At 38.1% G+C, this 288,358-nt stretch overlaps 1 protein-coding gene across 8 annotated transcripts; it reads left to right on the plus strand.

Moving 5' to 3' along the window:
* Window positions 1-39,913: 39,913 nt before the first annotated feature.
* On the plus strand, window positions 39,914-243,490 carry CA10 (carbonic anhydrase 10). Of its 8 annotated transcripts, none has more exons than XM_075770462.1 (11): window positions 39,916-40,235; window positions 40,937-41,077; window positions 41,336-41,423; window positions 79,952-80,026; window positions 120,676-120,818; window positions 197,240-197,425; window positions 229,898-229,993; window positions 231,901-231,973; window positions 239,243-239,397; window positions 241,739-241,913; window positions 242,747-243,490. In XM_075770462.1, exons 3-11 carry the CDS (start codon window positions 41,363-41,365, stop codon window positions 242,767-242,769), a joined length of 987 nt encoding a protein of 328 aa, XP_075626577.1. In that variant the 5' UTR covers window positions 39,916-40,235; window positions 40,937-41,077; window positions 41,336-41,362; the 3' UTR covers window positions 242,770-243,490. The 8 variants fall into 8 exon arrangements, with proteins under 8 accessions (XP_075626584.1, XP_075626585.1, XP_075626583.1 ...); XM_075770464.1 differs by having other exon boundaries at window positions 39,917-40,098; window positions 40,181-40,235; window positions 40,937-41,423; XM_075770467.1 differs by having other exon boundaries at window positions 39,917-40,098; window positions 40,181-40,235; window positions 40,940-41,423.
* Window positions 243,491-288,358: the final 44,868 nt, after the last annotated feature.

Here is a 288,358-nt window from a genome sequence, read left to right on the forward strand (position 1 = left end):
CTGCATATACAGTCTCAGCTTCAGACAAAATTCACACAGACTAGTATGGTACCCCATTCTCTTTTTTCTAGCTTATACTCACATATAATAACAAAGGAGGAAAGAGGCTGTCAAATGCAACAGGAAATCAAGAAAAACAGCTTTACATTTCAATTACTTTCACATATCATTAGGACTGCTTGTCAAACATCTCCCTTGCAACTTCAGGAAACCATTTCAATCATCACCTTCCAGGAGTACTAATTCAGACATTCCTACAGCCAGGTATGCCCAGAGTGATCATCTTAGCGTTAAACCACTGAAACTCTGAGTGATGTATTTAGAGCAGATAAGCTATAAATCTATTGTTGCATGAAGGGATTTCCTGTTAAAAAAAGAAGAGGCTTGTAGTTCTTCTCGTGATATGACTAAGCACTGCAATCCTTTAGTCTAGGTAATTAACATACTGGTATAAATCTATTTTTTGCCAGTTTCATTCGTGATCCCTGTGACACAATATGATGATCAGGAAATTTCAGAATAAAACTGTCAGTTAATTCAAACAAACTTTAAAGAATTACAGAACAATAAGGATGCGTAAAATGTTGGATTATAAAATGATTTTTTAAAAAGGAGTTCTGAACGTGCAAACATTATTCAAAACAACAGATGTGCAGCTATTTTATGCAACATAAAAAACATTTTGCCTTTGACAAGATTAATGTGAGGGCTGAGACTTTCACACAAGCAAGACCAAAAAGTCTTACTATAAAAGTGTCAGCTCCACTGAAATAACAACCAAATATCCGAAGTACTCTATTCTTTAGGAAGAACAGAAGTTGAAGATACTGAATTGCCAGTTTTGAATGAGATGGGGGGAAATGGAACACCTTTCCCACAGTGCTTCAAATTTCACTGGATTGTGCCCTGTGCTAGTTGGTCACATAGGCAAACAGCCACATTCAATTCCTTTGACCTTTGTCAATGGTATCTGAGGCCACATTAGTGTATTTTTTACCCATGTTGCAGTTAATCAGATGAAATGAAGAGGATCATTAGGTTAATTAGAAGAACAAGGCTCACTAATGGTAATAAGCAACAGATTGCACAGAGCAGGCTTCAGTGGATAAAATATAGTGGCAACTATTGGCATGAAGTATCCACAATTATCTAAATCAGCCTTGGTTGAAGAAAGAGTAAAGTTTGGTCTAGCAAAGCACATAACCCAGACAGCCATCCTGACCTCAATACTTGCATGCCAAAGCCTGGACTGAAAAGTAGTCTTGAAAAAGAGCACAAATGACAACCTTGCTCTGCAAACCTCTTCGTAAGTGCAGACACTGACATTAAATTTCATATTCAAAATTTATAGTCTGAAGTTATCTCAAGGAGAAATTAAAAGTTGCCTAAGTTGTCTAATTTGCCATGTGCGGCTCAGTTTTGACTCAGACTCTATTCTTGATCATTACATTATGCAAACTACTTCATAAAGCTCCATAATCCCTTTAATGCAGCCCACACTGGTTTAAAAATTAAAAATCACTATTGTTTCCATTATCCTTTTAATTGGATGATGGCATGACTAATATACAATATAAAAGTCAACTATTTAATCACACATAATCATCCTGTTGCACATTTTATTCATGCCAGGTATTTCTAAATTCAGATGTTATATTGTCAATTAACATAAAATTTATAGCTTTCAGCTTTTCAGACACACATTACCTCCGAATCAGTAAAATATTGAACCATGATTGAAATGCATGGTAGGAATGCAATGTAAAAATAAATAATTGCATACCAGACACTAGATGGTCTAAACATTTCATTTCAGATTGTTGTGATTCCTCTACGCGTGTGAGAGACAGAGAGAACATGACGAGCATTCACCCTAATAACAAGGCTTGTTGCATTGGCATCAGCTGCAACACTTCTGGGAAACCAAGAAATTCCTTTCTGCTTCTCTTCAAGAGGATGAAGGAAGAAAAGAATGACAAGAGCTTCTACTCAGCAGCATATATGCACCTGCCTTACTAAGTGACTTTATACGCTGATTCCTATGCTAAATTGAGCACCATATACTGTTGCAGGAAAAAAAGGCATCAGAAATCCTCTAGCAATGTTCACTCTTCAAGAGAAATTCTTTCTGGCTGAAGCAATTCCCCATGCAATATTATATTGATTCTGTAAAGTTATCATCTGGTATTTTATAGTATTTAAGTGACTGACTACAGAAATGATTTGGTTAGAGAAAGAACTACACATGCATTCTAGCAGCCAATATCAAACAGTACAAAAATATCTGAGATGAAGGTACACAGGCAGTTCTTTCCCGATTGCGAAATGACAGGCTAGACAATAAGCTCTTAGTTAATGCTCAAATGTCTTGTCAGAGTCATTGTCTGAAGTATCTCAACCAAAGCTGCTCATTAATTTTTAAATAATTCTTAATAAGTGTTGATTTGCTAATCATTTTGAGGAAACAGTTCTGTGTTTTTTTTTCTTTTGTTGTTGTTCTGATGAATTTTCTTTTCTGGCAGAAAAAAACCACAAAACCTAAAAAAAAGCTTTAAGTTGCTGAAAAGTAATGTTTTGACATTTTATAACATATTTCTTCATTTAGACTTCAGGATTATAAGATGTTTTTAATCTTTATTCTAAATCTAAAAGGTCAATATATCAATGAAATGTTGTGATTAACCTAGTGCATACTTTTTTAGATTCAGTTCACAAACCATTCAAAAGGTTTGAACCTTACATCCCTGATCTGAGAGAAGAAATATTTTTCTAAAAGCTCACATGTTCATTAGCCAGAAAAGCTTTTTATTACTCATTCTAGTTCCAGCCCATCCTCATTTCCACCTTTTGAAGATCCACTTGTCTATTTTCCTTATGGTGAAATACTCATGGATTGCAGTTTATGCAAAGGAGTTCGTTTAAACAGAATGCTTCAAAGTTACTATACAATATGGTAAACCATTTGCGTGTTAGAGAGAACACTGAATCTATATAGAACTTACTGATTTGGGAGGATAATGTATGAAACATCTGAAACACTCCAGTATTTAATAAAATTGAGTTTTAAGTATCAGAATACAGTTTGGAGGAAAGGAAAACAAGGTAATATTTTTCATAACAACATGAAAATAAATTACATGCAATTTAAATTGTAAAGCCACTACAGAATACAGCAGTTATTAATGTCTACATTACACCATTATTAGAAAAAAAAAAAAGTAATTGGCTCTGTTGTTCGAAATAACTAGTAATTGGCTGAGCTGTAAGATTCCAAAGCAGTCAGATGAAGTCAGTCTTCTAAACTAAATAGCTGCCACCTACAAAACAGATATGAAACCACAGCAGATGTGTAGAATCGAAGTGTAATCCAAAACAAAACAGGAGGAAAAAAACCCAACACACTATTGAGAAAATAAGACTGCTGGAGACCAGAAATGCCAAGAGTCCACAATATTTGCCAAACACAGTTTCTACAGTAGTTAAGAGCCCCCCAGTCCATCACACGGGGAAATAAACAAAGCTTAGATGTCGCCAGAACTAAAAGAATCAACTACATAGATGGAGCTGCCATTTAACAAGAAAAAAAGACGTTTGATTGGGTTAGGGTTAGCAAAAAAATAGTAGGTATTTCTAAAAGAAACAGCAGAGGGGTTTTTGTTTCTATTTTTTTTTTTTACAATAATTGCATAGCATGGCACATGTAGTTTGTTCTTGAAAGGTTTTGCAGTTAGGTGAGAATTGCCTTGTGAAGAAGAGGTTTATCCTTCATCTGTAAGATACTTTAGTTAAAATCTGGCAGTAGCTCTTGTAGAAGCTAAGAAATCTGTTTTACTTTTTATGCTGAAGTTGTGCTGGAAGTTACTGGCTGGTTCCAAGAATTAATACATGAAATCTACAGCCTATGTTACACAGGAGGTCAGACAAGATGATCACAGTGGTCCCTTTGGTCCTTAAAACCCACGACCAGATGGAAATGGCAAAAGCTATGGACCTTCAAGAGTTCAGGTTTTACCCTGACATGAATACCTAATGCAGCCTGTGCTCACCCCGGTGTAGAACAGAACCAGTGTATGGTAGCCCACATTCTAAACAGGGCTCACAGTAGATGATTATATTCCTGTATGATACCAGCATTGTTTACAAACTAGACCCAAAAGCCAGGATTCCTTTTTGATCCCAGTACAGAAGGTTTCAGGTATACATGGACATAAGAGAGCCCAGGTCAGGCCCTCTGGTTACAAGGCCGTGTCAGAGTGACCAGTCAGAGCTTCCCATCACACGGAGGTTACAAATGAGCTACTTTCCAGCCCCGTTCTGCCCTAGCCTCTGAACAGACTGAAGGAAGAAAAGGAAATTTTCTTGTGCCTCTGTCTGCACTCATTCATTTCGTCCTCAGTCTGGTGCACTCCCTGCTCCCCGTGTTCCCTGTCCACTGCTTTGATCATGTCTCTTAAAAGGGAGGTAAAATAATTGAACTTTTGAGCTTTTGCACAGATCAGCTGCTGAACCCCCTAGCCATGTCCTCATCAATGTCAAGGCAAAATAGCTTCCCCAAAGTATTAAAAAACCAAACCAAACCAACCAACCTAAACTCAAACCTGCTGCAACAGGGTTCCTGTCCTGAAGGTAAGTTGCAGAAGCTTGGATGAATATTGATACACTGCCCGAGAAGGAACAAAGCCTGCCCTGAGCGTGAAACAAATGAGTGTCAGCACCGCCATGGCATGAAAGAATATACAATTCTTTGCTCATATTTCCTCTTTCAAGTGGGTGGAAGGTGGCCCTCAGCATCCTTAAGTACCTTTGTATACAATTTCTGTTTGCTCATTTGGTTTTATAGGTATGGTGGTTTTTAGAGCTTTAATGTGTTTTGTAGATGCAATAAATCTAAATAAGTGTTCATAAAGACTTCTGTTTCCTCAGGATTACTCCCTTTTACATGCCTGCATGATGTCTACCAGAATCATTTTACCTTAATTAGTATCTTCTGTACAATGCTACCACATAGTGTTGTTTAAGAACTACATATATCATTGATTTCTCCCATCTAAAATATGAGAAATAAAATCAGCGTGGCAATGCCCATGTTGAATCACAGATGGCTTAAAACTTGATCTTGTTGAAAAGACAGCTTTTCTCACAAGTTCTGAAAGTTATTAGAGTATTTCATTTGCCCAGAGAGGTTGTGGATGCCCCATCCCTGGAAATGTTCAAGGCCAGGCTGGAAGGGGCTTTGGGCAACATGGTCTAGTGGAGGGTGTCCCTGTCCATGGCAGGGCACTGGCACTAGATGGGCTTTAAGGTCCCTTCCAACCCAAACCATTCTGTAATTCTATGATTTTTTTTTTTAGCTTAACAATAAGAACAGATTCAGCTTCAAGTTTCAGACATTGTGTGTTTGGTAGGTTTTGCTTTTGTTTTGTCAAGAGCAATTTAAAAGTATATTTAATTTTTTAAAAATTTGCAGTTTACTTCATAGAAGTTTTCCTTTCTTTTTGTTTCTTGCTTTGCAAAGTCTGTTAAAATGAATAATTCAACTGTTTTCTTTAAGATATTCGTTAGGGAAAAAAATAATGTAGAACACAAACAGTTACGTAGAAACAGACCAGAAAGTATTTTGAGTTTGGTAAACAAGCACTGAAATCAAGTTTGCCTCAGCATGAAAAATACATGCAAGTTTTTAATAGAAAAGAACTCAGATTTCCCTGTTTATTTAATATAAACTTAATGCCAAAGAGGAAGGGAAAAAAGAAGATACCATTTCAATGTGAACCAACACCAGGCAGCACCAGCAACTCTTAGTTCACTTTTCAAGCATTCTAGGGCTCATATGAGCTGCTGAACTGGCATTTCTCAAGAGGGATATCACATTAGCAGTCCTACTGGGAATAACATCTAAAGCCTACAGGAGGTATCTGAAAAGCCACCTAGCAAGTATCTCATCATACAGAGATAAAAAGGAATTTGGGTGGCTCAGGCTTGCCTTTGCCCAGGACATTCACTGTGAATTCGACAGGTTATTTTGGTTTTCAGGTTTTGCATGAACTCTTCTGCGCCCCATGGTTCTTTCCTTCTCCTTCCTCAGCCTGGGCAGAGGCTGGTACAGTGTCTCAGCACTGCTGTTCCTCTGGGATTATTCAAGGAATTTACCACACAGTAAATATTCACATCTGTTTAAGACATTTCTTATTATGCCCAGCATCAGTAAATACATTGGCCCATCTTGCATCACTCTGGCTTGCTAGCTTTCTAGATGCTCTTTCATTCATAAAGATGCCATAGGTGTTTGCAAGTCTGGTTTCAGAGCTAAGGAGAAATCTCATTTCTTCATGCCTACTTCTGAAAGTTTAATTTCACTGGCAATTTTTGGCACTATTTCCCATAAAGCATCAGGAGCACATGAAAGCAAGTGTGTGGCATGGTGGATTTAGTATCTGCTTCCATGATGTTGGTGAAAGCCATTAAAACGCCAACAGAAAAGTCAGAGTTTCCTATGGTATGCCCATGCTAAGGGAGTGCTTCTGTATCTGCTAGAGAAAAAGGAAAGAAAAAACAGTGCCCACCTCTCAGACCGGTATTTTCAAAGTGGCCTTTCTTCAACTGAAAGCAGAGGAGTCCTTTAAAAAGAGCAGATTTTGAAATTAATGTCTGAGTTTTCAGAGCAATAAGGGTTAATTTCTCTATTGATTTTTCAAGTCAAACTACTTAATCTATTCAAGATGAAGACAATGGTAGAAATAAATATTGTTATTGAAGCTTATTAGAGTCACGTTTAAGGGTCAGTCATTAATAGCTACCATTGTGCTATGCATAAAGGGTAGTGAAGTATTCCTGCCCTGAAGATGTTCTGTAAAGAGAAAAAATGAAAGTACATGAAGTGCCTCTGACAAACGTCAGCTCTTTTTCTCAAGTGCAGGGAGGAGTTAGTAAAGGTCAGGTAAAGGAATGGAAACACCCCACCCCCAAAACCAGAAGGGGCTAGATGAAACAGAACTAAAGAAGGACCTGATGGTATGATGTGAAAGATATTAAGGAAATACTCAAGCAACCAGTCTGGAACAGGGTAAAGTCCTGTCTGAGCTGCAGGAGGCCCTGCCTGGTTGCTTCTGCTACTGCTCCTCCCAGCCGGGGTCTGGCTGGCTTTCCTCTGAGCAACAAAAATAGTAGTGAAAGGAGCACAACACAGCCTCCTAGCCAGAGAGGATATTACCCAAGCTAGCCTTAGGAAATCATAGAGCATATACATGATGAAAATACCACATATGTTCCTCTCGTAGTTTATAAGCTGTCTATGCTAGTCAGAGACACTGAGTACTATGAGCAGATTTCAAAGAAACAGCTTGGCTGGCTTCCCTACAGAAGTGCAATTGCCCAACTATTCCTTCATTCAAAAGGAGAAAGGATTCCTCCTACTTTTCCAGCCATAATTCAGAACAAATAATTCAAAAAATATATGTATTATATGAATCAAAATGATCCTTCTCCTTCAATGGATCCCTGAAGCACCTGTACACTGAGTGCAAAAACCCTCTCTCTTCATTCCAAGGGTGGATGTGTTTGCAGGCAGGTGAAGTCTCAGCAACTTGCTAATGCACTAAATTATACAGTGGAAAAAAAGTGAAGGTGACAGCACCCAGCTGTAACAGCAGGCACACAAATGTAGGTAAACAGCTTAATTATCCAAACATTGTCAGCTCTACAGAGAAATTGATGAAAGATTAAATTTCTTTTTTAATCCCCTTATATTTCCCCCACCTGAACATTCGCCTCCCAGTAGTACACGCCCATTGTGAAGTTAAACAAACACAAATATGGCCTGACCATTCCTCCTCAGCTTCACTTCAAATCAACCCTACACCATCTCTAGTCTTTCTCCTTATCTTTTGGATGAACAAATGTGTTTGAGGTAAATCAGATTTCCTTTTTCTGGTATGCAGTCAAGTCAAGGGGAAATCATTCTCTGTGGAAGCTCTTTGCAACTCATAAATAGGAGTTAAAGGCTTAAATAATCATACATCCTCCAAAACACGTGAGTGCCACATGACCTACGGCAGCCACAGGCCTTGAATTTGGTTTCTGTTATAATGCTAACAGCAAAGTTTCTAGCAGCTTCAGCTGAAACACAGTTAGTTCCACTGCCCTTACCCCTCCCAAGCTACTGCCAGCTCCAAGAGGTCCGGCCCTTGTATACCTTCCCATTTGCTATACTGGCTTTCCCATGGCGCCTATCAAACAGCAGCAGGTTGCACGCTGCAAGTAAGCAGAGCTGATTGTTCAGAAGAAACAAGGCTTATGGCAAAGCTTCTGCCAAGCTGAAGCAGCAGATTTTACTATGTAAATGGAAATTGCAGCAATCCTTAAAGAAAAATTGTTGACAAGCTTTAGGCAAGGTAAAAACAGACAGCAGAAAACAATTAATTTATTATTTTCCCCTGTAAAGAACTGTGTATAGGTAATGGCCCATTGTAAGCATGAATAATACTGAAGTTGCAAGCAACATGGTATAATTTTAACATTCTACAGCCTTTTTTAATCAATCTTATTGATGTTCATCACATCCATAAAGCTCAAAAGAATGGGTTTACTAAACTTAAGGAAAATATAAGATCTCATTTTGTGCCTTTCAGTTTCTTCATTATGTTGCCATAATGTCATCAGTGTAATATATTTCACCCTTTTGCCTCTGTTTTAGCTTTTTTTTTATTATTCTGCTGTGATCATATCTGGTTCTTTGAAGCAATGAGATGAATTATGAATACTGCTTTATCTCCACTACCACATCCAGGGAAGGAGAATGATGTGCTGAGAGGAAAAAAAAAAATTACCTGCTTTAGGACTGGGAAGTCAACAAGAAGCAGCAGAATCTCTTACCATCTGACATACTGGCCTAAAGGAGCTGTGGGACATCAACAGTTAGAGCAACAGCTGGGACTGGCAGAAATGGCTGTAAGATCCACATGGCTTTGTGGGAAGACTTTAGCCAAAGATTTGCCAATTTAGCAACAGGTTCCATTCTACTGAAGTCTGCAGTGTAAAATGAGATCCAGAGAACTGTGTTATCTCTAGGAAAGGGACTTCAAAATTTATTACATCTGCAAACCCCCAAAATTGGGGTAGAGCTCTTGAACAGCCACATGGCTGCTCCTCTAAGAGTGTCTGGAGCCTGCTGACTAACTCTGGACAAAGACTGCAGGACAATGTTTATTTAAGCCAGTTCTTCCACAGAAGATATGTGATGTTCCAGACTAAGAAGCACAGGGTAGATCAGGAAGCTGTAACGGGCAAGACCAACATTGCATGTTCTTCTGAGCCAGCATCTCACTCTGTAGTTGACAGTTTTAATTACATTATCCAAGGTGGAACAGCTCCACTGGAGGCACTTGGATGTTTTGTTTACAAATGGCTCATTCAAAGAGCAAAGTCCAAATCCCCACCACAAATCAGGCAGAACAGGACTTTAAACTGGGGACCCTTAAGCCATTGAGCTATATAGCAGTGATGAAGAGCTTTGGAAGGACACTTTACCAAAGTGTCTTTCAAAGCTAGGTGGGAAAACAAGAGACTTCTTATTGTGCTAGGGCTCATCCTACGTTCTTATGTCTTCTTTCCAAATGACACCCTCCTCTCAAAACCAAGAGAGATCACTGCACAAGACCTCTAAACTTTATTTTCTTAATTAAGAACTGAAATATATTAAACTTTGTCAAAGTTTTCTGTGTGAATGGAGTATCAGAATAATTTTAGACTTCCTTGCAATAGATACAATAACAAAAGGAAAGAAACAGAACAAAATGAACATGCACACACAGGGAATTGTTGATCTGATGGATTTTGTTTTACTTGAAAAGTTTGTGTTTTACCTGCAAAGTTTTCAAAGTCACTACTGAGCATCTGAGATGAAATTATTCAGGAGTTGTTTGTAACCACATGCTTGCCCTCAATCTGCCTCATCTTAGTTTGTAATTCCTTGGGGAGAATGACACTTGTTTTAAAAAAACCAAAAAAGCAGAAAACAATGGCTTGGAAACTTGCCACTTTCTTGTTAAAAATGAGTATCTATGCCCAACTAGTTGTGCGCAGACAAAAAAAAACAACCTGTGAATGCATAACTTGAAGCACAACGGCATGCAAATATATTCAACAATTCATCTTGCTTAAGAAGGAAAACAAGCCTAAGGAAAAAGGCACACTAAACAAAAAGCGTGTGAAGCATTCCAAATGCATCCTGCTATGTTTGCAGTGATCACTTTAAAAAAAAAAGTGTAAAGGATGAGAATTAGATTACCCATTTCATAATGACTTTGTAAAACAGTGATCCAAAGAGAATGGGACCACAGTTAGACATTCACCAGCAGGGCTGGTTACAACAGCTTGAGCAGCAGCCGCCCTAGCCACCCACTTCTCCAAGGCCCAGTACATTAATCCATACAGTCCCACCATGGACGGTAGGGATGAACATCTGGGGGAAGGACAAAAGAGGCAGGAACTGTTTAGCCCAGCAAAAAAGTTCACGTGTAACTATAGCCTAACAAACTACAGGTAAAATATTAAATCCCCAAATGCACATTTGGATAATTTAAGTCATCCAGATCTTCAAGTTAATTTACTTCCACATAAGTTTAAATTAATAAGATTAACTGGTAGACTTTTTTCATCACTTAATGAGTTTTAAAGAAACATCATGAAGTTTTAAAGTTTTATTTTCTTTGCTAAATCAGCTATTTAGTCTATTTTTCAACAGATAATATAGTGAAATATGTAGAATTATAAGCTTTCCATAACAGGCAATTAACAGTTTTACAGATTAGCTGCATTTGTACTAGAAGCACACAGATAGAGCCCAGTATCTTTAGTGTAACACACACTTATCCAGACACAAAAAAACCCCCAACACATACATATTTCCAAATTAGTGGGTGCCAAGAACTAGTGCCCAAAGCTCAATTAGAAAACCAAGCTTTGGATCCAGCCTTAATAGAGGGTGTTTATATCCCATTCAAGCTTTTTACTTATTCTCAGGAATCCAATTGTTGCATAACATTTATATACCTGTTACCTTCAGTACGTAACCAGGTAAATCCTCAGAGACCTAAGCAGCAATGTTCATACGCGTGCCACATCCACGCTCTCGTTAACTGGGAAGGAAATCCAGAAGTGACCAAGGTCAGGTAACTCCTATCACTTTCTACTGTGGCTTATCATATGGTAACGAAATGTTCCCAAAACTTCACAGGAACTGTTCTTATTTAATCAAAATGCATTACAGTTCCCAAGACTTAAGTATTCAACATACATTTTCAAGAAATCTTCCTCATTTAAGGCAGATGTTTGTAAGAAGGTTTTTCATTTGGATAAAGGTCACTAGCTGCAGTTGGACAGGTCATTCTGTGCCACACAGCAAATTGCATCTTTGACTCCACACAAGATTTAATATCCTGTGAATCAAAGCGTAACATGCTTTTTGTTTGCTTACAAAGAGCTTTATCACAAGCACACACCAGCAATTACTAGTAGAACAGACCGTAACTACAGCGAGACAGACAAACCTCTTTGTCCTAAGAGCTCCAGGCAGTGGGCAGCATCTACTAAGCATATGAAAGAAAAGGGATGACTTTGACCATAACAGTAGGATGTCCTTTCCCTGCTGCTCATAACATCACTTCTACTTTTGGCCCTCTAGGCCTTTTCCCACTTCCCTGTCTCAGTAACCAGAGACAAAACCAGAAGTACCCAGCTGCCAGAGTACATGTTTTAACCAACATTCCCCCTTCCTTCACCATTCAATGACTCTAACCAAAGAACACCATTTACAGTTTCAGTGGGAGTGGGTGTACTGGGTTTGTGTGGCAAGGTTTCGGTAGTGGAGGGGCTGCAGGGGTGGTTTCTGTGAAAAGCTGCTAGAACCTTCCTCCATGTCTGACAGAGCCAATGCCAGCCGGCTCCAAGACGGACTTGCCACTGGCCAAGGCTGAGCCCATCAGCAACAGTGGTAGTGCTTCTGGGATAGCATAGTTGGGGGGGGTGGGGGTGGTATGGGGGGCAGGACAACCAAAACCTGTGCAACTGCAGCCAAAGAGAAGAGTGAGAATATGAGAGGAACAACTCTGCACACACCCAAGTCAGTGAAGGAGGGAGAAGAGGTGCTCAGGGCACCTTCTGGGGAAGATATTTTAAGATTTGGGTTTATTTTTCATGATCCAACTCTGATTTGATTGGTAATAAATTAAACTGATTTCCCCAAGTTGAGTCTGTTTTGCCTGTGACAGTAATTGCCAAGTGATCTCTCCCTGTCCTTATCTCGACCCACGGGCCTTTCATTATATTTTCTCTCCCCTTGTCCAGTTGAGCAGGGCAGTGATAGAGCAGCTTTGGGGGGCACCTGGTGTCCAGCCTGGGTCAACCCACCACATTGGGATCACTGGGTCAGTACGTGACACAGGTGAGATAACCAGGCATGAGATTCTTCTTGCTTGCTTCATGACCTTAATGTATGAGTTTAGTTAGCCCTGTGAGCCATAGAAGCATAGTAAGTTAGGTCCATAAAACATAAACAGATTTCACGTGTGCCTGGATATTTTCCAGTTTGAATTTAGAGTAAAAGATTAATTCAATACTCCATGAGAAACTCTCTACTTTGGCTTTTACTGTTGGGATTGCACTGGAAGAGTGGCTGTGAACAAAGGAGAGCTTGTGCTGCTCTTCAACAATATCTCAACACTATCGTCTGCTTCCATGAATCTGTCTTTTCTTATCTTTACTAGATGGTTACATGGAAGGTAAGACATTTCTCTCCCATATCCTCTATCTGACCAGTTTGAGATGTATTCATCAGAACAGCATCAAATGAATGATTAAAACCCATGGCAGTGACATTTGTAGTGTTAGAGGGAGCACACAGGACATCAGAACTGGATCTAACATCTCCTGACAGCTGTGGCTGATTAAATGCTTAACTTTGTTTTTTCTTTTCCCAGATGGAGCAAAACAAACATGAGAACCTTGCTAACAAAGGCAAAAGACAGAACTCATCCCCAGGTATTGCAGCTCAAGTAAAAACATTGAAACCTCCATGATCATTTACTACCGTTTTTATCCTGCCTCAGTCTTCTACACCCACCAAGAACCCCTGTGCTATTAGCACACCTTGTGAAAATCCCAGGGAAAACACATCAGTAGAGGAGGCCGAGTCTGCCCATACAGAAAGGCCACAACCCTAGATAAAGGCTTTGAGGTGTTATCAAAATACCTTAACATTTGGGTTCGATATTAGAAAAAACTGAAATGTAACCGCAAGAGAACAGTTTCTAAAAATTGTCACATAAATGCAGCAGGATCTGTTTGTCAGCAGCTGCAAATCCCACACATGTAGCTGCATCTCCCACTATGCTTCATTTTAGAGCCCATAACTGTGAAGACCAAGTGCCTGTTGTGAAGCTGAAGGCACAGAGGTCTTCACGAGCAGAAAGCTGAAAGACACCTCCTTTGGTTACTGCTAAGTGCAATAGAGCTGAAAACCACGCCAGTACACAAACAAGGAAATGGTTTATAGCAGGATGGCATACAAAGTCTTAGGAGCTAATTCGCTGTAAATCACTTAATCACAGACAGCACCCAGACAGCAGAACAGTCTTAGTTTGAAACAGTTTTGCAATAGACAGTAATAATAATCCTATTATTTCATTAACAGTGTTCTTTAATTAACTTGTATTCAGTTTCAAGGTCTTACTTTCACAAAGTATTCTGGAAGCCTCAGCTACACTCAATCTTCAGACATTTCATCTCAGGCCTTTTACGAGCAATCACTGATCTAAATTCCACTTGAGTTATTCTTTACAGCATAACATACTTGAAAGGTAGCAAAGTATTAAATATAGTACAACAAACACCGGTATTTAATTCTGTTATATAAAATATTTTCATCTCCATTCAAAAGGTAATGCAGATAGCAATTATGATAATAGTGCAGATTATACACTACAGCACCCATAATTTACCTGCTACAATTTTACCAAGGCAAGCATTCTATAAGTCTCCATAATGCATGTCTATTCGCAAATTCAGTTGGACCTGCTCTGTCTGATGTTAAATGTATTCATACATATTCAAAAGAAAACTGAGAAAAGTAAGTATATGACCATGACAGCCTATTAGAATGCATATCTCACAGCAAATATATTAACAGTGAGACTTTGGTTATTAGTATTACCAGGGCACTATTGAAAAGAGGAGCGTTGTTAGCCTTGTTGTTCTGGACAGGTTCCAAGGTTGGTAATTGCTTTCTGCATACTGGAATCATCCCTGCATTTAGAGTCAAGACCTCAAGTTCCTAAACACTGTAAGCTAAAGATGACTTTCCACCAGCTTGCTGGAGGGACTATTATGTGTTAAATGACTTTACAATATTACAATAGAAAGCAGTGTCACAAGCCACTGCAGTGCATACTGCAGCGATCAGAAGCCTCTAAGCATGATTTAAAGCTGGCAGCCTGCAACAGTTCTCACAAACAGTTGTCCTTAAAATTTGTACTATTAAACCAGAAGTACACCCACAGAAAAAAAGGGCTTGAAAAAACCCCATACTCTCCTTAATGACTTGGTGGACAATCATCATATTGGTCTTGATTCATTCACTTGATTAGTTTTCCTCTTCCATGCTGAGGCTAAACTAAACAACAAGAGAAAGAGAAGGATTTCACACTTCTCTTTCAAGATCTCTTGTTAATCTCAGGGCTTTTTCTTTTTTTCTTTCCCTTAGTTAAAAAAAAAAAAAAAAGAACAAAGAAAATGTCCTTACTCCACATCATTGTGTAGGCACCAGATTCTGTCAAAGTGATGTGCCTCTAGGATTTGTTAGAGAAGTTGACACTTCAACAGGTTTTAAAATAAATTTTAAATAAAATAAACTGGAAAAGGAAGAAAGAGATTGCAGGGAATGGTCCTCAGATAGATGAATGAGAGCAGCAACACTGAAGATTCCAGAAGAACTAACTTTCACTTGAGCTAAAGATCCTACATATTATTTCTTTAAGGCAAGAAAAATTCACTACTCAAAGGAAAAACTTCATAAGACTATTGACAGCAGCCCATCCGAGCCATCTACTTGTCAATGCAGGATGGTTCAAATGCAGCGCATCTAGTCCAGGCTAATCCCAGAAGTCAGGACACCTCTTCTGGAAAGGAAAAGCAACACCATAGCTTAATATATCTAACACAATTATTAACCCTCTCTTGGATTCCCATGTATTTTTAAATAATCTTTTTCCTCCCTGGTATCTGCCAAGATACTTTTATTATTTTTACTGTCTCTTTTTAAAGGTTTTAGAATTCGTAAGTTCACTCGTGTTGACTCACTGGGTTCACACATCAGATATCTGTAGGTACACAGCATTAGTTCAGCAGAGAACCACGCTGACCTCTCTGTTTATCTTAGTCAGCCTCAGAAGAAGCAAATCAAAACACTAAGGGAACTGGGTTCCCTTGTCTGTGGAAGGAAGGGAACGACAGGGAAGGTTAACATTTTCTGTCAATTTTTTCCTTCCAAAAGATCTCCCACTCCTTCCCAAAGGATATTGACTATATCCCAGGCAAGGAAAGAACTGCAAATATAAAGCCATGAATTTAAAAACAAAAAACCAAAAAAAACCCCACACCCAACCATTTCTTTAGAAATCAGCATAAGACACAACCCTCATATTTTAACGCCTAACATTTCCAAAATGAATTCAGAGGTGTGCAGACCATGCCATTTTGAGTAGTACTACTTTCAGAAAAAATAAAGCCTCTATGAGACCAAGTATCCAAACACCTACAGCCAGTTAAAAAAGTCAGCAGCACCCGTTTTGGGGAGCTCTAGCATAGCAAGGAAAATTAAACTGTTTTCTAGGTACGCTTCCTGGCTACTTGGAACTACACCTCTGAGTAAGAATAGAAGGAATTTACCTAATAAGTGGTCGTATATAAGATGATTCAGTATGTGTATCGACAAAAACTGTGCTAAATACACATCCGTTCCATTACAGGGAGAATTATTGATTTTTCCCTGGTTTGTTTCATTTTCTTCCAACTTTATCAAACAAAGTAAGCTATTACCCAACCAAGACAGCTGCTGCTCAGAGCAGCGACTGGAAAAAGAAGCATCTAATTTGGTACTAAGTGTTCAGGATGATAACAATCACTGTACTTCCAGCACATCTCACAAAGGAAAAAGAAAAGTGTGCATGTTGTGGGAGGGGAGAAAATGCACTTACTCACTGACTGCCAAAATGTAACATCAGAGCAGGAACCCATAATAATCAAGGCAAAAATGGATGTAAAGAAGCAGTGCAACTATTGTTAAGCTCTTCTTATCTTCATGAGCTTGGAAGACACAACAGCCTTTTTATTTATGTGCACGTATATACGCATACAAATAGTAAAGCTCACTTACTCTTCTACACAAGTCTTTGCAGCCTTTGTAATCTAACCTCTCTCTCCCTGTCCCTCCCCAAGATTTTCTTTCTTTTATTGTCCTATTCCAAGTAGGAGAAGCTCTCTGTAGAACACAGAGCACCACAGTGAATTGCACATTCCACAAGCACCCACAAAGACTTTCCCACAGAATCCACCATATAGCAGCATGCGCTGTATGGCAAAGAAAATACTCAGTTCTCTGACATGCTACACCAGAATTCAGAGTTGTCCATTTGATTCATGCACTCTCAGATTTTGCTTACCATTTTTAAAATGTAAAAATATATATTTACAGAGGAAACCATATTTAATGGGACACCGTAACCACTAAGACAGATTTCTTGTGAAATAACATTGTCTCCTGAATATTAGTTTTTGAAATATCTGTAACAATAAAATGTTACGAAGACCATGCATTAGATAACATCACTCCTCCCTCTACCCCCAGTGAAAACATCCTGCTTAACAGCTTGCATTCTTAAACCATTAAATCACTTATTATTTCTGGTTACCCACTGAGCAATTCAAAAGCAGAGCAGTAGAAATCCATCCAGGACACCAAGACAGAAACTTAAAGAAGTATCGTATATTCAATACAGGAAGTTTTCAATAGAGTTTAAAAAAATAAAAATACAGACCCAAACACCTCCAGTTTCCGCTTTCTGCTTTACCCACTGAGTTGGTGTAGCAATCAGGACCCACCTGAACCCAATCAAAGCTTTGGGGCAGCTACCCAATGCCTTTTCTCCAGGACCCTCTGATGGCTTTGCACCTGGGGAAATTAACTCTGGCCCAGAAAATTAACTCTGTAACTGCCACACTACTTAGAAATGGCTGTGGCACCAGCTTTTGTCAAAACCTTCTGTTCCATTAAAAAGTGCCCCATTTCCCATGGTGCAGAAGGCCACACAGGATTGGCAGTCCCACTCTCTGTTGTCTGTTTTGGAAGGAGAGTTTTACATCTCACTGGCTGTGACATTAGACTGTATTTTTTCCTTTATGATGTTGCTGATCAGAAAAAAATAGCATTCAGTGCAATTGATACACTGTCTTTTCCAAATACAAAGTGCTTGTCAAACTTAAGTTTAAAATATCTGAAGAATCTAAATTTCCTTCCAGCACATCCAAAGGAGGCACCTACCTATTTTATGAAGAATAAATCAAAGTTTTATATTTTCTTCTGAAACACAGAGATGGGGCTATTTTGATTCGTTCTTGCAGTGGTTTTCACACTCGTGATGAGAAAGCAGCAAACTGAATAGCCATGTCTCTGTCCTTATGCTGCTTAAGATAGCCAAGATTCCATTTTCCAAGAGAAAACATCAGCTGAGGGATGCGTACTGAGAGGAATGGTTACAAAGCTTACAATAGCTCCACAAAGTACACAGAAAACAAAATCTGAATTTGTAGTGATTGATTTGGGTCTCTTCTGTAGGACTTGTATATAAACTGATAAACAGTTGAGTAGGCAGGAGTTGTTTTAAACACACACCTAAACTGATAACGTCTAACAGCAGTTTATGCTAAATCAAGTCCCAGCATAGCATCACCCAACTACTCCCTCTGCCATGCCAGGGCTTCCAAAACTTGTTACAGCATCATCAGACCAGCTGCAAAGGGGCAAATCCTCTGCATCAGGAATAACCGTTTCTACATCTTCCATGGAATCCAGGAGCTCTCCAACCTGCTCAGCATTCATAGCGCTGAAAGGATCTACATCTGAGGAGCCAGTTAGGGTGTTCTCCTTTAATAGTTGCTCAATTCAGAAATGAAATGGGACTAATATGCAGAAAGAAATAAGGGCAAAATTTTCATAATGACTCATCCCAAAACTTCATATTGCAAAAAGATTTCAAAATCTTACATGACAGGGAAGGTTATATTGTAAAATGGCTTCACAATATTCTTTGAAAATTTGCTCTGTATCTTTAAGCATTGCAAATAGTGAATGTGCAGCTTAGACTGCCAGAGAAAATTAGCCTCCTAAGGATGTAGGTGGGCATTCCCTTGGGACTGATGAAGCCACCCAAGTGTGGTAGGTGCCTGGCTCTACTGGGAGCAGATTCCCAGACTATTTATGCAAATTGCATAAGGTGCCTGTCTGCATCTTTTCACGTTTTATAAACGCCTCTGTGAATTTAGCCTTGGGTACAGTACAGGAAAAAAAAAACCCAAACAATTAAAATGAGGCTTCCAAGTGGTGTTTTAGTTTTCTTTCTTTTCACATAAAAGTGGAAGATATAATGCTTTACCTTCCTCAGATGAATGTATTCTAGAAGGGCAAAGCATTGTATCCTGCACTTTTATTGGATTGGATTTCAGAACACTCTCCAACAATAATTAATGAACATTGCCTCGCTGCTCTTCTTTAATCTAGATAAGCATCAGCAATATTTCACACAGCAGGGAATAGGGGAACACAGGTGTTAAGTGGCTTGCCCAAGGTCACACAGCAAGGCCATACCAGAGTTAGGAATGAAATCCATTCTCCTTCGCAAGACACCCCTCCACAAACTTTTAAAAATACTGCTGAAGTAATGCTGCTCCTCTTAAATTACAAAGCCCTGTCAAGTGCTTACATGCAGTCTGTGAACATCTCTAAAATCATTGTGAAGAGATGACCCTCCATTTACATGGCATGTTCCCCTAAGTGAGATACAGAACTAAGGAGAAGGGCAAGGGCTCCACAGTTGTCCAACAGTGCTGCACCATCCCTTTCTTGCACCTAACTGACCATTTACCCTGGCCCAGAAGCTATGCATGGAAAGAAAGGTAGGCCAGAGTAAAATGAATGTGCTAAAATACGATATATCACACCATCCAGTAATCCTTCAAAAAATAAGAATTCTGGACTGTATTCATTTTCTATCACATCATCCTGCTAGTGACTCCGTTCTTAAATGTGGTATTAATGGTCAAAGACCAGTGAAGGGTCACTATAAGTTATGAGGAAATGGCAGATTTGGGGGCTTCATCCGTGTGTCTATTTCTTGGAAACGGGAAACAATCTACACCAAAACAAAAAAATCCCACAAACCTGTCTGTTATATTTCCTCTCTCCTAGACAGCTTCATGATCTATATTGTTAATGTAATGACATAGCTTGTTCCATCCTTCAATTGCTTGTCACCTGAACTTGGCAGACTTCAGAAGGCCAAAAATGGAGAGAAGGCAGCCAGTAATTACCAGAACCAAAACCACTATCTTACTAGTAGGAGAGGTAGAAAACACAAATTATCTACTATCTATCTATCTATCTATCTGTCTATCTTATCTATCTATCTTATCTATCTATATGTAATTAAAGGGCTACAGACTAATGACAATGTGCTTCTGTTCTTATGTCAAATCACAAGTCACAGTAAACAACAGTTTTAATAAATGTTTTTCAAACAACAATAAGGAATATATGTACTTTTGATCTTCCAGCCACATTCTCTGTTAGCTGCACTGTCCCGTTACCCGAATAGTGCTATATTGATGTTGGCTGTGCAGTGCAAATGGGATGAAAGCATTTTGTCGTACAAAGACAAAGCAGGGAGGTTTTGTTTTATCTGCTTCCCAGCTACCAGGTAGTTTCTGATATCCAGGTTTATCCTTCTTTAGCAATTCCATGACATCTTTCCACAGTTCCTTAACAAATAGTAAGAAATTAAGCACCACTTTGAAAATTCATAATCTGCTAGGGGGAGAAATGTTTCTAAATATCATGGAATTATGTTGTTTTCCACATTAGAAAACTGACAGTGCCTGACAGAGGGCTGAGTTTTCAGCTCATTTGAGCTGGTATAGCTGGAACCAGACTGTAGCTTTTGGCATTATTTACCATTGTTTACCACAAGCTAAAACTTTATTCACAAGAATAGTTCTTCATAAATACAAGTAGAGATGCCAAAAAATTAGATTTAAGGCCCTATTGCCTGTAACTGAGCTCTTTATGAATAAGGATTACTCACAGGAGCAGAAGGTGCCCAAGGAGACCACTAAATCAAAACATAGACTCAAAACCAAAAAGGAATATATTATAATGAGAAGAACAGAGGAAAAGTAAACAGGGCAGACATTTGGAGCTGGAGAAGAGTGGTAACAGAGAGTAAACTGCACCTCCCACATTCCCGGCTGTCCACAAGGAATCGGCTTTACCTGTTGCCAGTAAGAAAGTCAGATTATCGCTCTGTCAGGACTATCCCACGCTCTTGTGCCTTGTCCCCTGCAGAAGTCCTCCAGCCATAAGCTATCTCCTTACATGCATATCAGAAGTAGGTGAAAGGGTGGGTGCAAACAGCTACTTTCAGCAGTTTTCTGATGGCAGAGTTTTTCTCTTAATCAGGAAAATTCCCCAGTACACTTCTTAGTACTTTAAACAGACTTTGCACTGAGTGATCGCCACCTGCATGACATAAATTTATCTATTACATTTAAGAATTTGGTGTTGTATTATGAAAAGATGTGAATCATCAAAATGGAATGCTATAAAGCCTTATAGGTATAGAAGACAATAAAAATTAAGCTTGTCAAATCAAACAGGTCCACAGATATTACATTGGTCTATGTGACATGGCAAACGTCAAAGAAATTAAATCCTGCAGATGTTGGAAATGTGATCTCTAAAAGGATATTCTTTGACAAGTGGTAAGGGGATTAGAATAAGAAAAATGAGGTTAGGGTAGTTGCATTTCAATCCTTCATAGCTTTGTTGAAAGTAAAATTCTACACACTGACCTTGTAGTTGGATTACTGGGCCAGGTACTGAATCCAAGATATAATGATCACAACATGTTTTTTTCAGATTTTTACTTATTACCAAGCTCACTTGAATCTGAGCATCCACTAGTTAAGAAACTACAGGAAAGTGAAGTGTGAGAGAGGACTATGTAGAGAAAAAGGCTGGTCTGTCAACCTGGCTGATAATGTGTCATATGCATTCTCTAGGCACCACAGCTTAATGACAAAAGAGGCACACTTCACAACAAGAAGAGTCTTCTCATAGCCAAACTGGAAAACTTCTGAAAGAAGTCATGGCTCTTGCTCTATTTGTGTGTCAGGGTTTTCTCATGATGAAAACAAGGTCATGGAATGGAAAGCAAGAGAGTGTGCAAGCATACCTGGACCTTCAAGTTATGAGGTATTGTCCTTCAGTTTAGGTACAGCTAATGATAAATGCATCATAGGACACTAGCATTAAAAGAATTCATGTATGACTTATGTCTGATAAAATACTTAATATGACTGTACTAGAAACCCTAATTACGTGTGGAGAGTTTTAAGTGAACCGTCCAGATTGTATAGTGACAATTAACCAGCTGTGACTAGGAACAAAGGGAAAATAGTCTGTGCTAAGGAAGACACAGCAATGCAATTTACATAATTTACATACATTCTGATTATTTGTAAATCAGGATTGGGAAATAGTAAAGCTATTAGCTCCAGATAGGATCACCAGGCATTTGTGTTTATATCCAACGCTTAATTCTGAAGCAATATACATAGCCATAGGTGGGAATGAAAGTGATACAGAACTTAAGGAACTAGATAAATGTCATAAAAACAAAAGAAAGCCACCTTATATTTACCAGATTAAAAGTTCCCTTTCAAACTGTAACCACACAGACACAATTATTTGTTTTGGATATATTTGAAAGGATTGTATATTGATACTGAGCATTTCCTGAGAAGATTTTTGGTGAAGGAATGGTGTCTCAGCCCTTGATTACTTCTCATTGGGATAATTCAAAGAATCATGGTCAGTAAGGGCATACCAAACTTTGTCTGGAAGGGTAATCAGAGTGGAACCATTTACCCATCTGTATAAAGAACGTTTCTTACCTCTCATCCACTGTCCGATGTTTAAAGCAGGAATTTTTCCTCAATTTGATTTGCAAAATACAATGGGCAAGATCAAGAAAGACATTTTATTCTTTTTTATTCCTATGGAAAATTTCAGCCTTTGTACCACCTTCAAATACAGTATCATATTCCTTTTATCAATTCATAATTCAAATAAGGCACCCTTTCTTCTGTATGGGCTTACACTGCGACAATACACATTAGTTAGAGATGTCAATGTATGTTTTATTACAAAAGTCAAACCAGGCTTTATCCATAATTTTCTAAATCTCATTAAAGGTTCTTTCATATTGCAGATAGGATAAAGTAGCACTTTAAACTTTATAAATCTATTTCCACTAGTACAGGGAATCTATTGCCATCTGTAGTTACAGTATATGACAAAGGAATGCCTTGGGGGTGAGTCTGTTCAAATGCAGATAAGGTGGCCAGCAATGAATCACTGTCCTCTGGAAGTGACTAGCTTGTTAATAAAAGGTCAGAGATCATAGCATCACTATTTTTCCTATTTCTCCAGCAGAAAGAGAAGCAGTGGCTGGATTTTCTTTATCACTTCCTTTTTTTTTTTTTTTTCTCCTCACTGAAGTACTCTCAAGTATCTGTTCTTATTCCTACTGTCTCTGTTCTGCACACGAGCACTGCCTTTTGAGACAGCACAACTGCATAATATATTTCTAACTAGGTAGGACTACTATAGAATTGGACTGTACAGATTTCAGACTTCTTTGCAGGATGTGATTCAATTTCACTTTTGTTGTTGTGAACATAAATTTCTCAGTAGCACAAGCCCTCCTTTTTTAAAATTAGGCTAATACCAAAAGATGTGCCTTGGAAGACATTTCTAATCAGGGATTATCCTCTAGGCCTGTCAATGATGGCAGGTTTATTTCTCTTGACTAGTTCCACTGAATTTTCTGAATGAAAACAGAATAATGAAAGTTTCTCTATAGACGTTACCAATTTATATGTGGCAGTCAAGGTTATGTTTCCATTTAAAACTTGTTTAGCCTCAGGCTCCAAGTCAGTGAAGAACTTAAGATCATGACTAAGTACTTTGCAGAACCAGCATTTTTGTGGGTGCATCTTGGCTCAGCAGCCATTGCAGAAGCTAAAATTCCATAAACACTAATCAGAGCTAGTTAACTCTTCTCATGTAAATTTGTATTTGGCCAAAAGTCTGGGTCACCCCAAATCCCCAGATATGTTTTTATCATGATAATATACCTAGTGAAGTTTGCATTTAAAGACTCCAGGTCAGCCATTCACATATTTAGACTGAAAAGACAGTAAGGCTTTAAGAGCTGTAGCTAGCCAGGAAATAGTTCCCAACAACATAGTATATAATTGGTATAACCCTTTTTAAATTTGTCAAATGCACTCTAGGGAGGCTGCTCCCAGAATAAAACAATCTAAAACAAATAGACAATCAGGTCCCAGAGATATTCCTTATTATGGCATTTTACAGCAATTCTTTTTTAACATGATCCAAAAGCAGCAGGGCTGCAGAAGTCAACCTAATAAATGGAAAACCTTCCCTGAGAAACCTTGTTGACTGACAGATGGGAGAGAAGGGGAGATACAGCAGAGCTGGGATTCCAAATGAAGCAGCTGGTCACTGCTTAATGGATTTTATCAAGAGCAGAGGATTAGATTTCATTAACCTATACAGACACAGTAGGTACAATTCACCTGAGCAGAGCAGTACATTTTATATTGTAGCAGACTTACGAGATTGTCGAAATGTTGTGTGGGTCTTGTCCTGATATGAATTTCAGTGAAGAAAGGGAAATAATAAAGGAGAATCTTGAAAGGCAGTTTCTCTCACCTGCTTTTCAATTTCCTTGTTACAAACATATTACATCCCCAGCTCCTCTGACCTCATCATACCCCTAGAGAAATCTTATGATTTTAAAAGCATCTTTCCAGGCTGGCCATCTATTTATTATGTAAGTAGAGAACATACTCCACACAGTATTTGATGCTTCTGATACCTAAGAATTGCTGCCACAGAAGGCCAGCCTTTCAGTCTAGAAAGGAATTCTGGAGAGAATCTCTCATTAAAGCATCCTTTGGTCTCAGTACAACCGTTGGATCGATCAGTTGGAATGGTAGCCATAGACCCTTTGTAAGACAAAAAGGGTTAACACTGTTTTGGGACTGTGTTTCTCCTTTCTTTGCTCAGTTTCCTCTAGCATCTTGGGACATTCCTCTGAATTGATCTATACCATGCAAGATATCACAGCCTGAGTCTCTTTTGCAGTCATAGCTGAACAAAGTCGGTACAAAATTTTAACTGTACAATTTTGCAGCACTTTCACCACCTTTGCACAGATGACCAGACCTGTATGAGGGGTAAACATGCACAGTGAAGCCAAATGAAATTCTCCTACTCACAAAATGTTGACTCTGAAATACACATATTTTCCATAGAGGGAGATATCCCTGCCACTTTTCTTACTTAAAATTTTAGAATGCATTTGGAATTCAGAGGAACATGCAATCTACTCCACACTGAACTCAATTCTCATTTATACAATGCTCCATTTATACCAGTCTGTCAGCTTAAAGGACCTTTGGAGTAGGAGTAATTACAGTTATGCACACTTCATGGCCCCATTATTCTGACAAAGTGGCATAAGAAAGCTCCGATGCAGAAGAAAATCAGGTCTACTTATTTTTTAATACAGTGACTTTAATATGGTTGTGTTTTATCTTCAATTCTGTCTATATATCTCAGTCCTCTCCTGTGCTTTTGTGCATTAGTTCTATTGCTTGATACTATACTCAGTCTTCTTGGGAGTATTGCATCTTCAATAAAATATGAGAATGTTAGGGTTGAAGAGTAAGCTCTTAATTCAAGTCACATACTGAGTGACAGGGGAATGAAAGACTATGTGTTTTGAACTTATGCCATTTTCATCCTTTCAGATGTGCTTGTGGTTCTGCTCTGACTACAGGTCTGTTCTCAGTACTTTATTTATCACCAGCAACTCCATACTCACTGTATGGTGGAGATGTTCTTAACTCAGCTGCTGTGACATCTCATAGTCCTGAATTGATTTGATTCTCCTTTCTGACAATATTCCTTGCTTTTGTCCTCCCCAGTTTTAGTAACTAGTAACTAAAGAAAAAAGTTAATTTGTCTCTTTTAATAATCTTTCTCCCAGAAACCAGTTACAGTGATCATCCTTGTACTTGATAGGAAATCTTTTGGACTTTTTTTAGTATTCATTCCACCATATTGCATTTTGGAAAGTTCCTAAAACTGTATGACAAAATGTAGGTGTCCCGGGACAGGCTGTAGGTAATCATATCAAGGGATGTAGATATCAAGGACAGGTTCTAGGTAGCCATCTCAGTAGAGCTCTATTTCTCCTTGGGGTTTTAGGTAACATAGCAAGGTTCTGGGTATATATATATAACAGGGATACCAGATCTGTGAGTTCTTGGAAAGCCATTGGGGAATATCTGAAAAGCTCTTCAAAAATTCCTAGAAAGATTCTAGATCAATGAAATCCTTGAAGAGGTCTACAGCTAAGAATTGTCAGAAAGCTCTGGGGAAATTCTAGAAAGGCTTTGGACTGGGAAAATCCTAGAAAACATGGGGAATTCCCAGGAAGGTTCTACATTAAAGAATTCCTTAAAAAACAGTGGGGAATTCAAAGAAAGCAGCAGGGAATTAATCTGTTTTGTATCTTCTGGAGCACCATAAAAAGCCGTATCTGGGTTACACATCTTTAAGGAAAAGGGAAAAGTCATGCAGCAATGAGACACAAAGGATAAAAGGGGACAAAAAAGTAAACGAAGAAATGAGAATAATCACCTAATTAGCCTTCTTCATCGTCATAAGAGAAACACATTAGTTGTAATCATTTTTATGGTGCCTTTCCAGGATCCTTATCTTTCCTTACCACAGAATCCCCTTTTCTACGTTGCTGTGTCCAATACTGCTTTCCAGTCTCTTTGGTGGAAGCCCACTGTGATGAGATGTGTTCCTAAATCTGACAAAAGTGTTGGAGGGGGCTTTGAAGTGCTCTAACTGCCAAGTCTTTCATTTGCATCATCTCTGTGTCGTGTGTACTTCTTGACAAATATCAGTGTAAGTGCTGTGTAACTACTCTACCTCATGATTTATGAATTATAACAATGCTGTGGCCAGAAAGAGACCTTTTTTTTTTTTTTCAAGAAGAATTGTGCTGATGAATGAAACTTAACTATTCTGAATTCAAAAGTGAGGAAGGACCCTACCTGAAGAATCAGAGTTGGCAGCATTTTAAAAATAAAACTATTTTAAAAATAAAAACATGTGAGAGAAAAGCATCTTGGAGAAAGGATCAAGAGGATCAAAAGGAACCAAGAGGAGCAAGTGTTTTGACTAGCCTTCAGTTGTGGCAGTCCATGTCTCCATGCAGACTTTAAAGTATCAGGAGGCTGACCGCTGCTGAGTCGGCCCCTCTGCATGACATGCCCCAAAGATGTATGTAACAACAAGGAGTATAACTCCTGACATACAACAGAGGTCAATTTGAGGGTAAGCATCTCCAGGAGGAAATAAATTTCCCCTAATTGGGGGCCAGCACACCTCTACCAGGTGATAGATGGATGATTCACAAATTGGAGTGTGCCCTATTATCACACCCCTCAGCGTACACCAGTCTACATCAACATCCCCCCCAGAGGTTCATACAAAGAAGCCCATACGAACACAGCTTATCTCTATTTTCACAGGAAAAGTCCATGAGTAAGAGCTAATGCTGCCAGAAGACAGAATATACACCAAGCGTTTGTCAGGGAAATACAGGTCAAAGCAATGGGACTTCCAATTTCAGCAGTGCAAGCCATATTTCTTAAAGTAGTGTCAAATGATAGTGGGGCTCCACTGTGCTAGACTTTGCACATCAGAGCCTGTCACCCAGACAGACTTCAATGCAGGCAGAAGAAATAAAGCATAGGTGAAAAGACTGCCTCAAATGAGCAGAGCAAAAATGCCATGGTAGGAAAACTCAGGTTGGTTCTGCAAAGCTGGGTTATTTGATGAAAAAAATCAGAGTTCTTTTCCTTCCTATTTGCCATTGCTTTCTAAAGAAGATGACCCTCTGCTAGAAGCCTGTTAGTATCAACTGTGATTTAAATATCTGTAGGAAACAGGATTCAGATTCAAGAATGAAGGGCATGAATTCTGCAAGGCATATTCATAGAAATGTATTTTTGTGATGCAAATATAATGCATGTGAAAGCTTTGCTCCCTGCAGCATCTAAGGGCTCATATCTGACAATTCTGCTAAAGAACAAGGCAATTAATTATCACGCCAGAAAAGATTGTAGTGGTGCTCCCCTTCTGCAGCTTCTGTATGCGGGCAGTTCCACACCAGTTGTTCCAGCTGTCCCTGTGCAATATTTGACTTTTTGAAAGTGCCCCCTCCCTCCCATCCCCCCAAATATAAATGAGTATTTCAGATTAAAATTAAAACCTGAACTGTTTAGAAGAGATTTCAGGGTAAAATGGAGTATTAAGGTTAACCTCATACTGTATGAAGATAAAAATCATTTTCATGTGTCCCAGTTCACTATGGGTTCCCTTTTCCAAAGCTTGCTAGCTGCATTCTGGGAACGAATTTCTTCCACACAGAGTAGTTGTCTTCTAAGATGCAGGTGTCCACATAGTTAGAGTTAATAGGGCACAATAATTTTAAAGGAAGATTTCTGATAACCTAAATATAAATATATATATATATGTTCCATTTTATGAGTAAACAATCAGATCTGGGCTCATGGAACATCACAGAAATCGCTGTTTTTCATGTGTTGGTAGTTTCTTATTCTGATTGGTCTTAGGTCTCACAGTACATTAAAGTATGCAAATGCTATATGACTTTATAGGTACATCTTTTAATACTACACCATCCCTGAAAGCATGTCTATGAAGTAATCTGGTGAGGAACTGGCGATAAAAAAAAATCTATTCAGATTTATCTCCATTAAAGTGAATTTAACTTCTACATATAGTAATACATATTTTATAACTATATCTTAGATAAGTAGTAAAAAAATGCCCTTTCTTCCACGTGCATTTTGTGTGTGTCAGGCTGCATTTGTATATGCAAAATAATAAAGGACCCATCTATGTACTTGTGTTACAACATTATTAGACCATCTAGTCTAAGGCAGGAGGATGGTATATTTGATTCAGATTTGTATTTCTGGAAATTTGAGTTTTGACGCTAAGTGAAAAATGGGCGTGACCATTAGTAGTCACAGCAAGCCAGCTCCGTTACCCAGTAAGATTTAAGTGCCTAAATGGATCTGGTTTGTGGTGCGTCATGAACACTGTTCTCACATCTAAACTGCTTCTCAGTGCAGAAAAACCAATAACAATGGCCCTGATTGTAGACATTTCAACAGGAGTTTGAACTCCCGGTCATTCCTTCTTAGGCTAATAGGAATTTGTAAGGAATTAGCACGTTAATTCTAGAATTTCCTATTCCACTTAGGAGATCTGTTATCTTGAATGACTTCGGAGTGTCAAGGCTCTGGTGCTCTACTGTGCTATACTATTGTAGACATTTATCAGCTAGCAGAAAAGAGGCCTTAATTCAAAAGAATTGCTACGTGCTTCAACCCTTTAAAACAAATTTAGTAATAAAAATGTTACAAATTCTCTTTCAGAAGGCTATCTATAAGGATGACTTTGCAGTTTCCTGAACCACGCCATGCATGAAACATTTAATATGTGGGACAAATGAAAGACAGGAGTGCTGAACAGGAACCAAAGGATTTGGATGCATGAATCACACTGAAAAATGTTTCCATTATGGTTACTAAATCTTCTATTGCCTTTTTTTCCCCCCAAATACTCAATATAGAAATGTTTCACTTACAGTAGCACTATTAATATGCGTGGCTAGAATAGCAACAAGTTACCTCCTTCCCTTGGTCTTCCAATTGTCCCCTTCTTTACCAATTCTTGTCACTACAGCTCAGTTCAATTGTTACAGAGCTTTCCGCATAATAGTGTGATTTCAAAGTAATGCCTGACTACATTCATAAATTACCAACCGGTACACATGCTCCTGGATCTCTGGGGGAAACCAACCAGCGCGTTTAGATAACAATTCTTTGCACGTGTGGAAATGACTGAAACAAATAGATGCAACTTAAACTTGTTGGTCAATTCCTTTTTGTTTTATGTGTCTGAACTGTTCAGCTCAGACAGGACAGCAGTTGCAGGCAGAATTTTCAAGAACTCTCTGCTCGACATCTTAAAAGATATCCCTCCTAACCTTGATGTTTACTTTTGCATTGGTGTTTATATTGATAAAGGGACTCGTCTAGTGATCAAGGTTCTAAAATGGGTGATTTCTGTGTAATACACAAGTAATATAGAATATGTTCTATATAGTATTTCATATAGCAATACTGCCATATAAATACACATTATGAAGCCACTTTCTTCATGGTAGCAAGCGGTGTTTCAGGAAGAGAGAGATTCACACAATACCAAGGAATTCCTAATGAGTGTACAGTAAACAGAAGAAACAGATGAGAAAAACTGGGAACTAAACGCAAAGATAGATTTATTGCAGTGCTAACAGATTGAATGAAATGTGGTGGAAAATGCAACAAATTGGGAAATAAATATTTAACTTCTCAGCTGCTCAAATAGATATGACTAATATTTATAAATTGGGAATGTATGTAATTCAAGTTAGCTAGCAGAAGATAAAATCCTGGAAAAGACAAGGCTTTTAGTAACTTCCTTACCAGTTACCAGGCCACTCTGATCCGTGAGGTCTTTTGACTCGATCTGCTAACTCACAGACTGCTTTGACTTAGGATTTTACTTCATTTTACATTTTCCGAGTGATATTTTACATTTTCATGGAGAAGAGGCAAAATATGCAAAGGTGGCACCATAAACATTCAAGAAATTTAACGTGCTTTCATTATATGAATATAGATTTTAATAAACTCATTTACAAATGATTGTCTGTAATGCTACTCTACAATGCATAAAGAAATCTAATTAACCATAGTGAGTCTAACAGCACTTCCACTGTCAGTCAACAGAGCTGCACTATATGATGAAATTATGTGTGCTATTTGCTCTATACACAAATTAATTGACATTTTGGATGGTTGCTACCATGATCTTTTTACAGACTGCACTTGAAATAAAGTAAAATACATACCAAATGGAATTAAATCTAATTGAATAATGTAATACTAGCCTCAGTCCATTTCTTCCCAATCAAAGATGTAATAGGTTTTGTAATACTAATTATTAATGACTTGCAATTTGTAGAACAGATTTTTAACAGTTGAGTTAGGCTACTCACCAGCCTGTAATTTTCAAATTTATCTTTTAATTTACTGGGATTACAGATTTTAATATGTGATGAAGTTTCTTTCCAAACACCTAATGCACTTAATAAATTTTGGCAATACATGGTTCACGTATTCTACACCTGCAGCTCTACTGAGAAATTATTATTTTGATTCTGTTCAGTAGTAGGGTACATAAATAGTATAAACATCTCTAAACCCAAATAAAAGCCCAATGGTTCTGCCAAAAGTATGCAAATTTATCTGAGCAAACTATACAAGAAGAGTGGATTGGTGGCTCTTGGTTTTGCTGAAGATAAGTGTAGAAGAGATGACTGAGATGAAGAAGTAATAGCAAAGTCCATAAATAGTGTGCATAGATAACTTTTAAAAAAATTACTTCCTCTCCCTGCCCTAGCCCATGGGATTCACCTAATCATATAGAAAAACAAGCAGCATGTTCTCCATGTTGGACAGTGAGAGGCTGCAGGGATTGGTTGTACCGGAAGATGGCAATCCTCAAGCACTTGAACCTCTGAGACCTCCAGCTCCCCAAAGGGCCTGACTCACAATCATGACTGTCTTGGTTGGAAGCAGTTTCCCCTGGTGGCAGGAAGCAAATAGGAGAGATCACAAGGTCAGGGCCTACGAGGTCAAAATCTATCCTGACATACCTGATGGTATTAATAATGCCTTTTGCTTTTTACTTTCAACAGAGTGCTCTATTGATGCTGAGCTGAACAAAGATGCTTACAATCAAATCCTTAATTTTAATCATACGCTTAAATACTTTGCAGAATGAAGACTTCTACTGGGGCACAAGTTTGTTCTTACATCTCTAATACACAGCTTAGTTTATCGCTTATTACCACTTTTATTGTTTTAATGAAGAGGAAAGATTTCATACTATTGCTAATAAAGTGATTTACAATATTATGCAAGTTTTTTTCCAAACACTTTCCAAGTATTTTTTTTTCTTGATTCAGAGTATAACTGAAATTCTAGCCTGTATATGCAACTGATTGACATTAAATGAGGTTTTTTTGGTTTAGTGTTACAAAGCACAAGGACAGAAGGCAAATTGTGGGACACAAAATAACTTGTTCATGAAGGAGTTAAAGTATTCATCAACAGGAGCACATTGAAAACAGAGGAAATTCTGATCCATTACTTAGCTGTAGGCTTATGTGACATTTACAACAAGCGTGTATATTTTGAGATAGTTGACAATGACATCTTTATGTTTTTGTTATCAAAGCTTCCATCTTACAATCCCCTTTGGTCCTGAGTATTGTTAAAAATGTGCCAGGGTTATAGCTGTTCATACCTTTCCTCTTCTAAGTGGTACAATGATCAGAGATGAGCAAAGTTTTATGATCCCTTCAAGGTATTTGAAAATGACACTAAATGACGTTTATAAAGATTTCTAAAAGTCAGAAGAGCCTTATTTTCTTTTTGAGGGCTTGTTCTCATCCTTTTGAATTGTGTTAGATGCCAATTCCTCCACACTCTTTCTAGAAAAATACAAAGCATAAGTTTCACAGGTCCCATAAATCTATTGATAGCACTTGCAGATCAGCCATTGTGGACTTTTTTTTGAGTAACAGCTTTTCTTAGGACTTACATGGTATTTATCATCAGGGCTTACTGCAAACATTAACTGTTATATGTTTGCATTCTCATGAGGAATATCCCCATTTTACGTACGAAAACTGAGGGAGATGAAACCAATTTAGAACCAGGTATCAGTATAAATAATTCTTCCTGGAACTTGGAAGATTTAGAGGCAGGAGTTAGGAGAGGGTTATTTCCTTCTGAACTGTTGCAAATGAACACACTGTAGCCGAGGAAGTGCCATTCAGACTGGGGCTATTGCAGTCTGTTGACTGTAAACTGTAGTTGTGCTGTATGAGATACTGTGCCTCTGGAAGCCTCCCACAAAAAAACCTGAGTGCATGGTCTGTTTTAAGCACATGAATAATTCCATTTGCTGAATTACTTTTGTGATGAAAGTTACCCAGCTGGCGGAAGGCTGAATTGAGGCTTAATTCCAAAGGAAATGCATTAAAAATCAAAGGGTGAAACTCCCATTCACTTTAATGGGAACAAGCTCAGACTCATAATTGATGCTTTATGGACATTTGCAACATGTGAGAAGTTGCAGGGAACAACATCTAATACTAAGATAAGCATATTAAACTCTGGTTTCAGAAATCTCCTATTAACTGATTTTGCCTAAAAAAAACCTGGAGAAGTGAGGTATTTCCTGGCAGAATAAAGGTGTTTTTAAAGAAAACCTTGATTACAAAATATAAAGAAATCTAGAGAGACAAGAATGATACTACTTACTAAGTGTGCTTCCTCTCCCTTCTTAATTGCTATTCATAATTACAGAAAAATACAGCAATGTATCTCCCAGAAAAAGTAAATTGGTTCATGCATTGATACAGAAAAATAGCGAATAGAAATAGGCAGCAATTGTAATAAGATTGTGCCTCATTGTCCACGTCTGCACAATATTCACACACAAAGAAGCCATGGAACTTGACTGTTTTCATAGACATACATCCTTCAGGTTCAAGCACAAAGCTCGGGAGAGAACCACTTCTAATGAGTTCCTGCACTTCTCACTGAGCAGTCATGCAGGAAACAACGTATGCTCAGAGTTTCCCTTTTTCCCACCAAATGCCCTGGTGGCAAATCTTAGCACAATGGGAAAAGTGCTCTGCAAGCAGATACCTATTATATCCTAGCGGGATCATGAGTTCCCAACTCAATCCACTCTGAGAGCAGCATAGCCTGAAGATTTACAGCATAGCTGTCTTGACTCACACATCCATAATATTAATATGATATTACAATCACCATTACTCTATATGGCATAAGAAATTATATTAAACAGGCACCAGGTGACAAGTAGCTGTCAAAATCTGTAATGAGGAACCAGTAAGATCCGTATCAGAGTAATTTTCAAGATGTGTATTCTTTTCTTTTTGATTGAGATGACAAAGAATCCTCAATATCAAAAAATATATATTGCTTTTGATCTTTTAATTAATTCAAACTTGCAAGAGAGAAGGATGGAGGCAGAAAAACAGAAACCAGGAAGTTTTCTTTCCTGCTTTGTAGCTACTGCAGGTGGCTTTAGAAATATCCAGAAACATAGGGTGACATGCTGAAGTACATGACAGCAACTTTGTCTCCCTTTTACGAAGCAAAGTTGCCTTAAATGTGGCAGAAACCATCTTGCAGGGATTCTGGGGCAAGGTCTAATTGGAAGCAGTGTGCTAAACCGGCCCATCTGTGGTTGTTAGGCCAAGATAAGTGAAAGGGGACACAGAAGAGACATTGGTACAGACCAAATACCCCTCTTTGCCAGAATGGCCCCCACTGGAGCGCAAGGAGTTTGGCACAACTTACATCAGTCCATAGAGTCTCTGAATTGAGTCAAAGCCAAAAGCCGGATTAAAAGAATGTCCCTTCTCATTATCCACCACACTTGGACTACACTGCAGTCAGTTATTATGAAAACAACATCCCCTCCAAATCCTGGTCTTTTATCTTTTTAATTATTTTTAACAGGCAAGTTCACTAATATACTCCCTGGCTGTGGGAAATAAGAATATCCCAAGGACTGTAATCACTGCACCACCTGAAGTCAATTTTATCTGGTGACTTTGATACTAGCAAAAAAAATCTGTTTTCCCACCCTACATGCCTACTCAGAACAACCTAATTCTGTGGGCACAAAGCTGCCAAGACTCCCAAAGAACCTATTGAGGTTTATTGAGGAACTGCAAGATAGCATGACGTTTTAAACACTTTTGTGACTAATTTCTCACTTCCAGAAAAACTAAATCACTGCAGTTTACATATATCTTTTTGAATTAGAAGAATGTTATTTCACAAATACTTGATGTCTTAACACTGTTTGCTGGAGTTCAGACATGAAAAAGGGATTTGGACTGAAAATAAGTCTTTATGATAATGAATAGACTGACTCACAGGAAAAACACATTGATTGGCTTAATAGTTAACTGCCAGTCATTTTTCTTGTTCTTTGTTGGAGGTGTTTTTAACTTCAAATAAATTGTGTCATTATCTCTACCAGTAAAATGTAAATTCCATCTCAGTTTTGATAAAGACCATCAATACAAGAAAAGAATTACCTTAATGTCCATTGCACTGATGGATTCTTAGACGCTGTATTTTTACAAGAATACGTTAAATTTTTTATCAGTTTCCTTAGTGAGGTCAACACTATTTATAAGCACTGAAGATGTTCTCAGAAAATACAAGAAAGCATGGCAGTAACAGTACATGGAACAGGAGCACTATAAATTAAATGGCAATATTATCGCTCAGTATTTATAGTTATATTCTCAGCAACTCACCTGTTACTAGTGGCTTTCTAATACTAGCTTGCTTAGCCTCTGAACTAAGAAGGTACTTACGTGTCTTTGCAATCTGAGTGGGGCTGCCTAAAAGTTTAAAAACGGGATACATGACTATGAGGACTAAGTTCAGGCATAGAGAAATAGGAGGTTCTTGTGGACAGCAGACTGCTCACAATGATGAAATCCCAACAGCGCTAAAGTGGACCCTTTGAGCCCTGTCCTCCTTGGTTGACTTGGCCCACCAATGCAGCATGCCCCACGCATTGATAAAGCTGAGCAAGGGCGAACTGGAAGCCGGCTGAGTCCTGTGTGGCCTCACCACTTGCTGACCAGTGGTGGTATAAAGCCTCAAACGAGCTGGGCACTTGTGAGCTGTTCTTACTTTTGAAGTAGCAACAGTCAATACTGCCTTTCTTACTGCAAATTATTAATCTAGTCTTACTGAATTCCTTGCTGAAATGTAGCCCGTTTTATAAATACAAAATAATGAGATACAGACAGTTTGTCAGAAGCCACATAGTCAATGTTGGCACAATCAGGACAATAAATTCTTTCCTAATCCCATACTTATTCCCTGAGATTACAGTTCCACATACAGGACATAAATAAGTATCAAAGGTTAGAGTAGACAATTTTTTTCTTATTATTTTAAAAAAAAATAAATTATTCTTTCTCATAGCTTCAAATGCTTGCATGAAATGCACAGATTTTTACTGGTAGGTTTCTGCAATTTATTACGATATTTTACTGCCGCATCTGAAGTTACTTGGAACTTGCATGGAAAGACATTTGTATGTACAGTCTAAACACAAAAGTCTTTTTTGTCTTTTACAAACAATTTAGTTAATTGCAATAGAAAACTACTAGTGTAAGTTCCACCTGGAATATAAGTGTAAATACAGAATAAACTTGAGACAAGGAGGAACAGTGTCATATTAATGTGACTTACAAGAGCAAGGCTCAATGCTACCACTATGATAATTTATTCCAAGCAATCACTTTCATTTCAGTAGTGGTTAGGGTCCAGTCCTGGTAAACAGGTTGGTAAAGTTCCCTGAGCTGGACACTAATAGATTGCTGGTTTTGGATGGTCTTCAAATCCCCATTCGGATTTGGAGACCCTTGAGCTTTCTTCCACCTGATTGAACTGCAGCATTGGCCCTTTCTTTGATTTTGATTTAACATTGATTTTGGTTCATGCTTACATCCTAGGCTGTTCCCAGTGGCGATTCAGAAGCTGACTCACAAGATCTGCCACCATCCCTGCCATGGGGCCAGCAGCCCCTGGGACAGGGGAAAATAAGTAAGAGCAGGAACTGTTCCAGCTCTGCCAGCTTAATTGCTGGAAGCATGCCAAAAGCTTCAGACAACTTCAATAGCAGGCCTTTTCTGATCTGACTTATTTTGACAGAAATGAGCTAGGGAGCGCACAGGCAAGCTGCTGTACCAGATCAGTGGGAATCTTCAGCAGCACGGTAGTGATGAATGGCAGCAACCTCTTCCATCAACAATGATAGGCCACACTTCAACCCATTTTGCTCAGAAGTTGACCAGTTCAAAACAATTTCGACAATTGATCTTTTCCGATCCAAGCTAATTTTGAGTCAAATGAGTCAAAATGCTGGCTCCTCTGAGAAGGTAGGAACCTTAACTCTGCTTTACTGAATTGGAATGTGTTATGTTGGTATAAAAACCTTTAAGCATGTGGATTTTGTAAGTACTTTTTGAACTTTCTTTGCATAGCTAAACCAAAAAGTCTTTCTCTGTAAATGTGGCCTGAAGAAACTAGGTGTCCAGCTTGTAATTAATACGTTAGGTACTCTTAAACTCTGACAGAAATCCCAGCCGCAGCTTCTAGATAGTAAAATCCTCGCAATTAAAATATACAAACATGCTTCAGAAAGGTGTCTAAAACCACACTGCAGTCATTTTTACCTCTAGGCACATGAACAGTCCAATGATTCAGTACAGCTTAAAGGTTGGCAAGATTAAGTTTAAGAAGTTTAGCTAACTGTATAAATATGAATGGAACTCAAATAAATGCAGCAACTATCAACCCCCTTCATTTTAGTGAGTTACCGAAGGAGTTTTGAATGGAAACCATACAATAAAAAATTTATGCTGCAGACAGCATTTTTGTCTCTTTGTGAACTTAGAACTACAGCAATGTACACAGCAGAGTTATGTTCTGCTTCTACCTCAAATACATCCTACTATATTAAACCATTTCCCTTGGGATCAAATACACTGTGCCAAATTCTACAGTGAAAACCTGATCCAAAACTCATTGGAGTCTGCAGAAATATCCCAATTGATTTCAGAGGGCTTTGGAATGGGCCCATATCGACATCCATTCAACTTTATTGAACTAAGCTTTCCTGTGGAGCTGCAGCAGCCAATATGGCCATCATGACTTCAAAACTCAAGCTTTAAGGCCACTGACAGTCAAATAACATCACAGCAAGTAAATGACAGCAAAATCAACTCATTATTATTTATCTAGATTTTTAAATGCATGTTTTCTGAACTCACTACTGTATTTCCCAGGTCAAGAAAACTTTTAGTTTGCCTTTGATCCCTTATAGATTTTTTCAGTCTGAGTCACAAACTACTTATTTATCAGAAGCCACTGAAATAAGTATAAGGTTTGCATGAGGATGATAAACATACCACACTAAAAAGATGCATGAAAAATTAATATATTTGGGACTTTTGGCTATTTGCTAGCAGCCAACATCAACTACCTATTTTTTCCCTGCCACTAAACTTATATTGAAGTTCCACTGACATCAACAGGAATTAAACATGAGCTTGCCGCTTAGGATTTGGCATTCTCTCTTGTCACCAAATTAATTCTTTGCTGGCTTAATGGACAACACACCCTTTTATGCAAGGTCATCTCACTTGCTTGAGACATTTGTTTTCCCACATGTAATGCCATAATTTCAAGGAGACTAGCTTAGGAACAAGGATGTCTGTGTAAATATGAGCAGGAAAGATAAGGGTCTCTTTGTAAGGTTTATTATGTTCTGGATTGGGATGTTATTGTAAGAAATTAGTTGGGAAAGCCCAAAAGAGAATTTACAGTCAAATCCATGGAAAATGTTTATCTGTTTGAGTAAAGGAGTTTAGTAAACATCAATGGAAACATTTACAGAGCATTTCCTAAAGTGTGCTTAAATACATCTAGACTACAGATAGAGGAAGCCACTCATGCCTTTTATAATACCAGAGTAGGAGATATTAACCTGGATTTTACAAAGGCATAAAGAAGAGAATTGCTTATGTTATTTTGCATGACTCTGAAAACACAGAACACTAAACACAAGGTCTCAGGTTCAATAATAATTGTTTCTTCCGCCAATTTGAGCCTTCATTTGATACCATGATCTTAAAGGAATGATTTAGAAAGTCTCCTTGTGGTCCTTATTTCTTTAACTTTTGAAGAACCAGATGCAAATCATATTTCAACCTCTTTAAAAATCTGTACTAGTTTGGTGCCTCTGGACAACTCATTCAGTGCCCAAAGGCATATCTAAATAATGGCATACCTGATAAATGCCTGCTCACCCACAGGCTGCCCTAGTTCCCTAAATCCTATGCATTTCATTTTGCCCAAGAGGGATAATTCTCAATTACCTAAACTTAAGTATTTGAATGACACTCAGCATTCTGCAATCCTATCAAGGAAAGAAATCCCTCTTGCTGCACAGTCCCACTGTTTAATGAAAATTCATCAAAAAATATGGGAGTTCTGTGTCCCGTGCCCAGCCTCACTGTTCTCACTAAGCAGATGATAGCAATTAGTTTGTTACAATCCTGAGTCTCTTTATAACCCCATGAGAAGAGATGGAGTAAACATCAGCAGAGACTGCTGTTCTGCAAAGAGCACTTTACCCTCAGAACTAGCAAAATGAATACAAGAATCACATTGACTACTAAGTGCCCGCAGCCGAATTCCTCCTTTCAAACAGTGATGATTTTGTCCCATCCAGTTGCTTTGAAGCACTCAAGAAATCTGATCTACCGCAATTAAATACCATCAGGATGACTTGAAACCTATGACTCCTACGCATTTCTCAGAACCGATGAAAATAACAACCTAGCCTGTGGTTTCTTCTCCTAAAGATCGTCTCCTTCCCCATTCAGAGATCCAGGCGTCCTCATTTTGCTAGAATCTAGACAAAGGTGCATTTTACAAGTATGCCCTGGGCTGGAAAATTGTTTATAAACCAACCTATGTTCAAGCTATTATGCATGCATCCCCCGCTGGAGTATTTGTAATATGACCTCTGCATACCTGCCAAGAGCAGGTTTATCAGTTTGAAACCCAAAGCATCTCTCTCCCTCCCCCTTCCCTCTGCCTTACAGTGATCAATGAAGGCATCCGCAGTCGAAGCAGTTGCAGGATCACCTTTCACACCTGCCCTGAGCCGGGATTGTCGTTTCCAGCCCCAAAGCCCCTGCTCCCTCCCTTCTTTCATGACAGACCGAGCCACCCCGCAGGGCGCTACGGCCCGGGCAGCCCCCTGCCCACCTACCCGCGCCGCGCAGCTCCCCAGCCCGCGGCCCCTTAGCTCTGCCAGCGCTGCCTTTCTGCGCCCAGTTTTCCTTTCCGCAGAAAGGGAAACCCAGCCTCTCCCTGAGCCAGGTGCACCTCTTATTTTTTGAAGGAGAAAAAAACCCAAAATTGGACCCACATTTTAAACAAAATGAGCAGCAGCTTCTGGAATGTGCCTAAGAAGACAGACAGCCAAGGCGGCCGCGCGGGAGGGATGGTTTGTTTTTTTTTTTTCCTTTTGCCTTGCTCCCCCCACCCCGCTCACGCCGGCCCGATCCCAGCCGCAGACCCCCCTGCCGCGGTGCGGCCCCGCCGCCGCCGCCCGCCCAGGCACCGCCTCCGCGGCGGAGCGCTCGCCCGCCGGCCCGCGCCCGTGCGCGCCGCCGCGCCGAGCCGAGCCCCCACCGTGCCCGGCGCTGCCGCCCGCCGGCCCGCGGCACCCCGCAGTACTGTCTCCTACTCGGGGAAATGGCGAAATAGTCGGAATCAGGGGAAGAGGGGGGGGAAATCCAACGAGCTATGGTACCTCCTTACAGCTAAGGTGGTGGTAGTGGCTGCAGCAAGCGGCTCGGAGCTTGACCTCGATTTGTTTTTGGGACTGCAGGCAGGAGTGGCAAATCCGATGAGCTGAAAAAAATAAAAAGCAGGAGGATTTGGGGGTAAGTAAGAGATTGCCCCAAAACTGACACTTTTTTTTTTTTTTGGGGGGGGGGGAGGGAGGCGGGGGGAAATCTATGCAGAAGTATTGTGGTTTGGGGAATGCAATTTAGATAGGCATTGCAGCGCAAGTACTTCGCTAACTCTTGGCTGTATCCTCGTGTTACCCTTCCTACCACCAAAAGAGAAGTTTGGTTTTGTTTTTCTTTTCCTTCTTGTTTAAATAAGTTTTAAAATATTGGTATTCGTAGCGAAGCCGGCCGGCGATGCACGCAAGCCCCCGCTGCTTGCAGGCTCTGGACTTCTGCAGTTCAGATTTTTTTGGGGGGGGGGACGAGCACCAGTGTAATACAGCCCCCGGGCCCCCGCTCCCGGGGCGTTTTCGCGCTGCCGCGCCGCCGAGCTGCGGGGCCGGTGGGGGTGTGTGGCCCGGGGTGGGCGCGGGAGGCGGCGGCGGGGCCATCCCGGCCGGGGAAGGGCAGCTCCCTGCGCGGGGCAAGAACGACCCCTGCAGTCGCCTGGCGGAAAGCCGCCTCGGCTCGCCGGGGATTGCAGAAACCCCGGCAGGGCTGGAGAGAGCCGCCTGCTACGTGCTCCGCGCTGTGGAGGTGCGGTAGCATGCGGGGGGGTGTGTGTGTGTGTGTGGGGTGGTGGTGGTGAATGCGTTGCAGCGGGTATTAATCTCTTTCCGCTCATTTTGTAGCAGCAGGAGAGGAAACCCCCTCCCTCCGCCGCCTCCCTCTCCCCGGCATGCTGGCACTGCCCCGCTGAGACGTGCAGAGTTTGGGGTTAACTTGCACCTGGCCGCCCTGGAATAGAGACTCTCCGGACCGGATCAGTTGGGGTTTGTTGTCTATGTCTTGTTGGGAAATCTGGTGGATTTTTTTCTCACTCGTGGAGGAAGAACCCGGTGCTGGCAGTTGGCTTCGTGGTCTTTTTTGGAGGGCGAAGGAAGGGAAGGGATCTCTCTTGAGCCGTGCAGAGAGGGAGCTCGGACATGTGTTGTCAGCACATCTGGGGAATACAGTCTGCAAGTCCGAAAGGAAATTTGCTGGGATCGTTCAAAGTGCGATATTGATCTTTGTTATTTTTTTTCGCCGAGGGATGCACTTGGCATGAGAATCGGAGGATGGAAATTGTTTGGGAGGTGCTTTTTCTTCTGCAAGCGAATTTCATCGTCTGCATTTCAGGTACGCAGCTAGCACAGAAAGGGCGGGGGGTGTAGAGGGGGAAATACCATACAGGGTTCCCAGGGAGTTCCCCTTAGCAAGGGGCAAGAGGGACAGTTAAACCCAAATCAGAACAGTAGGTGAAAAATACATGAACGATGTATTGTGAGTGGGTCGTGACAGAAGTCAACAACCATCCATTCCACACCCCCCCCCCTTAATTCCAAACCTATGTAATAATTATGATATGTTGGTTGCAAATGCAAAAATAAACAACAACAGTGTACTGATTAAGCAGATGCTTGTAATTCCTAATGTACCTGGTTGTGATAATTAATTACAACATTGCAGTAATCCCAGAATTTCATAGCTCCTGAAGTTCTTAAACTCGTCTGATCTGCAGATCTGAAAAGGTTTGCGGTTCATTGGCGGAGTTGTCATGTTCTGGTGCCACAGTTCAGGGTCTGCAAAGGGGGGAATGACACTGAAGAACGTGCCTCTGCTTCTAAACGGAGCTTTACTGTGGCCGTGCTTTGAAAATTAATTAAAAAAAAAAAATAGCCCCATCCAAACAATTCCTTGGTGGCTGGGATTCCAGCTTTAGGCTTCTCATTTTATGCTTGCAAAGATCTCTCTCCCCTCCAGTATGTAGAAGTCAGGTAATTTCAGTTGTCACCAGAGCTTGTCCAATTAATGAATAGGCACGGCCGGGTGTCTAGCGTAAAGGATTGGAAAAATTTATTCTTGGGGAAAACACTCCCTTCTACTGCAAAAGCCCTGGCTGCCTTGTTAATTTGTCATGTCAGTCATGCTGGAATAATTATGTTGCAGGAGGCGGGAGTGGGGAGGCGGCCAGTTTTCTAGTTTGGGACACTTCAGGGAGCCCCATGGGGATCCAGGCTGCCTGCGTCTCCTGCTGTTCCACTTCTCTGCAGGCTGCTTCTGCCCTCAAGTCATTGCATAAGTCCAGAAATGGGAACGCAAGCAACACAGGCAAGGCACTGCAGGCAGGAGTAGGGGGTCCTGGTGGACATCTCAGCATCCAGCCCGGAGGCGCTTAGTGAGAGGGAGCTCCAAAGCTCCCTTGGGACCACACAGAGATTGGCCTGGGCCAGCTCCCAGCCCCCAGCCAGCCAGCAGCCCCTGCAGCATCTCACCCTGGCAGCAACTGTCCCCACTGCGCTTTCTGCAGCACCTCCTGACTGATCCGTGCTTACAGCCCTTGGACGGGTGACACTTATGCTAGTGTTTGGGGTGGCAGCATTTGTGTTAATTTGTATTGCCTGCACCTGCCCTAAAACTTTTTTATTCCTGAGCAAATAGTGCTGCTGGTGGCCCGTGGGGTACATCAGCCCTTCTTTTATCCCTACAGACTTGGCACCATCTGCTACCAGGCACCCGGGTGACACTGGCACACCCCGGGCTGACCTTCCACGTGCGCCCGTTGGTACCATCAGAATAATTCACTCTCTCACTCTTTAGAGCAGCCAAACCTGCTGCCTCTTGTCATTTAAATCTCACACTTATCTATTTAGCTCAGCGTGATATGCCACCTGTCCAGTTCCCTTCGAATTAGGGACTTCTTAAAGTACCACAGCGAGAATGGAATAATGAAGCTCATCGCTTTCTTGACCATTCTGACAGTAATATCCTGAGACAGAAAGAAGCTGTCCCATTCTGTGCAGGTCCTTATGCCATGCATTTAGCTGCCAGTGTTTTCTAATATCCCCTCCTCCTTCCCTCATCTTCAGACATAGGAACCCAGGCTTCTGAAACTGCGAGTGGGATCAGTCCTGCAGGGGCTCTCCTTGCTCTCCATCTCCCTCTAGCACTAAGAACAGACTGATATCCATCTCTGGTTTTTCTCTTTTTTGTTCTTTTTTTTTGGGGGGGAATACAGTGAATAAGTGAATGGTGGGATGCTTTTGCTGCATGGTAAAGCTGTGGTTTCAAATAATTAATTTTAACCACATAGAGGATGTGCACATGCATTTAGGGTTTTTTTTTCCTTTTTTTTTTTCTTCCTAGGGATTTTTTTTTTTTTTTTTTCAGGAATCCTTAGTATTTGTCATCTTGGTAAAAAGGATTAAGATCTGTAGATATCTGACTGGCACTAATGCTTTGTATCTTTCCTCTGTCATCCTTTTTTTTTGTGGCATATTATCTAGCTGGGATGTCTGGATAACAGTGTAAGTAAGAGAAGGCGTAATGAAACCTGTTAAGGTTTCCCTCAACGCTGGATTTCAGAAACTGCGTATTTTTAGCACTTCAGCACTGGTCATTCATTGAACATTTTACTTAAACCCACTAGTTGAGCATACTGCTGCAGATTACAGGGATGTGAATTAAGGAATGTGGTAATATTTTTTTCTTCTTTTTTTTTTCTTTCTTATTAAGTCAGTTCTTATAGCAATGAAGATACAAGACTGGTCTTCTGTGCATGGATCTTTCATGAACATTAGCAAACGCTTGATTCAGTGTCTGTTTAAACCTGTGATGGCCCTCCTACTAATTCCAGGGGTTATTTGGATTAGTGCCTGTTAAGGGCTGCTGTTCAAAGGGATGATGTCACTCACTGAATTGAATAGGCTAAGTTAGTTTATCATTATTAGTAAACTTATTTATTAAACATAGGGTCAATGTTATGTCACATTGTCTTTTGCTGTGTATTTATATGACATTTAAATATAAATTATGCTGAATGTAGCACTTATGCTGTGTTTCTTAATTAAAATAAATAATAAATGGGCTTTTTGGTATCTCTCACATACATGAATTTTTGTGAGACTTAGTATATGGAAAGTAATTTCATCTATTAAAAAGAGGCATATGTATTTTCAAAATATTTTATACCTGACATTTTTTTATCAGTCAGTTACTGCGTGTATAATAGATTGCTTGGTTATGAAGAAATGATACTGAGATTTAGAAATTTTTTTTTTTAATTACTGGCCCTTGTATTTGGGAAATAATTTATCTGTGAACTTCATAAACCGACTATTTTTGTTTCCTTGGCATACTGAATTAAAGCTTTTTCTACTTGAAATTGCTTGTTTGAAAGGAGAATCTAGTTCTTTGTGCAGATGCAAATGAGAAATAACAGATTGAAGGACTACGAAAACAATTTCTACCCTTTAGAAAGAAATGAAAGCCCTCTATCTCGTCTAAGTCACGATGCATATTTATTCCTTTGAGTTGTAGTCTCTGAGGAAAAATAGTCATGATTTGTATTATGACTTCTGAGGTTTTGTTCCTTTTAATGATACTACAACATAGAAGGAACACAGGGCAGTGGAACTGAGGATGTCCTGTATATGAAATGCTGAAATAAGACCTCTCTGGTTGTTGTTCCTTTGAAGATGCAGATAATGATGGCACGGGGTTTATACTGTTTGTATAGAAAGAGGATAAGAGTTCTTGGTATAATGTCCAAAAGTTCCTTGCTGGGTAAGAATACCACCAAAGATTAATTAGGTTCAGTGTTCTCAGGTGGGATGTGGTTGATCCCACAATGGCTGCCACCTTTGCATAGTCATTTGTATAAAACATGAGCAATTTTTTTATGATTCTAGTTATTAACAATCAATTTCAAGAAAAAAACCAGAATGCTGTCTGCATACCCTTGCAGGATCCTTCATTTAAATAAGGCAATGCTACTCTTATGGGCATTAAGAAGGTTTCTATGTATATTTTCTGTTAATCCATCAACAACAACATGATTTATAGAACCTGTATGTTCAGCATCTTTGTGGTTTCCTATGAATTGATACATGACTTATTGTTTTGGCTTGCAGGAACTAATGTGGATGGAATTTATGCAATCCCTACAGCTCTCTTATTATTTGGAAGTATTTTCATCCTTTGCCGTCATCCTCAAGTCATGTAGGGGCAGATGCCTTTTGTGATGTAACTTCTTTGGCCTATTTGGCAGCATACAGCAGTCATAAATTGTGTCTCGTGAACAACTAAAATGGTATTAAAAAAATCTTGTGTATCAAGGAATTCCATTGTGTATTAAGCATCTGATGTAGCATCTCCAGGTGTGGAGGGCGAGGGGTGTATTGGGAGCATGGCTGCACTTCATTTTATGTCTTGCTGCTTCTGTAGTCTCTGAGCTCTTATTACTTGGCATAACACAGAGTTGTCCTATAGGAACTCTAAATTATGCCAAAGCTTGAATTATCTGTTGAATGATGGTCTGTAAGGTCTGATAACTCTTCTTCTCTTAGCATTGTACAACCTGAGATAATTCAAGCTAAAGTAGTCTTGTAGAAGAGAAGAATATCAAGGCTCTAATGTCCATTAGTAACTAACAGTGAATGGTCCATTGTTATGTTTGGACAAAAATGTTGAAACCAAGTTAATTATCCTCAAATAGTGTCACAGAAATAGCTTTCTCTGGCACTTTTAAGTAAGAAATGTAATATCCTAGGGGAAGGAATTATTCCTAGCACAGATATACATCTATATGGAAGTGATCACTAGGCATATAGGAAGGTATAACATGCAGCCTGATGTATCTGGTAACTAAGAGCTTTTGGCATCCAATCCATTATAGTATTCTTCTCTGCTTTGCCCCATCTCCACAGCTTCATGTGTGTGGGCAAACCTTCATGCCTGCACGGAGTTTGTTGATGTTACTGAAAATCCACGTGGATTCAATCCTCCTGCTCACATTCAAACACAGGATGGAGGCCATATGTTGGATCCAAAGACTCTCAGCTCCTTAGCACTTGAATGCTTTCTCACTTCAGAGATGTTGCTGCCTTTTGAAAAGGTGTGAAGATGTTTCTGCTTTAAAATTCTATGGAAATAGCCTTGTAGTCTCCTATAAATGTCTGCTTTACTTTTTTTTTTTCTGGTGTCCTGTATTTTTCATCATACTATTTTTATTGTTAGTTTTACAGCTAGAGCGTGACCAGATAGGCGCTAAAGTGCCAAAACAACACACATATTTTTAGCTTATGCAAAGGTAGTAGAAGGGAAAGTTTATGAATAGTTTTGCACATATTATGTTGAGCTATTTTCCATCCAATAAACTGATGGAAAGAAACTGATAATGGCTGCTATTCTTTTCTGAATCTCAGTGATGAAGATACCCAGTTTTCAAAGGGACCTCTTCGCCTTCTTGTATTGTCTCCTTGTTAATGCAATTGAACTAGATAACCAAGCCTCCAAGACAAAATTACTAAAAACAGGAATAAAACCCCAACTCAAGTGAGCACTCTCAATTTAAGGGTATTCTTTAAGATACAACCGATGTTATAGAGAAGTTTTGCCCTCAATATTCTTGGAAAGGTTTCAGTTTTTAAGTCTACAACAGCTAGATTTTAAATTCAGCAAGGATTGAAATGGCTTCCCATTTGCATTATGAATATTCCTTGTATACCAATGAACAAGTAATTCCTGCTTACCCTAAAAGGCTGTTTTGCTCATTTGTTGCTGTTGGTCAAAGTATCGCTTTCTTACTTGGTTGAAAGGTGGTAATTTAGCTGAGGAGGGAGTTGCTGTTTTCATCCTCACTGATTGTTTATGGCTAAACTTAATATGTCAAAGACTGAAGTGGATGGTTGGCCCATCTGGACTGTTAATAGAAGACTATATAAAACTGTTTTATCATTACCTCATTACCGGCTCAAGCATCAGACAAAACTAGATGACAGTTAGTTATGGATAACACTGACATACTGTGATAAGTGTTATTTTGCTCCTATCTTGTTTTTATCTTAACTATACATAATGTTGGAAGGAATAGAAAATAGGAATCAAGTTTTAAATTACTTGTTTGGAGGCAACACTGTATAGTGTGACTGCATTTCCATTGTAATCCCATCAGAAAGTGCAAAGGTGCCTGTCCATACAGTGGAGAATATCAGCAAAAAAAAAAATTCATTGTGATAAATTGAAACATTAATGGTAAATTAATAGGAATTAAACTTTTTAAAAGGGTAGTTATCTGGCATTTAGGAGAATTTACAGTCCAACCTGTTTACAGTTGAATTCAAAGTAGTAGAATATTTTATTCCTTGTTTAACCATTGATGGTTAAAAAGCTGTCAAGGGGCTTTAAATGGAATTTCTTGAAGATAAAATAGCAAGTTATTATTTTTGTAAAAGTAGAGGACTGAAACATTTTAGACCTATAGTCTGTGTAGTATAGTAGCCTTTCTGGTGAGGTAGACAGGTACTGGGTCCATCATAGGCACATGGGTGCCCATAAGTGTCAACTTCTTACTTGTCAGTATGGGAGACGTTTTCATGCAGTGCTCAGCAGTTGACAATTGAGGTAAGAAGGCATAAGGAAATCTATATTTACACCCACCTTAAAAGACCTTGGAACTCAGAGAATGTTATAAATGGTTTTAATGTTAATGAGATTTGGGCCTTACAAATTGCAAAAACTTAAAACTTGACAATGAGAAAAGCTTTAGATGGCAGGTGTCTGTGTTCCTGTTGAATGCCAGGTACAGCCTGTCTGGGATTACAGCCCTAAAATATTTAATTTTCTTTTTTATTCATCTTGAAAAATGGAAGGCGATCAGTTCCCACGTACATAGTGTACTGAAAGCAATGGCCAGAATTAAAGAAAATAAATGCTTTCAATGTTTGATGTATTTTTCCATATGAAAACATTTATTGTTTAGATTTGTGGATCTGTAACATTTGTATTTCTGTAGTAAAATCAGTATTAAATGCCCCACAGTTTTATCTTTTGTAATATTACTACCATAAAAAATCACAGGAGATGTAATTCACAAATAACTAATTAGAATGTACTTTTTAACAAGATACTAAAATAAGTATAAAGATAGATAAGGTATTATCCATTTTAGCTGTTCACTTTGACATTCTTTCTTCCTCCCTGTATCATTAGTGCTTAACTTGATCAAGCCCAGAATACAGTATGTTTGTCATCTAGCTTTTAAGTATGGAACAGATAGAGTTGTGCACCAACTGGTCCAAAGCGGCTTCTAAACACATGCAGGGAGGAGGAAGCTAAGCAACGTTATCCTTTTTTTTTCCTCTCTAAATGTGTTGACATCTCTAGCTTTTGGAAGTAGCGTTTGAGTAGATGGATTTAGAGGGAAAACATGGTTTTTGAAAAATCATCTTCTTGTCAGTTTTGTGGGTTGTTTCCAATTTAAGTTCTTTCCTACTGTTAACTCCTATAGTGCCCTGTTCTGCTTCAAGAATAGGCATCAGAATGGAGTTGTTCTGTTCTGCCACGGGTAGAAAGACTAGCACAGCAGGACTCCTACAGAATTTGCCTTACTAATTCTAAAAGAAAAAGATAATGAGTAAAAGAGAAAGGTCTTTTGGTACGCGTGAGTATGGAAAACTGCACTGTTTGAAGTGACGTTGGAATGATCGTGCCCCCCAGCTAACCCTGCCTGATAGCTGTATGGCTGGTAGGATGGCAGCTGAGTAACTGAAGGAGCTGCTGCCACAGCTAAATTTTGTTTGGCAAGGTGACATACTTGGGCCACTACAAAGAACATTAATTTGTGTTTGCCATTGTGGCAGAGGAAAGAAACTTTCTCTCTTTAGGAAAAAGGTAGTGCTGAAGATTTGTGCCTGCTGGCAGAAAAGGATAACAATACTTTTTATGGAGAACGAGCTATTTGTTCATACATAAGTGGAAAGCCATACCATTTGCAGATAAGGGGTGGTATTTCCCATATGGGAAGCTGCAGTTCAGGAGGGGAAGGGCTGCTGCTGCTGGGAAGAAAAGGTGTTTGATTGACCCTTAGTTAATTATTACTGCTACTAATTAGCAGTAGTGCTAATGCTGCTACTTAGGAGTGTGTGAATAGCCACTGACAAGAGATTTCTCTGAATGGAATTGTGTGGCCTGGATTTTTCTAGGAATGAAAGGTATGAATGAGAAGAGCTTTACGTATTTCAGTCAAAAAGGAAAAAAAAAAAAAAAAGATTAATTTTGGTTGCAGAGCTTGGAATGGTTTGCAGGGAGCATGTAGTGTTGACCACACTTTCACAGATAGAGAAACTGTGGTAAAACGTCAAGTGAAAGGTCACCTAGCAGCAATTTAAGTAATTACAGTCCATTTTCACTCTCATTTCTGCCTTGCAGCACTAGGATTACTCTTACACCTTGTTTCTGGCCAGGGTATGACACTGAATCACCTCACTGAAAGGTCAATCACCTCACTGAAAGGAGGGAGCACAAGGCCTCCGTGGCACCATGGTGAGGAGGGAAGGCAGTGATGGGCCCTGAGATGAGCCCACAGGTTCTGCGGCCTCATTCCCCACCCCGGGGTCCAGCTGCTTCATCCACGCCAGCTCTGATGCTTGGGTCAGGCTGTGGAGAGAACGGTGAGAAGCCATGGCTGGTGCCTCAGTAGCACTGTGCTGCCCTTAACCTTGGCCCCTCGCCTCCCCTCAGCCTTCTGCCCTGCTGCTCCTCACCTCATCTCGCTGACTGGACTAACCAGCTTGAACGCAGACTTGCCTCCTCCCCAGGGACATGTTTCCTCACCACAGACGTGCCTGGCGATGGCAGGAGGGTGGCTGACCTGCGTGGCTCTCCCTCCACCTGCTCCTCACATCGGGGGACTGAGAGGCTGTACCCACAGGAAGGTGACTGCCCTTGTGGCACTGCCTGCCCTTGCAAACTCCTAGAAACACCTTCCTGGCAATGGTTTCGATGAGCTACGTGCTAACACTGCCTTTCGATTTCTGACTGGAGGGGGCATGGCTGCAGCTGGGCGCACTCAGCGAATTCAGTGGATGATGAAAACCAGCAGTCTGGCCCCAAGAAACATAAAACGTCTGGTTTTAAACCTCTAGAACTTGAAGCCCAGCTGAGCAGCAAATTCATGGTCATTTCTGCTTTCTTGCCTCTTTGTGCAGTTTGCTTCAGCTAGATTTCTCCTCAGTGTTTAAGCTTGTGTGGCTTCCCCAGGAGTGAAGGGTCACAGAATGGGGCCTGGTGTGTCCTCTCAGAGGTTGGATCCCACCTTTTCTCTCTGCCTGTATATTACAAGGTATTTTTTCTCTTCATAGTCATAGCGGTGCAGTTACCGTGAGGTATAATTATGGCATATTTAAGAATTACATCAATTAGAGTTTAACTTAAATTAGTTTCCAGGAGGTAGTGTGATATTAAGGTAAAATTCAGACCCACACAACGTTCCTCAATAAACATGTGCTATTTAAATTCTGCTTAAATTCATAACATTCATTCAGTTGGCCTCTTTATGTTGTTATTATGACTAAGAGGAACAAGGATGTTCCTCAAAGCACAGCACTTTGCCTGCCTCGTGTTTTACATCCACTTGGCGTGGATGTAGGCGACACCAGAAAGTTAAGGGCACCCCAGAGGTTTTGGCCCTAAATTTTCTCTTTGAAATTAGCTCTCCCAGCAGACCTGCAGGTTCCTTTGCATACCATTGCAGTTGTTGGATATGCTGTGTACACGTATGTGAATTTATTTTGGGGGGTGAAATCCTCCTCCCCCAGCGCATTTTGCCCATGATGTCTGTAACTCCCACTTTTTATTTTCCGATATATTCACCTGGCTCCACTATTTGCATGGGGTTTTTTGTTCACATTCATATTTATAAGCGGTATCTTATTGTTACAGTATGTTTTTGTGCCTGGTGGAAAACAAAGTAATCTACAAGGACTCCACAGTCTCCTCTCGTTTGCCCAGATGATCCTGAGGGTACTATGTGGCAGTTAGTAATTGCAAGTGGGATTTAAAGTTATCTGCAGATGCATAATTTTTATCTTCAGTAGCCCCCCTGGCACTCTCTCCAAGTTGTTAACAATTCGTCTTTGCCAGTCTGTAATTGTGCCTTTGCTCTAGAGTCACAGGTATTTAGCTCACTGTGGAACAGGATGCAAAACAGAGTAATAGATAACATGATTTATTTTTATTAGGTAGTATAAGTATGTTTTCATACTTGTGAGCTAAAAACTTAGTCATCCTCTTTAGATTTTATTGTGATACATTAATACACAGATTCAGAAAATGCAAAACTTAAAAGACATGCTTAAGTGTTTTGCTGTATCTGAGTCTTAATATGTAATTGTATAAACCAACTTAGATTGAGGATGTGCTTAAATGCTTTGCTGCAGCAAGGAGTAGCAGTGGTATAATGCATGAATAATACAAAATCTTTGTAAAAGCCCAGCTAAAATGAGCAGAAATTTTCATAATCTCTGATTAAATTATACAGTTGTATAGAAAATAGTTTTTTATCCAGCTAAAATCATATATCAGTTCTTTGTGTGGTAAAGATACGGACTTTTCTAGTATGACTAACATAGCAAGAGAAACTATATAATCAGAATTAAAATAATCTCAATTGTGATTTGTTAATTCTCACTTTATGGATGCCCTGAATGAAACAGACACTGTTTTTCACAACAGTAAACAGATTTCCCCTGGACGACAGTAAACAAAAAAACTAAAGAGTGAAATAACAAGAGATGAGTGGTAATACACAATGCTTTTCATATGTGAATTTCAGTTCCACTTTTTTCGCAGCACAAATTTTAATTGTATTCTGATCAGACCTCAAGTCCTGATATAAAGAGGACATCCCGTGTGCAGACATGGGCTGTGGGGCTGCGTGGCATGACTGGTGGAGGGACAGTCGCACAGCCGTGTTGCGTGATGAGGGAAGACCCACTCTACCAGGTGGTGCCAACCTGGTACTGGTGGTTGGGAAACCTCATGCCAGGTTTGTGCAAGTAGCTGGCATAGTCTAGATTGCATAAGCAGAGTTTAGTCAGACTGATGTAGGAAACTTGTTGTGGGGGATATGTAAAAATTCTTGAGGTTCTGTCTGTCCCTCTGTCTGGGACCCAAACAAGCCAAACATGTCCTGTCTACTTCTGAGAGAAGGTGGTAGCATATTCAGTATGTATCAGGAGAAACATTCCTCACGTTTTAAATGAGGTAAGGCTTCATATATGGTATTACGATTAAATTTCTACCATGGGCAAGAAAGTTTACATAAGTATTGTGCAATTTATAAAAAAGGCTGGACAAAGCCCTACAATACATTTACACCGTATTTATGTATTTGGGCTAGACCTACCAAAGGGGACAGATCCTGCAAATTTTATCCTTTATCTCCTCCAGCCCTTGTCCTGCTTTGGCTCTACTTGATGCTTCACAAACAGCAGCAAGTAACTCTCATAACTCATGCTTGTAACTCTCCCATTTTTAGTTCTATGTAACTAGGACCTACTGCGTCTACTGTGTCTTTATGTTTTGAAATACTGATTTACTTTGCAGTATTATTTATTTGCCGAGGTAGTCAGCATCTTCCTTTTAATGGTCCTGAGAAAGAACCTGTGACTCAGATTTCTGACCACAGCAAATAACAGTTGAATTTAAATCCTTTTTGAATTTAAATCCTTTTTGAAAGGTCTCCCTTTCAATGGCTTCTTTACTGATATCCTAATAACTGTTGTTATTAGGACCAAATGGTGAAGTGTGTCTTGATCACATAATATCATCACGTACTGGACACCTAGGAATTGATTATAGTCATCAAATACCTCAGAACTTAAAATCTTTGCAATAGAGCATTCTTATGTATAAAACCAGAGTATATGACCTAATACTATTGCATTATTTTTAAAACTCCTAAGTGTTTTGGGTATAACTTTCATTGATATTATATAAACTGCACAGAAATAATCTCCTGGCATTTGCTTGGAATGACAGTCATCAATTCCTACACGTTTATTTAAAATCTTATGTAGAAATAAAAAAAATACTTGTTTTACACAAGTTTGTTTTGGATATTTTCCTGGGGAACAAAGCAAGCTTTGCTAATACAGACTGAAATAAAGTGTAAAATAAAATCTTCAGATCAGCTCTTAGTTCACAGAGGTAGCGTGCAGTGGAATTGCTCTGCCAAAAATGTTGGCACTGAGTTTAGTTAAGTATTAAGCAGAGGTCTCTTGGTAAATAGTCCCATTAGAAACATACTGTGACCTCTGCTGCTGGGATTCAGGTATGTGAGAGAACCGTGCTTAGGAGCTTTACTAGTCATGTGGTCAGAATGATTTTCAATCACTTTGGTCATTGCTGGATTAAAATTGAGGCTGCAGAGATTAATGGTCTGTTGTTACTAATCCACTAAACCCCTGTTCCTAGATCTTTTAAATTGACTGAACCTATAGATTGTTAAGTTACTGAGAGATACGGATTTGTAATGGTTTTAACTATCTTTCTTGATATTTGGTGTTAGCAGTATCCTATTATTTATTGCTCTTTGAGACAGTGATCTTGGCTGTTCTTGAATGGAAGTGAACTTCATACTTTTTTATTTATACTATACTATAGCACAGTAAAAGTACGTATCATTTTAAATGAATGTGGAGGAAGAAAGCCTTACTATGTTTAGATATGAGCTGGCATTAGTAGAAGCTCAAATAAGAACAATAGAAATTAAATCTTACTTTTACTTCCTTCTTACAGATGGTGGTCTCTGTCCCTAACAGTGAAAATAGCCATTATCTCCCTGCAGTCTGTCTGCCATCAACAGTGGGGATAGTTACCTCAAGTGGGTGTGACTGACATTTGAAGATGTGGCCAAAAGTGAAATGGCTGTTCAAGCTTTTGGGAAATCAGGTTTTCTAAACTAGCGCAGTATATGGAGTATCAGGGCTCAGGGCTATTCCCAGAGATCTAGCATAGTTAGATATAATTTTTGTACTTTATTTCAGTACTTAATTTCTGTGCAGGTGCAAGAAGTTTTCCCCAGATGGAAAATAATGTTAAAAAAAAAAAAAAAAGAGGAAAGAGTGAGGAAACAGTTCATCCATCTACTGAGACATGAGGAAACTGTGGCCACAACAGCGTAGTGGTCTGGGTTTCAGCAGGGATCTGTAAACAAGATACATGAAGAGAGTTTTAACAGGTCTCCATCCATACAGTATGGGAGAGACGGGAGTTAGGGGAGAGGGTATAGCACATGGAAGAAATCAGTTAGTGATTGTGGCAGGGAGAGTTCTGGGGGCATTTAATGTGAGCGGATAGCTTTATATTAGGCAAGGAGAGGGATGGAGCCCCTCACGGATGTGTTTTGGGCCCTATTTACCACTTCTGTGCTTAAGGTTGCAAATTGGAATTGTTTTGGCTTTCAGGTGTTTGTGATTTCTTCATACATTCTAAAAGTGTCATTAAAGAAGAGATTGATTTTGAGTTCTAGAAGAACGCAAAATATATTCCTTTAAAAATAATTTCCTTTGGTGAAAGGAGTTGAGTACCTGCTGCCTGCCAGATTGGTGTAGACATACCCAATGTCTACATGACATACAGAAGAAAAAATTGGGTTTGATTGAATAAATAATGGCAACAGCCTAGCTTTAAACTAGGTTTTGGTGCGTGTTTCAACTGCAATGTGACTACTTCTATAATAGGAAACATGCTTAAATTGTCATCTAATTATGCCTTGCTCTGAATGTGGTTTTGATTCTGATCATTCATTATATCCTGAAAACAGCCAGATTTTTTTTGCTTTTGTGTTCACCGCAGAAGATGTGGAAAAGTCACAGGAAAGTATACTTTTGCATTTTAACTGCACTTGCATTAATCTGCTTGGGAAAGGGGAGTAAGCTGTATTCGTAATTTCTATAAATTAATAACCCATTAAAATAATTGAAAACTAATGCATTTCTGATTTAAAGGGTCATTATGTCATAGAATTTTATGATTATTAAATTACTACAAATGTATTCTACATGTTTATACTAACATACAATGAGGTAACGTGGCTTTAACTTTATAATTGACTTAAAACTCTGTCAGGGAATTCTAGTGATTAAAATAAACCCTTGATTTCATGCAACCATCTCCGTTTCTGAACCCTGGTGACTTGGCTTATTCTTTTGCCTTCTGGTTATCTCAGGAATAGTATGTCTTGATTAAGGACTGCAAAGAGCTTTTACATCTGTTCTTGTCACAAAGCTATGTGGGATAAAGTAGGCCAAAGATAACTCATCATGCAAAGTATGGACCTCCACTTCTTTCTTTCCCTCCAGATTTAATATTGTGTTCAAATAAAACTAGGACTGTGGAAGTAAACCCAAAGCATTTACATGGATTTTTGGCAAGTTCTCAACGCTCTCTTAAGGAAGAAGAAAATATTAATGTATGACTGAAATGTATATGACTAGATGAAGTTATTGTCCTGCCAGCTATTAGGAAATACAGTCCTTATCCTGTAGGAAATCAGAGTTCATCTAAGTGAAAACAACAATCACACTTACTGAGGTGAATTGATCAATGAGAACAGTTATTGTGAAACAAAGGAAAAAGCGACCTCTTTCTTATTAGTGATAGAAATAACTGATACTAGCTAAACATGAGGCCTGTCCTCAGGTCGTGTTCTATAGAAGACTAATTTGTGAGAACTGAACGCTAATTAAACTCGCAACATAAAGGAGTTAATGTTTGCAGCTTCGCAGACGGGCTTTGAAGCTTCAACCGCATGTTGCAAGTGACTGAGACCTGGGTTTAAATGATAGGTCCACGGCAGGGTGGAAAACAGCACCCTCATCTTTAACTAGAACATAGGCCAGCCACTGAGCAGTTCTTCCTACCTGATTGGGTTCACATTGCAAACAACTGAAGCATTTGTTGAGTGGTGAGGCACAAGTAGTTTCTTTGTATCCCTGTAAAGCCTGAATGGCTTCGCAGGGTTAAGCTGAATTGCCCTAGCCAGTAGCTGAAAATGTATTGTGCTGTCAGACTTGGGGTTTCTCTGTTTAGACACTTCGGGGACCAGAGGCTTTGCTGTCCACTGTCTAGCATCCAGAGCAGTTATTTATAACCCCATTGAGTGAGAAATACTACTCTATTAGAATGATAGCAGTTTTTATCCACTTGGCTTGAGTGTAAACTAAGAATTAGCCAGATCCTGTATTTATGTAAATCAGCGTAAATCAAAAGATCTGTTCTAGTTTGTTAGAGAAAGGAGCTATCCCAGAGTATGGGTACTGCAGGATCAGGTCCTAGGATGTGTCACTGTGGTGCATTTGGCTTTTGACCAGAAGTAATGTGCCCACTAGCTCTGTTAACCTGAATGTTTATTGCATGGTTCCAGTGCAGGTTTAAGACTGACTTAAATATTTGAACAGTTGCAAAATAAACATGTAGTCTGCTCATTTTTGGGGATTTGTTTTTACAACAATCATACACAGAGAACCCTATTATTGATGGTCCGGTTTTTTGAAGCTTCTGCCATCTCTTGCACTCTTGGTACTGCTGCTTTTTTCTCTGTTGCTCTTAAAGGCAATATTAACAGATGGTATGCATTGCTCATTAAATCTGCATCTACACCTCTCTAAGGACTGCAAAGATGTTGGGAAACAGACCATGTTACTGCAGTAAGCGCTTAGAAGCTTGGAACTTACTGTGCTATTCATGAGCAGTTTACACTATCAGTGTGTTTTGGGTGCTATAGCAGTAGAGTTACAAATACATTGGTGAAATATTTCTAATTTAGCCAAGTCCAAGTATGTGCCACTTTATCACAGATTGGGTAAAATGTCTGTGTTTCTTTTAGACTTGCTATATTTGTACTTCAGTAGTCTCATAGTCAACAGCTCTGCCTTTTTTTATAAATGTCTTAATACTGGACATTAAACCTATATATATCTGTAACACTTAATTTCCCACTGCCATTTACATGTGTCATCTGAGGACCTTTGCTTTTCCTTGAGATCACTTTCTCCATAATGCTTAGCTCTTCTTTTTGTCCTGTCTGCAGTGATGACACTCTTTAAATAGATGAGATATATAGATGTGACTTTTAGGCTTTCTCAGCTTGAACCTATCTTTGTCTGAAAGGGCAGCACTTTTGATGTGTGAGTCGAAAGGGCATTGCACCAGTGTGGAATTCACTTCCCGGATGTTTCAAGTTGGTGGTGAGAGATGCAGAAATCCAACTAGCAGATAAGAATTCTCATTTTGGCTTTTTTATTACCCTGATTTGGAACTGATGGGATCTGACTAGCAATCCCAAACACATCAATACAGCCAGAAATAGGGTGCTCCCATCTTGTTTCTCTTAAGCTTTTCTTTTCTTTAGTAAAGTGTTGGATCGGAAAGGTTAAGTTGTTGTTGATTCCATGGTTCACTGAAGGTTAGGATTTAGTTCACATTTATTCCATAGTTGACCTGTGTTACGAATAAGGAAGCTAAAAGTGGATAGTACATTAAGTGGAAATGAGATCTAACCCTACCATCTTCACAGAAATATTTCAACTTTTCCATGTTTGAGCTGCTCTAAATGGGCCAGTGAGGAACGGAAATTCAGTAATGTCTCCTAGTATTTTGTATTTGTGTTTATGATTTTCTGATGGATAGGAATATTTCATGTTCTAAAAGCAAACTGTAAATAAAAAGTGATTTTAAAGAAATCAGTTTCAGTAAAGGGCTACTGTATGGGCACTTTAAGATGAAATTAACCTGGTTTGTTTTAATTTAGATTGTTTGGAAGAGGCTAAAATGAACCTAGTAAACCCAGTTTAAATTTATCCAATACAACTTCTGAGCATAGGCAAGAAGATTGCCTACTTTACATGTACATTTCTTTCCTTGTGATTTACAAGAGGCAAATGTTATACTCACGGAGATTTGCAAAATGAAGGGGCCATCTAAAGTAGCATCAAGAAAATAAGAGATTTTTTTTTAAGTTCCCAACTTAAGAAAGTGAAAAGTAATACAATCAAGAGTGGGACAAAGGGCTCTTTCATGTACAATTAATAGAAGTGGTGTCCCTAAGTATGAAAATATGTCATTGTGTTAATTACCAACATGCCATTGATACTATATTGGTCAGTAGCATGGTAGGACTGATCCTGAGCCACATAGGTGCAAGACAGCAAATTTATCAGTGCTCCATAATTTCAAGTGGTACAAATGAGGACTGAAGCTACTTCACTAACTGGAAGACCTAAGCTGTGCTTAATTCTACTTGGAGTCTTGCTTCTAATCCCACTAAAACTGCTGAAGGTTTTACCAGTAACTTTCACTCTACCAAAATCAGACTGCAGGGACAGCAAGTGACTTTCACCTAAGGTATTTCAAAGCTTAGGCAGTTTGAGGTCATTCATTTTCTTTCCTGAGGATAACCTTCTTCTCCTCTTCACCCTCTGTCATTGCTGGCACCCATTCCTTAGTTCTGAGTGAGGAGAGATAAAGGACAGGAGTAGACCAGTAAAGGGGATAAAAGAGTATTTCATTATGAGGGGTGGAATAAAAGAAGAGTGGAGGAATAGATAAAAGAATGAGGATATAGACTAACAGGGAGGATGCTGGCAATGGAAGATAACACTCGGATTGGGTGTTTCATAGTGTGCTTTGCCACAAACAAAGGAGAAAGAGAATTGATGACAGTCCACTTCCCTAACTGCTTTTGGTTCTGGTCGTAAATAGATGGGAATTGGGTTGGAAGCTTCCATAGGAACAAGGCAATCTTTTTATCTGAAGAATCACAGAGATAGAGTCATAGAGAGCTTGACTGTTCAGTCATCAAATCTTGATTTACTTTTTTAAACCCTTAACTTAGAGCACAGAAACTGTCAGAATCCTTGAAGACAAAATTGTTAATAACTGAAATGCTCTAAAGTTCTTCACTACGTAGCTGTTGACCTTTGAGGAGTCTGACTGCTTACTGAGATTATTTCATTAGTATTTGCACATTGACTTCCTGCCAGAAAGTCAATCTGCTTTTCCTTTGCATGGTTTTGTTATTTTGAAGGTCTTCAGCTGTGGAATAAAATCCACTATGTAACAAAGAGCAGGCAGAGTTGGAAGCTTTCCAGTAAAAGCCTTCCCAGGTTAAACTCTGGTGATGCTGAAATATTACAAGTGTTTTATGTGGCCTCCTTTCCCTTGTGTCTTACCTAACTTAGCTGTTCCTGAAGAAGGGCAACAGTTTTATTTCCCATTGCTCCCAAGAGAATGTTCTACTTGTTATTTACAGGATGGAATTTATACATCATTTGAACTTGGGACTTGGACTTTGCTTTTATTCTTTTATCAGCCTCGAAACAGGTTTTTTTAAAGATGTTTATGATGAACTTAATGATACCTCTCATAGAGTTGATTAGTTATGATGTAAATGACAGTATGAATCTCATATATTTAGGTGCTCAGCATTTCTGCACTGTTGAAGACACTTATACAAGCTGTCTAAAATAACGTGTAAATATCACAATGAAAAAAAGCACAAGGAAAGGCTGTGTCAGAAGGCTGACTCGAGAGCAGATTAACTACCTGTGGCCACCAGGAAAATATCAATTTGTTTCAGATGCAGGATAAAAAAGGAGGAAGATGGATATACACTACCCCTTGTTTTTTTCTCTTCTTCCCCTAATTTCCTCCCAAAAAGGAGAGGAAGGTCAAAATGTCACCTGAAAAAGCTGGATGGAGCTTGCAACTTTCTATAGGCAGTTAAAGATATCTGAACTATGAATGTTCTATTCATTGAGCCTAGAGAGCTGAGATGAAATATTTTATGATAGACAGAAACTGATGAGCCCATCAAATACTTAGACCCTGGAGGATGAAGGTATGTTTTATACCTTATCATTAGACTTTGAGTTCTATCTTGTGGTATATTGGCAAGGTCTGCATTTCGCAAGGGATAGACTAAAGTAATTCTCATGTTCAAGTCCAGCAGAGTAAACAAACAGCTACAGTCTGCAAATGTTGCAGATTCAGAATCAGTTTCAAGGAGAGCCCAATTAGAAGCATACGAAGACAGCCTGGCCTGTCTCCCTAGGGTAGGGCATGTAGATATTCATCTGGTGCTGGACAGGATGGAGCTCTCCTCCTAACTGGAGCTTTTGAATGCTACTCCAACCTAAATGATATGGTGCGCAGTAAGTCAGCATAGCTCCGCTGATCTTCCTAAATACACCTCTGACTTGCAGTAGCTGTAGGCTGTCTCTTCTTAGAGATGAGAGCTGCAGGCCTTATTTTGCTCTGCAGGTACTAAGGGAACTTGAAGCAAGTGTGAGAAGGCATTATTATTATTATTATTCTCAGTTATTCCCAGGTTAATAAGGGGAACCTCTGGCTCAGGAGATTCCTAAACCTCTAACTGTAATCACTGGAAGGTTTTAGATGAAGGATCTATCTCTACTGCCTATTTTTGTATTCTTTTTTCCAACACTTTTACTCCTGACTATTGCTGCAGATCAACAGTTCCCAAACTTGTTTGCCCCTGCATCCAGGGTATAGGACAATGGGGGATAGAGCAGCTCTGAAAATCCTTTTCCAGAGAAAGGAGGAGAGTGTGAAAGATCTAGAACAAGAAGTGTCCATGGGTGTTAGGAGCTAGAGCTTAAGCACGGCTTCACACAGGGTCTTCCCTCATTGGGATTACTTTCTTTCAGGACCTTTGCTAAAAAGCTCAGCTGTGGCCCTTGGTTCTGTCCTTGCTGAGTGCAGTGTTTGCCCCTTTCCTCAAGTTTCTTTTTACTGCTGCAACTGCTTGTCTGGGTACTCACTTCTCCAGGCGTATCCCCTCTCCTACTCTCAGAAGCTCTTCAGTAACCCACCCTTAAAGGAAGCGCTTGTGTCTCATCCACTGGGTTCTCCCCAGGTTATTTGATCTGATCTGCTGTTTTTCTTTCATAGAAATTACATTCACATTTATTATGGTTGCAAATATGCACATTTGTACGCAGATTTATACCACATCACACACGTGCATATATTTGCAAATATAAGTGTGATAAAAATGGACTTAGCATCTGAGAGAAATAGATTTCCTTGATAAGCTTGAAATAAGTTACAAAGCCTACATCTTTATCAAATGAAGTGCTTTGGGCTGGATTTTGGTATCTGCTATAACTGGGACTGGCTGGCTCGTTGAAGACAGCTGTGCTAGGAGCTGTGGTGGGAAGACAAGCAGACAGTTGGTGCGGAGGAGATTGCGCCCGAATGAGGTGCTGTGGAATGGGGGAGGCAGAGAGAGAAAGAGAGGAGAAAATCAGGTCTGAGAGCCAGTTAGGTATGGGAAAGAGAGGAAAGACCTAACCTTGTAATCACTTTGGTAGATACAAGAATTATGCCCTTTGGTACAATTTTTTTTTTTAGTTTTATTGAAAAATAAGAGTAAGGGAGAGGCGAGGAATTCATACACACTCACAATCTAAAGTTATCTTAACACTTTTGAAATACCAGAAGTATGATTGCCTGTGCAAGGATTGTGTGGGAAAAGACACTAATGTAGCACATTCTGATTTTATTGCAGAGGTTGTGGGACACAGTGAATAAAGGAGGGGACTGCAGGAAGAGGAAAAGATAGTCACAAAGGAATTTAAGGCTTCTCTAGAGAATAGAATTTTATCACTGTTTCTGTCAGAATTTGTGTTGCTTGGCAACACACATTAATCAAACTTTTCAAGGGTGATCACTAATTGTATGTTGCTTGTTTCCCCTGAGGCCTGATTTGCAGAATTGCTGCGCACTTACAGCTAAAACAGGTCAATGGGAGAAATGTTTCGTATGTATCAAATAAGTCTTAAGTACTGTAAAAATTGTACACTGGTGCTACAAATTGGCTAATAAAAGGTAGAGAATATCTTTCTCTGACTGTGGCATTCATTAGCACATTTGTAGAAAAGAGATATCACGTCATCAGGAAGAACGCTCAGGAATCAAACGTTTTAGGAAGTTGGCTCGTGTGCTAAAAATCCGTGCTGCTTTTACCTTGAAGTGCAAGGAAGACTGGCTGAAGTGGCCTTTCGCAGCACTGCCTGGCTGGCTTCAATTAATGAGCCTTTGAGCATTTTCTTCTGCACTGTGGGTCTAAGCAACAGCCCTTTCTCTCTATCTCGGTCCCTAGTGTTTGGTTGAGGAAAAAAAAAATACTCTGAGTCATCTTAAGGAAAGCATAAAGCAAAATAAGTCCCCTCCTTTTACTCAGCTTTCTACTTCCAAGTGTTGGCCCCACCTGAATTTCTACTAACCTATCTAACCTAAGAACCGTTAGGTTTTTAAATAACTGATAGGTGCAGGATTGGGATCAGTTGATGTCATTGTGCAATTTGACCAGACTGCATTGGAGGAGAAAGAAGATCAGACACTTAAAAAGACAGTTTTTGCTATCTCTACAGAAGGAAGCAATGCCCAGAGATACCATAGCTTTGTAATGACAGCAGTCCTCTTAGCTACTGTGGCTTAGACTGAAGTTTGGAAACCTTTTGCTTCCTAAATTCCAGACAGGTCTTTTTGGTATCTTTTTGAGGGGAAAGAGCAAACATTAAAATTAATCTTATTTTTGTCATGTTACTATAGGATAATGCCAACGTGACTGTGGGCCATGTGTAATGAGGTGGCTGGCTTCATCCAGCCCCTAAAGTGCTTCTTAATCTGTATATTGATCTTAGACCATCTAGCTCTTCTCATGCATGGAACACTATTAAAGAATTTCTACATTAGCCTTTTATCAAAGGATATAAGCATGTGTAGGAAGTAAAACATGTCATATTTTAATCCATTAGGAGTGACTGTGTTTCTTAATTTAAAGCCTAGAGAAATGTAATTTATTTAAACAGTACTTTCTATTTCTATAGTAACTTTTACTCAGATATCTCAAAATGGTTTCCACTAATTGTTATACAGAAATAAAGAGATGCTGCTGCTCAGTGTGTAGAACCCTCTTTGAGTAGGTCAAAGATGGTTGACTCATAGCTCACTGCCAAATCAGAATAGTAGGGCTTTGTACTGCATTTCACAGAGATAATTGCCCAGAGAAACTACAAAGAAATGAAAAAGCTGCCTTGAGGTCCAAATCTTGCATTGTTCTTAATGCAGATTTATGTGAGGCAAGGCAGCATACAGCTAGTTGACACTAAAAGTTGAAACAGTATAAATGATGCCAGTGTTTTATTACATTAATTAAACCCAATACAAATATATGTTAGCATTTTAAGTGGATTCTGACCTCATTTATGTTGAATTATGGTTGAAATTACATTTACAGTTGTGACGCTAACCTGACTAGTACTGTACTAGTTTCTGTTGACTGACTTCACATGAATTGATGGAGCCTCTGGATTTGCAGACAAGACTTTAACTTCTTTGGGAACTGGTGCCAGGGAGAAAGGTAGGGGGTGTTAGATGATGAAGCAGCAGCTTTAATACAAAATGCCTGTTCAGGGTGAGAATTGTCTTAAGGAAATAGGCCAGTCTGTGTTCCTCATGTCACTTAGTATTGACAACCCCATTTCACCACAGCACTTGTGCACATGATGCCACACTAAATTCAAGAACATGGCTGAATGCAGATGGAAGGAAAGTGGTGCTATTGTTTAAGCAGGCATTTGGAGTTTAGGGTTTAATATTTTCCTTAGTTAATCTGTCTTCAGTGTTTCTTTGTCATTTTCTTTAAACCTGGGATGAATGTCGTTCAGGGGAGAAAAGAAAGATTGGCACTTGAGATCGGAGGTGACATGATTTCAGAATTGTTGTGCTTTTTGAGACAGGTAAAATTTGCTACACTTCTGGATCACCTTGACACTTATGCAAATTACAGCAGTGTTATCTGTGGATTACCACTGTGTTTAATAGCAACAGAATGGTTAATGCCTAACATTTTGATGTGTACTTAGCCTCTGATCTGTGACAAGTCTATAATTGTCTATTGAAAATTCCTTAAAGATGTATGATGAAAAGTGATCAGTGATCACTTTTAGATTATTGACTTAATTTCCAAAATGGAATGCCTAGTCTTTGGGGTTTTTGTTTGTTTTAATACTCAGAATGTAGCTTGATGGTTCACAAAACTGTACACGTTTGGGTTTTACTCTTTGATGTAAATAGCTACCAAAACAAGTAAATGAAAGAAAATGTTGTCATTCGTATGTGATAAAGATACAGTATGCTAAATGCCAATAGTGCCAAAGTGTCATTTTACTCATGCCAAATTCACAAAAAAGTTTTGCAATTGTATTAATTAAATACTACCCAAAGGTATTTATTTTTTTAATGAAAATTTGTTCCTTTACTATGAGCTGGGGTAGAGGAGAGGGAAGGGTATAGATCTCCTTTCAAGTCAAATCCAGTCCGCTGTTATCCCTACAAAGACTGTCAGAATAAATATTGCCCTACAACCGCTAGGATAAATATTGAGAATTATTGGTAAAAGCGTATTTTAAGAAAGCATGAACCCCAAATTGATTATTTTTGTTTGAGTAGTCTTCTGGGTTTTGGGAGTAAACAGATCTTACTGACTTCCTTAATATCAGAGGTTGTTGTTTAGTTTACTGTCCTGACATCTCCCACGCACTCAGGCTGCTTTCTAATGGCAGAAAACAATGAAAAGAAATGGTGAGTGTTTGTAAAGTAAATTCTGTCACCATGGGTTGAACCTGCTGATGGCATAGCCCCGTATCTAACCAGCTGAGCTGTGTAGCAATAGTACAAGTCCAGTGCCACATTCTTCATATCTACCTCGAGTTGCAGTTGGGGAAATCACAGTTAAAGAAATCCTTACTCAAAAAGAAAGATTGTGACACAAATGGGTCACAAAAAAACTTGGGTTTGTTCTGGAACCATATTCAGTGCGCATTTGAAGTCATCAGAATAATTCCTATCAGTTTAAATGTTTTAGAATGCGCCTAGCGTAAGCTGCTATGAGAGCACCATTTATCAAAATGTTGTGTTCTGCAGAGTGCTGCGTCAGTCTTGTTAAATCTTATTAATCTTCACTCCTACAAGAAAAGTCTTCTAGTTACATGGCCTGCTTGCATTACTAAGAGTTATAGACTCAAGCTCCTTATGTATGATGATAAGAAGACCATAAACACACATTAATTTGAGAACCAGGAGGTGAAGGCAGGACATAGTCAAATACTGCAAAATGGAGACACATAACAGAAAGGATTTGGGCTAAAGTCTGAAGGTCAGTAGAATAGTTTGAAGTGGGTGCAGCCATGGTTAAACTGTTTGTTCTCCAGCTAAATAATGGGGTCTCTCAAGTTCTTAAATAGTGATGATGATCTGTATTTTGTACTGTTTCTAGCATATGACCTCTACAACTTTTTGGTGCTGCAAAAGGTATGAAAAATAAATAAGAGCAGTCTTATCAACATATTGCTGCACAAAGTTCTGTTGGGGAAAAAACAAACAGATGCCACATACACAGTACCATAAGGATTTAAGAAAACACATGATTCCTTTTAGGTATGTGGCTGGATCAACTCCAAGCATGTGTGGAAGGGTGGGGATCAGTCTGACTAATGTAAAATAAGTTGCCATCTTCTGGTACTGACTTTAGTTTCCTGTGTAGCTGAAAACCTGGCATTGTAGCGTGCCAGTTGCAGTGAACCTGGCCTGGTATGGAGTTGAAAGCTGGATAAGGGACCGTGGTGTAAGATCCTTTCCATGCATCCAGTTTTGTCATCCAGTTTTGACCCTAAACATCTGTCTAACAGGGCTCAAAATCAAGTTCACAATCAGTAGTATTGTTCATTGCATAATTGTATGGTCACCCAGCCAGATATAGTGGACTTTAATTTGTCTGCATTATTCATCAGCCCACACTGGGTTTCCCTGGTGGTTAGTGTGGAGTTTCATGAACAGCTAGGCAGGCATTTATGTGAAGGGGAGAACTAAAACGTTCAGCGTTCAGTCAGTTTCTCCTGACAATTTTAATGTCTATGAGACTAACGTCAAACTGTTTTCATTTTGTTTGGACATAAAAAAAAGTTTGGTTACTTTAGATTAATTTCAGTATTCCAAATATTTTTTAAAAACCTGCTAATCTCCTGACTAGTTTGGCTAACATTTGGGAGGTTATTTCAAATGGACTTAGAATTTATAGAATAGCTGCGATATTATGCATAAAATTCAGTGTGTTCTAGTGGGAAGATCAAAGGACTGGAAGTAACTTACTTCCTGCAGAGTCTGACTTTTCCCATCAGCGTTGTCACTGACTTCTGCGTGCCTTTCCACCCATTCCTCATCTACTTGTGCTCCTCACCACCCAGACACAAACCAGATCTAATGCTCCAGCCACAGAGCCAAGTTAGCCTGGTACTGTGTACTGTAGGTAGTATGACCTGCTGAGAGACGGAGCAGTCTATATCTGCTTGGATATATATGCCATACGTGACTTCAGGCAAATCATAGTAAAGAAAATGACAGGTCAGTTGTCAGTAGATTGTGGTTGATACTTTCCCTTCAGGGCTGCAGGTGCTCTGAAGTGGGCAGTCTGGTTGACCATGCATTTTTCATCTGTACCTGCAACCCCTTCTGCATACATAAATCAAAAGCTTATGTGGCAAAGGCTAAAAGACAGAGAAGGAGGCAAGTACAGGACATGAGGGCGTGATTTTTGTTAGATGCTGTGTTTATGGAATAGGTCTATAGGTCTGCATAACCCACAGTTCTCTGTTCCCATCTGCAGTGCTCAGCATATGTGGAAGACTCATCAGGCATTTATTTGTGGATAATCAGGTATGGGATGTCTGTGCCTCCAGGGTACGTAGTGTGTTCTTCAGGCAGCTGCACAGCAATGAATTTGCCAGAGCTATCCTGAATTGTGCTTTGAAACACTCACTCATCAAAATTGAATACGATAAGAATTGTAACGGAAAGAAACAAAGCTTCTCTGAATTGACCTGAATGCAAGGACGTTTCCGCCCATTTCTGATATTTTGAAAGCTGGTGTACTGGACTTACTGCTGTTGGAATATATATATTACTTCGTCCTGTTCCATTCTGGTTGTGTTTTTAAAGTTGAATATCTACACTTATCAATAGATGGGCAACTGTTTAGCATTTTTATAAATTAAATTATGTAGGCAATGATTATTATTGATGAACAGGTTTTTCTGTACTGCTGCCATATTCAGTTCACACAATAGTTGGTAGGCAGCTGGTTTTCATGGCTAAGCTACTGGAATGAGCCTGTCTCCAGTTCTGCCCCATAGAGTGTGCAGGAGGCAGGGCTGTCACTGCTTCTAGGATTTCTTTTAGTTTTTTTCAGTCAATGTCTTGGCCAAAGATGGAACATTGAACAATAAAAAGGGTTAGAAAAGAAATAGATCTTAGAAGTCTTTAGAACAGAGGTAAATATAAATAAAATATGGAAGAAACCTGGGTAAAGGTGCAATGCTGTCTGTTTTTCAAAGGACACTGGAAAACTACCTGGAGTTTCTGATTTATATATGCCAGGCTGATAATCAGGGAAACATACACATTTAAAATCTACAACTTCCATTTCCAGTCCTGAATTGGTTTTGCCCCCACTAAAAAAAAAATAAAATAAATCTTTCCTCTTGCTACAGACAAGAATAAAAGACTGCCTGAAACTTCTGTGGATTTTGACTTGGAAGAAACAGGACCACGCAGATGAAAAGAAGGAAAGCTAGGAAATCCCTGATGAAATCTTTACAGTGGCATATTTCTCCATACAGTTCCCTTGAACTAAATACATTTTTAAAATTCTTATCTTTGGTGGGTTTTTTTATTTTTCTTTTATCTGTGTCCAAAGTCTTAACTATCAAAGACAGGGAGAGCAAGCTATGAACAACAGATACCCAAAGGAAGGTGTTGGGGTTTTTTATACCTGGATTTTTCTGCACCAATGATTTAGAAAGTGATTAAAATTCTAGATCAGTGAAATGAAGCAGATATGGGCATCACAGCCAGTGCAAAATATCTTCCATCTTAATTTCAAAAACTAAATGAGAGAAAGGAAAGAAACATATCACTACTTTTGGCTAATAGCTAAAGAAGTGGCTGAGAAGAATGAATAGGGGACACCTTTGCAAGGACCAAGAAGCCAAGAAATTTAGTAGGGTTCCGAAGGATAAGCTGCTCTCTGCAGTCACCCAAGGTTGACAGAGCTGCATCGTTTCTAGCCAAGAATATTATTGGTTGGGATAGGAATAACAGAATAGCAGCAGAGTGCCAGAATAGCACTGCTGTCTCAGGAATCAATCCAGAGAGGGGGAAGGGTATGACTTTTTCCAGGATCAGTGGATAAACACAACTATGGACAGATGGATGATAGAAGTAATTGCTGAGGGATATTCCACAGAACTACAGGGAAGCAAAAACGGTGCAGAAGGTATGGAGAGTGATTTGTCTCTTGTCAAGATTGGGAGCATGACAAAGTAAAAAAAAAAAAAAAAAAATTCTTCCCCATCTTCACCTGGCAAGTGTGATAAACAAGCAATGCTTCCAAACTAGTAAAATTTTTAGGAATGTCTTTTGAAAATAGTCCAAAATAAACCAGTAAAAGCTCTACATTTAGGTATTTATATGGCTGTCATCACTGTAATATCTAAACAGTAATTAATGAATTGGAATATCAATATAATACAACATGGCTAGCAACTGAAATGAGTAAGACATGTTCTTTTCTTATCTGTCTTGTCTTATCCTGGCAGCTGATCTGACTAGAATGTTTTTTCCCTCTTGCTGCTCCTCAGTTATTCCACTGCAGTTCAGTTCAACTTTTCCACAGTTATTTCCCATCTCTGATTTTAGAAGTCTGAAAAAAAAAGCTGCTTTTCTTCACTTTTTCCAGGTTTGGATACCATTCACCTTAACTGATGGTTACTTAGGATAAACAAGTAGTAGTGGAATATACGTACCCCATTTTATTCATAAGGGTTGCCTCTTCATCATTTGAGTTACAGGCACTTAAGTGGATTGAGGTGTCGACAAGACTACTTTATTTCTACTTTCCTAACCTGCCTCTTGTGATGTAAATTAAATCTATGCAAAGTTAATGTTGGTGATACACAATATTTATGTTTGTCTTGTGGCCAGTTTAATGCTAATGGGATTCTGAGCTGTGCACTTTGTTTTATTAAATGATTTGGGGTTTATTAATGACGTAGTGGGTAAGTATAATGGCACTTTGCAACCTTGGATAGCTTTTTATGATGCAGGGCCAGAGCCTCTGCTTGCTTTTTGAAGACTCTAGGAATCACTTCTTTTTGGGAGTTCCTCTAACTTGCCCCAACTATCTCAGAAGCAAATATCCCTCTTTAGTCCTTTTTCTTGCCTCCAGTAATACACACTTTTTTCCCACAGTTTTTCCAGGAATGTGAGTGAAGGAAACGTATATAAAACCCCTGTATTGTTAACATGGACCTTGGAATTTTTGATGGTCTATGGCATCTCATTGCTTGGTAACACACAGAAATAAACCAGATGATCCTAACTCTTTCTGGCAGTTGAAAGGGAATTTAATGAGTTCATTGCTATTTAAGATTTTTCTATACTTGCCATGTATCGTAATGGGAATATGCATAAACTGGGCTCTTTTGAAAATCTGCCTGATGTAGAAACATTATTTTGAGAAAGTCAGGATCTGCTTTAGTCTGAAACAATACTTTATGTTGAAAAATACATCACAATCTTCTTAACACCACTGCAAGTACAGCTACTTACTAGAAGAAAGGCTGTCATTTATCAATTCAGAAAAGTTAGCTAGAAAGGGTTTTTTTTTCCCCCCCTATTCTGGTAAGAAGTGTCTAGTGACCAAGAACCAACTACTACTAAGAAACAGATAAACTACAGTGGCAATGGGGAAAAACAATTGCAATAAAGCTACGTTACGATGGGTTCAATTTTCTGTCATGATGCCACTGCCTGAAATGGATCCATATCATGGCTTATTGTCTGACATTAGATTTCTTCTTGATACTAGCAAAGCTGTTATTATATGGCCAGAAAAACATTTTTTGACTTGATGATCTCAGAAAGCGTCAGGACATAAGGTTTAAGAGCTGAGGATTTAGGTAGTCCAGTGAGCTGTGAGATGATCTGGATTAGTGCCCTGACTGTCAACCCCAGGATGACTAGAAATCTAGGTCCCTGAATCCAATTCAGTATAATCAAAATAATTTTGCCTCCCCTTTGCCATTAGCTTTTGAATGACTGTGGTGTTTGTTGCAATTGTTTATATGTAGCTACCTTAGCCAGGAGAAAATGTCTCTTCCTGTCTCAGGAAAGTGCATCATTTTGTGTTGGCTGAAGTTAGAGTAATGTATGTACAAGACCTATAGATTGCCATTTGTAGTTCTGCTGAGTTTTCAAGGGAGATTGAAGGCAGCTTTCTTCCCTCTTTTTCAGGTATGTCCCTTTGTTAAAATTGTGGAAAATGCTCATAATCATATTGCTTAAGCATTATGAATTCTCTGCATATGATGTAGCTCTTTCTTTAGAGTGTTTCCATATCACGTTCTGGACCCTAAGTTTTCGTATGCTGTAGAATTCAGTGGGATTTGAGGCTGCTGTGTATTTTGTAGGATCAAGCGCCTAATATTGATGCCGTGCCATTAGTCTTAAGGTTAATTGGCAGACCTTTATTTTTTCCTCTTGAGTTTGCCTAAGCAGTGATGAATGCTTAAATTCTAGGCACAGCTCCCTCATGGGAAGACTGCTGAAGAAATGATTTCTCTTTCCTGGAGCCAATGATTTGGGAAAAGAAAAAAAAAGATCTGCCTGTGGCAGCTAACAGGACAGTGCCCGACTGTACTATTACTGATTGGTAACTTTTCTGTTTAGAGAGTACAGAGAGCAAGTAGGGTCAGAAACCTGATGAGATGTCAGTATCATATGTGCTTCTGAGAAAGGAACTTAGTGGTTTCCTTTTAAAGGAAGCTCTATTAATTCAGCATTAATAATGTATTGAACTTTAAAGGCTTAAGGATATTGAGGCCATTTCTTTGAAGTTGCTGCGTCTCCCCAAACCGCATTGAAATTAATGGGAGTGGAGGGCATGCAGTGCGATGTAAAGTAAGAGCTATTCTGAAGTTAATATAACAAGATATCTTGCTGCTTCTTACTACATTATTTTATAGAGCTCTTCAGACTTTATATCTAGACATGATTAAACAACTCATTGGAGAGGAACTACCCCATCTAACACAACACTGAGTAGGCTACTGTGTATGCTGACACTCCTGTCAGAGACTCTCGAAAACATTGAGACAACCAAATTGTATTTATGTGGTTTAGGACCCATGAAACCGTAAGTGTGTCATCAGTGACTGAGATGAAAGGTGCTGAGTCTCTGGTGTTGCCCGCTGAATTTCCCACACTGCTTGTGATCAGTATTACTGCTTGTGATCAGTATTATGTTCTAATTGCTGCAATACAGCTATGTATTTTTCTCCTGCATTTAATTGCTTTGATTTCTTGCAGTAGTTGAGCTTTGATGCAATTTTGACTCTTGTGCCAGAGAAGGAAAAGAACTGTACCTCATTCAAAAGGAATGTGATTCCCATAGATATGTATGGGGTCTGAGGAAGCAGAGGCTCGCATCCTCGGTTGGTAGTAATTTGTAGGTAGAACCTTCAGCATTCTTTCATCCATCTCAAAGCTGCTCAGCTTTCCCAGACAGCATAGAAAGCTATATAGTTCTTGTCTTTCAGTCATTTCAGAAAAGAAATTTTGCCAAAGAAGAAATTACAAAAAAAGTATTATTTTAAAAATTGAAGCAAATAACATCAGGTGTAACACTGCCTTAGTATTCCAGCCATGTTAGCAAAAAACTACTTGGAGAGGGTGAACATACTATCTTTTACACTATGTGGTCTAAGTCTTGTACATGTATATTAGTCACATTACCAGGGCAGCAGCTTTATAGGGACATTTGATGTTCTACAAATTGAGCAGAGTTTTGTCTTAAATTGGGTGCAGTGACATAAAGTAATTCACCCTGCAGTGCAATCCATCATTTACATTGGTGTACTTAGGTGCTCAGGGAAGAGTCAAAACGGCTTTCACTTTTTCTGACTAAAAGCTTTAGATACAACCCATGGTTTTGCTCATTTATATTAGAACTTAAATAACAGTTGCATGATTGGGCATATCTGCTTTATGGAAAAGTGCTTAGTACAAGTTGAGACCCACCACCCAAAAACATATATTTATACAGCTTGCAGTTACCTAGCACATTCATCTCATATTCTTCATAAACAGAATGATTCCTGCTTACACATAAGTTTATTTAAACTGTTTTGATAGTATTCAGAGATCAGAAAGCAAGGAAGTTTTTAACTAATTATATTTCTACAGCTTACAAGTTGTGGAGCACAACTTATAAGCGTCTAATGAGCACAGTTTCATGGGATCCCTTCCACTAAATCTCACTATTTCCTTTGTTGAACAACGGGATGGTAACTGGTATTACAGGCCAGTTTTTACAAGTAGATAAATAAAAGTACAGAGTCACCTGCAAGATTGATAGCAGAGGAAGAAATGTTGTTCTGGAGTCCTGCCTGCAGCAGCCTTTAGATTGGATATCCTTTACCCCTTTCCTTGCCTTTTAAGATACAAAATTGTTTAGTGAAAACATTCACAAATATATTTGACTGTCAGAGATGAGAACAGTCTCTGCACAAGATCCTCTCTCTGCTGAGCTGAGCCTTATACATGCTTTTTACTTCCTGCAAACTGAGTTATTTCTAGATACTACCAAAGTCTTGCAGAGTTCTCGTGAGAGTGTGCTGTAAGCAGAATGTATGTCCTAATGTGGCCTTAAGTACTTGTAAACATCTTAGTTTATGGTTCTTCAAGCAGCGTGACACTCGGTGGCTCTCATCAAAAGCCAACTGCAGAGACACAGTAGATGCAGCTGTTAGGTATGTTGTAATGTTATGCCATATTGTTTGTCACTACTACAAGCATACATATGAAATGTATGCCAGCATGTGTGAAATCTCACCCTTTGGCCTAGGTTTTTAATTGGAATCTTATCAGGAAACAAAATTATAATAAACAGAAAATACACAGAATAGTCAAGTTTCTGTACCACAGCAGAGTTCCCATGATAGTGCCTTACTTTTGCCCTCTGACATGATAAAAACAGGTCACGTCTGTTTTGCTTGTGTTGAATACTGTTTGGAATTCACAGCAGCCGTGAGAGCTTTTACACATGGGGATGGTGGAAGAAGGATTTATGGAATTGGAAAGTATTAACTTAATGAAAGAGCATTTGCATGTTTTCTGAGCAAAACGTTATAAAAAAAAAAATCTGGCATAGCCGATGAAAGCGTTTTATTTATTGATCCCTTTATAATCCTTTGTTTTCTTTTTCCTCCCTCATCGTATGGTGATGCATACAATGTAGGCTGTAATATTCATAAGTAGGGTAACCTTTCTTGTCCTGTAACTATTCACTTATAAATGATGCTTTATATAGTGCCTGAAGTATGTGTTGTTAGGTTCTTTTAAAATAAAAAGGCTGCATAAAAACATCTTAAAAAATAGCTGCAATTATGTACAGACTTGTTTTAAACAAACTGAACATTAATTATAGAGGGCTGGATCTTCAGCTAATTGCATCTGCTTAGTTCCCATGCGTATTCCATTTGCTTTAAGAGGCTTTTGTTGGTGTGAGCCAAAAGCTGGTACTTGTATGACTGAAGATGTTGAAACTGATTCTTTAGATTGAGTAAGTCTTTGTTCCCTCCAAAGTTTAGGCAACCCATCCTTGGGTTTAACAATGTGCAAAATATCTATATAAAGTGTAGAAATTAAAACTATTTGAAATAACTACAAAGTATGTACATTACCTAAGATTCTAGAAAAGGAATTTAGCAAAAAAGATTAAACTTTTTCTTACAGGTTTTGTTGGTTTGTTTTTTTAAAAACCATCCTGCACTGTTGTCTGTAGGGCTAATTTTCAATTAGAACACATGATCTTCTGAAATACTACAGGAAAATTCCTCTAATTTTAATTTCTGCCATAAGGCACAGCCACCTTGGATTCCTTGTCAATGACTGAAGAAGATACCTTGAGAGTGATGAAGCTACTCAGAGTGAACTGTGGAACTCTGACTGGAAAGTCAAATAGTATTACATAGCTGAGCAATAGTTTCTGCTAGGTGGGAGAGAAACAGGATAAGGCCTGTGTGACAGAAAGGGTGGATGTAAGTGAAGATCACACCAGCATCTAATACCTTATCAATCTATCTTTCATTTTCAGTGTTCACCATTGTAATAGCAGATTTGAGGATTTATTTTTCTTGTAGTAAGCACTATGCCATTTTTCTGTGAGTTTCATATCAAAGTATTAGCAATGAATTAATGCTTTGCACTAAGTTTCTTATGAAACTATATGGCTCATAGTTGCAGCTGGTTTTCTTTTTAAACTCATAACTAAGCAGAAGAGGTAACAGTGATAAAAACATTATCATGTGTTTAATGCCAGGGCAGTACTAGCCAGGTTATCACAAGCAAGACTCTTAGGATGTAAGTTGAGTAAGGATAAGCATGCAGAGTGATTAGTATAGCAATCAGAAGAGCTCAGATCAATAAAATTCAGATAGAAAAGATTTTTTTTCCTAACTGCCGTGAGCCTGATTCTCCACAGTCTAGCATTTTTCACCTGTGTGAAATGGCAGTAAAGTGACTGGAGAATTCTGATCTGGCAGGATTGTACTCTTGGCTTATGCTTAGATGTGAATGACATAAATGATGGCATCAGATACAAGCCTTTTAATATTCTATTTAAGTATAGAAAGTAAATAAGTAATTGTAGAATTACTTGTTTATATCTTGCAAATAAGCATATTTACTGAGGGGTATTATGTATTAAATATAGCATTTTATATTACGTCAGCATTAGCATTCCAACAAGATGAAGACCTCTGCACTGCAAATTATATGCAGATATTTGAACATCTGCATCATGGTACCTGGTATCTGATGATTTTAAGATAGTTTTACTGACTGAGCAACAGCTTCTCTTTGAAACATAAGCCTACTTATTTTAACCTCTCAGCTAGATACAGTTAACTGATAACTTCATAGGGCATTGGCATCTTTTGCTGTTTGCATTTACTGTACATTTTTATGATCCTGTACAAAGCTGTTTCCCTATACATGGAAGATACTAGGAAACAAAAATGCACAGCATCTTGCAGAACTTAGCCTGTAATTTTATGCTCCACAATGAGATATACCTACAATAACCTGACAAAATGAAAGCAACACGTGTCATATCAGCTCCAAATAAATATCCTGTCTCCTCTACAGCAGCTGCATTGAAAGAGATCTGACATAATGGTGTTATCAGCAGAGCTACTAATCTTAGATACTAGTGATTTCAGTACCGAGGAAGAGAATGCTGTAGCAAATGGAGGTCGCTCAATATCCTCTACACTTTGGACAAATGCATTTTGGACTGTCCCTACTAATGGCGGAATACAGTGCTGATGCTGACATTGCTGCTGCAGAGCAGGTATTCTGCTCCTAACACAAAGCATCTCTTCAGATGGGCCTGTTTATTTTGGTGCCTTGCAGAAGCAACAATATTTCTTGGAAACAAAAGGCATACTCTGGGTTTTAGTGGTAAAAGCAGAAGTCTCTGGCATCTCAGAATTATTTTTTTTAAGATACTTTACCCTCTTTAGGAATACAGAATTGCTTTCTAGACCTTTTGCCTCCTCAAAAGTATCTATGTGGCAGGTTATGCCAAAAAAAGGAGCTGCCATGGAGGAGCAGCGGTGTTCTGGTAAGAACATAGGAGTATCAGAATCCACAAAGCAAGCACACATATGTCTCTGTATAGTCCTCAAGTGGGAGAATTGCAATGAGAGGTACAATAGTTTAACTAAGAAGGATGCTCAAAGAATTTTGCTATTTTCAGTGTCATGAGGTGACACATACGAAGAATCCTTTTCCTTGGCAACAATTCCTGAGCCATAAGGTTGAACCTGTTTACCCGGCTCAGTGCCATTCTGTCAGATGGGCATTGATACACCAATTGTAGAGACCCTGTGTTGATGTGCATCAGGTGTAACTGTCCCAGATAGGATTCCCAGCAAGGATTGTCCATATGTCTGTTCATTCTAATTTTACATTCCCTTGTTCCATTACTAATCCAGGTATGGGTCTGATTATGTTTCAAAAATAGAGAACAGCTTTTTTTCTCCTGTAATAAGACCTTTTGCCCACTTGTGTAACACAGATTGGAGTAATGGTTTAGGAGAAGTTTTTGGAAGACAAACTTTCCTCCCTGGCCTTACCAGACCCCCTCCTTCTGCATTCAGAGAAATGAGAGCTTTATAAATGTTCTTCCTTTCTGAGTAAAGTCCCTGTAGGATCCATCAGAGTAAATCTTTGGCACCAAGCTAGATTTCATAAAACACAGCAGAGTGGAAATCTGTGTTCAGTCACTCTCTGCACTATTTTGCAGGATGCTTTGCCCAAACTGGTATAAAACATTGAGATTTCAGGGTTCAAGAAAGAGCATGGCAGTGGGGATTGTCTCCCTAGCTGCTCTCTCAAAACCACCACCTGATCTTTCTCTTGATTTCCTCAGTGGCCTCAGTTTTCTATAAATCAGCAGGACTTCCAGCATTGCTCTTTCACAGATTCACACAGATTGGTAGGGGTTGGAAGGGACCTCTAGAGATCATCTAGTCCAACCCCCGTGCTAGAGCAGGATCACTTAGACCACGTTGCACAGGATCACGTCCAGGTGGGTTTTGAATATCTCCAGAGAACGAGACTCTACCACCTTTCTGGGCAACCTGTTCCAGCGCTCGGTCACTCTCAAAGTGAAGTTTTTCCTCGTATGCAGATGCAACTTCCTGTGTTCCAGTTTGTGCCCATTGCCCCTTATCCCATCACTGGGCACCACAGGGAAGAGTTTGGCCCCTTCCTCTAGACATCCACCCTTTAGATATTTATAAGCATTAATAAGATCCCCTCTCAGTCTTCTCTCCTCTAGGCTAAACAGACTCAGCCTTCTCAGCCTTTCCTCATAAGAGAGATGCTCCAGTCCCCTAAGCATCTTTGTAGCCCTCCGCTGGACTCTCTCCAGTAGTTCCCTGTCTTTCTTGAACTGGGAAGCCCAGAACTGGGCTCTTGCCCTATCTTAGATATTTTATGTGGCTATGGTACAACATCTTATTTTGCTTATTGTACTCCTTTTTATGTGTTTCATTTTCATGTGTATTGAAGAGATAAGGATCTGATATCTGTGGAATGTGCAGAGTGATGCCAGGTCATGCTCTTCTCTAATAGCTGAAGCAATTGCACAGGCATCCAATTATTTAGTACAAAGCTTTGATAATCTAATTTTCTTGCTCATCTAATGCAGTCTGTTCCATACCAATGCAGCAGATTTGAAAAAATATGACAAAAATCTTAGTTTTCCTAAGATTCCTTTTGGAATTAGCTTTGCCAAGTGTTGGTGCAGCACACTGAAGCAGAGCTGCAGACCCAGACTCTTTTGATTTTGGTTTAATTTAAAATCTGAATAACAGATGATATTTTTCTTCTGGACCCAGCGTGTATCATTTAGATTGGCCACAGAATGGGCAAAAGCAATACATTTGTTGATTGTATATGTTTCTATGAATGCTGACAGTAAGCAGTTGCATTTGAAAATACCCATCCTTCCTGAAGTCTTCTTAACTTGCCTCTATCTACATAGATATTTTTTCACCGATTTTTGAAATGCAGCTGCCTCCGGTTGGCTGAACCATCTTTAACTGTGTATATTACTACAAGATGCATTTTAATGAAATGTAATTTTCTGGGAAATTTTAAGTAAAAGAATGATTGCTGTGGTTTCTTGGGACTCACTTCTTAGTATCCTCTCCTATTACTGAAGCACCCTGAAATCTTTAAGGACTTCTGTTGCAGAGCATAGAGGCATAAAAGCAACCTGCATGAACCACTGCTGAGATCCAAAAAACCTGCAGTTCAGACTGGCTATGAATATTGTGCTGTGCAGATATTTTGATTGTGGGTTGGGATTTGCCGTTTTCCAAATGTTTGTGTAGTGCAGTCCAGCACAAAGCCATACACAGTTTGAGTTCTCTAGGCAATGATATAAAAGATAAAATAATGAAGATAATGTCATCTGCAAACTGTAAAGAGTGCACAGTGGAATAGTCCTGAACTATTAACATGTCACCATTCAATTAATGGAGTGAGCATCAGTACTGCAAGGAGAAATCTGCATCCACACAGACCCCATTCCACTAGTGTGTCTGGATTTCTGGTAAAGCAGAGTGTTTGTCCTTCTGTCAGTATGTTTAATTAACTTCAGCTTTACTTTTGTTTCTGCAATTTACAGTCAGTTAAATCACAAATAGTGTTTTGTAACTGATAGAACAGTATGTAATGGTCCTCATCTTGTATCCCTTTTAGTCTGAATGTCACATCCTGTTTGTAATTTTTAATGACAACAGTTTTTATTATATTGCTGGAAATTTTCCCAGGGTAATTGTGTCTTTTGTATATAATATGGGATCTAGAAATGAAACTGCAGCAGAAAGCTGCTAAATCCAGCATCTTCTGTAACTGCATATTTATGTTAAAAAATTCTTGGATCTAGTGCAAGAGATTGAAAGTGTCTTATAAAACAAAACCAACCCAAAATTTAACTCAAAGAAACACAAGGTAGCTGAGCTTTCTATAGCTCAGTGAAAGAAAGTTGCTCTAAATATGAAAATATCAAGCAAAATACAAGTGAAGGCAGAATATTATTTGCATATCAGCTCTGATCTGCTATCTTACAGAAATCAGCTGCATGTTTGGCTGTGTGTCTGTATGCCCTTTAAAACGATTTCCAGTTAACAGACATTCTTCATTTTGACCACAAAATTTGCTCCACTTCTGATTTCCTTCAAGACAAAGAAAAGTAATGACAAACTGACTGATCAAGACCTTTTTGCTCTTGGCTTTTCAGGAATTTAGAGAAGTCATTTAAGCAACAGTCTCATCGGGGAAACCTTCTCCAAAGCTTAGGCTTCCATTGTTACAGCTTTCCGAATATTGGTCAAAGAAACCTTTCACTATGTAACTGCACTGTGCTATCAAATGCACCTGTAATAGAGGTGCATGTCATATCTGCGTAACAGAAGCAAGTATCTTGCCTAGCTACAAGAATGACTGTGATGGGGGATAAGTAGTGGGTGCTACATTGCAGACAGAGAAGATAGAAGAAAAAAATTTATATTCCTGCCCCAGCATTATAGCATAAGCTAATCTTTGTGAAGCTATGGGATATGCATTTCTGTTCCAGTTTTGGAACTCGGAGCGCATGGGATAAGAGGAGAAGCGGTTATAGACACAGCTATTGCCTGTGGTTCACTCTGTCATTTTGTCACATTCCAAGCAAGACATTATTGGCGAACTTGGGAAAGGAAGGGGAAAAACTGCTTTTCAGTCCATCAACTTGGACTCAGATATTCAGTACTGTATATGAGCACACTCTTTTTCTCTGCGTTTTTATCCCATACTGAATTTATGGGTGGCACAGAAACCATCAATAGTGCTACAGATCCTCATTTTCTACCTGAATTTTTAAGTTTAGTGATCAGTTCTTCATAAGCTGAGTATGTTTTACTGTATGAGAAACAGGGACAAGGTCCTCTAAGATACAGATGCTAAGCATCAGTCAATAAATTGAATAAACATCACTTAAGAACTTGAGGAATGGCTCTTCTGTAGAAGATGATACCCTGTTTAAGAGTTTCCAAAGTTTATGTAATTGAATATTTCCTATGCCTTGCCTTAATTTTATGGTTTCTTCGATTATTTCTTTCTAGCTCAACAAAATTCACCAAAAATCCATGAAGGCTGGTGGGCTTATAAGGAGGTGGTCCAGGGAAGCTTTGTTCCAGGTAAGTGTAATTTAAAAATCTTAGGTTTTACTAAATGTTTTTCATACATGTTGCATATCAGAGTAACACATCCTCAAGAATTGGTCCAGAAGGACAATTATGAACACCTCACTGAAGCAGCCACGAAGAAAGCAAGGATAATTTGGGGGCACCTTTCTTGCAGACTGTCATGTTTCTTTCAAATTCAACTCTGCAACCTGTAAGCCTCAGCAGAAGAGAGAAATCCCATGAATTTTTACAGAACAAACAACTAATTTTTTTCAGCAGCAGCTAGATTTTGGAGTCTTTGAAAACCATATTTAAAGCATTTCAAGGATGCGTTTTATGGTTATGATCTCAGACTAACACATCACAAAGGATATGTTAGTGCATATTAAGTTTATCCACAATGTTAGCAGTCACATATCAGATCTCGCATGAGATGCTAATTAGCACCTGAGAGGTGATAGCTGCAAGGCAGTCTGAGGAGCTGTAGCTGAAGTTGCTGACTGATGTGCACTGAAGCAAACACTATAGCCATCTGCTAAGATGTTTCCTTTCCACAGCTGTTTGTCCTGTCCCAGGGCTGGAAGTTACCACCCTCAAAGATATTAGAAAGAAATATTTGTCCAAGACTGTCACTGCAGTTCAAAACTGGCATCTAAGCTAATATGATTGACGTGAATACAGCTCTTCGGCTGCTTGGGGGAGCAACCACAGGCATAGAGATGACTAATTGGTGGTAATAGCATTGTAAAACACTCGAGGATGAGTTGCTAGAGTTTGTCTGTCACAGCTTTGACTGTGTGAATACTTTTCACCTACTTCAAAGCAAAGTCACTGTCTTTCTTTGAACTATCACTTCTTCTTTCATATTTAGTTGTGTAAGAATGCATTTAGGAGTGTATCAGAATATGCCTAGGTTAGAATATGCCATTCATAAGTTTTCATGCTTAATACTCTGGTTTGGATGGATTTAAGTCAAGTCCTAACAAATGCTCTGGATCCTGTGCAAATTTGTCTTTGAGCAGTTCATAAAATCAAACCATACTTCGCTACATTCCCTAAATCCCAGACTCCCTATATTCTGGGACAGATTTTAGAAAAAGTATTTTAAATCCCCTTCTAATGTAATATGTTCATCTAGACACAGTTTTTTTCCCACTGTGCACCAGCGGCTTACAATCACTGATGTGTATCTCACAGGTAGGAGAGGATATAGGCAGAGATGAGGTGCAAGACCTATCACATTGTCTTTCCCAACCTCCCTCCTTGCCCTGCTCAACAGAGAAGAGAGCAATGGCGACTGACAGGTTCTCCACCACAGTTACTGTGCCTCAGGTCTTTCTTGGTGCCAAGCTTTGCAAGTGAGGGTGCAGAGTTGTCAAGTGCAGGAAGGAAGGTGCATCAGTGGCTATATCCTAGTGATGTGTAAAACACTCTCCCATCTTTCACCTTTTCTCAAAGCAAAGAATTACTCTTATGATTTGAATCATGTAGGCAAACAAAATAGAAAGTAAGTAGTACTTTAAAATGTTAATTGAATGCAAATTAGGTTCCAAATTAAACTTCAGGGAATGTTCAAGGATGAAGAATGAATACTTTATGCATGGTGATTTGTATAATAATCAAATAATCTATATTATTACATACTTTCACTAAATAGACTTTTTTTGGTGTGGAATATCAAAGGAGTTCATAATGGATTCAAATACATTTAAATAACCTTTTTAATATCTTTTGTTTGGCTGAATTTTGCTGTGACTATGAACATGTGTCGCTGAAGTAGTGGAAGCATTTTCAGGGTTGCAAAGGCAATAATATTTCAAACTATTCAGTACCATTTCTTTTACTTCAAAGAGATGCACATAACCTTTGATACCCTTGTGTGTCTGATTGTTTTGATTCTCTTCCTAATGCTCCTGGTTTTTTTATAGCATCACAAAAGTGGGCTTTGGTAAGCATAAAATATAAAAGTGGTTAAATATCATTTGTGATCACAGAATTTGCTTGCCAAAACTCCATCCTGTTACTGAAACTTTAGAGTACATGTTAATACTCTACATGTATTACATGTAGAGTATTACTTATATACATAAGTATTGCTTCTGTATTAATACATACATTGATACGTATGTATTAATACATAAGTGTTTCTTGCCCTGGGAAGACACTCTCTTCCTGACCTTTAATGAATTATACAAAGTCTAAAGTTACTTTACAAGGTGGTAGTGCTAATCTTAGCTAGGAGGAGGAAGTCCACCTCTACCAAATAATGACTAAACTTTGCTGAAGGAGCAGATAATGTTGTTCTCCTTCCTTATAATAAAGGTTTTAAAACAACTTTAATTCCAGATACAGGTCTATATCCACTATGATTCATTATTGGCTACAGATCACCAAAGCAAAGGCTACCCATTTCCCTGAGATTCTGAGATGAGAAATCCCCTGTTCCTAGTTCCTTTCACAACTTATTTTACTGTAAAAGGGAAGAGACTACTAGAGAGATTGATAAGTCTGCTCCTACCTTTAGCAAGGATCATGTTGATGGGATTTATGCCCTAACGGAGACCAGCTGGCAAAGCTACACTGACTCAACAGGAACACAGGGGCAGTGTTTGTCAAACCACCTCCAAGGAGGAAATGCATGAATTTGGTAGTGATTTACAAGGAAAAAGAAGCCTGAAACAATTGAAAATCTTGGTCCTGAGTGCCAAAACTTGATTTTAAACTTCCTGCAATCACCATGTGCTTTTGTTATGGTCCACACAGGCAGTTCAAGTGTCCCTAGTTTCTCCTGCGTGGGCTTTAAGATTTCTTTTTGTTACAGCTTTAAGATTTCTTTTAAACTACACATTTCTTTACGTACACATCCAAAAATAACCTTTGATGGACAGGTCACTGTAAGAACTATGAACTGTTTGTCCATGGCCTGAAACTGAGAGATACGAAACTTCAAACCCAAACAAATCTTAAACTTTCTGAAAAGCTCATGCATTATGCCATCCTCCAATCACACAGGGATCTATTTCATACATTGAGACCGGTGATCACTCACTCTGGCTGCCTAAATAATACACAACATAATCCCGCTGATTGCTACTCCTGCATTGCTCCCTTCTGCACTAAGTATAAAATTTCTTCTAGTCTTATTTTAGGGCTTCAGGAGGCTGCGGCATCACTCACCATTGGTGTATTTTGTCATTGAAAACAGTGGTGCTGTCTGAGCTACAGTAGTGTTTTAAATCTGCAAACACTCTTCAAAATCATTGTCTGGTGTGACTCTGAAGAATTAACCAGCCATATATAATTATTTATTGGAACAATAATAGCAGTTTTTCTTTTAGAAAGCAATATATTGGAACACTTCATTTCTTCAGGGTGATAGAGCACAGATTCTGGAAATCATTCACTGATTGATTGGAACTTAGGTTAGTATGTATAATATTTCAGGTTTGCTTGTCAGTTAAAGACAGTTTGAAGGAAATATATTTTGTACCAAATATTTTCCTGGTTTCTTACTTGCTTTAGTGATTCTGCAAAAACTTACTGTTTACAAATCACGTAACTAGAAAGGAAACGAGATTTTTTTTTTTAATTGGAGTTAAATATAATTAAAATGTAAAACCATTGTCTCACTTTCAAATGCATTGTATCAACAATTCATTATTTTTAAATAGCAAGGAACAGAGGCATTAACTGCTAATTTGGAAGACGAAGGGAACACTGTTGGGTATTCCTGACAAAGCCTCCAATGCTCCTGTTATGTGGATACTCACATTTTACTGGGAGATGAAATGTCCCTTGGCAAGTCAGTGATATAACTGAGAGAACCATGCCATGCTTCTTTATAGCAAGAAGTATATTTAACCATCTCAATCTATGTCTCTGAACTTCTGATCATGCAAAGTTTTAAACAAATATAAAGACTATGAGTTGGTTTATGAATTTACTTGATTTTAATACAAATGTGAATCTGCTTGCTTTCCATGAATAGATGGAAAAATAATGCAAGATACTGTGTTTGAGTGGTGATCTGTAATGTTCTTCAATAGCAATCATAGCAGTGGTAGAAGAATCAAAGTTGACATTGATTGAGAAAATGTATGTGTGAGAAATGGGATTTGTTTATTCAAGAAAATGCTACAAGTGGCTGCTGAACAGAAGTGTCAATTTAATGATATTCTAGGATGTGCACTAGGGGCACCTTGCTTGTGTAAAGGGCACATTCTTAGCTAGTTCAGGTGAGAATACACAAGGTGTTCATTCATCTGGCTGTGGTTCAGCGGTCTTTTGTCTGTCCAGCAACACTTAGTAATTAAGCAAGATTAAGGGCTTTGTCCTAAATGCTTTGGTAGCGATCCTTCTCTGGGATTGCCAACCAAGCTGAATCCTGAACTCTTATCTACTCTGTAAGAAGTACAAAATGAACTTCGAAGGCATAAACCATTTTGATAGGATAACCCTTTTTGCTGTAATTTGAGTTGGGTCATTTCTGTTCCCAATGACTAGCCCTTAGAAGAAGGTGCAACAAGGATGGCTGCATTAACTAGCAACATGCTAAATTTTTTTTACCTGCATCCAACTTCTGCAATGGCTTCCCAATATGCACAGGAAATTTTCTTCTAATTGGTTCCTAGTTTCTAGCTAGCTTTGAATTACCTAGAAATCTCCAGAGAAGCTTTCTGTGAGACTGTTTCCTGAAAGAATAACTATGGTCAGTCTCAAGCCAGGAAGAAAAAGTGCTGCTGCACATTTCTGAATGGTGTCTTATCCAGAGATGCAAAGGTGATGGGTAGTGGGAGGTTTTTAGAAACTCCCTTTCTAAAGGGAATAAAAAGGAGGAACGAAAAGGGAGTAAAAAGAGGAGATTGATGGGGTAAGTAGGTTAGTCACATTATTTTGTTCAAACTGCATTATAAAAGCTGTGATAGACTATGTTAGACGTAGTCATATTGGTTTCCATCCCCTATTTCTGTGTGGGCGGGCAGAGTCAGAGAGAACCTACTGTCTGCAGATACTCTATACTTGATAGTAATAGGTAGAATATTTCTTAATCAGAAGAAAATAGCTCCAGCGTTTTATCACTTTCTCCATTAGTTCTGTTTAGCAGTGAAAGAAGACTATAACAAAACTTTAGGTCAATGCGGAGGTAGATGTACAGGACCACAGGACACTACACGATGTGGTTCTGCAGGGCAGTCTGACTGTGGAGGACGTGTCTTGGCAGAAGGCCTCCAGGGAAGAGGAAACGATAGCCCTGCCTGCAGCACAGACCTTCTCCCCTTCACAACACCTGGTGGCACTGTGATTTGGTTCCCGCAGTGCCCTTCCCACTTGACTAAGGAGCCCAGGATTGGGGATCATCCTTTACAAGTGCTTTTGTTACCAGCATGGAACTCGAAAAGTTACTGTCTTCAGGTCCTTCCTACTCCTTTGAAAACCCTTCTATGCAGACCTTCTTGCAAGGGCCTTTTGAGTAAGTTACTGTCTTACATATGGCCTGTAGCTGCAACCAGTCTGCAAACAGATCTCTGGATACCTTTTTTTCCCCCCCTAAGCTTCTGCTTCCTTCACTCCTTCAACAAAACAAATAAATAAATTTTAGAGGGCAAGCAATGTGAACTAACCAAAGAACTCTGAAAATCTAAAATTTTAAACCTTGCCAGACTTGTGGTTGGACCACAGTTCTTTGCTAAAGTGGTCTCAGATCCCTTTTCGCTTAACAGCCTAATTATCTTTCTTGGGTGTGTTTTTCCTTCTAAGTTACGATTAATATCCACAGAAGAAAAATTACACGTAACAGATGTATCTTGGACTTTGCTCCATTATACTGACAGGACTAAATGATTCAAGGTGTCTTCCTGTCTATTTCTAGCCACAGTCAGGCACTGCAAAGGTCAAGCCTTCCCTTTATGACAAACACAGCATTGGATAGCATGTTGTATCTTGCTGTGTTATCAGCTGTCTTGTACCTCTCCTGCTGAACCTACAGGTTCCTCCTGCTAGGACACAAGCAGTATTCCCCTTCTACTTCAGGAAGGTGCTAATATTGAAGACCTGCAGATCTTTGTGTATTATTATTACCTCACACTTTGCTGTTAGGTTAGATGCCAATTTTAGGGGTAGCAGTACCCCAATTACTTTTTGAAGAAGTTGAAAAGCCTCTTTCCCACTATCCTGAAGTGGTTGCTGTTTACCTTGCAGTGACACTAGTATGGGTTATAAGAAGAAAGAACAATTAAGTAACACTAATTCTTTGCAACAGCTGTAGCTGGTAGGGCTACCACAACCTGCGTAGATGATGACTTCTAACTGGGAGTAAGTTTAAGAGATGGTGGTTACCATTTGAGCACTTACATCTTCAGATAGGAGAACAGGGAACAATATCCAAAACATTTATAGTCCTACACACTGTGGAGTCTACAATCATTACAGACCTACAGTTACTATTGGTTAAGTAACTGCTCTTTCTGCAAATTCAATGCAATTTATTTTTTTTAAATATTTTCCCAGCCCACTTTGAACTTGTTAAAAGTGAAAAGCCAGCAAGCCCATCTCTGTGATCTTTCAAAGATTCATCATTCCATGATGAGCACATCCTCGTAAGCTTTTGCTTAAAAAAAGAAGGATCATTCCTGTGCACTACCTTAGACATATCATCAAAAGTTTGGGGTTTGGAATAAAAAGGTCAGGCTACTATTAGGCATCTTTCTTTTCTTAGCTTCTTCACTCTAACCTAAATGCAAAGGAAGGAATTCCAAGTGTAGATACAGGTATATACAGGAAAGAGTTTGTTGTGTTCTTGACAAGCTAAGTGTAAAAGCAGTTGAAACAGTGGTCTGTGACTAAGTCATTAATAACTGAAAGCTTGTAAATTCTTACTTTGAAGGATTATTCAGGACAGTTCTAGGGGCAGACAGCAAGGCTCCTGCATATTCGTGCTGCTGAGTATATGTATTGGTATATTCAACAAGTTTATCTTATCTTACTCCTTGACAAGCTACTCTTCACACAGTATCTTGGCAGCCCTTGTCACCCTTTGGCAGTAGACATTTTGATGGTATCCATGTCTTATAGGAGTAGAATTGAAGCACAAAGAAATCTGATAGAAGAATTAGTGGCTGCTCAGAGACCCAAGGAACTTTTCTAAGCTAATAATCCAAACTGAAAGTGAATAATGACATCTGCCATGGTTGGTTATGTAAGGAGGGGACTTCAAGCTTTGGCTATTAATTACCTCGTAGCAGTAGTCTTTTTTTGTGTGTGTGCATGTGTTTTTGTACAAGATGGATAGTAGCAGCCATCACTCCCTATAATAAAAAACCTCTTTCTTTATAGATTTTCATTGTATAGTGTAAAATAAGTTAGTGTCCTGTGGAGAAAGAAGTCACTGACAATAACAAGGAATAGTATTTTTCTGTGCTAATAATGTTCTTCTGTGGTGGCATGTAATTGGACTTAATCAGAGAAGGGTTACAGTGCTTCAGCTTATGTTTGCTCAGGTACTGCTCCCATAAATCTGTATGGGATGAGACAGAACTGGAAGGGATCACAATATAGCATGGAAACTGAAATAATGAGCGACACTAAGAGGTTGCCTCACCGCTCCTCCTGTCTTTATCCCACTTATAAAAAAATACTCTTGTACAATGCTTTGATGAAGAGAATTATATTTTAAGAGTGCTACAATTACAGTTTGCAATTATTAGTTAGGAATCCACCTCTTATTTCACTGAGACTACTTACATCAGGATATTATAGTGACTTCAGGGAGATTATTCCTAACTGTTACATTGGCGATGAACCCATCACCACTGAAGACATTATATAAATAGAGCATGCAGTTTTCAATTCATACATCTCATTAGTACAATTTAGCGTCATTAGGGTAGAATTTTCCACTTCACACAGAGGAAAATACGGTCACTGCAGCTACACCCTTATCTGTGGTTAAACTCCTGTGAAACAAGATCATACCACTTCTCTGTGTATGGTTACACAGAGTAACTCTGCTTGTTGTTTGTTGTCAGTGCTTTACTGTTACTCACAAAGATCCTCTCTGTCAAATCCCATCCCCTGCCTAATGGAGAAAGATGTCAAAAATAAAAGAAAATGAGGCTGTTACTTCAAGTTACATACATCATCTAGTATGCAAGTACCTTTCTCATAGGCTGCTATGATTTAAATTATAAATACAGAATCAGAGGATTGTTTTATCATAGTATTTATTCAGTAGCCTGTAAGAACTTTATTTCTGAAAGTACCATGTGTGCATGTGTAGGACTACTTAGGCTCTTCAGTTAGGGGATTGCTGCTGACTTGATAGTCTGAAACCACTCATTTGTACTCAGTGAAAATTTCCTAGTCTTGTAACACCTCTCTAAAAAGGTCAGTTGTGAATTCACTGAACCATGAATCCATTGAACTCACTCAGAAGCAAAATCCATGCTCATCATTTACCATGTCTGCCTGCCTATAAGTACATGGAATTATTATTTGGAGAAGTTTTACTGCTGTTACTTACACACATTAAAATACAGCTATCGTATAACATCACCCCACCATGGTATTTCTGGGCACATGCTATTTGTGGTCATTGAAAGATTTACTATCTCTTAGAAAGAAACTCACCATAAAATACAATCACCTACTTAATGCATTTCCGGCTACCTGCTGACCCTGCTCAGAGCTGTAAATCACATTATAGTTAATGACTCTGGCCAAAGAAGGAAGCTTCCTGAATGCTATTGATTGTTTTTTAATACTACTGAAAATAATACTTTAAATTGTCACTTTTGCTTTTCTGAATAGAATGTGGGTTTATGTTAGGGCACTTTTTCATTTTGTATTTATAAAATGTACAAAAATGCATTAGTGTTTCCAGACCAAGTAGTCACCAACTTTATAGTCAGGACATAAACCCTGAAAATAACAGCATAACATCATAATGGAAAACCTGGCAGGTTGTTAATTACAGCTGTGCAAATGGCACTGCTATAATTCACAAGTGCATGGAGACAGCATCACAGCCTACAGCCTTTCAGTATCTGGTCAAAAAAGAAAAATATTGAAGTATGTAGCACAAAATAACCAGGTCACACTGGTTGTCATTCACTTGACACCAGAACACATTGCTGATATGTGTTCCACCCCAACACAGAGGTGGTTGCTTAGGACTACTTTATGACTCCCCCCTAATTTATTTTATCTGTGTCTAATATCTAGGAGCTTCAGTTATGGGGGCTTAGGTGAAGAATGAAGGTCTTTACACAGAGAGGTCATTTTACAAATATTAAATGAGATGTAGGTAAAGACATATGGATAAGGTGAGTTCAAGGCAACAGTGTGGAGGCCGGGAGAGAATTAAACAACCAGTTTGGATACCTGTGTCATCAGGCTAGTCTGCCTAGTGTCCTGTGCTGTTGATTAAAAAAGAAAAAAAGATGTTCTGCAGATCCTTTGAAGAAACCCATGTCTTCTGGCTGACTAAAATGAAGTGGTACAGCTGCCCTGACAGGGAAGCAACAGTAGGCAAGAGGATGGGCACTGTGAACTTGGCATACCTCCTTCATGTACATTACCAGATTTTCCAGTTCAAAGGCTCATTTTAATAGAGCTGAAGAATGTTACAGGATTATTTGCAGTGAAATTTTGGCATTATCTCATACTATGTTATAACTTCAGAAGTAAGGAAGAAGGATGGATGTATGCAGGCCAAGTAACAGCCAACTGCAGAGCCACTGTGTTTCAGTTTAAAAACAAACGCAAAGGTTGAAAAGCACTAGCATTTAAACAATGACATTTCAATCAGATGGTGAGAAGATGAACAACTTCTCCCTTGCTCATGAGAAACACCTTGGTGACATTTGGTTTAGTAAGGTCTCTGAAGTCCAGGTGTTACTTTGTTTCTACACTAGAACAATTAGAAAGCAAGTCTGGCTGAAGTAGTCCCTAGAAAAGCTAGCCACTGCCTGTTTTGAAAATCCTAGGCTATCACTTTTGTCTGAAAATGGGTCCCACAGAAAACAATGGGATTGGCTTGCTGAGTCAAGTGCTACATCCCTTGAAGGTGGACATCAGAAGCAGATTCTTTAAAAACAAAACAATATTTACAAGATCGTATTTCTTTTACAATTGTTTTATTTAAAATCATCTCTTTCCAAGTTCTTTAACTGGAAGTGAAATTACTTATTTACACAGCTGTGCAGCGTAGCCTCCATCCCTTTTCCTGTAGAGTGTTTACACTGCAGTTGCATTAATAGTGTGCTTTTAGAGGATATCATGTTTTAATACAGCATCCTTTGTCTCGCATGGAGGGGAGGGACTGAATGGAAGGACTAAACCTTTGTACCCAGGATTGTGCCAGTGTTACCACAGCACTAACGGGTATGGGATGAACAGGATGCTCCGTTCTGAGAGGAGCTGCTCCTTCGAATCTCAATCAGATGCAGCTAAAGCCATATCAAGGGCCAGCTGCCCTTCTACAACATGCAGATAGGAATGATGGCTAATTCCCAGCTTTAGTCCCAATTTAGAACTGCAGGATTTAGCTGTTCTGCATGACTCAGAGGATATAGCATATGACACAGGAGAAAGCATCTCAGATAATGTCGTCAACCTTTCTGTATTTTCAAACTAGGCTACATAGGCTGTGGCTACAGAATACCCATTCACTATTGCATGCCAGACCATTTCCCAGGAGTGAGTTCTGATTCTGTTTTGCTTTTCCTATCCAGCAGTTGGGCATCTTCAAATGGCTTTTCTTCCTAGTCTTAAAGTAGGCTTTCTTAAATTAAAGAAGAAATAAACGACTGAAATCTAATAGGATATGGCTGAAACACATTGCATGGCCTTGGCAGGCTCTATTATCCATATACTGACATCTTTAGAATTACCTGGTATTTTAATGTGCATTTAAAATTGGTTAACAGGAGTATAAATTAAAGTAATAGAGAAACTAGTCTCTCAAGATTTTATTGCTCATTGTAATTTCACTTTTATGGGCTTATTGCTTTGTGGCAGGATTTCTGACTTTTTAGTTCTAGAGAGTATATTAATAAGATGATGGTGCCTCACTCAGAGCCTGGTTAAATCAATGGAAGTCCTTCCACTTGAACAGGCTCTGACTCAGGGCCACAATCACATTGTTCTCACTGTCAGCTGCTTGGATATAGTTTCCCAGTTAAGAATGCTGTCCAGTGCAAATTCATTTTTAGATAGACTTTTAAATACTGTATCCCAACTTATTTTACATTATTTTTCATGCAACTCCTATGCCTAGTTTAAGAAAAATAATTAAGAGGGGGAAAGATGAAAATTATGTATTTGTTGAGATGCAAAAAGAGATAAGAGTTGTGCGCAGAGATATAACTCTTCCTACGCCTCTAACTCAGTGTAACCACAGTGGAATTCTGGAGAGGACCAAAGAAAAAGTACTAATTGAAATGACAAAATTGCATTGAATTAAAAGACATGAAGCTCTTGTACTAACGATGCTCAGGTTTCTGTCTGTCTCACCATTGATTCCCCTCCTCTGTTGCTGATTCTGTAACTACTCTCTTCACTGCCATCTTTGAATTAATAGTACATTTGGGCAGACACAGATACATGCTTAAGGAACGATACAGAGCTACAAGTAATATTCGTAGCAGACAACAGAAATTCTCCCAGCATGCTACATCAAGTAATAAGTATTTATGTTTATTTGTAGCCATTAATTATAACAAGCACATTACATTTGTGTAGTTTTTGTGTCAAAACTCTACCTAAAACACCACTAGACTGTAAAGGTAAAGATGTGAAGGAGCTCAGAACATGACCATTATAAAGTACTGAAAAAAAAAAGTTACTCAGTTTCCTAAGCAACACTTAATGATTTAGAACATCCAGTTTGAAACACAGAATATTTTTTTTCCTAACAGTTTTCACTTTCAGAACTGGTTTAGGTAGTTTTCAGTGCCTTTTTAAGATTGATGGCCAGATCTTCAAACTATTTAAGTGCTTTAAAATGTAAACAACTGGCCAAGAAAAAGGAGCTGAGTACATAAAATATACAGTTTGTCCCCAAAGGCTTTGGGAATTGGGCATCCAACTTGCTTAGGCAAGATAAGAAGATCCCAGGAGGCATCTACTGTATCATTTAGTGTCTGAAGACCATCCTAATTCTGACTGTAAAGTTCCGAAGTATCTAAATAATCTTTAAATAAGAACTTTAGTCCCTGGAAGAGTGTTCTCTGTTCTCTTAGGGGTTGAAAGTGGGGTAAATAACTGAAATACTAGTTACCCCCACACACCTCCCAAACCCTACCACATATTAAATGAAAATCTAGAGAAAGTTAAATGACATTAAAGCAATATCAGCAGAAGAAATTGTTTCAAGTGAAAGATGTTCTTGTTTCTTGCCTCCTCCTGGGAAGATTTCTGGTAAACTGTTTCTAATATGCCCTTCAGGAAGCTGTTACTGAGGTACTGGCATTTAATTTTCAATTTTCTGCTTGACCTTGTTCTGCAACATGAGTTTGTATCGGTTTTCATGTGTAATGTACATAAAGATACCTTCAACTACTTAGTACATAATACTGTTGCTGGGCCATATATTTACAGCGAGAATTTTGTGGAGCATGCTGTTCGTAATTGGAGAAGAGGGGATTCTTAGTTGCAGGCTCTTAAATACAAAGCTGTTGGAATAATATCAGCTGGCTTTAATAGGAAAATATTTTCACAAGTGTTTTAAATGTGTATTTTTGATTACCAGTCACACACCTACAGTCACATTTCCCAAACTGTATTAAACTACAGAATATCATCCTCTGTGTTACATCTGCCCCTGGAGAAACAGGGCACTAACTCTTGTAACATGACCTGTCTGCAAACATTAGTTTTGTGGGATTAGGGTGTAGAAAGAAGATACTGGGTTCTTTGCATTCTACCAATTCTGGTGCTTTTATAGACAGAATAGTTGTCAAAAGCCCTGCCATTTGCTGTCCCTGGATAGAGATGGTAAATGAACATTTTTGTCATACTTTTCTGTACTAAAGGCAAAAGGAATGGCACAAGAACTTTGGTCTTGTTTTGTGTCAGTAAAGGAAAGCTCCACTTTCCCTCCAAATGGCCTGTTCTGTGGCTTGATATATTTGCTTTTACAGCCAGAATCTGCTGTCAGAAACAGTGCATGGGGCAGTCTAGCCCAGTACATATTCTCCTATGATTATGAGTTGAAGTTTTTACTGATGTGACTCAAAACTGTCTTGAACTGCACAGGGGTCCTCCATACGGTAGTGTTAAATGGGCAGGCAAATTCATATTTTAGTGAAGTACTTTCCTTTTACAGCAGAAGTTTAACAAATAGAACCAGATTCAAGTGTCCCTATTCAGAAAAATCTCTAAATTTGTTACGTGTTTTCACTCCCTAACTTGCTTCTTCACTTTGTGATGAATATTTTCAGTGATCCCAAGATGATATTGTGCCTCACCTCCACAATGGCTATGTGTAATCTTCTTACAGTGCAACTTTATTTTATATTCTCTCCCTGCCATACTTTGCGTGAAAGTAACTGTTAAATATATACAAAACTTCATATTATGAATGGACATAATTCCAAATATATTTACATCTCCTCATTGGCTGTCTGAGCTAATGCCCAAATTTGTTGTCAAGTCTCAATTCACTTTAATAGAAATGATCAAACCTTAGTCTAGCCTTTTCACAAGCTCAATTGGATTTTTAATCTCGAGAGTCCCACTGCTTCAGCAGAGACATTCAGCAACCTGATGGAGCTCACAAACCTACCTGGTCCAAAAAATAAGCAGAAATAGCTGTATCTTTAGGCATTGCACTAATAAGCAATCAAATTCTGCTTCTTGTATTTCCTTCCTCTAAAACAACCAAAAATTCTAAACAGACCCAGCTACTGTGTTGTGTTAACCAAAATACCAAAGACAGAGAAGATCACAGTATTATATTTCACTAGCCTCTAACATCTTAAGTTAATTGTTCTATTCATGCTGATATTAGGTTTCTGGGGTTTTTTTGAAGTAGGTTTTTCTAGAGCTACCTTCTTTACTACATGGCTTTCCAGTTGGGGTGCATACAGACACATGCATGTATAGAGAGTTTAAACATTTTTAACACTCAAATGTTTGAATATGTAAGATGCTTATCTGTAGCATTCCTTATGTAGCACCTACAGCTGTGTAACAGTAGCAGGAAATAATACATCTATGGTAGCAATTAATCTAATAGTTGAAGAACAGAAGATGTAAATTATACTATAAGACAAAGCTTAATTCAGTGGCTTTTTATGATGTGTGGAAATGGATACATTGCTCCTTGAATGCTGAGATCTTTGCATGAAGATGCACAAATAATTTCAGGTTGGTGTTGTGGTTTTTTTTAATTTCTTTTAATAATTGAAACAACCATTGGGATGCACAACCTTTTTTCCCAGCACTGTCTTGTCAAGTGACCTGGCAGTCACCTTATTTATGCATTCTTTTATGGTTAACATTTTTATGTGAATATTGTCCTGAAAGGATTTGGGCTTTCAAAAATTGGTTTTCTAGACATAAGCCACAGGAAATCAGGATGATAGTATATAATTCTACATTAATATCAGCCAACCAATATTGAGAAAGGCCTATTGTCTTATTTTTAGATGAAAAAAGATGGGTCATCTTGGAAACTTCTAATGTTCTTTCTGGTACTTTTGCCCTGTTTCTTATTATTTCTAAAGAAGTCTTACTCTGTTCTTTTTTGTAGTTTCATCACACTTGGGTCCCAGCCTGTACGTGATGTACAGCTCTAGTTAGCTAGCTTCGTGTATGTTCAGCATACTCTTTTTATTTTAAAATAGCTTTTACATTGCCATTTGCAAATAATCTAGAGTATTTTATCCAAAACAATGTTTTCAGTGATATTTGAATTGGGGATTTGAGCTGATTTTAAATTTCAAACGCAATATGAATCATTGAACCCTCAAACAACAAACCAGCCCGATTCTACTTTCACGTACAAAAATACATGCCAACTTTAGAGTTGTGTACTATGAGAAATTTTGTACATATTTCTAGTATTGAATGTACTGCAAGTAATTAATTTGATAAAAGATCGTAGGAGTTTGGGTATTTGATTCTCTCATTTACAACCTAACAAGCATTGCAGTGTTCCTGTGCAGACACAACAGAGAGCTACTAGGGCTAATCAGCAAAGGGAGAATATGATGTTTTGCATAGAGGAACAGTATATCTGTATTGTGCAAAGGATAGCGACAGAAAGGAAGAGAGCTACCATTTTCACTCTGATTTAGCAATGCAAGTTAGCATGCACTTAATCCAACATCCTTTCCAGCTGCTGTATCTAAAGTTAGGATGTACTTGTAGGAGGACCAGCAGCCCACAATGAAGCATAAGAATGTCAACAGCAGACTTAGCTCTGATTGCTAGGTCCATGAGCAATAGTTTTATGCAAAATTGGTTTTTGCTTTGACTGAAATAAATGGAAAATTTTATTTAGTAAAACAGTAAGCCCAGAATTTTTTAACTTTCACAGAACTGGCAGCTAAATCCAAGAACATATGTCCAATTTACTGTGTGGGCAAGGCATTTCTACAGAAGTCTAAAAATAAGTTGTTGTGTATGTTTTCTGAAGGTGGGAGTGACCTTCTGGAGATACTTGAGCTTTTAGGAATGATCTTCAACAGGAAATGAATCACCTACTGAGTTCACCGTGTTCTGTAGATATTTCTCATTATAAATTTAGAGTCTGTGGGACTAAGTCTCTTCTCACAATTTTTACTTCAGATTTGCCCTAGTATAAAGGGTGTGGGGAATTGCTTTTGATTCTACCACAACCAAAATAAGAGTAATAGGTATAAAAATAAACATTGATCAGAAAGAATGACTACCCTTTTGTTTGTAGGTGCACATTATGTGTAATTATGTAAGACTGGTATGCAGCTCACATTCTAATACCCATTTTCAAGCTCATTATAAATATCTAAATAAAATGAAATAAGAAGTCCTTGTTGTAAAAGCATCCCAAAGCATCTCTGTCCAAAAGCATTAACTAGCTTCCTGTGTGTTTGAAGTTTTCAGACACCTTTTTGTCTCTCAGCTCTGCATGGCATTGCCACTCAGTGCACGTAATAACCAGATACAGTATTGGAAGTACAGTGTTCACATATTTACAGCACCAGTAGTGGAAGCCTGTATGTATTTCATGTCACTGTAATCATATTCTCAGTAGTGTTTTTGCACTGCCATGGCCTCATCACAAGATACTACAGTTCTTAATGTCTGGTTTCTTGCCACTTGGCTTTGTTGAAACTAAATTTGTAGATATTGCCCCTAATCAAGTGATTAAAGCCTAGCTCCTTACAGCAGGGCCCTCTCCTGATTTACACTAACAAGACTTTTCCAGTAAGATTCTTCAAAATAGAAAAGGGAGAAAAACAAACACATTCAGCTTAGTTATGAGCAAGTTCATATCTGGGTGGTTCAGTGACACTTCAGCAGTGTTAAATGTGACTATAAGAGTCAACAATAGATAGAGAGCCTCAAGATTCAGTTCAAAGAAGAGGGTTCCAGTTCTCTCTACTGGAGAAAGTCCTATTTCAAATAGAGAAACCGTCACCTGTCCTCATGGTACTGAAGAGATTCCAGGATCTGGAAAACTATGTAAATCAGTAGGTACTCTTCAGCTATAGTCTTTGGAATGGGTCATGTGGAAGTGTTCATGTAGGCAACCCAAGAAGATTGGAGAAAAGGCACCAAGTCCTAAGTAAACACTTCTACTACTACTTTCAGCAACTCTCTTGAGACTTGCCCTGCCATGCTCCCAACACAACTAGTCAAGAGAAGCCCTAGAAGTCTGAGCTCTGGAAAGAAATTCTGCTTCTCATCAGCTTTCAGAGTGAAGAAATATCAAGTGGTACTTGTTTTGGGATATATGCTATGATTTCATGGGCAAGCTTCCCAGAGATTGTTTGATGGAACAGAGAAGCCTCATGGCAGCAGGCCAGCTGGCACCCTCAACAGCACTTCATGATCTTTGGAACCCATGAGAAACAAGCAAAGCTTCCTCCACAGATGGCTATCAGCCTCCTCCTCATCCGTTCCTCAGTCTGTGACTCCGAAATCAATATTTTCATAGGCAGTTCAAAATTCCAGCTGGACCTTCTATGGACATGCACTCTTCCAGTCTCTGTTGGTAACCATTTCTTCCATTTTTTACATGGGCTTAGCCAATGGTTCTTGGTGTTGAAATCACCCCTAAGCAAAAGGGATTGTACTTTCCAAGGTGACGTTACTACATCATCCAGTCTCTTGTCTTCAGGGAACCCTGCTCTCCTCAATATCTACCAAAGCAAAAGAAATTAACTTTGCAATGGTAAAGTGACTCAGATTCTAACTTGAAGAACAAATAGCCGCATGTTTGCCTTTGGTCCTTGTTCTGGGTTCCTTGGACCTATCCTTCAAAATACAGAACGAATCAATGGTGTCAGAGAGGGACCTCCTATGGTCTGTTGATTAAGGTACTTTGTCTTTCACAGCGCTGTGAAAGCTGAATTTTCATTTTAGTCTGGCTAAGGCACCATCATATTTGAGTAGGAGAAAAATTAAGATTAAACCTATCTTGTAACTAACTAATGTTATGGACACCCCTCTGTTTTTTGAAAGACTTGCATAAAAGGTCATTGAGATTGTTATCTAGGTTTCACTGTGAGTTAAGAGAAGTTTACCCCTAGCTCAGATCATATTCAGCTGTTTTTTACCTCTCCCCCTAAATCTTTCCAACAGTCCTAACACAAGGCTAAGTCTTATCCCCACATGAGAAAGGACTTGCTTCAAACTAGCATATCAGTTCTATGCATCTATGATACAAATTATACAGGACTTCATAGGCAAATAGGAAAGAATTAAAATTTTTTGGTTCCAGGAGTTCAGCGCTCCATCCACAGACCATTTCCATTATTCGTATCTGTATGTGCAGTTCACTTATTACAGTTCTTTTGAAAAAGACATCTCAATATCAAAATGTAAACTTATATCATGAAACAGTTTCAAATACAATATTTGCATTCTTAAAGTTTTGTTTTAGAACATCATAATTAAAAAAATACCAAGGGAAAAGTCATGTCAAAGCAGCGAATAACCTTAATTAGAGACCTTGCTGTACTCTCTGATCCTAACTGACGGTATTCTTGCAGTTTGAATTAAGAGATATCTGAGTCACTTTCATCAAACAATGTTTTATAAGCATTTCCTTCACAGTTTCTGGTTACAACATCAACTTAATTATAAAAAAATCATTTTCCTGGGGACACACAAGCGTAAGCAATAGAAATAAAAAAATTTGTAATACATCTATAGAAAGGCACTTGCTGTGGACTTTATATTCTCCAGAGACATTTTAAAAAGCCTTTTGCTCTGTTGTCTTTATGAAATAAATGGATTACAAAGTAATATGGGACAGTGAAAGTATTGCATTTCTGTGTTTTGGTATGTATTAAAACTTACCATCCTTGATCCCTGCTACTATTCAAATATATTGTCTGTATTCTGTCACTTGTGCACTACAGTGTTTCATTCCATTTCACTGAAAACCTTTTATATATGGCCAGCAATAGGACTATCACTGGAAAGCTTATTCATAGAATATTTCAAGGCTGATCACAGAGGGGCTATGCATCCTCTGCATTGAAAATAAAATAGTATTTCTTTGTCAGACCTCCAACACTGCATGTTTTAAAAATGCTTATCATTATTTGTAACTATAGAAGTTTATGACTTTATATACTTTGCATACTGTATTCCATATTCTTTAGTGAACGCACTTTCAATGTTTTCATAGATGAAAGAACAGAGAACTGGCCTTCTGACAACGTGGTCCAAGAGTAACCCTTGTGTCTTGACAACATTGAGTCTGTTGTTGTTGTTAAAGCATCACCACAATCCTAATTAGCTGTTGTCATGTTGTCTTTGAACAGCTAAATAACTGAAATCTCTTTCAGGTGTCTTGTCTTTGAGATCTGCCAACTAGCCAAGACAGTAATTCTTGTAGTTTATTCAGTGGAGTTCCTGAAAGGATATTAGTTTATCTTCTAAAGCCCTGCTTTACAGTTTCTTTGTAACCTGAGATTCTGTGCATGGATTTTTCCTTTCTCTCCCTCATTAACAGCAGTGTTTCCCTGGTTTTATGTGCAATACTTTAAAACAGTAGAAAAAGGTAGAAAGTAGAAATTGGCAAAGTAAAATGAAAATAGTCAGTTAAGGTTGTATTTCATTCTTAAGATGGCATCAGTCAACAGTATGTGTTTATGTAATCTCTAGAATCTTTTCCTATTGTCAATAAGAAAAATTAATTGAAAAGTTTCATTGAAGTGTTTCCTATAAGGGAATAAAAGTTTTCCAGTATCACAGCAACATTTGGGAAAAGCAAAAATATTTCTTTCAAAGGCCAGTACAAGTATGAATAGATGGGTAGATTCATAAGCAACCTGAACAGATGGTTAAAAAAAAAAAGTGGATGGCTGAGAAAGGTCCCTCTGACATTCACTATTAAAGACAACAGTGGCTGTTAATAAAGCAGAGTTAATTCTATAGCAAGGAGTGAAATATTATTTAATCAGCAGTACTTCATACATAATTCAATTAACTGCCTTCACTCATCAGTATTAACGAGAGCTGGAACTTGGATTAATGTTCTTGAGCTTCATAACAGCACTCCCAGTCTACTTAAATGCTGCCAAAACTTAATAAAGTGCTGCCAATCAAATTACAGTATCTGAGCCCAGTGCATCAATGTGCTGATATTACAAATCATCCTATGCTCACATCATTGTTTGCTAATTCCTTATTTATGCTGATCTCTGCACTGAACAGTTTAATTAGTGTACAGTGGTAGAACAAGTTAAATTTCTTATCACTTGATGATGTCTTTAGGATCATTCAAGTTGTTGAGCAATAACTATAAATGGTGTATCCATGTGCTTTCTAACACAAAATTTTTTCAATATTAACTTTAATCAGATGCATAGATTGCCATAGAGGGATTTCTATTAGTCAGAAAAATAAGGATGCTAAATTCATTTCTGCTTTGGTTCTGAAGAACATTTCTGTTGTGGTCTGTGCTTTTCTAGGCTTAACAAGGATCTCGCCCTCAATTAACAATGAACAACCCTGATTGTGCCATTTGCTACTGCTAGTACTCCTTGTGCTTTCTCTCACGCCAGGAAGAGAGAAGGCACAACAAAAGTTTCCAAAATATTTTCCTCTCTGCCATTGAGGGATTTGATTCTCAGAAGCTGATGAGGCTGCCTCAGCAGAGGCTGAGAAAATGATGTTTTGGTATGTCACATTCAGCACAGCCTGTGGCCAGCCTCATCTAGGAAACTTCAGAAGAGCTAAGCCCAACCTTACGGAACTGCTGAAGGGGGAAGCACCCTGATGCTGCTTGTTCCACCTTTAACTCTTGTGAAACAAACCTCTGCTGCTCCTCAAAACCCTTGGTCATGTTTCAGCTGGGTGAACTGAGGCCAGACTGTGGCACCTAAAAGGAGACTGAACTGCTGAAAAGTTCTTTGAAATGTGAGCTCCGGAAGCATTACAAGCTGCCAGAAGAATCCAAGTAAGATAGATGACATTATAGAGAAAACATAGAAAAGCATGCTTTTTTATGTATTTCTTTTTAATCTTAACAGAAGAAAAGAAATGAAGATGTCAGAGGAATACAGTTTTTGTATACAGCAAGGGACTGATATTTTCAGGAGCCCACTACGGAAGTTTGAGGGAAATTTTTTTAAACATTAATTTAGAACTGTAGATCATTCAGAAACATGTTTTGGGGGACAGAAAGGCATGTGCAAGTCACACTTGACTGGATTCTACCTGAATAGATTCTACCCTTTACTTTTCCTTTTGAAAATGATTCCTGTCATCTGGAGTATGTGAAATCCAAGGAAATAAAAGGTGTCATAACCATTCGGTTCCTCAGTTCACAAGGTGAAACCAGCTGAGGCTGAATTCGAAGTTGTGTTATTCTGCTGGGAGCTCTAGCACTGAATTTGGCATCAAGTCTCTTGAGACAAGTGAGGATTAGAAAGTGCAACGCAATACATAAAAGCAAGAGACAGCAACCAGAATTTCTCAGAATAGAAAAACTGGTTAAGTACTACGTAAGGAGGAACGATATTTATGCTATATGTTTGCCAAATAATGCCATCCGAGGATCTAGCAATTCAGCCCCAAAAAATTAGATGGTTAAGGCTAAATTGGATATATTTTAAAAAGAGAAAACAGTGGACAACCAAATCCTCACTTTTTAGTAAAATCAGCACAACTCTATTAAACAGAACCTCACCGCTTTGGAACCTTTTCCTTACAGTCAGTATTTCTCCTTTACCATGTTTTTGATAGGATTTTTAACAGGAGAAAATGGAATGTTAAGTTGACAGCAAGTATTTCCTGATCCAATATCATTATCAGAACCTCTATAAGGGTGTCAGATTTTCAGGGGTTCAGCACTGTGCAAGTAAAAGTTAGTCTCTTAAAGGAGCATAAAATGAGCTATGTCCACATTCATGAAAAAAGGTTGAATCTGCTGATAAAGTTTAAATCCTACTTTATCCTTTTGTATTCTATTTATAATATAAAAAATAAATATCATCTGAAGAAAAAAAGTACAATGTCTACACAAAATCTGGTTTAGACTAACAGAGAGGCACTCAGGCTTTCAGCCATTTTAAGCACTAAAGTCAACAGAGAGAGGAGAACCACTTTCTAATTCAATTTCTAAGTTTCAGACACTTTTGGTGACATTCAAAATAAAAGATGCATCAGAAAAATCAGCAGACAACACATGATGTGTAAAGTGCTAATGCAAGTAGTATTTCAAAATGGAAACAGAAGACTTTGTTATGAATGGACTGCACCAGGCTGTTTTTCAGCAGTGGCTATGTTTGTCAGTGATATAAAAAGCTAGCAGCAAATACAGCACTATTGACTTATCAATGATCTAGACATACTCAGTTTAAAAATGAAAGAATATGTAGCTCATACAATTCAGTGTAGGAAAAGAAAATACGGCGCTTGCAGTGGGGGGACATGTAGAAAACTGTCTCATTTCCCCATCTGTACTCTTAATAGTAACATTGTCAAAAAACCCTCAGTGTGTCAGAAGTTTTAATAGTTATCAAAAAAAACGAGGAATAGATCCTCCTGCCAAAATTTTCTACTTGTGAGTTTTATGCCCTCCAACGGGAGGGGAGGGGAGTGACAGACTTCATGCTGAATGGCACTGTCAGCCATAGCTCCAGAGTCAGCTGTAAATTCATAGATCTCAAGGCGAGAAGATGCTGCTAGATAATGGGTATGGATTTTCTGTACATCATGACTGTGTGTCATCCACCTACCACCTGTACGGAACCTAATCATTTGTCTGAATAAAGCAGTACTCCATAAACTTTACTGCTGAGCAAACAGCACTCTGTTGGCAACATCATGCTTTGCTCTCCCTTTCAGCTCATCAAAAGATGACTCAATTACCATTTAAAAGTTTATACTGCCTATGAAGTCAAGGACTGTAGAATTAGTAGTCCACTTGAATGTGTTTTGAAAAGAGTAAATGTATCTTAATGTGAAGAACTGACAGGTTTGCATGTAAGCGTTAAAGGACAAGCTGCAAGTCAGTGTTGCTGTTAATTTTAGCTAGCATTAGGTATAGAGTGAATAATGGGCAGATGAAAATGACAGATTCTGTCAACATTTAAGAGGGAATGATCATTCTGGTAACGAAAATAACATTTGAACAAGCCTGCCTGGTTTATGTAGTTACCCAGAGTTAGAGAACCAAAATAATTTTAAATCAGAATTTCTTTTCCTTCTGGAAAAGACAAAGGAAACAGTAAAATTGGTAATTAGAAACATGCTTGTGAAGGTTGCATGTTTTACTTTCTTAAGAGCTGTGGCAGGTATTTGGCTCTAAGGTGCTTTTATCTTATGGCAAAATTTCAGGGAAGCTGCCTTAATTTTATGTCTTGTTTAATGTTGAGCTTAAGCCCAAAATGTTGACATCATCTTGTTTAAGGACTGAAAAGCAGCTTACTTAATTTTAAATCTGTTTATTGTGCCCAATGCCACCTGCTTCCATACAGTTAGTGGCCAGAACAGTCATTGCCAAATTCAGGATGCGTGGAATTTGTTTTCTAATGCAAAATTTAATAGGATTTCTTCACAATTTAGAAATGCTAATGTACAAGGAATAACAAGAACTAGGAAAAAGAAGAAAGAATTTAAAACCTCTTTTGATGAACTAAAATTTCAATTTCTTTAATTAAACCTCATTTCATGACAAAATATGGAAATGTGCATGCAGATTGAGAAGTTAAATGTATTTATGAGTTTCCACACTTGCATCTTGAGAATTTTTTTTCCTTGTGAGAGTTATTAAATCGTAGCCACAGCACATCCTGTCAGATACTGCTTAAATTTAAAGGAAAACATTAAAAGATCTTTTTAAGGGAGTTTAGATAGCACAGCTGAGTTAGGAAACAGATGAATATGTAAGTATGAGAGCAGACAGAAGTAGACAAGCTATCTGCATTCATATCATCATGGTAATGCACCAAAACCTGCCTAATAGATGGTTTGTTACAGTCAAATTTCCATGTACCTTAGACTCCAACAATAAGTTAAATATGGAATATTCAGCTTAAAAAATAAACTAAATAAGAATATCCTGTGTATCTCACATTAAGTTTTGGGTTTTTTTTAATACAGGTATGCAAGTTGCAGGAACCATCCTAAATTGTATATGTTAATTAAAAGCACACTGTGACAGGGATCTAGTGGGGGTTCATATCACATCTCTGAAATGGGTTTGGGTGTCCTCATTGGGTGATTTTCTTATTGGTTGGGCATCCATTTGCTTTGCAATACCCCAGTGAGTTTTCAGGGATCTCAAGGGCTCGGATTTAACGTCCAGCGGGTTTTATGTGAGAGTGAATGAAATTTCCAGTAGATTGGAAGAGAAGCACCACCTTCTCCTCCATTACAGAAGGACCAACCATAATTTTACCAGGAAGTGCAACTCATGAGTAGTTAAAAGAAGTAGATGGGTAATGCACCTGTTAAAGAGCCACCTGTAACATACACATAATTAAGAGTTCCCAGGAGGAAGCCTGAGTCCATCACAATGTATTGTGTTTTTAATACTGTTAATACCTGCTTAGATGAGAGCTTAATGCATCTTCAGCCTATGGAGAGCAGCAGTTGCCTTGGAAGTAGTATGTTTGTTTTGACTGCAGAAAATGAGGTTTATCCACTTAATGAGTTATAGAGTGTTTTCAGACTTTTAAGGAGTTATAAGAAGTGTTACCTCAGGGAAAAGAGATCTTAAAGCAACCTCACTAGAGGCTGCAAAAACTGGGCTTACTATTTTTTCCAAGATATTTCTAGAACAGGAGACTTCATAATCACTGGCATCTTTGGAGATACCCAGGCAGGTCTGTAATGGACTTGTACATTAGACAGTTCATCTGAACTGCTTTATCCAGACAACATTGCATAAGAACTTTTGATTTAAAATGCATCACAAAATCCTTCGACCAATGATGGCAGCAAGAAGTTTCAGATGGTATCAGAGAAGAAATTTTCTAGAGGTTAGTTTATGGAGGTTTTCATTCTGCAAATTGGAGTGTATTTTTTGAAGGAAGAGACACTGAAAATGGGCAAACTCTGTGTGAACAAGAGTAGATTCTTCCTCAGCCACTTGCAAATATCCCCCGTTTAAAAGGCTCTGTCCACTTTGATTTTAAATGCTATTAGCAAAAATAGAACATGCATGAAACATGCCAAAAAGTAGAAGTTAAAGGGGGAATTTCAGGGATTGTAAAAGACATTGAGCATAAATTTGGAATTAAACATGGATAATTTATTTACTATCTTTTGGCAAGTGATGTGTATTCAGAATCTATCTGTAACTCAGCGAAGCACTTAACTGAAGCATTAATTGTATTTTAATAAAAATGTTTCAGCCAGAAAAGAGATAACACCGTAACTATGGCTTTTCTGAGGAAACAAAATGTTGAAGAATGTTTTCTGAAGAAATTATCAGAATTTTTTGAAACACACAAAAGAAACAAGAGGGAGCTTTAGTTAATCTAACCCTGGATGTTTTTCCACCCAAAACCCCTGCAAGACATCCATTTTGAATCACCAAGAGTAAAACCATTTTCTGCAAAGCCAGATCATTTACTATTGTTAGCTACCTCTTTCTTATTAGGAAATATTCAGTGCTCAAGTAGTTTCCTTTTGAGGCTGTTAAGATTTTCAAACTTAGGACGTGTTGGCACTGAAATCATCACACTGAGGTTTCAAGAATGATCATTACTAAAAATCGTAGCACTAGCTAATCAGTGGAGTAACAAGAACACCAGGCATTGGTATGGTTCTGAAATATCTCACACCAAATATAGTAAAAAGTATTACTTCACATCCTAAGACTGAGGAGCAAATCACTGAGGCCAAGTCACAAGAAATGATGTAGAGACACCATTTTCTTATTAATTGGCCACAGTTAATGCCACAGAAAATAAATAAATACTCCTGTACATTAGATAGAGGCTGGTTCTCAGTGGTCCAGGAATTGTCATTATATTGCTCTGCTGGTTTCCTTTGGCAGCATAATAGACATATCCGTTACCCTTGCTGACAACAGCTAATAGTGCAGAACAAAGAAAAAGCATCACTATTGATGTAGGTGAAGCTTCCCATGACAATTGCCTAACTGTCAGGCTCAGACTTTGATTAAATAGCCAAGGTAATTCTGGGCAGTACAGTTAAGACTTTAGGAAGACAGTTGATAACACTAGCCATGAGATTTTTTTTTGTTTGTTTTGCTAAGGTTTTGTGATTCACATTCCACTTTTTACTTAGAAAATATTTCTGAAATAAACACTTTCCTTTTTCGTGATAACGTATTCAAATCTTTTCTGTTAAAGAAAAGGCACACAGACTGGAGTGAGTTTAGTGACTGCATGTAGCTTATAGTTGCTAAACTGCTGTTGCTTTTCTGCTAAGATGAGTGCAAACCAGGAGAGATTTTTATTTCAATGCGTACCACTACAGTTCAGCAAAATTTCTACAGCTGTTTGAAAAGCAGGGTAGGAACTGAACCGTTTTGATTCTTGAAATACCTTTCTTAAAGCTTGGACAGAAAAGTTATTGTATGTATTATTGCGAGAGATCAAGATAGAAAGCTTTTCTTAAAAGAAAAGTTATATTTGTCAAGTCTCAAAAACTCATTCCATTTCCTGTCTGCCTGGGACAGTGCAGAAACTCAGTTAAGTAAACCAGAAAGAAATACAATTTTGATTGTAAGCCTGGTGTTTACTTTTCTGTATTTGATCAGTTCATACTGGAAAACCTCGTTAAGAGTAAGCTTCACATGTAGCAAATGGGTATTTGTACATGGCAATTTTAATAGGATTTATGATTACTGACCTAGCTATGGTAGCTGTGTGTTAGAGGAAGTTTAAACAGGAGCAAGAACACTAAAGATAGCTAATCAGTACTTACTAAGCCTTCTGGATCTTATTTCTGCTAGAAGTGCAAAAGCAGTACTAAAGCACGTTGCCATATACCTAAACCACATAAGGCTGTTACAGAAAAATAGGCATTATGTTCACAACTAACAGTTTCTGTTCACTTTTTCACAAAGAGCACAAACTGAAGTCATGTCAACTCAACTAACACTAAATGTATTCACATCAGCTAATATAATTTGTGTTTAAAAAAAAGTGCTTTATTTTTTACTAGTATTAAAGCCAGACTAGTGTACTGAAGGAAGATACTGGCCAATATATGGAACCAGTTTGTGGTAGTTCTAAATGACCTTTAGACAGGTGCAGTTTTTCTGTTGGGTCAGAGAGAACATTTACTTCAGTATATTTATTCAACTAATTCAAATTAAAACTGAAAACTCAAGTGAGAACTTAAGTCATAAGAATTTTTTTCTTCAAAGACATTAGATAGAAAAGGTTAAGAACTGGTAGCTCCAAAGCCTAAGGAATTACAATTAACTTGTTCAGTTAGTCCTATTTCCAGGACTACTCTATTCATATTTCAACTTCTAAAAATATTAGCAAGCCTGTGACAGGTCAACTTAAACTTATATTTTCAGTGATTATGAGGCTACAGATTTTGCCTCTAGGCGATTTTTTTTATTACCTGGTTTATTTGATAATCATATTCATAACAAAATTTAGAGTTGATTTAGGAGATTGGATCCATAAGAAGATACTTTAATCATTAGTCATCTTTGCGGCCTTTTTCATGTGCATGGCCATAAATTTTCTACTGCATCTGGATGTAACCATTTAACACTTTTTTCCTAAACCTCTTTTTCTCAAGGAAGGTGTGATTTTATTCTTCTACTGCTAGGAAGGCCATCAAATGCTGTATCCACAGGCTCAAATTATTCAGAAAATAAGATGTATTTGGTTCTGTGTGAAGGTCACAGGTAATAAAGCCTCCAAGGCACTATCTTCCGGTGAATCTTTGCTGCCAAAAAGGCAACATACATTATCTTTTACACATCTCCCTTGGAAGCAATTGATGCTCATTCTTTCTGAGCTGTTACATTCTCTGGCAAAGAGAAATAGGCTGTCAGGAGCATTCTAGAGCTATGGGCCCTCTGTTCTCCCCGTGACACACTGGGAAGCAGATTACGGTCTTTGTGCCTGCGAGAGATTTTACAATTCTGCATTCTGTGCATTGTGCCTCTGACTAGTGTCTCCACTGCTTTGCTAAAACATACTGGGTGCTGCTGTGATGCTCTTCAAGGTGGAGCAGTTACCCTGCAGATTGGATGATGCTCATGTGCTGCTATATTTCTCACATAAACAGTGTGCTTACTACTGTCATTTTTCACAAGCTGAAATAAGTCATTACAAGCCACAGAAAGAATCACATGGTTATTGCCTTACAAACTTATGCCACCTGCCAGCACTGGTCAGAAGAACAGCATTTTTTGTACTGCTCTGACTGACACTAGTATGAGGCACACATACATACCCACAGCTTAAGAAAACAGTTAGCTAAGGAAGGGTTCCAGAAAGATTACTGCTGTGCTAAACAGCTTTTCAGTCATAGTTGGTGGAGTTGCTAGCTGGAAATAATAGAGGGTTCTCCTTGCAGTGGCTATTTGATCTAACCTTGAGCACATACTGACATTCACAACTCTGTTACTCCTGTTGGCTTTCTGCATCAAGGCAGTGAACTTCCATTTTCATGCACTGGTGACAGCATAGCAGCACATTTCCAAACCCTGTCTTACATCAAGAGGGAGCATCCAGTCCTTGCCCAATACCTGCATCAATTATTGCTGATGCATTCAGAGAAAATTTGATCTTGTGAATCAGTTGCTAGATTGAGTTGTATGTTTGCCTGCAGTTGGAAGCTTCCAAAGCAATTTAGGAGAATCACTCTCTGTCTGTGCATGTATGTGTTAACGGTGAGATCAGGCACAATCAGACTAGAAACGGCAGCAGCGGTATATCAGGGTCAGACAAGAGTACGATCGTGTTGCCCTACAACAGAGGAGAGAGTTTCTTCAGCCCTCACCTTTAGAGTATCCATACTGTTCTGGCACTTCAGCATCCACTAACAGTCTCCTTGAGCTGTTTTCAAGTAATCCTCCAAACAGCCTGTCCTGTGAGTCTACTCTCTGACCTGACACTCAGTCTTGCCAGCATCTGGGAGTCTGCCGTGATGCACAGCTCTGCATCATTGCACAGCTTCCACACTTGTCCTTCTCGGGCTCCTCCTTTCTGTAATCCCTGGCCTGTTCTCCCCCATCCATTGAGGAGCCTGGAGATTGAAGACACTGAACTCAAGGGAAGGACTAATCAGGTCCTGCCCATTTCAAATCCTTGGCACAAAACACAAACCCTTTAAGAACAACATGACCTGCCCTCTGGTGGCTAATTTTAGATGGTATAATTCTGACAATACCTTGGCAATACCACTTCTGATTTAATTATACATTGTAGCACCTAAGGCAGCCTTTTCCTAAACAAATTCAAGCATTAAAAAGGTCATGCATGTCCTCGTTTTACATACTTTGATTTCTTAGCACCAAAGATCTAGTATCTCCAATGTAACTAAGATACATAAGTATATATTTACCTATTAAGCAGAGAGTTGATTTAAAATTTAGACAGCAAAAAGATTGTGAGTAGAGATCAAAATCTGTATTCTGTGCTAAGTTCAACATAAATTTCAGCTGCTCCAGGCTGAATCTGTAGATGCTGAAACTTGTAGGCTCTCTTCATTTTTTACAAAGCATGTAGAACTGCAGTGGGTCAGTGTGCAGCCTGCCTCGCTATGCACTGCTCCTCCCCAGCACTGCTTTCAGATTCCTGCCCAGATCTGTTCCCCTCACATCCAGCACAGCACTGTCCCCTCCTCCTTTCTCCACTCCCAAGCAATGCCTATTTATTTGCTTGCCCCCCCCCCCCCCCTTCTGTATTTTGGGGGGTTGGGGGGGCTCTTTGCAGACAAAACCAGCTTGGGAACCTCCCCAGTTAGCCTTCTGATGGGAGTGCTGCAGAACATTCCTCTGGATTTGACTGCAAATACAGAAAATTCAGAGTAAATGAGAAAACACTTACTGGTATCATTAAATACACATTTAGGTGAGTATTTAAGAACCTTCACAGCCTTGTGAAAACCAATATATTTGCAAAATGCTTCCTCACTGACAGAGCTCAGCAGTTTCATTTGCTGTATCTCTGTCCAAAAGCAGCCTCAGCAAGATCAGCAAGGTTGTTTGGAAGCTCCGATTCACAGCAGAATTCGAAACTGAATACATTAGCAGACCAAAAGGTTTGGAATATGACCTTGTCATTAAAAATTGCAGTATATTTGAGCAACACACATGGCAACTAATCCAGTGGTAGAGGAGTTCCTAATAATGTCAAGTTCATAAAGGATATTAAAAACAGAAAACTTGTTTGAATAATAGGTATGCAAAAGCTTAAGTGGTATCTGCCTTGCATTTGCTACAAAAGCCAACAGGACTGGGGACAAACCCACTTGAGTAGCTCTGACAAGCAGAAGCAGGTTTGAAGAGGGAGGATATGTCTAACATGCAATGTCTCTCCAGGTATTTGTTACGTTTTAGTCATTTGGTGAAGATGAATAGTTTAATTTCTTCTGCAGTTTGTAGGGGATTTACTTGTACCAGTGCAGTTTATTTCCTCTTTAAGAAGTTACTCAGTATTTATGTTGTTTGTACAGAATTTTTCTGGACTAGATACCACACTGATAGAATTTTCATATTATATAAGTAGCTCAGTTTTTAAAGAAAAAGGTGAATCCTTTCCCATCTTCCTGTATTTTCTTCTGATTTCAGAAAATTCAGAGAATGCATTTCAACATTTCTGAAAATTAGGCCAATAATGACCAGCCTTACATTCACCTGACAGATGATGCAGGGATTTGTTGGGTAGGAAACAGTTACTTTTCCTATGCAGTGTGTTTGTCCCGTGGTGTACACACAGAATACAGAATCAGATCATGTGGCATCAACCAGAAGAATACCCTTGCACTCATCTCACATCTCAGACAGTAATTCCTGTGTAAAGAGTTTGTCAAACATTGTAGAGACCAGCAAGATACAAACACTGTTATTCAGGAGGAAGGGAGAAGACAGCAAGTGAGACTCCTCTAGAAGATCGTTAGTTATTGGGACTCCCCTGCAACCAGGTTCATCCTGAGTCAGAGGGACCTCTAAGCCTTTTCTGCTTCTGCCTGCTGTACGCACAGGGCAGCAGAAACATCCCAACAGTATTTCAGCTGAATCACTCGGTACAAGAGCACTAGATTATCCCAAAACATGGAGGTTTTCCTAGGTAACGATTAAGCTGGCTTCTGTGCACAGCAGCAGCCTATCTGCAAGAGACTGTGTGCCACATGCTAGATGTATAACACATCTTCAAGGAAGCAGTGACTAGATTCTGCCCTGAGAAATATCAACTCTTCAGAGTGTAACTGCAGTTAGGAAAAGCAGTAGATCACTCAGTGAAAGATCAATCACTGGACAGGAATTAGCTGAATAGTTTGATGTAACAGCTGAGGAGAGGCCAAAGTTTCTTTCCATTCCAGAACATTTTGTAGGAATGCCTCTGTTTAGAGTTGTGCCTTGGCAGCACCATGCTGGACTTCTAAGAGATCAGTATAACCCAGACAACTTTTTTTCCAGCCTGTAAGTGCATCTAGTCAGCTGTCCTAAGGACTTGTGGCCTTTCCAAGAACAACCAAAGTTACAGAGTTTTGGTAATCTCACTGTGGAAACAGCATCCCTAGGCAGGGCAAGAGCCCTGTGGAATGGGGTCAGAGAAATCTGATTACTCTAGAAAATACCAGAGCATAGAACATCAGTGTTTCTGTCTTGAACTGTCATTCCAGATATGAACTGCAGCGCTCAGTGGTGAACTCTGTGCTTGCTCCTCACTTGTCTTTGCAAGTCAGCAGAGCCAGGACATTTCTGCATTACTTGCTGTCATTAGCTGTAAGAGTCTTGTGGAAAACCATAGTACATAGCTACAAGTAATTCTCACTGTCACACATACAAGTATTTTGGAGAATGGGACTGATTAACCCTCACTGGATGCTCCTTACACATAACCCTTACACCTCAGTGCCTGCCTTCTCCAAACTGAATCCCTTAATGCCCTGCAGTTTCAGAGTGTGATGCTCATTATGTTCATCCTAACAAAGGAAGTGCTAACAGATGCAGACATACTGACTTTGACAATAAATAGTTAAATTTGACTTACCATCCAAGAGTTATGTTTCTTTTAGTAGCAGTCAGTGTGAAGCACTGGGATATCCAGAAAGAGCACTTTTGATAGAATAAATATGCTGTCTTTTGTAATTTTTTATGTTCTTTCTTTCATTTATATTTTTCAGCACAACAATCGATAGTATCCCAAAGACATTAAAATAAAGCTGAATCTACAGAACAGAGCTCAAGTTATCTGCTGGATAAGCAGTCTTTTCCCTTTCCTTAAAACAATAAGTTCAAAATTACTTTTCTCTGAACAACTTTCTCCTGTGTTCCAATTTCATCTATGTGAAGCCTTCTTCCCTTTTCTTCTGGATCTTCTTTAAAAACTTAAATCTCACTTTACCCTGCCTCAGAACACTCATTTACATTTTCTTAGTAACAGCCAAAGCCCCCAGTTTTACAGCATGAACCACAGCACAGGCAGAAAAACAAAAGATGAAGAAACATGAAGAGGAAAGGTTACTTCTAGAGATCATACGATAGGCTCAAAACCTGAGTTTCCTGCATTTCCGTGCAAAGCTCTGTTTAAAGGGCAGAACAACCATCACAGCTTTTTTGCATTTCATCTTTTTCCCTTTCGGTCTACATTTAAATCCAGGCCAAACTCTCCTTCTTTTCCACCCCCCAAATTACAATGAGTGTCAGGCAAATTTAGTTGCGATTGCCAGCTTATTCTCTGCCTGCTTCAAGGGGAATCTGTTGAACCCTGGCCATGATTGATGAGTGAGAGACTGACCAGAGTTGATTAGAAACTGCCAGCTGAGTGGAAAGTAATTGATGCAGCTAGTTACTCAAGCAAGCATCCCAGGCCCTGGCAGACATAATAAGGGAGCCCATTATACGAGTGAACGGCAGACGCAGGCACTGATCCAGTCCACGTGTATGCACAGTGTCTTGTGTCAAACAGAGGGGGAGAGGGTGTTGCCTCATTTTTAGCTCTTTTACTAAGGAGGATTTCCTTTACTCAAGACTAACATTCTAATGAGCAATCTGTGCCAACTCCACTAAACATCATGGTTTCTTTTTAACCTTTAAACCAAACTGTCCTTTAACCTGTTTTCACTTCCATTTCTTGACATAGTTACGCTAAACCTTTCAGCAGTGGGAACTTCACTAACATTATACGGAAAGACAGTTTTCCCCCAAGACTGTATATCCTTTGGATTGGAATGAGAGAGAGAAATACATTAAATTTTTAGAACAGTAGTAACAATGGCCCTAGAAGATTGTTACTGAAGTTCCTTAGCTTTGGACCTGGATATATGTCTGCCTATAGATACACCGCTTCCCACTCCTGCCATGTTAATCATGCAAAAAGAAGAGATAATATGAAAAGCATCTGTAAGTACCTTTTAATCAGCTGACCTATGTTGTTGGGAAACATTGAAGTTGTATTTGATTGTATAGTTTATGTGTTAATTCAACACAGTGTGGCAAAGAAAAATCCAATTAGATGCTGTTGCATAACTGCTCTTTACGCTAAGATTAACATAATTTATAAAAGTGAATTAGTCAGTTTAATAGGTATAATGAAAGAAGAGGTAGTGTTTTCTACACTGGTACCCCAAATGTGTAGACAAAAATAAGCAAAAGCTTTGCAAGGTTAGAGGTCACTAATTGTGATTGCTAAATATTTTTTTCCAAGTAATACTCTTAATTGAAGAAAATGTTTAATTAGGCAGAAATAAGCAGCTATAATTTAAAAGGGAAATTGAAGAGGGTATTGCAGGATGTCTTTGTTAAAGTCATAACAGAAAATTAACACTTCTGTTAAAAGAAAGTATCTTTCCAGAATCTTAACTCCTCATTTCCCCCTTCTAGCTTTCTGTTCTTTCTGCCAGTGCAGTTTTGAACTTTTCTTGTCATTGAGAATCCTTCATCCAGAGGGAAGATGACATTTGAACATGCCAGTATGAAATTATCAGTATGTAATATGATGCTGTTAGAGTTCTGCACAATTTTCATTTCTTTAATGTGTTTCAAGATTTATTGATGAAAAATTTTAATTTTTTTTACCATCTTTTGAATAATGGTAATGCTATCTTACTTTCAAGGATGTATTTCAGCTATCAACTTTTTACTTCTTAAAAAGAAATCAGAATACTTTCAGTTCTAGAATTTGAAAACATTGTGATACTGCAGTCTGGAGATTTCTGTGACCAATTACTTACATGAATGCCATTCTATACTCTGTCATTTCTTTGGTGTCCCTGATTTATCTCTCAAAGCCTTTATGACTTTACGTTTGGCTTTTATGTAGAAGCAGAGCAGGTCATGTGGTTATCCCAAGGCATTAGTATGGTAATTTTCTTCAAGTTGAGTAGGTGGAAATAATTAATGGACTGCTTTATTGATGTACCTAGCTGATTCTCTGTGGTTTCAATTCCCAGCTTCAATAAAGTAGCTTGAGATTTTATCTGAGAGACCAGTAATTACACAGGGCAAGAATAATTGCTGCACAAACACAATCTGATTGTGGTTTATGCTATTGCCAGGGCTGATGTTAAAGCTTAAATATAAACAAGGATCTGCTGCATGAATAAGTTGACTCCTTTTATTTAAACTTGTGAACTCTAGAGTAACTTAAATTCAGAAAATCTATGCTTTTGTAAGTTTAGCAAACTTCAAAAAGGAAGTTATGATCTTAGCGCAATGCAACACAAGTCATTTTACTCTTGACTAGACTCCCATCTCCTATTATTGACAGTGGCCAGAAGCAGATACCAGTGAAATATAAGCACCTATAAAAACAAGCACCATAAAAATTGGTTCAGATTTGCTACTTTTTCTCAGATACTAATATAGAATTTAAGTGAGGATTTTGGCAATTCAGATCACTGTGGTATTCATCCCAGAGTTCTGACCAATGCTAACAAATTAATTCATTTTACCAATTTATACTAAAAGTAATTTTTTTGATGCTTGACTGAGATAGTTTCTTGGATTCATTTGCCATAAAGAAGCTCCTGTGTGGGAACCTCCCAAGGCACCTTCGTAAGCAATAAGGAAAAAAACAGATACAGCTTTGCTACTACATTATCTTTCATGTGCTTCTTTTACAACTTGATCATCAGCTGGCCCTACAGACTTAGGATCCTTGCCTCTTGTACACTTGAAAGAAGTTACTAGGGGCTTTTATGCATTTAGCAAATTGTTCTCCAGTATCTTTTGACTTCTCTTGTTTTAGTTTTATATTTAACTTGTTCGAGGAGTTTATCATCTTTTCCATTTTTATTATTTGGACACCATTTTTTGAAGGATGCTTTCTTACTTCTAGCCACCTCCTTTATTTTTCTGTTGAAGCTTGCTGGCCCTGTTTAAACAAAGGCTTAGTAAAAACAAATAACACCTTAGAACTTAGTTTATATCCTGGCAATTCTAGTGTCCATTTTACCATTCAGATGTTCTTTTTAAAGAAGCTTCTTCATTTTCATCTAGTTCTTCACTGGGTTACACAAAAGTCAACTGCATGAGGGTTTTCATTCATATAAAGATGCTGAATTCAATGTAGTACAACATCTATTATACAAAGCGTTGCTTCTGTAGTTACTTCCTAAATCAGAGTCCCTGCATTGCTCAGACCTAAATCAGAGGTTGTTTCCTCAGTGAAAGGTTTGCACAGCTAACGTTATGTCAGTGTTCTACTTATTCCAAGCGCACAGTGCAGGAAGCACAATCATCAGATCAGCAAGGTGCACAAGGTAGACAGGAGGTTGGCAGCAGAACAGTCTCCACCTGTATTTAGTTCTGAGAACAGCAGCTTTTTTAAACGTGATTTTCTCCCAGATATCTTATTCTCTATTTGATTTGCTGCTATACTATCTTATTTACTTACATGAAGCAACACAAGGAACAGTAGAAAGTCTGCTGTGTTTTCCTCTGAACTTGGAAGCTGTACTGAGAAATATGGAGCTATTGCCTGGATATTACAAAAAACTTTGCAGTGATAGAAATCACTTGCCTACTGAGCATGAAACCTGCCTGCTCTTTGCTTTTGTTCCCAGAGCAGTAACAGGTCATGTGTAGCCAAGGTTAAGCACGTTTAACAAAAGTTAGCTTAACAGAAATAAGCTGTGAGTTAAGAGAATGCAGGAAGGTAGCACACATGTATGAACTGGAGGGTGGAGCAGGGAGAGGCGGAAACTTAGGCTTCTTTGAAAACTTTGAACAACTAAGAATAGCTCCTGCCAGTGACTCATCATGGCACAGAGTAAAAACTTGGTTACAAGTAAGCTCTTGACAGCCAGACAAGTGATTAGAGACACTGCTTAACTGTCCACAACCCCTTCATGACCTAGACCTTTGAGTCCAGCATCATTTTTTTGTAAGATCAAGTAATTAAGATGTCATAGACAGCATACACCTCTGATCCCATGGTGGGAAGAGTACTGCCCCCTCTCACAACGTGGATGCAGACTGTTACATGTCCATCACCACACACTGGAGACAGTACCATTACGCTTATCTGCAAGGTTGCTGTACCTACAGAAGGGCATCTTTATGTTCACTCATTGCTTTTCTCTGGAGAGGGGAGGCTCATATTTATTTAGGCAAATCCTTGGTACTCATCACTAGGAGAATAGCATTCAATCCTTGCTTTATTGTTCTAGCTGCTATTATTTCTGCTATTATTTCACTGTTGTTATGCATAGGTTGGGTAAAAGCCATCAGAATCCCTCATTCTATTGTGTCATGCTGATACTAGAGTATCTTCATATATCTCAATATAAATTGTTCCCAGTAAATTGAAAAAAGAGCAGCTGCAATAAGATACAGACTGAATAAACATGTCAGATTTTTGCATAGATGTAAAATATAAGTAATCCCCCTCACCTTCTCCCCATGTAACACACGTACAAACTCTGTTGTCCATAATGTGCAAATGTACAGAGGAATAAACTTTGAATTTATCCAATTTTCTTTCTGTTATGAGAAGATTGAAGGCATGACATTAGACAAACTTATCGCCTTATGTCTGTGTAACACATTTGCAACAAATCAGCTCTCAAGCAGTACAAATTTAGGGAGATTTATAGATGAAGGCAGAGATGACATGATCAGTATACAGAAACTTTTGGTAGAATAACCAGCAGCTAGAAAACCTTGTTAAATGATGTTGTAAGCTAGTATGTGGGCTCATGCAAACTAGCTTGTAAGACTAGCTCCTGTACAGCACAGGAGCCAGGCTGCTGTCTAAAATGATTCAGAGGTCCACACACAAAGACGCAGCGTATTTCCACTCACACATGATTATTTTTATGGAAATACAACATAATTGTGGGGAAGGAGATATTGTTTCATTGATGACTTAACCCCCTAGTAGAACCTTGTCTGTTAGCTAAGCTGGAATAATTAAATAATTAAGATTTTTTATATGTTTTCCTAGATTAATATGCTAATTTATTTGGACTAAACAGTTAATTCAGTACTCGTGTTTAATTTAAGCCTTGGTTTCCTACATTTTGCCTCCTTGGATTTTTCCATTACGGTTCTGAAGACTTTTCTATTACTTTGAGCATTTAAGCAGCAGCATTAATTACTTGAATTAAATGTAATCAGACATTAATATTGCATAATATCCCCATCCACTAGTTAACTTAGGTGTGCAGTCTTAGGTCAGTCATCCTTAATTAACCTTCAGTTGAAGCATAAGCAAAGTTCTTCTGATCACTGGGATAAGTTTACCATTGCTGTGCTTTTTGTCTAACTGTACATAACAGAGCAAGCAACAGGCATGTTCTGGAGCAATTCTTAAGCACAAGCTTCCTAGGCATTTAGAAAAAACCCAAGATTGCAACAGAGACTTACATGTCCAGGTGACAAGTCTAACCTTTGCAGTGCAACACCACAATATTGGATCTCCACCTTCTTGACTTTCCAGTGACAGGCTGGTGTGACAGGCATTGCACGGAATGCAAGGTTTCCCTGTCAAAAACAGAAATAACATTATAAAACATCCTTTCATAGCAGCTATTTTCCAGTGCAGCTTTTCTGGGACAATCCCAGTTATATCATAAATTCTTTAAGTAATATGAACTTGAAGATAATGGACTGCCCTGTTTGGCTTGCTATTTTTATTGCACTTACCATGTCTCATTTATTTATTGTTAAAAAGCTTGCTAAATAATTGTTTTTACCAATACCAAGAGTATTTCTGCCCAGAAGATATTTTTTTTTGTAATACTAGAAACCATTCAAGCAACAGATTTCCCTTTTAATATTTTCCCTCTTGAACCTACAGCACTACAGTTTCATCATTAATTTATTTTTTAAAACAGCAACACAAGGGGATTTATCAAAGGAAACCTGGCTGTCTCAATTAACCTGAACTTTTATTTTACACTGCTCTATAAAGACGGATTTTCTCTCTGACAAAAACTGAAGTGAGAGCCTATGGTACTTCTCTTAAGAAAAAGCACAAATAATTAAGTGTGCTCTGTTTTATTTTTAATTGCACTACAATTATTTCATTCATTTTCAAAGCATTAGCACTATCATTTAGCGTACTCTGGAATTTCTATAGTCTTGTAAGTCTGCAGTGGAAGTGGGAATTGACTGGTAGGGTAAAGAGAGGAGCCAAAAAAAATGTTAAGACTACACTACCCATTCATTTTCCTGTTCACACAAAGCTTCTTATTCTAACAGTTTTCTATCTGATCTTCTAGGGAGTAGTTGCGCACAAGGTTTATCATTCAAATAAAATATTACTGACATAATTTAATGTGGGCATCCACAATTGTAGCCATTTTGGGTGCTATTTCTTGGTCTTTGCTTTCTCAGAGCAATAGAGCATCACACTATCACACCTCCTTAGAGATTTCATGCAGGACATATCAAGAGTAAGTACTCATTTTGGGCTTTGCGTCTGAGCCAATTTGTCCACATCAGGTGTTAAGATATTTCACCAGTGAATTTAAGGTATTGCTAGCACGTGTTCACTTCAAATGCTAAGAAACTTTAAGCTTTGCTAGCCATAACATGCCAGTTATGGCTGGATCCCCTCAGGGCTGTTAGAGCTCAGCTGCATGGGCAGCATCTGTGGGCACACAACAGGCTAGCACAAAGAAAGAAAAAGCTTCAGCTGAAAATGGAGTTTTCATGTAGTTTGTAATAAAAGTAACATCTGTGGATGATAGCATATGAGCTACTGGAATAGGCAGATACTCAACAGCTACAAAACACTTTCCATCACTTCTGCATAGGTACTTGTGCTGAAGCTTTGTTGTGCAAGCAATAGCCTAAGAAGAATCTTAAACATATAGTTTCTACTTTTGTAGAAAAAGTTACTTGAAGCTATATATTAACCCAACCAAAATTTTACACCTAAGTACACTCAAACTTTGAGGGCAAAAAGAACTGAGTTGTTCTAGAACACGATAGGAAAGCACTCACCAAGAGCAGCCATTTTCCCAAGGATACGCTACTCAGAAGATATTTTCCACCAGTCTCCCCTCCAAGGAGTTACTTCCCAATGGGTTAAGTCTACTACAAATGTGAGGTTCAAATCCAACCAACACTTTATCTAGCTCCCACCAGAGTAGCCAAAAACTGCAAGCAGAGGCAAGCATTCACCCCACAAAATCCTGCATGCAACTAGGTACAGCAACCAAAAAGCTTTTTATAAGCAGCTGGTGGGTTGTTTTTCAGCTCCACCCTCTGGGCAAAACACCTGTGCTCCTGCCCCGGGGACTCAGCCACATGCTCCTTCCCCCAACCTCTGTTTGTAGACTTTGTCACACACAATTTGTAGATTAGAAGAGTGCTTTAAGGCTCAAAGGTTATGAAAACTTTTAACAAAATTTAAAAGGAAAAAATAAAGCCAAAAAAGTCATCAACATTTGCACCTGTGAAATTTTCATCTGCTACACAAAACTACAGACTAATTCTGCTACAGTCAAAGTTGCCTTATGTACTTTAGACAGGGACAAACTGTGCAGACACAAATTTAAATGTGTCCTTTGGGTATCTTGTTAGTTGTGCTTTACTCATTTAGTCAGAAATTTTTTCAGGTTGATGATGTCTATAAATTGCAGATTAGATGGCAACATGAACCTTCAGCCTGCAGTTTCCTGATGAGAAGCAGTATATAGTTACATCACATTTTTCTTCTGTTTTCCAATTAGGGGCACAGAATCTTTGAAAGTAACTCGGCTTGTCAAAAATCAAGGGTTTCTTCATGTTCCAAGCCATTGCACATACAGGGAAGGAACTGTCCTCCTTCACCACCAGAGTATGGCTTTTCCAACCAGATTTTTTTTTTAGATCAAAACTTTGACTAAAGAAAGGTGTGGGTGAATGGAACAGAAATTAGTATAACCGGTCTAGAGAGCAGGGCTGTTCTCTGGAATCACAATGTGTGAGTTTCTCTTATAGAGAAATAGAATTTAAAGAATTCTACTAAATATGAAGACTTTTAAAACGTTGGGTAGAATGGAACAGTTGCAGTCCACGGACACATTGCATGTGTACAAAATTAGCATAAGGACTAATGACTCACATCATTGCTGTTGCTCAGTAAATATTCTATAATACTAACTGCAACGGAGCTATTTAGAATTGAATCTGAGATTATATCTGGGTACCTTCAAAAGAGGAAGAAAAAAACAACCTTCTTTCTTGATATAAAAATATATGAAACAGTATGTTTTTGCCTTTGTGTATGAAGTTTTAAATTTGAAGGGCTAGATGAATTTGCTTGGTTTGAGTTTCAGTGTGTGTGCAGACACTGACAAGTTGAATTATCTGGCTATCTGCCTTGCATGTATTTCTCTAGTCTTTCCAGACTTTTCTTAAACTTGCACTGTTTTGTATTTTACAGTTCCCTCCTTTTGGGGTTTGGTGAACTCAGCTTGGAATCTTTGCTCTGTTGGGAAAAGGCAGTCACCTGTCAATATTGAAACCAGCCATATGATTTTTGATCCCTTCTTAACTCCACTTCGCATAAATACAGGGGGAAGAAAGGTATGTGTTCTATCATGTTCTGGTCTGAAAACAAGAAGTTAGTAGACTGTTTACAAACATTTGCTATATTTTATATTTCTAAAGCATTTACATTTTTATCTCAGTCAGCTCTCAGGCAGAATAACAACAACATAGTGCTTTGCAAATCACACAAGTTCATCGCTGCTGGAGAGATAGCAACCATACATTTTTAGGTGTCTTCTAGCATATATTTCTATTTTCATATTAACTGTTATTTGAAACTGTGCTGTTTGGAAGAATAGCATCTCGCTTGGAAACTCCATGTTTGTAATTAAATTTGGTGTTCATCCCGAGTGGCATTTTAAAGGTGCTGTTCTAAAAGTGTTGTTTAAGATGGCCAGGACCTTTTTTTATTCATCTAAATCAGGATAACATTGCAGTGCCATCATATTAAGGGCTAGGAAGGGATGAATGAGCTTCTTTATGTTATGAAATAAAAGGAACTATGAGATACATATCTCAGCGTGGGACAGGCAGACAGATGTGTTCAAAAAGCGATCTAGTTTCTGTGTTATCTAGAGCATATTGGCACTCATTGTAAGATTTTTTTTTTATTGGACATCTCACGTATCTTAGTTAGGAAGCAGAATGACAACATTTATTTTAATAGATCATAAGTAAATCTCCAAGGATATTGCATCAGATGGAAACGATAGGTTAGCAAAGACTGTTTTACTCATCTAAAATCAGCACGATAATTTCTTGTTGAAAAGTGACTGCCACAGCTGGCTAGTTTATTAACCACTATTTCCTACCAATAGTATTTTTTAAATTATGTATATAGAAACCTTTTCTTGTTTACCAGGATTTGGAAAGTATATCTTAATAAACTGAGGTATGAAAACGGAATCATTCTGGGTTAGCTAATGTGTCTGCCTGTGGCTCAGGAACCTCGACTTCTAGGCTAGTCAACACAGATTAAAGGTGGAGGCAGGAAACAACTTCACAAAATGATTCTCTGCAATAGGGTGGAGATTGTTGTGTATATGTACATATAGAAATACTGATGATAGATGCTAATCAATGATCATATCCTCCCTTTTTTATACTATATCTGAGTTATATTAGGAGCTGAAATTTGGACAAGGTTTTTATTGTAGTAAAAACCTTCAGTTCTACAAGTTTTTGCAACTCGGATACTGAAGCATTGTGCTAGTGCATCCATATAAATCAAAATAATTGACAAGAAATTATTTATGACTATGAATTTGAAAAACACTTGAGCATGTGCATTTGGGCTGGCTGACCCAGTGCTCAGAAGCATAATTGAAACTGTTATTTATCAGTGAATACAGTCAAAAAAATGCGTAAAGTTAACAAATCTAAACAATGAAAGCAGATTTAGATCCCAGGTATGTTTCACTTTTAATAATCTCATGCTCATATCAATAGCATAGTTAGGCACATTTTACATTCGTGGTTCTTAGAAGTATTTTCTGCATTGCCAAGGTTAGGTGCTAACTCATTCTTTGCACTTAGGTTTACTAAAATAATTATACTTAAAAATTAGGAGTAAGACAAATTTAGAGTGCAGCACCAAAGCAAAATTTCTGGAATCTACTCGGTTCCTAAATTACCATTCAAAGAGAAGTAGTCATTTGAAAGCATTTCAAAAAACAAACTGATCTAATGATTATGCTTAATGATTTTGCTTTCACTAAAGAACGTATTCACAGTGTGGAAGTTTAAGGGTAATCCTTAAATAAGTATCAATTCTGTTTATCCAACTGAAGGGTTGATGCTTTCCAATTCTAAATTTATTTTATGAATAAAATATCTTGAACTTGTTAGCGCTTTTGGAAGTAGCCATTAGTTCATGTTTTTGTGTTGCTTCCCTCGTCAGGGGTGCTTAAAAGGGTATTTTAAAGATTTTGTTGCTTATTCCATGCAGGCAGCTCTCTTTTATGAAAGCCATAATACAGAACAAAGCAGATGAAAAGGCATTGTGACTTACAATATCAGAACAAGCAGAAACTCTAACAAAAGGTTATTCCAAAATGATTTATCTTTTCCTCTTGTCTTGACAAATGAGATTTCTGCTGGATACAGCATGAGATGTTAGGAATGTGCTCTGTACACAAGAGGTCCTGGTGGTGCATGTGCACATACATTAGTATTGATGTAAGCTTCATCACAGAAATGATAAAATGGTGGTATTGTTACTGACTGAAGGACAGTAATGCTTCCAACTATGCCCCAAGTTTCAGGGTAATATGTATATTTTGCTTTCTAAAAAGAAATGCATTCAGGTGTTTCTTTTTGATACAAAAAATAGTTTTATTGACTCTGCTATTTATGTAAAGGCTGACATATTTCAGATTATTTATAAATTACACTATGACATAATATGAAAGTCAAGAACAGAATTATATGGACGTTGTCAGTGAGTTGAAGCCAGGAGTTTCAGGGTATTTAATGCCTTCAGCAATTTTAAGAATTCAACTGGGTTTTGTACTAGTTGATGGTGAAGCAAATGTCTGATTATTAGTAAAATATTGGAGGCATCGAAAATATCGGAGGCACTCATAACCTGGGAAGTGCCATTTCAGCAGTGAGGTGTTCTTACCACACTCACAAATATTATCCCGCTGCTGTCAAACAGTACTGGCCTTCTATCATGTTACAAGAACAAGATTTGTTCTAGTTGTGGTTAGTCTCTTTGAGAGAGGTTTCTAAAATGGTTGAATCAAAATTCTCCTTTGAGGAGACTGCTATTTTAATGCCTTGAAAAAATTCTTTGCTCATAGTTAAGGCTTCAGTGAGGATTTGGTTTGGCAGGTAGTATATTTGTGTTCACTTTTCTGGTAATGTTTTTTATATGTTAAAAATAGAGGTGTGTTTCATATGGGCTGAAGCACTTCAGTTTTCAGGGCAATGAACCAATTGATATAGCAGCCAGGGAATCTCTGAGACAAGTCTTAACTGTGATTATGCTGTACATGAAAGGATTTTGTGGAACTGATCCTATGAAAAATTATGAATAATTAAAAAAAGGATTTGATTTGGTTTCAAATCAAAATTATAATAAGCTAGCTTACATGCACAGCGAACAAGAGAGACAGCTAGCTGCACACAGTCAAAATTATACACCTCTTGTGCAAAGGAAGCTTTAACAGAGAGCTAGATGGAAGGAAGTATTCAGTACAGATAGTCTTTGAAAAGTAACTTCAAATTTTTAACAAAATTTTTTGCTATTAAAGTAGAAATCAGTTTTATTTGAGTTCCAGTTTTGAAAACATTTCTACTTTGTATGCTTCACTTTAGAAATTAAATTAAGAAGGAACAGAAAAGGTTCACCCACAGGAACAGAATCCAAGATCAGTCTAGAGAAATTCAAATAACAGATACCTGGGTGATGTGATCACTGACTTCATACTTCCTCTTGGCCTCCTTCATTCCTTACCACTTGTTTCTCTTGGGCCTTTATTTTTGGGGGTGGAGCATATTGCTTAATTCCTGTAAACCCGTCACCTGTTTAGTTCTCAATTTCCACATCAGCAAACCAAAACTGTTCCAAACCATTCCATTACAGAATTTATGACTAAGGATTCCACCTTAAGTACATACCTTTCTAGCCTATTCCATTCAAGAGTTTATTTGATTTCAGTATGAGTAAGGGAAGGCATTTCAGTAAACTAGATTAAGACTTTTCTACATTTTTTTAGACCACTTGGGAATAAAAAAAATATTTTTATTGTTCCTAAAGTAAAGAAATGGTCTGAAGGGAGAGTATGAAGGACAACATCACTGTCCTCCTACCCCACAGCCTACAAGGGCAGGAAAGTCCAGTCTGTACCTGTTACACGGCAGGTGACTTAAAAGTTACTTCTGACCTGAGGCTGAGAAGTAACTTCTTCCCATTCCATTCAGGGGCAAAAGGGATGGCAGTGCAATTTGCCAAATATTTACACCTCTTTGATCCAATTTTTGACAATAAAGTTCCAGTGAGCAATAATATATTGCTTTATGTGCTGTCCAACGATTGCAGTGCAGTATCGGGCCATGCGATTTACAATTCCAGCATCATCAGATGTTATTGTGAATTGTGCTGTGTTATTTTGTATCTTTGTGCTTCTCTGTTTCCTGAGAAAGTAGCTTTTCAGGTCCTGAAGGCTGAATATCATTGATACAGATAATTGGATTTCAAGATCCAGAATCTCAGCACAAGATATTTAATGAGTTTACATGCAGATAAATTCCCCAGAAGAAATGCTGCTTTTGAGGAAACTCCCCAAGTTTCACTTCTCTCTCAGGCCCAGCTTTGTCTCTTGATTATTCATTTTAGCGAATTTAACATGCAGCCCATTTCAGATAAACAGCCCTTTTTAATAAACAATACAAACTCTTATTAATATGCAGATCACACTCCTCCACTCTGTCACAAAGAAAAACACCATTTTACTTTCTCTGCTTTTTTTCTTTGGATTCACATAAGCACCAAGGCAATCAGCAACAGGACATCAGCATAACTTTACTGATGAGCCAGTGTAGTCTAGTGACATTTAGGCAGCAAGCGCTATGGGTTCCAGCTGCCCAAGCAGGGATTTCTGGACAGTCATGGATGATAGCTGTGGATGAACAAACCACCACACTTCCCACCGAGCTAGTCCTCTGCTGGGATTCCTTCCTCCATTCACCAGTACTGGCGTCTCTCTTCTCCAATAGCTCTGCCTTTGTTTCCCTAAAATTTGTCCCCTGACCTACCTGTAGCCCATCTGTCTTTGATCTCCTGATTCTACGTGGACTTAATTTCAAGAGCCTTGTTTGCAAGATTCTTTAAGAATAAACTGCAGTTCTTGTCCATACTTACTTTTTTTTTTCCTCCTGAAAACTTGTTCAGTAACAGCATTTGCTTTAGACACTAAGTGCATCCCTGCCAATTAATTAAACCTTGCCATGTAAGTGATGCCACGTGTCACTAATCATTTTAGGTCATGCTCAAAGACTGAAATTGTGGTTTAAAGCAGGTAAAGTTCTGTTTAAAATCACTTTATTTTTAAGACGAGGAAGACCATTGTACCTGATGTTGACCTCTGGGGAAATAAACAAATTGATGTCTGCTGGCCAAGGACCGTTACATACTTTCTCTAGCTTAGTGTGCATAAATGAAAGTTATTCACTAAGATCCATAAATCTGCCTTCTCATATGGGACATTAATGAATGCAATCACATATTATTTAAATTAATATCTTTATAAATACTTCATTCATTCTATGCATCACAAGATAATGGTGAATTAGCAGTTTCTAAACTAAAATAGGATAGGAGAAAAGAGATTTATGAATTGAAATCAGTTAAATGCTTTCTCTGCTAGCTAGTTCTGATTCCATGCTGTTCAATCAATTCAGAGTATTACTAGCATTTTTCTCAAGAGTGCAATATATGACAACTGCCAAGCTTTGCTTTGGTGATTACTAAAAGGACAGATACTGGTGTGAACCACATTTCAGCGCTGCAGGAATATAAAAAATGAATTGTTAGAAATGGTCCAGGAGGAATGGATAGCAATAAGACATCAATGTCATCTGTAAACTGATTTGTGATGAATTTTTAGAGGGCTTAATAATATGATGTTTTGATTTAGAGTGGCTTTAGGAAGTCAAAAGTCTGATGCAAACATCAAAAACTTTAATGAATAAAAAATGAGATATAGTATTGCTGCTTAAATAATTGTTTAACATTTCTAATATTTCTACACTATTGCATGTTCTTAGATGTATTAGTAAATGAACATAATATAAAACAAGCAGGTTAAAGTAACTGGTTTATTCCTCCTCATCATTGACTATTTAGAACAGGAAAAAAATGCTATTATTTCAGAGGTACTTGTAAAATTTGCTGTTGTTAGACCATATATAGAGAAAACATATATTCAGGGTCTGGACCTGTCTCTATATTGGGACTTCTGTTTCCTTATCACTTCAGCAATCCTTTCTTGTGATTGAATCAGTTTGGAATATGTGGAGATTCAGTTGTGCATCTTGGTGTGTTCTAAATTTCCAGTTGTCTCTGACAGCGGAGCACCACTGAAATCGCAAAAGAGTCCTGAACGGGTACAAAAATGCATTTCTACAGCTTCTTCATGGTATCAAGGGTTTGTTGCTCCAGTGTAACTATTCTGCTTGACATTTAATCTCGTCTAGTGTCGTAAAACAAGCTCACTTGTCTGCCATGGGAAACTTCCTAGGAGATCCTAGATTTGGCAAGAAGTGATTCAGCAGGCTTACTCCAACGAGCTATATTGTCCCTGTTTTAGAGCTCAGGATATGCGCTCGTTTTGGCAGCAGTGCCTTTCAAATTATATGTTAAACTGTATCTCAGCTTCATTTGTGTAATAATTAAAAGCAATCCATGGTGCCCTTGCAAAGGTGGGTGTGCTAGCCCTGGAAATACCTTCGAAGGGATGTTATCTGAAACATCAAGGGGCTCTGCTGTTATGGTGGCAGGGGAGTACATTGCGTAATAAACAGCACTTTTAACAGTGTGTTGACTGTGGTTTTGGTTCTTCACCATTTGAAGTTGGTGGCAAGACTGACTGTTAGCTGATCAGCCTTTATATCCTGCATCCATCAAGCACATATTTATAGCCAAGCTATTTTTCCTGAAAATGATTTACAAATTGCTCTGGAATTCTGTAACAGAGTGTACGTTAGGAAACCAGTTTATACATGGACAGAGGAGACTTTATAATGTATGTTAGGTGCCTGCTGCCCATCTAGGCAGGAGATATATTTTGGCTGAAGATCTACTTGTGGGAGAAAGGTACTACGCCAGCTTTCCGAACAGTTCTGCAGACAGCAGGCACAGTGATTGCTCCTGGCCTGCTGGTGGCAGCTGTGAAGTCAGAGCTGGAGGAGACCCAGTTCCTGATAAACTGGAATCGGACACATCCATTAAGGAACCTGAGGAAAAGGTTCTCTTCCTATTTTTTTACATAACTCCCACTTTCACCCAAAATGGTTAAAGCTATGGACTGGAGACTAGTTTGTCGTTGGGTTACAGCAGCCCCAAATAAGTGAAAACAATCAGGAAATAAACTAAGATCCGCATTGACTTATCATCAGTTCATTCATGTAAAAGTTAAGAAAGTTAAGCTCAGGTAACCCTGTTTTGTGGCTGGACCGTTCAGCACAAAATAATTGCAAGTCTGGTGCTTGTGAAGCTTTTTTTTGGTTTTGTGTCTCCAGCACGACAGATAACAGTTCTCTTAGTCACATGTCCCTGTATTGTTTTACACTGAATATAATCAAGAAATCACCATATATTTGGCAGGGATTTCTGCCTGTCTTGGCAGCTGGAGTAGGTACTTTATAATAGACACATGTCAATTCTGCTGTAAGCTGGAAAAGACAGAGATAAATAACACTGCTGCCAGGGTGAACCACAAATTGCTGTGGCAGTCAGATGCGCCATTCAGAATTTTGAGTAGCGGTTGGTGTTAGAGAGAAGTGCAAGTTCATTGTTTTTCCTCCTGGTACTGTTTATTGCTGATTGTTGAAGATTGAAGCAGGCACAGTTTGCTTATAGATAGCAGAATTAAACTATGTATTTTAGGATTAGATGCTAGAAAGAAGCTTAAGGGAAAAAAACTGAAGCAGTGGTCAATGAACTGTATCTAATAATCAAAAACAAATCTGTGGATCAGCAGCTCCTCATCAAACTGGGATCTGGATGCTAAAGCAGTGGGGATATTTAAGCTGTGTGTCATTCAACAGGCTGAGGAAAACCATCAGTAGATGATTCTGGAGCAGAGGAGGAAAATGTACATAAATTGGGGGTAAGAAACTGTTCTTAATGTAGGGGACAGTGTATATTACAGGGGGTTGCAGGCCTTGCAAAAAAATTGGAAAGAGAACATAATCCTTTTGCATGTAGCCTTTTTATATTTGGGATATGTTGTTCCTGTATAGGAAGTGACGGAAAATCATAGCTCACAGTAGTATTGCTTAGATGTGAGGTAGCCCTCTGTGTCACTTAGGTAAGTGTTTGAATCTGTAACTATTGTTTGGTTTATGTAATTTTCAACTGAAAGCAATTATAACGGAACGGTTTTACCTCCAGTTCCTGTATCAAGTTATTGTTTGTGTCCCTGAACAAGAAACAGACCCAAACTATCAATGTAGGTCTGACAATGGAAATTTTAGCTTTTAAACTGAAAAAACGGAAGTTAAACTTGATTACCAAAAATCTTTGGGGAGTCTGTTTTAACTGGCAAATGTGAAGAAGGTGATTAAAATAAAGAAACATTTCTGTTTGTAAACTTGCATAGAAGAATAGAAAAAAAAAGTAGAATCTTAATACATCAGTAGAACATGCTAAATACATAAACAGTCCTATTTCCATAGACCTTCTGTAGGATCCAGTTCATCTTTCCCATCCCAATTTAGAACATTTGTCTTACAGGAAAAGTAAGTTTGTTTGTATGTATGCCTTTGTGTGCATGTGTATGAGACCTGTAGCTTACCTCCTTTTTCTAAAGCTGTATGCAATCATTCAGCCTTTCAGCAGTCAAATAAAGGTGAATGAACACATAAGGTTCCTTTTGCAGTCTATTTTCCAGTATTTTTCAGAATCCGAAAACTCACTGTAAGACATTTGATTAAAGCATCAGTCTGAAGAAACAGCATCATTTGTAAGAAAAGTCAATAAATTGTTGATTTTTTGAATTTATGTTTTGTCTCCATTGCATCAGCTCCAGCTCTGAATAATGCTGTGAATAGGTAGAGGGATGGCTTCAGTAAAGTTATCTTGAACTTAAGTCTGTATAACTTGCATCACAGCTTAAAAGCATCAGAAGGAAGTTCATATGGGTGCTGATATACCCCGAGGGGATTGTTTCACAAGGCAGTTGGAGCATCTGATGTGACTATTAAAAGATAATTCTGTTTTTTCAAGAAAGATGAATCTTTATTTCAGTGTTATGAATTCACAAGGTCTGGCTACCTCAAAGCTGCTTTTGGGATCAAGGTGAAAAAGTACATCATACAAATATAAGCAGTGCTAATCTCTAACCTGTGACATACTGCTCAGAAAAAAATAATGTGCTGCATACTGCACTCTTATTTATTTTAACAACTCAGTGCCACCTGTCTCAGGGAAGCTATTCAGCAGAAGAGGACATTGCATAGAATACACTAATTTATATGGCATGTTGCCACATAGATACATTTGAAGTATGTATTGGGGATGAGGAGGAAGGGGAAGGAGAAGAGCAGGCAAGGGTTAATAAGGACAAATTCTGTTTCTTTACTTTCTTTGAATGTGTAGTAAAAAGGAATGGACATACCTGTTACTCCCATATCCTCTCTTGTATACCCCAGCCAACAGCTGGAGGCAGCATATCAACATCATAATTTGCTACTGATAGTATTAAATCCCTATACTTGCATTCGGCAGTCCTCTGTTCCCTGCCATACAATCAGTGCATAGAAAATATATCGTAGGCAGGACTTTAAATCACAGCATCTTCCCGGGCTATGCCAAGGGCCGCACAGCTGTGCTGAACTGGCACTCGAAAGCTCCTTTGAAGATACTTTGCCTTAACTAAGTATTTCGTCTAGTCCTATTTCATCTAGGACTGTTTAAGACCTCTACCCAAAATAGTGTTCAAATGTACTGTGCAAAGAAGCCTTTCGGGGGGGGGGAGGGGAAGGTTAGAATGTGAATTATTTTTAATCACACAAATGTACTTTTGATATTATCACAGCCCTTCCAAATAAACATATTTTTGTGCTTAGTTTTATAAAGCATATTATTTATATGATGGACATTAATAGCTACGTTTGAGTGACTTAAGCTTTTGATGCAGATATACATTCATGATCTTTTCTTTCAGTGTGTTACTAAGAGCGGGAAGCTGCCATGGTTTCAGTAGCCTGAAGATGGATTGGGATGTAACTCCCTGTTTGACACATATGGGGCTATTTACTAGGTATTGCTCAATTAGAAGCACAGAAACACTATTAAACAGGTCCCTGGTTTGCCCAGGGACAGATCTGAACACTGGAGAGACAGACTCTTCACCCAGAACCTCACTGCCAAGGTGGATTTGGCATGGAGAGAAAGCAGTGATACTGGAGAGATTCTCAGAGTCATTAACTACCCAACAGTAAATCCATGCTTCTCAATCTCAAGTTCAGGCTTAAAACTTTGGCGCTTTATCTTGTCTGTTTGAAATCCTCTCAATACAAGTAAGCCACTGCCTACCCATGACCAGATGGATGTTGTATCTAGGCTTTTTATAGTGCTTCTACCATACTCCTTTTATATTATATATTTACAGAAGGATATTGTTTGGAAGCACAGGGATGTATGCCAGCACCTATGATCAAATTGCAGATGGAATTGTGCTCTATTGTGCAAAGTTTTGTGCCATCTACTTTCCATTTGTCATCACCCAAATGTCCTCAGTCCTTGAGGCAGCTACATATTGGTCATAAATGATTTTTGTATCTTGTGTGACCTTTTGGGAGGTCTCTTTGTGACAAGTCTTCTGTTAACACAAAGTCTTCCATAAACAGAAGAAATAACGCAGCCTGGTTTCCTACAGAACCTCCTTTTAGCTTCTTCACAGCCTCTGTCCCCCATTATCACTTCTCCACTACTCCACAGATCCCCTCCATTAGAAGGCAAAGGCAGAAAAGGCTGTGGCCATTTCCAAGTTCCTTTGTGCCAGCCAGCCTGCAAATGCACCTGCTGATTGCCCAGTTGACTGCTGCTAACAGCAGTCTATAATACCTGAGTTTTACCTGCCTGTTCCTCAGCACTAAATTGGTTTGGTCCTTTCTTCTACCCATTTTTCACAAAACACTGAGATATCTTCTTTGTCAAATTGGATAAAGCTGTCCAACAGATACTGAAGTTAGTGCTGGAAAAGTAGGAAACAGGTCAACAACCAGTTTGTTACGATTATAATGAATTATTTGCAGTGTCTTTTGTCATAGGCATCTTATTGCAAGCAGTGTGTGTCTGTGAAGGCAGGAGCTATCGAAGCCAAGGACTTACGTAACAAACAGGGAATTTCACAGGTAGATGTATATTAAAGAAAGAAATTGCATGTCTGTAGATTGCCACTGGTAACATCACCATTTTGCATGTCAGTGTTTGGCTGCTATTTTCTCCAGCAAAAATGTGTCGTTTTCAATATCTTTCAGGGAGTACAGCACTGAGAATTCAATATCATAAGCAAAATAAAGTTAATAAACTAGTAAGAGTGTAACATCACTTGGATAAAAATCTCAGCAATGTACCCAAGGAGTTTTCATTCTTTTAGAAAAGCTTCATTTAGAAGATCCAGCAGCATTTGAACAGAAGTGGTATGCTGTTTTCTTACTATTGTGATAAATTCAAGTTAGGGAGCTAAGGATCACAGAGCCTTCTGTGGACCATTGCAAACTGCAATGCAAGGACACATCTAAGAACTGTTACACTTATAGTGAGCAGGGTCACAGCTAAAATCCTCTTACAGCTGTGTGGTAAGTCTCCCAGGCCAAACGTGCACTACAAGAGAATCTGCTCAAAAGTAGCAAAGCTAGCTCAGAGAAGAACAAGCAGAGGTATCAGCTTAAATTATGAAAACGGGGTATCTGAGTTGGCACTGCACCGCTGGTCTGGAGCTCAAATAGCCATGGCGGGCATCTCTGCGTTCATCTCCGTGGTTTGGGGGAAACTTCTGCCTAAACACCTCCGGATGTTTGAATGGACTGATATTTTTCCAAATGTCAAGTTCTTTAAATGCTGTTTGAAGTTGAAGGTTTACTTAGTTCCCCTTAGAATATCACTGCAAATATCACCAAGATGTTTATATGTGTCCAGCTGCTTTATCACCTCCTGTTCCTACTCTCCCAAAACAGTGCAACAGAAGAGGAGTAACTAGTTAGCAGGAAGAAGTCTTAGACCAGTTTCATGATGAATGATCACCCCTGCAAGTGAAGGCATAGTATCCTCATGAAAAGACCAATCCTTCATTCTCATGTTGTATGTATTGCTGCCTGGACTGCTAACAATTACCTCTCATCTCCTACAAATTAAGCAAAAATATAAAATCAGAAACACAGCTGTGAATATATTCTTTACCACAAACTCCAAAATACTTTTGTTCATTGATGGCTGTGCTAATGAAAACCTCCTTAAGGCACTAGACAAGAACCCAGAAATCATCACGAGTCAGGGAGTATTTCACTTGCATCTCCATCATTCTTTGGGTAAAAACCTGTTTTATCTCCAGATCTCTGATAATGCTGTTAATAATGAGGTATTCTCAATCCAGTCTCTTTCCTCAGCTAGTTCTGGGCTCTCTGATTATCTCATTGAAAGGATTAAGTATTATTTTGGCCAATGGATTTTGCTCATATCCTCTCTTCCACTTAGACTTGTCTTTTCCTGAAAGCCCTTTAGCTGTAAAACCACATATCCGTTTCAATATCTAAAATCCTTTGTCTAGTACTGTTTGTCCTGTTTTAGTGCACCATTGTGCCCTGCATAACTAATCATATGAGTAAAGGGATGTGCAGTGAACTATATATTACAGAGATTCCTAAAAAGAAGAACTACTGGGAGGAGCAAAATGCATGCCAGCGCTTTAACTTTTCTTCCTGCCTCTGCCAGATACCATCTGTTATCTTTAGAAGGTTTGGGACTACCGTTTTCCTGTGAGCAGCATAGCGGTGATTACTGGAAAGAGAGAGCTGTGCTGTTGAGCTGTACGCCGGTGCTGCATGGTGTGGAAGTATGCAGCAGCCTTTAACTGAACACTGCACTCATAAATTAGGAACAATATTACAGCATCTGGTGTATGTAATGGGAGAATAAAACAGCTGTGCTAGATGAAATATTGAGTATGTCAAATTATTACAACAAACTTTATAAATATTACTGTTAGTCTGACTGCAGTCATTTTTAATAGTGTGAGAAGACAGAAAGAGAGAGGAGTTCTGCACATCAAATGTTACGAAAAAAAATTATACTACTGTAGAGAGCACGAGGACAAGCACCCAATTAGAGCAGAGAGAAACTGGCTGCAAACAAGAAGGAAACTGGAACAGCAATTCCAGAATGAGAAGGATAGTTCTCATCTCAAGATCTGCCATTGTAGAAGGAGTCTAAAAAGCATTAGAGAGATGAATTTTTGTAATTTTTTGCAAAATGAAAGTTACATTTCATTAGCTTTTTATGGCATTTTGAGCCCAATCAATAAGCTTTACTACCTGCATCCTCTATTGGCTCATTGAAGCTAACTGGGCTATCAGCTTTCTGTCTTGATGCACTATAGATGGGCAATCACGCTTTATTGAATGATTAAACGGAAACCTTTGGTGATACTGGATTCTTCAATGAGATATGTAATTGTTCCCAGCTTATGCAACTTTTATTGAATTATTATTGAAAACATGATTTCATGCTTGGTTAAGTGGTAAATTTAATTCATTCGCTAGCAAGATACGTTAACAAATATGACATTACCAGTATTACTTCTAAGAAAGGAGAGGAAGTTCTGTGTAGCTAGCCAACAAGTATAAATTAGCTCAGCACTTGTTGGTTAGCTTTTCAACATTTACTGCTGATGGAGTTTAAAGTGCAGGAAAAAAACTTTTCCGTCTAAAGTAGGCCAGTTGGGACTGAAATTTGTCCCTTGGTTGTAGTATATAAGTTGAGTCTATGGGTACATTACAATCCCAGTCCATTTTGGTAAAATGGAATTGCCACTGGTCCTGCTTTTTGGTGGCTTCAAGACACAGATGACTCATTGAATGGGCAAAGTATTTGTGGCTGCTTACAGGATTTCATTAACCACAACTAAAAATTTAGCATCTTCCTTCATGTAGTTGTGTGTGTGTCTGTGCAATACTTTCACAAAGGCACAGGAAAAAGGTAAGAACTATCCTTCAACTGAAGCCAGTGAGACATGTCTGTACATGGACTACATGCAAGGTTCACCCTCTTTTCCTTTTCAACATAAAATCCATGAAGCCATGGATTGCTTTATGCAGGACTGACAGAAGTGCCGCTTGGAGCTGGAAATTGGACTAGAAACCTCCAGAAAGCTCTGTCAACCAACATTGCTTTGAGCCTGTCTGTTGAACAGATCCTGGCTGCTTTAATCCTAACGTCTCTCCTGAAACATTAACTAGTATTTCTCAGCTTTAACACAGGCATCTAAGAATAGCCTGAGGAAATGCCTGCTTTTCTTGGTAAGGGAAACCTAGCTTTTAGATGCCTGCAGTTTAATGAAATTAATTTTCCCCCTTATTTCTTGAATATAAAGCAGTGTAGACTGTCTTTGACACCTCAAGAGTAAATGCATTGTAAATTAAAGGTAACTAGAGAAATTTTCAGCGGATTTGATGAGATGAAAGGGCAAAGCACTCACTGGCAATGCATTTTTTTCATAATAGATTGGAATTTATGGAAACCCTTACTGACTTTGCAATTACACCAGTTATTTAGCATCTGCAACACTACTTCAAATGTCATCATTTTTAGCTTACTAATTCAACTTATCATCTTATAAGCACAGTAAAATTGCATCGAATATACTTAAAATAATTTTTTCTTAAAAAAAACAAGATTATTTAATTATTTTTGCAACTTTTCACAACATAAACATCTATTACAAGGTTTATGGCTTTGACTCTTACTGGCTGAGCTAGCAGTATTTAATTTTAAAGTCCAACTCACTTCATGTAGGTCAAGAACCAGCATTGAACACTGATATTTATGCTGCATCCCTAAAAGTCAGTAACACATTGAAATGATTAGGTCTTTTATCTCATAATTGTTCAAATTATGTTTTCTCAAGGAGCCCTACCTACCTACAAAATGTTGCATCATTTTTCTACAAAGAATCTGTGGTGATATTTTTACTTGAAATAGCAAGATTTTGTCCTTTTGCTTTCTCTCTACCTGAATTCCTGAACCATCACCAACTCTACAGAAGCCAGTAGGATTTTTATTCTGGCCTGTTGGTGTTTGCAAGCAAGTTTTAATTCAGAACTTTTGGAGTCTTTTTTGTATGGGTTTGAGTTTCTTCATGACCTTTTGAATTTGAGCATCCAACACACCTCATTGGCCTAAATGTTAATCTTTTTTTCATTAACTAAATTTTACTTGATTTACTTTAACATAGAATCCCATTGCATTCAATGGAATTGTTTTTGGCAATCAAAGGAAGCTACATGGAAGGGGAGAGCAAGCAATATTTGGTTCTAGCTGAGGAATGAGTGGGTACTTTAAGTAGTATAAATACTGTGAGGGAGTGAAAAAAAACAATTTTGCCAAACACATTTTGAAATAGAAAATAGCTTAATGTGTAAAAAAAGAGTGTAATGCGGTGAAACTATGGCTTTTAACTATTGCATCTGTGTTGCTACAGTGAACTCACTGAGTGTGGGCTTGAAAAATCACTGGAAGTTAAAAAATTATTACTGAGTTGAATACAGTAATTTAATGAATCAGGGCAAAAAAACCCTGAGAAACACACAAAATGTAACAAAAGCCTGGTTAAAAATAAGATGAAAGTTAGAATTTTCCTGGCAAGGAAAAGTCACTTAACAGCCAAAGTTCTAAATAAAAGGAAAATAAAATTTTTAAAAAACACACAAGGGAGTAGTAAATTCATAATTTCTACTGAGTAAGCATTGGCAATCTCCTTGTGAATAGCTGTAAACTGCATTCTGTGTGGAAATCTTTCAGGACATTAAAGACAAGGAAAGGTATTTGGCCCAATGCTTTTGCCTCCAATATACAATTTATGTCAGCTTTATCTTTCCATTTTTTCATACACTGAGTTTTTTTTCCATCTTTCCTACAAAAAATGGCCACTCAGAATTCCGGAATTCTAGTGAGACTAGAGGTTTTTTGAAAGAGAGAGGTGTGTCACTGTCATTGCTTTGTCTGATGTTATGCTGGCACCATTTTGTGTCTTTGTTATCAAACTTGATAGCGACACAGTTGCTGCATGCCTTGATATTATTATGTTCTTAACCAAAGTAAAAATACCTGCAAAAAAACTTTATAAAGATATCTGAATTCAATTCAACCATGTTTCTATCTCTGCCTGTTGCAGAAGGCAAAAACTACTCTTTAATATTAAAAAGCCTTTGATTAATTGTTCCTGGTCTTGATAATCTTTTAGAAAAGGTTCTTTACAAGCGTATGTAGTCCTTCTCTATTGATAGAGGAGGTGCTTTATGTAATACCACATTTTCTCATTTAAATACTTTCTCAAAGTTCTGCTTTTTTTATTAGGTTTGCAGCAGTTTTAAAGCACCTTAGCTGAAGCCTTCAGAAGTAAAGTACACACAAATGCCCTTTATTAGCCTTTCTGGCTTTGTCTATCATGATCCCTCATAATTTTCTTTGAATGCATACATCTTTCTTTGCTAGTTGCACACGAGATTGCCAGCGTGGCTCTCAACAGACAAGGGTGCATTTTAAAGGATAAGCAGAGTGCCTGTGAAATCATTGCACTTGCATTACTATAGCTTATCTTTCTACTTTCATGGTCCGTAGTCCTCATATGGATTTATTTCATCTGTGCTTGCACAAGCTTTGGTAGTGCCTTGTACCCTTGCATCGTTTGGCCTGCTTAGGCTCCCCATAAAGCCTTACACTTAAAGGATAATGTTCATGATGGGGGAAGTATACAAGGCAATAAACGGCTTTCGCAGGTGATTAAACACACTGAAGCAAAGCTGAGGCATTTGAAAACCCCAAAAGCTGTTTATTGTAAGCACGGCAACGCGTCACAAAGAGAAGCTGTGCTCAACAAGCCACAACATTAAATAAAACCTTTTCTTTGCCGTGTCTTGCAAGGACCGGGAAGTTTTGTAGCGCTGCCTTCATTTCACCAAATAGATCTTTCCTTCTCATTTTTAATAGCGTGGGTGGCTTTCGTTGTGTCACATACGGTATAGCAGGAGATAGTTCCAGTGTAATTGCTTGGGATAAAAGCAGCAAAATGTCTTTCTTTAAATCACTGTGGAGGTTCTTGATGATAGTCCTTTCCTCCTCTCCCCACCCCACGAGAGGCCCCCTTTATTCCCCACTCCTTTTTTTTTTGCTCTTGCTACTACTCTCTTTGTCTGCATTTCATGATTTGGTTTATGGTTGGATTTTTTTCTTTTCAGTGGTACCTTCACCTCTACTTTCCTCAGCACTTCAAAGTTTTCCTAACAAGAATGCGGAGGCTGAAACATTTAGCCACTTTAAGGAGCAGGTTAGAAGGAGGAGTATTGTGAGTCACAACATTTTTAATGCTAGGGAATCTCTGTTACACAAATAGTACTGCTTTTGTAATGATGAGTTATCTCAAACTGAACAGCCTTTTTTAGCAATTATAATTTACTAAACCACATGATCATCGAGAGTATTTTCTTTAAAATGTGATGTGTCTCTTTTTTTTTTTTATTCCAAAGGAGGGCCCTTTGATAAACTCGTGCCGATTTCTGTGGGGCTTCCTATCAAATGCAGTGAATAAAACTGCACTTGCGATTTTTCGGCCTCAACTTACTGGCACATGTAACAGTAGTTAGATATCACCATGGCTATTTGTGGAAGTTAGACGCTTAAGTGATACTATAGTTAACTGCCGGCACAAAAAGTATGACAGAAAAATAGGTCATAGGTTGATAACCGTCACAGAAGACTGTAGTTTTCTATGAATATGAATAGAAGGAAAGAGTATTTAATATTTTGCAGTGGTTCACAAAGACAATATTTTTGATGTTTATTGCTGAGAATTACAGAATAGTCTTTCTCATTTATAAATTAGATCTTGAGCAGCGTCTTCTATGAAAGGAAAATCTGAGAGGAATAATAGAAGTTTAGTAACCAGCTTAGATCGAAGCTATATGCTGTAAAACAGAATTCATCAGATGAAGTGATAGTCAGGAAAAAAATCTGGTTAGCAATTCCAAGTAGTAGTTGACTGAGGGTTTTTTTTCATCTTTGTGTCCTTTAATCATTTCTACAAGAGCAATGTGGTTTAGGGAAACTAATATTTACTCATTTATGCATACAAAAACATTCCAATAGTGTTGTAAAAAAAAGCCATGTGTACATTACATTCTTGTCTCAGATAAATATAAATCCAGTATAATTCTGGATTTGCACCAGTATTACTGAAACACAAATCTATCCTTGAACATCTTTATCCATTGTGCCCTGTTAAGTTTATCTAGGCCAAATCCCGAATCACTAAAATTATGGCTAAATAGGGAGAGGTGGCATTCCTTAGCCTCACCGAGAGCCAGCGGGCACATCCGCATTATGGCAGCCCCTTGGGGAGTTTGTCAGAACTGCGTGCAGATGGATACACTTCTGCGATGACTCCTGGAGATGGCAAACTCAGAGCAGACACTGGTATCATAAGGAAGGACCCACACAGGAGGAATGTGTTTCATCTACAGTCACTGGAATACATTCAAAGGTAACGGCTTATCCACGGATTGCGCTGTACCATTTTGGGAAAACATGCGCATGCTGTGCCTGTGCAGGGCAGGAAAGATGAAGTGCAGAAAGATATGTCAGCCCCTGAATGTGAAAAAATGCAACCGACAGTGTTTGCATGGATTTTCCGGGAAGACAGGTGTCATCCGAAGATGTGCTAAGGATTTCAACTGTCGCATTTGGAACAGGAATTAAGGCTAATGATAGTAAACATACTGACTTTCTTCTAGAAATCTCATTTCCCTCTAAAAGGAACATGAGTTGTTTGTTCCCATTTCAGGTTAGGAAAGAAGCTCTCTCAGACTGATTTGGATGGTTTCTCACAGAGGTTAATCCTCAAATTCCGTTCTCCATTGAGTGTTGTCTTGTCAATCTCTATAATGAATATGAAGTAAAGATACTCAGGTAGCTTTTCACATTTATTGTGTACTTTCAAATACACTCACAATAATGCAGAGAACTGGTTTGAAGGAAATAGAATAGGATGCTTATATTTTGTAATTTTTAAGTTGTTTTGAGTTAACCAAGACTGGTTTTGTAAATGAATTTTCTCTTTTTTGCCAAAGATGTAACATTTTTCACGCATGAATTTGACTAGCAGATTATATATAACTAAAAGAATGCTTTCCTGATGAGTAGTCAGAAAAGCCAGATGCTTTTAGTGGGAGTTTTTTGGTTGAAATAGATTTGGTTGGGCTTTTTCCCCCTATTGCACTTTCCATCAAAATGTTTGTTGCTCATTTTAATTAAAAACATGAATTTGATTATCTTCTGCACTATAGGGATAAATATCATGGTAAAGAATGTTTCAAGAGAAATAAAGCTATTCCACTAAAACTTGTTTTCTGAAACAAAAAGCCATTTCCATTACCGAATTTTCAGCAGAAACTTTGTAAGGGTTCTGGGACTATATGTTTAACGTAGTTACATACCTAATGAAGATTTACAAATATTCTGAACCCCATTTTCATCAACAGAACTTAGTGCCAGCATGAGTCTATGTCTTTCAAAATCACTTCAAGTGTCTATTTGCATCTTGAGGACTGAATTAGTTTTAAAACTCTGATCCTTAGACTTCTGTGAAGTAATTGATCACTTAAGGCAGTGTTGTCCTCCACTAGATTAAATAGACTTCTAATATTGTGTCTTCATCTGAATATATTTTCACTTCAGCCACAGTTAATATGAAATATACTGCATTTTGTATTTGCTGCATGAAAGGAAGATTGATTTATTTCAGGTATTTTATAGACTATTTTATTATTCACATCAAGATCTCATCTATTCCCTCCACATTCATATTTTATAGCACTTTAACTGATTGATTTGATTTGACCCAACACTTTGATGGCACCTTTGCCATGGAGGCTGCACACATATAACACAAATCATTTACATGATTCATTTCAAAACTATTTACCTTACCCTTGGGTTATTTTGTGAACTTTTGGCCTTTTGGTTCTGACCAGATTAACCAGGCAAATGCAGGTAAAACACAAGTCCCTAGTCCCCAGGAGTAAATGCCTTATTCAGTAACTGACATCATCGTATTTACTGTGCTGCACAATACAATTGTATTCATACCAACACAGCAAAGACTTCAGACTTCAGGCCTGAATTTGTCTAATTTCCAAAGCACCTCTTGGTGCTTGTTTTTCTCTGTCTGGACTGCTAGGAGCAAATCAGGTCTGGCATAAATGGCCTCATCCCCACTGAATTCAAATGAGCAATATTGGAGCTCACCCATGTCTGAATTTGCCCATTTTGTGACACAGAAAGGCAAGGTAAGTTTTTATTCCCAAAGGCTCGGTGGTTTATCTGCAGTGTTGGAGGTAACTGGTGGTATGCCTGGATATCTGCTCCTACAAGCAGACATTCTGCATTATCCTTCCTTGATATGAAACAATTTAGAAGTCTACTGTGCTTCAAACATGCACTGCTCATTTAGAAACCCTTAATAAACTACTCAGAAATGGAGCCTAGATATAAATTCTTAAAAAAAAAGTGTTTAAATTATTTTTTGAAAAACAGCAAAGTAAGTCTGAGTATATTTTATAATTTCTTTCCCCTCATCTGTTTTATTTTCTTTTCTCCATACTCCTGCATCTCACAAATGAAGAGAGTTTTGTCTCACCTGGGTGTTATCAGAGGATTTGATCCTTCTGACAATAAACTTTCTTCTGCTTTTCACAGTTGTGAATGTTTCTTTTATTGGAATTATGGCTCATTCAGAACTTTCTCCAACTAAATTTACACAAGAATAATCCAGCGTTTGTGGTTGCTCTCATACATACACTTTGTGTGTGCTATTTCCAATAGAAATGCAAACCTCTACCTTAGCTATATTAAACATTACTCAGTAGGCCATTGCGCAACCCGCTCTGGTGGAGGGTGTCCCTGCCCCTGGCACGGGGTTGGAGCTGGATGACCTTTAAGGTCCCTTCCAACCCAAACCGTTCCATGATAGTAATGCAGTCCCTGACACAAAACTTGCTTCATGGGGAAGTTGTGGGGCAATACGCATCAGAAGGGCAAATTCATAAGCTTTCATTGTAAAGAAGAACTCCTGTCCTGCATACATGCATAAAATCCTGTTCGCTTCAGTGAACCTGGTTAATTGCACTGTAATGCTAGTATAATATAAAAATAAGTACTAGAGGAATTCTTTAATAGAAATTACTGTAATTCTCAAAGGTGTCATAGGCTTATAACGAAAACACACGGGTAACCTTAATTTTAAGATAAAATTAATCTCTATATATTTTTATGACTTTCAAACTGTTAATTCACATACTTAGTTCTAGGTTGATTTAGTTAGTATTGATTAGGATTGTTAGTCTTTCTAGATCAGGCCTCTTTTTTTCTTTTCTTTTTTTTTTTTAATCTAAGTGCTGGTGTAAATTCTTCAGCCAAAATCTTTGCATCACAAGGATGAAAAACTGATAGTGACTGTGTTTTTTCTAGGGGTTGTCTTTCTTTATAAACCTTATTTTATGTTTAAGCTGTGACTTCACTTTAGTTTACAAACATGCTAAAACTATTTTATATCTCAGAGAAAAGTAAAATAAAGTTTCCAAATAACAGGTTATAAGTTCTCAGCCTTTTTGTAGTAGATGTGCTGAGGGTGGATAACTTATTTCTCTTTGAATGAAATGCTTTCAGCATCTGGCTTTTGCAAACAACAAAGGCCATTCTGAAATGATTGTATTTGGGCTATGACCGAAGCTATGCGGCTGTTATATTTACAGTACAGTAGATGTCAAATAACAGTCAAAGTAATTTGGGCATCACGGGAAATAATAGGAGTGATTCTAGTGCTTTCTGTGAAAACCTTCAAATTCCCATTTCATTAAAAATTCCACTCTGCAGCTGGTAGCAGAGATTACTAGGTTTCACCATCTGTGCAGATTAATGTTTCCTAAAGGAGAATGAATGCAACAGATGAGGTGGCTGGCTTTTCAGATAAAACAAAAACCCAAAGTAGAATCTCTTCCCTGACTCTTGCATCTTACACCTGTTTCCCTTTAATCACATGACTGAATTGTTTAGGACAAACAATTCCAGCTGTCCTTAAAGCTGATTAATTTTGAGATTGCAGATCACCAAGATGTTTGTGGGCTTGTAACTGTGTAGAATTAGTGACGGCAAGAGTTAGATTTTATTACCAATCGGTTGAACACCTTTAGATGTTATTCTGCTCATATCCAAGTACAATGTCTTCACCCAAACGCACACAGTGATTTAAAGGCGTCGCAGCATATGCTACAGGCTGGATTAGCAGTGACAAGCCAACATGGAGAAACTCAGTTGCTTCAAACCCACGCCCCTGTTGTTTTCAGTCTCATCTCTTTCTTTTCTACTGGCCATAACTAATCTTTCCAGGGGAGCCAGCATGTGATTCATTTAAATTGCATTTTTAATCAATGCTATGTCACTACTTATCTTACAATGTTATAATTTTCGAATTACATTAGCTTCACCGCACACCAAACACCGACATAAATTCTTGGCAGTGATCACTGTATTAGGATGAATCAGTAAAATTAATAGAGTTTCTGGGTTTGCCAGGAAATGGGATCATTAATTTGATTATTTCTTGAGGGCAAAACCAGAAAGCACAATAGGCAATTACGGTGACCTTGAAATATCCACCGTGCTTACCAAGCCAGGTATCAGTCCCTGCCTAGGTTTCCTGGTGCAGGCATGTCTTCCCCGAAATAAAAGATGTTTTGCTTTGTTCCAAAGCGTGCTGGCCAATAGAGAGACACTGGTACCTGATGCAAGGCAACTCATAGCGTGGTGGGGTCGGCAGCCTCCCGTCAAGGCGGCAGGCAGCAGAACAGGCAGGGGGACGGCCGCCTCGTACAGACACAGGTATTGCCAAAGCCTCTCTCGGTGGCTGCGGAGTTCCATATTTGTTCTTTAAAAAGACACTCACCCATGCGTAAGGAACAGCAGTGGCACAGGGTATTACCATCCATATGGATTAAACATTAAAAAAACCCAACACCCCAGAAACCAATTACTAATACAAACATGAAAGTGGATAATTAAACTCACTGGCAACATTGGTCCTTGCTCTCCCTTGCATTTTCCTTTTATTGAAACCCAGCTGTTCTTTGGCTGTTGCCAGGGGTAACCAGCAGTGACATTCAAGGTCATTGATGAAAAGCAAGCTTTTTCCCCATGAATATTTTCTACTTTCTTGGAAACTTGCATCTTAGAATAAATTCCTTCAGAACAACATATTTTGGTCATCATAGCACTTGGGGATTTTTTTTGTTGTTTAATTTCCATTCACTGCGCTTCTTTGGCCAGACTGTTACTGTTCTTCCACCTTAATTGTAACGAGTGATATCCCCAATAGCTCATTGTTCAAGTAACATCTCTGCAAAGTGCATTACAGTGTCATCAATGCTGCTCTGTCCTACTTTAAGACAGATTGGTGACATCATAGGAGCGAATTTCTAAAGGTTCTTAGAGCCACCATACTGCCGGAGGGTATGGTAAGAGGCTGAGGAACCAGCAACCCTTGGCCCGGTGTGTATATTCTACTTGAGCAGCAGCAAGTCTATTCATTCTGGTAGTTTGCAGATTTTCTTTTCCCTTTTCTATGTTGTTGCTGATTCATTTTTATATAGTTTTCTGCCAAGCAAATAGTTTATAGAGTTCATTAAAGCACTTTCAGAGGAATAAAGTCAGAGTTTCATGGGAAGATAGAGAAAAAATCCATTCTTTTAAATGGGAATTTTGTGGTGATTCATCAGGCAGTTCTACTTTATATGATTTTGAAATGGTTAGGAATATGCTGTATGGTTTAAATTGGTTTTTATTCTGCTTTTTATTTAACCTGTATTTGTCCATTGCTCATTTCACACTTTTTATGTAAATAAGCTGCCTGCTTGTGAACTAGAGAGAAATTAATATTTTCAAATATTTTTTTTACTGAGTTCCCCATGCATTTTTATTATTTTGTCAGATTTCTAAACCAGTGTTTTTCTCTAAAAAGGTACTGCTTAAGAGATGAATATTTTGGAATGGGGGAACCAAATTACAGCTTTGCTTAGGTGAGCATAACTCCTTTTGATGCAAGTGGGAGTTTCACTTGTTTGTGTGGTGTGTAATTTGGAAAAGTGCATTTTGCATCTAGTTTGACCCAGACATTCCTATAAAAAATTTGAAAATAGAGGGAACGAGCACAGCAGACATGAGAGTCTGTATTTGGTACCTACCCTGACCTGAGAGCATAAATTTCAAAGTGCTTTGCAGAAAGCAGCTTGAAGGTGAAGAGAGACCTGCCTGCGTACCTAGGAGGGAATTCTCTCTTCCAGACTCAGCACAGCTTTGTCAGAGCTGTTTGGTTGACATCTAAAAGCACTGGAAGTGGTTTAGACTGGATTATGGGAAGCGCAAATGACAGTACTTACCTATTTTACAAGCAGATTATGATGATTAAGTATTAATTGCTTGCAGTGTAGGTAGATAGATTTTAAAACTCACCAGAGGGCTTTACAGCTTTCCCGTGAAGCCTCCTCGACGGATAAATGTCAGACCCCATCTTAGCAGAACAATTGTCACCATCAAAATGTTGCCAAGTGCTGGTGTGACAGCTGACATCGCAGGCAGCATGCCTGGCTCGGAGCTGGGAACTAAAAGAGACGTAGCTGTAGAGTTATCCACGCTGAAACATCTCTGCACCGGGCTGCGTCAGCAGGGGGATGAAACCTGCACCACAGATGGAGCAGCAGGTAAGAAGGGGCTTATACACACAACCCAGCATCCCACAGCAAGAGTTTGAGATGGACAGGATTGACATACTTCATAGAAAATACTGTCATCATCTTATTTTTTGTACATGCATATTCATAGTATTCCCTAAGCGCTAGGGACTGGCAGGTGCCTATGAAGCATAGAGCCTGGGTTTTGAGAGAATGCAAAGAAATTTTTCTGAAGCCCGGAGCAGCTTTATATTACAGAAATTCAGAGTGCATAGCTTAATTGGAAGAGTGTTTGTGCTTCATTGTGGGAGTTCAAGGCTGCTCTTCTCTTTTGTTTTATCTCCCCTCCTTTCTTCACTTCACAGTCTAAATACCTGCAGTGGATTTCGAGTTAATTTGCATCCTGCACAAGGTAAATGGCAGAAACTGTTTCTTACATTACTGCATTAGAACTGACTGTTGGAAGTTTTGCAAGGAAATCTTGTCACTCCTTATTCTATCAGGAGAGAGACATATTACTTTCAAATGTGGTTATTATATGTTACCTGTAAGGTAGCTTTTCTCTGGTGGGCCTCATCTTCCACTCCCACCTGGATGAGGTGGACATTTACACCTGTCAAAATGTCCTTGTTTCATGCTATGAAAAATAATCAGTTGGACAAAAGAGAATGGGCTTGTTGCTCTGAATTTGTATGTGTGATAAATCATCCCATAAGCCTTTCTTCCTGCATGAGTGTTTCCGGGGTTAGGCCCTGTATTTGGAAAACAACTGATAAATACTCTTTTTTTAAACACCTATGATTTCAGAACAATGAAGGTTGCCAAAATTTAAGCACTTCTGAAAATGGTAATTTGTTCATGTGTCTAGGAAATAAAAGGAACCAGCAGCTTTTGATGGTCAGGGCAATAATTCCCGTGTGCTTTTGAAATTTCTGGAAAATATATGCATGTTTCTTTTGTTTAGCTAGCGGTTCCCACACACACACTTGGCATCACTGGTTATACATGTTAGGAGAACTATTCCCCTGGGTAGATTTCGAAAGGGTGGATCCAACATTAATAAAACTCAATTAACTCTAGCATATTTTGATTTGCAGAAGATTAATGGAAGTATATAAGGCCCAAACCACCTTTTTCTTTCTTATACAGATTATTGCAATTATTTCAATGCATTTGTCAAATGAATAATGAAATATTGGGACATGACCCAGAAACATCTTATAGTTAGCTATAAATACAATTCAATCAAATGCTTTACTCAATATTACAGACTTTCAGTAGAACTGAAATTTTCGTGCAATATATCCACAGATAATTTGACACAAACTAAGCATCTGTGTTTGTGAAACAAGATGTTTCCACATACCGTGCCTTTTGTGCCACTACCCTCTTTTTAACAGAATTAAGAAATCAATAGTTGTGCTGTCAAGGGAGTGTAAATATTTCAAAAGATACCGTGAGATATTTCTATTCAGATTTGAAAAGTATGCTGACTGTACTTTAGGTTCATAATGAGTTGGAACCATTTCACATCTCTAAAATTCAGGGAAGAACTGTTTAAAATACAGGCCATACATGACTGATTAGGAAAAAAAAAAACAACCCTAAACCCCATAACATGAGTTAAGCCTATTTGAAATCCCTAAAGTATAGACATTTACTGATGTAAATCCAGGGATATATAGCTACAGTTTTACTCTGACACTATTAGTTTACATTGTTCATTGAATTAATACAAAGCTAAAAAATTCCCAGTGCAGATTCATTTAGAAATGCTTGGGCTAAACATGTCATATTACTGAGCTGACAGACTTCAGCTTTGTTGAACATTCACAAACCAAACCTATTTTCTCGCAGCTGTCTTCAATGCCAGAAATCTGTGTTTTTAGAGTATTCCCATAAGAACCTGTTCCACTTCTCTGTTCGTCCTACCACTGACTAGATTGTTTTATGCTCAGCGTCTTTTTGGTAGACAAATGACTGGTTAGCTAATCAGAGAGAGAATTACAGGCATGCCTTCTTGGAACTACAGGCATTTCTGGAACAGTGTATTCGGTCCGTTTTGTACTTTTCCCTAATATTCCAGTTTAAAATAGGTGAACCTGATGCACATTCCCACATAGCCACTTTATCCCATTTAAAAATAGCCATACTGTTCCTGTGATCTCATAACAAGACAGATTTGGAGTTTTCTGTGTTAAATACAGCGCAAGCTATGTCAGTACTAAATATGTTGTTCAAGAAGAGGCATGTTCAAGACTAGAGGAAGTGGAACCGTAAAATAAAGAGAAGAATGTCAAGGGAGTGTTTATATTCCGTACGAGAAGGTTATAAAGAAATAGAACAGATACAGCACAGGGAAATGCAGACAAACAGGAAAGGCAGAATGGGTTTTCAGATAACTACAGAGAAACCTATTTCAAACGGCCACGCACACTGACGAAAGAACAAGTGCCTAATGGAAGTGGTCTGCTGGTTGTGTGGAGAACTGAACTCAGCATTTGCAACTGTCTCTCGTGGCAGAAGCTTGACTAGCAGAGTAGTCTTTTATACAGCTTTTATATATGTGTCCTGCTCCACCTGCGCTTGTGTGCAGCCTTTGCAGAAAGTTGTCGTTATATAATCCAAAAATCACTTCAGCGCTTAAAAGTGTAGACTCTATGCCAGGTGCAGTGAAATGCACTTTAAACATTCACTGCGGGGGCTGTTTTTGCTGTCTTCATCTTGGATCAAGGTTAAAGACACAATACAAATCTGTAAAAGGCAAGCTATTCCCTAATCAGCAATTCAGTTTTTAGAATTCTGGCCTTGAAAGCAGGAAAATATAACAGAGGTCTTATGAAAAATAGAGGGGAAGTTATGGAAAAGCAGCAGTAGACAGATAGGTTTGGGAAAAGGGGACTGTTAACCCACCCTTTACCCATCATTCAGGCTTCAATGGGGCTGTATCTGTATCTGCTGCATGAAGAAACACCAGGAGAAGCTCAAAGGAAAACTCATCTGCAGAATGATTGTCCTTTTTTTCCCCCCTTTAATTTCATCCATTTTCACTGAAGCTTACAGACCCAGCAACAGCAGTTTACAAGAGGCTTACCCTTATCTCCATTCGTTTTGAGAGCTGGAAGACAACTACTGATCTGTAATCATGTTCAGCCAGCTAAGGGGACTACAACTTCCTACTGCCAGAACAGACCACCACAGGTAGTAGTAGATAACTTAGCGAGCGTAACCCGCTTGTAAAACTTAATCCACATCTCAATCCCTGTGTCCACGTAGGAAGTTATCAGATCTCACATCTGAGAATGTAACACAGTACTAAAGAGTCTAGCGCTAGTACCACATTTCCCACCTGAATAGATCGACATTCAAGGTGCATTTCTTACTACCACTGTCTTCTCGAGTACTTCAGACATTTTGTATAGCAGCTGAGCCCATTGTAATCAACTGTAAGAACTGTCCTGATGAAAGGATCCCTTTTTACCTGCATGATCAACTCCTTATAATCCAACCAAGCCAAAACACAGTTTTTCATATTTATATGGGAAAAGGGAGACAGTACTGTAATAACTTAAAAGCCAAGGGCATGCCACTGAGACACTAGTGGCAAATCACTGTCGTCTTTGGCAGAATTGTCCTCACAGTCCTATACAAAAATCAGGAAAATAAACCCATGACTTTACACACTACACAGCTGCCACATTACAAGTGATGATGCCAGGGGGAAAAAAACCAACAAAGCCAACAAAAAACAAAAACCAAAAAACCACCAAAGAGAAAGAGAAAGAAAGAGGAGAAATCAAGATTGCTGGGAACTTTTCAGAGCTGAGTTGGAAAAATAAAACACACCACTATATAAGTTTGGCACCATAAAACTTCCCAGGAATTCTGGAAAATCTTAGAATGGTGAAACAGCAGCTGCCTTGGTCTGGAGGGGTACTGACAAGCTGAAGCCAGGGCTGTATCATCCTTGGGTTTGCCATGCTCAGAGCAGATAGGCATCAGCTGAATATTCTTATTTTTGTCCATTTTAAACCCCAGTATTTCCTCCAAGAAGAGCAGAATTAATTGGAATTCCGCAGATAAAAACGTCAACAGTCTGATTCATCCAGTGGCTTGCTATACAAATAATTTTTTTCTCACTGGAGCTGGATGTATGTTGCTGTGTGAACTCTCATTCCTCTGTAGCCCTTCCAGTTTCGTCTAAATTTGTATCAGATTCTTTGTGATATGTTCTTCAAATAGCCAAGCAGGTGTTTACAAAGGATGCCTGCATTTCTAGTAACTGGTTTGAAAAGCTACATACACTTAGCCATGTGTTTTGCCCATAGCATCATTTATATGTATTGTCTTTATCAATACTTCCTAAGACAGCTAGTCTGTTCTTATCAAGGTTATTTTTCAGTACATATTTATATCAGGATGGTCTCCTATGCATTTGTATAGGTATAGCTTATGTATATATTCACAGAGTATCCAAAATAAAAACCCATTAAAAAAGAGTTGAACTTAATCATGATCTCAGCTTTTGCAGTGCTGTAAAGTCAAAGTAATCTCAGTAGCAGTATTGCTGATATCAGAGTCTGGGCTGATGTGGTCAAGAAGGAGAGGGGAGCAGAGATGAGTACCCAAAGCAAAGAGAGTCAGATATTTCTCAGTGCATGCGGTACAGACATTAAGATTACTCCAGATTTATACTACTAGAAGTAAAAGCAAAATTTTCAGTTCTGTGGCCTTTGTCCACTGGTCTTTGTGCTCATCTGTACGCTGCTAACACTCCTTAAAGCAGTCTCAAGCATCAGTTTGAGAAATGTATTTCCAGAGTGAGCCGAGATGGCAGACAGCTAAAGGAAGGATTTTAACAGTTGTTTAAAAAAAAGAATAATGGAAGCAGTCTCTTTGGGAAATAGCTTTACATATTTCATAGCACCTGGCTCAATAGTGGTGATGCCCAATCTATGCTAGCAGTCCCTGGACACAACAGAAACACAAATAGTGAGCAGCTGCTTTGTGGAGACCACAAACACATCATTAAAAATTAAAAAAAAAAAGGTTCAAGGATTGTATAATGGAGATTTACAGAAGTACAGCAATACTGGGGCAGTTTTCACAAATAGTCATGCAGTCAAGCTCCTTAGATATGCTGCTGCTTGTCCTAATTTGATTCTCATAACTTCTCTTAAGACAAAGCAAAAGAACGCCTAGATGTTTCAGCTTGGCATTCTGGAAGTGTTCTCACCTGGAAACAACCCAAACATATCCTGGGAAGGCTGAATAACACCTAAGGGTCACATTGTCTGTTTTGGAGTCATGGCTGAAAGAGGGAAATACACGAGCAAAACTATTTTCACATAATTTCCCCCAATTCCCTCTCACAAGTAACGAACACAGGGCCTGTCCTTCAATCTCTTTTGAGCGTGAAATGTTATGAATGATTGGGTTTTTGATAGGAGCACATTTTGAGATACTCATCTTGGATCTGTCTCAGAAATCCCTAAACTGGGGTCATCTACCTTCCATGAGGGTTAAAATAGTCAAATATTTCTCAGCTCTGCTTGCTCCTTCTGTTTCATCCTGCATCTTTGAAGCAAATTAGTTGAGATAACAAAACTGAAAAACAGCAAGTGCTATAACTCCCCAAGATAAAGCAGCATTGTTTTCAGGTTGCACCTGCTCCACTGAGTTGTAAAATATAAGCAGCAAAGCAATAATACTGTTTATTGTCCTGAAGAGCGTTGATGCCTGACGACAGTGCTTTTCTGGGGGCGGAACGGGCAAGGGAAGAAGATGCATCAGTAGGAGTGTGTGCAGGCTGGAGGGCAGCCCTGCTTGGGGCTTCAGCTTGACTGGCTGACATCCTCAAACCTGGCAGTAAAGTTTTACAGTGGAGAATAACTGCAGTGTTGAGAAGATTCAGTAGGAAATAAACTGCTGATGAAGCACGCAGGTTAGGAGTTTGGAGAGTAGAGTGACAATATTTTGTCTGGATGAATCTGTAGATTTTTCTCTTTCGGGCTTCTACCATGAGTTAGAAATTGGCCCCAAACCAAATCATCCGAATCAAACAGGCCAAAGTCTAAATGGGTTAAAATCCAACTCTGTCTAGATTTAATAAGCAAAAAGTGTAGCTCATCTTCACTGACATTTTTCTTTGCTTTTAGTTTAACAAGAACTGCGTTTTTATGGGACTTTTTTAAGCTTAGTTGTCTTACTTGCTTTTTAGTACGGCTGAGTAAAGAATGCTTGAAACATGCACTGGAACCATATTAAACTTTAATGGATAAAGTGCTACAGTACCACAGGTTTAGTGTGAGAGTAAAAATGTTAGGTCTGAAAAGAGGAGACCAGATTTCCACTTTTATTTACTAATATAAACACTAGTATTAATAATTAATCTAGGATTCTATTAAGGAATACTTTGTTGTTCAAGGAAAGGATAAAAATGGGAGCGGTGTGTAAAGGGTCAGTGAGACAAATGTGACATGGCGTAGACTTGCTTAGTCACCAGAGAAACCAACTAGTACAAATTTATTCCTGATAATGGAGAACTTCAGAAAAACTTATTAGTTCTGCAAAAGAATCTTTACAGCTCTTTGTTCATTTTTAATGCCGGACTTAGACACCTTGCCAGCAGAATGAATAATTACTAACATTCTGCTTTTGTTTGTATTTCCTTATAGTCCAACATATTTTGCACCATCAAGATGAGATTCAGACACTAGGAATAACTGAAACTAGCTGCCACGGCACCTTTAGTGTTTCTGTGGATTGCATCTGTTGACACTAGATGGATGGTACAAGATAAATGCCTACGTTAAAAGCCATGAGGGGGGATTTAAAACTTTCTGAGCACCTGAGTTTGGTTCAAATGCTGATTCAGGTTAAAGTAAAATCAAAATGTTACTTGTCTGCTCTGAATCATCCCAATAGCTCCAAGTACTGCTGCTTTGTTTCTACGATGTTCACCCACAGCTCTGAAAAGGGGAACCAGAGTCCAATTTAGCCCTAGATGTGTATTATAACAAAAAATTCATGCTACCCATGGGCAGAGTTATAGAGGCAGGATAGCAGATCCTGTGCCTATCAGTATATTCGTACTCAGAGGAGTAATATATAACAAGTTATCTTGCTTCAGGTAACAATCCCAGGGCATTGAAATGTCTTTTCTTTTGCGATAGGCAAATTGAGTATCTCCTTAGAGAATTTTGCAGGTTGTTAATTATAAAAAGGCAGTAAAATTGTAAAAGGAAAGACCAAGACTGTGATCCTGGATTACACTGCTGAGCCATAAGTACCATATAACTAGAGTTATGGGAAGAAATTAATAGAAAATTGGAGCTGAATATCAGGAAAATCTTTCCAAGAGTGAGACTATGAAGGAGTCTCCCGTGTGAAACGGTAGGTTCTCTTCTTGCTTGAGAGTTTCAAAACTGAGCTGGACAAAGTGTTCTATGAGGAACCGTCCTGAAGAAGCCTTGCCAACTGATCTTTTTTCCTGATGTACCCAAAGTACTTAGAGAAATATGAAAGTCATCGAGGCCTTGACAGGAAGCCCCAGTTCCTTTGCTTTGCTTGTCAGTGATGCTCCTTAACTTTGTTATTACATGAGATTAAAAAGATTCAGTTAAAATATTTCATTGCTCTCTCACTATACCAATCAATGGTTGCTACAAGAGGAGGTGTCTTCATAAACATGCTGGTGCATGTCGGTGTCTGTTATACACAACAGAATGCGTTTATTTTTCAGTCAGAAATTTCTCTCAACCCTACTTTACTCGTTCTTCCTGGTAACATAGGTCTTGTAACATTCATCTTGAATGTTTTAACCAAAAATATTCAAGTGGGCTCTCTAGCATTTTTCAGAGCAATATTTGTTTTTATTAATGACATTCCCAAACCAGTTTATAACCATCTATATGCATTGCTTTCAAGTCTGTTTTTTGCAGGTCTAGCCTACATAGCACAGGATGTGACAGTTTCTATCTGGTTTTATTTTTATTGCTGAATACAAATGTAGAGTTTGTCTGTGAATATTACTGCTGCCCTGCAGCTCTGGTAGTTTTTTATGCTCTGTCTTTTTAATGATTATGTGTAGTTTTTCTTCTAAATGCCTTTTCTGCTGTTTACTGGAGTTGTGAAGTGTTCACTGACTTCATGAGATGTGACCAACGCATAAGGAGGAAAGGGGATTTGATTATTTAAATTGCATGGAAAAATATGCATACTGTCAAAACAAAGAAGAGCGTAGGATTGTATTCTCACTTACACTCGTACAAATCAGGAGTAACTGCATTGAGACTAGTGGACTGATATCACTGCAAACCCAATTTAAGTATCAGTAAAATCAGGTCTACCAATTTGATATACAATAATACTGTAGATTTAAAGATCACATTTTATTGTGAAAACTATTTACCTTTTACTTACCGTGCTGTCAGCAAAGCTAAAAGTAATTAAAACTGGCATAAAGTATTTTCCAAATCCTGGTTACTTTTTTCATTTAACAACACTTCTTACAATCAGTTTCTCTCATTGTCCGTGGACTTTTTTGCAGTAGTGATAGAATTTTACTGTTACTGCTTTTATTATTCATTATTGTGAATATGAAACTGCACAAATTGGCAAGGATCTCAGGAAATGTTTTCATATCAAAACTGGTATATCAAAGCTGTATATTTCAAGTTGATTGAAGCGTACTAAGGTTTGGATTGGCTTGGGTCACACAGCATAAATTGAGCAACGCTGTTCAGAGTACTCTAGATTTGTACTCATGCAAGTGAGTTAATGATCTGATTCCTAAAGAGGGATTCATCTCCTGTAACCGTAACCATCAAGTTTCACTTAGGCTACATCAATGCAGAAAGATGGGCATTTCCAGAGGTAATTCATCCTACTCTAACATAGCCATCAAAGACAGGTGAGTGAATTATTCTCTGTAGGCACCCCTCGCTCTCCCCTAAGTCTAGTGGTACACAAGACTGTTAGTTTAAAACAAGATAATTGGGTATTAAACGGCAAAAATAAGGCAAGATGACTCTGGGCCCTAATGTCTGAATAAAGTGAAAAAAACAAATGAGATAAACTGTTTTCTCAGAACAATCTTTTAGCCTTCCTGTGGCTGATATTTATGTAACCGCAGAAGCGTTTAGACCACATACGAGGTAATTGTTGCAACTGGTTGTCTTTGCTATTGCACCTTCCAGCCTTTGGGCCTGAGCAGTTGCCTACACAACCGTACTGCACAGTGCAGGATCAGTGCAGCCCCGAGATGGTTCTTGCTGCTGAAATGACTCCCTGAGCTGCACACGTGTGCTGGTAGGTGCTGGTGTTACGATACAGCCTGGTTTTAAATCCTGACATAGAAACAACTCTGAAATATTACGTAACTAGGAGAAAGGACTTATGTTGATTTAGTTTGTTTTTTTTAAAATGATCCAGGTTTTGGTTATTAATAATTTTATGTCATTGCTGATGTACAGTGCAGCTTATAAGACAAAGTATTTATGTTTTCTTACACTTACCTCAAGTAAAGAAAAGATAGCATTGAGGCTCATCTGATTATATTATACTTCTGTAGTTTAAAAGATTTTCCAATTTTATCTATTTATAAAATTACTTGAAGCTGAGGATTAAAGAGAAAGGTTTAAAGCAGAAAAGCTGATTTAAGACTGAAGATCTTTCTTAGCAGCATCCATTTAAAGTTAATCTTTGATCATCTGTGAAGCTGATTACCTAACATATAAAACCTATAAAAATTATCCTCTCTTTTATTATGCAATACAAATATTGTATTCTTTCAAATTCAGTTGATCAAGAATAATATTCAGAAAATATGTTAACAAAGCAGCAGTCATAAATAAATGTTACAGAGAGATACGAACAGACTGTGATGGAAGGAGGCAGAAGGATAGTGGAAGGTTTTGTCATTGTCACTCACAACAGTGAAATAGAATCGTAGGATCACAGCGAGGGCTTGTAAGGCAGAGATAGAGATCTCCCGAGATAGTGAAGGGTTTAATATTTAAACATGCCTGATAGAAAACATACAAGAGGTCCATGATACACTCTTAAAATCTATCTATTGATTTCACATGCTCTCCTGCCTGGATATTAGATACTCCAGATACTCCTCTGCGCATCATTGCCAAAGTCAAAATAAAAAGTACATTCAGATTGCCAAATTTTTTTCCTGGGCCTCCTGCATTCACCTCAGTAACCGTGATGCCACTAAATCTGGTCCAACTAGCAGCAATAGTGCCAACAATACCAGCATCCACCAAAGGCAAAGACCATCCATATAATCTCTTAATAGCAGAGCTCCTAAACCTGCTGTACTTCAGTGTCTCTGCTAATCCTTTCTGCCTCTTAGAAATTCACTTCATCTGAGGAGATTTACACAACAAGTCGGAAAAGTTTTCCAAAGTTTTCACATCCTCAGACTTACTGTAAACGGAGGAGTTCATATAACTTTTACTTTATTCCCACAAGCCAAGAGGGGAGTTGAGGGAGAAGGTGGGAAGCAAGGACAACACTACTGATTATCAGAATCCAGGCAAAAATCAAGCAACTTAGGAGTCATTTCTCAATTTATGAATCACTTTTTGTCCATCTCTGCACTTTTATTTTACACGTTTGGTTTTAAATGATGTAAGACCTTTAAAGTTTTCTCTGCTCCCATCCTGTTTGTATTCCAAAGGTTCAGTTAATAATGCACAATGCCAAATATATGTAAGTCCAGAACAGTCTTGAACAGTGAGGAAAGCTGCGAGGGCATTCTTTTTTCTATTCCTTCAGAGTGCTTATCCGTTGTTTTCATATACAAAATGAAAGAGAGTGCATGAAACCTAGGCTTATCATTATGTTATCTAGAAGACAAAATTTTGCTTGCCACAGATCAAGATTCCGCATTATCTAGATATGAAACCTTTCCATTTGATATCTCTATTGAACAGTGATACGGTGTTTGTTATGCCTTCTGTCACACAAACCCATCACACATGGGATTTGTGTTTCATGTCTATTATGTGCCTCCTAGCTTGAAATTAAGAGCAAGCTTAGTTTTGTGTTTGGGAAAGCTCTGGATAGATTTTTTTTTTTTCCCTCAAAATGGGTATTTTCAACATCTGATTTGGAGAAAAAAGACTAAGTGTAGGATATTTCTGGGTAAAATGTGTCACTGGCAGATCAGTAATGCCATTTGCAAAGTGTTTTCACGTTGTCCAAAATTGCAGCTGTTGAGATGATTCTAGATAAAACCACTTTGCTCATTAAATGTGGCTTCACTGGCACATAAATCTGTCCTATGGAGTGCATTTTCTGAACTCAGATAAAATTAAAAGAGGTTGCACTGCTGCAAAGATCCAGCCAAGTGACTCTAACTGCAGGACTCGGTGGCAGTGTGCTGCTTACAGTATTTAATCCACTAAAAACACAGAAGAGGGGTGGTTCCCAGGCAGTACTTGCTGTTTTAAGGACTGAATTTTTCATACGACTCGGTCACTTTCGCTATTTGTTCATGCTTGATCTTTGTTTCTCTATGATTTTAGGAGGCTTAGTATCGATGAGCATTTAAATTCAATTTCATGGGGTTTGCAAGACTTATTTCTTAGAGAAATGGTACTCAATGCATAAAGTTACCAGCACATCAAGAACAATGATGTACTTTTGTTGAAAATCTATATCGGTTTTCTAAATAACAGACTGTTCAAAGAGTTCGTGTTTTAAGTAGCCCAAATAATACCGTTTGCTTGCTTAGAGAAATAAAATCTAATTTATAGTAATTAAAGCACATTAACCTGATTAAAAATTATCTCCATCATCCTGTATTTAATACCTAGCAGCTTTGTTGGTGAGACAGTATTGGTTTACGCTGAGAAGGGATTGCTCTGTCAAGCAGGCATGTTCAGCAGCAAATAAAACAGGGGAAATCAGAGAAGTTGAAACTAAAATAGGAGTTGGTAATTTTAGAAGTGGTTATTTAATTTCCTGTGTGTTTACCTGGCCAGCAATAAATAACAGTTTCATGGGAGGAAAGGAAGAATATCAGAATATCCTTTAGAAATTACTTAAGTACTGGAGGATTTTTCCTCTGAGATGACGACTCAAGGAAGGTTCTTGACCATGACATGTAATTGGAACGAAGTACTGGAGGCTTAGAAAGCTCCATCCTGTCCTGGTACAGCTCTTTTACAGTGACATATAGGAGCAATGCAGTTGGCTCCAACTTCTGTATCTACTCTGACATCCACTATAAAAAAAGAAGAAAAAGGAAATTGGAGTAGTGACACAATTTTCAAAGTGGGTTAACCTCTGAACTCCAAAAGAAATTTAAACATGTTAAAATTGGTTATCGCTTGTTTAGCACATCTTATTTTTGTAAGTGGAAGATGTGAAATATGGCCCTAGAATACCACTTCTTTAGATATGAATAGTACTACAAGATCTTTCTGGAAGAAAGCATTTATAAACCTGTGAGTTACTACCATGTGTTAAGTATGGGGCATATGTTATGACTTATTATCACAAAGTTTTATGATAATTTTAGAAAGAGAAGATGTATTAATCTTTGTTATTTCAGAAAGGGAGAAAACCTTAAAACCTTTAAACCTTTTAGATTCACATTTCAACCTTCTGTATTCCTTTTGGAATGTAGAAGTTAGGCGTTTTTCTACTGAACACTAATAGGAGTTGTTGGAGCAGAATCACTACAACACTCCACCACAGTGTTGCATGCAACCCCATATTATTCTTTCCAGAGGACCGAATTACAAACTCAGAGGCATTACAAATATCTGAGTTGAATTCAATCTACTATCTAATTAAGTAGTTAAAAAATCTTCTTGGGGAGAGACAGCAAATAGGTTTATGATATTTTAACCATCTACAGTTATCTACTAACTGTAACTCATGGTTCGTGTTTCAAAGGAATGTGAGTTATGCACTTTGAGTGAATTGGGAGTTCATTATTTAAGAAACAATATGCCATTTCCCAGAGTCATAGATCTTATGTAATATAAAATGTATAAGGAAATATGCCACCTTATAGGTACCTATTTTTTTCTAGATACCAGTGTGCAGTGAGTAAACAGAAAGTGCAGTGTACCCTTATACCTTATAAACTTGAAGTATATTAAATATAAATCATTCTCATGCATCATATTCTACTTTTTAAAGGAAAAATATGCATTAAAAAGATTTGTTCAATCTTAGGTCTGCCTTCTAGCATCAAAGATCAATGTGCAGTCTGATTAAGTTGTGCTCTATAGATTTCTGCAGTCAAGTTCATCAAAGAACCCATTTCTCTTCCTCTAATGATGCTTGAACCTAAAGTTCGTCTCTGAAGTACTTTAATTTTCACTTGGTCATTACAAGAAGACAGTGACTTAATGAACTGCAAATAGGAGAAGAAAGTAACATAAATCATTTTTGCATCCTTTTTTGTGGTATTAGCATAACTCTTCTTTCATCATTTTAATGCCTCCAGTGATTTCTCCACATATGATGGTAAAAATTAAATTATACTGCATTTTTTGCAATCCAGTGCACCAATAAAAATATAAAATCATTAGAATAATCAAGATAAATTAGTGTCAGCAAACTGTAATATTATTTTACATTGTGCCACAGTAACTGTTAAAGTGAGTTTCCTGCTGAGATAAAAGTCACGAAACATTTATCATAAATAATCAGTAAAAGATTTGTAAACTATTCTTCTGTGAAGACCTTCTCCGAGACACTTATTTAAAAAATATAAGCCAATGGCTTAGTGCTTCTGACTGAAGGCAATATTCAGGACTCAAAAGTGAGACGGTAATTTAAGATGTTTTCTTTCTGGCTTCTCACAGTGTGTAGTTTTGTATAACCTTAAAAATCACATTGCCATTATATTTTTCTAAAATAGAAGATTAAATCAGTCATGAAAAAAAAATATACCTGAAAATGTAAAACCAAAATAAAAGCGTGAATCACGCCAAAAGGTAGTAAAAAGCCGACTGAAAGGACAGAAATAATTGCTGGTGTAATTTTTCTCAGGTTAGTGTACTTACACTGATCTTGAATATGTTCCACTGTATGCGCAGTTTGGAGCCACCAGACAGTGAAGATGCTGGAGGATTTGCCTGACAACGCTCTGATGTGCTTATGGAAGCAATACGTAAAAAACACAAACAGGTGCTTGGCTATTTTTGGTAAGCCCGTCAGCCCTAGCTGCATGTACCTCCCAGCTATTTTTGAGAAAGAAGCTTTGTTTCAAAGTCATTAAAATGTTTCTAAAAATTTTACACTTCAAAAGTCTGCAGTAATGCCTGCATTGTAGGACGGCGCTGCAAAAGTGTTAATACTGTTTCACAAGGAGCATGAAGCAACCACTATCCATGCAAAGGGAGATCTTCACTGGTCTACCTTGTTAACTGCTACTTCCAGGGGGAGGAGGAAGGTATCAAAGTGATGTAATTTTTGGATTTGCACCAGATTTGGGCTTGTCCAGAGTTATAAAGTTTGTTCAGTGGACCACTGAACTAGGCAGCTCTTTGGGTCCTCGGCTGTGTAGGTGGCAGTCACGTAGGAAACGGATGGACCTTCTTGGCTCAGACAGAGAAGCTTCAGCTAACTTGCAGTGGTGAAAGCAGGACAAAGATTGAGCGTACCAGCCCCAGCACAGGCCCTTTGAAGTTCTAGCGCTGACTGGAGATTTCCCAGTTGTTTGGCACATATATCAAGAATAAAGCAAGGAATTGTTCCCCAGGTGCTCAACAATGGCTGGATCAAGCAGAGAGGAGTGCAGAGCTGGCCAGGATTTTGTATTTAGTACAAAAAGTACTGCACATACTGAAGGAAGCCAATAAAAAATCTAAACATCTCAGAAGCAGAAAGGAGACCCAATTATGCAAAAGGCATCAAGCAGCTGTTTACAGCAAGTAACGGCGTAGGGGTGGCCACAGGTAGCGCAGGGCTGTCCTCAGGGGACTGCAACTGCGACAGGTCACCCTGCTTCCACTCATCCCTCTCTCATCCCCTTTGTGCACTTAAACCAAAGCTGACATTTTCTCTGTCTTTTTTACAGTCTTTTTTAGTGTCACACTAATTTTGCATCCATATTTTTGTTTCTACAATCTGCCTTTCTATTAATGAGAGAAATATTTTTAAAAGATTAAATTATTAGTACGTTCTTAGTACCAGGGGAGTGCTTGCTTTTATTCTTGTGTGTTGATTGTAGATGATGAGGTTCTTGCACTTGCCATGTTCTGGAAAGGTGCTGACATATATGTAGAAATAAAATTAGTATTTATGGTCACTGGAGCCTATTAGCCTTTTAAAAAACTGAAATTAAAAGCTTGAATTAATTGCAAATTAATGATTCAAAATTGTCATTTATACTTTTACAATGTAATGGTTTGAAAATGGTAAATATTTACAGCATAAGCTCTCAGTGAAAACTGAAATCACTGGCTAAAAAGGGATTATATGTAGCTTTTGGAAAATAAGAGTTTTCTGAACTTGGTGCTGCTGTACTTCAGTCTATCTGAACAGCATGTGCTTCCAACACTGAAGTTCCTTATAAAACCAGGATGGGGTAAAAATCACTGCAGTAGCTGTGCAAATAGGTCCCCCAGTGGCTTTAGGCATTCATTATTAAACACAGAGTAACACTCAAGGTACTGAGCAATTTCATAATGAAGGCATAAATCTCTAACTGCTTGGGTAATCACCTATACAGGTAATACTCCAACAATAAGAACTGTTTAGCTTCATATGCTTTAATGTTTATTATGCATTTTTTTCTTCATTTATTTTAGAAAATGATCTTATTTCAATAGCAGCTCCAGTGGGAGCTATAGTACAGTATTGGGCAACAAGAGCAGCTTAGTCCCAGTGACACACATTTAAATATCGTGTGGTATTTTTGAACAAACATAAAGCTACTAGAGATTTCAGTTCAGCTTTATGAAACTGTGTAGTAAATACAGGATGAAGCAGTTCTTTATTAGACTCCTTAGTTACAAAGAGCCAAATGCTGTTACTCTTGCTACCACCTGGGATTTGCTCTAATAACCATCAGTGAAGATGATCTGTTTCCTTTTAATTACACACAGTCCCAAATCACTGGCATTATCTAGCTGTATTTAAGACTGGAATTTAATCCTAAAATATAATTTCCATCATTAAAAAATTATCATTGTTCTTTTGTGTATTTTGTGTGAGGAAAGATTTTCTTTCAGCTTTAAAATTTCATTTTCAGAAATATATGCACCTGGCTAACTTTGTAATGGAATAGCTATTATTTTATTCAGTTGTCATTGTTACCCTTAAAAAACAAAAATTTAAGAAATCATAGTCCTCTATATCTCTCTATACTCCTTATAAACTGTTTCACCTCTGAAAAGCAGTTTTAACTATTAAGGGTTTAGTCCAGATTTAAGTGTATCTTACTGATTCCATATCAACTCTAATTACAACATCAGTGATTTAGTTTTCCTGAGCAGCCCTTCTGGAGGCTGTGCCTGCCAAACAAGCGCCCCAACTTCTCTGTTAGGACGATGCATAAACCCTTCTGTGGGCTCTGTGCACTTGATTCCTCTGCCATCTTACACTGAGGAGGACTAGTATTTTCTGGCAGTAATTCAAAATATAATCTAAGCAAAATACACTTGCTTACGTGTATTTGAAGACATAGCTTGTCTAGCCATATCCATAGCATTTGTAGTCACATGAAAAAGGAAAAATTCAGTTAGGATGCTGGATCCCGTTCAATATTCTTGGCTCATTCTTACTAAAACATTGTTTTGCTGACAAACCAAGATGACAGCAGTGAAATGCGAGATGGTAGAATCCCAAAATGTCTAATGCCCTTACCGTGCTATGCTGTGTTGTAAAAAACTAAAATAAATTAAGTAATGCCACATACTTCAATACTGCAATATACAGCCTTACTTTCAAACCCTCTCAGGTCATCCTGAGCAGTACCAAAAACCTGTTTAGAAAACTCCTAGCTAGGATCTACAAGGAAAGGAGTAAGATTTCTCCTCATTCTCTTATGTGTCTCTTGCACCCTCATCAGGCAAGCTAATAGAATTTTTAAGCGAATGCAAGCTTCTCCCTTTTTTCCCGTTCATCCTTCCTGAGAAAAAACCCCAACCTCTTCTTTCTGGGGAATAGAGTTTGCATTAATTGCTGCTTCAAACAGCATATACTTAAACATGGAAATTCAGTCTGAGATGAGACAGTAATGGAAATCTTGCCCCAAATAAGGCAACAACTTTTCTCATAAGGATTCCAGTGCAAAAGAAAAGAGACAGAGAAAATATGCTACAGGGCACATAAAGAATCGATTCCAAACAAAATGTGTTCCAGAGATTTCCCACAAGGCATCAGCAGCCTCTTAATGCAGTTCATTCACAAATTCCTTCAGGGAGCTCAGTAAATAAAAGCAGCTGATTCCACCTCTCTGCAGGTCCATGTGAAGGAGCACATTAAAAGGTACTCGAGGATTCAGAGAGGTGCTTAGAGTTTCCAGAGCAGCCGATACGCGGTTGACCACTCATTGGATTTGGTCCTAACAGTTCAGGCTGAGCTGGGTCAAAAGTCCCTGCTGGAGCTGGGTACCATTTTCTAATTGAAATTCAATGGCAGCTGAGTAGCTTGCTCCCTTGAATGTCCAAATCTTGAGTCAATGATGGCTAAACGAACAGAAACAATTCTCACTGCACAGTACTCTATTTGTAGCTCTGCAGCCACCTATCACCCTAGTGTCTGAACTCATCTAAACCATCCAAACTCACTAAGAGTTGCAGAAATCCTAATGGATTTCAAGGACTCTCCAGCAGCACCTCATGTTTTTGGCAGCCAAAGCTAGGCTGTAAGTGGTAACTGCAGATTTGGACAAGGTACTTTTCTGTTTTCTTTTCTTTATGCTTATTAATTCAGGTCTAAACAGAAATCATAGGCAAAAGAGTGAAGGAGAAGGGGAAGGACCAGAGAAGCACTGAATCTGACTACATTAAATGTGAAAGTCTTGGTACAATAAATGGCTATTTCTGCTGCAAACCATGGAGCAGAAAATACGTGATTTGGCAAGATCATCTACAATAACTTATCTAACAAAACAGAATATGAAGAAAAAATTACTTTTGATAAACTTCCTAACATGAAAACTCAAGAGATCTTTCCAAATCCTGTTTTCTGAGAGGTTTCAAAAAAATACAAAACCTGTCCTAACTTAATTAAAAGAGAACACTTTAAAATGTGAGACAGCTTCTGAACTTGAGAGCAACAAAAAATCCATACAAATTCAAAACACGCAGTCATTCCAGGCTCTTGCATTAGTAGCTTGATCACCCACGCACCTTTCCTTAAATCTTAAAGGTTTTGAGCAACAGACTATAAAAACTATTTTTATTCCTCATAGTATTCAATATAGGGCAATCACAAGGTGAACATTCTGGCAAAGAGTGTCTATGTACACATGAATATCCTGAATGTACTTTTTGTTGCAGAACAATGGGACAGTGTTTTTAATGCCAAGCAAAGATTACAAGGGAAAGAAAACTATTGAACATCTGTAAGTGATTGGAAAGATCTAGTGTTATTCGCTGCACACAGGTCAGGGTGGGGTTTTTTCTCATACGAAGAAGGATAATATATCAGTATGGAAAAAAGGTTTGTGAATTAGATGTAAAGAAGTCCAAAAGGAGGAAATACTGCAGGAGAAACAATGATGCTGGAAATATTCCTTATAATTTTTAGAACATCCACTGAACTTATCAGGTCTGTCTTGATGCTTCATAATTTGATGCTTCTAGGATATTGTAAAATTCTATTTTTTGGATAAAAGAGATGCCTCTATTTCTCAAGACTTCTAAGTCACAAAAAATTCATATGTTTTAGCTAGATTTAAAAAAAAAAATGTGTGCCAGATGCTTCCTGAAGTTCAATGATATCATCAGGCTCCTCTGAAAAATGCAGGTTTAGTATCTGTAAAACTGGTTAATAGTTCTAATACCATAAAAAGCTAAAAGAAATAGAAGACTTACTGACTTTGTTAGGTTAATACTAACCACTTCTCTTCCTGAAAAATATAATGAAAAATCACTTACTGACTATAGAATTATTCAATATAAAGCCTGCTGTAATCTCCTGCCATGTTCACAGAGGACATTGCTTCTTTTCTGCCTAAATTGTGAGCAGTTGTGCTTACCTTTACTGTTATTTAAATAAGGGAAACTGGTGGTTCCTTAGAGAAGCTGTGTGTCACATAGATGCTCTGTTCATCAACAGAATAAGCTGCCACTGTACTGGGACCCCAGACACAAACAGCCATGACCACAGATTGGTAATGCACACAAACCTGAAAACGTCCTCTTCTGGACAGGAAATTTCTCTGCACTGGCAGACTGCAGCTTGATTCTGCCTGAGACCAGCTCTGACTTGATGAAATTCACGGGCCAAAGTAGCAGGCAGACGCTGGATATTCTAGTAACATCTGACTGCCAAAAGCCATTCTGTGGTGCTTCTAGACCTGGGGAACCAGCTGTGAGACATGGATTCAAATGACCTGGAAAGAAAACTTGGCTTCACTGAAATGAATGGCAGAAATCTCTTTTTCTTCAGCGAAGCCAGGATTTCATTCCTGGCAGTTGCAAAGCTTCTGTTTGTACTGAATTGTTTTCCTACTGTCAAGTGTTGTTAGATTTGGGGGGGAGGGAGCTGTTTCTCCTGGAATTATTTCTGTAGCTGAGCCAAGATCTAGAGGATTTATCTCAAGCAAACCACTTCTTTTAATTTGCAAAGGAAACTTGGAAACTTTTCTTGCCTAGTGCCAAGGAAGTGAGACTTCTTGTTTAGGAGAAAACCTAAACTTGGATACAATTTTGTAAGTCAAAATAAGACGTTAGCAATGAGGGCTTCAAGAGCAGGAGAATTTATAAAGTTGCATGTTGAGCTGAAGGCAGGCCCTATGGAAAGGGTTTGTATACGAAGCTCAGAGAAGTCAGTGATCAGTTGGCTCGTATTCCTATTAACCAAAATACTACTTACTGATGGAGTTATTGATGCAACATTAGAATTTGAGAGCTCATGGCATGCGGCTTTACGTGCTGGTCATTAAACAGCTCTGGGGTTGCTGGAGGCTGCCGTGCGTGTGGTGTTACACCTCCTGGTTTGGGCTCCGCTCAGCTGCTGCTGTGTATTTACATGCACTGAGGTGAGCGTCTTGGTTGCACAAGTGAAATTCTGATTGTCTCCATCCCTCCTCCAGCCAATCTGCGAGGCAAAGATAAGCAGACCTCAAACATGAAGAGGTAGGTAGGTCTATTTTGCAGCTACATAGAAAACAGCTAAATATTAAGAATAAAATCCTGTTTTCTCTGCTAGTGAGAAGAGAAGGCAAAGGAGCCTATTGTCTCCCGCAGTAGCAGATGGCAGTCGTGCACCTGGCTCCCTAGACTCTGGGAGCAGCTGCAGCTCCAACCAGATTACAGCAGAGATGTTCCAAAGCCACGGGGAGGAATCACATTCCTAAGGAGCCTTTGAAATAATTTGGCAATGAATATCTTTTTCCCTGCTGGAAAAGCCCCTTTTACACGTCAAAGTGGAATTAGCATGCAGACTTGGTAACCAAGACCCGCTTTTGTACCACCAATGTAAACTACCACGGTTGGTAGTTCAGCCATAATCATCTTTCATGTCTCTTGCTCAGCGATATTAGGGGGTTTTTCTCTCACGACAGAATAGGTGTTGTGCAAATTCAAACTCTGAGCGATTTTCTGTAATTCCATTTTTTAATTGTTTCAATTGGGCACAGAATAATCCATATGCTATTGAAAGAGGTTAAAAGAATAATAAATATTTTGATACCTGTTTTTAATTCTTCACAGAGATGTGGTATAAATTGACTCCATCAAAATAGCACCACAGTAGCGTCACAGGCAAAGGAATTTAGTGTAAATCCCATAGCACAATGTACATGTTTGCACCAGCATGTTTTAGAAACATGTTCTGTATTTTGAAAAAAACATTACAGTTCTTTTGGTACTATCAATCAGTGCAGCTGGGTGTAATCCATGAAATCAAGAGCTGATACTAGAAGTATGATTCTTTACCTGGAGGATATACACAAGCTCTAATCACTCCTACAGCTGAAAGAAAGATTAAAGCTCAACATATATAAAGCAGAATTGCATGGATTTCCTATCCTAGAATGCCCAAAGCAACCTCACTTTGTGTGTCCATATTAAACTTATTAAACCTATCATTCAGTAGTAAATGACACCACTTCACCAAAGTTTGGCATATGTTTTATGTCTGAAACACAGGCTGGATGATGCACATTAGATCTGAGTAGTAACCCAAACACAGAATATTTGGAGGGGTCAGAAGAACTGTTCTTCCTAGTCCTCATATCTCAGTATTTAGTAACTGAAACAACTATTTACTATTAGAAAGCATTTATCTGGTTAACTGATAACCAATTTTTAATACCCTGTGGGGACTAAGCCTCCATCCCTGTGCACTGGAAACTTCTGGATACACTAAGGGAGTGGAGGGTGCATGACAGGGAACCGAAGTTAATACGTACTTTATGCCGCCTTAGTGAATAGTAGGTTTTCTCCAGTACTAAAGACTGAAACTCATAATTCTAGAATGCAGCAGGCTGAAATGAACAGTTTCCTGAACAACGAACGGGTACTGCTTAAAAAAAGATTTCTTTTAATTTTGTAGACTGCCATTTTATTGTAAATAGGCTACTTCTCCATATTTGGTTTTTAATCCTGCAAATATGAAGCCTATTTAAATAAATAGGAATTTTCCTTCTTTAAGTTCCTAGTTTATCAATTGTAGCAGTTTCATGTCTGTACATCACAATTCACAAGAAGGACACTGATATGGGTACTCATTATTCCAAAAAACAGGGTATTTATTTCTGGACGGAGTTGCACAGACCCAGTAGACAACGTATCAGACCAAACCACTGGGCTTGACTTTACTTTTATTAGTGTATTAACCTCTGAGCTTTCCATATACCGTGTCATTCTTGCTGACAATAAAAAGGGAGAGTTTCAGCCTTTACCTTTATTTAGTTGCACCTACAGTGTATTTTACAAGAATGTATTTGCTACTGAATGCAGTAACAAATCTTCAAATTTATTGAACAACTTAGGGCAGCAACCACTTCCTGAGGAAAATAACCCTCTATGGAAAAATAAAGCACAAGTTTGGAACACGTGAGCAAACCAGTTGATTGCAGTGTTCTAATACTTTAGTTGTCATTGGAATAGTAATTATAATTCTAACAACTCACAGACCACATTAGGTATATTTGAAAATCATTTTAAAAGCCTTTGAAAACTATTAAACAGGTGAAGCATACCCTACCAGTGACTTACATGGTCATATTGTTTTGACATACCCTATATGAGCAGAGTATAGCAATGTTCACTTGGGTTGGACATTATTTCCCTTACTCGTGGATATTTGCATAAGGGTTGGAGGCTATTTGCAGTGCTGCTCATTTGGAACTGAAATTTATTGTTCACTTAGCTCCTAAAAAATAATCTAATTTTTCAAGCCAATAGAAAATTGTGTGAATTATTCACCTTGGTTCATTATTATAAGATATTTTATGGTGACACCACAGAAGTCATTATTTATAACATATGGGATCATCTTTTACCAAATGTTTTCTCCTTTATCTTCTTGTAAATGTCTTGAAACTATGAAGTAAATCTTGGATCATCCAGTCAAAAGTGCCCAACAATGATAAATAGTCGCATTATGTGCACAGGATTGCAACTCCCAAACCAGAGTATTAGCTTTTACTTCTGAGAAACAAGACTTTTGATATGAATTTTTCCTTAAGTGCTTCACTTTATCATAACACTGAATATCTACCCTGCAGTTTAGATGCAGACGGAACAAAAATTAGGGTTAGGGAGACTGTAGGCTTCTGGTTTTGAAAGAGAGTGAACTAAAATTAAGACACAGATTTGTGTGAAGGAAAACCTATTACTTGCCAGAAATAAACCAGCTGGAGTAGTGTGTGTGTGAGAGAGAGACTCTGTGTGTGTTTTTGTGTGTGTGATAAATTGTGGGAGTGAGTTTAACTGCAGCAGTCGGACTTTGGCAGATTAATGTAATGGAGAGAAGGTGACTTTTAAAATACCAAACCAGAATTTTTCTTCTGGAATTATGGCTACAGCACAACCAAGGATACTGTGACACCGAGTTGGAAAGCTCATTTTGTTTAAAGAGAAAATGCTCACCTGGTGTGTTACTAGATGTGGTCAAACTAAAAGACGGTTAAAACTTGGTGAAATCTTCTCGTTTAATTGTGTTTGTAATCCCCATTCAGATGAGATCAGAAGTAACTTTCCTAGTTTCTGCAATATATATTTTCAGTGAAATATCTGCTTAGAAGCATCATTACACGGTGTTTCAGAAACACCACCTTCCTCACAACATCAGAGGCTTTGTCTGAAAACTGACCTTCCAGTCCAGTCAAGCCATCTCTAACTTTGAAGTAGGTCAGCACCTGGTCCCATTCTTTCATTGGCTTCACAAATGGTTCAAGTCTTGAAAAAGACTCACTGGTCAAAATTAAGCCTTTTTTCATGTTACGCTTTATCATCACATCTTCTTTCTAGCTTTAAAATCCCAGAATGAAATCAATAGGGATTTTGTATTTATTTTGATTTATTCCATCCTTTGAACTTCCTGCCTTTACACACATCCTTAGACACGAGAAAGCCAGAACACCATTGTTTAAATCAATGTTGCTGCCCTATTACTGAAAGCAGAATTGAGTACAGTGACAACATTCCTGTTGTATGTGTATGAGATGTTCTGAAAACAAAACTAACAGGGCATAAATAAGAGCAGAATTTAGTTAATATTAGACAAAATATTATTTTTGCAGTAAATTATGAGGTGATGTCTTGCTGATTTAAGTCTCTCAGGAGCACCAAGATTGTAATGTTATGTACTATATTGACAGGTTCATGTAAAATTCAGTACAGCCTGCTACCCCTTGGCAGCCATTCTCTGCAAGAATGGATGTGTCAACCCTCATCAGCCCCGGTGGTGGCCAGTGCAAGACGTGCCTCAGTGCTCCTGGAACTCCCTCTCCTAACTCTGCTGTGTGGGTGTTGTAACAGCCTTGTCAAACAGACAGGCGGCTGGTCAGGGTGGAAAGGCCTTCCCACCGGTACTAACGCTGGCAGATGTTTTCAGTGTTCCTTGCAAAATAGTGACAGTTTAACTGAAAAGAAAAGACAGTGCAATGGGCAGCGGAACGCACTCCTGAACACCTCTGTAGGTGACCTGGTAGGCTTGCAGAGCTACCTTCCATCAATATAATATTGGGAAGTGGGTAGGCTGTAAAGTCAATATTCCTGATGGATCAGAAAGAATACTCCAAAGCACAGACCAGCCCCTTGTTACAGCTATTAACTATCTCTTCCTACTTACCGATGAAACTCCAAAGCATTAATAGAGCATGCAGCAAAACAAGACATTTAAATGTTGTTTAGATTTTCTGCCTGAACACCAAAAAAGCTTTACTTATAAACTTTTTTTTAAGATGGGCTAAAAATACCTGCCTCTTCCAGTTATCTTCCAGAAATCAATAGGCAGGAAAGCAAATTACTGCTCCTTCTCTTACATCTCTGCTATTATGGTCTCAGTGGAGTGAAATTACTTTACAGTTAATTAGATTTTTAAAAAATATAGGATGGTTTCTGTATAATTCCCTTGGGTGTTTCTGTACCTCTGCAGCTTTTTAAATCCATTTCCAGGAGACGAGGCATTGATTTGGAGGAGATTTAATAACCCATTGCTATCTGTATAATCACCTGTAGCTGCCATGCTAGCATTGGCTGGACTTTCTAACAGCTATAAGCAGCAGGTCAATACTTTCAGCAAAAATATGTATCTGTTTTCACAGCCCAGTCCTATAAAAATCATCTGCAGTTTTTAAAATGTGCATCTACTTCAGAGTTTTAGTTCCGCTCAGGAGCGGGCTTTCGAAGCAATTCTCCCTATCTTTACTTACTGAGATTTAGTTCGCATCTGGGGAGCCACCTAACGTGATAGCAGAAATAAAATATCTTCTATCACTGGGCAGGGGAGCAGCATGGATGAGAATGTGTGGGGTATGCAGGGGATTTCAGACATCTGAAAACACACTTCTTGCAGCAAGCTCCTCCCTCCAGCAATCCAAAACTTCTGATATTTGGGGCAGTGTATCTTCTCACCCAAGGTATTGCAGTTAGGAAAAGGTACTCTATAGCTAGAGATAACTTTCAGAGGCATTCTGAGGAAGAGCACAGCATATTATTTTAAGTATTTGGATTTCTCATTTTTAGCCATCAGAAATCTATTGCTGATATCTTATCTGGGTTGCTTAGGTTGGTGCCTTACCTTGGATGTTAACTTTATCACATGGATAAAATATAAACTGAAACAAAATTTAAAAACAACCCTTACATGGAGAGCCTTGCTACTGTGGCCAGACAGTTTTCACTAGCCATCTTCAGTGAGGTCTGAGCATGATGCTATAGTTTGTAGTACAGATGTGCCCTCAGTTTCAATCTCCTGTTATTTCAACCACTTTCCTTTTGAGCCTGAGGTAGGCAGCGTGCAGCAGCACAAAGTGGTAAGCAGTTAGCACGTCTGTTGGAAACATTCCTCCAAATACTAGTATTAAACTCAGGTGTTGCATGCTTTGAAACAAACAGGTGGAAAACTGTAACTTTCCAGGGTGAGAGACCACCCTGGGAAGTGTCTTCAAAGTACCTATGATCTTATGTAATTTAGTGAATTTTGTAGCAAAATATTTGTTCTTCAGAAATCCCTTTAATAGGTAGCAGAGAAAAGTCTTTAGCTGCTCAGCAGAGCAGCATCTGGAGCATCAGGAACTCCATCAGCGTTGGGGAAATCATCCTAATCTTTCCTTTTGTTTGCACTGACATTTTTATAGGGGCTTTCCTTTTAGCACATCATTGATTGAGCTTGAAATAGCATAATCAACTCAGTGGGAATTACCAGTAACAGATTACAGCCAACTTCTACTTTCAGTTATGGCTGTTTGAGTCCACATAATTTTGCTGCAGTTACTGTGTATTTTCCTTAGGGTAACAGAGATCAGTATCCATGAATCTGCATTTCCAAGACAGCATGATATTTATAAACTTTAGATAGCAACTACTAATTGAACTTCATTTTTTAACTATAGGTTGTTTTCCTCCTGAAGAGAGCTACCCATTATCATTAATTAACACTATTTAATCAAGATTTTATTTCCTTCTGATTTTTCTAAGAGACATTCACATTTACACTGAATACTTTCAAACTAAAATTTTGTTTCCTCATGTTTGACTTCATGTTATAGCTTATTACTGCATTTTTCCTTCCGTCTTTGCATTTCGTGTCTCGTGGTTAATTTAGTTTTGCTGAGCTTAGTTCTTTATGGGAAAAAAAGAGAGCTATGCTTGGGTTTAAATGCTTGTACCTCACTTTACTGATTATAATTATTGAAGTTGTGCTTTGAATACTAGGGGTTATTATTCACATCCTTCATCAGAGTTGTATTTTAAAGTTATGTCCTATTTTATGGAGAAACTTTCCTAGTCGTGTCTGGAGCATAAATTGGAATTTTGGTTTTTCTGACACCTGCCTCAGTGTATGGGCCAGTTTTTCAGTGAGTGCTGATAAGAGGCCTTCCCACTTCCATGTAGCTGCTACAAGTCCTGCAGTTTGGACTAAGAAGTAGACATATACAAAATGAAGCCTTTGTTATTTTAAAAGAAGTGCTTATTCCCAACAGATACACAAGAAAACATGAAAATATGACATGAAAAAAGTAAAAGTCATATATTAAAAAAAGAATGACTCCATCTCTCAGTATGTTTCTTGGGAGTTTTCAATACTTTAGAGTGGCCAAGAATGAACAGAATCAGTGATAGCTGCTTAAATGTGTCTTATTTTTCCTTAAGCTACTGTGTAGGTGAGCCCTCTGAGTTTTTGAGAATTTATTATTTTAGCAGTGATAGTCATACCTTAACAGATAGTAACAGATATTTTAGATGCATTTGCTTTTAAATCAGATTTTCAAATAGCTCAGTACCCAATTAGCAAATAAGGGAACCATCACTCTTTGCAAACTCCCAGTAGCTTCCACTGTTCTCAGTTTGAGTTCCTGGGTTCAAAACACTTCTAAAAATACGGTCCTTGTTGGAGGGCCTGATCAGAGTTCAGGTAATGTCCACATACTGGAAAAGATATGAACATTAACTGGAAGCTGCTATGCTGTCAGCTGAACAGAGAAGCAGACAATAAGGCAAAGTTACAGTTCCAGCATCTAAACATTATCGTGTGAAAGAGTTTGAGCGTTACATCTCAAATCTGCTCACTTTTCCCAACTTTCATTAAAGAGTTACAGGCTGCCACTGGTTGCAATAAATAACAAAGCACATGCAAAAACTGACCATGTCTGTCAGGTTTGTGACTAGAAGGATGTCGAGGTCTGGGCTTATTCAGAAGCAGATGGGAGCCCAGCAGGTAGATAAATGCAAACCTCACCTTCAACGAGCACTTGACAAAGAAAGGTCAGAAATGAGACTGTGAGAAAGGAAGTCACGAATAACACAGAGCGTGTGCCTACAGACACTAGGGAGGAGGAAACTGTCTTTTCTCCACAGATAGACTGGTTCCATATAATAATTTAGTTATCAACGTCTATTTAGTTTTTAAACTACTTTAATACTGACTGACATTTTCTTTAAATTGTAACTCGTGCAATTTAATGATAACCTTTAATTTTCTTCTACCCTTATAATGTAATGGGAAGCAACAAAAATAGTAAGAACTAAATTGCAGACATTAGAAATACTTTTTTATCAGAAGAGTGTAAAAAAGTGCATTCATGCACTATAATGCACAAGAATTTTACTGCGTGATGGCTTTCAACATTTTGTTGTCCTACAGTAACTGCTCTTTGGCACTAGTTTGTGTGTGATTCATATTTTTATTACTGCACAGAGCAAGATCACTTCTACCCTAGACTGATAACCTAGTTTTTAGAAATATTAAGAATTTTTGTGTCCCACTGACTAGTGGGAACTAAAGTTTCTGAGCTTTCTTTTTGAAGACCAAATTGTTTATGAGTAGCCTATTTACCCATTTTGTCTGTCCGCACACCAAAAAAAGTTCTCTGTGTAGTAAATTCATATGGCCGAGCAAAGAAGTCTGGGTCATTTCAATCAATATGTTGGATGACCTGAGGCTTTTGGGTCCCTTTGTTTAACAGTATATTGCAGAAAATATTCTGCGGAATTGATTAAGTATCTACTTGAAATACTAGCATAAAAAAGTGCTTTAGAGCCCATTTCTTTTAAATTGTTTGCATGTTTGAAAAACAAATCATTCTTTAATGTGGACCCAGTACTTGCTGTATCTTTCTTTTTTTCCCCTTGTTCCAATTTTTATGTGCTGTTTGAGTGTGGCAGCTGTGATATCAGAGAGTCTCAGGAACCTGTGACTTTGGAAATAATTTCAAGCACTAACTTACAAGAACTAAATATTGCTGCTTTCCAATTTATGCTGCTAGTCCTGTCTCCCATTCTAAGTTACGTCTCATGAAAAGCCTGCAGACAAGAAGGAGCTGGCACTCAAGATGCAGTTATAAAAAGTTATACCCAGGAGTTTTAGTTTGCACTTCATTACCTTACACAAGCGGGGAGGTTCACTGTGATGAATGTTTTGTTTTCAAGGTCTAACGCTGTGGTTTGGCTGAATGAACTCTCTCTGTCAAAGGAGATAATTTTTGCCATGCGTTCATTGCCAAGGCTAATACCAGCCCATATATGTATTTAAGCTTGTCTCATTTTGTGCAGTCAAAACGTACCCTTAACTTTCTCAGGTATAACTTACTGGAGAAATGTTGTTCAGGAAGCCCCAGAAGGCATTATTGTAACTAGCAATGGAAAGCCTGTGATCGCTTACAGTGAGTGAAATTCCACTGAGCGGGATTTGGCAAAAGGACATAGGAAGGCACAAAAGTGTATAACTTTCTGATTTACCCCTCCCCCCAAAGTTATAAAATTTCGTTAGTTTTATTAAAATCATATAGACTACAAGTCAGCCTAGGCTGAAATTTTAACAATTCAGATGCAAAACTCTTAAGACCTTTTTCACAGATGATGTTAGCTGTCCTGTTCTTATTGCTGTCAGTGCAGTGATGCTGACGTGCAGATTTAGGTCAGCTGATGTCTACCTGATTATGTTGATGTTGTCTTCACTGCTCTCACAGCATACCAAGCTCACATGTACGACTCTGTCCTTTTAGCTAAACTGCTGAGTTAAGAAGTCTGTATACGTAAATAGCAGTATGATTCAACTTGGTTCACAGAATCAATCAGTTAATGTAAGTTCATCTTTCATTTCCTAGACTGTTTATGAACATGTATGTGGACACAAGTGCCTCCGGGGCCGATTTAGGGCTTAGACACTCAGCCAGGGATACAAAGATGATTCACATACGTTCATTTATATTTCTTCAGACCCAAATATTTTTGCTTTATCAAGAATTTTAATGCTATCTGAATACCTATATGGCCCTTTACTACAGTCTGCACGATGCAACATATTTAAGGGTTCACCATATTTAGCAGATTCTACCCTCTGATGACCCACCCCTCCTCCCCACTTACTGGGCCATCAACTCCTGTGGAACCAAGATCCTTGACTCTGGCTATAACAGTATGTGCGAGGACTGCACTTCATAAAGATCCTGAATCCTCTCTGTGTGTCCTCACTGGCATTCCTAAAGGAAAAATGGGTAAATCAGTGGCCCAGAGTGAACTGATAGCAGAATTGGAGCCTCTGTTCCTTCATCTATATTAAACAATAAAACAACTTTGACCTGTCCCCAAGCACGCACAACCACATGCACTCCCTCTTCCCTCACCCACATCTCGCATGTGTCGCAGTATTGTGCAAACACACTTACATATTTATAGCCTGCTGTAATGTTATTGCTTGGTTTATTTTCTTGTGCACACAAGCCTAATTAACAGCTATCACTCAATTTATTCTTGATTTAAACATAATTAACAATATGCTTAAGTAATGATTTTGCTTATGTCTACTAACTGAAGCCAAACTTGTCAAACTATTTCTCCATTAATTTAATTCTTCCTCTTGATTTAGGGAAATTCAATTACTCTAATGCAGTTAGTTGTATGGCAAATGTTTTCAGTTCTCTTCTGTTGCTTAGACACTTCCAGAGTATTTTCTAGATTATTATAATTTGTTGCCCAGGGAGTGCATAAGCAAAAAATAATATCTTTATAAATTGTCAGATGTACCTGACTTTTCTATACAAGTTCTGTATCATAAAAGGCATTAGCTTCATTTCCATTTTAAATAATCTACGAAATGTCTTTTTTTCTACAATATCATTTTACAACTGGAGAAGAAAGTGATCCAAATAATTGTTATGACGGTCTTATTTGTCACTGTCAGCCCAGCACATGTTAGCAGGATGTTCCACAGAGACTGGAGATGGGCAGGAAGGGACATATTCCTCTAGAAACACCTCTTTTCCCTGCAAGGGGCTGGATGCTGGAATTCAACAGCTGAGGCTCCACTGGACATGTACCCCAAAAGCTACGTGTTGGTGCATAGGGTGATCTTACAGGCTTCACCTCTGCACTGTGTGAAAAAGCAGTGTGTTTCCTTAAAATCCTTTAATTCTGCCCCACACCATTGCTATTACATGCATTCAAACTTGGCTGGTTTATTTTTAGACATATGCACCTTGTTAAAATCACGGAATTGCAACTGCTCAGATCATAAGTGAATTCTTTCCCCACGTTAGCTGGAGTGGAGTCTTTCAAATATGGACTGTGTCACCTTAACTTATCAATATGCTTGAAGATCCAAAAGCTTGGTACATATTCTGGTTACTGGCATCATATGAGTGTTTAGGAGCAGAGGTAGTATCCTTAAGGTCTCTGAGAATCCATACTGTACTACACTGGATGACTACCATTCACTTGCTAGTAAAATTCTGGTGCTTTGACTGGGTTGGGTTTTTTTTGCTGTATTCCTCTATTCAGCTGCCTGGAACAAGGCAAGACAGAAATGCTGTTATGATGTCTCCCAAGACTTGAAAAGATAGCCCAGTAGCGCTATCTCTATTGATGTAGAGATAGCTGTCTTGTGAATATCGCTGGCATTTAAGTCCCTAGCAGTTCAAAATATACCCTGAATAAGAGAACGGGTAGGAAGGGTCCATGTGGGAATCCAAACACAAATGTTCTGCCTTAGAGAGCAGTGTGTTGTTAGCTGCCAGCTTTTGAAAGGTTTTGGTCATTTGGGGGGAATCTTCAGCCATCTACACTACAACGCTCCAGGAGCTCAGTGAAGGCTCATTTTATTCAGTACAGCTGAGGACAAGGGCCTGCATTTTCTGAGTGATCAGGCCTCTTAAAATCTCCCTTGATAAATCAGATAAATGATATGTGCCTTTGCTGTCATCATTTGAGTGAAAAAGACCTGGCTTGAAACTTCCCCAGCTCCCCACTGATGCTAGCAGAACTCCCAATCCAAGTGTCCTGTCTATACCGCAGTTTGTACCAGTTTATTTAACAGTAAATCAGTTACAGCCCCTCTTAAACCATGATTTATCTGCCTTGTATTTAGTTTCCCTATCAATTAAAAATAAATCCGTGTAAACTATTACATAGTTTCCAGATAAAGATTTGAAGCAATTTAATTAAATTGATGTCAAAGTAACCAAGTCTTTCATATATATACACACATCCCCATATATTTGTATGTTATATATTAGGAATACAAAAATGGTGGGAGCCCACGAGAAACAAAATGGAAGGAGCAAAGTGTTTTAATAAGAGCTCTAAATTTGGCAGGGCGCAGAAGGCAGAGGAGTATAGGCAAAGGGAAATCAAACTGTGAATAAGATTGCTGTGCCAAGAGTTCTGGTTAAACAATGCCCGAGTGGTTTCCCGTGAATACCTTACCCCACCTGGTGCACCCTGCCCACTCGCTGCAGGTTTCTCCCAACATGAAGCTAATTTAACCATATAGTGCTGTTCATACGTACAGTTATGTAAAATCACACATCTTAAGCTATGAACAAGAGGTGCATTACATCTTATGTATACATTTATTCGTATGTATAGTACTTCTGAATCTCTAAACATAAAGATCTAGCATTTGAACATAATTCACATCAGGACCCCATCAACCAGGCAAGAAATCAAGGCCTATCATCCTCCTCAACACTCACAAAGGGATGAAGTTGTGCATTTTGTCGTGTCCTACAAAGAGCACTTTATCTGGACCTTTGCTGGTATTCAGGTTACCCGTAAATAGGATGGCATAGGAAGAGTCACTGCTAGTTGCTGTATGTGGCCTTTTGTTACTGAGATGAGGTGACGTCATTTCAATCTAACTGAAGGCATCTTTCTGTCAAAATCAAATAAGATCTTAAACTTTGCTTAGAGCCAAAATTTTCCCAAAAACTTGGGGTAGGGTGGTGCCTCTCTCCCCAGTAGAAATAGCCTGATTCCAGCTGATTTTGCTATGGGTTTGAGTCCACAACTTGGGGTTTTTTTACAGGATAACCTGCATGTTAATTAGCTTCTCGTGAATTCTTAAACACTGCATCGATCTGCAAAACTCAGTACTTGCCAATAATCCTCAGATCTCCTATGCTGCCAAGAGACAGTTTGGCATTTCATCTAAAAGAAATCACCAAGGAATTTTGAATCTTAAAGAAAAACAAAATATTTGTACATAATGAAGTATTTTATTTCAAATAAAACTCTAGGTATGTGGACCAAATCGCCAGATGACCTCCATAGTTTTTAGACAAATGCAGTTGCTTAAATTTGTATCTTGCGTGTGCATGTGCTAACACAGGGCGAGTAGCCACTTGACTTGTACAAGTAAATATACCCACCATTTTTCAGCCATGTTAGGGCAAATTGAAAATTTACCCTAAACCTGATTTAGTATGTCATAAGCCTGATTTATATGCACTCTGCTATAAATGATCATTGACTGAGTATTCAAAGCAGAAAACCGAGTGAGCTATACATAAAGAATGACTACTTATCTTTGCAAGGCATCCTTCCTTGCTATAAACTCTAGATCTGAGTCTCCTCTCATAACAGTGTAAATCAGAAGTAGCTAAAGGCCAGTGGATTTATACTACGGTAAATCCAACATGAGAGAATTATCACTCAGTTTCCCATTGACATCAATAAAAAGAACACCAGGCTCCATATAAATAAATGGCAAGAAACTTCCTTGAGTCCATTCCAGTTGGCAAAAGTTATTTGATAAATACATTTTAATGAGGCCCTTTTAAGCTTTGTTATATTTCACCTGACGTTTATATGGTAATTTTTAGGAACTGGTTTACTGCATGAAATATAAGATACTTTGATGCAGTCATCTATATGTATATGTGAGAACAGGAGGTTGGGTGCGCCACATATGGAAAAAAATGTACAATTTAGGGTTCCCAAATGGCATCTTTACATAATTGTTAGAATACTTAGAGGAGCTGAATAGCTGTGGTGGTAAAAAAAGAAAGAGAATCATAAAGCTAACGATAAATAAATATTTGCACATACATGCTACACAATAATTACTAATTTAATGCCAAAAGACAAAGAGGAACAGCTGCTAGCTGTATTTTCCATAATAAAAAAGTTCATAGGAATTTAAATATGGTACTTATACCAGATTTGAATCCTTTCCTGTATTTTGCAGGTATTGTTAAATATTCCCTGAAGTTATCCTTTGCCATAGATTTTTAGTAGTAAGCAAAATTTTTCTTTTTAAAAATACATGGATTCTGTGAAATGACAGGTTTTGCTGTAAATAGGATTTTCCTTTAAAACAGTAGAGAGGAAATTTGCTAGTTATCAATCCAGTGCATTGCACAGATTGCAAATACCTTCTATATTGGGGCTCTCAGCAAAAATAACAGAATTTGACAGTAGTTTGAAAACGTAACTCTTGCATGTCAGAGACAGTATGAATCCATGGCTGCACAGGTTGCAGCAAAGACACTTTTTAAACAACTTCCTCTTATTAGCTTGGTAGGGCCAATTAGCTGCCAGCAGGATCATATTGTTTCTGGCTCTGGGGCTGCCTCTGTCAGCAGCAGCTCCAAGTTCTCTGTTTGAGAAGATCAGGCAGTGTGGACATGCTCACCGTTGATCTAATTTTGTTTTACTCAAATGCTGCTGCTTAAATGGAAGCAGAGTAATTCTGGCAGTGATACCTCATGAAAACCCAGCCTGAAGGTTTCGCTGTTGAGCTTCAGAGCTGGAGACAGTGGTCTGCACGTATTAGTGACAGCGCGCTAAGCAGAGGAAAGAGAGAGTGAAGGCCTTGTGGGATCTGGTGAATGTGTCAGTGTGGATACAAGGAAGAAGTGTCCTGCTTTATCCCCCAAACACTGCGGCAGACAAGTTAGAAGAAATTTTCAGCTCTCCTAAACCAGCCCATAGCAATATGGAAATGTGGTAACCTGCAGCTGAAAATGGAAAATTAAGCAACTCCTGAAATGTATGCAAGAGAGACTAGGTTCCTCCTGTGAATTTGTCCTGGAAAACGGAATGAACTAAATACCACAGTGCCGAGCATGACAGCTGTATGGAATTACTCATACATTAAAATTTTGTAAGAAATGAATGCTTTGATTTTGTCTCACTTCATGTTGAATCATGTTGCATCTTGTAATAATAATCAATAGTAATTTTCAGACACCATTAACATTTTTAGAAGCAACTATTTAATATTCAGGGATTCTTTTTTGTCTAATTCATCAATGTCATGAGTTTAGGGGGGCTTCAGGGAAGTGTTTGTGCTAGAATACACACAATCAATAAAAATCTTTCTTCTTGACAAGTCAGCTTTTCCCTGCTCATTTCTAGAGTTTTCATTTGAAACCAAACTGTCTAATCTTTCTCAAAAAATTGTTTACTGCTCTTTTATCACCACTTGCTTTCATAAATGCTGTCAGTGCATATGATACCCTCTCTACTTCAGAACCTGCTCATAGCTGTGTATTCACAAAGGTGATAAAATACATTTGATTTTCACTGAAATGAGCTTGAGGGTCCTGTTTATAGGATATCTCATACAGTCATGCAGTATTAGTTCCATTTGTGTGCAAGTTAAGCTGTGAATTCCAAACAAAATAATAATCATTCTGCCTCCCTGGGCTGAAGGTTGACTTTTAGAGTATAATCAAGTTCCAGAAAATGGAAACATCCCACATCAAAAATGAGAAACTGTCTGCATAGTAAATACCATAATTAATTAAAAATGATTACTATTAACTATAATTAATTAATATCAATCAGAATTAATTCTTCTCTGCTGCATACTCTTAACCTTTGAGTGGAGCACATACGGTTTAAAACTTTCAGTGAGCACACTGCAAAGCTTGAATGAAACTCTCTAAGCTGTAATGTTTTTCATCTTAGTGTCTAACTACTACTTGTTACACGGCGTCTCTATACTGTAGGCTGCTAAACCATCTCATAGCTGTCATGCTCGCAAAACTGAGCCCAGGATTAACTTTGCTTAATTTTGGAAAATGGAAGAGTTTGATCGGATAGGAGCTCGTGTCTCCCCAGTGTTTCATTAGTCAGGTCATGGTTCTGACCACTTCCCCGTCCCTAAGCTGGGGCTGTTTCAGAGCTCTCCTGCTACCTCTGAAAGGTGCTTTATCGACTCCCTGTTGTAGTCCCGCGGTGGTGCAACATCCCACATCTGCCCACCACCGAAGGACTGCTTGCTTGTAGTAGCGTCAGCCCTGAAAGTTGAGCTTCTAGTCTGCATCCCTCCCCACCGATCCCTGCAGTAGATCTGAAAGTGCGGAACTGGAAAACAAACCCCAAGCCACCAAGCTACAGCTCTTCCTAAAGCGTAATGATAATCCTTTGTAGTGTTGTAGTTTGAACGATCACTAACAACTGCATCAGTAGCAGAGACCCTGAAGATAGGCTGGTCACAGATCAAAAGGATATCAGGAAACATGAAGAAGCTCCTTAATTAATTTCTAATCCTTTTTCAGCCTTAATCTTCTTTTTCATAGTAAGATCTGGCATTACACATTTTCTGCACACATGCTTTCTAGATGATGTAGATTAAGTCTCAGGTCTCTGATTTGCTAGAAACAGCATGTCGATAGGTTAGCTATTACTGCAGCCTCGTACTGAAATACCGCAGGATTATTCTGTCTGGGCTGATATATTCAGCTAAAATATTCATTAAAAGTATGTGAAGTTGGTCCAGTCATCCAGGATTTTAACCCATGCTTTGCTCTGTGCTTCACAAGGGTTTGTTCAATCTCTTTGCTGTAGCTGGTGCTGTTTTATTTGTGCATTTATTCCAGAATTAGACTTTGCATATAGCAATGCTGGGACAGGGGGCAGGAGGACTCTGAATACTTTGTGGCTAGGGTAGGGGACACGTATCAGGAATAGGAACAAAAATACTGCAGAGAGATATTTTGAGTACATATTGGTTATCCAATTGTAATCAAAAGGTGGATTTTTCTCCTTACTAGTTAATGGTATCATGTCTTCTAATTTATGATGTGAATACAGAAAATAAATGGATAGGCCTCTTCTACTAACATAATAAATACAGATGCAAGACAGTCAGCAGTGCATGCTGAATGGTGAAGCCCTGTAGTCTTAACAAGACAAGTATTAATCCTTTCTACTGAACTTTTTAACACCCTCCTCCACAGATACCCTGTAGCAGAATCTGAAGTCTCCCAATTTGGGCACGTTAGAAAATTCTGTCCCTATAAAATTCTGTAGCAAAATAGTTTCAGGATCTTATAGAAGGATCATAATGGGCTTTTTTCAGTGTTTTCTAGAGAAGCTTCTAGATTTCTCTACAGTTAAACGGGAATTTTCCATAACAATAGGGAGTTTTTTTAGTAAGGTGTTAGTCAAGTTTACAGCTATCTGGGCAACTGTCACCCGATCTTGCTTTTGCTGATTTCAGTAGGAGAATATCAGGCTGTAACTACAGTAGAGATACAGAACGGTGCGTTCATCCTTTCAAACTCGGAAGCAAAGGTAGGTCAGTGCTGACTGTGTTTTGAATTGTTCCTGTGTCATATGCTTTTACAGCACTACCAGATCCACATTCAGCTGAGAATTCATAACCTGTCCCACAGCCTTGATCAGGAAAAAAATGTGTTCGCTAGCTTGGATGAAGCAACTTTCAGTTGGGTAGAACACACACATTTCTGTGCTACATGCTTTTGTCAGGATTTCGGTATCTTTCAGACAGCAAATTGCAGAAAGCATTCAGAAGTTCTTCTGCAGACACCACAAGAATAGAGACACAGAACAGACAATGATTTTACTCAGAAGAGCAGAAGACCCTAGGGACCTTCCCACATGTATTTATCTTGCTGCAGAGGTACATAAGAACAGGTACTATAGGAAAAGCAGACTTACAATTGTAACTGTCCTGACTACCCATATCTATAGGATAGTAAAAAAGAGACCAAATTAGCCAGGTCACTGAAAGATGAAGGGGGGGAAACAAAAAAAATCACTTTACATAATTACAGGTGACAACATTAGGTTTAACATTTTCCCAGTAGCCTAAGGGACATATTTAGGAGTTTCCTGGAATTAAAGCAGTGCTCTCCACGGAAATGTTATGACTTACAGAATTCTGTTTACTCAGCACTTCTGAGAATGAGCTCATGTCTGCAAAGGTGCCTGGATGTGGAAAAAGTTGACCTAGATCAGTATTTCTCAGACTTTCAGCATGTGTGGACCGCTTCTGGTTCACGAGTCTTCATGTGGCTGCAGGTCCCTCCAACGGACTCCACTGCCTTGACGGGTTTCAGCTGCTACCAGCTAGAGAAGGCAGCTGGCAGTCCCAGTCTAGGAGGAATTAAGTTACTGACATTTGTCACTTTGTGCCTCCTCATTTCAGTGTGATGGCGTCAGGGCCCAGAGCTTGAGGAACGTTGTTTGGCCTACACTGTAGAATTTTTATCTTGGACACTGTTGGTTTGATTTTGGTTGGCTTTTCTGTGACAGGACATCGAGGAATGAAAGGCAGGGATTTAGGAGTTTGGGTGGTTTTTTTTTAAATATATAAATGAAAAAGACAAGCAACAGTATTTAAACTGGAAACCTGAAATTCTTTAAAGGTGATTTGGCCATAACATTTTTATTCAGGTTTTTACACAATACCTATTACTATGTTGTCAGTTGTCAACTTGTATATATCCCATTTTGCTCAGTAATCCCTTGGTGGTTCTGTTACGCTTTATCCACTATAAATTTACATTGCAAGTCTTTTTTTTCTTTTTGTGCTAGGAAAGCATAAGCTGGTAGGAAAAAAGAAAAAAAAGAATGCTTTTGAAAAAAAGCTGGTGTTATACCCTGAATACATATCTCTGACAAGACATGCTAAATAGGTACCTATATATTTTAATAATTATGTATGTGCTTTTAGTCCCAGAATGGATTTGTATATATACAAACCCACAGTTTTAATACGCAAGCTACACTCACTCTTGAGGTGGAAGTTAGAATATCAAAAACATTTTCCTATTTCAAACTGAAACATTTTAGGATGCTTGCCCCTAGATGTATTTTGTTATAGTCTAATGTGTGCAAGAATTTTGTATTGTTTCCATTTTATTTGCTTGCTTTAGTAACAGATATGCTATCATCATATAAACCTCCTGCCCATTTAACCAAAGAGCGATCTCTGATTCTGTGATTCTAATCTAAATAGTCATTCAAGTCAGTAAGCCTTTTTCAGTAGGTAGACTGAGCAGAAGCTGTTTGAAGACACCATAATATTCCTTAACACATGCAAAGCTTTTGTACGTTCAGATAAAAGTAAAATGAATTCCAACAGTGATGAAAAATATTTTTGCAATCACAGGCAACTTTTTAAATGTTACGTGTTGACCTAGCCACAGGGTTTACATCACCTTTCCTCTCCAAGTAATGTGATTAGCCATAATGTTATCTTGAATTATTGTGTGTACCATATCTCTCTAGCAAAATGATCTAGACCAGAGGTAAGAATGTATCTGCCTGTTAAATGGTGAAGATGCTTAAGTTATTTTTCTATACATGAAGAAATCAGTTGTTGGAAACTTTGTAGTTAAGAAAAATGGCATCCTTCTTCCCTCACTATGGTGGGTCAGCTCCAACTTAGGAAAGAAAGCATTGCTGTTCTCCACCCTTCCTATCTTATGTTACCTCTAGAAACTCCTGCACGTTCGCTGCTCGTACTAACCAAAGCTCCTGTTAAACAGCTTCAGCCCTTCGCTCAGTCACATGCCTGTACTTAGGGATGGAAGTTGTCATTAAGGCTGTAAATGTAATTCAATTTTGTGACTGAAATCACCCCTTTAAAGAGGAAATCTTCCACAGAAACCCATGCCTGTCTGGTTTATATATGCAGCAGATTTGGCCCAGTGTCCTTATTGCAAATGAATGTCAACAATAGAAGGATAATGGATTCAAGTTCTAGCAAAAACTTCCCTTATAAATTCAGCCGTTTGCCAAGTCAGTTGATGCCCTACTTTCAAGACTGTCATAGCAAGCAATTCTGAGCAGTCTCTGCTTATTAAAAATGGAGTCCTGAAATCAATATAGCAATATCTTGTTGGAGAAAATTCAATTTATCAACAGGTTTGTCATTTTAAAAATGATTAAAGGACTTGTTTATTAGGCATCATCTATACTTTAGAAATAGTTGGTATGAAAATAATAAGACATAAGCCACAATAGACTTACAAATCTTTAAATTACATCAGGGACTGGATATTTTTCTGTAAGTGAAGGCCTGGAAGCATTTCCCATCTTTACTTTAGACTATATCAGTCACCAATTACATTATAAAAACTGGTACTGCTCACAGATTTCAGAAGCTCAGGGGCAGACCCATTATTCAGAACCTGTGCATTTGAAGTTGTTAAAAATACCAAGTATGCTGAAATTTTCATTAAAGTCTTGTAAGACTATTCTGATCTGCAAAAGTTCATTTTTGAAAGCTCCAGTTCAACTTCTGCCTAAGTCCTATCTAGTTAGTAAGAACATAAGCATATTTAAAGTATTTTCCTTTACTGCAGGAGAGGACAACAAATCTGAGTGTGAGAATGAACTCTAAAACTTGTCTTCATGTAGGATAAAGAGAGGAAGGTTGTTTTCATATTGTAAATAAGACGTTCAGTACCTTTCAACTTCTCAAATACAATTCATCACAAATAGGAATATGAACACACAAGTGCATGTGCAAACACCCGGAATTGGGAAAGATACCACTTCAGAGGCATTTGGGAGCATTCAGCCTCCAGTTTGCATGCTGGAAAAAGGTATAAAAAATAGGAGAAAAGCAATTGCTAATAAATGGGAATGCTGATCCATAACTGAATATGTACTACTATTTTAAAAGATTCTTCCTGGGAAGATGATAAAGATGAACTTGTTAACATTACTATTTCAACAGATTAAATGTTCTTGAAACTCTTTAGAATGCATATGAAAAACACTCCTTAAAGGAGCTTGTCTTTTTTGTTTGGAAAGCTAAGATCCTATCCAGTCTATATTGTATCCCTGTTGGAAAAGCACTTAGTCATATGCTGATTCCTAGCTAACTTTATCCCATAACCCCTTTCTCTTTTCCTTATGGACTCTTCTGCAAAGCCAGATAAATCTGTAATTTGGTAAGTACAGTGACCAAGAGGAAACAGAGGGGAACTGATGGTAAATTGGTTTGATACAAAAATTGTTTCTCTAATAGCCTTTTTCAGAATAGTTTCTCACCATTTCTTTATGATTTGAGCTAGCGGAAAAGTGTCTTTCACTCTGCATGGAATAAAACATGCTTGGAAGTAAGAGGAAAAAACTGCTTCTTGGCATTCAGAGCTTTGTGTCATTTTGATTACTTGTAAAAATACTAATTTACACAACTGGAGTGTACATGGAGCTGTACAGAAGATTAGAATACCGAACAAAGAAACAGCTCTTCCCCCATAGCCATGCAATCTATAAACACAGCAGGTAATGTGGAATGGGGGCGGGGGGGGAACAACCAAGCAACCAAAAAAACCCCCGCAGAATAAACACAAAGTCTCTTGACAGAAGAGTGCTCGTAAGTGAAGTCTCGGGAAGCTTTCTGACTGAAAGGGCTGTGTATGTACATCCACCAGAATGACGATGTGCACATGTAACACGTGTCTCCAGGTCTGGAGACATCAGAGGAGGCGAGGTCTGCCTCTGCGTCATTCAGCCTGGAGCTCAAGTTCATGCTGTAGCCCAGATTTCCCAGTCTTCCCTCCCACTTGCACACTGAATCTCAGACACATTTGAATTAGAGGCATATTGGAACACAGAGAAGAGTCTTCTAGTTAAGCTAGAAGTGATAATTCTTTAGGGAGTTCTATTTAAAAAAATTGTGGTTTGTGGTTTTTTCAAAGTGCATTGTCAGGGGGGAAAAAAAAAGAGTGTTGGAATAGAGTGAAATGTCAGGAAAAGCAAAGATAGGTTCAGGATAGGGTTTGTTTGGTTTTATTTCTACCTTTACTGCAGTTCCACTGTTTTCTCAACATAAAAAGGTACACAAATGCTTTTGAGGCAGATAAAATGAGAAAAGTAAAACAGTCCTCTGTTAAATAGGAACAGTAGTATTTGTAATAGGAAAGGCTAATTTATTCACCTTCTTTAAAGAACTAGAAAAAGCAGACCAGGACAAAACAGCTCTCTTCTGCTGCTCAAAAAAACCCAGTGAAATATGCTACTAGGCAGAATAGCTCATGATTTTTGCATGCCACAAAGGATTTGCCTTGACACATAATGAATTTTATTGAGGTCAAATTTCGAGTTATCTAAATACTAGTTTACCTCCAGAGATACAGGGCTCACGAAATTATTTTGCAATAACTATGCATTTTTTCCTTGGCAGCGATTTGGGAAGCCGCTTGATATTGTGAAATACACTGCTTTCAAAAACTTGTTACAATGCTGCTAAAAAAGCTGATAAAACTTTTGTCCCTTTCATGGCTAAAAAGCTAAGTTTTATTGATTCTGCTTTTCATTTCCACTGACTTATAATTCAGTAAAGCATTACCATGCTTCTCGGGCCACACCATGACTCCGACACTGCAATTTCCCTTAAACAGGGTCCAGTACATTGTGCGTTCTTGGAACTTCGTGGCTAGAGCCGTCAGAGGATTTCAAAGAGCAGCAGTGGTCACTTCATTGTTTTAGAGGGTTTATGAAAACTTAATAGGTGCAGAAATTTAGAACTTCCTGGCAGCAAAAGAATTGGAGAAATAAAGAACTACAACAAACGGAGTTTTCTGGCCCTTGTAAAATTGTATCACTAACCTTAATCATGATCTGGTTTGATTGCTGTGTGAAACAGATGAACGTTGAAAGCACATCCTCTGCCCTGCTCAGAAAGCTGCATGCTTCTCAGTCATTCAGACAGCAATCTAATGCTCTGGCTGCACAACAGCAAGGAGGTTTTGCCAACTTACTAATCTAGGCCTCTGTGTGAGCACAGACATTTTTCTTTCTCTTTCTATTCACAGAAGTTAGTGAAAACGAGAAGATTTTATTTCTGTATATGTATATATACAAACACATACATATTTAGAGATGCGCCTATATACATACAAAGATATATAGATACAAGTAAATAAAGTAGTATGTTAATAATTTACACAACACTACAGTGTTATTTGAGCACTTAGCTTGAAAGATACATCCCAGATTAATTTAGTGCAGCCTTTTTGTTAATACTAAGTACAAATAGTAAAGTAGAAGATACACCAACAGTTTAAAAAAAGAATTTAAATCTATCAACTAGCTACATCTCATCTGTTCAGCAAGGGAATTTCTTTTAAAAGGTGCATTAGGAACAAAAGTATTGAAGAAAATGTTCAAGCAAAATAAAGCTATTTTGAAGTCTGAATACATTTATTAGTATGCAATTGATCAAATGAGATCTTAAGCATCTAGTGTCTAAAGTCTGTCTTACTATATGGAAAACCTAACGAAAGTGAAACACACTCATTTCAATATACACTCTATAAATTTCCATCTGATCTGGATTCCAGTGGAAAACCTCTGCATTTCAACTAAAGAGCTCTCTGAAAGAAGAGCTCTGAAATCCAGGCAGCTACCAAAGGTCGGTGCATCTCAATACCACTCACTAAAAAAGGACTCAATTAGAACCTCGGGACTTTAACATACTCAATTTTACATTTTAAACACACATAAAAAATAGAAAGAGTAATTTTTCATTTATCTGGATTTCTCACAAGTTTGTAGGCTTCTGTACCATTTACAATCTTTTGAAAATTCATGTAAAAGCCTTCAGATTTTAAAAAGCCAGCTCTTTTGACATGCCTTTGTCAGAGACAAAAATTATCCTTAACACAGTTTTTAATGCAGATTCTTCAAACTAAAATCTCGTTACAGATTGCTAGACTAAATTAGGGTAATGAGTTCTCCAAGCCCCAGTTATTCTCTCAATTACTTATTGACTTAGCCTAATTCTAAACTAAGGTTAATGAACTAAAAGGAGCACGCAAATGCAATTTTCCCCTCCTTCATACAATGCTTGGAACTGTGTCACAGCACAGGATGAGACTTGTCATCAGTGGTAAAAAGGTGGCTACAGAAACACAGGACTGTGAATTGCTGAGTCTAGTTCTGCAATCATACAGCATTAAGTCTAGCTTAGAATGCCCGAAAACATCCTTTTTAAGCACTAGAGCATAACACAGGCACATGACACTTCAAAAATGAACTTGAGTTCTCTGCTAATAAACCAAAGTCACTCCAGAATTTACCACAGTAAAGACACATCTGTGTTTGCTGTTGAAGCACTAATAGTATTTATTTTAAAAAAAACTGACAGCGGTCTCAGCATGGAGACTGTGCCCCATTCTACATTCAACCACAAAGAACTTGACTTAATCCCTACACCATTTTACGTGGTTGAAGATACCTGTGATTATTGTTGCCTTTCTGCTAGGTAACTGCATGCAGAGGTCTCTTAAAGTCACATTGCAACATAACGTGTTTTCACACATTCCTCTTCCATGACTTCAGTTTGCCTGCAAATATTCAGGTTTCAAGATACTACAGAGCAGAAGATAATGAACACTGAGATCCAGTCTGCTTTCCTATAGCAAAGCATTCTTCATTATTTCTTTTTTCACTCCAAATAGTATGTAATGGATCCCTCCATGCAGACAGATCTCAGCATCAAGACCTATCCCCCACTTAAAGGCCTTACTGGTCCCTCAGGCTTTCAGCCAGCATTGGTGGAAGCAGATCCCTTGTCCAGACACAGAAGCCAGTTTTTCTGCTTGCCTATTTCAATAATTTGATTTTAATTTTTAAAAAATTCAGTGAAAGTTCCGGGATGAAATTCACCTACTACATATGGTTTAAATGCAATTGGAATATTTTTTATTAAGGAGAGCACAATTTCACTGTAAAGCTAGCATCAACACACACCAATTATTAATGCTAGACACCATAAACTTGGCTACATCTGCTTTAGACTTGATAATTACTAGCAAGCAAAAATCATTGCATTAATGGAGTAGTAGAAATACAGTAAAGCACTTTATTATCCCTAAAAGGCAGCATGTGGCATATAGACTCTGTGGGGTATTACCAGTGTCCTAGGAGCAGTTTCAATCGTTCACATCCTGTGGCATATAATTATCTCAGACTAACCATGACCCTGCGGGTCCTCTATTCAAATTATATTTTTTTACAGAATGGTGTATACATTATTGAAGCACATTATTTTGATCACTGAAAATTGACATATTGTGCTCATTAGCCAGTAAGCCAGAATACTTAATTTATGAGGTTTGCTCCAAGTTTTTTTACAGATCAGTCACTTAAGGGAAGTAAACAGGCAAAACTGCAGAGCAGTGAATGGGAAAGATTCTTTCTGAAAACGGTGCTTTAAAAAGCAAAAAAAAAGCGTCTCATGCCATATGCGGATACATAACACATTACATTAGGCAGGTAAATGGGTTAATTGGGCTCATTAACATCATTTCCTTCTTAAAACTTTTCAACTAAGAAGATGAAAAGATGATTTTAATCTTTACACTTCTCTTACATTTTACATTTTTCACACAGGCCTTTTTTAATCAAATATTGATGATGATGCCTGTAGTTCTTCAAAGCTCAGCAGTTATATTGCCGCTCCCTCCCAGTAAGTGCCACTGTATCAAAACTCTGGTATTTCCTTATCTTTAATTCTCCCCTCGACTTTTTTTTGTTTTTTCATAAACACAACATAAGATCTATTGGATTCTTGCCAGAAAAGGCACTCTGGGTATTTTGCTTATCTGATGGCTTTCAAGCAACCTGCTGAGCCTGCGCCCTCGAAACACTCCTTGTAGACTAGAAACCTGCTTGCCTGATGCAGCAGACCCCACAATTCTGTCCCCCAGCTGAAAACACTTCTCAATCTAAAGCCACAGATTACAGTCGTGTCACACAAAAAAGATTAGTTTTAATTTTCTTCCTGGCTGCGGAAGTCCCCGTGGTATATAGGTGAAAGCTATATGGGATGGGTCAACAGTGCTCTCTGCTGGCAGCAAGGAAAGCGTGCGGGAAACAGCAGGAATTTGCCTTAATATTACCTTCAAAAATAAAGCACGAAATACTTTGAATATGTATCTATATCTAAGGGCCTGAGACATTTATAGGCAAATCTACAGATGTAAAAATATTCATCAAATGCACTTAAATAAAATTGAATGCTCTGTAGAAAACAATTGTTTAAATACAATTAAAAAGTTCTTGTCTGTGTGCATGTGTCTATGTATGTACACGCACAGAGAATACTGCAGGACCAGCGAAGAGCTCTCAGAAGTTGGGAAAAAATCTATAGAACAATTGTCTCCTATTTGATTATATCAATCTCTTTAAGAGAAGACTTTAAAAAAAAGAATACCCTTTTTAAACAACTGTCAAATAACTTAGAATAACATCTCTGTAAAATCATTTTATTTTGCAGCTTGGGTCCCCTCTAACAACAGCTAGAAAATCAAGACAGCAGCATAAAACTTCTTTTAAAGCTAACTGGATGCCATAAGCACAATATGAAGAAAATAAATGTTCTTGTGTAGCCATTGCTTTGAAATAAAGGCGTATAATTCTGCTGCAGAGAACTAAGGAGTGTGCCTTAGGAGGTTACATTTGAAATTCTAGTTTGGTGCAATGCTTCGTCACTGTCCCTAAAGTCAGATTTCAAATCACAGACTTGCCCTGAAGTCTACGTAAACTCTGTTTGCAAACCCTGAAGCAGTCTCTGCTTTGCACAGAGAGAGATATAAGGTACTGACTACAGTACAATCAATTTAAATCAATGAGGACAGTATTTTATATCACAGAATATGGTCTGGTCAAGATACTGTGAACAACAATCCAAAAACATTTAAAAAAAGGAACTTGCTTGAGGGACTTGGAAAAACATGATTCAGTTTATCACTGCGCTTAGAAACTCAGGTTCAGGTGACCTGAGCTACAGAGTGAAATTTTGCATAGGATGATCTAAGTGTCAGGAAGAAAATAAAACAACCCGGCATTAATGTTGACTTACCCCAGTGAGCCAAAAGACAATTGCAGATTTATTTTTGCAATTTTTTAAGCACTTTGAGACTCCTAGATGGCAGATGCTAGGAACAGTTTAATTTTAGTGTTAATGTTTTAATGTTTCCATGGAGCACTTGTGCCTCCCTGAACCTGCTAGGGAGAGGAGTTGAGCAGAAAAGCAACTGCAGGTCCCTTTGGATCCATGCTGCGTGCACCAGGCCACCCACTGCTGTCACTACGTGGATATCGAAATGACATTGTGTGCCAATGTGGCATTGGTGGTTCAGGTGCTGTCAGCGGGGGAGGAAAGCCCTCCACTCCCTGAGCCTGCAGAGCTGCTTTCCTCTTCTGCTGGAATATAGGGCTCCAAGAGGAAAATATGGTAGCCAGGTGGCAGATGATAGAAACTTGATTATTGCAGGATATAAAACTGGGGCACTATGACACCTTCAAAACACTCTTCAATCCTTGGTGATGTGCTTCCCTACACAGTACTAGGCCTTCTTTGGACTGTATCTATTTTCACCCTAAAGAAAGGAACATCTAATATTGCAGATGAGATCCAAGGACACCACAGCCGCAGCCATACACAATTGATTTTCTTGCTTCCTTACATTCAGTGCTGCAGGTACTGATACAAGTTTAAAAATGTTCTGGGAACAAATCTTCAGACCTCTCTTACCTGAATAAATCCAAAATGCACTCTTTCGCTATTTTGTAAAGGCCCCTAGGAAGCAGCGAGCCTGTGCTACCCCTTGAAGAAAGGTGACAGTGAACTGCTAACGTAGCGTGGGAGTGAAAGGCAAAAGAATCCATCTCAGCTCCTTCTCCTTTCCTCTTGCATTCCCTGCTTACATTTCTAGCATGGCTTTGCCCTGAAACAGGCTTCTTTTTCTGTCACTTCCGCTCAGGATTTTGAAGGCTATTTTAACCAGACTAATGTAAAGATGTAGGCCACATAGGAAGTTCTGAAAAATACTTGGTTCAGGACTAGTGGAAGAAAAGAAAGAGAACAAGATATGCAGTTACCTAGGACACAACAAAAATGCTTCCACAAATGCAGGGTTAAAGAACATCATTAGGAAAAAGATGTTGCGGGATTGTTTGGGGTTTTTTTTTTCCTAATGGTCATAAGGGTCTGTAGAGTTTCAAGATAAACATGCATTGAAGAGTTTGTGTTTATTAGGTATGCATTTTTATTGACTTTGCTTGTGTTCCACTTTTCCAAGAGCAGAACTGGGACTTTTTTGTGATCATAGGACCAGCAGGTTATAACATAGATACCACATGAGTATTCAGACCTTACTTACAAACGTAGTATAGAATACATTAGCAGCATGTGCCTGTGTGGCTGTCTTGCATCAAGATAAAGAGAGAGAATAATGCTGCTGGGGAATTATGTGCGCAAAGCTCTGTGAAGCAAGAATTAAAATGAATGAGATTAAATAGAAAATAACTGCATCAGGAATATGTTAATAATTTAATTAAAGTCTACCAAAGTTGAACTATTCTGCAATTAAGGTTGAAGTCCATCAGCACGCTCTGTGCTACTGGGGATTTTGCCACAGGAAAATCACCTGTTTGAAAACCTTTCTTAAGGTATGAGGAAAAGGGGGTCAACTAAGAATGTGGTATGATCATTAAATCTGACAATGTTGGATTTCACCGTTTCTCAGACAAGCTTTTACTGACATTTTAATGTATGTTTTCTTTACTATAGTCTCATTTCTAGTGCATAAGATAAATGTGAATATTGATCCTTTTGAAAAACAGGAGGGCAAGATTTAGTGCTCTTTTTTTCCCCAAGCTTGTTTGCTATGTTTTCATCTTTATATAGAGTCAAACAGAAAAGCAGAACAAAAAGATTACTTAATAGCAGAGCAAGAAGCAACACAGACGCCATCACTGTGAAGGACTTAGCAACAAGGATTAGTCTGACACGTTATGGAAATAGTTATTTAGATCTTACCAGATTGTTTTATATTATCCTTTTAAACCACCCTATAACATTTTATCCAAGCCATAGAACAGTATTAAAAAAAATAAATACTATACTTTCTGGAGTAGCAGGTATTGTTGACTGTACCAGGCAGAGTCAACATCTTTCCCATAAAGCACCCGCCGTCTTTGTACTGGTTACCTTGTAGGAGAGTGTACAAAATACAGAAAATACCTCCTCGTTAAGTTCTGTGCCTGTGGTCTTTTACAAGACCACATGCAACTTTGCTTTCCACATAAAAAACCCAGTTTGATGTTCTAAAATGACAGTGCACCATCACTGTAAAGGCTCAGTACCATAAAATATGGAAAATCCTTCTTTTATCAGGAGGTTCACATTGTGGATAAGATCAGAACCTTCTTTTTCTCCCGTTGCAGTTAAAACTGCACATAATGAAAAGACAATGCATTGTTTTCTGCTGAAAAGAAGGGGAGGCCACTTCTTTTTCTTGCATTGTTTTTTGCATGACACTTTCCTACTGACTATAATGCATTTGTGGACTTCAAGCTTGCAAACAGAAGGTGATTGCACTTATGGGATACTATGTCCTACAACAGTAAATGGTTATACTTGAAATGCACATTTTTAAAGGTGATAAGATATTGGGTTTGTATAAGAACAGGCATTATCCTGAACTGCAATAAAGAATTCCACATAGCGTTACAGTGGTACTTCCCATAATCAAGCGCAGCCTACTATACACTCTCAGCAAGTCAGAAAGTCTCCAGAAACAAATAAAGAAAAGGTTCCTAAACATTTCAATCTTTCATTCAGATGTAATCTGAGTAGATGGCAAACATGACACTTCTATTCTTCTTGTAGTAATCAAATGCCCATAAAAGAAGTGTCCATTAAAAGTTGGGCAGTTTCTCTCAAGAAAAGGAATAGGCATGGGCACATCAGGTACAATTTAGTCCTGAATCTAAACTGGTCTGTGTGGCTGCTCTTCCCTCGGCCACATGCTCACAACAAGAGAACTAGTACTGCACTTAAACCTAAGGGGGCAGATGAAAGGGCAAGACCTTGCATTTTTCATATTGAAGATCTTGGATTTTGTCCTTCCTGGTGACAAGTCTACGTGCCCATGCAGGACACTTTTATAGTCTCACTTCAAGTGTTCCTCCCTCCCTGCAGGTTAGAAATGAGGCATGTCAGGTACTGCACTGCATTGCTGGTGTTCTTCATCTGCCGTTACGTAGGGAAGTTCTGCTTTAAAACAGTCAATACAATCTCATTACAAGCACTGCGTTTTTATGAGGGGGCAAATGAGACAGACAAACGTTCCTCCTGTTCATGAATTTGTCTCTCATCATTTCCCCTCTCTGCTCTGCAGAGAGTTATTTGATTCATATTAGGGGTTATTTGGGTGACTTTTACCTTGAGAGGGAAAATAATGGTAACCTAATTTGAGATTTGTACCAATTTAAGTAAGAAAATGAATTCTGAGTATTTTGCATAGTTGCTAAATGTAACCGGGTGTTCGGTGAAGCATGAGTTTCCAAATGTGAATAAGAGGCTTTAAACCATTTTCCCCTATTTGTTTTTAAACTACATTTGTTACTTATGATTAGCAATTTTATGTCATTCGTATGCAGCATAGTGAAACGGAATTCAATAAACTAACCTTCCTCCACCTATTAAACTTGGTATTTAATTATTATGCATGCAAAGTCAAGCAGAAAAACTAAGAAGCATTTATAAATAAGATCATTGTGGTTTATTTGCAATGAATAGAATATTTGTGTTTATTACTTTTCATAAGAAATTTATTACTGCTTATTTTGAAATGGAATAAACACAAAAAATAGAACATCTGTATCAAAATTTAAAAAACTACAACAATCTAAAGCTGTTTAATCTCTTCCATTTAGTTCTATTGCACAGTCTGTTCAGTGTAACTTTTTACAACATACTGTGCAAGAAAACAGGTCATTTAAACTCAGTAATTAGTATTACAGATAAAATGACACTGCAGCAATGTTAATTACTATAGTACTGATGTAGTGTAGGATATAATACATAATAGTAATGTCTTTAATTTTAAATTGAAGTGCAACAAAGCATATTATTGCTACACTTCCTCTTCTTAAAGTAAATGAATGTTATCCAAGTGTACTGTTTGTATCCGTGCAGAATGTTTTTAAATAAATCACAATTCTACTTTAACTCAAACTGGCATATTTCACTTTCTAATGGCATAAATTAAGAAATCTCTTGCTATAGGAACTTTTCCTACGACAGTGGAAATTATGACAGAATTATATTCCATATGAGAAATTTCCCCAATCATTTTCTTTTTCATTACAGCAGCTGTAAATCAGTTTGCAAATGAAGCACAACATTCAGTCATTTTAAAAATAAAGATGAATCTTGACAGGCGTTACAACTATTTGAGGTGTAATAGGAACTAGAAATCTGTAATCAAATTGTAATTAATTCTCTACTGCTATGGCTAAAATGTCTGGCAATTGTAAACATAAGATATTCATAACCAAACAAAGAGACTTGCAGAGGAGGACAATGAAAGTTTTTACGTGCGGCTCCAGTAGGAGCAGGGCTCCCTATTTATGAATAATGATATCTCTGCTTTTTGCAGCACCTTTACTTTTGGGTAACTTTGTTATAAATATTAAAAGAAAGAAAAATGAGTTAAATTTCAAATTTGTTCAAGTGTACTTAAATAATTTATGTCAGCTGAAATGTTCCTATTTTCAGTGCAGAAAGTTTGTAATGAAGCCATTATTCAGACCTTGCATAAAAAATATTCTAAAAGCCTACTTATTTAGAAGTACAATAATCCTATTCACTGTGTTAAACATGTGCCCCTGGCTAAAATATGTACATATGGATTTAGCAAAATATTTGAATATACAGCATAAGATTCAAAGCAGAAGTTGAAGTATAACCTAAGGTTGTGTATTTCATCTCACAATAAGATGTATTGCTACATTTAAATGAAGGTGTGCAAGGAGCTAAAGCTTGAAGTACATATAACTAGTTTCTAGGATTTACAAATTATTTTGAAAAAAAAAAATTTTCCCCTCCATTTTGTTTAGGTCAGTGGGACAATGTATAATACAGGGAGACATGTATCGCTACGATTAGACAAAGAGCATCTGGTCAACATCTCTGGAGGACCGATGACATATAGTCACCGCTTAGAGGAAATCCGGTTACACTTCGGAAGTGAAGACAGCCAGGGATCAGAGCACCTACTCAATGGACAGGCTTTCTCTGGGGAGGTATGTCAATGTATTTGAAGTTACAAATGAATCAGTATGAATTACTCACTTTCCATTTCTGCCTGAAGGTATTTGCAAACTAATTTGTACGCATAAAAATTGTTTCCCTTTATCCACTCTGAAAATCAGGGAATTGCTTTTTTTTTTATTCCCATGCACTGCAAATTGTGTGACTGATATCTGAAGATGAAACTGTTTTATTTATTGTATGCATAAACACACTATATTCTCCTATGTGCTACTTCCAAAGTAATCAAGTATCTCTTGATATCCCTAGTAAATGCAAATACAAGATTAACCACAAAGCAATACTGAAAGTGCTTCAAGTTCTTATAAAAGAGCTGCTTTTGCTGCTCACTGGCATGTAACACTTTACGTTGAGCATCATTCTGCCTTTAATTCAAGTAAAAATAAGGTGATACTTAATTTTAGAGGGGGTTCCACAGAAGTCTGTTGGTCTGCTCAAAAATACAATTAACTCCACAAGCAACCTCTGGCAGAATTGGTACTTGCTTTGTATTTTAAATACGGGTCTGTAATTGTCCCAGAAAAAAACATAATTTAATGATCCTGATAGCTATTGAAAGATAGCTTAGATCTCTTGCTGGATAAATATTCTAATCTCGTATATGGAATACTTTTTCAAGATATATAGTAAAGTTTGCAGACTTTCATGCAACTCTACTCCACAAGTCTTAAATAAAATAATGCTTCAGAATAACTGTATATTACTGTAGGGGTTGTGTTTAAAGATACTCAAGGTATCCTCTTACCATTTTTTCTGAAGACCAAAATGAATAGTTTTTCATAATAAAGCATTTATTTTCTTGGAGATGAATAATCAAATTACCATCTGTACTATCTATCACCAACTCTGGTGATGAGTCAGTTAATGCATGGCATTTTCTTTGGCACTGTGCAACAGCAGTTATTTAAGAGTAGGAAATTAATTGCAGAGTTGTCAAATGATGTTATTATAATTGATGGTAATCATTTGCTTTGTTTTATAAGCTACATAGATGTATAATATAGCCAGTGGCAGCTCTTCCATGAAATTATTCATGTCTTACACAGCTGACTTCTGGTTGCCTTCGTTAAATTCTGATAAGTGAACATATAATGTATTACTCCTTTAAGAGCTGAAAGCTAAATAGGCTGTAGTAAAGAAGGTCTTTGCTTTGCTAATCAGATTTACAGAAGAGCAATATTCAAACAAAAGCAAGTTGACTGAACCACAAAGCAAAAATCTGGTTGAAACATACCACTGCACTTGACATGATGTATCAGCATCCTTTTAGACATTTTTAAGAGTTTTTAAGTTATAAATTCATGAGTCATAGACTATAACAAAAGTTAAATTGTAGAGCATTGTTTTGCAATACTTAACTAGGCTTTTCTAGTTTTGAAAGTAGGAGGTTTTAAGTACTATTAATATTTTGTATTTGCTAACAGAGACCTCAAGTTTTTCTTAATAAAAGTAGAAGACCTAGCTAAGTGGAAACCGCTGTCAGTCAGTCAGTCACGCACAGCTGGGTCCAGAGTATATGCAGGATTCATTTAGTTATGAGAATTCCTCCTGCAGTGAATAGGAAGAGATTAGCATCTTCAGAGGATGACCATTCCTGATAGCCAGAGACGCACCACTTGGGACAGGACAAATCACTCTGTGGAGATGCATCTCCCTTGACAACAGAGCAGAGACAAACAACAAGCCAAGTAGCTTAGACTAAACACCACCTTTTCAGATGGCAAGATGAATTCTGTCCTTTGAGGATGGGCTTTTCAAAGTTTCAGATAGCTGTTTTGGGCAGCTGGACAGGTAAGTTCCAATAAGGTCAAGTATTAATTACTAATTTGAATCTGCATCTACACAGTTAAGTCTTATTTATAGAACACATACTGTTTCCAAAGTACAAGCACAGATTCAAATCAATTGTGCTGAATAGCATGGCTGCAAATTTTCAGTGAAGGACGGCAGCTGATGGTATTCTTAGAATATACATCCACCCATACAAGTGCTGTCTGTATAAATAAGTGTTTTTCGATAAGCTTTCAGCACTGGAAGATGTAATGTCTACAGCTTCCAGCAACTACAGTAAGAAAACTGCAGACAAGCTAGCTGACTTTATGATAGAGTCCATGTCTTTATAATGTAACGTATGCTTTCAAGACTGTTGCTGCTAATTACTATCACTTCTGCATTGGATAATGCTGTCAGAGGAGATGGGATAAAGAAAAATAACTGCATAAGTGCATTAGTTTAATTTAGCTAGTTCAGGTAAGAATAGAATGAATATTTGCTGGCTTGGCTCTAGCGGGTGCAGGTAATGAGAAAAATCATTGCAGGATGACACTATTTGACTGCTATTTGCATGCTAACTCCCATGACGCAGCCTTGTTACTGCTGCTGTTCTTCGTGTTGGACAAACCCACTATGGGTTTTACTGAAACATCTATTTTGCTGTGGAAGCAATTCCCACTTGCGATGAAGTACCCAAGAAGTGTGATCCATTCCAGTACATCACAGTCAGCTCATTCCTACTCATCCTGCCCTCCACTCCTATCCATGTTTGATCCCCTCATTTTCACCGAGGTCTCCAACGCATGCTAAAGTCAGCACATTGCAGAGAGAGAAGGGGAACCTGGGGAGAGGTCAGAGGAGAGAGCAGTACCTCCTCCTCACAGCACTGGCAAACTATTAGATTGGCTCAGACCTAAATTAAATCCAAGTACAGACAAGGCAGAAGCTTTTAAACAGTCCCAACATATCTTGAATCAGCTGCAATGTTCTTTACGCATCTGGAAATCCCACCTAAGATCCATACTATGCAAGAAATTTGTTCTTAGGGACATTTTTGCCTAGTGAAGATGTTCTGCAAGTGGGCACACGCTCAGAACAAGCTAGAGAGCACTGGAGTGGTACCATGGCATGAAAAACAATCTAGAAATAGCAAATTGCTTCAAAATGTACTGTGGTCTGAATGACATCAAGAGGCTTGTAATTTCCAGGCTTAAACATTTAACTAGGTATTAAAGGCTGTCAGGAGATCTCTACAATAACCTGGTTACCTTTTAGCCCCTAATTATCACTTTATTAGGCAGAATAACTGAACTAATGTTTAAATAGTTTGAGTGTAAGGGCTTTAAAACTATGTATCAGATTATCATCAAAATGTTTGGCACTGCTAATGTGGAAAGGCAGGCAAGCTTTGGGATACTTAAATAAATCGAGCATTTACTTGTCCCTCTGACACATACTTGAGTGTGTTTAATTCCCTACTCTTTGCATAAGCATCCTACTGCATTGTAATGCTTAAAAGAAAATCTTGGCTCAACCAAAGTCCCCAACTAAGACACCAATCATTTGTGTCTGCTGCCTGTCTCTATGCAAAACAGGTTTTAATGCTTCAGAGTCTGTATCATTTAATGAAAAAGACCATCTTCCTTTCAGACGGCAGCAGTACAAAATACAGCAGAATTTACCAGAGTGCTGTTGTTCAGGCACTGTCTATCTTGTTAAAATAAAAAGGCAGCAATCCCCAAAAGGTTCGTAGTGAAAATGAGGCCCTTTAACTTTACCATGTGGTAAAGTCATAAAAACCCATACCGATTTTTTTTCCTAACCAGAAAAATGAAAAATGTGCTGCAGGAGACCTCCAACCACTTTATGGCTGCATACAGTAGTAGCCTTATCGATGTAAAGGCTGAAAGTCAAGGAGCTTAATTATTTGGGGTTATGCACTTCTCACAAACTCAATAGCTGGAGACTTTCCAACAAGAGATCGTAGTCCACAACACAGGGAAAAAAATCTCTGTCCACCAAGTCACCCTTCAGAAACCCATTAGCAGAGATTATAAGCACACAATTATTTCATCCGCTACATAAGAAGTAAAATGAAAGCCAGAATACTGTCTAAATAAATGAATACATGTTGCAAGCTTTACACACAGTTTAGAACTGAAATTTACTTTTGCTGCTGCTAAAAGCCACTAAGAAAACCAAGTAAAATACAAGAAAATGTGAATCAAAGGGAGAGGCTGAAAATTCTGAAATACCAGCCTTCTCCTACTACTGCAATTTCTTTAGCTGCAGGCATATTCTATAGGAGTGGGGAAGTTCAAGTGATAGTAAAGGATTACTTATCAGAGAGATCAGCATTGCAAATCCAACTTTTGATATTTTTAGAAGCAGGACTGTCAGATAGACAGCCTATGAGAAGCATCTGGCCAGCTGGAATAATTTAATCCAGCCTGCTGCAGAATTAGAGTAGTCTAAATTGTTAAGTCAGTAACAGTGGATCTGTCACCGAGACCTTCTGTACACCTTTGACTTGCCTGTGTGGTTCCAAATAGCCTCCCCAAAAATCCTAATGTTGGTATTGTTTATACCAAAAAAAGCCCCAAACAAATAACAAAAAAACCAACCAAAAAACCTTTACTGGAATAAAGTACTGTATATGTACTATGACTTATGTTGGCAAAACAGAAGTAGTCATGGCCAATTAGCACATCAGAAGAAACAGCAAGTACAGGCCAACTCTATATTCTGTTGTTTGTTACAAGCCATTTACATCTCCTTTAATTTGATAAGGCCCCTATCTTCTTCCCCAAAATTTCACCACCTAGAAGGTGAACATTCAGTTGCGCCTCCCAGATGACATTTGGCTCAGGACTCTGCCTCCTTTTCTAACCTACGGGTCAGTTCTGCACAAAAGCCCTGTTTTCTCCACACAATTTCCTACACTTACCCAATATTTAGATTCCTCTGCCAGGTCTGTTTTTTCTGTTTGGTTCTCTGTAGGAAGCCTCACTGATGTGAGGATTTGTGAGTCTTCATCAAATTGTGCTAGCACATAGTCCTTCCTCTTTGTCAGGAAAGGAGCATTAAATCAGCTAGTGATGTCCCTGAGCAGAGAGGACAGGAATGTCCTGCTGCTTCATAACTACAGGTGGTTATGCCACCGCAGCAGAGCTAGCTGTAAGCCTACCTACCCCTACTACACCTCGTAATGCTGGCACTCCTGCCAACAGCTTGCAGAAGGAAGTTTGAAATTCAGATCTGTCAGTTGCCACAGGCCATCTGTATTACATTTTGGAGACTTTATTGGAAATGATGCAGGTCATTTTTAAGTATTTCAGCCAGAAGATAAGTTTGCTGTACTCCGGTGCTTATTAATGTTGAAAAATAAGCCTCCAAGGAAAGTACCAGATGAGGGAACACATGTCTAATGGAAGGGTGGTTTAGTAAAATCTCTATAACCTTCAGATTAATGTTCAGCTTCAGAGGAGAAAGTCAATAGGATAATGAATTAAATTGCTATAGGAACAGAATATAAATCAGGAAGAGGTGGTGGTATTGTCATCACTACAGTATAAGGAGACTATTCACATGAGTAATTCAAAATCAGTGGGAGAAGAATATGTGTATTAGTTGCAAGAATGCACCTCTGTCTACCCTGAAGATTACAGGTGGTTTCACCCAAAATTTTATAAAATATTCATATCCATAAAAAGCAGAGTTAAAGTCCGAATGACACTAATTCATCAACACATGCTTACTCTGTTTTTCTAAAGCAAAATCAATTTTATATTTATAAACCATTTATATTAAATGGGTTTTTATTGCTAGTTAATATAAAAGAAAATAGGATTGAACAATATATTAGCACAAATTGAGGAATTTTCACACCTGACTGTGGTCTGCTAATTTAAGAGCTCTGAATCATCCAACGGAAATTCCTTTCCACCCTCTATTGACTTCACAAGGAAATTAGGCTCTAACAGAGATGTGGTTTAGCAGCAGGCTGCCTGGTCTGTCTCCCCTCTAAAACTACATGGAGAGGAAATGGCTGCCTGTCCCTCTGGACAGCAGAGCTTGTCTGATTTAAAAGCATGGTCCATAGGAAAAAAAAATAAGAAGCATGGTCCAAGGAAGAACAGTGCTAAGATAACCTAGACAGCAAAGCTTGCAGGGAGGCATACTGGAAACCTATGTTATTTTAGCAAGTGAAACTCATCAAAAACATTTTTAAAATGTTCCCAAAATACTTCCCAAAGAAAAATGACATGATAAATCAAGATGCTAAGCAAAAGTTTTGTTGACTAAAGAGTTATCAAGGTGCTAAGTCTAATGCACTTACCGTACCTGAAACCAGCAATAAAATAGTAGGTGACCGTAGAACGGCATAAATGGAACAGGAAGATGAAAGCTAATGCTCCGATTTACTGTGTATTTTTCTGTCAGATATGGATCGTATTGTTCCAGAACCACTGCATGAAGTAATACACAATAATTAACCATAGTCTGTCTGTACAAAAATGTAATTTAGATTACATAGCCTGTTAAACTGTTGGACTGTGGCCTCCCTTCCAGGACTGTAGCTGAGAGCAAGCAGAAGCCAGAGGAGCAGATCAAAACGCTCTGAGACTCCTGGGCAGAGCAGAAAACCTCACCAGCCCTTAAACTCCCTGTAAAACTGCAACATTTAAACAAGCCTTCAACACATTACAAATACATCCTACATAGCTGCTATCTGCTCTGGTAGGAAGAGGAGCCACACTGCCTCTCTGCTCTGCGGAGTCCAGGTAGCTTCAGTGCAGCCCCGCTCCTGCAGTCCTGCGAGTTGCCTCGGCACCAGCCTTCTGCCTCAAAGGGAACAGTTTCAATGCAAGTGAAGGACAGAAAAGTTTGGGGCACATAGCAATCGAACAAGTAAACTTATCCCCCCAGTGGCTACGTAGCAATATATAAAGGGATAAGCTACAAGATATAAAATACCTGCAGGTTTCATGAGCTAGTGCAAATAATTTCCCAAAAACTAATACTGAAAATCTGAATGCTAGGTTTTATTTCCCAGATACCTCATATTATTTTGTTCTGACCCTTGTGTACTTATATTTCTTAAACGTTTCAAAGCATCCTAGTTACACATGTTTAACTGTTACTTTGTTGATGGATAAGAAACAAGTCTGCAGATAAAAATGCAAACTAGTACCCAATTCCATTTACTTGATTTTCATGTTCCATTAGATTTTTGTGGGAGACTTTCAGCATTATATACACTTACATGAATTATGGACAGAATTGTGGGGAGAGAGAACAGAGAGCACCTTGAAACCAAAAGCTGAAAATGGGTGGAAAGCCAGCCATTAACTGAACCATCTAAGCATCCACAGCTATGCGGCAGTAATAACAATTTTAAAGTACCAGTCAGAATAATGTGTTGACATCCAGATATTTTGTAAGCAGCAAATGGGCAATATTTAAAATGCAGTTGGCATTTCTTATTGAGGAAGCTTCTCCTTTTGAACTACGCTGTTGGAAACCATGAGAAAGATGACTTTCCAGGAACATGGAACAGAATTTTTTGTGGTGTATTTTACATCAAAATGCAGTAAACTTCCTTTAGCACACTGGCTGTGTGCTAAAAATGCATCTTAATCCTTAGTGACCTCCAAAAGCAGTTTCATCTTTAACACTTTTGAAGTAGAATAGTTGACTTTAAACTTATGTTCCTTCCCGTATTTTTTTGGCTAGACAGTCATCTTCAAGTCATGGGTAATATATGCTTGTTAAATAACAAATCCCAAAACTCAATAGCCAGGACAAGTTATAGAGTCAAGGGAAGGTGTAGCAACTATAAATCATTGATTGTAAATATATAAATAGAAAAAATACACAGTGAGTAAAACTCATTTTTTGTATGAATGGCTGCATTGCTAGGCAGTGCCAGTATACTCTTGTAGTCATGGTCTTACATTTAAAACTGCTGTAGTCATACTGCCATTTTTAAAGGAAAATTAGATTCTAGAAATAGCCTGTTTTATCCTTCCCTTAGGAAAAAACCTTAATTACACAAATCAAGTTATGTAATGTCCAAACTTTATATCAGCAATAAAGAATTTTACTTCATGTATAATCAGCTTCTGATACCGTAAATACCATTCACATTAGTTTTTTCACCTTTCTAAAACTGGATTAGCAATGGAAATACAAATGAGGCTTTTGATTTATTTTTTTGCAAGGGACAAATTTACAGTTCATACTATAGGTCTAAGCATGCATTTTACGGTAGCACAGATAAAACTGGAAAAGTTTAATGGTTTTATTTGGAGCAAATTGTAATAGGATGTTTCTCTTGGTGTGTAAACCACTGAAGTTTAGTTATTGCACCAAGAGGGAATCAGGATTGGACCTAGATACAGCTATGGCTCTTCATAGAATACAAACTAAGAAAAAGATGGGGGGAAGAATTACGTATTTAATTCTTTTAGTAGAAAGACTAACAATAACATATAATTGAAAGGAACAGTCATTTAATTTTATAATCCCAAACAATCATTAGATACCATCTGGAGTTTGAATGATGCTTTAGAACAAGTGTTTAACACTTCCAAAATTTGAGACTAAATTTCAGGTACCCAAGAAGTATTTCGATCTTTGTTTCAGGCTTGCACTGTTTCATTTTATCAGATTAGTGAGGTATTTGGGTAGCCATTGCAAGTGAAAAATTACAGTTCACTGTCACATCAAATAAATGAAGGACCTTTTCAGAAGTATTTTAGTACGTCGTCATTTTGATTATTTAGACCTGGTAAAATTGCCCCCCAAAAAATTGCATTCTTTCTGGAATAATTGAATACATTAATATTTCAGACAACAAAGGATACAGAGATCACCTGGTTTCTATACGTTATTAACTGATTTCTAGAAAGCATTGTTAAATATTTAAGTATTTGAAAAATTTGTATATAATGTTTAAGCGAGTTATTATTAAAGCAGTGAATGAAAGGCTGTGGAAGTTAGGGTGCCAGCTGCTACATGGCATTGAAGTTCTCTTCGTTATTTCCACTGATGTGCAATAGGACTTCTACTCTGAAGTCAGTTAAAGCAAGAATCAGAAATGTTTCTGCAAATGTTTGCTTATCTATCACCTAAGTCTGAAAGCATCCAAATTCCCTAGATTACTCAATGTTTTACTGAAGCATGTTATTCTTCCTGGATTCTGCAGAGGAAATTCTAGGCACTCGATAGAAGGAGCTCCATTTCTGGGGCCCAGTATTTTTTGCTTCTGTATATTGCCTTCTGGACAGTTTGTGATACAAGCTCCATAGATACTGTCTGCTATAGACCAAAATTTAAGAAACCATACAGGCAGATTTTTAGAGTTGGGTTGTTTAGGTTTTTTTTCTTCTTTTTCATTATCTACACATATGTGGGTGTTCCGTGCCAAAAAAACTTCCCTTCTTTAGAAACTACTTTTCTGAATCTTTCAGACCTATTCATCTATTAGCAGAACTGTAGGAGCTCTCCAAGCAAATTGCAAGCTCTATAACAATGTCAGCTTATATTAATGTAGCATGTGACACAGCAAAATATCTGCTGCATGGAATAATAAATATTGAATTTCTTAGATACTGAGTGAAACAGATCCCTTTAATAATAAATATATTTTTGCACATGTTTACTTTTCAGTTACCAACTGTTCTCTTTTTTTGGGGGGGAGGGAGAAGTGGAAGAGAGTGTCAATGTACTGAGAGCACAGTCTGTCACAGACTATAATCTAAATCCCTTTGGTGCCTCAATTTTAAAATCCAGCATCATAAAGCAATAAGGTAGAGTTTTTCTGCTTAGAGTAGCAGCTGCAGGATTTGCTCTTTTAAACCACTGGGACATTAAAACATTCAGCACTCTAAACCTCCTGTGTCACTTATGAAGTATTCATTTTGCCTCATTCCAAATTATTATCATTTGCTTGGGGTGACTTTACTTACTACAGGATGATTCTTCTTTTTAATTAAAGAGTAATTTACCTCTGCAGCCAAAAAACTAAGTTCATTTTTAAATGGGTTTTATGTTACTTGGTAATGAATTTTCCATTACACTTCTTATAAATTTTAAACTTTTTTCCCCAAATATATTTGATGTAACATTCCAGAGAAAGGAGGACTCAGACTAACTTCTTATATACAAGCTCTTGCAGCTATTATGGACAACCACAAAAGAAAATAAAAAAGCAAGCATATGTGAATTTTTATTATCTTTGCAATTTACCATAACAATAATAATAAAAAAAAAAAAAACAGTGAGCAATTACTGTAAACATTACCCTGGACAAAACTCTCATGAAGGCAATGGACTTTTATCTGAGGTAAAACTCTATGATTTGTTATTTATATACTAACCGTCGACATCAGACTACAAAAAAAGCGTAATACCCTTTTAGCCCAGTCTCTCTCAACTGAAATTGCCAGTGCACTGGAGGATGAATGCTGGCAATCAGATCATAAACACGAGGATCCAGAGTTAATAACAGACGAGACACAACACTTTCAAAACACTGATCCATCACCAGCAAATACAGTGAAGTTCCTCAGGCATTTGTACCTTTGGTGCTGAGCACTCACACAGCCACCTATGTCTTGATTGCAACAACTTGTTTAATGCCTACGTGGAGTCAAAAGCAAATGTGACCCTGATTTTCAGTAGTCTAAACTTATTTGTAAGGCCTTCTTGCAGGAGGCAGGAGTTCCTGGCTCATACCCGTATCCAAATCAGGCAAAGGAGGCAGCCAAGATGGTGTGAAAGGTCTTCACATCCTATGTGGATGCTCTGGTCACTGTGACTTGGGACCTGAATGCTGGGGGGGACCACATCCTCCTCAGACTGAATTAGCCCACGAGGAGCTCTAGCCCAGAAGTCTCCCTCCTCCCTGATAATAATTACTGTTTTCTGGTACATGGTGGCAGCTGTGAACCCTTACCATTAGCTCTCTAACCTTCAGTTTATTTCTTTAGCTTCAGCTACTCCTTTGTTAGGTCTTTGTCCCTTACCTTATGTTTAATAGTTTCTTATGAGGCACTTCAATGTCTTAGTAAAAAGCCAACTAAATCACGTCAATTCTAGCTGCCTTTTTATTTTCAGGGAGCACTGTGAGGTTGCAAAGTTACAGTTTTCATTTAGCATATTGACTTGACCTTCCACCGTGACTGTAGACCTTTCCTTAATTAAAAGCACACAGGCATATGCTGCCTCCCAGAAAGTCAAAATACTTTAAATTTGAGGTGTTTTATTTTAACCATCTAGGTAATTGATACTTTCAATAAAGACTGACAAGGAAATACTTCTAAATCTTGTTTTCTTTAGACAAAATTGTGATAAATAATGGATTAGGATATTTTACAAACAATAAAGGGAAGCAAACAAGTTTTTGTTATCATTTCATAAGCATGTCTTTCTAAAATTATTACAATTAGATCCATTTCTCAGGCATACCTACCTTTAAAATAGCATGTGAGTGATAGTAGGTGCAATAGCATCAGTGTTAACACTGTGGAGAATTAGAATTGACAAGGTTAAACCACATTTCTTCCAAGTTCATTTTCTTGCTATTTATGTTTTAATATCTCACCTTTATCTGCACTCTTATCTCTGTATAAACTAACTGGACATTACTGCACACACCTGCCAAGATTTGCTGGATTAAAACTCAGTAAAAATTAATTCATTTTATTCAGTGACTTTTCAGTAGTCTGGTGGGTTTTTTTTAATCTAACTGCCATGAAAACATTTTCTAACTGACTATTTGCCATAGGCACATTAGAAAAGCACCATATACAAGTTATTACTCTGCAAGTTCTATCAAAGGCAAAGAGAGTTCTGGATTTTAGCTAGAAAGGGCAAGTCCATTACTGTCCATCTCTTCCCATCATCTCTAATTTTATTTACTCTTTCTTATCAAAATACAAACATGCTCCTGCCATCTAGTCCGTGGAAATTCTGCTAATAACAGAATCAGTTGGTAACACAGTCTTAATCTGCTTAACCTTCAGTATAGGACTGGTCAGAAACAGCTGTCACATTCTCTCAAATGCATAATTCCTATGAATAAAAATTAGATTTTTTTTTATTTTTCAAGGCATATTCAATGTGAACAGTATACATCTGGCATATTTTGTCACGTGAATTTTTGCTCTTTTCACCTTTAGCAATTTTTTCCCTGTTTTCTCTATAAATCTAAGCACAAAGTGGTCAAGGACTGAGATATCAATCCCATACAATTATCTCCAAGCCAGCTTGATACTTTGAAGTCCATGTCCAAAGCACAGCATGCAGGTATGGTCCAGAGAGGCCCATCATTTTTCATGCTTATACAGGACTTAATCTTACAGTGTCCATGACTGGAGGAGCTCAGCCACCCAGTTCTCATTACCTGCTGCTTTTTTCCTTCATACCATGTAAGTTTGAAATACCCTGATGAGGTTGTGTAGATGTGAATGCAGTATGTTTCACTGCACTAAAATTCATTACATAAAGCAGTAGAGGAACATGGCTTTCAAACTGTGGTTCTGCTAAATTCTCCAGAAGCAGCAAGAAACAAATCTTTATCCTTTTTTTGCTTTTTTCCTTTTTGAGAGAACAAAAATGCTTATGGTATTATGCATTAATGATGAATTAGCATACTTGACTGAAATAAGGAATTCTGATTCAGAAAAGGATAAAAGACTACTTAGTACTAAGTGCACTACTATCAAGTGCTTTGAGAGAAGACGGGTTAGTGTTCATTACTTGCTTTCTTCACATGAAAAACAGGGAAGGGTCAATAAAATATCATTAAAAATATGCTAGCAATAAAAGCATAATTGAAAATACATAAAGTATTTGGAGAACAATCCATCATGGGTGAAACCTAAAGCCCTCTTTACCACACACACATTCCTTTAGCAGGACATGCCTACACTTCAAAGACAGAAACTAAGAATCAAAGAGACAGTCAGTGCTCTGGTCCCAGTCCTGCATATTGTGAAATTACTTTGTGGCTTTGGGGTTTGTGGATTGTTTCTAAAGAATATTGTGGCATTGACCTGTGGAGCCAGTTTTACCCAAAACACAGATTACTACACCAAGATTGCACCAGCCAAGCTAGATTGTGGCACATTTGGTTCCCTTTTTACCTTCAGAGCAGTGGTCGCAGATATTTCCCGTGCGGTGGCTAATGGACCAACTCGGGAGAATTGCTGTGGTTTTAAACGGTACAATCCATCCCTGACCACTCCTGCTTTAGGCATGATTAGTGCCATAAAAGAGGTATCAGACAAAAATATTTCCATGCACATGCAAGGCCGCCAATTACAGCCTAACCCTAAGAGTTGTGGTTTAAGGCAGAGTTCTCTACAGGATTCTTAAAGCTCCTGTGCTCTAGGTACCTAGATTGTCCCTTTGACAATCTACCCGTACCCACAAACAAAACTTTATACACACTTAGAGTCCTGCTGAGGGGAGGGACATCACAGAAAAACCAGTAAATTACTGTAAGGTAAGCTAGAGTGATGAAGACATCGGGTCTCCAGGCTCTTGGCTACATCACAAGACAAACCCGCAGGAAATCAGGGAGATTTCTGATAGCCTCTACTTGTGTTTCAGCAAAATTTCTTTGAAATCAAGTTCCCTCCACAACGTACTTTGGTTTTGACATGTAAGCATTTTTCAGCAAAACCCTGTTTCAGCAAAAAAAAAAAATCCCAACTAGTTCTGCTTATGATTAGTGTAAGGCCTTATTCTGTGTGAAGCCCAAGGGTGTGTTCAGTTAAGAGGATTTTCACTGTTTGATTTGTAGCTTAGAGCCTCCCTATCTGCTGTTCCTAAGTCATAAAAGGCACAATAGAGGAACTGTTCTTCCTCCTAACTGGTAGAGCTATTTCCCTGGGGCAGTTAATTAGGGAAAAAAAAAATTACCCTTATTCTTCTAGATTCTAATGAATGTCTGTCTGTTTCATTCTCATAGGATTTTCTTTTAGAAATCCAGGAAAATGATGAAAGGAAATATGACAGGGTTAAAAAAAAAAAAAAATCAGTATCTGAAGTTCCAAAAGCCTTTTTTCCTGTGGCCTATTTGAAAATACATACCTACTTTTTAGACATACTCAGTACTGAAGATGAATACTTCAAAGAAAGTTGGAAATCTTTTGTTAGAACTCTGAGCTTTCAGGTAGCACATTTGGGGTTTATCCCCACAAATCTTCATTAACAGCCCCATTGAAATCAGTGAAACTGTGGGTATGCCAACAAATGTAAAGTAAGGTAGGATGTTACTGTCAGGAGCACAATACAGTGGGTCACAATACAAGGAAAGCAGGAAGCAAACCCTGAGATTTAAAATATTTAATTCCATCTAAATTTAAAATATTTAAATCCATCTAAATTTAAAACGTTTTGGCTCCACTGTGATCTTATATATGAACTTCACATTCATTTTTGTATGTATCTTACTTGATGTACATAAGGTATTAGCAAATAATGAAGTATCTAGAAATTGCTAATACTGTAGAAATTAGCAAGTCACTAGAGAGAAAACAGAATTTTTAAAAAGACACAGACTTCTTTACTAGCACAGAAGAACACATCAGTGTTGTGATGCCATCCGTCTTTCAAATGATCTTGTAAACTCATCAATATTTTTGTTGTGATCATCAAACAATCTTTAGGCTGCTTGAAGTAGATCGATTTTACCTGTGTACTGATAGACGGTATTCCTTATTTTGTGATTTGAAAGTGGCAGCTTGTAACTCAAAGTGAATGACCATTATTAAATCTAAAGACGTACATCGTTTAAAATAAAAAATTAAAAAAATGCGGAATTCTAGAAAACCAGCAGAATTACTGACCTATAATCTGTCCTTTAATGAAAATCTGTCCTTTAATGTTTGTGAAGAGGAAAATAAAAGTGCAACAAAGAGCTGGAAGAAACCATCTGTCTCCTTTTAGCTCCTTGTTTTGTTTAGAGTTGAGCCTGAACCAAAAACCTAATTCAGACACGACCAGTGTTTGGAAGTGGTCACATCGTGGTCCCCTTGGATATTCAGAACTGCTGATAGCTGCTCACAACAGACACTAATGATAACCCTTGTAATGCTTTTTGTCAAATGCTTTATGGTCATTAACACATTCCCCGTTAACTATCAATTACCTTACAGTGTAATTATTTTGCCGATTTTACAAATGGGTAGACTGAGACAGAGAGGCTGAGTGAACTGCAGTCATGCCAACAGACCATGGCGCAGCGAAGACCAGAACAAGAGATTTCTTGGTGTGAAGTGTGGGAAATTTTGGGCACCTGATTTTTCAAAATTCATTTGTAGTGGTAGATGGGTAACTTAGGCAGGTCTTGTCACTTACAGATAGTGAAAGTTAATCACCCGAGTACACACTGTGCAAACTGCAACATCCAACTGTATTAAAGGACAGTCATGAATTTCCCATCATATATGCACAATATTTTGCCACTCAGAAAATCTTTTACCATCTATACCCAAACTTGTCTCTTACCAGCTACTTTTTAAGGTTCCAAACTTGTAATATAAATGTAACAAGAGAGGCAGATAAAAACAATGCCAAATAGAGAAGACAGTAGTGTAAGAAATATGCCAAGCTAAGTAAATCTCAGAATGCTTTCTTCTGAATTGCAGTAGGGCTGTAAGCATTGCCAATATTAAAAGTCAATGAAGCAGCGAGAAGAATTTACAAAGATGTATCCTCAAAGTTCATGGAATGCTGATATGGTAAATATCTTTAAAAATGTCTCTAAATATATAGCAATTTTTCTTTGGATGTATAGTCTCAGATTTATTGAATCATTTAATTATTTTGACAGCCTTCAAACTTTGAGATGTTGATTGATTCTAATCAGTAGATCTGTAACTGAATAACTGTTTATCAAATTGCAGTTAATGAAGCAAATAAAGAAATTTATCCTTAGCATGCACGCATTTCATTTGTATGCATTACTTACACTATTCATCTGTGTGGAAAGTGGAGCCTTACCAGTTTTTACAAAACAAACTGCACTATGGTAACAACAACAAAACAACGATAGGCTGCCCTTGTAATTTTAATTCACATTGGAAATCTAATTTACAGCAGTGGCACTATGTGTAAAAATAAAACCCATGTATGGCTGTGTGAACTTCTCCAGCTGCAGACAGTAAAACTATTGCCAATAACTCGAGAAAGAACAGCATAGCCTTTGTAATCTGAAGTCTGTGACCTGCTGCAATGCATCAGCTTTCAAGTTTTTGGGCCAACTTTTCTAGAGTGGCAAGCCCAGCAAAAGCTACAAATTTTATATATATGTTTGTGTGTGCATATATATATGTATGAGATAAAAACAGCAGCAATTGAATGCTGAGCTGTATTAAATGAACAATCCACTATTAATAGTTGGCTAGGAAATATTAGGAAATAGGAAAATATTTTCCTTTGTTGCTTAAGAAGCTGTCTTTGGCATTTTGATTCATGGAAAATTTTCCTCTTCCTCCTCTTATTCTGAAGCAACGTGAGTAGCTCCTGCTTTAGGTAGGTTGTACTGTGGAATTGCTAAAGTCTTTTTTGCTTTTATTGCTGCTAGTAGTTTTACCCTTCTCCCTATTTAACAGTGGGGGAACCAGAAGGAAACAACTGAGGAGCTGACAGAACCCCAGCTGCTGGTTGCCCCGTCTTTGATCTGTTTGGCTCATTGACTGAAGATGAGGCTTGTCATGGCAGCAGCATCCTCATTCTTTTGTTTGCTCTGAAGTTTTGTCTGTACTGATATTAGAGCTTGTTTTTGTAATACAGATGGGCCTGTATGGTCAAAGGTACTTTGTTGGAACAGAGTTCCTGGAAAATACAAGCAGATAACTGCAGAAGTCATTGGCAATTGAGCAATTCAATATCATCACTCAGTAACATTGTCTCATCTACTCTGCCACAGTGACCTCTAATTCAACCTCAGCCAAAGAGACCACAGTGTTTTATCTGGGTCTTTTTAAGTAGTAGGAATTACATTGTCAAAGTAGATCTGTTTTTATCCATGATGAAATTGTTTATTCTCCAGATTTCAGTTGGCTGAGAACAGTGCAAGTATGATGAGTGATTAAAAGTGCACAGAGCTGTGAGCAAGCTACTGCTGATCTTCTAGGCCCGCGTAATAACTTGGCCCTGTTCCACCCATGAAACTCCCCTTGACATCAGGAGGATTTGTGATGGTTGCCAGATGCCAGGCCCCAACTCCACGATGTTCCTCTACTACTGGGTATTGAATACTTCAATGTAAAGTACAGCAGGAGCATAAAAGGCTAAAAAATAACTTCTGTTCTATTGTTCCTTGTTAAATATTTAGAAGTTCTAGCAAAGATAAGGACATCAAATCATTAATCAGAAGTACAAATATAGTACTTTCACATCACTACTCAAAGTATGAGCAGATTTAGCCTGTGTCTGTTCTTCCAAATATGTTCTATGTTAAAGGCAGTTCTTGTGTCATCATCTTTAATACAAACAGCATATGCACTTTGTAGTGCTTCAGATAACACAGAATAAACTTTGCTAAAAAATTACAGAATATAAAAGTTTAGTGCTCTAAAGCTGGGAATTCAGAAGGTTGGGGTTTTTTCAGCCACAACATCAATTCTACTGAATCGCAGCATCACTCTGTACATTTAAATTATACCTTAATGTTGCCCTCCTCGTATGATAAAAAGCTATAGAATAATATTTTTAAAGCAGAGTGAAGTTTGGGACATTTGGGATCTTTTGCATTTCAGAAGTTCAGTGATTCTAATTATGCAACATCAAAGCTAAAAAACAGAATGCAAAGACACAGTTCAGCAATACAAAGAAAAGGTGCAATACTGTAACCTGCCAGAGCATCTGAACTTATTTTTCTGTGCTTTCAGAAACACTTGCAAGAGCAACCTGTGACATCCTCAGAATTACGTAGACAGCAGAGGAGCAGCGCTGCCCTTTCCCACTGCGATGGCCCCTTGAAAAAGCAGCAGTCTGGTTTCAGACCTATATTCACTAACCTCTGAACACCACTGCGAAAGGCAACTAGGGTATATTTAAGGACCATTTTGCTCCTCTAGGAAATGCACAGTGAGGAATGGCACAGCTGGATAGCAGTGCTAGCATTAGAAGAATGACAGGTTTTAAGTGACAGGAAGAAACAGGGCAGAAAAGGGCAGCGGAGAGGTTTGGCGTTCATAAAAGCAGGGGAATATATGGGTCTGAATATGGGCAAGGAAAACATCATGGACTGAGGTGGCACAGGCATCATTATAGGACAGTTTGAAAAAGAGCATGACTCCAAAGGAATCCAGCCCGTGCTGGGCAGTCATCCACTGGCGTGTTTTTGATTTCATCTTTTCATCTGCTGGCAGTAACCAAAGTCGACAGGGGCTACTGGAGCAAAATTTAAGTCCATTAAATGAAGGTGGGCATCCTCAGTTCTGCACAGAAATATAGACTGACTTGATAAACCAGCTGAGTTTAGTTGAAATTGCAGGGGGAAAAGTAGACAAATAGAAATTTGGACTGCAGCACAAAAGCCAACAGCAACTTTCTATAAATGTGTTTGAGAGATGTAATGCCCCGAAGTACTAGCAAATGCGTTTTTACATCTCATCCTGAGTGTCTTACAGATTTTTTTTTTTTCTGGAAATGTCCTAAAAATCTCAACCTTGATGTTCAAACTCACAATTATTTTGAGCAAACCTATTTCCCTGGTGAGTTGCCCTCTTTTCTTCTGCAGCAAATTTCTTCTACTTGACTCCCAGTTCTGCACAAAGTGATTTATTAGAGAGATTGCATTTTTTTCCCCTTCTGGAAAGTGTCAGTTTCTGAACAAGATCAAATAATCTCCTGTGCTTCAGTATTGACTAATTTTAATTATTAAAACCTTTCTCCTAGGAAAAACTCTCCATGCTGTTTGCTGAGAAACCAGCAATTTTTAATAGAATTCAGGAACTTCTTTTCTTGAGGAGATCAGGGGACACTGGAGACAGAATTCTGACTTTAAACTGAGCTCACAGTTCAATGACATTTTTTTAAAAAGTAGGAAGAACCAGTTTTTTCCTTTCTATTTTTTCTATGTGCCTCCCTTTAAACTTGCAATAATGGCCTTTGCAAAGGCTGGAGTAACAGTAGCATGTAATTTGTTATGCAGTAAAGCTTTATAATTCATTTAAATATATGAGATTAAGCTGAACACATACTTTGTATACATACTACACTTATTAAAATCAGAAATCAATCTTTTATTAGATATCATTTTAGTGATATGCAGTCCCCATTGCCATAATTTTATATGGGATACTTTCCTCACAACAGCCCAGCAAATTGACATTGTTAAAGTGTCAATGAAAAAAAATAATAGCTACATTTGTATTATAATTTCTCAAATTTAAGTTCTCAGGTTTTCTAGTCATTGACAAATAATTAGATGTTTTAGCAAGGTAATAGGATAATTGCACTGTTGCTTCATAACTCAAAATCTAAAAACGGCACTATTTGCATTTAAAGTATAATGCAACTTTGCCTACAGACACTACAAACCAGCTTCTCTTATCACAACAACAAATTGTTTACTGCAGTATAATGAAGTCAAATACATGCTTAATGATGTAAGCTTGACAAAGTAATACAGTAATTTATAGAGTCAACATTATCTTCAATTAGGTGTCTACTTTGGTTGAAGAGTTCTTAACATTACAGTTCAAAGAGCTGGATTTTTATCCGCTGTAATTTTCAGCTCCATTTCATCTGTGCACTAAAAGAAAGGTTCCCTTTCTCTGTGCAAGAGCCATACCACACGATAACGTACATAACAAAGAAATTAAATAAAGGAAGCGGTGGCAGGCACAACATTAGTCCTAACTGAAGAAACTACAGCTGGTCAGATCTGTGACTAGTAATTTCATGGGGAAAAAATAAGACAAAACGCACAGGAGACATTGCTTGTATTAAATGATTTATTTTTTTTTTGCTCATCTAACAAAGAGCAGTACCATTGCAGTCACTGTGCATGAACAGTCATAAATATTTGCATGATTTTGTGAGATTGGCATGAGTTCAAAGCTAACCACAGTATTTGCCCCAGCCCGGCATTGCAGTCACACGGTGAGCGCACAGCTCCCTTATTACATGGGGAAAGCAGGACCCACGCTTCACTCTAAAACCACCATCCTCCCAAGGATGCTTTGTCAGGCAGAGGTGGCTGCTCTCAGGGATGGGAGAGGAGCAGGCAGCATCCTCTGCTCGCTGCCTCCCATCCTCATGATCAGTAAAGGAAAAACCACCGAAGGAAACAGTGCTGTGATGAGGCGAGTTGAAAGCCGGGTGTTGCAGAGCTGCAGCTGTACCTTTCACAATCCCTCACTTCATTCAGACGTTAATCCCCCATGGAAGTGCCAGTGCAGATCCCCATTCAGTGAGTATTTCAGGGCTCTATAGCTCTTCCAGTGGGAACTGGAAGCAGCAAGAAATAGTGTGTGCTATTTGCACGGCAGTCGGAAACATTCTGAAGGCCGGGCCCTTTGCCAGCGAGAATAAGGAGCTGCTTTCACGGCCTGACTGCCAGCAGAAAACAGTTTACTATGTGGACAAAATTAATTTCAAAGTATTTTGATTGGGTCATCACCCAAATCACCTTTTCTAATTGCAGAAAGTCCAACAGACTAAAGATTTCTTCAGGAGTTCAGCATTTTGGAGCATGGCATATTCCTTGGTTTTCTTTCATTAAGGGAAAAATCTCTGTTTGGCATTTCAGATATTTCCATGCCAGTATTTTCAGCATTTCAGCTACATAAATTAACCTGCAAATGGATAAAAAGTGTTTTCTAATTGGGAGGGGAAAAAAAAAAAAAAAGCTTTGACTTCTGTTGCCTGATGTCAAAAACCTGCTGATACAAGTTGCAAGTGTGACTTTACTGCTGCCCCTTTCATCACCATCATGACCAAGAGGCATATTTCGAGTACTAAAGGGGCTCTAGACTCATCTATGTTTAAAGACAGACATGTGAAATACTTATGTTACCAATTTGAACCTCTGTTGTTACACTCCCCCCTCTTTCCAGTGAAAAGATGAATTACCAGTTAAAAGATTCCAGATTCATAAAGAGCCAAATTATATAATGAACACTCACACGCAGGATCCCCAAAGCACTCTGTGCTCAGGAACCTCTATTCTACAAACCTCAAACCCCATTAGGCTGATCCGCTTTTAAGGTTAGAGAATCACCTGTAGCACCATGGCTTCCCCCTCTGTTCATTCATCCCTCTGTCTAATTCCTTACTGAAGCACAAGTCACTTTTTTACGATGAGGCTGTCTGCATAACTGATTTTCTTCACCCTTTTGTCTGTTTAGTGTTCACATCTTGCTGCCCAAAAAGCCCACAAAAAGACACATCAGGTACCATGTTTCTTTTGCAGTTGCAATTGATTTTCATTATTTTTCATTGACCTTCACTTACTAACTTTAAAAACTTGTGAATAAGTGTAATTTGGGGGCATATTCCCAAAGGTAACTCTCAGCTTTACTTCCTAATGCTTAGATGGCATTTTCAGATGGTTTTTTATACCTAACATTTGTGTTATACAGACAAGTCAAGCCATGAAGCAGAGGTCATTGGTGTTTAGCTAGTCTGAGCAACAATTACCAATGAGTTAGGAAAAGGTTTTTACTGTGCTGAAATACATAATTAGAAAGTTTCTGAAACAAATGGAAGAGGAGGGGTTCTTTTCTTGTCTCTATGAAGCTGAGACATTTATTGTTGTGGATGTAGGGAAGCAGCTTTGAGGGATGATATAAACCAGGAAATTGCAGAAAATACCTTTAACAAAGAAAACCACTGTTAGATCTTTGAACTTCAACCAACCGCAGTATAATTAAGGCTGCTGGAATGGCTTCTGTGATCATCATCTTCCTCTGTAAATGGCAATCTGCAGTTGTGTGGCTGTACCGAACTGCTCTTGCCATGTGGCAATTTTCAGTGCCCTTTACAAGGTACCCAGAAGAACGTGTTCTTACGATAAACAAATGCTGCTGTGTGTAATTTCATGCCCTTTTAATTTATGCTGTACTGCATTTGTTGAGTCGTGTTTGCCAATATCCTACTTCCTTTCACCAAATCTGCAGATAGAGCTAAAAGGCTTGCTTTATAAAAGATAAAGGCTTAGTTATTACTTCTAAGTGTCAGTTATCTTTCCTACTGAGTATAATGCCACTCAATTCATTTAGAAACAAGATAATTTTATAGTTGTCTGCCTTAAGCTGTACTATCTCATACTCTTAGATATTTCATGTCCTCTTGTTTTGTCTGTGCTCATTATTTCTCAACTTCAAATTTACCTTTTAAACTACAAATGTGAAACTGTCTCTCATGCAATTTTCATAAACAACAAGATGCAGTTGTGCTTCCCTTAGCTTTAAAAGAGGCTTCCAGGATATTCTTAAACAAAAAACACCCCTTATTTTCTGCCTGCAGGGTAGATCTGTGCCTTCTTTCCTCTCTGGCTCTGCACCTTAAACAGGAAATCCTGGTGTGAAATTTCTTCATATGATTTCTAAAAATTTGACTCTGTAATATATCATCTCATCTACCACAGCATTAGTATCCTAAAGGACCTTCAATAATTCAATAAAACATTAATTCCAGAAATGCTTTTGGCTATTTTGAGTCAAACTGGGCTTCCTCAAACATTTCTGTGTTTGAGCACTCAATTTACATTCAAAGATTTAACTCTACGATCACTAGCAGTTATATCCATTTTAAATTGTTTTCCTCTTTTATCAGGCTTTAAATGTATCCCTGTAATCACTCTTCCATGTGCCGGAAATCCAAGCGTCCCATAGCCTCCTGTCAAAACTATTTATGTTCTGAGCTTCTTTTTGCACCTTTTATGGGTGGTGTGTCACAAATTGTCAAGGATCAGTAACACAAATAACACTGCATAACATGACATTCATATCTAGATGCTTTCCCCAACACTGTTAATGTTACATCTCACAACATTGTTACTGGAGAAGTGCAGCTATTCCCATGTCAGAGATGGCAAGCTGGGCAGAAATGATAGGAAGATTTGCTTAAGGGCAGAAAAGGAGTTGAATGTAATTTTCCTAAGTCTTAGGTGAGCAACCCAATCACTAAAGGGGAAGGAGACTCTTGAGAGAAAAGCATGCGTCAATAAATCATTCAGAAAGATCCCATGAGACCCTGTGTGTGCTTTCTCATTTAACTTTCAATGGATATACTATTAATGCTTTGCAATTCCATTGGCTTAGAACAGAAAATCCCATCTCACCAAGTGCATATGTCTATCCTTCACATTTATGCACCGCTTTCCCTTCCCAAAGGGCAAGTAAACCATCTCCCTTTCTTCCTCTCCTCCCCGCAAGAGCAGCCAATTTCCACAGACCCTGTGTCAAGTTCTTCTCCCATCCTACACCTGCCAGCAGGGAGTGGGAAGGAGAGGTCACCCAGCCAGGCACCGTGGCAGGAGCAGCAATGACAGACTGCATGCCTGTGCTGAGATCAGGTCACAGCCGAGAGCGTTTGGGTAGGCAGGCAGGCAGGCGCTGCTGCCCAAATGGGCTGCACAAGGACTTTCATGAGCCTCAGATGGTCCACACCAATAGCTTCTTAAAATACCACCTCAATGTTATTCTGTGCTTTCCTCATATACACACCTTACTGTCATTTTTTAAATGACATAAAATCCCAGGCTTCATTTTTGCCACAGAAAAATTACATTATTTAACAGTATGCGTCTAAAAAATTACATTATTTAACAGTATGCGTCTATAGTCAAGAGAGCAAGTAAAACTGACAATTGCCTTGTTTCTGCTTCTGGTTTGTAAACCTAACACTAACCTTTTCTTTGCTTGTTAGTTAGCATCAGGTATATTAAGCTTGACCATTTTTTTCCTACTAGATTATAAAATGAGGACAAAAGTGATAAGGCCTAGATCAACAACTAGATTTTCACTAGCCCAAATTCTATTAACTTTTGTTGCTCATTCTTTTATTCATCAGTTTGTGATACTTCTCTGTCTGCTTTTGCCCATCCTGTCCACCCTTGGAACTGAAACCTAGCTACAGATGGTACTTTGGCAAGGTAGACAGAGCTGTAGTGGCATCACAAGTTGTTAGAGAAGGTTTGAACTGTCAATGCATCTCTGTCACACCATTCGGTGACCTTGCACATGTGTCCTTTTGACTCAATGTCTCAGGGTAACGCAGTGAACCACAAAAATAGCATCAATCACTACTTCACCACTTTTTCAACTTGCCAGAACCATTTTCTGCTGCTTTCTGGACTGATTGCTAAAAAAATACAAGAATTCTCCCAGAAATTCAGAGCACCATTATATAACCAAATCTCCCAAATGGAGCATTTATAATGAATTCATCATCATGGTGTCTGAGCATCTGTTGTATTTAAAATGAGAAAACAAATGTAGTGTTTAGTCAGAAAATCCTGCACGAATCCAGAAATGATGATAGGCTCATCTAATAGCCTTTTTTCCTACATTACCCCATTCTCTTTTAAGATGTAACTTTTGTAGATGATGGATTGGGTCAGTGCCAAATTACAGCTTGCAATGAAATTTTTGCATCAGCCAAGACATAATCAACATTAAACATTTGAGTCTAAGACTTCATTTTGATCTTCATACAGAGTGAATTGCAGAACAGTGTCATTTATTTATGTTTACCCAGCCCTTGCTCATCTGCTAACAATGAATGACAAGAGCGGTTGACTGGCAGGTCAGCCAAAAATACCCCATGTTTAGAGTAATCGGCAGTGGAAGGCTTCAGCAATGACTGCCCTGTCAAAAATTCTCCTGAAGTCACAGAGCAACCAGCATCACAGACACATCTATGTACCTCTGGGGCTCAATTTGGATTTTTCCTTCATTGTGTTTCCTACTATGTGGAAGAGAGTACAAATGATTGTGACACTTGTAACAGTTCTGGCAGTATTTGGATGGCAGGAATCCATCACCTTTCGCGTTTATGTCTTCAGCCTATCGTTTACTTAATTTTTTGATGTTAGCACAAAGGTGAAAAGCCTGAATAGCAAATTCTGACACATAAACAACCCATCTGACCTCTTCAGCTAGTAATTTGTACTTTTTACTGTAGTCCTTTGGACACTTAAAAGAAACATCAAGTTTTAGATATTGGCTAAAATAGTCTTTTTTCTTACTTACAAATGAATTAAAGAAAGACTTACAAAAAAAATGAACATATAAAAATATTAAAGAGAAATACTTTAAAATCTTCTATACTTCAATGAGGTCATATTTTTCATACTTTCTAGCTACAATGGTTGCATATAAACAAGGAATGAGTATGTTTTGCTCTGTTAGTAGCCTCATCAGTGTAAGATAGCAGGTCAGCAGCCAAAATGGCTGTCCTGCTTCACAGCTGATTCTCACCGATCTCTTTTCAAAGTACTATTAAACATCCGCTTAGAGTATCTTAGAACAGATGCCCCAGAAAGCCTAAGACTCTCACTCACCTTTCATTTGTATGTCTGCATCTAGAGATAACTACTTTAAACCTAAAGCAGGCAATGCTACTTTTTTTTTTTTTTTTTTAAGAATCATAGTATATGCTGAAAATAACAGACAGTGTTAACTGCTTACCAGGGAACAACCCTGATAAAGCTCATTTGTTGAACAGAGGTATTACAAGTTAGTTCTTGTTCCCAACTGGTCTAATGAAGTGTTAGACACCATTTGCAGTTTAAGTGCTAATTCCTAGTGTATCATTATTTCTAGTAAAGGTGATTTTGGAGCCAAGTACAGTTAAGCCTTGACTGCATTTCCACTTTACTGCATGATGCATTATTGCATTTCTTTGGACATGCTTTTATACAGCTGTCTGCTCAGAAGCAGGAAAAAAATGAGTTCCTTCCTCGCATTCTTAGTCTTATTCTTTTAAGTAAAAAATAATTATAATCCTTTTTATTTATCTAGGATACAATTGCTGGCATATTGCTATAAATGTGGATGACAAGCTTTTCTGTCAAACCAGTATTTTATAGACATTTCTTTTAAATCATGAAATAACTGTCAAAAGCAGTAAACCCCCAAAAAAACCCCAACACAAACTACATTCGTCAGCAACAGCCTAAAGAACCTCATTTTTAATAGAGAGAACATTAAAGAGAGTCAGAGACAAAATTATTTAAAACAAATGGGTTTTTTTGCATTTCTCCTTTGTTAAACTAAGCTAATCTTTTTATACGATTTTAATCTTAAAACCACAATAGTTTCCTAAAATGCTAAGTAAACTGCTGGAAGTATAGGTGGTGATGTAAAATTTATTCTACCAATTTAACAATAACATAAGACTACCTCACTGCTGTAGGCTTATATATAAAAACTAACAGACAGGTAGATCTATGGATTAATTAATAAGTATGTGGGTAATACCACCTTGGCAGATCTTAACATTTCATGGTAGAGTACCCTGTGCATGAGAAAAAGATGGTTTTGTTTTTCAAAGATAATTACTGTGAATCATAATTTCTATCTTCTTAAACAGCATTCTTCTGAGCCCACTAACAGCCCGGTCCTCCAGCTGTTACTTTGACTAGGCTCACTGAAAGCATAAAGGGAACCGAGAACTGGACCAGATAGTTAAAATTCTTACCCTGCTTGAATTGTAATGACTTGTGCCTTGAGCAAGCCAGGAGTATCCACCAAGATGCAATAATTACATATGTACAGTCTTAGTGCTATGGGTAAGCGTGTGTGGGCAAACAAGGTTTGACCATTATAAGAATTCAGGAAAAGACATCATTAACATCCAGCTCCAAATCCTAAACAATTATGAAAAAACTGCAATTGCTTTTCTTTCTGGAATAGTCCATGTGATATTTAGGCCTATTATTAAGCAACACACTGTAAAAATCCTTCATCACGTGCCAAAGATAAGAAAATTTCCACTGCATCACTGCCAGGTATTGGTCCAAGAAAACAAGACAAATCAGGACCACAGGTTCTGAGGATCCCAGTGCATGTTCTCACAGATGCTGCTATACCTGCTTTCCGTGAAGCAGGGGGTATGTTTAATTTAATTTAAGACAAATCTAAATATATTTTTGTCAGCCACACAATTTACACATCCGAGAAACAGGGGACATTTGAAAAAAACCCTCATTTCTTTCACGAAGTGAGGACCTCAGATCTCATACCTGTTCAGATCCACAAAATTAATACCATAAATAAGTCTTAGGTGATATGACATTACTGCTCTTTCCAGAGGGTTTTACAAGACCCGTAAGAGAAACTATATTTTAACACTGGAATATCAACTGTTATTATTAATAGATTTTAACTCATTAAAATTATTTTCTTCACTGGACACCTGCCATGCAGAAATTACATTTCTTTTACTGTTTTTATTAAGTTTTGGATAAACAAAAATGCATAATTTTTTTTCCTTAATAAGATCTTAGCCACTTTTTACAAGGACTCTGAATCAAAACAAACATTTAACTTGTTTTCTTCAGCAATTCCATTTGCTTTCATTCCCTGCTATGCTGGAAACATGCTTTGTGCTTGCTCTCAATCAGGTCTCCCAACAGTTTATCAGGTAGCACAGCCTAATACAAATATTATAGTTACAGATTAGCTGTTCCTTGCTGCCATTCACTTTGTGGTTTAAATCCCTCGTCATTTACAAATCAAAATGTTTCTGCACTCAATTATAACACTTCCAAGTGTTATACCCAATACCAATAAAGGGTATTCCGTTACTCTCACGACAACTGTAGAAACATTTAGTGCGTAAAATGTTGTGATACTCTAAATTCCCTGTTTCATATTTCTCCCTGTTTCACTGCAGCAGAATGTCTCAGTGTGATCTAACTATTTTTATAAAAGAGTTAGGCATGCACACAAGATCAGAGCTCTGTAACTCACAGAGCATCTTTGTCCAAGTTAAAAAATTGGTAAAAGATTGCTGAAAAGAGTCCCAAGAATTTTTGGCACCCACAACCATCAACACAGCAAAGCGCCTCCTTTTGCTTAGCCCTGGTGAAATACTACAGAGAAATACCCCACTACTAGCTCTGTCCTGCACATTTCACCTGGGTGAAGAATCAAGAAAAAACAGCAAAACACATTGCAGAGGAAAACCAGTACAAAAAATGTCAGTACTACGAGTACAGGGCTGAGGTTTATTAAAGTACAGGCAAAGAACAGGTTATTACCATTATAAACACACATGCACGTGTGTTGGGAAAGAGAATTAGTTGTTTTCCCCACAGTGCCCAGAACATGAGCCATAATATCAGCCTATCTATACTATTTTGCCCCAAAGCGACAGTCTATCAGGCTGAGGTGACTGTGCTCAGTAGATTACCCTTAACATACTGTCATCAGCTCCGGCTGACATTCCCAACACCTCCAGCCTCAGGTGTCTAAAAAGTGCTGTGTCTGCTCCTGGTCCAGCACACGTTCTTGGGTGATGGAACAAGGGCACATTCTGGATTTTCATCAGCTGAAAGGGAGTAATTAATCTTAATTCTCGTCTTCTCCCTGAAAAATAGAACTTCTATAGCTCGAGGAAAACAAAGAGCTATCAGTTGTTCTGTGGCAAATTAATCTTAAAAGGGGAATCTTCCAAAGAAAATCAATAGCTTATAACAAGATTCTGTACTGCATTTGAGCCCTGAAACTCAAACTAGAATCAAAGGGTACTTTCAGCATTGCAAGTTTGCTCTTGTTGTGCTTTGTTTTTAATACAATGTCATCATTTGAAAAAGTGCGATTTTGACATGTGTGTGGCTTCACCGTCATGGAAGGCTGTACTAATACTTAATCCAGACTGTAAGATTACAGGTATTTCAGGCAACTTTAAATAAATTATTTTCAAAAGATGAAATTTAATAGGGAATTATTTTTTTTTTTTAATCCTGCATGTAATATTCAGTATCTAAGACATCTTTATTCATCTGTACCTTTCTAAATTTGTCTGTTCCATGTGAGAAACTTTGAAAATTATGTCTCCTTACATGGTCAATTTTTTTTAAAAAAAAACAAAAAACCTAATTAATTTAACCATGGTGCCATGGAAACAGTTTTAAAATTAATTTGGGTGCAGGGAGGAAGAATACAACTCTAAGACAGAGAAAATGACAGGTTTCAGAAGGAAAAAAGCCTGTCTTCATTCAGCACTAGGATCTTTGAGAAACAATAATGCATAGCAAGGCAAGAGGATCTTTTCAAACTATAGCGAAGCAAGATTTCTCAAGCACGCTCTCCAAAATGGTTCATTACCAAACTGAGACGTGATAAGGGGAGGGGAAGTGGGGCAGAGGCATACAAACCTGCAGGAATGGGAAACTTGAAATGAAAACCACTTGAAAGCTGGTACCACTTTACCACTGGTAAAGAATGCCAAAGTTCTCAGACAAGTACTTTTCTTGTAAAGACAGTGCAAATCAGGGTTGAGAGATCATTTATAGATCAGTAAATAACTATTCTAATTTCTAATCAGTTCAAGTCTGATAACTCATTCCCACAAATACCTATTGCCTGCCTGTGTGAGTTTTGCACAGAGTGAATTGATGTCTGACATTGAGAGAGGTCTCCAGCAAAGCTGGGAGACTATTATGTGCTGATGCCCTGTGGTCAGTTGACCCAGGCTGGATGCCAGGTGCCCACCAAGCTGTTCCATCACTCCATTCCTCGGCAGGACAGGGGAGGAGAAAATAAGATGGAAAAAATCTCATGGTAAAGATAAAGGCAGTTTAATAAAACAAAAGCAAAGGTCACACGCAGAAGCAAAGGAAAACCAAAAGATTTATTCTCTACTTCTCATCAGCAGGCCGTGTCCAGCCACTTCCCAGGAAGCAGGGCTTCAGTATGTGTAGCGGTTGCTCCGGAAGACAAACGTCATAAAATAACAATTTTCCCCTCTTCCTCCTCCTTTCTTTTAGCTTTTATTGCTGAGCAGATGTCGTAAGGTATGGAATATCGCTTTGGTCAGTTTGGGTCAGCTGTCCTGGCTGTGTCCCCTCCCAAGATCTTGCCCACCCCCAGCAGCCTACTGGGGAGGGGGAATTTTGGAGAGAGACCTTGCTGCTACCAATACACAGCACAGCACTGTGAGGGCTGTTGTGGGGAAAATTAATTCCATCTCGGTCAGACCCAATACAGGACCGTATCTCTCATTGCAATCTAATGTTATGCAAGACTAGAACTGCAGTGGACAGTAGGCTCCTTGCAGTAAGTCTGGGACAAATATCCTATATGTGGTCACATATACTTCAGAATCTTTCCTTATTTCCATAAGTCCTATCAGTAAAAATGAGAGTTTGACATTGACTCGGCTTCCAGGGGTGGAAGGAGAATTTGGTCCTTACCCGTTCCTGCACTAGACATTTCAGTTGTTAGATAAACTAAGTTAATCTAATTCATTGTTATTCTGGGACTTTGTACAGAAGAAATTCTAGTCTAAAGCAGATTTCATCACTTTTTTTCCTTGATAATTCACAAGTTAGTTTGGCTACCAGAGTAAATAGTTGTACATAAAAGGAAAAATACGTTACTAAGCCTAAAAATTTCAGTGAGCGCACAGTCCCCAGAACCATGATGTTACCAAAGTTCAGTAGTACCACCAAGTGATAACTAACAAGCCTATAACCTCTATATGCCATAGAGTAAATGCTCTCATTAATTCTTTACAAGACCTTTAGAAAACATACTGCATTCATCCTGCTTCCCAGCTGTCAGAATTTAGTAGATGACTTCACTGGCTACTTTGACATTTTTACTTTTTCGTTCCAGTTTGGTTTGTTTGCTTGCCTTAAAAAATGCCTACAGTGTGAATTGTAGAAAGGTCAACCAATAATTTGAGTTACTTTTGTCCTGTCTGGATTGGGAACTAACACCTTATAGTAGTAATTTTGACCCTTACCTTATTTTTCTGGTCTGTGAACTGTTAGCTGTAAATAGTAAAGCTACGTGCCAAGGATCTTCTAATCTTGCTAATGCAGACATTCTCTTTCCTTTCAGATTTTCCACTACCCCTTTTTACATCAACGTCCAAGCACTAAAAGAGCATTACTAAGGGATTTGGGGGGTGGTGGGAAGACAATGTGCTTGGTGAATTTTTATATTAGGAAAGCTCATAAGATCCGATTCTGAGTAGTTTACTTGTAAGAAGAATATATTTTGCAGTCAGGGCAGAGTGTAGAAAATAGAACTGTCTGAACGCTCCCAGAGTCTGGACACATCATTTATTTCTCAACTTATCATAGACTGAGATAATAATGGTGTAGGTTACACATAAATTGGGATGCTATTATAATTCAGATCACTACTAGTACACGTGCTGGTGGAAATACATTTGGATGGCAAAGCAAGGCTTTGTCTTTAACTTGATTGTGCACTGCAGATCATATAGGGATGTCATTCTTGCAGAGAAATCCTTGCAATTGTATTTCACTGCTGAAGCACCAGACATTGCATTCATCCAAAAGACAAAGTCACCAATGCAGGCACTAAACCCCATTTCAGTGGGTTTTTGGGTGAGTTTCTTTTCCTGACTATAAACATGGAAAGCGCACTATGATGAAGTTTCTTTACTGACAGTATTAGTCTTTGGCCATTTGCACAGTTAAAAAGATTACCAGACATAGATCAAGTTAATACTCATCTTGTTCACAGTATGTAAGTCCAGAAATTTCAGTGGACAGCCTTTAGATTTAGACCAGCACACAAGACAAACCTGATTTTTAAATACAAACATCAGGCTGCTACAATTCTGAAAGTGCCAGAAAAATGACCTTACTTTTCTAATTGACATCTGAAAATGTAGATAGATATCTTTAGGCTAAATAAAGCTAACTAGCCTTTCAAATTCTTAGAAATACTTAACTACCTCACAAGTTCCTTAAAGTTGTTCATCTTTTTTTAAAAAAAAAGTGAGGCTACAAATTGCAATATAAATGGTAAGTGTCCAATGATCCCAGACAAATCAAATACCATTGTTCTGGGTAAGACATTTACATATACAGGGAGAGAGATGAACTGTGCCTTCATCATTTAAAAGTTCCAGCAAGTCATAAAACTAGAAAGCAGAAGGAAAGCTGTAGGAGCTAAGGAGAACCTGGTTAAGAACAGCATAGTAAGTGCCTAACTGCAGGAGCTTTTGTAACAGAGTTTGTAAAATTTGGGACCAATGAATATTAGTATTGTGAATTCTGCAAGTGCTGGTTTAAAACCGTTCCAAACCCATATCCCATATGTTTCTTCAAATATTTCACCCCCTGACTCCTCTGTGTTTGGCTTGAGGCTGAAAAGTACAGATTACTTGATGCCCATGGCAAGTGCTGTTGCAACAGGGAAACGCTGTCAACCCCTGCAGTACAATTCATAACTTGATGTGGGTAAATTCACTTACTGGCAATTTAGAAGAAAACATGCTGGTGCTGTGCCAGTTGGAGCCAGACGGTGACTGAAATTATTAAAATCATGCGTGCTGCAAACCTGAAAAATTGCACTGTTACAAAATATCCTAAGCATAGATGGGATCCTAATACAAACCACTTGGTGTATAGAGAGTATTTGCAAACAGCATATGGTATGACTTGCTACTGTTTAATTGTAATCTTTCCCTTCCCTGTTTTCCAGGTTCAGCTAATCCACTATAACCATGAGCTGTACACAAATGTCACAGAAGCTGCAAAGAGTCCTAATGGGTTAGTGGTAGTTTCCATATTTATGAAAGTAAGTATTCTGTATTATCAATACCTAATATATAGACAATGGACTTCTTTTCCCATGAGCTGTAAATCTAGGACTTGGACTCCTCAATATACTATAGCAACGCGTAGAGGGTCTGATCTGGAATCCAGAGACAGCATCATCCTAGAAACTGAGTACACAATCTCTACTCCAAAGCATTTACAATGTAATGTACGGAAAATGAAGAGAGATGGGGGGTGGGGGGGGAATCCTTATATCATAAATGTCACTTATTACACTTTAATGGCTACACTGGAGAAACCTTTCCTCATTTATATCCTCCCCCCCCCCGCAAATGTTGTTCCTATTCTGCCATTATGTATCTCTGTTTCATCAGTCTAAAAAAGCATTTATTTCTGAGTAAGTGCTTCATGCCGAAATAAATAGGTTTCATCATCTGATGATGATGATAGGTATTGGATATCTATTCATTCTGTTTAGTACTAATCCCATTTCATAAGGTAAAATTTCTGACAAAGCATTAACCTTAGAGTTAAAATATGCATTTCACAGAGCATATTGAATAATTAGATATTAAAATTGCCCTTATATAACAGGTCTAATATTGAAAATATTTAGGCTAACTTTTTTCATCCAGAATATATTGTATTACAACCCAACAATCTGACTTGAATTTGCGCAAAAGGATAAAATTGAAGCAAGCCTTCAAAATGCCCAACGTGCCAATTTTGTCTAAATAATGCATAATGTTCTTGCCGAGTTGCACACCTTCTGCAATGAGCAATAAAATTTAGTATCTGCCTCAGCTTATTCTTCTCTAGGCCTCTCTCACTGGCATGAAAAGATGTATTCTATTTTAAATGTCCAAAGTAGTTACAAGAACTTCTAAGTGAAGAAGTAACTATCTTAATTTCTACAATATGGAACCTGAGCTGAATTTTCTCGAAGGCTACCTGTCAAATAGAGCTGGATTCCAGTTTTTCCAATAGCCCATTTATTTTCCTAAATCTTAATTAAGGTTTTTTGTGATGTTTTCCATTTTCAATATAAATTTATTTCATTCTGGATAAATGCTAGAGGTATAACAGCAGCATCCAGTGTCTGATAAAAAAGCCACATCAGAATAATTGAAAGATAAGTAGGATATTAGAAGGCTAGCTACAGAGTTACTAAAACATCTCCATAAAAAAATGTGACGCTGATTTTCTTGCTCACCAATAATAATTTTGCCATTTGCAGTGCAATAATATCTTTCATTAAATTACTGTTGATAATCAACAATTATATTTTTGATAAAGTACATACACACACCCCACCCCCTAAAAAAACAAAACCAAAACCATAACCCAACACACTAACAATGCCTCTAAGCCCTCTGTCATTTTTCCTCTAAATCCTCTTCAGGTACGCTTACATTAACATAGTCTGAACATTTTATGTGTATGCATACATATTTGTGAGTGTGTGGGGGTGATATTTGGGCATTTCATACCTCTATGTAAAACAAAGGGAAGGCAGATTTTATTTGCAGTCTAAATAGTCTGCTGCAAGGAAAGAATATTTCTCAATAAATAGAAAAAATAACAGAATACTATATGAAAATCCTGCCTAATTATATTAACCACTTGCAAATCCCATCATAGATGTTGGGGAAGAAGCCTGTACTCACACACGTAATTAATTAATTTCTATTCATCCTGTTCTCCCATCCCTGTTTTTTCAGATTTATTTTTAGATACCAACTTTCTAACAAGTTTTCTTAGAAAAATATCTAAGTAATTATTTCTTCTTCCACAACAGTGGGGAAAAAAAGGCTGAAACAGTTTGAAGGAGTGGCAGGAGATCAAGAATGAGTGTGCATACACACATAGAACAGACAGGAAACGTTTGTGAGAAGATTCTGACATTGTGTATTTTCTCTTCTGTAGGTATCTGAATCATCAAATCCGTTTCTAAATCGTATGCTTAACAGAGACACCATAACGAGAATAACGTATAAAAGTAAGCTTTTAATTTACTATGGCTAACAGCTGTATGCTTTTAGTATCAAATATCGTATTTAGCAATCCACTGAAACAAGAGGCACTTCATTATGGGCAAAAATTACAAAGTTTGCATTGCCAGCAACTCTGCATGATAAACCTGAGAACCTGAAAAATCTAGTAAGGTCATCAGTTCAATTGAATTGTGAACTTCAAAGTCTATTTTATGTTTGAACAACCAATAAATGAATGAAATTATACTTAAATACATATAACTATTCACACAGAATACTGAGGAGAAACTGCCTACCGTTAGCAATAAATGTAACATGCAGAGCAGCCTGGATTATATCAAATCAAGTTATGGTAAGATGCTGCATCATTAACTATGGATTTAGTATTCATTAATGCTTTCTTTTTGTACAGAAGAGTTATGACATTTCTATTCAACTATTGCTACATTTAATGGCTATATAAAGAAGTCATTAACATAGCATGTATGTTTGTCGGATTCACATTTAGAAAGCCTTTAACTGATAATGCTCAATAATACTATGTTAGTGTATTGAACTTGTGGAAAACTGGAGCCTAAATATCAGTGAAAGTTAGGCTCATTTAAAGAAAGTAATGAAAAATACATACATCTCAACGGAACAAGTTAAACCTCTTCTCCTGAAAAACCTTACTGCCTTTGCCAAATATTCACTTGAATTCCAAGGAGCCATTAAGTTACTAAAGTTAAATGATACCAGAATTTAACTTTCAGAAAGCACACAGCAAACTGAAAAAATAAGTATTGTAAAACTCAGCCTTCATTTATTATTCTGTAAACAATGACTTATCATTTTTCATAAGCTTCATTAATTTTGCTTTTGTTTATGAAAGCTGGGAGAGAGTTGTTCATGGTAACTGGAATGAGACTGGTTGTCAGGACTCCAGGGTTTGGTTCACAATTCTACTAGGGTTTGCCTCAGTTTACCTCTCCATAAATTAAATATATTGTACTATATACTCTGCAGCAACAGTGTTACTTGGAAACTTTTGCATCTGAACCTCCAGAGAGCTTAAATATCCTTTCAACTTCAACAAAAGTCACTGAACTTCAGGTTTATGAAGGAAAGGTTTAGAGAGATTTCTACAGACATCCCTAAAGTAGACAGTCTGATTTCTCTCCATGGACTCCATCTTTTCCCCCTCCCTGCAAAGCCAGGATTGTAAAAAGAAAAAGTGTAGATTTGACACCAACGTAAAGTGAAAGCACAGAATTTTACTTACTAAATCCTGAACAAGAGAGCACTAGAAAGATTTCAAGTCTTCCTGTACAATACAGAATTTGAACCACAGAGCCAATCCAACCCCATCCTAAACTAGATAGTTCCTTGTCCTCTCCTATAACACACACCTTTCTTCCCACTGATGATTCTCTAATTTTACCTTACAGTTCACAAATCTTGTTACATCTTTGGTCCAAATAAGAGGCCTCTTATAAAACTATATTCTCCATGATACCTAGAGAAAGGAAGGCAACAGTGCCCCTCAGAACACTTTTTCCAGATTGTTCTATCAGTATGAAATGTTGTCTTCTCTGCATGGAAGCAGCAGCAGATTAGCCCAGTTTTTAAACTGCCTGTCTTGATTCCTTGCAAAAACACAGCAATACTGTTCTGCTAGAGCTTCCTACCCAAGTGCTGCTGCAGCATCCTGGAGATAGGAACTTATCATTAAGGCAGTATGTGCTTTTTCAGGCTATTTCACTCCCTAATTGCATATTCCTGGCTTCTGTCTGGGGACCAGCCAGAAGATTTCTGACTATACCACTGAGGAAGCTGCTTTTCCCCATGTACACACAGAGACCTGCCAGGTCTCACACACTGAATAAGAGAAGACTCCTGCCTCATTTTTCCCATCATTTCCCATCATGCATTTACATGAGCGTCACAGCCTTTCTTGTGCTCCTTGGCCCCACGTGCTACAATGGCTGGCCAGCAGAGCAAAGATTAGACAACTTGTGGTAGCTCAGAGCAGAGGAGAGGCCACGATTAGGGGATACGCAGCTCCACAGGGCGGGAAGGCACCAGCAGCATCTTTCCCTTGCTGCATGAGTGAGCATGAAAACATCACCCACGCTAGCAGGCAAACACACCTTCCCAATTCAAAATATTTTCTTTGTACGCTGGACTTGTAAGTAGGCATTCCTCTTCTCTGGAGTTGACAGCATCCTACCACTTTTCAGTAGCTGTTTTGCCTCTTTAGAAGGAAAATGCAATTCCAATCACATCTAATTTGGGTTTACTAAATGACAGTTCACATGAAGATGAGCACGTAACATAGGCTGCAAAATCAATGATTAACAGAACTGTTTTAATTTTCAACCACTGATATCACTAACAAGTTTATCTGTTAAAATGAAATCCTTGGTAGACACAATGCACGTAATATTCTGCAGGGCACTGGGTTACTTCCTGTAGTAACAAGTATTGACTAGGAATTTTTTTGTGTAAATTGGGAATGTGAAAGTGTTATTGAAAGTAATTTTGCAGTTGTCTTGCATGATGGATTATAGCATCATTGCTGAAAACTAATTTTACCTCTTACATTGCGAGGATTTCTATTCTGCCTTTAGCAGCTGGAGTTTTTTAGCTTGTGCTTTAGGGGTCCGCTCCTGAAGTCAATACTCAGCAGGCTGCTGACAAAATGGCCAGTCCCAGTGTGTTCAGTAGGAGCGAGGAGTGAATGATAAGTGAAGCGTAGGTTCAGAGTCAGGACAGTTAGTAACATAACTAAAGTACCTTTTTTTTTTTTTTTAAAAACAGCAACAAAATTAAGAGCTATCTTTGCTGCTGCATGAAATTTCCATGGGCAAAATGTAAAGTGGACCCCAAGGAATTTTTAAGCAGATTTTAAATGCTTATTTTATTCTGTTATCACAGCCCAAAGAATCTACTGTGAACTAGTTGAAACAAGCGTTCTTTCAAACAGGCTTTAGTCAAAAGCTATGTGAATATCTCTAAAGAAAAACTGCTTTTAATATTCCTCTAAGTATGACATTTGAGAGGATAAGTTAGCTTTCTTTCAGAACAGTTATGCTACATTGCTTTCACCCAGTGTTTGCTTAACATTGGAAAGAAGTATCATTTTAGATTCCCAAAATTCCATGTGAAAAGTTGGGCTTGTCATTCTACACCAAAGTACTGCCATACATTCAGCTAGGCAGAACAGCTGTAAAATTCTGAATTTCCTCAAATTAATCTTTAGCTATTTTATAGGTAATATACAAGTGAATAAAGTATTCTGAATTTAAGAGATTACCCTGAAAAAGCTTAAAAGATTCAGATTTCTGGAAGTAAGAGACTTAATTTCTCAAGGTTCATGTTTCAGTGCATTCTCTGAAGGACTGAGCTCTTGCAGCTCCTGTCACAAGCAGTAAAAGCTCAGTGGTCTCAAACCAGGCCCATGGGACTAACCTCAGGTATTCAAAATGAGTCTCTGTCAGCCTGAGTCTAAGTGACTTGTGAAGGCTGGTAAATGGAAAAACTGTTTCAGGATTAAAAAGCTGTTGATCTCTACATTCCTTACCCTGTAAATCTAATCTAGTTAGAGCTGTACTTTCCCTTTTTGGATTATCATGATATGAACTTCAAAATCAAATGGACCTTCCTTCATTCAGCAAATAATATATTCGCTATAAATGCTATTGTTTTAAAGAGAACACACGTAGAATTTGCTGTGAAAGCAGACCCCACACGTCTATTACAAATCTAGGGATAAAAGAGGATTTCCATCATTTGCTAAGAAAATTGTCAGAGTCAAGGCCTTTATGTAAATGAATATGAAATCTAATGAAATCTAATTTGTATAGAGAAGAGTTCATGAGTTCAAAAATCACCCTAAGGCACAAGCAGATCAAGATAGAATGTGGGCTGTAGATAGGAATGATGCTGAGAATCTAGTAAAAGCTGAATGGGTTTATTAAAGGAAGTTTATTACTAACAAGAGATCACACATGGTGATTTTTCACATTTTGAACTACATACGTGCAATAAATATAAGACATTAAAGTGTTGCAGTCTAATATTAGCGCAAACCCACCAATTCTGTTCCAGTTCCAGAATGGGAAATCTTTATCAGATGTGGGGAAAAGGAAACAGCAGAGCTGTTCACAGGAAAAATGTTGGTAACTAAATGCTTATTCTGTAGTCTTAGGCTATTCCCATGGAGTCATCTGACTTCCTATGGGAACATAACCCATACAGGCATGAATAAATACTGCTTTTACTTGGCTGAACTCTTATTTCATTGTTTTATTGACTCCTATCTTCCCCTTTTCCCAAAGTGATATTTTCCTCCAGTTTCCCATTAATCACAACTGATGGATTTTGACACTTCACATAATTTGCTGTGTCTCCTTAAACATATTCCAAGTGAAGACAGAGGCAGTGAACCAGGTTTGGAGCCACTGCTGCTGGGTACTGGTGGGGAAGATGGCCACACATTTTGTGGGTCCTCAGCATACAAACTAACTAATCTGAAGCTCAGTAAGGCTAAGGAGAGCATCGGCACACATTGGGCTTGCCTGAATGAGTAGGAGGACCATGCCCCACACTGTTACATACCATATTCCACCCCCAGAGCGTTATTGTGTTCTTAGAATGACTAAACACTGTAAATCTACACACACAAGTTAGAAGCCCATATCAAAATAATAAATTACATTCTCTATTAAAGCAATCTGAGGCAACTCTAAAACCCCCATGATTACCTGCACTAATGGCAGCAGTAAATCTATTTCTGTATCTTCCATTTGATAAGTAGTCCTATTGTTAATAATCTGTGCACTGTTCTGCATACAAATTAGTCAACTAGAATGTGGCACACACACACAAAAAATATATCTATATCATCAATATCCCTCACCTGTATTAATCTTCAGTTAGCTTTCCATCTCCTAGTAAACATTTCAGGGCAAATTCTGCCTTGTTTAAATCATTTTAGCCCAACCGAAGTCAATATGGATGTGACCAAGCAGATTTGGTCCTTAGAGTTTGAAACTATCTATTCTGACTGACTCGGTGCCATTTGGAGCTAACACACCACTCTCCATGGTTCATAAATAATGAACAGGATGTTCATGTGGGAAAGGGAAAAATGTGTGATGACTCATTGAAAACAGGCACTGGTTTGAAAAAAACGCATTCATTCTCATAATTCTAGCAAAATTACTCCTGCACTGCAAATAATGTTTTTAATGAATAGGACACAGGTGTTTCCAGTCATCTCTAGCTGTTAAAATGCAACAGCATTTTGACTCTAATACTACAGCAATGGTTTCATACTTTAGTCTGGAAAATTTGGGGTTTAGAAAGACTCTGTATCCAAGGCCACAGGCCAGTGAAGGCTGAGCATGTTAAAAAAGGTGACAGTCAGCCACCTACAAGATGCTAATAGTACTTTCCCCTCTACTTGAGGCTCCAGCTATATGGCATGGCAATTACCCCAGCTCCAAGTGCAAGAACATGGGAGAAGGCTGTATTTCTGACAAACTTGAAAGGACATGCCAAGATTATATTTCATAAAATAACACACATTTAAAATATGAAATACCTGTAAGACACTGGTCAATGTGGTACAAATGTTACACTCTCACCTTGACACTTTAACTGATGCTGTAGCCACTAAAATTGCTACCCCAGAAGCCTATAGCATGTCAACTGCACTATGTCAAAACAAACAAAAAAGAGTCACATTTGCTTTGCCTGTGTTCTTTGATTTTCTGTTGCCCAAGACCACAGGTCTTCAGTCCCTTTTTTTTTTTCCACATTAGATCCTGAGACAAGTATTTTGCTCATCTTAAGTTTTGTTCTTCAGCTATAATATGTTAAATTCAAGTTAAATTACTCTTTTCCTTTTTAGTTCTTATACACTTCCTTGATCATTCATATTTCGTCCCTTCGTTCCATTTACAGTCTTTTCCCAATGGCCAAGGAACTGTTTATCAGCTTTAAAACACAAACAAAAAAACCCACACACAAACAACACAAAACTGTTTAAAGTTACAGTGAATGGTACACATCAGAGAATCCAACACAAGTGTCCAAATTATTGACACTGAATTAAAAGATGCACTTTCAACATTTTTCTTCAGTGTGAGCAGTATCTTGTTTTATTTGTACTGTCTTCCTTGCCTTCCATTAAAATCAATGCCAGTTTGTCTTGTGTATTGAAAGGGGAAACATGCCTAACTACGCAGCTTTCCTTGCCCACATTTTAGCATGCACTCCGCAAATGAACCATATTGAACACGCTACATGCAAGTGAAAGCACACAAAGAGATTTCACAACATTACAGCTCATAACCAGCCCAGCTTTCTCCGAGATACACGACAGCAGTAGCATGCAAGTAGTAAAGTGTGTATATCCCTAGGTATTTCTTATTAAGGAACTCCTACAGCCTCAGATTTGGCAGGAAAATCTGAGCTCCAGTTTTGACAGCACTGCCAAAAATACTGTAGGGCCAGCATTACACAAGGGAAATAGTGCACTTAGTATAGAACAGGCTGAGGAACTTTGATGAATTTGAAAGCTATAACCATATCTCTTTATATTTTGGTACATATCCACAGAGTGAATTCTGTTGCAGAGGGATACCTCATTAATTCCCAGGGAGATTTACAATAAAAGCAGGGACTCTAGTAAGCTTCTTTCCGGCATACTTTTCCATCCCAATTTTAGCATTCTGAGTGAGCTTGCACTGCATCCACCCCCACTGTGCACATGAAAGACCAGCAGGCTTCATTGAGCAGCTTTATTATCATGCGTTAACCTTAACTTCCTCCTGTGGTAGAAGGGCAATTAAGTTTTAACACTCTTGACCTTCCCAAGGTTTTGTTGAGCAAAAATTGTTAATCACTCCAAAATATGGTAAGTCGACATTCTCCAAAGACTGCTGCATCTAAATCAATAACTGCAACTTCAAGAAGCTTTTAACTCCAGTTCTCAAACATGATTCAGAGTTTCACTGTGAATGCTCATACTAAACTCACAGAAAGTGTGCATGGGCATCTCCCAGTAGAACTCAACCCAAGCAGGATTACTGAATTCATGTTACTTGTTCTTGTCCAAAGTGCTGGAACATTCAGAAATGCATGTTCATTACACTTCAAATTTTGATAAAACTGCTGATGATGTTCTGGAATAAGGATTGTACATAAGAAGAGTGGGATTTGTTGTTAGGGATTTTTTTGTGAAACTATTGTTTTATCTCAATTTTTTTTCCTTCTTTATTCTCCAGATGATGCATACTTACTACAGGGGCTTAATATTGAGGAACTTTATCCAGAGACGTCTAGTTTCATTACATATGATGGGTCAATGACAATTCCACCCTGCTATGAAACAGCAAGCTGGATAATAATGAACAAGCCTGTCTACATAACAAGGATGCAGGTAAAGATAATAAAAAATTTACTCAATCTAGTATAGGTACAAAAGAATATTTTAAACATATATATTTGTAGCTTTACATACAAAATTAGATTTAACCTTTTGCTGTAGGGATTTCTGGCTGCAATTTATACAGTTTGCAAAAGCATTGAAAAGTTTTTTGCCAAAATAAAAATATTAACTATTTAGAGCCTCCCTAGGTATCTATACACAGACATATGGACTTTGAGGTGAGCCCTACTTTCAGTGAAGGTTTGAACCAAGTGGTTTCCAGCTGTCTCTTCCAAACTCAATTATTTTATGATGCTGTGAATAGACATATGGGGATTCCAAAACAAGTATAGCAGTGTTGTACACAAATAACTCAGGTGATTAGTATAACTGAGGCTATTCTTAGGTCAAAAAGAAACAGATAAATTGTGGGTGATGCTTGGGGCCATTTATATACAGGTCAATACCATGTTAATGTGACAGAGATCCAATAAATAGGGCCTTCCTGAAAACAATCAGCTTGTCCTTTCTAGGGTAGAATAAGATGACAGGATAGACATTGCAAACATCTTCAGAAAAAACAGATTGACAAATTGAAGCCCCTATTAGAAAGAGCAGGATAAATTATGCAAAAGAAAACACAATTAATTTCATAGTCAAAATTAGGCTGTTAGGGAAACACACCAGTGGAAGAGTCATACAGACTACATTTCTGTATGACTCGCTTACAATCCAAGGCCTAACATGGGAAAGCAACAAATTTAACACCAATTGCAGTCATCTCCAGAGCTTCCATCAGTGAGTTGCCTGCAGAGCTCTGAGCTGAACTAAAACCTATTCTCTTCTGTGCTAGAATCCTGAAGGAATACTTGAACCAGCATCTGCCTGTCTCAAGCACGCAGCAGAAGCAATCTGGCCCAAGAAATGAAACTAGGAATGATAAAACAATCCTAAATATTACTTTGGGATTTAAAATCATATTAACATTGTAAATAAGATGACTTTAAAAAGCCTGAGAGCTGTTTTATCTTTGTGGTATTCTTTCTGTCCAATTTTGTCTAGATGCAGAGAAAGCACTTTGTTTCTTTTCTAAATGGGTAATTTGGGAGAACGGCACAGCTGAGCACAGCAAACATGCTGAACTTTTCAAGCAGGAGACCTGAACATTTTCCTACAAGCAACGTTTCTAGTTACAACATTAATGTACAAAACAAGGATTAGAATATTTCTAGTCTATCCTAGTACCTGTGGGTTTTAATCTCATGATGCTTACTCCTTGTCATGCTTTACTGGTTAGTTACATCCTACTATTAGTGCTGCAAATTGATTTCATGGAATACTTACTAATTACATTGCATACTCAGACTGAAAAAGTAATGCATAGCTCAAGTTTTCCCTGGAAGCTGTTAAAGATTTTGAGTATGTAAAACCCAGGTACTGGATTTCCCCATTTAAGCATTAAATGCCACAACCCAACCTCTTAAATTGTACTCTGACATGGAAAATATTTTCTTTTTATATTTTTAAACCAAAGTATTTTGAGGGTTTCTGATTTACAAACTGCAGCTTGCTTCCCCGCGCCCCCCTCCAGTTTCCTATACAAAGTTTGAAAGGTTTTGGTTGACTCCAACTAATTAACATGCTTTTAGCACAGTTGCATAGTCATGATAAGAACCATTGCTGTCTGCATGTATTTGGCATCCAACCACTGCTGGGCGCACTGAAAATCCTGGATGATTCAGTAATTCCCTCTCTGCTGATCTGTAAAACCATCTCCAGAGAAGGTCAGAGTCTACCATAAAAACACTACAGACACAGCACAGACAGTATCAAGACACACCTGTCAATGGAGAAAGGATTTAACTTTTTAACATCATTAATTTCATGACTTCAGCAGCATGACTGTCAGTTATCCTTTCCATTCTGGCTGGCCATACCCGGTTCCTTGAATACCATCATCCAAAACTGTGTCTTCTCAACTGGAAGCTAGACTAATAGCTGTAAAACTTAGGAAAATAGCTCTTGTCATTCATCAAGTTCATTGTCTCTGCACCAGCTGCTGCCATCCAGTAGTCTGGATTCCATTTGTTTCCTGAGCAGCCAAGGACACCTCATACCATTTTCATTTACTCCACACAAAACTAGTGACTTTCATTTAAAATGGGGCTCAGAAACAGAGGACCACAGAAGGAACAGTTTTACCTCAAGTTAACTCTTTCAACCCACCTCTGACTATAAATCACTGAAGTCCTGTTTAACTTTCATTTATTACGTAGTCTATTTAATAGTGTTGTATGTTGTTTACTTACAGGAAAGACCAGTACTAAAAATCCTTGTTTTGTATTTTGTATAGATGCATTCTTTACGACTGCTAAGCCAGAATCAGCCATCACAGATATTTCTGAGCATGAGCGACAATTTCAGACCAGTCCAGCCTCTCAACAATCGATGTATCCGAACTAATATCAACTTTAGTTTACAGGGAAAAGATTGTCCAAACAATAGAGCACAGAAACTACAGTATAGAGGTACGTTCTACCTCCAGAATAATCCTTTCTATGCTTACACTAAGCTCTTTTTGAGAAACCTAAGTGCATAAGAAACCATACAAATAAAACTAGATGAAACTCCAGATCTGGGGCACTAACAGGATGAGTCAAACAGTACATATTTTAAATGGATGAAGCAACTTTCCTAGAAACATGCAGGAAAAGCATGACAAAAAGCCAGTCTGGGATATCTAATATTTTTTTAAAAGCAGATAGGACAGGCCTTCAGTTTTCTAGCCTCATTTTAAAGTCTTCTCACCTTACAAAGTGCATTTTGCTTTTTTTACCCACCTTGGAAAGAAAAAGGGGGATGAGCTAGTCTTGATGACAGCTGATCTCAAACAAAAGAATAAATTTCACTTTGGAGGTGCACCACCATAACAAACGCCCAAATTTTGTATTACACAATGGATATTAAACAAATAAACCAACCCAGTCTCCTGCTGGTAGAGTCTTACAGTTCCATAGCGCGGGGCTTACAACTGAGTTGTAATGTGTCTTACTCATCTTTTAGCCTATGCACGCAGTTATATTATCTGCAATAATGGTGTAAAAGTGCCTTCTTACTAATGATATTATGGTTATGAAGGAGTACTATTGGAAAAAAAAGCACATTTTCAGCAACAAGGGTGATGACTGAGTTGCAATACTCCAAAGAAATAGTCATTCAGATTTAATCCTTTTCCAGAAAGAGGAGGAAACTGAGCCTCCCGGCTTTTCCAAGACAGTTTAAGTGCCTAATACAGTGTTAAATCCAGCCAGTTTCATATTTTGAGTTTATTAAAGCATAATTGTTTTTGTTTCTCTTTCAGTAAATGAATGGCTCCTCAAGTAAGTAAGACAGAGCAGGCAGAACCCATAACCTCAGTGGAATGCTACTACTGTGAATTGACATAATCTAGAATGCACCCAACCTCACTCTCTTTGGGTTCGCAGCAGCACGTGCAAACGTGCTCTAGGAAAAGAGCTGCCATGTTGGAAATTCAACTAAAAATTCATTCATATGATTGGTGGTAATTAAAAAAAGTAAAAAGACAGTATTACAGTAAATGTGATTACAATTTTGATACAGTTTTCCTGAACTAATTTAGCTTCACAAAGAAAGACTTTTCAGCCTTTGTACATATGAAATTCTTCCTCTTTTCCCCCCCTCCCTCAAATTAAAAAAAAAAAAAAAAAAAAGAAAAAAGGTGGCTCGGTACAGCATCAAAATGGAGTTGTGTTCTGTGTGCCAAGTAATCCTTGGAAAGCTCTCATTATTTCACTACCATTAATGGATACTGACAAGACAGAACAAGAAGACTGTAGAGGAAACTTATTTCTAGGTTATGATATTTCTGTTCATTTAATTTAAGAAGGAACAGACTTTGAGAGATAAGTATTGTAAATATATCACTGCAGAATATAAAGGAAATGGAAATATTTCCCTCTGTCACATATCTGTAGTAGGATTTGCCAAAATCAGAATTGATCCATTTTCTGTTTCTTGTTTTACAACAGGTCATACGTTGTGTTGGTTACTATTAACAACTCAATAAATGTGTTTAACAAATTAATTTAGTAAACTTGCTTTTATTTATTTTTTCCTTTCTGAAATAAGCCTCTACTACTTTTGGCTGCATTATTTGTGGTTTTCTTTTTTTTTTTTTTTTTTTTTTTACTTCATTTATTTGTTCGCAGCCACTCTAAGTGAGTTAATGGCAATTGGGAATGCACTCAAAGCTAGTATAACTTTAACTCCACTTTATGGTCTATCATTAATAGGAACTGGGCTCAGAAGCAGAAAGCACTTGAAACATATCTCAGTTTAAAATTGCCATTTTCCCTGCTGAATCCATTACTGGGACAAACAAATTCAAATCCTGTAAATTGGTGGTGGAAAGGGATATCTTTTCTTTACAGATAAAGCAGGAGCTGACCAACTAAAAGCAAATGCCTTTTTTCTTGTTTATAATGGTCATTCACTGTGTTTGGTTACTGTCAAGAACTCAATAAATGTGTTCAACAAGTTCACGTAGCGCGTGTTTGACCTTCTTGCACGTTAAGGAATTTTTTTATTTTTTAATCATCTGGAGAGGGGGCAGACCTCATGCTATTCCGTTCCTAACACTCATTTTATAACCTATAATATGTTGAAGCTCACAAAAAATAAAATGAAGCTAGAAAGTACCGTGCCTGACAAATTATTTGTTTATACCAAATGGAAAAATAGGCACTACAAGAAAGTGTGAGGGAACAGAACCACCGTAAAGAAGTTCTAGAGGTTGCAGGCCACCTAGCTTTATCATGACAAACACATTATTTCAGCTTTAGCTGAAGAGAACAGCGCAGGTAGCATCAGACAGGAACCTCTTGAGTCTACGTTGCAGTTAGCAGTTTGAAAAGGAACCAAGAGTCATCAGCAATTCAATTGCTCAGTGAAAGATGCAGAGAAATCGCTAGTGAAAGAGCGGAGGTTGGCCTAGACAGGCTGTGGCACAGTGATGCTGTATCTGTAGCAGGGTTCCGGGCTGATGACCTGGTCCAGGATCCTGTTGGCACATATATAAGTACCTGATCCCTGAGTTACTTCATTTTGAGCATTTCAAATAACTTCCATGTACCAGCTTAACACCATGCAGTGGTCTGAAAGAAATCCACAACACAACCACAGAAATGTCACACCGTGACTATTATACTGTCAATTAACATTGTCAAATTCTGCAGCTGAAAAAGCAAAATTTTCACCTTAGATTTACCTAGCTAATAAATTAAACACCATACAGGTCATGCATTTAATACTTCTGAGTTGCCATAGTGATCTATAACTTTTAAACTTGTGGTTTTGGGTCCACTACTTGAGTGGACTGGGTTTTTTGAAGCTTCTCCTAGGATTAAGGTTGCAGAGTAAAGTTACTGAGAGCAGAGTCCACAATGCTTCAATCTAAATTTTTGGACAAATATCTAACAGTTGTTGATCCAAGTTTGTCAGTGACAGAAGGTAGGGAAGATAAGCCAGGCCTCCATTATAAAACTTTTAATAAGTAATAAAACCTATTTTCTATTTTACTGAAAGCTGATTGAAGGGATTTAAGAGGAGGAAGAGATATGATAGAAGGGACTAGTCCTAGGTAGAAGTCATGCTGTGCTTTGGATTAGGTGAGGCTGCAGTATAGAAGCCCTGCAAATAGAGAAATGGAGCAATCGTACTGGGACACCGCAAATATATTTGTCAACATTTCCAACTCTATTTTGTGAGCTAATGAACTCCATCTTGCCATGATTTGTTTAGGTTTTTGTTTTAATAATAGATTGCAGTAAAAATAGATCAAACCAAAGCTTAGAATTAAATATCTTGTATATTTCTCACATTTCAGTAGTGCTCATATCTAGACATCTAACTCCAGTTTTTCAGATCAGGCACGTTTCTCCGTCAAGAGACGCTGAGCATTCAAAGAAAGCCACACTTTATCACAAAGCCTTTAAGCAAAAAGATAAAGTTTCAGTATCAAACAGCTGGCACAGAGACAATCTTCTGGTGTTTAGAATGTACACAGCACGCTAACATGTGCGCACAGTAATCCCTCCAACTTGAGTGCTTTCTGTCCACAATGCTCACCAGAAGCCTGACTGCACACAGAGCTCAGTACTCAGTACTTTGTAGTAAGAGCTGAATTTGTGGGCCCAATCCCATCCCTGCCCAAGCCATTCAGATTGAGAGTGAGATTCTTTGCTAGTGATAAGGCTCAGTACAGGCATGAGCTACCTGACAGGGAATATAAACCTGGCAGCGGTCCTCGATGAACAATCAACACCACAGGCAGGACCAGGTTGCCATGCCGTGATGATAACGGACATTAAGAACCTAATACTGAGAGGAAATGCTCAGATTTGATCTTCTGCTATCACAGTTAAGAATGTGATATCAAACCAAGTACCAAACTTACTAGGCTCATTTGATGACAAAAAGCATGAGAAAATTCAAGTTTACAGTACTGTAAGAGTCTCTGTTTCAAGTAGTATTCAAAAAAGTGTAATACTTGTATTTTGTAAGCTCAGTTTTTCCTTTAACGTAATCAAAAAGGAAAAACTACTTCTATACAGAAAATAAGAACTAAATAGGATCTGTGGGATGAAGACAGAAAGCAAAGACCTTCAGCATAACTGTACCTATAGATACCATGCATTTCTGTCCTTCCACCATTCTATTCCAGCCTTGAAAGCTGAACCCGCAAGCAAAGGTCTCTAGCATCTGCCTGGAAGCTTAGATATTTTATTATAAAACAAACTCCTATGAATTAAAAAAACACCCTTTCTCACTATTTAAAACCTCTTGCTTTTCTATAAAGTATATTCTCTGAAAGAATATGGGGCAAGGGAAATGGTGCTGAAAAACTGAGACCTGAGATCAAGGCACTGGCAGTCTCTGGCAAGGCTGGGAACAATGACACTTGAAGGTGTGCAAGGCTGTACACCCTTCTATACTGATTCAGGAACTCAAACAAGCAACTCAATCAAAAAGGTAAGTTGGCCAGCAAAGATCAGAAAAACCTTAAAAAACAAAAACACAAATTTGGGTGAATAGCACTGCTTGCTGTGAGCATCCATACACTGTTCCACATCTTGGCCTTAAGAAACGTCAGCAATATCTGCAGATCATATAACAACAGATTGTCAGGCACCTGAGACACTGGAGGCCTGGTGGAGATCAGCCGCCAGCAGCCAACATCGTTTTAAGCACTTTGCATCCAATGGTGTTTCAATCTGCAGGCCTCTTCAAAACATGTTATAAAACAAAAATGAAAAACATTAGGATAATACTTCAGAATCTTTTCTGCTTCTGACAGACTGTGCCTTTACTCTCCCCTTTTGTTTTGCTGGGGGTTTCACACATTGCTACTTCTAACACTATCCTTCCCTTTCAAAGTTATAAGCAGATCCGAGCAATGCAATAAAGGCTTACCCCACAGAATCACAATACTGCCATAAAAATACCAGAGTTGGCAAGTCTCGACATTAACTGTTGCTGGAATCAATATATTTCAGCTGCCATTAAAAAATTTATTATAATAATAATAATAATATAAAAAGAGGTGCTACTTCTATTAATTGATGAACACAAGCTGGAAAGCAGGATGTGATTGCACCCAAAAGGCCAAGACCAGAAAGCAAATAAACCCCTTCCAACATTTCAGGTATTCCTCGTAATCTTTAATATTAAGGAGGAAAGGTGTTTTAATTTTTTTTTTTTATTTTTTTTTAAAGTACTCATGGTTAAGAATACTGAAATTCCATCACAATCTGAAAATAAAAACTCTTGGCAGCTGCTTTCAGGAGCTGAACCTTCCCCAGAAGTCAAGAACTGAAGAGAAAACTGTAACTGGGCAGTAGATTTCATTGCAAATACCAGAAATACAGCAGATGGCAGACATTTTGCATGCCCTGCTGTACATCTCAAACCTTTAGTACTGGACACTACCCAAAAAAGTCTTAGATGTTTGGTTCCTATACTCAAAGCAGTATAAATTTTTCAGGGAGATCAGCCATAACTGCTCCATGTTTTGATTTTTTTTTTATTATTATTATTATTACATTTTATTCCCTAGATGTAATGGTTGACAAAGCATAGAGAGTTTGCTGTAAGAAATGCTGATTTACTAGCAAATGGCTTACCGCAGTTCTCAACAGCATACCATAAAATTATTCAAGGAGTCTGTTTACACGGTAAAGAACAAGAACCATTTATAATGTGAAACGTAATGCAGGCAAACATTTTCTGTTTCCTAAAGTGTCAGGCTTCTATTCTAATAACTAAAGATGTGTCAAACACATACTCAGAGCAGAAAATGAAAAACAGGATAATAAATCTTCTAAGGATAGGAGAATCACCCTTAGTGTTTAAGTAGAGCAAAAAATCCTTAGATGTTTTAGAAAAATAGAAAAAAAAAATCAACACAGTTTATGAGTTCAGGCAGATGCTCCCACCCTGTAAGGGAAGAAGGAGCTAGAGTCAAATGCAAATCCAAGCAGAACAAAGTTACAGCTGCAAAATACTATAGTTGCCCCAGAACAAAGGTTAAGGCTATGAACTTCAGCCTTGGGCGACCATTCCCAGCACAAGGATACAGTCAACATCTAGAAAAGAGATCTCATTTTCTGAGACATTCAGGTATTTGCATCCAAGGCGTATGTTCAAATGCAGAAATGTACTGATTTGGCTTGATCAAGGGAAAGCAACACTGAGTCACATCCAGAACGTCCTTCCTGATTCTTTGACTCCATCCTGGATGTGCCTCCTCAATGCTCTATCGGGTGATTTTTGTGAGCCTATCTGTAGGGCTCTGCAAAGAAATCAGTCTGCCAGAAACACCTCATGCTTTGCTTTGCTTACTGTCCTGCTTTAGCTGAGACTACTTGGAACTTAATCTATGCAAAGCAGACCTCACTCTTATGTTACAATGGTAGTAGAATTAGCTGAGGAAGAGAGAGAGCAATCAAAACACAAATCATGGAGAAGGATTTAATTATGAGCCACTAAATATGATTGTGCACCCTGACTCACCTACATCAGGGTTATGTCTTACAAGGGCACATAGAATGAGTTGCTGACAGTGCCTCATTGCCAAACTTCTCCTAAGTGCCAGGATTCAGAACACACCATGTTTTTAGATGGCTCAAGGTTTATTCCTGCTATTTTTGTCCCACCTTAGTAGTGTTTCTGGCGGAAACACGGGGAAGATGTAAAGAATGCCTGAGAAATTCAGCTCCATATGCAAGTTTTGAGTCAAACTTAAAGGTTTGTTTAAACACCTTGCTTTGGCTAAGGGTATTTTGGCTGCAGTCACACAGTTTAAATTGAACAAAATCCTTTACACTAAATTTGTTGGCATGCTAAACTGAGATTAGTGGAAAGAGGAGGAAAAGGAGAGGACAGGTAGGAGCTGGGAACTGAATGAAAAGATTAACTGACTGTTAAAAAAAAAAAGGACAGGACATTTGTGACATCTGGTTATGTAATGACTGAGTCCCTGGGAAAGACAAAAAATAGCACTGGGAAAACTACAAAAAATTGTTGGTTGTGTCATGTTCCCCACCCCCCAAAGCATAAATAACAGAGAGGAACAAGCATGAAGTTCTACTAACAGCCCTAGTAAATTAATCAATAAGTCGATTCAAAAGTTGGTCAAAAGACCAAAAGTAAAAGAACAAGAGGGTGCCATTTTTAGATGTGTATACATCTACAGAAGATACTTTTTTTTTTTAAAGCAGTTGACCATTTGATAGGGAAGGATAACTCCTCTTAATGCTAGCACTTCAGACTTACAGCCTAAAAGACTCTTGGGTAGCTGCCAGATTTAACATGCAAGATGAGAAAGTGATTGTAAACTGCACATGGTAAAGAGGTGGGAATATGTCAACATGATGAGAAAACACCATATTAATATTCAAATATGTGATAAAAATCTTGTGAAGACACGTTAAGACAACATAGAAAGTTAAAGCATAACAGCAGAAAACAGAATTCAGGATAATCACAAGGGGAAAAGATTGATCTTTTCCCTCTGTCCTGAATTTTTCCCTTAACAATACAATATAGCAGCAAGCTGATTTCAGCTTTCTGCCTTTTTCCAGGCATAATTTAAAATTTGACAGCAATACAAATAATAGTGACTTTTTCAGACATCCATGCCAAAGTTTTGCCATACTGGAGGCCACGTTCATTAAACCTTTATTTATATCTGTGTTCTCTGAGCTGCAGAAAAATTTAGAGAAATGGAACTCCATTGGCAAACATTGCACTCAAATGCTGTCCACCTTCCTCCAACCCAGATGACCAGCTGAAATGCTTGCATTGAAAATTAAATTACAAACTCTGCTACACCATTAGTAGTAGCGAGAGAGATTGTTCTACATGGCCTCTTCTTAAAGCATAGGAACAAAAGCAAACATCCCCTTTTGAGCTCTTAAATCATCTAGCCCAAATTACAGACCAACAGGACTTTGATAAAAGCTTTGATGAATCCCAGCATAATTCAGAATACAAGTGATGAAGCAGGTACAGAATAATTCCAGCCTTCAAATTTTGGGAACTGACTTTTCCCTCACCTCCTTAAATGTCACTTGTCTTACATACAAAGAGAGAACTTCAGAGGGGCCATCCTTTCCTGTAAGCACAGGAAGTGCCAAAGGACATAGTTGTTACCCTTGGTAAGACTTCTGTAGGGGCTCTAAATGAGCTGAGCTGAAATGTTAGTGCAGCTCTGCTTTTTGGTGGGCTGATAAAGCCAAGGGGGGGGGGGGGGGGAATGGAGGTGAAATTCACCCCCTCTTCTAACAAACAGGTTATTTCTGCTGAAGACCTACCATTCAACTCTTTTTTCACCACGCTGTACCACGGAGACAGTGCACAAAGGTTTCAATAGCATTTGGCATATAGCTTCACTGTGGATGTACAGCCCTGGTGCTGGCTTTCAGCTCAGAGCCCACCGGGCTCCTTCCTCCCCCTGCATCATTCTTGCTCTGGCAGCTCAGCCAGCTCTTCAGTTTATTAGTGTATCTTTCAGCTTCTTCTGTTCCCATGTACAGCAAAATAATTATTCCCAGGGCAGGGATACATTTTCCCACCAGTCACTTAGAGCCCTGTTTTCTCATGCTCTGTTTAAAGAGTAATTTGCCTCACCTTTTAAAAATAAAAATTCTAAACTAGAGAAAAGAGGTTGGCTCATAAAGCAGTTACAGCACTGTCTGAATTTCCACTGCACATGCAAACAGTGGCTACCTTCAAGCTAAGGGCAAATTGCAAGCTCAATTCTCTGAGCAAGGATTCACATCGTTAGATGGCAAGCTACCAGTCGACCCTTGTGACTGGCATTCAGGATTGTTATGCTTTCATGAGTTACATTTCACAGGAGGCTCATCTGCAGTGCCTGAGGCTGCAAGCCTGAAAGCAAGCAAGTCTCCAGCAGCCTGACTGCGTGGCCCACAGTAACACATCAAAAAGCTGCTATATGGATATGCCGTTGTGATTAACCACGTTGCTACACTACAAATCAAGCAAAACAACAGAGATCACGCCCATTGCTATTATCAGGGCACACTAGGAATACACAGCATGCCTTTTGCTTCCCTGTCTCAGTATGTCCGTGGTAGATTTCCTCACAAATTTCATTATCAGCTAGATCAGAGAGCAAAGTATATAAGCTAGTTACTACTAGCCTGTCCTACTGCCCACACTTAAAATAGGTGTTGGAGACAAGCAAAGTAAGCATTGCAAACACTGAAATTAGCTTGGCCTCCCTTACCCCCATCATAGTGTTTATATACACACACATCAATTTTGGCCTCCGACACAGAAGTGTTTCTGCAAAAGTACAGACTACACGTGTTCTATTTTGAGATATGATGTTCATTCACAAGCAGTGCACACACCCGTGTAAACAAAAGGCATGGGAAATCTGGGGCCTAGTTCAAGTTTAGAGAAAGAGTACTCAGTAATAACAAAACTGTCTGTACTCTATTTACATCTGCTTGGTGCTGCACTGTCATTTGGAAAGGATTGTGATCTTGCTACCCACACAGAATGGATAAGAAAGGAAACAACTATCTTAAAGGCAAGAATGAGGTTAGATTGTTTAGACTATAACAGCTTGTCTTGCTTTTTTGTGAATCTTGTTTGCATGCCTACTGTGAATTTTTTGATGTTTTATTACCTCTTCAATTTTAATATCTCAGAATAATAGTATCAAGGTTTTTCCCCTCATATTTGTTATTTATTTGCAGTTTTATAATGAATTTTCACAAATTAAAGTTGCTTGTTTGGGGCATTTAGGGGAAGAATGTGTCTTATGAAAATGATACTAAGGTTCCTTACGTAAAGGATTCTTCAAAGTTAGACTGTAGAGGAAGAAGGTAACACATTTAATATCACCTCCATGCTTCCCAAAGCCAAACACACTGAAAGAGACAAACAAACCACAAACTTCTCCAAACTTTACAGCCTTAAAATATATTTTCTTTTAATAGAATTTACCCTTATTTGATTTACAAAACAGAGCACAGGAATAACGTTGTCTGCAAGCAGCTCCATAAATACTGTGAAATGACTAACAAGAGACAAGCGGCAATGGAATCTAGTTGCTTTTATAGTCCAGGATTTGTCACTGTGAATCAGAAGGTATTGTGAAAGCGTAGTAAAGTCTGGTGAGTGATTATGACAGGCCAGAGCTTGGCAAAGTAAGCAACTCCTTTGCATTTCAGGAGTGGGCATCATATCACAATGGGGGGGAAGAAGAAGAAAAAAATAATTCAGATAAGATTGACTTAAAGTTGTTTCTCTTAATGAAAGTTTTCATGTCAACAGTCATTTCAATGCTAACGTCAACATTATTTTTTTTTTAAGAAGTAGTAGCCTGTAACATTCATTAGGAATGTCATAAGCATCCCACAACATATGGTGTCTCAAAACCAATTACTTTTCTATTTAAACCATGACCTTGAATAGTTCTTAAAAGAAAGAACAAACACAGAAATAAAGCTCCTTTTGCTTAATTTAAGGCTTAGTGGCATAGTTCTGAAATTCAGAATTATGTCAAATAGGCTTTTTGTTTCTCTTGATTTCTGTTTTTCCCATATTTAAAAAAGTTATGGAAGCTTATTTAAAAAAAATGAGTAATTGTGGCAACATCTACCCTCTAAGTCTATTTGCACATTAAATGCAACATGTACATAGAAAAAGACATTTTGAAATACTTTAACCAGCCATTGGCTTGATTTGGTTTAAAGTACCTCTGTTCAGGAGGCTAGCATTGAAGGTCTCTATATCCTACATAGCCTGAAGCTCTAATTCCTCTCTACATTGCAAAAACCTCATAACCCAGATGTAAGAGACACTCACACTGACCAGGTTTTCCTCACTGCAGCTGTCTGCTTTGTATTATTTCTGAACATCAATCTTTCCAGTTCAATCCACACAAAAAAGGATAGAAAAATTTAGAAGAATCTCTTTCTAGGGCTGTTATTTAGGCCCTATACCTGGCTAATTCAGGAAACAAAAGAAACCCTTTCCTCTATATTTTGCCTTTTGAAAGCACTAACTTCACACAAGGATTATTTGGCAATACTTGTTTGCCAGATAGAGATTTTCTTCCATGAAGAGCTTCCCCTATATGATTTTAACAAAAGCTCCAAAGGTATTTTGCTTATGTGAAGATCTAAAAATCTGATCCATTCGACCTCAAAAATGCTATGCATCCAGAAAATAAATTCTTTATAAATATAAATTATATCTTATTGGAATTTGTACACTTGCCACAAGAATAGGGATATCACTGTGCTGCTACACATATACATATATAAGTAATACTGAGTATAGAAAGTTTATAATTACTTGCAATCTTTTTGCAAGTTCTTCCTAAAACAGATTATATTGTTACAATATAAACATCCATGCCTTTAACCATACAATTAAATCTGGAGCAATTAGTGTAGGTAGTTACCACAGTTCTTCGCTGAGCTTTGCTTAAATATCCCCCATCGTTCTTGCATTTTAATGTATTAAAATATGTAATTATGTTTAGCATATGTCCATTTATTATGCACTGTCACTAGAAATCAAGTTCACTTTGAATATATTTTCTAACTGATATTTAGAAACTAGCAGACAAAAATTCTGGAGCTAAATTAACACACAGATAAATACACTAATGTAAACCTCTGTTGCCCTTTTTGATGGTGAGGAGAACATTAATTCAAGACACTCATTCATGAAAATGTTCATAATTTTCCTCTGCACTGTAAAGTAACCTACATGCTATGGAAAGATCAAATATGATTAATATTTTAGAGAAAGAAATATCAATGAAAGAAAAATTCAGGAAAAAACCCCCATAAACCCAGGGTATATACCATTAAAAAAAACCCAAAACAAAACAGAAAAACCCCGACCTGAAAGGGCTGACTTGTCTCAATAGCCATCAGCATTATTCATGGGAATAGAGCTCAACAAGAGAAGCCATCTTTTAAAATATTCCACATTTGTAGTGTTATTTATAATGTGAACTGAGCAGAAGGAGAAGCTGACAGCACAGCAATAGGAAATATGGTCATTCAAGAGAAGAAGTAATCAGCTTTCTGGGACTTCCCCACAGCCTGGGGCTTGAGAGATGTTTGTTCCACCAGAGGCTGTACTTGCAGTCTGTGACAAATCACTGCCCCTTCTTATGTCTCTGTTCACACCTAAAAAAATGTGATAAAACCTTAGCACAATAGGGAAGGGTTGGTATAAGAACAACCACATAAACAATTCAGATACTGCAGTAATGGAAGCCCTTATAAAGTTTTGGATAGATTCATAGCACAGACACAGCCAGAACAGTGCTATTTTTTTATTTTTTTTAACAATACCTCCAGGGATGTATATATAGAGAGAAAACTAATTCCCATCCAGTACCATGAGGAATTGTCAGATCTACCTGAGCAGCAAGAGTTGAGTTATCAAACCACAGCCAGCAATGTTTAGATAACAATATTTAGCATTTAGATACTGATGTTAATTTTCCAGATGCCTTGAAAATTACATACCACCCTTTCTAGATGAGGCAACCAAGGTAGACTTCAGTGGGTAGTACAGAGCTACTCAAAAAAGTAATTCCAACCTAACACCAAGTTCCGTGCCCAGGCTGCACCTTCAAATAGTTGTTTTCCATTTCCAGTCTATTTCACCACTTGTGTATTTTCTCTGCATCTTCTCACTCCCCATAGCGAGCATAAAGATAAGCACATTGAAAGCTTGCTGAGCAAGATCAGATAGTGTAAAAGAATAATAAAAAAATAAAAATCAAAGCATACCAAAGTCTGTTTCATCAAAGCTCAGAACCAGCTTTCATAAAATCCACAAACAAGATGATAAACAAAATATGAGAAAAGAAAATGTTACTTTAAAAGCAAAAATGTAAGATTAAGGATCAAGAAAGAAGGTAGTAAAATGAAACAAATGTAAAACAAAAACAGTAGTAACTATTCTTGTGTCATGTTGTTCAGAGTAATGAGTAGGATTGTAACAAACACTGAATACAGCCATTTCAGGGTGCTGTTTAATACTGGCAAAATCCAGGGAGGACAGAAGAACTAACAATGTCTGACAGCAAATAGGAAAAGTATGCAAATTCAGTGCTTAGTGAGAAGACCAGCATGAGTGATATGATTCAGCTTAGTTAGCAATACTTTTAAGAAATATTCACATCTATGCAATTTTTAGAGGGGGAAGACACTTTTCTGAGGGGAACTGGAATAAAAAAAAAGTATCCACTGGAATCTCTTATGTTTTGTGAAACAAAGAAGTCTCTTCTTTAGACCTCTGGATCATCTTTCACTGTGCTGAAGAGCCATTGCCATGAGACAAACGTTGCCAATTTTTTTTCATGCATTTGAAGGCCCAATTTCAGCAATGATTGATTTTTGATGGTGACTTTACAGAGAGTACACAATATGCAAGTGTGATAACATACAAATTACAGAACAATACTTACTGAAGAAAACTGTGAAGTACTGTACTCATTAAAATGCCTCACTGTGAACAATTGCTTAATTAATACTCTACAGCACGTGCATGATGTAATTCTAAAAATGAGCTGCCTACGTAGTAATACCCCCCAGAATCCCTCAGCATTATGTTTTATTATTTTTTGCACTCTTTACCTAGACAAGACCAAGAAGGCCTTCTCTCATGAACTGTCATAATTGCTTTTGTTTATATTTTCTGTCAGCAGCTGCGCAATGACTGTTGCAGTTCAAGGCTGAAAATAATTTTGCTTCCCCTTTTTATAGCAAGAGATGAAGTAGTGCTTTCTCCCAGATGCATTTGAGCACCTCAGAAATGTCTGGATGTGATTCCACTGGGAAAAATCCTCTCTAATTGGTAAACCATTTTGCATTTCTTAAGAATGGGATGCAATACATGCAAGGTGTAGGGGTGATAAGAGAACGCTCACAGCCCTCCTGGGTACGGTAATGAGAAAAACTGGCACTAAGACCCCAGACGCTGCACACAAACATACTCCGTACCTACAAATGCATGAGAAACAAGCAGCTAAAATTAATGAATCTCATCACATACTCTGCTGCCACTCTTGTTAACAAATGAAAAATAACCCGGGACCTTATCACCGGCACTGACATATTCCGTATCACTGCAACCTTACCAGCTGATGCCCAGGGCATTGCACTGCCCTGTCCCTTCCGTTACATACCGGACACATTCACAGACATGGAAAAGGCCACAGAAGCACCACCCTCATCTTCTCCACTAATATCAAATACAAGGGAGATAACTCAAGCAAGACCTTCATTCAGGTTCATTCATTTCACACTTGAAACTAGAGCCAAAGCCAGCACACATTGCTTATATGCATTTATAAAGTATCATGGATGGAGATTCAAGAAGGAGCTTGCTGAGTCTAGGAAGAAAATATAAAAAGCATGTCAAGCTAGGACAACTCAGTGTTCACAGTGACTGGGTTACAGACAAGAGTATCCCAAACCTGATGTTGCTTTCTTCTGTCAGATTTTCATGGGATGTCTGTGGTCCCATCCCTTAAAACAGTCAAACCCCAGGCCCGGCCTTTCTTTTAGAAGAGGCCAAAGAACAAAAGACATCATGACCTAATCATTACCCTTCACAGAACACTCTCCAATTCTCACCAAAAGGGTACAGTAGCAATCCTGATTTGACCAGAGTCTCGTGAATCCCAATTCCAAAATTGTTGAAAGAAACAGTTACCTGCAGGGAGTTGAAGTGTGATGAATCAGCATTGTATCCTCAACTCTGTATTGCCTGGACACAAAGCAGGATCTCTTCAGTTTTCTGAAACTCTTGTGCAAAGCAGATAAGCAGATGAGCAGAAAGTCAAGTCCTAAAGGCAGAAAACAAAAATGAATAGAGATCAGATAGAAACACAGTCTGAGTTGAAGTTGCATCACCCACACTTGAGAACAACCTTTCTTTCCTCCACCTTGAGTCAGCCAAAACTTATTTTAAGAAGCTTTCCTAGGTAGCAAACCCCAGGAACCTACAAACTTTGCAGAATCTGTATAAAGATGTAGACACTTGGTGAAACACAACATTCCCATATAAACCCACTCAGTATACCTATACTATAGTACATAAACCCAACAACAGTCTGTTTCTTAAAAACAAACAGCAGATTAAGATTAGTGTTCTGTCCTCACTTAAAACCCCCCAAGCCGGCATATTTGAAGTTCTACCAGGCACTGTAAGCAGAGTTACATTTATTCATTTAATAGCAGATTTTCTTCTCCTTGTATATTCCAGTTTCTTAATTCCATCAAACTAAAGTAAGTTCCTTGCCACAATTTGCATACCATTCTAAAGTACAAGATGAACATGTTTGTAAAAAAGCTCACTAAGTTATTACTTTGTGCTTTACAGTATTATGCAAGTTAAAATTGACTACTAGGGATTTATCTTAAATCTGAGGTGTTTCTGTGCAGTGTTTCCACCTGTGTGCTCATTTGCTAAGAAACCAATGTTAATAAAGAGATACCAATTCTTTTTTGCCCTGCTGCTCAAAACATTTTTATTTATATTTTTTTTTATAAACACACACACACACAAAGTGCCATACATGTGGCAGTCACTGATTATTCTATAATGGTTAGGAGGATTCATATATCACAACTCTGGCATACAGCTGCTATCATCTTTATCTTATGTTTTCAGAGCCCTGAGGATTTTCATTTTTTAGGTTGATATCGTAATTTCTCATGTTGTCAGTTCCAAACATGTGTATTGACAAGACTATCAAGAAGTTGCCTTTTGTGCATTTATTTTCTCTCCCTCAGTTAATTCAAAGGTTTTCAAATTACAAGAAAGATGATTTATCCTTTAAGGTGTAAATAAATTCAATGAAGACAATGCATATAAATTTATTTCTGTTGTAGTACAATTAGCTGTTCCTTTCCAATGAAGCTTTATTTTCAAATGGCCTATTGGCATTCAACTAATAAGCAGCTTTTTGGTCCAGGACTTCAGAAGACAAGAGCTCAATGGATGACTTTGTTAGATAACTTTCTATGCAATTCCATGCTGTAGCATGTTTCTTGAAATTTGATTTTTATTTTCAGTGACCACATGAAAAAATGCCAGCTCTAGAGAACATGTACCACTTCCTGGTGCCTTCAATAGTCACCATTGTTCTCTGTTAAAAGGAAAAGCTGTAGAGTTACTGTGGATGATTTCTGACCATTTAACAGCCAACCACTGTAGGCTTGTACACATATGCAAGGCAGATTCTACCACAGATGGCTATGTTTGTAATAAACAGCTGCTGATATTTATGGAGAAATTTCCAATCCATCATACCCTTGTGGTGACAATGGTTTGTTGTTTTGTTTTTTTAGAAGAAATGACAGTGGACACCACCTTGCGAGTTCATTTAGACTAAATGCATTAAATTCAATGGGAATTATTCTGTTCACACTGTCCCAGTCCAACACTGAAATGTCATCTCTGGAACATCCCTAAAGGCCTTATTTTTCAGCTTGAAAAAATGTGTTTCATACTACCATTACCTGAAAAAGGACTTCAGGTTGACTGTATTACTATTAATAACCAAGTCAGCTTAAGCTAAACAGGATGTAAAATTGCTAGACCTCTCCAAATATAGCAAGTATTCATTTTGATCAAAAGATGTTGACCACATTGCTTAAAACCAAAAACTGATTCCTCAAGCAAGAACAACAAAAACATTCTAAAGGCCTCCACGTCTTGTCAGCTGTGACACACATGGGAGCATGTTGTGAACTGTATTAAGGTACAGCAGCAGCAGCTGATCCCATTATGGAAAGGGAAAGAGTCCAGGCTGGGCAGTTTGCTAGGATCAACATCTGCCTGAGTCTCTTCTTTTTGATTAAAAATCCCTGCAGTCTAAGCTAACCTCAATGTGTCTTTAAAAAGTAAGTTAAAAGGTTCTCTTTAAAGTTACAGCTGTTGCTGGCTAAATCTCTCCTTTCTTGATGACATTATGCATATCTATGAGAAAGATTTCCATGCTCTCAGTGTAGAGGAAAGAACTGATGTTTCAATTATGGCTTTTAAATCTTATGTTCCAGAAAAGTTCAAATCTCTGCCACTAATATCTTTTTTCTTCACATATTCTAAAAGCATGATCAGTCTGACCTTCAATCTTCTTTGCTTTATGTACTTATCTCCTTTTTCTCCTTGTGATTCTGTATATATTCCCTTTCTGAACAGTTCATGTCCTCCATTTCCACCATGGATTTGATGCTCATAACTAACCTTTTTAGTGTTAAGATTTGAGCCGCATGGGATGCGACCTCGATTCCCCAGCAAAAAAACCTGGAGGATCAAAGCTAGCATTCCTCAATTTGTTTCAGGGTAAACATTTACTCAGTTTTGTTTGTTTATTTTTAAACAGTGGGTCATATGATTTCCCTGGGAAGTAGAGCCTACCAAGTAATTTCATATTACTGAACTACAATCACTCTTTCATTATAGGAACAAATACAACCACCACTAAAGCATAAAAGGCACCTAGAGAGTAAATGGGGGGAATCACTATAGAAGATGATTTATGTAACCTCCTTTAAACACACAAACATGTTGCGGGACACATGTTTTTTCACTTGTTTTTCTGAAGAAGGGTCTAAGTTCTCAGCCTTTAAACAGCAGCTAATTGTGTTGCCTTAATTCATCAGCTACATAATTCCTGTCACAGCTGTATCTTAATGAATGCTAAAAATGAGTGACTTAATCCAGCTAGTTTTGACATGTCAGTAAAGAACACCACTAAACATTTCAGATTCTACATTCCTGCTCATCAAACGGATCAGCTGAGTGGCACATTTACCCATGTAACCTGTAGGGTATTTTACAAATTGTGGAAATATTTTTATTATAGGAAAGGTAATGGAAATGTCGTGTCCTACCAAATCAATTCTAATGGTGTTTACATTAGAAAAAACCTAATGATTAAGTATTAATACCTGAACAACATAGGTTATAAATAAGGTATGAGGACTGGATATTAATTTTCATATTCTGAATGCAATGTCTCTTGTGACTAAAGGATCTGAAGCATGCCATAACTTCAATGGATTTTTTTATCAGTACAATAAGTCTATCCAACTGTATGATATACTGAAGTTATGCTTGAGATACCAGTAAGTATACAGGTAATACTCAATAACACAATTAATACTGAAGCCAGCATTTCTTGGTCACTGAAGGATTCAGTAAGCACAGGGGCAAAGTGATTCAAAAGGTGTTGTGGCAAAACTGATACCTTGAAAGTGTCTTTTGAAAGCACTAAGTATTGCCACCAATGATTACTAGAAAAAATAAAACAGTTTGAAGAGAACAATTAGATCCTTGCAAAGAGAAGATGATGAAAGAGAAGAGTTTAGGGTGTCTATGCACCCATTTTGAATCACTCTAACAAGTAAAATAATGATGTGTCTTAAGAGGTAAGCCAGCAGATGAACTGTAAATGCCAAGACCAATGTACTGCTTGCTAAAACACCCTATTTTATCCCACCCATCCCCTCTTTCAAAACAGAACAAGGTGGCAAACTATTCTCAGAAAAATTCCCATGCTAGAAAAACACAAACCTTCCTGTTCTATATTAAAGCACTGAGCAATTCTGCAAATAGGAGAATTGTCTGACTGCTGAACTGTAAGCATAGATGATGGACAGAGAAAGACAGAGATATGTTCCCAAAAGCCTAAATCTTGTCTTCACTTAGAGTATCAACTGTGGCCCAAACCACTAAATAACCAAAAAAAAATTTTATGCATAGCAAAGACCTTGGAATAAGATCATTCAAGTATTTGTGAGCTGAAGGAGTGGACTTCCAGGTACATGTTACTTTCAAGTCACTGTTCAGCTAGTTGTCTAATTCAGTATTCAAAAAGGCAGTGTCCCTTCTTACTTGCATTCAGCAAGGATAGCTTTTCAAGTTTAGTATCAAATTCACTGCTCAGGTTAAAGCCATGGCAAATAATCCCAAAGCAAATAACAGACATGAAGGTACATCTTCACCACAGCTGACAGCTTGTTTTCGGGGCGGTGATGTTTTCTGTTGTTTACTGTTTTATAAAGAAAAAAACCATATAGGTTTGGATGAATCTACTTTGTATTTGTGGTAGAGAAAACTTTTTATTATTCCCTTTCAATTAAAAAGAAAAACAACAGGATTGTGAGGTAAGAGAAAAGCTGGGGAATTCCTATAGAGCAAGAAGTTCACAAATGTAGCCCTTGTTCATTGTTCCCTCCCTGTAGGTAAGTGATGGTGGTGGTGTTTGTAATTATACATCTATCAGCAGCAGCACAAAACATTTAATTATATTTCTGACACGTTTATTTCCATACCCTCTGCTTCCCTCAAGTGCTAGATATAATCACCTTGCTGGACTCCAGCTTGCTATAAATCACTTGCTCAACATGGTTTATCACTTCATTTATATTAGCCAGAAAACCCACAGTAGAGCTGGAAGTACCAAGTCACCCCCCCCAGCAGCTACTTTATGTCCCTCTGCATACACTCAGGCACGCACCTGGATGACACTAAAACATCCAACATCCTGCAGCAAGCACAGTGCTACCCAGAGCTTCCTTACTGCACGCTCTCTCAGATTAGAGCTGAGCACTTTTATTCTCCCCAGGATAATACATCAGATTTCTTTCATAAGCATAGAAAGATTTTTAAGGGCTTGGAGCCTGTGCGATACAAAGAACTTGCAGTCCTCATTTCTTTGAATTAAAATAGGGGAGGTCACCCCCACAAAGTTTCCATTGAAGATAAAATCTTCACTTTGTTGTAATGAAAATGTGAATGTTTATTAGTTACTTAGAGGAGAATGTAAGGGAGAAAATACACAGCAGTTCTTTCAAATACTTAAAACTCTAGGAAAAAACCCCACTATTTTCACATAATGTTTAGATGAGTAGTGACCTAAGAGAGACAGAAGGTGACTGTTGCTTTGGGATCTCTAAACAATGTCTACTGTGTAAACAATAAGTATAAATATTTTTCCTACTGCAGTCAAACCTGAACATTATTTGGCAACAGATTTAACAATTATGAATTTTGCAAGAGCCAATAGTAACCATAGTTATGTTTAGTATGGCAGGGGCTTAAAACCACCTCTTTTATTAAAAACATCAAGCTATGCCCTTGAATTAAGGCACTCAATGCCTATGTCATCACTCTGTTCCTAGCATCATGGTATTTGACCATATTTATATGTTAGAACAAATGAGTCACTAAAGAAGGAGTTCTCAGAAATTTAAATTTCACATGGGGCATCACTTTACATCACACTGATTTTACAGAACTCATACTGGCCAGCAAGACAAAACCCAAGACATCCTAAATGGAAGATACGTGTATCTAGTATTTAAAAGAAGTAATTATAGGAGACACACTGTGATTCATACTGTGCAATATTACTTAATTAGCTACTTCAGAAAGGAATTCTTCACAGTAAGAAACAGCTACTTCACAAGAATGAAAAACTTCTGGTCCCTGAACAAAAAGGCAAACAGCGTTTAAATTTCACAGACACATCTAGACATTACCACAATAATTTTTACTTTTGAACCTGGCTTCATTTCAGCATTTTAACTCTTTTTCACTTGACACTCATAGAATGCGTCGTACAGAGTTCTCAAAGACCAAAATATTGGTGAATTAAGCCTCATCACTCTGCAACATCCTTAAGATACATCCTTTACTAAGAGGGGATTTGATACTGCTTTAGCATTTATGAAATGTACATGATATATCAACACATTTTATTAACTAAACAAAGTGCCATGCAGTAACTATAGCAATTGGCTATATCAAGTTTTCTCTGGTTTGCTGCAAGGCAATAATACCTTAGTACCTATTCATCTGACATTCAGCTGTTCCAAAAGCTAATAAAGTACCTTTTGTACTAACTTTTGTACTATCTTTGTTATACATAGTTATTTATACAAATGTGATTGTACCTAGAATCACAGGAGAATAGAAGAATGAGAACCTGAGTGCCCCAAGATCAACATAAAGCTTCTTTTGGCATTACAAAACCAGCCTTTGTGCAGCATGTGATACTAGACCCCATGCTGTAAACGAACAGAGAACACCAAGCAGTGCAACACAACAGTCTGCATAAATTACCATGCCAAGGTGGATGGGGTGCTGTACCTACATCTGTCTCAACAGTGCCATGTTAAACTCTCCATACGGAAACACATAACTAAATAAACGTAGATATTTTCTACAACATTTTGCTGTTTTTAAATATGCAGCATGATCATTTTCTAGAAAGTGTTATGATTTGCTAGGATTTTTGATAGCCATCTGGCTTCAAAACAATTGCATTGGTGCAGAAAATTGATTGCCAAACTATTGTCTGTAATCATCATTTAAGGAACATATGCTTATCCATTACCAGACTCTTTTTCAGTTCATCCTAAACAGCCAGAGGTTACATTTAGCACATACAGGAAAAGAGAGACATGAGCTGCAAGAAAAACTCCCAAACACTGCATGAGTTTGATATCTCTGTAGTAATGTATTTAAATGAACTATTGCGCTGCTATAATCCAACCAGGTCCCACAAAAACACAGCTGCATTCACACTTGATAAGTTATCTGCAGCATTTCTAAATCAGTGTGCTTAGTGTTCTTTATGAGCAAAACTAGGTACAACAAGACAATAAACATATATTTATATAAATCTGCATACTTTAATAAGGCAATTAATTTATAAAGTAGTTTATACAACAAGGGAACTAAAAATATATTGATGCAAAGGGGAATTTAAATGCTTAGGAATAATTCAATGTCTAGTTTTCTACTGTATGCAATAAGAATTTTCAGAGGTGGTGTTTTACAAAGAATATGCAGATTAGATTTCAAGTCAATATATGTAAGCAATGATTTGGTAGTTCAAGAAACTTAAGTTTTCTTACCACAGCAAAAATCTTTGAGGAAGGAGGAACTGATCATTCTCCAGCATCAATCATCAAGGTATGCTTTTAGAGCTCTTTATAGCTCTATGCATAGAGACCTTTGGCTTCTTTTTTTCTTCTCCCTTTTTATCACTTAAATCTTTTTTCACTCTGCTCCTGTATGCAAGTATCACTGTAGCTACAGGACAGACTTGGCCCATTTCAGCTCCTCTGGTTTCAAGGCAATGATTTGGGAAACACCTTACACTGCCTAAGCCAACACTGAAGTTAGAAGCAGCTTTTAACTTCGATCACAGCCTTTTTCCAGTTACCCCCAAACTGTTCAGTCTTGCCTTGGACCCTTGTATCTGAAGAGGCATTTGCAAGACACAAATTAGATCAGGAAACCAAATTAAAATATGTCCAACAAAAACGCATATTTAGTTTTAACCTGGCTCCCTAAGTAAATGTCTCTGCTGGCACAAAGGATGGGGCAAAGTGAGCCCAGCAGCAAATAGCAGAAGTGCCACCTTCAGTACCTTACAGCATTAGTGAAACCACAGCTTTAGTAATTTGATAGAAACAGTACATACGCTCGTTTGTTTGATTATGATGGCTGTGTGATGGGATTAAATGGAGCAGAGTACTCATTCTGGACTGCTGCTAAGCATTTAATTCTTCCTCAGGTATTCAGACTGAAATAACAGCAGAGTCTGCATTGACATAAACAGACAAAATAAGGAAGGCTGAGCAACATGACCTAAATAAAATACAAAATGCTTAAGACCTGTAAGGAATCCCCAATGATAGAATCTTTTAGATCATCAAATGCTAGGAAAAGGCAAAAAAATTCTATTAAGTCCTAATCTATTATATCCTTCGGAGTGTCATTACATTTCCTTCAGCAAATTCTAAAGATGCTTCAAGTGCCATTTCAGGGGCATTTTAGTGCTGCTTGGCACCCTGCTATCATGCTGAAACAAACTGAAGTGAGAGCATATTTTAAATATTACATGATTCTTCCCTAACCCCTTTCCCTGCTAACCAAGGACCACTGGCAAACAAGACTACATCTAGAACATACTGGGAGAGAGCAAAGGGAGTGTAAGATAAAAAATAGATAAAAAGAAAAATCAAGACACTTCTTGGAAAATGTCAAAACCTCTGAAGAATTTCCCATTTTGCAAGTTTCTCAATACTGCTGTGCTCAGAAGCCCACTGCATCAAGTACTTGGGTTTGTTTCGCTGGGAAACATCCATCTTTTAGATGGGGAGAATGCCATACAGCTGTATCACAGCAGGGTCATGAGATTTTATTATCTGTCAGGTGCTCTGAGCTTCTCAAATCAAAGACTTCATATAAGTAGTAAGTCACTTACAGACAGTAAGTCACCTGTTTTTTCTTGACTTTACTACAAGAAGTCATGACCTTTTCTAGTTTTTCAAAACAGTGCTTAAAGACAGAGACACATCTTTTCCAGTAAAAGTTTAGTCCCTGCTGTGCTGTTAAAGGTCTTTCTCTGCAATTACAAATGTCTTTTTGCAATTTGAATAGCTTTGTATTTAAGCTCTCTTTCCATTGTTTCATTCACCTACGGCATAGGCCCAGTAATAGAAAGACAACAGAGAAGTACGTGCTGAACATGTTTAGGTTACAGACTAGCAAGCTTACTTAAAACGGGCTGACTATAGTAAGAGATAAATAGCTATGTGTGTAACTGGATGTGCAGCTGAAGAACAGAAAGGCAGGAGGAGTTACAGCAGGGCAGGAAAAGTGTTAGTTATACGTGCAGAAAGATCTACAACATTATTAGACTCCAGTTGCCTTCCTACCCCACCACTCTTTCAGAAGAGCTTCTAAACACTTGAAAGCATGATCTTGTCTAAAATATTAAATGCTAGAATGGCTCTTTCTTCCACCATGTGTTTCAATCACAGCAGTAAGATTAGTACCCTCTTTGAAAGCCCTTATAGTATTTAAGAGCTAGATGGGGAGTTTCAGGAAACGATTGCAGTTTTCAACATGGACTCTGAATTGGTGTTGAGACTTGAATAGTGTTATTTTCTCTATTTTTTGCTCTGCAGTTTCATTTATGTAATTATATTTAAAACACACATAATTGGAACTTTATAAAACTCCCTACACACAAGATATAATCAGGTATATGTGGTTTGCTATGACCACATGTATCACCTCTAGAGTTCATAGAAAAATAGATTCATTTTATCACTTTATTCCCTATCATTTTCTTCCCCCACCCCCAAGGGCAGACACATATATTTTCATGGCAGAGATTTTCTCAGATGGTCCTGCATTATCAGCAGCAGCACTGAAGGTGCCTTCATCCTACAGCATAGGACCAGCAGATAAATCTTGTACAATCTACAAGTGGCATAATTGAAGAGAGACAGGGGAAGAGGAAAGTTAGAGCTGAAAATGTGTATGCACTCATAAGGGAAATGAACACTGCTAGACAGAGAAGCAGTATTGTGTGGTCACCAGAGGCTCACCAGGAAGCATACTGACTTATGATTGTTCTCATGACCTGTCAGAGTAGCATTCCAAGCAAGACTTGGACATGTGGCTCCAAGTTGTCCTTAAAATAGTTAGTTCCAAAAAAAAGAAAAATAAACCCATCTCACAAGCTCCCCAAAACACACAGCTTCAATTCTGCAAGACCACTTTCACAGCCATTCTGCACCCCCCAGTCGTCCCCCCCCCAAACACTTCACCTTTTCAATATGGGCCCCATGTTTATCCTGTCTTACTCCTCCTTATGCCTCTTTCTCTCCCTAAACCCAGATCCCCCACCCTTGGATTATCTACAGGCCATATCATGTCTCCATTTCCTCAGCTTCCCACTCCCCTGTCCTTATTTCACAATCTTCCTTGGAAAAATCAGATTCCAAGACTGTTTGAGTGTTGCAGAGCATCCAGTCAGCTAATCCGCTCACTTACAACCTTCCCGTGCACAGTACAGATCACCTGAAACACAGTAATCAAGGCTTGATAAATTGTAATTTATCAAGATCATTAGTGCTATCTTTATTACATTATTCTGTTGCAGAAAACAATTTGTTTACAATTTGCTTTAACATAATCCATATGGTTATTGCTAGTAATGCTAGTTCAAGAATTATTTTTATAAGCTTCCTAGTTCTTTTAGATTTTACATTAGATTAGAATCAGATTTAAGCACCCTGTAAAAGAACCTGTCCTCCACAGGGAACTACCAAATCATGGACAAGAATTGTAATGAAGAGGATAAAGAAATTACCCTCTTACCATATAAATTGGATTAGATAATCACAAGTTTATCATGCAGGCAGAGATGTATCTTAGAATTTTAAAAGACTGAGATTCTTCAAAGTCCACAGAAGAACAAGAGAGAATGGAAATACACATCATTAATTGCTTTATGGAATTCTTGCTTCACATTCCATGTTGGTTTTCCCTTTAGCACTGAAACAGTGTCTTAGTTTACCAATACAGCCTCTAGTTTCAAGTTTAGTCTCATCTAAATCCACCTGTCATATATATTATTATTTTTGCCTCAATGACTACAGGTGGTTTGCAATTATCTTATAGATGGCTCCATACTTGATGACAAATCAGCAATAGAGTCAATGATCTTTGATAAAATTCCATGTGAATGCAAAAATGTACACAGTATACACAAAGCAGTTTGTGTTTTAAACTATTTCTGCCTTGCCTATACATCAGTACTTTTTTCCCCTCAGTAGTTTTCTGCTCTCTTCACTAATTAAAAAAAAAAAACCACACACACAGGAAAAAAAGAGAAACAAAAACACCCACCAAAACACACAAAGATACTTAGCAATTACAATTATCTCACTGAGGAATTTTGCTGATTGTTGTCTTGGGCCTTGAGTGAAAGAGCTCAGGCAGAACCCAGGACCTGCTGTCAATTTACCCATGACACCTTGCAATGGCTTTCATGCAACACACGGCCGCCGCCAGTGCTTGCTTTGCTTCTCAACCTGAACTGTTTGTCTTCTCATTCAAAATTCTCATTAAAATATCACATAGCAGAGGACCTCCATCTGCATCATTTGTATCCCAAAGTACCATTTTGACTGTGTATGAAGAAATCAATGCCTGAAACGATGCCCTGAACCCTAACTGAAAAAGAATAGGGTTAATATGCAATGAGTTACAGAAGAAATAAGATAAAATTAAATATTTAGTTTTACATTAAGATTTTTGTTATTTTAACCCTTTTCATAAAGTGGTTCTTAATTACTTGAATATATATTTCACTTCAAGAAGTATTTTTTAATTAAAAAAATCTCAAGTCAGGACAGGATTTCTAATGCACAGGGTGCCTTACCCTTCTCTTGCTACCATCACACTCGACCTCTGAAGTGCGTCTCAGAGACTCAATGTGTGTCATCACAGAAATGGTACACACACTAAAGAACTTGAATAAATGCATTTTTCATTAGAGATAATGGATTTTTAATTCAGTGCGAGTTAGATCAGACAATAACTGAAAAGCATGGGAATCAAAGTTCATGAAATACAGATTGAACTAACCAACATACAGCCATAAAAAGTTAACCACTAGAGAACTTAACTCTCAAAATCTTCCTTTGCTGAAAAGTTGGGATTACTTATGCATTCAAGTCATCTAGAAGACTGAAGAGCATAAATTATTCCACCACACATTGGCAGTTAATTTACACTTACTCAACTGGCTTCAGATCTGATTGTTTCAGGTGGCAGAATAGGAAAAACTTTGATGTTTGACTAAATCTTAAAATTTTGCCATCTGTTCACAAGCAATTTGCCAACAGAAAGATGCCAAATTTCAGTTGAATAATTGTCAGGAGTTGCTCGCTCTATTACTGATTGTGCATGACCATAAGACAAAAGCAACTCATGACCTGCCTGGATTACAACTGACAAATAACCAGACTCACACATATAATTTACAGAGGATTTCAAGTGGATAAAATAAATACACAGCAGTAACAATGCCAGCCCTCCCACATATTCAAATAAATAAGCAAACATTTTATTCTTACAGCAGAATGAACTGAGAATTTACCTCTTCACAAAATAAGGAAATACTCGCACTAGTAATGTTTCTGACTTCAGAGGAATTGCTTCTGTGAATAAGGAGCCAGGGCCATGAATAAAACCTGAACAATCCGAACCACAAAAAAAATCTACTTGCCAAGTGCCTCCACTGAGCTGCATATGACTACCCAGCTTGGCTTCATCTTTGTGATACAGGATTTCCTTCCATTCACAAATTCAAGTGAGTCTCAGTCATGCTGGCTCTGCCAGGTGTGTCCAACAGAAAAACCCGAACAGATAACAGTACACCAAACAACTCAGTGTAGTACATGCAAAGGTATCTTCAGAAAAAAAAATACAAGGACAATGCAGTCTACTTGTTGAAAGTTTTCTCATCTCAAATATTCAAAATGTAAAGATGGAAAATAAAAATATTTCCCAATGTAAATATGTTTCAATTAAAGTGGCTTGTGCACTTTATTGTGAATTAGGATCCTAAGAAACCACCCAAATACAGGAGAGGGACTCCGCTGTTTCTAAGACCATCACAACAAATACTCCATTTTTAGTTTTTGCCAGCTGGCTTATACATTACATAATCTTCTAAGCTGTTAGAGCATTTCTAATGGTTCAACATTCTTAAAATCAAATTACACTAATTATAACAGGGACTTAAATTATTATTTAGCTAGAGAACAAAATGTTACCAAAAACTGGATACAGAAAGACCCTTTAGATTTCTAGGCTCAGGAAGAAATTCTCACTCATTTTAACTGAAGTTTTGGTCAGAAAGCAACATGAAAAACAGCCACAGAGTTTAAAATATTAACCTTTCTCTATTCACAAGGCTTCCAAAATTCACAATATCTTTACTCATTGAAGAAATCCGCGCTGCCCTACACCCCCAAAAAAGAAAGATTTAATTAATTCTTCAGAAATCGATAAGTCTGAAAAATAATGAATACTGGTGGTAATTGCCTCCAAAGTTCTAGCCAGATTACTCAGTTCAAAGTTGTTTGGAGCATCCTTAATTGCAACTAATACCTTCCAAAAAAGAGAGGAGTGAATTAAAATGGACAATTGTTCATTCAGATGAGGACTTCTCCTCTATTTAACATTCTAGCCAGTTTTAGAACTGTGAATAAAAATATAGACAGGGCAGAGGACAACTACTGCAACACCCAAATGAAACTAATTTCTAAGATATCTGTCATTTTACTAGCAAGCGGTAGCAATAGTAGCATTCTTCCACACTCCTGAAGAGTCAGAAAGCATCTGCTTTAAGCTCCTTAACAAAAAAGCTTCTTAAGAAATATAAGTTTTACTCAATGCTGACAGTCTTCACAATAACAGGAGATAAAGACAGCACTGTACGCATCTTTGAAGGAAGCGCTCTTTAGCAATACCTCTCAAGCCTTTCTGGCTCTACACCGATTAATTGAAAACAGGTACGAGTTAAAAATATTTTGTCAAATCACCCTTTGGCTGCTTGCAGGCTCCACTATTCTGAACATGGTAATTCACCCAGACTTCTGCTTAGCCTGTATGCATACATGAACAGAAAATTATCTTTACACTTGCTGTACATATTAATACCTGTACTGTACAGTAATACAATATTAACGTACAATATAGGTAGATTTTAAGGTACAATAGACTGACAGCCTAATAAAGACTGCATTAACAACAACAACAGAGTCTACAACAAACAAAGTCTATCTCAAAAAGCACATTTTGAATATATAAGTTTCAGAAAAATCTTGACAACAATACAGTACTCCTTCTAGCATTATTTTAAAGACTTCCTCATAGTCTTGTCCTCACATGGTGACCACCACATGATTTCAAATGTTTTAGCCATCAAAAGCATTACAGAGTCAAAGTAGTTTATTAATTTTTTTATATATATAATTATTTTATTTTTTACTTGAATATTGCAGTGGCTGCAAAGTGAACTATTCCCATTTCAGCTCCAGTTGATTTATGACAGAACCATTTCTTTTCATACAGCAGTAGTAGCAATTACAGAAAAAAGGGTGGAAAAAACCCAACCAAAAAAACCCCCAAAAACCCCACACCAACAAAAACCTCAAAACAACCACAACCCAATAAAAGAGCAGCTATATCACATGGTTTTGGTTAGGCTGGCAATCTATTTTACCCTGAAATCCAAATTTGGGGATGCAGAGATGAGGGCAGATGCGAACTGAAAAAAAAAATCGTAAGTTATAAAGCTTAATAATGTTACCTCTTTACCAAGCACAACTGCTTCTTCTTATCAATTGCTTAAGGCCCCAGAACACATATTTAAGACTTGTTACTAGCTTTAAGTGCCCTTTAAATCACTGAAGACACTCTTTAGGACTAGGATCTCATAGGCAGTCCTTCATCAATCAGATCCTATTGTATTTGACAGCTATTGAATAGCATATATAGTAGTTCACCAAGTCTGAAGAAAATCAAGTGTGCTGAGGTCAACACCATGATAACAAGACTATAGCACATAGAAACAAGCAAACCCTTCAACACAAAATGATCTATAAATTTAAAAGATTAGAAAAAGAAGTAACACTGGGAAAATCTGGAAAGCCTGAAATTTTACCCCTTTGGTATTCTTCATTAAATGCTGTCACTACCGCATTGACAGATGATGTATTGGATGGTAAATCACATTGGAAGTGCACTATAAAAACAACTTGTTTGTGCAGTTATGGAAACCGTGCATTTTGGAAGTGTGTCATTTTACTTCAAGGCATACAGCCAAAACACAATTAGCAAATTTAAAGTTATACTGCGAGTGTTTATAAAGAAAAACAGCTCAACATTCAGAGTATGAACAGTTTGCAGAAAGTATATGGTGAGCAAGTTTCCTCTTCTTGCCTCTACAGGTAAGTAAACAACTCTGATTTGGGAATTAAAAAAAACAAACCACACACCCCCCACAACTTTATGGGGGAAGTCATAAGCACACAACTGCTTTTTTAATAAAGGATATTATTAGATGGTGGCACACTGTGGGGGCTTTGTGGGGTGTTTTTTTCTTTTGCGGGGGGGGGGGGGGGGATTGTTTGTTTTCTTTGTTTTTGACAAAAGATTGACATTCAAGATTGAGAATTCAACTTTCAGAAAGCTGGATCTTGCTCTCAATTCAGCACTGAAGCTGAAAATCACTGCACGCGTGCGTATATCACATGAGAAGGTATGTGCGTGTACATATATGTATGGGATTTTACTACAGAACCATTTAACATACTATTTGCAAGTACTAGGAAGACAGGAAAAAGCCACTGCTTTGGCATTGCCCACTTCCTTTTTTCTTTCTCTTTCTTTTTTCCTTTTTAAGTCTTTTTCCTCCACAGGGACCTATTTACATACAGCTTTCAATTTGCTGAAAATCTTAAAACAAACATATGCACAGCCTGCAAATTGAGAACATCCTCAGTGAAATGGAACAAGAATATGGTCTGGATGTACAGCCTGTTTTTAAAGTAAATGACAAGGTCAGAATCATTTACCAAAAGGATCTGTTTAATCATCCTCTCAAAGCACTTAACATTTTGTTTAACTTACAGAAGAACAACAAATAACCCAGGGAGAGGGGGGAAAAAGAAAAAAAAAGTTGTTTATTAGTTTAGAAGAGACTGACTGAACAGGATTGCTTGATACTCTGTAAATAGGAAATTTGACTTCAATCCATTGAGCTGGACACAGAAACCAAAGAATTAAAAATGCTACCCATATGAGTGGATGAGAGAAAACATGAAAGGCGTATTTAAGTCTTTATGTCAGCAGTGTTTGAGAATATCGGTGTTCCTTTAGCTCATTTGGTGCGTCAGTAAGACACTTTTCTGGTGAGTCAGCCACTGAGAGTTAGGTGATGCCACTTACCCAAGAATCACCTGAGCCTCATAAAACATCATTTTGTTATTTTAGGTGTAAATAATCCAGAATTACATAGTAACTTGATTCAAAGGATTATTAATCAGTTGCACAGTGCCATAAAGCTTAGCAGAATGATTACAGACAACGAATTCTTCCAACGCTTCCAGATTCTCAAAGTTTCACAGTTTCCAGATGGTTCATCAAGAACACAGACAACACAGCTCTACTCAGGCTTGTAGACAGACTGAAAGGAGTAAAAGCAAGCAATCAGGGCAGCGCAAGCAGAATTTGGTAAAGCAAACCTAGATCTTTCAGCAGTCACTGATATTACTACTCCAATGTTTTAGAATTTCAAGCAAAACCCAGAAATCTCCAATCACATCTTATATCACAAAATTAACTAAGTCAGTTTTGCATGCTGCTGTCATTTGTGTCAATAGCTGTTCACCAAGCAAAGACAATAATTTCTTAGGGTGGCACTCACTATCTGTTTCCATTAACTATACATTTGCCAATGTAAAAACAGAAGAACTTGTGAGAATGTGGATGGCTACAGTGTGAAAATACAACTTTCCTGTATCTGGTAGGTGGCTTTGACTCACTTCATGTTATTTCTCCCCACAGCCAGAAAATATAAACAAGTACAAACCTAAGGGAAAGGCATTATGTCTAAAGTTAGAGCCAATTCTAATTGTTGTTTTCTAAAATTAAAACACAAACATAGAAACCACCCATCAAACAGACAGGGGCCACTCCTTTAAAGGTAATGCAAACTCACTGGTACACAGAGGGTCCAAGACACTAACCATTTGCACGGCTGAGCTGAGAACAGACTGAAGATCTCAATGGCCAGCTGTCTGCCTACAGCACTTTCCTTCTTACAGAAGAGTTACAAGCCTCTGAGAAATGGGCTCTGTAATGAAAATGCCAGCACAGCCTAGACTACAGCAGCCCTCAGATGTGCTACTTTAATGCAGGAAATTACAATGTGCAAGAAAACGGTACACTGGGGAACCAGTAAAGATGATTAGTGAAACTTGGCATGAAGAGTAAGGCAGACACCCTTTTGGAGGAACCTACTCACTGGCAGATTTATTGTATCATTGTATCAGTATTCAGGCGACATTAATTATAGCCTTATCAGCCACAGTATATTGTAATCATACCATGTTTCACCATGGTGACATCCTGACCATGAGGTATACAATGCTGTTGTGATGTCTGTCACATCTTACCTGTAGTACCCATACAATTCAGACCTTTTCACAGAATATATAAGTTGCCTAGTTTTGCCATTAGTAAGTCAAAGCCTTCACCCAGAATTTTCTTGATTTGTACAAGATAAACTTATAAGAGTGCTTTTGACTACAAAATCATCAGCAAAAGATTTAAGTTAATTGCCACTGACTGGATGTGAAAAGCTGCCAGTCTTCATTGATTTTATTTTACAGGTGAATGACAAAGCAGTGAATCTGACTGCTGGTTACATTGAGAAAGACAAATAAGATGCAGGTTACACTTTTAAAAAAGCACAAGATGCTGGCAAAATAATAATTCACTATTAAACTGCACTGGTTTAGTTACACAACATGACACAGAATATGCTTAATATTTTAATGATCTGCATTTTGACAGATATTTATCATGCACACAAACTCGTGTGGCCAGGGCACCTTTTCTCTGTGATCTTTAGCAATTGTGATCAGTGATACTGAACAAAAGCTTTCTCAAAATGTTTATCTTTAGAAACTGTAGCAAGACAAAGAGGAAGAAAAAAGATTTTTAAACAGATATCCCACTTTATATTTCACTTTCTGTCAAGCTAACTTAAATATGGTCTTTTAATTCACAGGAATGGAACAGACTTAATTACCTAATCATGCAAGAGGAGCACGGCTTGTTGTTGGGGTATATTTTTCACTGCTGAGCTAATTTAGGTAATTGGCATCTGGATTTGCCTACTCCAAGATTGAGCAGCCTTATACCAGAGAATGAATAAATGTACATTCATTGCTAGCCATATAGGATCCTCAGTGTCATTGCTCTGAGCCACTCAGCATGGGTGTTTGGGGAATGAAGTGGAACATGTTGGGAATGGGATATTCACAGCCTAGCATTAGCTATTAACAAGTACCTTTCTTTCTATATGTAGCTCTGGCATACACCTAGGTTCCTCTACAATGCAGCTCAGTAACATGAATTCTCCAGCATGAAGAGACAGGCAACGCACGCTACCTGATCCAAACCCTACTTCCACTTTTATGTAATGACACCCTAAGAGTGTCTGGGGTGTGTGTCTTACACATCCACCCCAACTGTGAGCTGCCAGTGAGCAATTCAGATGGAGATACAATAATCAGCATAATTCTTCTCTCATAAATACCTAAGTATATACAGTCATTCTCTATAAATGTATACGCAGATACCCTACATTAATGTATGACTGAATGATGTTACCAAGGAATTGTAAGAACACAAGGAGAACTTGAAGTTGTATTCGGGGATGACTTTGATTATTTCTCATCATACTCCAGTCTCAGAGAGCAGTTCCTCAGGATTAAATCCCAAGGGTGACATTCTTACCCCACAAACAACCAAAAAATCTTTGCTACTGGCTTCAGTAAAGGCATGACATGACAGTTGGTAAAGTAGGATGTTCTTCTCTAAAACCTCCTTTCCCCATTTTCTGATTATCTAGTTGCTTATACCCTTTTCTCAGTGATTTGCTATCTTCACTCCCCACAATTGGGACTATTCAGTGTATGGCTGTATCAAGGAAACCATGCTTTTCTGTATCGCATATTTTGAGATACATTGTACTTAAAAACAAAAAGATAGAGGGAAAATTCAAAACAATGAAATCAGAAAATTGAAAGGCTGCCATATTGTTAGAAGCAAAGGAAAGCATCCATGCCATCCAGAACAAGACACTGAATGCCTGAATAATGAGGAAGCAAGAATACTGTCATAGATTTTCCTGCTAATAAGAGACCATCTTCCAGAAGATTGCCCCAAAAATTATTCCATTCTTATAAAAGAGGAAAGCCAGCTAAATCATGTGTCAGCTATTCATGTTACCTATTTTTTAGGAAAATGCATTCCATTGCTTAGGACAAAGTATTTTATAATTCATGTTCTTGATGGGAAAAAATTTGTCTTTCCTTAATCAAGTTGTACATCTAATCAAATGATTAATTACTTTTAAAGACTGTTACATGAAAATTAATACTTGTTACATACATACACATTTGGAAGATTATAGTCTACAGAAGTTTGAAATTAAAACCAAAAAAACATGACCACGACTTCTTTATTTACTTCATGCAGCCATTCTGAAACAAACATGACATGAAGATAAAGGAGGAAATTGCTCCAAGGAACTCCACATAACTAAGATCACAAGAGATCTAAGCAGTGGACAGGATTTGTCTGTTAAGCCTTTATTCAAGTAATTTATAACAAGACTGATTAACATTGCCTTTTTGGATGTAAATATAGATAGATCTCTGAACAGAAGGATACAGCGCCAATTCAAGAAATCCTTGCCAAAATAAGTAGTGAAAGACTCATTTCCTGAGAAAATTTTTGATTTATGAAAAGCATACACTCTTTCATATTCTAAACAAATATTAAAATGAAATGGTAACTTAATGACTTGTTAATTATTGTCCTGAAGGTTTATTTCTGGTTTGAAGCTTAGAAATCATAAGAACTGAAAAGAATTAATCTGAGAGCTGTTGGTGCAAATACATCATAGATTGTATTAAACATAAGAGAAACCGTAAACAACAAAGCTTAGAGTCTGCTAGCCTATATATATGTACTTTTGAAAGATAGATAGGACATACTGAATTGTTTCAGCAGCGATAGAAGAGCCCCCTTTAGGGTTTGATCTTACATTCATTGAAGTAAATAGCTAAGTCCCCATTGACTTCAATTGTGCAGCATCAGGGATTTAGAAATTAGACTATTGTAACTCATTCAGTTTAGGTTTCTAGATACATTATTCACTACAGACATTAAAGACAGTTTAAAATGGGGGGGGGGGGGGGGGGGCCGAAATCAAACTAGTAATCTGTTCAGTGGGAACACATTTCAATGAAGAACATAAAGAGCCCTTACTGTTTTCACAGCTGTAAGCTGCTGGGGAAGCCCCAGTATGTTTTGTCCTTAGCATCTCAACTCAGCTGCAAAAGGATTTATTTTGGAACATGCCACTGCAAAAGTGGCCAATTAAAACAGTTCTGGTTAGGCATTTTGCATACAGATTAGAGAAATACAATCAGAATATGATGCAGAACAGATTTCTCCATAGAACACACTGATGTACTCATGATGCACAGAGATACATACATGCCTGTAATCCTGTACTGTCTGTGACCTCCAACCTTTTACCAAAAGGCAACTTTCTTGTCTTTACATTAAACTTCCCTCCCCTCCTTTTTTAGCTTTCATCATATAACTGCTACCCTTCATGCATGTTTTTTCCCTTTTACATTATCTTTTTGGGTCAGTTATCTAAGATTGTGTACTGTCCTGTTTGCAATATTTTATTAAAATCCACGTGCAATAACAGCAATAAAAACTAGGCGAAGTGTTAACCTACTGTGGCTGGGCATTTAGACCAGTGCATTGAGTTTGAATTTGGTGCTGTCACTAGCATCCTACTGAATAGCAAGCGGTCATCAAATATTTCTGAAAAACAAATCACAGATTCCATCACATGTTAAGCTTAAGAAGAATGCAGCAGGGACGCAAAGAAAGTTTGTGTTGTGACTTTTGATTTATGTGATAATTGCAGTGATTGACAAGAGTCTGAGAAACAAGAAGGAAGCTATGGAAGTTTATAATGCATTGACATTTACAGACAAGGAGGACTGTCACAATTGTCAGACCTTTAATAAATACGTTAACTTTCCGACTCTTGCAATAATGAGATCTCTTCTACTTTCTGATATTTTGTTATCAAAACTCCATTATCTGTCCTTCCCAGCCCAACATACAATAAAGCATTCACAATGAGCCACCTTTTTAAACGTGATCAAAAAAAATCTGACATTTAAGGCCTGACTCTAAGGTGGGCTGAGCACCAGAAATGCTTATTGAAGTAAAGGGAAAACCTCAAAAGCTTCAGAGTTTCAGTTCTGCCTTGCTCTTCACATTGATATCCATGAAGTAGAATTTTCCACTTTACAGGGACAGAAATATGTTTGGGTTAGTGCTTAGACACTGTTTAATTTAGGGTTAAATGCACTACTTGCTTTGCTGACAACTATATCTTTGAAGAAGAGCCAAAAGACTGATAAAAAGCATGCTTTGCTAAAGAGTATCCTTGAAGGAGAGCTAAAAAATTGATAAAGAGGAAACATCCTGCCCCAGAAGGTGCTGAGAGCTGGGCAATTGCCAGAGAGGCCTGAAGTTAACAAGAATCACCAGTAACCACGGGATGGGAAAGGTGGCTGGAGGGGGCAGGTTTGCCACCACCTACCCAGTTAAAGTACTACGCAAATTACACCCCCTAAACCCTTGAGGAGCATGCCTGCTAATTTAAAGATGCTTGACCAATAGTAGATGATGCAGTAATTAATAACCAATTAGCGTAAATTTAGGCAGGTTTTTCTAATCCTGTAACAAGATAAATATGTGGTAGATTCAGTGTGTGGTGTGCCAGCTTTGTGGAATTACCACCTAGCACCCATCTCTGCGCAGACATGAAATAAATAAGATATCTCTGCTTTGTGTATATTGGCATACTGCACACCGGGTAAGCAATCCCACTTTTGGGACAACACCACGGGCATGCACCCTGTGGCAGATCAACAGGAATTATGCATGTAACAAAACAGAATTTTCTTCTGCAAATCTAGGTTTGCATTTCCCTAAGGTCTGACCTATTTTTTTGTTTCAGTCATCCCTCACTTTCAGTGAAAATCCAGGAATTAAATCAGCATCTTACAGAATCCCTAAAGTAGTTACGCTTTTCCAAGAACAAAGCAGGTAGAGCAGGACTCCAGAGGGCACTTTTCAGTTATAGACTGCTTTACGTACAGCAAAGATTAGCTTAACTCTTCTCTCTACCTTCACACAAAACTGAGCCCTCCAAAGTTTGGTAAATCTGACTGAACAGTTGTCAAAGCCTGCAAGGTTATAAATGCAGAAAATAAACAAACAAGTTTCCACATGTACATAAAATGAACATAAGCAAACAGAAAGGGAAAGATGCAAAGTCTGAGAGGCCATATAGCCTTTCCCCATCCAAAATATCATTGTTCCTCTACTTAATGTAATAAAGACGTAAAATTTAGAACCAGAACTTGACCAGAGCACACAGATAAGATTTAAGTTTGAAAATTCAGGTAGGGGCTCAGGCTGCTACTGCTTTGAGAACTACTGTATTCAATTTTTTTTTTTTCATAATGAAAAATTCAGCATTGAATCAGTTTGAAATTAGTTTTGATTCCCACTTCTGTTTAAAACAACAAAATGAAAAACAGATGTCGCACAGAGCTTATGTTAAGGAAAAAAAAAGTTTTGACAAACAGTGCCCAGTATTTCAGGTGGGAAATGGGATTTGCATAAATTCTATTATGATTTTAATACATAGGGGGGTATTTTGCTTAATAACCTTTGCAGGTATATAAATTAAATTATAAATTTGCTCTGTGTTATTAAACAGAAGTCTGGAACTGTACTTAGAACTGACCTACAGCTCTACCTGACCAGATTAAGGAAAACCACAGCAGTAGGGTAGGTATATGAGCGGAAGTGACATCCCTATCTCCTTTCAAGGGGCAATTCCTTCCAACAAGTCCAAAAATACTGGGACTTTGGGAAAATGAACATTAAGTGCAATGTTGTGCCAAGTTCCTACAAAAGGCATTGGTTATACTAGTGAGCTCACTATATGGGATTTATCTTCAGCATGGAGAAGAAGGAAAACCAAGGGGTTTGCTAAGGTAGTCAGAATTGCTTTTGTGGTTCATATGAGCAGCCAGATATTCAATTCAGAGTTGAATGCAAAAAATATACTTATGAACTTATTTTTTTAAAAAAGCAACCTAAACTTTCAGAACATTCCACTAGCAAACAGCAAATCTTTCCTTGAATTAACATCTACGGAGGTACCATTTCTGCTAAGCCTTCCTCTCAACATTTAAAAGGATAGACAAATCAGCAGGTTCCTGCAGTATTCTCTCACAAACATCAGCCAGTGTCAAAGTTCCTTTATGCTTGGCTGCAAAATCTTTGATGTCAAGCATGTTATCTTCATTACGGTATAGTGAAAGGTCTTCCAGAAGTGGGGATAATTTTTGCAAGTTAAGGTATCTTAAAAGGCACGTCTAATCATACTTTTTCACTCTAACCTGGAATTTAAAAACATGTATTCTTCTGTGCTTAAATTCTCGATCCTTCTACCTCTAGCTCCAAGTATGTCTAAAGTGTAATAAGTCCCACTGGTCTAATTTCAGGTTACCAGTTCATTGGTTCACTGTTAACAAGACAATTTTCCCAAGCATTTTTCAAGTGTACTCATTTAATAGCATTATCATTGTCTTCCAACTGTGTTAATGGACTCCACAAAAATAGACCTTTGTAATGAATATGCCTGCTCTCACCTCAGTTTTTAAACTCCTCAAAGAATTAGTTCCTTAAAGCTGAAAAAGCAATTCATGTGTCAAGTTCTGCTCCCACTGAAATCAAGAGTCCCGTTGGCCAGAATATCCATCCAATGTAATCAAGAGTAAGAACTGCATTACACCCAAAATTTGTGGTTTGTACTACAATACATTTCACTCATAATGAACATACACCCTTTCTTCTGTTCAATGCACAATCCTCTGTGTTTGCATACCACCAGTAGAACATACTGAAAGACCTCTCTGACTTATTCATTTACCACCAATTCTCCTTAAAAGTCAAGAGGGAAATATATGCTCTCTCTTGTCTGCTTGCTACTTCTAAATCAATCCCTCAGGTAGCAATTTATTTATTTGGGTATTTCATCGAAGCACAAAAGAAAATAAGTTTCTGGCTACTCATGACTTATGAGGTATCTTCAGGTAAAGCAATCATACTGAATATTTTATCCAATTATAATTCACATACTTCAGTGATTTGTATCAAACAACAGATGAGGCTAGACATTGTCTTTTGATGAAGTGTCTGAATATTTGATACAACAAAATACTACAGCATCAAAACACATAATCAAACAGATATTGTGCTGAACAAGCAGACTTACAGTTTCATGAAATCAATCCAACAGACCAAGAGAGGATTTAATGCAAAAGACCCAATCATTTGTTGTTTGTAGCCTGATACCGAAGACATTTTTTTGGAATTAAGGAGTCTGAGCTGTGTCCACAGCTTGTTCTACACAGCATTAGGACTGGAATGTAGATCTCCCACATATAGAAAGCAGGAGGATTGGCACGCTTAGAAATATCACAAGTATTGTGGAATGCAAAACCCCTTTCCCTCCAAATTACAGGCAGCATGTCTCGATAGGTGGTGATACATCATATTGGAAGAGGTTGCAAGTACCCAGATCTTGGGGTAATTGTTGCATCTCACATTTACTAACTAAAAGAATTTATTAGCTTTTGAACATCCCTGAATCCCACAATCAACAGCTGAGGAAAAGGTGTCAAACAGCAAAAAGAAAAATTTGGGGAAAAGCTTAGATTCAATCTACTCATCTTCCAGGTGTTCCTTGTTTAAGAAAAACAGAGAAGTCGCTCAAGTTGTCACTGTACCACTCAGCCAGAAGGGCATTCTCCACAGTGAGCTCCTACTTTACCATTGCCTCCTCTAAGGGTCTGTCGCAGCTGGTCCTGGCTGAACTGGGACATTTCAGTCAAAGCTTCCTCCGCCCCCCCAAAACTTCACCCAGAGCAAAGACTTGTATTTCCACACAAGTTTCTTATGAAGTAAAAAAATCCTACATTTAAGCAGCTGAAAATGAGAGCACACCAAGGAGGGGTGGTTCCCAACAAGAATGATGTTACTATTAATTACACAATATAGGGATGGACACAGGAGTGAAACGCACACTAGTAGAGCAGAGCAAGGGAAGGCGTCCAGTGAAAGTAACTGCATAGGAGACAGCAAAGGAAATCAAGTGTGGAAAGGTCTAGCTGTACAACTCTTAACAAGACAGCAATGATCCTTGTCATGGCAATTTTCTCGGATTTTTTTTTTTTTTTATTCCACTTCAGTAAACACACCATCCCACCTAGTCTGAAGAGACTGATGCACGGTTGGATAGGACTCATTAGCTGATAGGACCCAGATGCTCGACAGCATTACAGAGCACTCAAAAACACGTATTATTGAGAGAGAGAGAGGGGGATGAAATTTAACAGCAATTCAGACCTTAAAAATAAATAAAATCCTTCTATACAGTTACATGTTTTTCCTCACTGAATTATCTCCAAAGATATTTTTAGTGAGCCCAGCTGCAGAAGCTGGTGCAAAATATCAATACAATCTGTAAAACCAAACCTCCGCATGTCAATGGGCACCCGACAGAAGGAGCTGCCCTCCATCGAGGCATGATTTTGCGTGAAAGGAAGAAGGGAGCTTGCAAAGCAGTATTTTGTTTCCTTTAAAGGAAGGGAATAATGAGCACTTTCTACAGGACAGTGGAGAATATATACAGAATATATACACACAGAGATTTTTAATACAGCATTAAAAGCCTCATCTGCAGGCTGTCCAGAGAGGCATCCTCCCAGTGGCCAGAGCAGGCCTGGCATGAGGGGGCCGCCGTTGCTCCACAATACCCACCCATACCTTGCCAGGCTCCTCACAGCCTCCACCTGAGCTTCCCCAGTTACCAGGCAACAGTCATATGGGTATTTTTCCCATATTAAAAAACAAAACAAAAAATTAAGTGTAGTTACGTGTATACAAAGATATACACAACCTCCTGCCCCAGACAAGCAGGGAGCTGGGCCAGAGGAGGTGAGAGGAATCCACAGTCTCCATCTCACTCCACACCCCTGGGGAAAGCCCTGGAAACCTCTCTCCTCAAAACCAGTTTTGATGAAAGATGGCTACACCATCATGACAGCCCTCCCCTCCTTCTAAACAATGTTCTGGGGGAGAGGCTGAGGGTGGATTTTGCTGTGCCATGAGGGAACAAACCCTTCCCCAGGCAGCACTGGGCTGACAGAACATGGTGTGGGTACTGCCACAGGCACTTTATGGCAGCAAAGAGGATCCATCCAGTGCCCCTATAAAAGACTTACTCAAATGGAGGTGAACTAGGTGGGAATAATCAGAAAACATTAATGAAATAAATGCAAAAACAACCCCAAACTTCCTACCCTAAACCATTTGAGGTTTAAGCTGCTACTTTTCAAGGCTAAAGAGACAGAGGCAGGGTGCTTACCTCCCCTTTCCCTCCTTCCCCAGCCGGTCCAAGCTGGTGTGGGACAGCTTCACCCATGCGCCACAAGGGAGTGGGTTTTATAAATACATCATGAAAATTAGACAATAGAGCAATATTAATCTGGAGTTTGGGGTAAATACAAGCAAGTAAATACAGTTGTTTTGGTGACAGGAAGAGGTTACATGCCTGCATGGAAGTCACATAATTTCTCTCATGTAGTTGCCTCATAACAAGGAAGATGGCAGCACCTCAGTAATTGTCTGAAAATAAATTTGTGTAAAAACCTGCAAATTTCTGCTATGGACAAGACCAGCAGAATGTAAGTCCCCAAACCATTTCTATATTTTATGTTTGAAACAACATGCAATGTGCTGTGCGACCCACAGAGAAAAAAAAAGGAGAAAAAAAAAGCCATAAGAAATCTCCCACCTTTCTTCTTGGTGTTTCCTGCTACAACAGACAGGCTTGAACACAAAGAACCCAGTCAGGGAGCAAAGCGCGAGCGTGTGCCAGCTGCCAGGCCATACCGGGGGCTCCGGCTGGGCAGGACACCGCTCCCTCACCACACCGGGACAGCTCGCCTGGCAAACACTGCGGTGCAGGGGGTTGTGCTCAGGAAACTGTACGGGGTTTTGTACTTGAGTATCCCAAACATCCACATAAATCAGCCTGAAAGTCACCGCTATTGTATGCCTGGCATGGGACAGCATACGAACTTGTACTTTGCTGACAGTATTTGCATAAATATGATTTTGTTTTTCTCAAAATCACATCTTCAGGAAGCCTCAAAATATTTTATATCTACTAATATTTTTAGATTATTGTTCCATTCTATCTACAAAACACATTCAAATGTGACATTTAGTGATGTGTTTTTCTTGCTTCATTTTGTTTTGGTGTCAGATATTTTTCTCATTTAAGAGAAATAAGAGTACATGAGGAACCAGAGGGAGAAAATATGTGAACCCCAAGTCACTACAGACATTGGTATTGATAAATACCTGATACGGGATTTTAACACACTTTGAATTTTAGGGAAAAAATGCTCATACTGTCATTCAGGGACCATGAGGGAACAGTGAGAGTCTAAGAAGAGTTAAGATATACCTGTACCACAATTTTCAATCCCTCTGTGATGCTTTTTTATTACTGGTCATCTTCTTGTTGAAAGCTAAAAAAAGATTTTTTTTTTTTTTCTTTCTTTCCTTAATCAAAGGCCTTAAGTTTTTGTACCAATTTAATCAGTTACTTTCTTGTGATAGACAACCATAAACAACAGAAACCAGTCTGGACACAAAGTATAAATCCATAAATTGATACCGCTGCTGTTAAAGAAATTCATATATCTCTCTCACCTTATTTAGACACATCCACACTACTTTAGCCTCAAGCAAACCAGAGGTAGAAATACTAAAATATTTTCAGTGTTTCCAACTCACTCAATAGGAAGAATTACTAGAAATTTCAGAAAGGAGGGCTACAATTCTTTCAGCTTATTTACCATAGCTGGTTCAGAAGCAAAATTTTGACTGAAACCCCTTCGCTGTCTCTCCACCACCTTGTAAGATTTAGAAAAGGACTGATTTTGATAAACCAACCACAGAAAATGGAAGCTTTAAACAAGAGGGTTACTAAACTTGCCCGACTTTCTTTAAAACAAAGCATTATTCCAACTTCAGCTGTCATTTCCAACATTCACATAATAATGCTAATTAGAATATCGTCAACTGCCTTTCCAGTGCAACAGCAAATAGTTTACTCTATACAGAGGCATGGTGCTAATTTCAGTTACTTCATACCTACCCTAGAATTTTAAGCAAGTAACTTGTTTTTAAGTGGAACTTTATGGCCTTGACAAGTCATTCCAAAAGAAAGCAAAGATGCAAAGCAATCACAAGATAATTTTACCTTCAGTCTTATGCAAAGCTTGAATGAGAAATACTCTAAAACAGCACAACGTCTGTATTTCCATAACTATCTTTTTTTTTTATACTGACAAGCACAGTCCTTGATTATTACCATTTTTAATAACAGGGCTGAGGGAGAAGCAGCAGATTGCAGATGCTGATTTGTGAAAACAATTAACTGCATACAGATGCTAAATATTTTTTCCCTCTAGAGATTTATCATATTGCTACATAAAACCTTCCCACAAAGGACCAGGTACAGTGAAGGTCTGAACATCTGTGGGAAGTTCCAGTGTACCAGCCTCTATATTGCTTTTAATGAGAAAGACAGCAGAATGGCTCAGGTTCAGAATATCACATCCTCTGTTGCTTATAAATTCTGTATATTTATTGAAGCTAGGAAATACAAAGATAATAGGGTTAGAAACATGTGTATTTTACCATTATGTGCAGAGGAAAGGACAGTCACCGATGCATGCAATTTGTTTCTAATGGGCCTTGTTGTGGAAAATTAAAACTACAGATCTGCAAGTCTTATTAGTCAGAGGTTTCTCCATTCTATTTTTGGCCTAATTGACTAATGAAGTGAGGCTTAAGCAATTACTCTACCTGTGTGTCTATTGGTCCTTGTAATAACAACTTAACCTGTTGGCTAGCCATAATAAAGTCAGCAAAGAGGTAGCAGTCTCAAAGATATTAAGTTCCCATGGCTTTAATGAAATAACGGATAACTCCATTTCAGCTACAAGCCTGCTCTTCCCTTGCAAATCCTTTGAGGACTTTGAACAGAAGATAGGACATAGTTTACTTAGTTAACAGCCTTTATTTTCCTGTCTGAATACGGTTACTGTTAGTGAAGCTGTCTATGGAGGTGCTTGTCACCACTTCATAATTAAAAAGCATATAAATTCCAGTCTTTTAACAGTGACCTTCCCAGGTGAATAGCTACAGGCTGTTAGTCTTAATAACCATTGGGGGGGGGGGGAGCGTCGTGTATGTGTTTAATTTTTCACATTTTCTAAACCAGTATTTACTTTTCAGCAATTGTTTAAACTGGTATTTACATATTTAACAAGTGTTTTTGAAAAAGGGTTATGCTCTTAGCATTATGGCAAGAAATTAAAGATGAAACTACTTTTGACTTTGCACCTATGAGATAATTTTGAAATAGTAAATATTTGAGGAACACATAGCCCCTACGCCACATGCTTTTTGAGCTAAAGGCTGGTCCTACATGCAGAATAATCAGGTCTTTATAAAATACAGCATTCCTACAAGAGTTTTAGCTAGGACCAGAGTGAAGGAAGTGAAGGTCAAGAATATTGCCTCCTCCCTTCACTTCAGTCCTCTAATGTTTGTTACATCACCTATTATTATTTCAAATATTTATCATAGTTACATGCTTCAAATCCAACTTTATGTAACTCACACACCACCACCACTACGTGGTCTACTCATCAAAAGCATGTACGAGACTAGTCTAGCTAGATATTTCATATGCTAGAATTTTTTTTTCTTTTAAAGTCAAGGACTGTGACATATCCTAACGTGTATTATTATTCAAAAAAGTAACTGGAAGTAAGGAAGAAAAGGATAAATGCTGCTAAGCAAGGAAGCAAGAAGTTGCTCAGCCTGATACACCATGACTGGCAAAAAACCCCAAACCAAAAAGCCCCATGCATTTCACATTACTGTCTTTTTCCATATTAGGTCTCCAGAGTCATCTGTAAGTGACATCTAATTGCTGTGACCACACAAGACTGCTGGATCCAGACCGGAGACAACCTAGCCCCTGTATTTTCTCTTAAATCTGCCTTCCTCTCAGACTTACTGTGCACAGTTGAGCTGACAGTTAATCAGAATTTGGGCAGGGAGCATTTGGCAGATTGCTTCTGCAGTGGGAGGCAAAACAAATGAACTCTATTTTCACAAGATCAAAGGTTTATATGTTGAAGGGAGACACGAGCACCTTGCTAGCATGAAGCTGCAATAAAACATGAACTATTATTGCAACACATTTTGCTCTAGAACATTATATGATAGTTTGGGACTTCGCAAGTTTCAGCTCATGAATAGTAAACTGTGATTGATTTGTTTTCCCCACATAGCTTCAAATCATCATCGTGACATGAGCTCAGCAAAGGCTGCTTTTAATGGGGTGAAGAACTACATGGTGATTTCTTGCTAAACTAGCATGGAATAGGAAGTCTGGTACACTGCAGATATATTACTAATTATGCAATTAATAAAACCATCCTTCTTAAATTATTGTGCTCTTAATAAGGAGTGTCTCTGTTGTGATGTTAAAACTCACTTCCCCTCCATTTCTCAAAAAGGGCGTTGTGCCCACTTTTTTGTACACCGTCATGTCTGTAGTTACAGATTTTATTTGCTATTATGAACAGCAAAGTGGTAGAGAATGGCATCTCATCCCAAAGCGGTTAATGCTCCCATGCATTGCAAAAGAGCACCAGGACAACCACATCAGGAAGGCAGATCCCAGGCAGAGGGAGAAGGATGCCTAAACATTGCATCTTACTGGGGAACATCCACTTTCTCTGTGACCTGATCCTGGTGATTTTCTTAAGGAAATCCAAGAGATGTGTGGCCCAGCAAAAGTCAAATCAAGGTATTTCAAATCTCATGTTGGTGTGTCTCAGACAGTGGGCTCTTTCCTTTAATATTATGACAGTTATGAAGACAAAGGAACATAGATATACATAGTTGTAGTTATGAAATAAAAAAATAAAAATCACAACAAAAACCCCTCACTGGAAATGACAATTTCTTTATAAATCTCTTTATAGAGAAAAATTCATTCTTGAAGAGGCCCGAGTTGTAAGACGACAACTATTTTATGTGAGGTGACAGTTATCCAATCTGCAGATGAAATAGTGATTATAAATTCTTTTTTCCTCATTGACACTTAGTGAATACTTTGATATTTCCAAGTTACATGTCTCCTGCAGAAGTCCTATTTACAAGTTCTGAACTCTTACAGAAGCTGAATCATCTTTAAACAGTATCTTCTCTTTCTTGTGCACATCCCCACCCCCTTCTTCCAATCCCAGATGGCTTTGGATTTCTAGTAGTTCACACAAAACCATCATATTCTGAGTCAAGAAGTGTTTTGGTAACATATGTTAGTTCATATAAACACTATAGTATCAACAGGATGATCAAGAGACAGTGATGAAGTTAGACACTGACTTTTTTTTTAATATTGCTTTATGATACTTAT

This window comes from Balearica regulorum, chromosome 18, assembly GCF_011004875.1.
Source record: "Balearica regulorum gibbericeps isolate bBalReg1 chromosome 18, bBalReg1.pri, whole genome shotgun sequence".
In the NCBI taxonomy this organism is placed as follows: domain Eukaryota; kingdom Metazoa; phylum Chordata; class Aves; order Gruiformes; family Gruidae; genus Balearica; species Balearica regulorum.

Bases quoted from the DNA above. Each gene is read 5' to 3' on its own strand.
- CA10 (XM_075770462.1), top strand. From the start codon at position 41,363: ATGGAAATTGTTTGGGAGGTGCTTTTTCTTCTGCAAGCGAATTTCATC. The intron at 120,819-197,239 runs GTATGTGTTCTA...CATTTTGTTTAG, and splicing joins TAAATACAGGGGGAAGAAAG to GTCAGTGGGACAATGTATAA. The intron at 197,426-229,897 runs GTATGTCAATGT...CCTGTTTTCCAG, and splicing joins GACAGGCTTTCTCTGGGGAG to GTTCAGCTAATCCACTATAA.